Genomic DNA, 282,756 nt, shown 5'->3' on the forward strand with positions numbered 1-282,756 from the left:
AACACTTGGCAACCACTGATCTTTTTACTGCTTCCACAGTTTTGCCTTTTCCAGAATGTCATATAGTTGGAATCATACAGTATATAGACTTTCCAGTTGGCTTCTTTCACTTAGCAATATGCAGTTAAGCTCCTCGCATTTCTTTTTATGGCTTAATAGCCTTGCTTAATTTTTCTCCCGGCAGTTAGATTCGAACATGCTTCTATTTATCTTATTTACCATATTTATTGTTTGTCTTCTCAGTATGTTTCATAAGGCCAGCAATTCTTGTCTGCTTTGTTCACTGCTGTATCCTCAGTGTCTACATTATTTTACTCCTAGATGGTGCTCAGGTATTGGTTGAATTAAAATATTTCTGGGGCGCCTGGATAGCTCAGTTGGTTAGGTGCAACATCAGCTCAGGTCATGATCTCACGGTTCATGGGTTTGAGCCCCACATCCGGCTCTGTGCTGACAGCTTGGAGCCTGGAGCCTGTTTTGGATTTTGTGTCTCCTTCTCTCTCTCTCTCTCTCTGCCCCTCCCCAGCTGGGCACTCTCTCTCAAAAATAAACATTAATTTAAAAAAATAATAACAATAACATATTTTTTTATAAAAAATTTTTTTTTAATCTATTCATTTTTGAGAGACAGAGACAGAGAGCAAGCAGGGGTGGGGCAGAGAGAGAGGGAGACACAGAATCCGAACCAGGCTCTGGGCTCACAGGCTCTGAGCTGTCAGCACAGAGCCCAATGCGAAGGGCTCAAACCCACCCACCAGGAGATCATGACCTGAGCCAAAGTCTGACACTCAACTGACTGAGCCACCCAGGTGCCCCTGAATTAGAGTATTTCTTAATTGAGTGAATAGTGCATCTAATTGAAGAACAAACTTCTATTCACAGTCCTCCTGACAAAGGAATCTGTGAAAGTGTTCAGCTTTCCAGACCTTTAGGACTTTCAACTCCACTGCCTTTGACCTTGGTTAAGGTACCTAATCTAACCTGTCTGTGCCGCAATTTCTTCCCCTGTAAAATGGAGATAATAATAGTACTTCCCTCACGCTGTTGTGGCAAGGATTATATAAGTTAATACATATAAAGTGCTTATAATAGGTCCCACACATAGTACGTGTGCATCAGTGGTAATTATTATTCCATGCAGGAAGACGCAGGGAAGGAGGTGGGAATGGAATGCAGTCTGGCCACATCCAGGAAGCTACTCTAGCTAGTGGTTCAGACATGGAAGAACACTGTGAGCCGGGGTAACTAACTGCAGGCAAACCTCCACAAAGAAGGCGGCCGACTGGGGAGCACTGATTCCATTTGCCCATCACTTTACAAAGCACTTTTAGGTTCTGAACGGGTGTAATCCTCACAAAAACAATCATGTCGGTGGGTATTATAGTCCCTATTTTATCCATGAGAAAAATCGGTGCAGGGAGGTCGAGCGCCTTGCCCGATGGAACCATAGATTTCCATGGTGGTGGCCCGAAGATTTCCACTCAGAGACTCTGATTGACATCTCAATACAGTCGCTATTACCTGTGTAAAGTCTCGGGGCGCGTAGGAGAGTCCTAGGTCCAGAGGTCCAGTGACTCCTGTGCAGGATAACAGAACCGCTTTTAGTAATCGCATCCCGGTGCTGAGCTGCTGCGTACGCGACCGGCTGTGGAGGTTCGCGGACAGGCCAGCCCGCGAGCGAGGTGGCAGCCAGTGCCAGCATCTGTATTATGAATATCAAAGCAACTCATTTACGGAGGATCCCCACCCCTTCTCCCGCCTCCAGGGGGCGTGGCAACAAAGCGCGGGAAAACCGGCTTCGATTCCACCTCCACCCCGTGCTGGGGGCGGGGAAAAGGAGAGCCCTAAAATGGGAAATGGAAGCGAGGGTCGGTCCCATCCAGTCCCCGTGCTCAGGAAGCCTACCAGCATGCCGCTTTAAGATCCCTTTCGACATGGCTCAGGCCACGCCAGCACTCTAACGTCACCTCTCCTCCACTTCCGGTCTGCAAAGCCGTCCCGGGCTCCTGGTGCCGGTTCCTTCCACACTCATAACTAATCCCGCCCCCACTGCAAGCGCTCCTGCAGAGGGAGAAGGTAGGGGTAACGCCATTGCCCAGGAGCTGGCCCGCGCGAGAACCCCATCCGTGCAGGTTATATGACGATTTAGACAGTAGGAAGACTGCAAGGAACTGGTCAACCAGATGACGTAATGTTTTGGGTAACGTCCCATTTTGTGACTTCTGCACGGCCTGACTGACATTGGGGTTTAGCTTGAGAAGACAATGCAAGCGGATCTACGCATCCGGGCTTCGTTAGGAGTCAACGAGGCGCTCCTCAAAGTGCCCACCAAATAGAAGCTGAGAGTTCTTTTAATTTGCATAAGTGAACTGCAGGCTTCAAGGATTGTGGCCAATAGGGAGTGAGGGGGCGGAGACGCACCTGGGATAGTCACCGCCTCTAGAGGGAAAGCAGGGGATCAGATTGGCTTCTTTCTAAGCGACTGTAGCGGAAGCCAGTCATTTTTGAGATGCCCAGATGGGGCAGGTGGGCCCGGCGCAGCCAATGGGGAGAGGCATCTTCAGAAGGACTAGGTTCCTTGCCCAATGAGGCTGGGAGGACTGTGAGGGGCTAGTTCCGAGCGGCAGTACTTAAGGCCAACCCAGTGCGGGGCGGGGAGGGGCGCAGTGCTGAACGACGGGAGCGTGGGCCAATGGCGAGTGCGGAAGCGGGCAGCCCAGACCTGGAACGCGGAGGGAGCTGAAGGAGGGGGAGGCTGAACGGGAGAGAAGCAGGAAGTAGCGGCGGCCGCGGGGAGGGCGGCGGCGGTGGCGGTGGCGGTGGGAGCAGGCGAGAGACCGCCGGGTCTCGGCCCGCACTAGGAGCGGAACAAGTAAGCATACCTGGGGTAATACCCGCCCTTGGCCCCGCCCCCGGGGGGGCGGGTAAATACCCCCGCCCCTCCCCCACTTGGTCAACTACCCCCTTCTCCGCGCCGCCCCCCTGGGGCGGCTTCTAGGAAGGCCCCGCCGGCGCCTCCATCCCTTGAGGCGGATGGGCGAAACTCCCAGCCTGTTGAAAGCACAGCCCCCTGCCGGGTAAACGTGGAGGGAGGGTCAGGGTCCCCAAGTCTAGGCGCCCCGAGCCCAAGAGGAGTCCGAAGCGCGGCCCGGTGACTGGAGGCTGCGGGATGTCGCGACCTAAAATGGTGTCCGTGTCCGGGGGCGGGGGCGGGGGAGCTGGGCCTGGCCGGAGCGGAGCCTGCACCCCGACTGGGTGCGGGTCAGCGTCCGGGCCCGGGCGGGACTCAGGCTCGCGCCCCGGTCCGCTGCGCGCCTTCGGCTCACTCGCGTGTCGAGGGATCCTCGGGAGTCTGCGGGAGGAGGAGGCTGTGCTGCGCCGGGACGAGGGGAGGAGGTCGGAGTTGGGACGGACCCCGGTCGGAGAGCTGCGAGTCACGCAAAGACCGTCTCCTCCCCACTCCTCTCTTTCCACGCGCCTTCCCTACTCCTGTGAAGTCCTGGGCCGGGAGGTGCTGCGCGGCAGATCCCGTGGGGCCTGGCCTGGCCGGCGCCCGTCCTTCCCTCCGCACGCCGGTGTGAGCGAGAGAAGCGCGGTGCGCCTCAGTTTCCCCAGCGGCTTTTTCTCTGTACACCCCGCCCCCTCCTCGAAACCTCGGACATCTCCCCGCGCCGGCCCTCGGCAGATGGCAGGGACTTAATTCCACCCGCTGCCCAGCTTGGCGGCAGCCTAATCGCCCCCGGCCGCCGGCCCCTCGCCCTCCTCTGCGCTGCAGGCCCCGGGCCAGGGGAAAGGGCAGTGGAGCCCCCTCCCGACCCAGGCCAGTTCACCCTCCTTCCTGTTCAGCCCCTTCCTTTGGTGTTTGGGGAAGAACAGAAGGAAAGGGGTGGGGGGAGGGCCGGAGCCCAAGAGTTCGGGCACAACGGCCGCAGAAAAGGCCTCAGCCGTGGGGTGGGGGGGAGCCTCTTTGGCCTTGAGCTCCCGCTGCTTGCTGGACTGTCCGCTCCTGGCTATCGCATGACCTCTAAGTCACTTGGACGCCAAAGGGGGAGTTGCTTGGGGAGGGTGAGTGGGCATATGTTTCCTTGTAGTCCCCAGTGATCTGTGCTTCACCAACCCGCTTTTCTGGTGGCCAGGGTGGAAGGTAGCTCGGGTTTCTCCTGTTGGGGAGACAGCCAGGCAGAGGAGGGCCCTGGCTCTCCATCAGGGCAGAGGCAAGGGATGGAGGGCTGTGTTTAAACCCAGAAACTGCAGAATTAAGTAGGGGGTGATGAGGGGAAACTTCCCTTTCTTTCTCTAGTTGGTACCCTCTTCCTCTACCCTACCTTCCTCCCAGCATTGCCAGCTGCCACCTGCTGGGACTGTCTCCAGTTTCGGTCTAAAGGCTGGCAGGAGGTGAGAGAATTGGCCCTGGGAAGTGGCTTGCATCCTGGGCAGAGAATGTGTAAGGACAGAGACTTCTTCAGTTTCTTCCTCTTAGATATGGAAACTTTTGGGGAGAAACTGGTGAGGAACAGACCCGGGTTCTCCACAAGCCCTAGGCTATCCTTCTTGTTGGTTTAGTGCCACATGAGTCTTGTGGGATGTGTGTGTGTATGTGTGTGTGTGCGTGCGCGTGCGTGTGTGTGCACGCGTGCACGTGCGGGCGCGTACACTGGGCCAGGTTGGGGTTGGGCGAGACTTCCTGGACTGGTGTTGCCAAGGGAAAATGAAAAGGGGAGGAGTATGAGTTCGGAGCTCGGAGCAGAAGTGACAGGAGTGAGGGGGATTGGCTTTTCCCCTTTGTGGCAGCTGTGCTGGGTAAGTTACCCTGGAGTTTTGGCCCTGAGAGAGCAGGATCCAGGGAGAGTGGAAGGGAGGAGGGGCTGGCCCAGGGAGGGCCACGGGAGGGCAGAGGCACTCTGGGGAAGGTAGGTGAGCTAGCAGCAGGTGTTTGTGACAGGAGAGGCCTAGGCTGGGGCCCTTGTGACCAGGGTGCCGTCACGGTTTTCCCCTCTGTCTCTTTGTCTCTTTCTGTTCCTGTGTCTTATTCTTTCCATCTTGGTCTCTTGGGTGGTTTCCCTCAGTCCACTTCTCCTTGGTAACCAGGCTGGATCTCCAGGTGCCAGTGATGACCCCAAGTCCCCAGACTTAACCCCTGATTCTTCTTTCTGACCCCAGTCCTGGATTTTCAGTGCTTATTCCTTCCTATCTCCTCCTTGACCTGACTAGTCCTTGTTTGTCCCAGCTGTAATAACAAATCTTCTGGGTTCTGACTCTCAGGGTTACGATTCCTATCCTGCTCAGACTCACCCTGTAATGTATGGATTACTTGGCCCTCCTTTTCAAAAGTAAGGCAGTGGACAGCAGGCCATTGATAAAGCTGGAACTAGAATCATTTCTTACATCTTGGTCTAAGTCACTGTCTCTTTGTACACTGACCTTTCAGATCTCTGTGGACCCCCAGAAGATCCCTGAAGAAATTGTGAATGGGTCCCGTGCTGCCTTGAATGAGCCCTTAGCCCCAGAGCATTGTGTACATTTTGCTCCTTTATTGATTAATTGATTGGTTCTGTGCAGGGCCCAGGAGGGGCTGAGGCAGTTTTAACCAAGATGTTCACTGAACTCGTCTGTCTCTGTTGCCCTTGTCTCTCAGCTGTGTTTCTGAGAAGTGCCTTTTCCTCAGCTTTTTCTGGATCTTGGTGTCTTCCCTGGAATGTGCACACTACCTCTCTTTCAGTATTAGGGTTTGGCAGACCTCCACCAGCTCCCTAGGATTTGCGCAGCGGTAAAGGTGTGCCCAGGTCACATTGTGCGCAGGTCCTGACCAGGTGAAGCTGGAACTCTCCAGGGAGGAGGGCCGGGGTCCCTGCCTCCAGAGGGCTCAGTTTCTCCTTTCTTCTGTTTTCATCAGGTTGGGGACCCGCTGCCATGGGGGACATGAAGACCCCTGATTTCGACGACCTCCTTGCTGCCTTTGACATCCCTGACATTGATGCGAATGAAGCCATCCACTCTGGGCCGGAAGAAAATGAGGGGCCCGGAGACTCAGGGAAGCCAGAACCCAGCGTAGGGGGTGAATCTGGAGAGGCAACAGCAGCAGCTGCCCAGGATGGCCCCGAGATTCCAGCCCAGGCCTCTGATCATGGCCTGCCACCCCCAGACATCTCAGCAGTCAGTGTCATTGTCAAGAACACTGTGTGTCCCGAGCAGCCTGAGTCCCCGGCTGGAAGTTCAGGAGGGGACGGGACCCGGGCTGTGGGGGTGACTAAGGAAGGGCCTGTGGGACATCGTCTGATGCAGAATGGTTTTGGGGGCCCTGAGTCATCCCTTCCAGGTACACCCCACTCTCCAGCTCCTCCCAGTGGGGGTACCTGGAAAGAAAAAGCCATGGAAGGCAAAGCTCCTTTGGACCTTTTTGCTCATTTTGGGCCTGAGCCAGGGGAGCACCCTGATCCCCTCCCTCCCGCTGCACCCTCCCCGCCTCAGGAAGGGGCCATGACCCCACCTCCTTTCTCTTCTCCCTTTGAGCTGTCCCGGGAGAATGGCCCAGCCTTGCTGTCGTCTGGTTCTCCCCCACCGCTGGGGACCTTGAAGCAAGACAGCTGCAGCCCCATTCATCCTCCGGGCCTAGCCGGGCTAGGCTCTGGCTCTAGCCCTGAGGCCATGGACATTCCTGCCGGCGCCTCACCTCCCCAGGTTGCAGGGGTGCCCTTCTTCAAGCAGTCTCCAGGGCATCAGAGCCCTCCTGCCTCCCCCAGAGTGCCCCGCTGTCAGCCCCTGAAGGAAGAGGAGGAGGAGGGGCCGGTGGCCAAGTCTTCCCCCAGAAGTCCCCAGAGTCCCTCTAGTGGAGCCGAGGCCGCAGATGAGGACAGCAATGACTCCCCTGCCTCTTCCAGCTCCTCAAGGCCTCTCAAGGTGCGGATCAAGACCATTAAAACATCCTGCGGGAATATCACAAGGACGGTAACCCGGGTCCCATCAGATCCCGAACCCCCTGCCCCCTTGGCCGAAGGGACCCTCCTAGCTGAGGCTGGCCTCCTGAAGCTATCCCCCGCGCCCCCGACCCCTGAGGGTCCAAAGGTGGTGAGCGTCCAGCTGGGTGACGGTACACGGCTAAAAGGCACCGTGCTTCCTGTGGCCACCATCCAGAATGCAAGTACGGCCATGCTGATGGCGGCCAGCGTGGCCCGCAAGGCCGTGGTTCTGCCTGGAGGTGCTGCCACCAGCCCTAAGACAATGGCTAAGAATGTGCTAGGTCTGGTGCCCCAAACCTTGCCCAAGGCCGAGGGGCGGGTGGGGCTGGGGGCTGGGGGGCAGAAGGTGAACGGTGCCTCGGTGGTGATGGTGCAGCCCTCCAAGCCGGCCCCCGGGCCCGGGGTGGGCGGTGGCACGGTGATCTCGCGGACTCAGTCTAGCCTGGTGGAGGCCTTCAACAAGGTCCTCAATAGCAAGAACCTGCTGCCTGCCTACCGGCCCAACCTGAGTCCTCCGGCCGAGGCCGGGCTGGCCCTGCCTCCAACCGGCTACCGCTGCCTTGAGTGTGGGGATGCCTTCTCACTGGAGAAGAGCCTGGCGAGGCACTATGACCGCCGGAGCATGCGCATCGAGGTCACCTGCAACCACTGCGCCCGCCGCCTGGTCTTCTTCAACAAGTGCAGCCTGCTGCTGCATGCCCGAGAGCACAAGGACAAAGGACTCGTCATGCAGTGCTCACACCTGGTCATGAGGCCCGTTGCTCTGGACCAGATGGTGGGGCAGCCGGATATCACGCCCCTGCTGGCTGTCCCTCCTGCCCTCGGACCTCCAGCCTTGCCTGCCCTGGGCAAGGGGGACGGGGCCATCACCGCTGCCATTACCGCAGTTCCTGCTGAGGCCCCTGTGCTGCCGCTCTCCTCCGAGCCCCCTGCTGCCCCTGCCACCTCGGCTTACACGTGTTTTCGCTGCCTGGAGTGTAAGGAGCAGTGCCGGGACAAGGCGGGCATGGCTGCCCACTTCCAGCAGCTTGGGCCCCCCGCCCCTGGGGCCAACAGCACTGTGAGTTGCCTTTCACTGCCCTTCCCCGGGGTAGAGCCCGATGCCCGGGGAGTAGGACCTGGGAGGGGGTTGGGAGCTTAGGGGAGGTCACAGGGGACAGGCCACTGCTCACTGTCTTGTTTCCACCCCCTCGACAGGTGTGCCCCACCTGTCCCATGATGCTCCCCAATCGCTGCAGCTTCAGCGCCCACCAGCGTATGCATAAGAACCGGCCTCCCCACGTCTGCCCTGAGTGTGGGGGCAACTTCCTGCAAGCCAATTTCCAGACCCATCTCCGGGAGGCCTGTCTGCATTTGTCTCGCCGTGTGGGATACAGGTGCCTCCTGCCTTCCTGCCCCGTTGTCTTGAGACCATCTATCCCTGCCCTGCAAGCCCACCGTTGTGCAGCTCGGCACTTTGTGGCCCGGTACCAGCCTTTTAGCCGGTCTTTGAGGGAGCGCCCCATCTCCCCTGCTGAACCCCTCCTCCTGGGATCTGTCTGCCTTTGCCCTGCCCCCATGGAGAGCAGAGAAAGCCCCAGACCACTCTCCACACGCCTCCCTCAAGGAGCAGGGTCTATTCACCCCTCCGGTCCCCACCTTGCTCATGCTCCATCACTGATGAGCTTCTAAGTCCAGCGGCTCCGGGGATGAGAGGGCTGGGGGACAGGCTGGAGCTGCCCCACCTTACCTCCACGCTCCGTGCCCCCCAGGTGCCCTAGCTGCGCAGTGGTGTTTGGGGGTGTGAACTCCATCAAGTCCCACATCCAGACGTCGCACTGCGAGGTTTTCCACAAGTGCCCCATCTGCCCCATGGCCTTCAAGTCTGCACCCAGCGCCCACGCCCACCTGTACACCCAGCACCCCAGCTTCCATGCGCAGCAGGCCAAGTGAGACCTGGGAGGGGGTGGGGCGGGCCGGAGTGGGCTTGGGGCCCTGCTGGCCAGGGTGTCTGCACTGTCCTCTCCGCCCACACAGGATGATCTACAAGTGCGCCATGTGTGACACGGTCTTCACTCACAAACCCCTCCTCTCCTCACACTTCGACCAGCACCTGCTGCCCCAGCGTGTCAGCGTCTTCAAGTGCCCGTCTTGTCCTCTGCTTTTTGCCCAAAAAAGGACCATGCTGGATCATCTCAAGGTATAGAAGTTAAGGGACAGAGGCGGGGTTGGGGGTGGGGTGGTGTGCTCAGCTGTGGTGACCTGGGGCTGGGGTCACATGACCTTCAGGAAGTGGGGGTGTGGGAGTAAATGCCACTGGCTGAGCCAGGCCCTCCCCTGCAACGGCTGCACCCTTGTCTCCCTCTCTCAGAACACCCATCAGTCCGGGCGCCAGGGGGAGGACACTGCTGGGAAAGGGGCCGCGGGTGCCCTAACGACCCCCAAGGCTGAGCCCGAGGAGCTGGCTGTGTCTCGGGGAGGAACAACCGTCCCCACTGAGGAGTCGTCTTCATCCTCGGAAGAGGAAGAACTACCCAGCTCCCCCTCACCCCCTCGCCCAACCAAACGGCCCCGGCGGGAGCTAGGGAGCAAAGGCATCAAGGGTGGTGGGGGCGGGGGCCCTGGAGGCTGGACCTGTGGCCTTTGTCACTCCTGGTTCCCCGAGCGAGATGAGTATGTGGCTCACATGAAGAAGGAGCATGGCAAGGTGAGTGGGGCCCCACCTCGGGCATTGGTCTGTGTGGCCTTGGAGGGGCAGTGGCCTGGAGCCTGGCTCTGAGCTGCCCTGCCCTCTGCTCTCTCAGTCTGTGAAAAAGTTTCCCTGTCGCCTGTGTGAGCGCTCCTTCTGTTCCGCCCCCAGCCTGAGGCGTCACGTCAGGGTCAATCATGAGGGGATCAAGCGAGTTTACCCATGCAGGTAACCCTTGGCTGCTTGCCGCCTCGTCCCCCTCCTCGTTCTGCCCAGCAAGTGACCCGCCCACCCCATGCCCCCACCCCCACTAAGTACCTGCCAACCCGAGTCTTGTCTTGAGTGGACTGAAGGTTGAGGTATCCTCTCTGGGAGCCCCCCACCCCCCCGTCCTGTCCCGTCCCGCCCCACCCCGCCCAACCTTGAGTCCTAGGCCTTGGTTTCTGGGCTGTTCCCCTGGTGCCCACGTTCCGCACTCTCCCCCTCTAGGTATTGCACAGAGGGAAAACGCACCTTCAGCAGCCGCCTGATCCTGGAGAAACACGTCCAGGTTCGGCATGGCTTGCCACTCGGGTCCCAGTCCCCTGGCCGGGGGAGCACCCTGGCTCGGGGCCCCGGTGCCAGAGCCCAGGTAGGCAGAGGACCGGCCCACTGTGTCGGGGCCCTGGGGCTGGAACGCCGCAGGATTCTAGGCCTTGGCCTCGGGAAGCTAGGTGGGTGTGCCCGGGACCATGCGGGGTGATGGGGAGGCCTAGTTTCTGTACTCTCTCCTCCAGGGGCCAGGACGGAAACGCCGCCAGTCCTCTGACTCTTGTAGTGAGGAGCCTGACAGCACAACACCCCCGGCCAAGTCCCCCAGGGGTGGGCCCAGCTCAGGAGGCCACGGGCCCCTGCGTTACCGGAGTGGTGGCTCAGTGGAGCAGAGCCTTATGGTGGGGTTGAGGGTGGACGGCGGTGCCCAGCAGTGCCTCGACTGTGGCTTGTGCTTCGCCTCCCCGGGCTCGCTGAGCCGGCACCGTTTCATCAGCCACAAAAAGAAACGGGGTGTGGGTGGTGCCAGTGCCCTGGGCCTGGGTGATGGGGAAGAGGTCCCTCCTCCACTGAGGTCTGATCCAGAGGGTGGAGAGTCCCCCTTGCCTGCCTCTGGGGGCCCGCTGACCTGTAAGGTCTGTGGCAAGAGCTGCGACAGCCCCCTCAACCTCAAGACCCATTTTCGCACACACGGCATGGCGTTCATCAGGGCTCGGCAAGGGGGCAGTGGGGACAACTAGGCCTGGGCCTGAGTTGACCAGCCCTCTCCCCTCCCTTTTTGCCGGGAGCCTGGGTCACTGCTGCTGTGTGGTCCCTGGACTAGGGATTTCATCCTCATTCACATTTTGTTCAGCTCCTCACCCCCATCCCCCAAACACAACAGGCTTTTGAAGATTATAGTGGTTTGCAGTCCCCTTTGGGTTTGGCCCGTGGGTCCTAGTAGAATGGGCCCTCCATTCCTCCTTTCTGAGCCCAACACTAATTACTCTCCTGCTGCAGACCCCCGAGGTGGGTCTGGGGGTGGGAGGAGGGACTTTCCTAGGCCACTGGGGCCCTCAGGATGCTTCTCCACCCTCAAGGGCCTGGCCCTGCCCCTGTACCACCCCTCAGACTCCCTGGCACTTGAGCCCCCAACCCCTGCAGTGCCTTTCACTTTTTTTTTTTTTTTTTTAATCCAGAAATCCAGAGGGGGTTGGTGGGGACGAGTGTTGTCAAGGGAGGGCCCAAGGGAGAGGAGTGGACAGGCTCTCAGGAATCCTTTATTCTTGTAGTAATAATACTAACAGTGGGGAAATGGGAGGGAGAAAACCAGACCATTAAAACTGCTCATGGTTTAATCCCCATTCAGGCTCCTCTTTTTATGTGACCTAGACACTGGGGACTTGACAGGGAGCTGGTGAGAGTCAAAACCGGGGAGGCCCTTCCCAGGGACAAGGAGGCACTGATTGAGCCAAGGCAGGGAAGGAGCAGTCCTCTTCCACCTGGCTCTGTGTGGTGCCTTCTGCATCAGGGACACTGAGGCATCTGCTCAACACTTCCTCACCTATCCCCCTCCCCCCCAACCCCTGAAAAAAACACAACCCAGTAATGACACAGATGGCTAACTAAGGACTTTATTTCAAACAAAAATTAAAATAAAAAGTTGAGAGTTCTTTCCCCGGATGTGGGGGAGGGATCAGGCCAAGGAATCCCCTGTGGCTAGGCTGATCCCCTCATCCACAGGAGGGGTCCCAGTCCTTCCCGCCCTTGCCCCCGGGACTGGGAACCACCACGGGACTGGGAACCACCACGCGTGCAGGACCCTACATCAGAGCCAGCCGCTAGGAGGGGACAGAGGCAGGCAGCAGCACAGCCAAAGGGCAACCACAGGAGTCCTAAGTACCAAGAACCTACTGTCCCCACCCTCCCCCCTTCCTGGGGCCCAGAACACAGCAAGGATGGCCTAAGGGAAGAACCTTGTGGACCCTGGTGAGGAGCAGAAAGGCCCCAGTGTCCCTCCCATCTGTCGCCTCTCCTCCAGAGGGGGAGGGCATCGAGTCCTGCAGTTTCCTGCAGTTTGTCGGGTGGGGAGGTCCTGGCAGGTCTGGGCCCTGCCACTGCTGGCACTCCCACTCCCAGCAAGCTCTACAGTTACCACATGATCCTCTGTATTTCTTGCCTTCCATTTCCCATGGGTGGGCGGGGCTTCCTCCCGGGAGGGTCCCCCACCCCTGCTGGCCCGGTTCACATGATGCCATTGGTGAGGTACTGGAAGCCGTCGTAGAGCTTGGTGGTGATGGACCGCATGCTGCCGTCCACCATCTGCTCCACCAGCAGCTGAAGCTGCTCCTCGGTCATGCTCATGTGGAAGCGCTCTTTCAGGTTGCGGATGGTGCTGGAGCCGTGGAAGCAAGGCAGCTGAGAGCCTGGGGGAGTGGCGAGGGCGCGGGTCATGGGCTGTCTGCCGAGGCCCTCCCCTCCCACTTCAGCACCTTCCCTGGCTGCAGACACAGTTCTGCCTGGGAAGGGGAGTTCTGTCTTGAGCCCATCTGCACCCCACGCTCCTCAGGCCCTCCAGGTGCTGCATGAGGGCAGAAGGGGAGAGGACCAGCACCATCTCGCCAAGGGCGGGACCCAGAGGGAAGGCTGGGGAGAGGGTCTGGGGAACGGGCCCTGAGCTGGGCACTTATCTGGTCGCAGGCCAATGCCTATGCTACGTCTGACACTCACAGATGATCTGGGCCACCGTCATCACGGGGCCAGACGGGGACGCTCCTGAGCAACGGCGACAACCTGTGGGGTGGGGGCAGGGGCGGGGAGGAGGAGGACACTGGCAGCTTAGCCCAGTGTGCACTGCAGCCTTGAGAAGGGAGATGGGAGACAGGGCCCAGAAGAGCTGGGAGAGGAGGGATCTGGGACAGGAGGGCGAGGTGGCCAGGAGATGGCTCCGTGGGAGCGGATCAAGAGGAGAGCCGAGGGAATACTTCCAGCTCAGCAGGAGAGGGCAGTGTTGGGACAGGGAAGGGGCCTAGGGACAGGGCAGTGTGTGGTCAAGGGCCAGCAGGGGGGAAAGTGGTGACCAGAAACACATGGGGTGGCAAAGAGAAGAGCCAGAGACATGGAAGGAAACAAGCTAAGGCAGACAAGGGACAGGAGACAGGGAGGGACGCTGTTCTTTCCCTGAGTGTGCCTAGAGGGTGGTTTCTGTGGCCTGTGCACCACACCCCGCATACCCTCCCACCTCCCCTCCAGCTCTATCAGGAATCAGGAGGAATGTCCCAAAGGAAGAATGGCACTAGATCATGGGAGCTGGAAACCCTCTGGGAGGACCCCCCCCACCCCCGTCTTGAGGTGGAATCCACTTTTTGGAAGTTCCATGCTCCAGGGCCCCAATATGAGTGGGAACCCTGAGGCACTATGGGCACTGCCCTGTCCCCAAACATATGGCCTCTTCCCAGCCCACCTTGCTGCATGATCTCGACGATCTGTACCACTTTGTCCATGTGCTTTCGAGCAGCAATCAGCCCCTGCAGCATCAGCATCTTGTAGTAGTTGAACATGTCGCCATCCAGGCCCCCCATCACCTGTGAAGGGACACTTGTGTGTGCACAGGGCTCAGTGTCCTATAAGCCGGCCAGGACCCCCTCCATCGGGGCAGACACGCCAAACTCCATGACTTCCCCGCTCTCTTATCAGGCAGGAAGCCTCCCAGGACATCCAGCCTCACCCTGACTTGCTGCCATTTCTGTTGTTTGTCCCTAATTTGGGGGGAGCCCATAGCTCCCTCTCCCAAGACAGAGAAAGGACACAGTGAGGCACCTCTCCTTCCTGACTCACGTCCACAAACTCTGTGGTCAGCTTAAAGGCTGACGTCTCAAAGCCCAGGTTTCGGGGTGAGCTGGACAGGATGAAGCCAAAGTCGATGTGGATGATGTGGCCTTCTGCATCCAAAAGGATGTTTCCATTGTGTCTGAGGAGGGGGCAGAGGAGAGAAAGAGGCAGTAGTAAGTCTGACTGAGGTGGGAGCCTCAAGATGCAACACACTGGCCACGTGATACCAGGCAGGGTCACCTCCTGCCACGTTTGTTGCTGCTTAGAACTCTGGGCCCAACCTCCTAGGACCTAAAGCTAACAGCGGAAAGAAGGGAAATCAGAAAAGTAAACTGCTATCAAAGGCCGTGGAATCTGAAATTGTATTATGATTATTTTTGAAATTGCATTAACAACTGAAAACAGTTTAAGAATATCCCCATTTTCCAAAAATCATGCTTCTGGCACCCAAACTGATCCCAAATAGAGCACCTGGAGGCAAGGAAAGGTCTCTAGCTCCAGCCAGCTGTCTCAGAGGCCAAGGCCTCTGCTCAGTGGGAGGCCTCTAGTCAGAACATACTTTACCTGTATTTTCATGGTAATTCCTGTCAGCCCCTTGCAGAGCAGAGCCCCACTATAAGAGCACAGGCTGAGCGGAGTGTACGTGTAAAATAGTGTGGGGCTCTGAGCAGGAGATTCTAACTACATGGTAAGATCACTAACGTTAAAAGAAAAAAAATCTCTGGAGACAATTATTACAAGCTAACTGCAGGAAGAAGAGTTAGAGGGAGAGAAATCCCAGGTCTCCGTGATCCCCCCAAAATGGCCAGCAGAAGGAGGAACAGTTAGCATGCCAAGCATGTGAGCCCGGCCCATTCAGCCTAACTGACCCTCTCAGTGTCAACAGAGGCTTTGGCAGGCTAAGAGCTCCTAGTCTGGAGCCCCCTTCTCTAGGTCTGGTGTGACTGGCTAAAAAAGGGGAGAGAGGGGGAGCCAGTCCCACCTCAATCCTTCCCCCTTGGGGAAAGCATTACAAATTTAGCAATACAGGCAGTCTTGGGAGTGAGAAGGGTTTTAGATGTCCTAGTCCAACCTTTCATTGTACAGGTGAGGAAACAGAGGCTCCAAGAGAAGGGACTTTCATGCCCACGGCCCCATGGCTATGGAGGGGAGGCTTCTCTCAAATGCTGGAATCCACTCCGCTGCAAGGTGGTCCGGGGCTCTCCGCAGCAGTTGAGATCTTACATCTGATTCTACATGGTTCACTGTCACCACTTCTCTCCAGTGGCTGATCCATTCACAGATTGATGACATCTGCTCTTTATTTTACAAGGCTTATCAGCTGCCTGACCCCTCACCCTCTTTAAAGGATGATCTCTACTCTTCCAAACACACTAGTTTCCTACAGGAAAGCTCAAAGGCCTGACTAGCACCTGCGCGCCTGCCACCCCCACTTAATCCGGGGCTCAGCTCCAGGCTCTCTGGGCCTTGGGTTCAAAATCCTACTTCTTCAGGGATAGTCTAAAGCTTGCAACCAAAATCCTTACAAATAATCACATTTCCCGTTGGCCTGTGCATGCAGAGCCTCTGCTGGGTTCCTTTGTAGGGCTGGCTGGGTAGAATAGGCAGAGGTCCTGAAAGCTCCTGGACCCTCATTTCCCTTGGGGGAAGCGTCTGCCTCACAAGGTTTTCGTTGGCTTTTAATACGAGAATGCCAGGCCATGACAGGTACTTAACAGATGTGAGATTTCTGTTAAACATCCCGTTAGTCAGATCTTCACACACTGCCATGTTAACGGGAGCCCTAGGAGCTCAGGCCACTGCACACCTGTCTTTCCAGGAGGCTGCCGTCTATCTAGTGAGAGGTACAACTCACAGGAACATTCAGGGTGCTGACCTTGAGTCACTCACTGTCCGGAGACAGACTCTCTAAGACTTTCTCAGGGGTAACTATCTCTGTACAACACGTCGTTCACCTATACGTGAAGTCAGACCTCACAAAGTTCAATGTGATATTGAAAGAAATGACCACTCTGGGGAAACAACAGACACTTACAAGCTTTGGAAGTCATGTGTTGGAACAAGAAAGGGAGTATGGGGCTGGGAGGTAAAACTTTGTGTCCACCATGTCCCTCACATGCATCTTGCCTCCTGCTCTCGGTCACCGTCGCCACCACCCTCAGGCCGGGACTCAGTACCTCTTGCTTTGTTGCTGAAGACCCGGATGAGTCCAGCCTCACCCTCAGCGCCACAGGGGCGGTCACCAAACGGTAACTGAACACAGACTGGACCCTGTCACTCCTGTGCCTGCAGACTGAGGCTCCTGGGCCTCACAAGGGAGGCCCTCCGACCTGGCCTCGGCTTACCTGCGGTGCCTTCTGCTCCCTCTGCCAGGCAGCGTGGCCCCGGCTTTCAGCACACTGGGCTGGTCCCTCTCCTGGAGAGTCCCTGCCCCACAGTGCCCTCTAGCCTCGTCCTCCTCATCCTTCAAGACACTGCCTGCTCAATCCCTTGCTCCTCCCCTAGGTCCTTCAGGTCTCTGCCTCTGTATCCTAGTACTTGTCAGTCTGCCTCCCTGCTGAACCCGCCCGCAAACACGTCGCTGCTTCAACTGTGCTGTTCGTTCCACTTTGACATCTAGGCAACAGGAGGCGGGGAAGAGTGAGAACACGCATGAAGGCCTGAGGTTAGGATGAGGAGTTCACCCACCTGTCCTTCACTTGTAGCAGGTAGCAGACCAAGCAGTAGCCAGCACAACTTTGCACAAAATTGCGCTGGGCACTGAGGAATGCCTCAGTGGTATAACTGCCGTGCTCCTGCAGGAAGTAATCGAGCAAGGAGAGCTGTGACTGCTTCTTCACCTGGTGAATGGACACAGCGTTGACCACTGGTTCAATCATGCCGCTGTCGGCCGAAATCACAAGGATCTTGTATGGCTTGATCCACAGGGGCACTCGCTCCTGTTCCCAAATGGACTGTGAGGAGACACAGAGGCATGCGACTATCATCTTTCCAAACTGGGGGAGGAGGTTAAAATCCCCCTCTGACCTCAACCTTGGACAGTCCCCATGGTTTTGGATTCTGGATCATCAAGTGAGTAAAAAACCCACTGATCCCACTGAGGACCAGGGAGGTTTGAAAGAAGTCCAGGGCCTGACAATACACAGGGAGGTATGTGAGAAAAGCATCGGATAGATAGAAAGCCCCAAAAAGGCAAAGAAAGGATTTAGGTGCAGAAAAGCCCTCCCTAGAAAATGACAATATTTTCAGAAAGAACTGGATGAAATAGGCGAAGCTGCTTGCAGGCGACCAATTCAAAGGTTCAGGGGATCGACAGCACACTGCAAACCACCTGCCACAGGCCAGTTCGGAGACTAAAGGACAAACCCAGCCCCCAAAGTTCAGGGATCACAGCAGACACGGGCCACGAAAAGGCCACGAGGGGTCATTGTGGAGCTGTTCCCATGGTTGTACTTCCTGGGGAAGTGCACTGGGGAAGGAGCACCGGCTCAAGTTGTGTCTGCATCCAAGTTAGCCCCAGGCAGAAAGCTGGGCCCCAGCAAGCGCCCTGTGGGACAACCTGCACGCTCACCTCAGCTGGCTCTTCACCTTTGTCCCCCCTGCCCCTTCTTACCTGCAATTGCTTCAACACCTGGAAGGCCAGGAGCTCCTGCCGAAGATCATCCCCACACTTGACAATGACTGACAGGAGCCGCCAATTGGGGAGGTGGCCATAGGGGGAGCCTTCTCTGATCCGCCTGTGAAGAAAAAGGCAAAAGCAAAAGGTGATGCCAGGAGAGGACAGACATTGCTTCTGCCCGAAGTCCAGATCAAACTCCCCACAAGGCAAGGACTCAGAAGCCTGGGAGCCTGATGGTTTGGGAGAGGCTGATGGACAAGACAGGGGGTGTGGTGAGTCCCGGGTCGCCTGCAAGCTCTGGGAGGGCCTAGAGATCACTCCCACCTGACTCACCTTACTTTCTCCTGCCAGGGCTCTTTGAGAGCAACTGCAGAAGGGTCTTCTGGGTCTCGTCTGAAGGCTGTGGGGGTATGAGCCAGCTGCTCCGAGAGCCGCCGTCTAGCAGGAAGAAACTATATCATTTGCTTGGAGGAGACACCCCAGAGCCTCACGTCCCTGTCAATGCCGGAATTTCCTGTACTCTTTCCTTGACTCCGGACACACAGAGCTAGAAACCTGGGCTGAGAGTGTTGCTAACCTGGTGGTTTCTAATCATGTTGCAATGCAGGTTACCAGGCCCCATTCCTCCACCGAGACTCTGAGTCAGATCAGGTGTGGCTCTGGCATCTGTGTTTCCAGCAAGCTCTCCTCCCCTCTCCCTTGATTCTGACACGTGTAGTCCTCAGACTGGGTCCGAGAAACGCGGTTCTAATTCCTTCCTCTGGTGCTTTCACCCCTTTGGAGTCCTCTTAAAATGTAACGTCCTTCTGCGGTAGCCCAATAATTTCTCAACCTGCACCTTCACTGCCTCAAGTTTTGTGGTCTCAGAACAAGGATAGAGTAAGGAGAGATAAGAGGGAAAGACAGGCTGACACACAGGAAGGGGACAGAGACAGGCAGTGCCTGAGAGGGAGGAAGAACAAGGGGCAGGGTGGTGGCCTGGCCATACCGGATGTCCCCTGCTGCTATAAACACAGGCTCCTTGCTCTCCTGGCTGGTGATGCTGTCCACAGAGAACTGGGAGATGTTATCACAGCTGTTGGTGTGCACTTCAGGGAGCTGAGACAGGAGGGGACCACAAGTCAGAAGTGCCAAGCACAGGCCTCGCTTCTGTCATCTACTCCTCCAGCCACTCTGCCTGCTTGCTGCCTCTGTGTCACAATCACCCCACCACCTTATGGATGCTGTTCCAAAAAGACTGCCCTGGTTCCATGCCATCCTCGCCACCTGGACCCCAAATGCCTAGGCACTCACACAGGCCTTACAGCAGTGTTTCCCCAGGCGTGGACTCTACCTGCATCAGAATTGCCTGGAATGCTGCTAAAACACAGACTCCTATTTCCTGCCATCAGTCTGAAGTAGAATTACTGGGAATGGGATCTGGAAGTCTGAACTTTTAACAAGTTCTCAGAAGACCCCAAGTGTGCTCAAGTTTGCACAGCCCCGCCACAACGGCCACAGAAAGCTGGACTTCGGGCCTTCTACTAGGTGTTGTCCACAGCTTCGGCCTCATTCTCCCTTAGGAGAGAACAGAGCCTCTCCCGACTAGTCGCCTCTGACCATTTCTTCAGTCTCAGCCATTCAGTCTTATTTCCCCATCTCTCTCAAATACAAATTATTCTACCAGACCCCAGGGTCCACAGCAAGGTCTTTCCCTTCTCCTTCCTTCGCAGTGGATCCCTTCTCCTCAACTCCACTCGGCACTTACTGCACACTGCCCTGTTATATATCCTAAACAAAAATTTTCCCCTTAGATGTCTGTGTCCAGTCTCCCTAATTGGACTGTAAGCTCAAGGACAGAGAGTCTGTCTTCACAAAATGAAATGTGGTTGTGTCACAGTCCTCCATAAAATGTGGCTCTGGCTCCGCACGAGAGTCCAAGTTTCTTTCCATGGTTGATAGGATCCTTCCTACAACCGGGCCCATGCCAACCTCTCCAGCCTCCTTCTTCACCACTTCTCACCCACACCACACATCACAGTCACACACAATGTCCTTCAGTTCCTCAACCGGGCCGAGCTCTCTTGTCCTCCAGCCTTTGCACATTTGCTACTCCCTCTGCCAGGAGTGCTCCGTCCAGTAAATTCCTACCCATCTTCAGGCCCCCATTGACCTATTACTTCCTTAGGAAATCATCTGAGGTGTGCCCAGGCCCAAGTCTGTAGTAAGTCCTACCTCTACCCTCAGGTGCTCCCGTTAACGCCCTGCCCTCTGCAGCACAACTGGGGTCTCGCCGGACTACAGCTACCTGCTGACTGGTCTTGTCGTCTGTCTTTTCAGGTCATAACTCCTTGCAGGCAGGGGCCATTGTGCTCACTAGCACACAGTACTCAAGGTTGGCACAAAGAAGGCCCATAAATATTTCTTGAATGAATGAATGTATGACTTATCATTCTCTGCTTCCATAAGACAGCTTTATATAGCAAATATTCAATAAATACTCTTTTCCCTCACTCCCTTGGGCTTAGGAATTCATCCTTATATTTAACCTAAATTCCTTCAGCAGGAAAACGAGCTCCACCTGAATATTCCAGACTAGCTCTGTCCAGAGCCTTTCCCCTCATCCCCGTTACTACCTAGCTCATTCGTATGGGCACTTGCCTCAGCCTGCCTCTCAGGGTGTGTGGTCCTGTCTCAAATATAACGAAAGCTCCTGGAGAACGGGTGCTGGGCCCCAGTACCACCTCCTGGGAGCTCCCTCACCTCCACCTGCAGCTCGCCGATGTCATCCACCGACCAGGCCTCGTCATCGTTGTCATAGTTGGGCACGGTGCTGAAGCTGCCTGCCCGCTGCTCATGGGTGATACCGCATTCGGGCAGGTTCTCCACGGACCGTGTGCTCCGAATTCGGTTCTCAGGTATCCGGGCGGGGACGTTGGTGGTGTCAAAGTTTTCACATTCGAGGACTTCCACATAGATCAGGTAGGGTGCCTGGCAGGGTGGGGTGCAGTGGGTGTGAGACCAGTATTTGCCACTTAGTTCCACCATCATCTCCCAAATCTCCCCTCTGCTAACACTGTCCTTCTAGCTGCCCACTCCTAGCTCCAACCCTTGCCTGTCAGTCCCTTGACACTGTGAACACGACATTCAGGGCAGGAACTTGTCCTGCGAACACGCATTTCAAGAATTTGCGTGAGAGCATACACAGGTTTTGGTTTTTGTTTTTTTTTAATGTTTTAGCTGAGGGGCGCCTGCTGGCTCAGTTGGAAGAGCATGTGACTCTTGGATCTTAGGGTTGTGGGTTTGAGCTCCATGTTGGGTGTAGAGATTACTTCAAAATGAAATTTTTAAAAATAAATGAATGAATGAATGAATGAATGAATGAATGTTTCAGCTGAGCTCCCACATGTACAGATGATGCACTTAGGCAAAACTATTGATTATCACCATCAAAGAGGCCTGGAAGCCTCTGGGGGCTTGTCCTAAAGATAGACAAAGAGACTGGGGAAAAGCTGGGTGCTGTTCCAAGCAGGGTTCTAATCCTCAATACTTCTTCCGAAAAAGCCGAACCTTAGTACTCGTTCCAATCAGCACACAAGTTCAGCTAATTCTCTCCAACGTGTGTCTGGCATCCTTCTCTCTCCTCCCTGCCCACTCTGATGAGAGAAGGTCTTAGAAACAAGAGATTTCTCTACTCCCACTGTCACTGTGCCTGGAAAGCCTAAGAGTTAAAGATGGGCTGGAAGGAGGTTGGAGAGCAACTCTCTCCTGACCATGGGAAGAGGAGGACTAGAAAGATTAGGCCTCTCTGGGACCAGAAAAAAGGCCCAAGAAGGGGGACAAGATGGCCCCAGGATCACAACAGCACTGAGGTAAAGTCAAGATTGACAGGCGCACATGAACCGTGAAGGAGTCCAGGATGTTGGTGCAGCATATCTGGGCATATACACAAACCTGGACAACCATGGGAGAAGAGTCAAATGTAGGGATGGGTTTGGGCCAGAGTCCACCTACCTTGTCCTTGGAGTTGAGGACAACAGCCTGGGTGTGGGGCACTCGGACCACGTGGTGGTCAAAGCCAGCAGTGGGCAGCCAGACTCGAGCAGGGAGCTTATGGTTGAGCAGGGAGAGCTCTGAGATCAGCCGCTGTGTTTTCTGCTCTTTGGTGGGGAGTGTGGCCAGCCGCTTGCCAATTGCCATCAGGGACTTGATAAATTCTCGCTCAGGAGCCAGTCTGACGGGCTACAGGGGGTTAGGGTGAAGTAAAAGACAGTGAAGAGACCATAGAAAAAAGTGGGCCACCCACTCAGTCACTCCTGGCCGTGCAGGCCAGGGATCCCCATGTCTGAACCCTAGGGAAAGAGCTACCTTTCAGCACTGGTAGCAGATCCCACCACTCCACCCCAGACAACCTGAGCTGGGAGTACATAGAAAAGCCAGCCCACTCCTCCACAGGCTGATTCTTGGGTGGGAGGAGGGCATGAATGTGGGTCACTGGGAGGCACCCCTCTTCTCTTGGCCCTGAGTTCCTTAGGAACTGTCCCAAGGTTTCAAGATGGGTGGAGCGGACGGAGAGAAGAGCTGATTACACCTGACATGCTTCACCCGGCTCAAGGTTCTTGGGCTGAGTCTCTGCTGCAGGGCTCTGCCAGAGCCCACACGGCTGGGGAGGGGAGCTCTGAGTCACTATGTCCCCTTGCAAAGAAGGAGGACTTACACCATTCAAATGACTTCTGTTACCTTCCATGGCATCCCCCTGGTCCATCCCACGGTCTCTTACAAGGGGTCATTGCACATGCAGGGGATGAGGAGGAGATGGGAGTAGACTTTGCATTAATGAAGGAACAATCTATGGGGACAGAAAAAGGAGATGGAGGGAGGGAGGTGCGGGGAGGTGGGTGGAGAAAGCAATAGCTCCTTTCAGCCCTTGCCAAGGGCCCTGAAGGCCTGTCTCTTTCAGTGGTTCTTCCTTAGGTCCTCTTCCCCCTTCTCAGGGACTAGCGTCCCCTTATTAGCTCCCTGCTGTGGGCCTGGCTCCGCAGGCTGGGTACTTCGTCATTCTCAGAAAGGGCAAAGTCTGCCTGGGGAGGGAGGTGGGAGTAGGAGGAAAGATGGACACAAAGAAGGGCTCTTTTCCCAGTCCAAGTCCTTCTATCATAAGGGCACTTTATCAAGGTAGCCAACCAGCAGCCCCATCCCAGCTTCCCTCAGCTATGTAAGAACAGTATCTCCTCTTCTGGTAGAAACAGTATTTCACTCACCAGGCCTTTTTCTCCCTCTCTGTGGGTCCTGTTTAGTTTCCTGAGAATTGAGAATTTCTACCCTCACTCCCTTACACTGCAAAGAAGAGCTTCTTTTGAAAGCTGGGCAGTACCAGGCCCATCTCTGCATGTGCAAAGGGCCAGGGTTCAAAGGAACAGCTCATCTCTCAGCCTCTGCCCCACAGAGGGGCTGGCTCAGGGCTCCACACAATAATGAAACAGGGTATCAGAACCAATCAGGGTTGCTCTGGGAAACAGGGTTGAAAAGAGATAAAGACAGAAAGAGAGCAGAACTGGGCTTCTGTGGCCCCTGGAAATATCACAGGGGCCCATGGAGAAAGCAAAAGAAAGGATGAGGAAATTTGGAGACTCACTCCTTCATTCATCCTGATCCCCTAATCCATCCACTCAGGTGGCAAATGGTCACTGTTCCAAGGACTCTCCACCCCAACCAATTCAGAGTCATCTTAGATTAGAAAAGGCAGAATTCCTTCCCATCCTCCAATCAGCATTTGGGTCGGGAGCCCCTACATTCCTTGAGTATGTTGGAGATGTGACCCCAGGCCTCGAAAGAGGCTCTGCCACATGGGAGGAGATAGGAATCATGATTGAAAGGAAATCAGCACAGAACGGAGAAAATTGACTGGGTAGATAAATCAAAAAGAAAATGTAAAAAAATCATCCAAACTCCCAGAGGGTCCAGCATTTCCTCTCACGTCTCTGCCCAGCAACAAGGTCCAAGACCCTGTGGGATCAGAGGGTCACGGGGTTAGTCCAGAGGGAACAAGAAAGGAGAATGCAGATTAAGGAACCTCCTGGCAGTGAGCTGGGAAAGGGAAGAACTCAGTCCTGGAAGAAAGGTGGTTGAAGCTAAAAAAGAAAACCAGCTGTGGGGAGGTAAAACTTTCCTTCAGGCCAAATCCTGTTTGCTTTTGGAGTCTGCTCCCCCAGCACAGGGGCTAGCATTTATAGAAGGGCTGAATAAATATTTGATGGTCTGATGGCAGAAGCCATAGGGAAAGGGTTCTGGGTGGGGAAACAGGATCCTGGGGGTTTCTGCCAAACAGTTCTTGGCGTGAATCCAGGGGTAAATTCTACCTCTCTCCCAGCTGTTTTCTCTAGAGACCCAGGAACAGGGGCTGAGTCATGTTGCATCCCAGGTGCATCTGGGAGAAGGCCCCACCTGGACTCAGGGTGCTAGAGGCAAAGGACGGGGGATTCCTCCAGGCTGGGGAGGCCGGGTGGGAGGGGCGGTTCTCCCAGGAAAAAAAGGCACCTTTTAACTCCAGCCTTGGCCTGGGGACTCAGAAGACCTGGGGACGGAGAGGAAATGCGGCCACAGGGGGAGCCTGCCACCCAGTCCCAGCCTGGCCCCACTTACGGAACTGAATGAATTATCAATACTCTCGGTGCTGGAGGAGAGCTCCTGGGAAAGGGCCAGAGGGCAAAGGGAGGAGGAGGGGCAGGGAGGGAGGGGAGAGAGACAAAGGCAAAGAATTTAGCTCCAACCTGGATCATAACAGCTTCTCTTGTGATCTCTACCTTGCTGCTTTAACAGGAGAAAGTCAACCCAGAAACACCACTTGCCCCAATACTTGACACTTGTGGGAGACACTGGAAGGCTGCTAGCTCAGACCTTCGTAAAAGAAGGGTTGAAGAGACAGAGGGCCTGTGCTTTTCACTTTCTTCCCTTCTCTCCTTGCCTGAACCCAGCTCTCCCTCTAACATCTGGGTGCCTCAGGGCGGTAACTGCCCTGGCAAGCTGCCTGCTTTCTCCTTGTCCACTCAGTCCACTCATGCGCTCCCACCCAGAGTCTTCTCTGTGGAAACCACCACAAAGGTACTGAATGTAACAAGCTGTGTGGCCCCCATACTGGAAAGCCCGCATTCCTCCAGCTTCTTGGAAACAGCAAGGAGGAAGGAGAAAAGCTAAATTTTCAGTGTCAAGGGTGTCTCCTCTCCAATCAGCCTCATTATCACCCTGGGAAGACCAGTCCCAACACTGAAGCAGGTGACAAGGGACACTCCAGAGCCATGAGCATGACACCTCGGGGCTAGATGCTGCTGGGCATAAAGGAGGGGATGACTCTATCTACCAAACCTCTGCAGGCTTCCTATCAGGTTATTTCATGCCCCACTCAATAAATTACAATTCTTGGACCCAAGTTGGGGAGCTGGCCCTAGCTGCATCCACCTGAGAAAACTGAGCAGCTGGGTAGCAGCCATCCAGGTCCCAGGTGAGGGGATTTGTCTAAACCTCACCCTGTGTCTTACTGGTGTCTAGAGCAAATCAGGGGAAAGGGCTAGTGGTCAAACTCTCCTCCAGCGGCTCTGTTGCAGCTCACGCACAGACCCATCCTGAGTTCTGTCCGCCAAGGTCAGGGCAGGGAGAAAGGGGCAATACCTGTGCACCAACCTGCAGGAGGGCAGGGGCCTGGCCTTAGGAGACAAAGCCCTGGGAGGTCCCGGGGCAGGAGGGCAGTGGTCACTGAGCTTCTACTTTGCAATCAGGATGTCAAGCATCTACTTAATTCCACCATGGTTTACATTCTCTTCTAGCTGGAGGTCCTACAGGCAGATCATTCCTTGAAGGATCTGGGGAGAAGGGCACTTTGAGGGAGAAGGCAAGCCAAACACTCTCCCAAGGCAACAACTCCTCTGCTTTGGGTAGGTAGGCAGAGGTGGGAGGGAGAGCTGAGGCAGTGAGGAGGATGCCAGAGTCTGTTCTGACTTAGTGGCTCAATTTCTACCTATGAGCTGGCTGGGGAAGAAACAGCAGGCAGGATATTGGCTCCGTGAGCAACGCTCCAGCTGAGTCTTCCACAGACGGGCCCTGTCTGACTCATTAACAGCCCTGGGGGAAGGGAGGTATATCTGTCCTACTCTGTAGGCTTGAGTCACTCATACTGAGTCAGCTCCAGGACAAAAGCTGAGGCCAAGAAGCTGACATCACACCGCATCAGACTGAAAGGCCCACCGGGGTTTCCAGTGTGACACGCAGCAGATTTCTCTGTACAAAGGTTGCAGTCCTGAAAAGACAAAGCTCATCTACTAGGACTGTCATTGTGTGGGGACGGGGTGTGGAGTGGGGGTGGTACCTAAATCATCTCTGCTCCCTGGGCCCCTACTCTAGGTCAGAATGTCCAGCATTTTGGTTACAAACGGGAAGGAAATCCACCTGAGCAGGGTCCTCTGGTTAGGCTGACAAAAACTGCTTTGAAGCGGTGCGTCCTCAGGGCTGAAATGGTGAGGGGTAGGAGAAATCCACGCTAGAGCCCTTGGCTGCTGTGGCCCAGAGTGGAAAAGACCCATCATTAGAGGAAAACAGAACCCTGTGTGACATCTGGGGAGGGGAAGACTGCAGGGAGACTCCGGGCAGGGGGACAGCTAGACCAGCAGCCCCAGGGCCGCCTCTTGTGCGGCCTCACTTTACTCTCCAGAGCTTCTCTTTAGATAATTTCGTGCTTTGTTTAGTAAGCTGGTGACTTCCTCCTTATACGCAGGAGACAGCTTTTCAAGAGAGTCATGACCTCCACCAAAAAACTGTTAGAACTGATGAATTCAGTGAAGTTTCATGAAACAAAATCGGGAGTCCCACACTAAATGGTCTCTCGGATAATGGGGTCTCAACATTCCAAGTTCCTGGAGGGACAGGCCGTACTTTATCCTCCAGCCCCCACTGCCTCTGGCACTGGACACTCTGCACACTGTACAACCTCATTTGTTGAGTGAATGAATGTTGCATAACAGGGGAGGAGGAGGAGGAGGCAAACCCATTCCCTTGGTATTGGGCCTTGACAGATGTATCCTCAAATTGACAAAGGGGTTTGGAAAGACCTCTGTGCCAGACGCCAGTGCTTGGACCCGTAGAGATATTCATGTTTATTCTCTCACTCCTGCTCTCACGTTTCCTAAGAACGCACAATGGGTTCAGGTATCTCATTCTGCCAGCATCAGATAACCCAGGAATGCCTAGGGATGGGGTATCTCCTTCCTTTCCTGGATCCAGTGACCCACGATAAGGTGCCAGGTTGGAAAGAATGGCAGCCAGAGAAGCCATCCCAGAGGATTTAACAGAATACCTAGGTCTCAGAGTCATTCATGATTGCATCTTGGGAAGGAGTTAGAATCAAGGAAGAGAGATCAAGGACCAGCACAGAGTAGCCCTGAGGCCTCAGCTTTTCTGATCCTAAGATGAGGACCATCAAATGCACACAGAGAAAAGCCACGCCTGACAGGAGGCACCAAGGGGCTCACTTCCAGCTGCTCACACACACACTGCTGTGGGCCTGAGCCCAAGAGGAGGAGCTCCCAAACCCTTCATGACCATAGTCCCACCAGATCAAAATGATTCTTCTTGTTCTGTAACAACTTCCCTTCATGATTCTGAACTTCCCTGCCAAGCTCAACCAGAAAAGGAAATGGTCCATTTTGGTTCTGAGAACAGTTGAGCTCTTCTGCCTGTGCACGGAACTGTGGAAATCTAGATGGCTAAGGCCTAGGCCATTCTTCCCCAGGTGGACTCTGACAGCTGAGGGCCTAGGAAAACGGATGCTGAGAAGTAAGCAAGATGGCCTGGCTGAATGATGGAGGAGTACCAGCTGTGAACTGAGGCCTGGCTGAGCAGCCCTGGGCAAATCACCTCGCCTCTCTAAACCTGTCTCCCCAATGGTAAAATAATCCCCATCTCTTAGGACTTTGTGAGGATGAAACGTAAAGTACCTGGCATGATGCTTGGCACATAATAGATGCTCAATAAATGTTAGCTCTGTTGGCTTCACGATTATTAAACTATCATAACAAAATCCCAAAATTCCAGAAAGCAGGCTCTGTAGTCTCTGTCCCTCCTGCTTTCTCCCTTCCTTAGTCACTCTGATTCAAAGAAGCTGAAAGAAGTCTCATTGTATCAAAACCGTGGGTGGGTTATGTGCCCCACAGGGGCACATGCCAGCACCATGGCTATATGCATTTTCCAACAAGTGCAAATTCCTTGTTCTTTTCTCCCTTCTTTCGTAGGCTGGGCTGGCAGCCAGGATGAGAGCCGGGATGGTGGTGAGTCAGAAGGGGGTACTGGAGCACCATTGTCTGGCTGGGACACCAGGTCACTGACACTTGGTTGTCCCCTGGCAACTTCCCAAGCTATCTGTCCAGACATGGGATGGCAGTTGGGCATAACCTACTGATGTGCTTATCTCCTCCCTGCTCTGGGTCCTAAACTGGACACCCCCAGCTGTTCCTGCAGCCTTCTCCTCTTTCCAGCCTTCAAGTCTCTGACAAGCCTCTGGGCATGCCCAAGATTTACTCCACACCAAGACTACTTCCCTCTTCCCTTTGTGCTTCTCCCAAATGCAAAGTGAAAGATCCCAGCAAGACATCCCTTCTCTGGAGGAAAGGCAGGCACAAGGGCATTCTGCAGATGCCTCAGTAACAGGGAATAAACCTTACTCTTAAGTCGACAAAAAGCAGGATCACTGGGAGTGGGGCAGAGGGATTATGAGGAGGAGGGACCAGGAGAATGAAGCTAAGGCTGTATTTAACACGCCTTCCCTCCAGCACACACACCATCCCTTTTCCTCCCCTATGGCTGCTGCTCTGAGAGGTTCTGGTAGATACCCCAGGTATCTATCAAGTCAGGGTGGGAGGGGTCTCTGCCACAGTTCTCAGTAAACAGTTAATGGAAAGGCAGGGAAGTTGAGTAAAAACACCCGGGCAGAGTCAGGAGTGTCAGTCTTGTTATTAGCTATATGACCTGAGGGAGGTCACTTTATCTCTCTGGGTCTCTGAGTTCTTCCTTTGTAAAATGAGGCAGTTGGAATACATGAATCCTAAGGTCTTTTTCCACTCTGACATCCCATGCTTTTATCAGTGAAATGAAACAGAGGGAAGGAGAGAAAAGGACAGAGGAACTGTATGTCAGACATCCTGTCTCCATGCCACCTTGCCCCACTGCCCCTTCCAGGCATTTTACCTCATCCTCATTCTCCACTTTGGGGTTGCTGGCTGTTCGTTTCAGGTTGCTGCTGAGGCTTATGCTGGCGGTGGCATCAGACTTAGAGCGCTGGTGAGTCCTTTTAGAGGGAGATAGCCCCATGTCAGGTGCTGGGCTCAGAGAGGGCAGCTCCCTCTTCCGGTGAGCTGGCTTCAGCTCATCTGAGAGGATCAGCTTCCGGAGCTTGGTCCCACGGGAGTGTCGCTGAGTGGAAATGTGCATGTCTGAAGAGTAGGCCCCGAGCAGCAGGGCGCACTGGAGGGAAAAGTTAATGCTCTGGCGGCAACGGTGGACGATGTAGGGCTTGATGGCATCACCCACATCCTCATCCATGTGGATGTACATGTTAAGCAACTGAGGCAGATAGAAATCCACATCCTCATTGCGAAAGCAGAAGAGCCGGTTGCCAATGTAGGCTTGTACTCCAGGCTCCTTGGAGTTGTACAGGTAGGAAATGGCCATGGAGATGTCGAACAGTTTGGACTCAAACAGCCTCAGGAGCCAGGACTGTCTGGCTGAGTTGTTCTGCCGCCGCTTCCTTGCTCCCTTGGCTGTGCCTGAGGCCACAGTGGCCCCCATTTCATCTTCTTCCTCCCTTATCTGGGAAGGTGGATCATCCAGGCAACGGATCGCACTGTCCAAAATATCTCCATTGACCAGCTCCAGTGGGGTGCCTGTGCTAGAGACGGCCACGCCTCCACGCAAAAGCTTGACTTGCTCCAGCACCTCCTGGCAGGCCTTCTGAGCCACCTCGCGGTCAATCACCGATAGTTCCCCAACCCCCTCCGTGATGACGCCTAGCAAGGAGCCCCCGTTATTCCCTGGTGGGCCAGGAGTGGGCTCAGAAATTGGCTTCAGAGGGGCAGGTTCCACCACCATGTCTCCCATGGCCTCAGCCAGACTTCGAGCTTCCAAGCTGGAGGAGGAAGGAGAAAGGAACAGAAAGGGAGACACATACACACCAGTTAGTGGTGGCATCCTTGGGTCTTCCTTTGCCCACCATGAAACCTTCCCAGGCCCCTCCTTTTTTTGTCTTCCTGGACTTCTTCAAAATCAGACGACAAACCATCTCCCATGGAGCCTCCCCTTCCTACCTCTATGGCTGATCACATTACTCTTCCTTCCTTCTGCACTTAGCTACTCGGCTTAGCCTCTGTTCCTACCTTGTATTTGCAAAATGTTGCTTTACATGTTATGTTTGTATAGGTGTATACATTCTGCAGATAGACTGGGAAACAATTCTCGTCTTACTCCCTTGTCTCTAACTCTTCAAATGTTTTTCTATCTTTGTGCTCTTTCTGGGTCTTCCCTGACATGCCTGCCCATAACCTTTTTCTTTTCTTCTTTAATCTGTTATTTCCTTACTCATATAACACTCCATACACAGGTCCTAAGCATCTCACCTTTATTTAGTATCAAAGTCTTCATATATTTTTCTAATCACAGATACTTTACCTTCTCTTTAGACTCAAAGTTCCAAGGAATAGGGCCAGCAAATAATATCCAGGCTTCACTTAGAAGAAAACAGCTCTAAAACAACCATCATCAACTCTGCAGAAGTGTGTCATTTCTCTGCTTGTCCGACTTGATGACACCTTCTCTCTTTCTCTAGTGCTGTGGTAGCTGAAGTAAAGTGGAAAGACTCCTGAACTTGGAGTCAAATAGGCTGGGATGGGATTCAAGATCCTGGCTCTGCCATTATGAAATGTGTAATCTTATGCAAACCATCTATTTTCTGAGTTTCAGTTTCCTCAACTGGAAAATGGGAAAAACATCTATTTCTCATTGTTACTGTGTGGAATAACTTCATGTGTGTAGAAGAATCTAGCACAGTTCCTGGCACACATTAGCAGTCAATAAATATTAGGTGACTCCCAATCACCTAACAGGCTAGTAAACAGTGTACATGCATGCAAGTGTGTGTGCGCGCACGCATATACTGTTTGTAAGGAAAGTGAACTTGAGTTACACTCGTTGTCTGAGAATCCTCCAAAACATTTATGACAGCTCTCTTTTACCCCGACACTACTTTCCCCATTATCACACACACACTTCAAGAATTGGAAGGGCTGAGAGAAAAAAAAGAACTCGGGCCAGAGCTCATGGGTCTATAACATGCAAACTACAGGGAGGAACAGGAATCACATCACCAAGAAACCCTCTCTGGAGTGACAAAAGCCACTGCTCTCCTAGAACGGTTCTTCAGAGCCTCACCGAATCCACATCAGAAGAGTTAGTGCACAACTGAAGGAAATTTCAAAACGGGGACTGGGAGAGGCACATTGTTAATGTCAGCTCAACCCAGCTCCAGAGTCTGACTGTAGTAAGCAATGGGCTCAGAGGCCTCTTCATGAAAACACAGAGTGAATCTAAGATAAACTCAAGAGCATGAGCAAGAGGAAGGCAGAATCTACCGTAGAGCTGGAATGCAGGTAATTTCCAACTATTAGTGACATCACCTGGATGCTTGTGAATCTGGGGACATAGGACTTTGGGTAGGTGAAAAGAGGCTCAAGATACAAATTCTCTGATCACACTGAGAAGCCCCATTTTCCACTGCCACCCTCCCAGGGCCTCTTCTTGAACCTCTAAAACATTAAAAGTCAAAGCTATTCTGCTCTGCCAATACTATTATAGCCCAGCTCCCTGCCTCCCAGCAGTCCCCACTGAAGTCTTGCTGGAAGACAGATGAGGAACACTTCTGTTCTCAGAGATCACCAAAAAAGGCTTCTTCGGTTTATCTTTCTCCCAACTCTGTCAAACAAGAAGTTCCCATCCCTGAATTTAATTTCTCCGATGCAGCTTGAGCTCGGAATCAGTAAAAATTTGGCAACTTGTTCATTATCTCTCCTAAAATTGGGCAGCATCCTCTGAATAGCAGAACCAGCATGGCTGCCTAGGTGGATCTGTCCCTACTCACAGCTTTAGGTGACACAGAGTCATAAGGAAGTTTCATCTCCCCTTGCCACACCTTTGCAGGGTTCTCTGAGCAGAGGGTCATTCTAACTCAACTGAGACCACTACCTTTTAGGTCTGCTGAAAAAGTCACATGACAGCTTCAACTGTTTTATGCAACTAACTTTGTTTCCTCAATCTGTCTATGCGTGCCACATCTTTCCCCTTCCCTGTATTCCAGAGACTTCCAAGTCACCAAAAGCTCCTAAAATCCACTTTTCAAAACTTCTGAGAGATGTGAAGTTCAGACAATCTCCCACATTTAGCACCACAGACCTCACCAGGATCTGCAGCAGATGCCTGCCCACATTGATCACAATTGGGATTGTTACTGGCACCAGCAAGGGAGGTAAGCCTGCCATTATTATTTTTTTTTAATCCCAGGGCTCAGCCAGGAATCCCACATCACAGTACTCAGGGGACTCCTCACTGAACAGATCCCCCATCTAGCAGTCTTTATTCCCTAGGGAACCAGACAGTGTCATGAGGTGCAGGAAAACTGGATTCTTCTCCTATGTAGGAGGCTTTGCCACTAGAAACTACCAAACTGGAGGTGGACCTCCCTGGCCTCTTTGAGCCTCAGGGATTGCCTGCATCTGAAGCAAGTCATGGGGGGAAGGAGGTGTTGAGTTGCCAATTTAGACAATAAGAAACAGGAAAAGGATTTTCTAAAACCTAAATCTTGATATGGTCTTCAACATCAATTCATTCCTTTTCAAAAGCAAAGACAATATAGCTTTGGTAAGTAACCATTCTAAAGAAAGGGAAAGGACTAGAAAGCTAAAGAAGAAACGAAGAAACAGGTCCTGTATTCATCACCCTTCCCCTTGTAAAATAATTAGAAAAAAGAGGGGTGCCTGGGTGATTCAGTCTGCTGAGCATCTGACTTGATTTCAGCTCAGGTCACGATCCCAGGGTCATGGGATCGAGCGCTGAGTCAGACTCCATGCTGAGAATGGCCTCTTAAGGTTCTCTCTCCCTCTTCCCCTCTCACTTGCATGCTCTCTCTCTCTCAAAAGAGAGAGAGAGAGAGAGAGAATAAGCAAAAAGAGAAGAAAATCCAAATCTTTAGTATCAAATGGCCCCTATGCTCTCAAAGATGTTCAAACAACTGAGCCCCACATTTCACACTGGGAATCTAAACTGTCCTTCCAATTAGATAAAGGGAACTGAAAATGCCTCCCCTGCCGCAGTCTAGCAGCTGGCTTCTAGGCACTGCGATGGGAGTGGGGGGTGTTAAAAACTGACTGGGCTCCACAGCTTACTGTCTGGGCAATGTAGGGAATCCTCATCTGAGCGTCAGGCGGCCGTTCAGGGCAGAGCGCAGCAGGAGCAGACAGAAAAGCTATACATGCATGTGTTCTATGTGACCTAGGATTTAAGTAAATGTCTGCAAAACCTCTCGGGGGAGGGGATGTTTAACCTGGTTTCCCACTTCTCAAAAGATTCCAAGCAACAACCTTCCACCCCTGTACTGGTCTCCATTAAAGGCCTTCCTGGATTGGCCTCTGCTAGGATAGGAGCTAAAAAGCCCCAAATCAATCCTCTAACCCAGTTAACCACCATTCCCTTCTTGGGGGAATAGATAAATATGGATTGGTTCAAACCAAACCTCATGTTTTTACACGTTCCTGTATTTTCATAGAATAGTCTTAAGAGAACATCTGAATTTCCAAGCAGGTTGGCAAGCTCAATTTCCCTCCCTTTGAGATGGATCATGTGAGTTAGAAAAAAAGGTAGTGAAGCCACTATCTTAATCCTACAAGGTGAGTAGCTGAAAGGGACTGTTACAGGGGCGCCTGGGGGGGCTCAGTCGGTTAAGCGTCCAACTTCAGCTCAGGTCATGATCTCGCGGTTCGTGGGCTTGAACCCCATGTCGGGCTCTGTGCTAACAGCTCAGAGCCTGAAGCCTGCTTCGTATTGTGTCCCCCCCCACCTCTCTGTCCCTCCCCTGTCCATACTGTCTCTCTCTCAAAAATAAATAAAACATTAAAAAAGTAGAGACCCTTACAAGTTCATGGAAAAGAAAGGGAGGGTCACATATGTTATTTATAGTTACGCAGGCTTCTAATAAATAAAAGTGACAATTATATAAACGAGAAGTGCAAAGCCTCTAAAGTTCAATCGTCTTTTTTTTTTTTTTAATTTTTTTTTTTAACGTTTATTTATCTTTGAGACAGAGACAGAGCATGAACGGGGGAGGGGCAGAGAGAGAGGGAGACACAGAATCGGAAGCAGGCTCCGGGCTCTGAGCCATCAGCCCAGAACCCGACGCGGGGCTCGAACTCACGGACCATGAGACCGTGACCTGAGCCGAAGTCGGACGCTCAACCGACTGAGCCACCCAGGCGCCCCAGTTCAATCGTCTTTTGTTACAATTAATAAATCAAGAAATAGAGGCACAGGCATTTTATCCAATGCTACAGTGCTAACCTTCAGAAACAAATATTGTGATAATGAAGACATTAAAGGAATAGGAGTAGGGATGAATGGAAAGGAACTGTTGATCTCATCATAAAAGTGCCACCGGATTTGTTACCCAGTATATGTTTGCCTTTGATAATAATTTTTCAAACATTTATTTATTTACATATTTATTTAAATGTTTATTTAGAGAGGGAGCTCATGAGTGTGGGGGGAGGGGTAGAGAGAAAGAATCCCAAGCAGGCTCCACACTGTTAGTGCAGGGCTTGATCCCACAAACCATGAGATCATGAGCTGAACCAAAATTAAGAGTCAGATGCTTAATCAACTGAGCCACTCAGGCACCCCTAAGATTTTATATTTTTAAGTAATATCTATACCCAACGTGGGGCTTGAACTTACAAGCATGAGGTCAAGAGGTATATTCCACCAGCTGAGCCAGCCAGGCGCCCCACCTTTGATAGTAATTTTTAAAAAGAGGTTGCTCTTCCAAAGAGACTCCACATAACCCTAGGCTGCCTGTTGTGCTGTTGAGAAGTTTCTTCTTATATCTTAAAGTCTAACTCAAACCTTCCTTTAAGAAGGTCTCTGCTCATCTTTCCCCCTTGACCTCAATGGATAAGGTAGAGACTGAGTACTATTTTTCCCCTCTAGAAACTCCGGGCTGAACAGTCAAGCAGGCTCAGGCCCTAGCAGGAACCAGGTAAGTGCTTCCCCAAGGCCCCAGTGGGGAGTTGGTATCAGGGAAGAGGGCATTCTCAAGCTACCAGCAGGAGGGTAGGGAGGGCAGTGGTCGCAGGGTAGTTAAGTCAATACTGAATCAGGCTGAGAAGTCTCTGTGCAGGGCCATGGGAGCTGGTGTAGGCAGATTCCAGCCAGACAGTCCAAGCCAGCTCTGGGAGCCCCTGCTGAAAGAGACAGATGGCAAAGAAAGTAACCTGTGCACTCACCTCTCTCTGAACTGTTACTCCCTGTTGCAAGCCCCAAATGTGCTTGGACTAGGCCCTGTCTTGTCTCCTGCCAATTGCTGAAAGGTTCCACCCAAACTTCTTCCCCAAATCAAAGAATTTCAATCTGCTGCTTTGGATGGCGTTTGGCAAACATGTTCTCATGAGGCGTGGACGCAGCTCTGAGAATGAAGCAGGGAAGCTAGGGGAAACAGGATTTCTCTTTGGGGGTATTTGAAAAGAGTGAAAGTCCTCCTAAAAGGGGAGATGAGGAGGCTGTGCTCTGGCTCAGGAGCAAGGAGGGAGACCAGGAAGAAGGGGGAAGAGGAAGCATGATTACTTTCAGACAGCCTAGAGTCGGAAGATGAATGGAACTTCACCAGCCCTCTTCACTGTCATAGGCCGGGAGACATGGACACAGGGAGTACGTTTCCAAGTTCTTCTCCAGCCATCTCCCTCCAAGGGCTTTCCCACAAACATACTTCCCACCTATAAAATTTGGATTATGGACCAAGTCCATGAGGAACAGCAGAGGTGGTCAGTAATTTCATGCAGTGGGGCAAAAAAGCAAGGCAAACAGAGGAGTCAGGCCTGGGGCTTGTCTTTCAAACGGACTTATCACCACAGCTGGCAACTAGAAAGACCCAACAGAGAGACCACAATGAAGGAAAAGTCTCAGGTCAGCTAAGCCACTACTAATAAGTGCCTTTTGTCTGAGAAACCCAAAATGTTCTGTAAACAAATAAACCAAGTCTAATTTTCCCCTAACCCACATCCTACAAATAGCCTATTACACACCAATGCCCACAGAGTGGGCCATTCTCCCCAAAAGGTCACTCTAGAGGTCAAGTGAGGAAGTCATATGCTGAACCCAGGAATCCTGATTCTGAATGTACAACCTTTTTCTAATGTCTCATGTTCCTTTTCCCAGTTACCTCCCAACCCCACCCCAGGCCTAAGCTCTTATAGAATCAAACAAAACTATTCCAGTAAGCCACAGACAGTAAACTGATTCCTGGATCTGGACAGGGGTGGGAAGACACTCTACTCTGTGATGCCTTAAAGACAAGTCTAAAATTAAGTAATCCAGAACAAAATTTCTCACAACCTCATTCAGTCTCCATGCAGGCCTGTTCATCCCTCCTAGTGGCTGTTCCTGAGTAGTCAACAAAGTGTAATCTGATAGGGACTTCTTCAAAACTTGCCCCATCCTTCAGAAACACCCTTCTGTCCAGAAAAGCCTGAGTGAGACAGCTGAGGCTCCCCCTCCTCCCAACACATTTTATCTCAGTTCAAGGTTTAGCTGATCCTGAAATAAGTGGTATGTAAAGATGAAGAATGTGACAGAGAGCACATGAAGACCACATGGAAAACAAAATCAAGTGTCACAAGGATCAGAAAAATCCTTGAAATTCGAGGCAGAAGGCGTCAAAGTTGGAAATCCCGAATGGGAAGGGGCGCTGTCAGATCTTTTCTCTTCTATAGGAACAAACCTCCAGAGGTTGGGGGTTTGAGGAGGGATGAAAGGGAAGCTAAAGAAAGTTACAGGGCTCATAAAGCACTCTAGAGAAGAAGGGTACGAATTAAGGTCAAAGTACAATGCAAATGGTACTTTGGGAATGCGGCTGAGGGCCTGAGATTCCTTAAGGAGAGAGGAAGAGACAATTCTTGAAAGCCAGGAGCTGGGTGGGTGGCAGTGAGGTAATGGAATCAGAAACAGAGGAAGAGGGCCACGGGGAAGTGGAACCCAATGCTGGGGCTGCACGAACACATCGGAGAAAAGGGGCAAAATAGGAAAGGGGATGAAGGCGGAGGCTGTGGGAAAGGTTTGGGGCGGGAACACAGATGACGAGGAAGGGCAAACAAGGGTGGGCATTACAAGAGGTGTCCTGATGTGGAAAGGGTTCATGATTTAATAGAAAATAACTCGGGACAGAGGCAACAGGGACGGGGGGGGGGGGGGGGTCCCCGGGGCAGAGGGAGGAGCTAAACAGAAGAGGAAGCCAAAAAAGCATAAGAGGACCTTAGGCTTGAGGGAAAAGAGTGGAGAAGACACTCGGGGTGCAGCTGCCACCAGGACGTCAGTTTTGTAGTTGAACCCAGATGTGGGGGCGGGGAGAGGCTGTGCGGGACAGGGTGGGAGAGGGCCCCCCACCCCCACTCACAAGGGCCAGGGGGACTCACGGGGTAGGAGTCGCTTACCTCCGGGAGAACCCCGCAGAGGGGGTGCGGGCGGTCGGGGTCGGGCTGCCGACACCGCCGCCTCAGCAGCAGCGGCCGCTCCCGGGTTCCATTGGCCGCCTGCGCTTCCCTGACAGCGGCCGCGGCGGCTGAGCCAGGCCCCGGCTTCGGGGCTGCCCTCGGCGCCGCCTGAGGGGGCCTTCGCGCTGCCTCAAGTTCGACCGAGCCGCACAGCCTCCTCTTCCTCCCTCCACAAAAGCAAGACCAAAAATAAGAGACAGATAATAAATAAAATCCCAGCAGGGCTCGAGTCTTCTCGTGAGTCCCAGCAGCTCTTCGTGGGATGTGCCTTCCTGGTTCTTCGATGCTCAGGACCCTACCAATCCCATAGCAATCTAAGGAGTCGGCTGAGCTGCCTGCAACATGCCTGTTCAGAAATAGAAAAGGGGGCGGGGAAGAGGCCTTTGAAAGCAGGAGAGGGAGACGACGAAGGGAGGAGCCTACGGGGGGGAGGAGGGGTCAATCTTCCAAAGGCTAGGAGGTAGTGTGTGCCAGGCTGGGTAACCGAAAAGGTCGTAAAAATTACTGGATAAGGGACCGGGCTCCCGCCCTAGAGGAGAGAAGAGCAGGCAAGCAGGCGGGTGCGGATGACCTGTTAGAAAGGAAGTACAGACATATCGGGTATTTCCATAAGTATCTGAGCATGCAAATTATATGTAAATAAGTCCTTTTGCGTTAGCCACCGAGTTACCGTAATTGCTCTCAGTGGCTTTTCCCCCTCCCCTGTTCCACTTGACTCTCTTAGTAAATCAGACCGTGGGATACACGCAGGGACCCAGCCGGGAGAGGAGAAAGAGAAAGGGCGGGCGGGGAAGATAGTCACCCTCAACACCCTTTTCCAATTCATCTTTAAGGAAGCTTCCAAGATTACGCCCCTTGTCGCTTCGGAAATGGCGCGGTCCAACCGCGTCAATCTTATCGCCGTTACGGGCGCGACTCGAGGCCGCGATTCTGCCTCCGAGGTCACCACCTGCCTGGGTCCTTTGGCCTCCAGCCTCCGGACGTTGATCTCTCCAGGGAGGGGCTGGACGGGCCTAAATTGGGAGAGGTGAGTGATCATAACCCCTCTTTCCAAACTAAACCATATATGCAGCTAAACAAATAAAAACGCGCCCTGCAATGGACCTCTGGTGTTGGTTTTGTATATTGTCAATATTGATTGATTTGATTGGGAGCCCTTTCTCTCAGAACCTCAGTCCCAGTCTCGCTGGGACATTCGACGTTGAGGCTAGATTTCTGAAGCTAGCCCTGATCTTGGATGCCACCTTCCCTGCCACTTAAAGGGTGTTTGATTTGGGGGGACTGAAGTAACCGCTTTGAACCTCAGTTTCTAGGTCTGTAAAGTGGATACAGGAATTTTAACACTTCACAGGCTTTGTGAGGATTAAAAGGTATAGATTACTACCATGGTACTATATATTACTGTTATTTGGACAACTATATAGGATAATGAAAGAAAAGAGGGTCATTGCTTCTGTGTTTAATAGGGAAGCAGAATAAAGAGCAGTCACTTTAAAATACCTATGTAAAACATGCAATGCAGTATGTACAAAAGTAGAACAAATGGGCTATCCAATTGCTGAAGGAACATAGAGGAGTCTGATGAATTAATATGGAAGGCCTAGCCACTCAGTATTATGGTGAACAAATGAATGGAAGACTTCTCAAAAAATACTATAAGCCAGGTCTCAGAAGAGATATTGGACATGATCCAGCAGAACAAAAAAGGAGAGAGCATTCTGAAGACTAAAAAATTGTATGGTGAAGAATAGAGATGGGAATTTGCTTGAGGGCAAGCTGATAAACTTGGTTAAAGCAGGAGTACAGTTATGAAAGATGACCGGAGAAAGAGGACAAGAGTGCCATAGATAGTTTAAATTTGTCACCACTGGTCTGGAGGAGAGAATCACCAACCCACCTGTTAGGTCCTGCAACTCTTGGCCAGCTCCCAATCAGCTGTCAGGCAAGGGTCAAGAGGTGATGATCCTGCTTTAGCCTAGAGTTTAAAATGTCATACATCCCTCCCTTCCAGTGGATAGGATTCCAAAGGGCCTCAGACCAGCTTTTGAAACAGTGTGAAAAGGGATGTGAAAGCCCTACTTTTTATAGTAGGAAGTTTTTTATTTTCCAATAACAACAACAAAACAAGATTTCAGGAACATCTCTGTTCAAACTTTAAGTGGAACTTTTTATCGCCATAGGCAGTTATTAAGTCCTTTATTAACCAAGTGAGATCCCCACTTTTTTCCTCCCCTACAAACAATATTAAGCAGAACTATGTTGATTTTCTGTGTTTATGACTCTAAGGGCTCACGTGTGAACTTCTTTGCATCTCTGTATGACTTGGTCTTTCTTTCTCTGGAGTGGTTGTTGTTACTCTCCTGTTTCTGTGAGTCTCCAAACCCCTCTAGTCCGAACCCAAGGCAGGAAGGGATTCACCTTTGTATTCTAGCTGTATCTTTAGTTTCTACCACAGGGGCAGAAATTATATTTGTTGATATAGCAACAGATGGAATACAGAAGCAGATATAAGAATCTAGTTAGGCATTAAAGGGATTTCCAAAAATGTAAAACAATACCAACTGTCTTACCGATTTTTTTTCTTTTTGGTTTGGAAAAAGTTATTTTTCATAAATGAATAAATTAAAAATGTTAACAAGTAAATATTGACTAGTTTTCTTCTCTCATCCTATTTGCTTTCAGTTGTCAAATTATAAAGCTGAATGCTATTCTGTTTCCCATATTAAATTAAAAGCATAAAACTTAGGATATCTTCTAAAATTCCCCACATTGAACCTATTTTTGAAAATTTTCTTTTGCTAGAAAAAGTACCATTTGCCTCCTTCCTAGGTCCCAGGGAGCCACTGCAGGTGTAGATGGTTGCACATGGATGATGTGACCCTATGGGAAACTGTACTGTCCTATGTGTGTGGGACACCTCTTGTTTTGATGGAAAAGTATATGTGTGTGTGGCACCTTGGAGTATAGGGAGGGCAGGAAAGTACCAACAGGGTCAGGTAATGTCATTTATTTTATTTTGTTTTTTAGAGACAGAGTGTGAGCAGGCGAGAGGGGCAGAGGCAGAAAGAGAGAGAGAGAGAGAGAGAGAGAGAGAGAGAGAGAGAGAATCCCAAGCAGGCTCAGTACTGATTGCATGGAGCCCAATGTGGGGCTCGTGTGTGGCACCTTGGAGTATAGGGAGGGCAGGAAAGTACCAACAGGGTCAGGTAATGTCATTTATTTTATTTTGTTTTTTAGAGACAGAGTGTGAGCAGGCGAGAGGGGCAGAGGCAGAAAGAGAGAGAGAGAGAGAGAGAGAGAGAGAGAGAGAGAGAGAATCCCAAGCAGGCTCAGTACTGATTGCATGGAGCCCAATGTGGGGCTCGATCCCATCACCCTGAGATTGTGACCTGAGCTAAAATCAAGAGTTGGATGCTCAACTGACTGATCCACCCCATGTCGTTTATTTATTTAAGTTTAACCAAATCAGGTAAAGAAGTTGGCTTAGTCATCAAAAGTTGGTATAACTAGCGGACCCAGTTCATAATGTAACTCCTGTTATATTTTAAATACCCCTGTGGTTAAAGAAATTATAAAGAACAACTTTTCTCCCTGAGCCACAGAAATTAGGGTTTTTTTTTTTCCTCCAGAGAAAAGATAAAGAAGCCAGGAGTTGTTGCCCAAGCCCCTACTGTGTATGAATACAAATATTACCTTCTTTATTCCTCATTACAACCCTGTGAAAGAGATTTTATCCCATTTTATGGAAGCTAAGCTTCAGAACGGTTAAGTCACTTTTTCAAGGTTGTTTTACTTCAACCCACAATAAGAAGTACATTTTATATCATGATCAAGAATACACAGATGTACCTTCGCTGAAATAAAGGTTTCAGGAACTAATACTTACTCTTACTATATGCAAATAACTCTGATAATTTCTGTTTTACTTCACTTTTGAAAACACTGTTTTGCACCCTGCTAAATCAGTTTTACAACCCATGAATGGGCTAAGATATGACTGAATTCATGCTCTTTTCAGCAAACAAATACCTTCTCATGAACATCTCTTAATTAATGCATTACCTATATGTTGTGCTTAGTTTTATCTCATAGGACAGAGCTACCTGGACAATCCTAGGCAAAGAAGGGATAGACCTACTGAGGAACCATACCATAAGATGAAATACTCAGACAAACATGTGATGACATTAGTCCTTTCATTTAGTATGTGAGTAAATGTGGCATTTGCTTTGATTTCTAAAGAAAGTTAATTGTCCACAAAAATAATAAGTTCACTTATTTGGGGCCATCGACTAGACATGTAGAGTTTATCTTGGCTTCATAGTAAACAGTTATTTCAAATCTTAGTAATTATAAATTATCTTTAACTTAATTTATGATAGGGTTAAAATGAAAAAACATGACACTTGGGGGGTGAGGTCATGTGAGTACAGAGTAGGGTGTTGGGGAAAGAATAAAAATGGTAGAGGAAGCAGTAGGCAATCCCCAAAATCTTAGTTTAACCCTTCATCTAGTAAACTGAAGATTGCCTAAACTATAGAATAATTTGTTTCATGTTAGATTATTTTTAACTTTTTTAAAAGTTTATTTTTGAGAGAGAGAGAGAGAGAGAGAGAGAGAGAGAGAGAATGAGTGGGGGAGGGGCAGAGAGAGGGAGACACAGAATCCAAAGTAGGCTCCAGACTCTGAGCTGTCAGCACAGAGCCCGAAGCGGGGCTTGAACTCACGGACCACGATATCATGACCTGAGCTGAAGTCGGATGCTCAACCGACTGAGCCACCCAGGTGCCCCAGATTATTTTTATTTTTAAATGTTTATTTATTTTTGAAGGGGGCAGAAAGGGAGACAAAGAATCCCAAGCACCGACAGTGCAGAGCCCAACACAGGGCTCAAACCCACAAACTGTGAGATCATGACCTGAGCCAAAATCAAGACTTAGATGCTTAATCTACTGAGCCACCCAGGTACCCCATGTTAGATTACTATTTTTAATATTTATTTATTTGGGGGGGGGGGGGCAGAGGATCTGAAGCCAGCTCTGTGCTGACAGCAGAGAGCCTGATGTGAGGCTTGAACTCAACAAACTGAGATCATGACCTGAGCCAAAGTTGGACACTTAAACAACTGAGCCACCCAGGTCCCCACCCCCCCCGTTACATTTTTAAAAATGTTTTACTTATTTAAGTGATTTAAGTAATCTCTACACCCAACTTGGGCCTTGAACTCTAGACCCCAAGATCAAGAGTTGCACTCTTCAAACTGGGCCAGCCAGGCACCCCTTACGTTAAATTTTTTTAATAGGTAAGTTTTAAAAATAGGCTACTGGGGTGCCTGGGTGGCTCAGTTTGCTGAGCGTCTGACTCTTGATCTCAGCTCAGATCTTGGATCTCAGGGTCATTAGTTGAATGTAGAGCCTACTTAAAAAACAACAACAATCATAAAACATAAAATAAACAAATAAATAAAATAGGCTACTTAAAAATCCTATGGCAGGGATTAGGGGTTGGGGAGGGAGCGGCGCATGCCTGGCTAGCTTGGTTAGAAAAGCATGCAACTCTTGATCTTGGAGTTGTGAGTTTGAGCCCCACATTAGGTGTAAAGTTTGCTAATAAATAAACAAACAAACTTGGAAAAAAAAAAAACATAAATCTCAAAATCCTCAGGTGGGCTGGTCTCCCAGAGTGAATGGATACATCCCCAAAGCCAACCATGGTGAGGACAAGGTTTTCTTGGATGCTTTCATCTATTCTAACATGAGTGGTTTATTTTCCCATATGCCTGTCACTTTTTAAAAAAAATTTTTTTAATGTTTATTTATTTTTGAGAGAGACCGAGCACAAGAGTGGGAGGTTGCAGAGAGAGGGAGACACAGAATCCGAAGCAGGCTCCAGGCTCCAAGCTATCAGCACACAGCCTGACACGGGGCTCGAACTCACGAACTGTGAGATCATGACCTGAGCCGAAGTCTGATGCTCAACCAACTGAGCTACCCAGGTGCCCCTGCCTGTCACTTTTAATGTATCAGCAGCCCAGTCCAGTCCCTCTTCTCCTTCCACATGGAACCAGTTGCTTGGCTGTTTCCTTATGACTCCAGTTCCTCCATCCTTTAATGCAAACTTCATACCTTTATCCACTCATTCAGTCAACAGAGAACTATGATGGTTGCATGTCCTTCTAGTTGACTTCTCACTATTGTTTGTACACCCCCCTTCTACCTGACAGGTCTCTATCAGGGGATGGTTCTCCTAGGTCTTTAGTCACATCTCACATCCCCAAACCTCTGCTTTCCCTGGAATGTCCTCTCTTTTCCACCTATCTACGCTCTACTTACCCTATCTTTTCCATGAAGTCTTCCAAAATTATTCAGCCCAAGTGATCTCTCTAAATTTATAGCTCTTATGCAGAATGAGTACCATGATTTAGCTCTTTTTCTATAGGTCTTATGTTGTTCTGTCCTTGTTTTAGGAGTTAGACTTGTCCAGGTGACTCCTACTTACCTCAACTGGGAAGTCATCTGGATCCCTGTCTGATCTATATGCTATTCCTCTGGGCCCCCATAGCTCTATGCTTACTGCTAACATAACTGTTATGTTGCCACTATGCTATGATCATTATTGACTTGAAGACAGCTTAAGTCAGTTGGCTTCTAAAAAGTGCCTGGCACCTAAAAAACAAAAAGGAAATTGCCAAAACCACAGTAAGGCCAATTTCTGACAGCCTGGATAAAAGAAAGGGCTCTCCCATTAAAATACAAGTAGATCCTGGATACATTACAACAAACATAATGGTCAGCATATTGCTGGGCTCATTAGAAAGTAAGAGAAATCACTAAAGGAAGAAAAAAATAACATTAAGCTGAAACCTATATGAAGGAGTGAATAGTATTGTGAACAGAGGCTAAACCCCAGGCCTAGCCAAGGAAGGGGAGAAAACCTGGGACTCCTGAAAGAAACTGAGCCCCATGAAGGGGCTAACACAGTCCCAGGTCAGGAGCATCATTTGGCTCCTGGCAGAAGCAAATGCAAATCTTCTCTGCAGGAAAGTGCCCCCAATTTAGGCTCTCTGGATTCCCATAGATTAAGTTTAACAAAATTTGAGCTCAAAACCCCAAGATTGAAAATATACAAAGAAACAAGCTACCACAGGCAAGAGTGAGCAGAAAACAAAACAGATTTAGATATCCAGGAAAGTTACAGAAATACAAAATAACAAACCCAACAAGTTTCAAAAATTTAGCATCATAGGGTACCACATCTCTGAGTATAAATGATTAAAGTTGAAAGTGGGTATCATGGGGCGCCTGGGTGGCGCAGTCGGTTAAGCGTCCGACTTCAGCCAGGTCACGATCTCGCGGTCCGTGAGTTCGAGCCCCGCGTCGGGCTCTGGGCTGATGGCTCAGAGCCTGGAGCCTGTTTCCGATTCTGTGTCTCCTTCTCTCTCTGCCCCTCCCCCGTTCATGCTCTGTCTCTCTCTGTCCCAAAAATAAATAAATGTTGAAAAAAAAAATTAAAAAAAAAAAAAAAAAAAAAAAAAAAAGAAAGTGGGTATCAAAACGGTAAAACTTTAAATATTCAGATGTTTGGAAATTCAAAAAATTGTTCTAAATAATTCATAAATCACAAATCATAAAGGTAATTTAAATATCTTAGGACTAAGTTATAATTAAAGTAATTTACAACAGAAAAATTGGGGGGATGTAGGGAAACAGGTCCTTAAAAACTTACAGTAGAAAAAAATAACAGCTTGAAAATTAGGTTAGGTGTCAAAATTAAGATGTTATGGAAGAACATAAAATTAAATCTAAAGAAAGCAGAAAAAAGGAAATACTATAGATAATATCCATAATTAATGAAATGGAAAACAATACATAAGGGAGAGGATCAACAAAACCAAAAGTAGTAGAATAAGTAAAATAACAAATTTCTGGTGCAAAAGAAGGTAAAAGTAAATAGTAGAAATGAAAAACAAAGTACATGACTACCCAGAGAGCACAGGGGGGAAAAAAAGGAAAAATTTTAATTAAAAAAAAAAGACATGAAATTACAAAATCCTAAAAAAAACACTTAACCTAAATTGACTCAACAAAAAATAGAAAGTCCAATCAATGGTTAAAATTTTTCCCAAAAAGGAATGCCAGGCAAAAATGGTTCAACAGTTGAGTTTTACTGATCTGATGTCAACTCTTTCAGAGAATGAGAGGGAACAGTTCCCAACTCAGAGGATGCACAGATCAAATGAACCATCTTAGAAACCTTTTTTTCGAAATCTTACTTAAAAAAAAAAAAAAAGGCACTAACAGGTACAAGAATGTTCACAGCAACACTGTTTGTAATAGCAAAAAAATGGAAACAACCCAAATGTCCAGTAATAGGTGAAATGTGTAGAATACAGGTGAAAAATGAGCATTATAGCTACTTACAACATAGATGAATCTTAAAAATAGTGTTAGGTGAAAAACTGCAGGGGACTATTAGAGTACAAAATTTTTGTAAAGCTAAAAAAGCAAAACTGAATATTTTAAAAGAATATTATATGTATATGGTTAAATATAGAGACACACATATATTTGTGTGTGTGTGTGTGTGTGTGTGTGTGTGTGTGTGTGTGTGTATGTAGGTAACTAATAAACACAAAGTTAAGGACAGTGGTTATTGTCCGGGGAGAGGCAGCAGAATAGGCCAGCGTAGGAACACAAGAAACTCAACGGTATTTCTAATGTTTTAATGCATAATTTGAGTGATGGGTCAAAGGTATTCACTTAATTATGTTTCATAATTTATTCATGTTAAATATATTCTTTATATATATCAAATATTACATATTATAATTTTAAAAAATATGCTGTGGTGGAAATGAAGTCTCCCTGAAAGAAAATTTATTTCCTGGGCAGAACCAGATTCCCTGACAGAAGCTACCCTACGCAGAAGACAAAGTAGGTCCTCAGTAAATATTGGTTTACTGCTTTTCCAAAGGAGAACATAAGGTCTGGGTTCCCTTCCTATTGGTGCTGATCTGCAGAGCTACCTCCTTCCACACACCTAGCCTAAACCCCACAATCCTGGCTAAGTCCTGACACATGTATGACAAGAGACTGACACCTGGTGGATACAGAATGGATTTAATAAAATGGCTAAGAAGTTCATCTTTCACTCCACTTGGTGAAAGCTGGCAGTAGGGTCGGGAAAGCAGAATGAGTAGGGAAGCAGAATGAGGAAAAAACATTCAGAAACAGGAAAGGGAAGGATCTCCATCTCTGAAATGTAGGAAGTATCATCTAAATGAGACCAAAGAGAGTCCTTAAAGGAGAGGGACTTCCCTCTCATTCCTTCTGAGCCTACCAGAGGAAAGAGGCTATTATTATAGCTGCAGTAAGGAAAATGCAAGACAGGGAGGGGAAAAAGGAAACAGGTGTAGCCGATCCCAACCTAGCAAGCTAAAACCACATGTACTTTATAGTGTGGCCCGCGTCAGCTGCCTCCCCAGGAACTGCCCGTTTGGAGACCTTTGTGATTCTAAGGAGGCTGATCCCAGGCTTTCCCCGATGTAGAATGAACAAATTAGCATATACCATCCTTCTGGCCACAGTGATTGGTTAGGGGTGGGCATGTGACCCAGGATGGCTTAATCAGAGTCAATCTTGATGCTTCTGCTAAGATTCCTGGCACAAAGATGTTCCCTTTTCAGGTTGGATATAAATGAGAAAACGTGTAATCCCAGGAGTGCTGGCAGCCATGAAGTGGCCCAGGTTTAAAACGATCCTATAGAAGGCAGCAGCAGGGGGGGGAGATCAGGTATTTAGAAACGGGTTGAGCCACTGCATCAGCTCTCCCTGGAGCCAGTACTACCTCTGGACTTCACAGTTACGTGAGCCAGGAAGTCTTAATTTTTAAGCCAGTTTGTAAGGTTTTCTTTGATTTAAAACCGAAAGATTCCTAGCCGATACATTCATCATACTTACTCCATCCCTATCCTCCCACAGGATAGCAGAGATCCAGGTAAGACAGTCACTACATTTATCAAGGACTCTAAAGCCAAGGGTATTGAGCTGGAAACATCAGAGGCAGGAGCCAGACACTGTGTAAGACAAGGGGGCCTCAGCAGTCTCTACAGGAGAATGAACTGCCTTAGGAAAAGAAGAGCCAAATGAGAAGCAAGTGCAGAGAAGGGCCTCTACTAGGCAGGTAGAGTTAATGTGAATATAAACACTTTTCCCCACGTACCTATCAAGGGGGTGTTGCTTGGGGGTCTTTCCCTTCATGGGATAAGGAATTCTGAAGCACGTGCCCTTTTAAGTCTTTATTACCCTGTGCTGCGGTGTCTACCTCTCCCTTTGGAAGAGCCTCCTTTTGGCTTCTACTGCCCTTGATGACACTCACTTTTGAGGTGACCAGAGGAATTTTATCTTCTGCTTCTTTGGCATGCCGGGAACTGGGGCCCTTTCCTCCTCTGGAAACAACACCATCTTCCTGATCCCGGGCAAGCACCATCCCCTTCTCAGCCCCTCCCACTGGCCCTGGTCTCCCTGACCCTCTGGCAGAGTTGCTCTCCCCTGCAGAGGCCCATGTCTCCCGTGGTAACCGGCAGGGCTGGGCAGAGTCCACGGCAGCTGCTGACTTGTCAGGGGTAGAGTTCCTTTCCCTACTTCCACCTGATTTTTTTCGAGGGCGCCCCCGTTTTCTTTTGGCATCACTTCCTGTATCCTCTATATCCTGCTTTGCTGCTTTAGCTGGTGGATCCTGCCCAATGGCCTCACTCACAGGTACTTCTGCTGATCTCTTGACACCTTTGTCATGGGGTCCTGGGTCACCACCTATGCCTACCTCCCTGTTCTCTGTGCCTCGTGGCTGAGCGAGCACCCCAGGTAGGGCTTGCCCAGGCCCAGGCCCAGGCCCAGGCCCAGGCCCAGGCCCGGGTCCAGGCAAAGCAGGAACAGCTGGTAAGATCATGTTAATGATGGGCACAGCTGCCTGGGGTCCCCCAGCCCTACTGGGCAGAGCCACTTTCAGAGGACCTGAAGAAAGCTTGGGGGCCAGGATGGGGGGAGAGACTTGGAGTGGTGGAATAAGTGAGCGAGGGGCCCGGGGAAGGAGCAGAGGCAGCCGGGCCACCAGGGCATTAACCTGTGGGTTACTGGCTGCTGGGGCTGGGCTCTCCACTACACTCTTCTTCCGCTCTCCACGTGCAGGAGGGCCAGCCCCAGCCCGGGGTTCCGGCTCCTTAGGTGGCTAAAAGGTAAAGAGAGGACACAGTTAAGTGGGAAGACTGGACACTGGAGTCAACACAGGCATAGAAGGGTGAGAAAATATGGGGAAAGGGATACCAAAAGCCCCCAGCCCAGGGCAGCAAGGTCAGGGGCATCAACTTCCTTACCTGGGCTGGTCTCTCTGGTTTCTTGTGGGCTCCACCCTCTAGGCTCTCGACACCATTCTTGGATTTAGAGGACCGCTCCCGAGGGGCATGTTCATCGTCGTCTGTGGAGGTGCAGGAAAGGTAGTAAGGCGAGGGCGAGGAGGAAACAATGGACAAGTGAGGCAACTCTGACTGGTGGAGAAGGAGGAAGAAGGCGGTCTAAGGCATGACCTAATGTCCTATAAGGGCCACTAGAAATAGAAAGCAAATGCAAGGTGTCTCTACCCTAGCAGGTGGGAGGGCCTATGAAGTTGAAAGTGGCAGAGAGTTTCTCAGGACTTGAGAGATGATGGTCCACCCACCAGCGAGCCCCACTGCCTTGAGTACGTGGGCAGGGGCAGACCGGGCAGAGATGAGGTGCTGCTGCAGGAGGAAGCGGGCGACTTCAACGATGGAACTGAAGGATCGTTTCAGGATTCGTTCTGCCCAGTCACAGGTCAGAGCGCAGGCTGCCTCAACCAGTTCGTCCCGGGGTGCTGGGGTTACTTCTGGGCCCATTTCTGGCTGCAGTGGGGAAGGACATGCCCAATCACACCCCACCTTGGCCCCTCTCAGACACCAGTGTCAACCACAGCAAGACCAGACTGCAAATGGGAGTAACTCGCCACAGGAACCCACAAATTCTCTTCACCGTCTGCCTGAGCCATCGGGTAGGTAAAGGGAATATCCTATACACCCAGAAACTATATGCAGAATGACCTAGGCTGTGTCACCCTCCACTTCGGAGAGAAGAATGCAATCAGAGGGTTGTTTGTTACTTACACTCTCAGAGCCCTTCAGGTCAAGTCCAGGTAAGGGTGGCATAGACACCAAGGTCTTCCTTCGTATGCCACTGTAGCAATATCTGAGACAAGTTAAAGAGCAGCCAACAACGGGGATCTCCAAGCCCCGTGGGAAGGTTAGGCTGTTTCTACTCCTGGCCCTCCACACCCTAAGTTTTCCTCCCCAGGTCCATCCTCCAGCCCCAACCTCTCCACTCAAGGATACTTGGACTGGCCTCGGCCACCAAGCCTTCGGGCCTTGATGTCAGGGAAGATCTCTCTGATGATTTTGCCAAAGTTGGCGGTGCTGAGTGGGCGGCAACAGGCAAGACTCTCACAGTACTTCCTGAGTAAGTGGGGGGAGGGGGCAAAGAGGGAAGATACTTAGACACCAGTGAGTATCTGAATCATGGGTAGATTCGGAGGGTCCCTGGCATCAAGTATGAGAAACCCCTTAACAAGTCAGTGGGGCTCTATCAAGGCAGGGAGCTCTCCAGGAGGGAGGGAGTAGTCCTAGCCCACCAACCCACACCCCAGCCCCCCATTCACCCACCGATAGGCATCATAAACACTTTGCTTTGGCAAACAGGTGTCAGTATGCTCTTCTAGATGGTTGCGGATCCATCGATAGGCATACATGTACTCCTCATTGCTAAGTGTACTTGGCTCTGAGCTGCAAGAGAAGTAAAAGGGACACACCTTACTAAGATCCTAATAGTTGCTGTGGTTCTCAACAGACTACCACTTCAGCAGTGATGGACCAAATCACTCGGCCCGGAATCCACCTTTTCCAGGTAAACCAGGACAGCACATTTCCTTCTTTATCAAGCGGTTATGAGTATTCCTAGTCACCCAGCCCCATCTCAGTGAGCCTTCCTTTAAGAACCAGAACCTCTGACGCCTTCAATTGTAGCACCAAACTTACCTTTTGTCTCCAGTACTGGGTCCTGAGGGGAGCTGAAGGTAGAGATACAGCTTGTCGTTGTCTGAGAATTTCTGTACATCTTGCTGAGGTTGGGAGGAACAGAGGCAAGGGAAAAAAAATAAGGCCAAGAAGGACCCAAGGTAGGATCTTCTGATCCTTCCCCCAAAATTGGGCTGCCTTAGAGACTGTCAGAGTGAAAAAGGACCTTAGAAATGATCTGGCGCTGGGTTCTCACTCTATCTGAGAGGCACCTAGGTGAGCTACCATGGTGAGAGGGGAGTGGAGGGGATCGGCTTTGATTTTATTCCTACTGAGTGTCTATACCACAGGTCACAGAGAGATGAACTAAGATGCTCAAGGTCAAACTGGCAGCAAGTTGCAAAGCCAATTATCTTCTGACGGGGAAGACAACACTGCTTGTCCCACAGAAACCTTTCACTTAGGCATACCCTCTTCCTCCTCCTCCCTGCTGCACCAACTCCATCTCTCTACTGCCCTCTTCCCGAAAACACTCACCAGGATCCCCTCGACTTTGTTCTGCACGGCCTTGCTGTGGAGGAGAGGAGAAAGCTGGAGGTCACACACAAGATTTTCCCTGGTGTCTTACTGTTAGGGAGAGGAAGAGGGCTGAGAGGCCTGGCAGGTGCTCAGCAACGGCTACCATGATGGAGAATCCCCCAGTGCTCACAGGCACTTGCTCAGGGAGAGGCAGTTCATCTACAGAGGAAGTGAAGTGCTACGGTTCTGGAGCAAGACTTGGAGGTGGTGAGGAGTACTTACGAAATGGTACCTCGGAGCCTCTGAAGAAGGGTGGTGGGTTCTCCCGCCTCAGCACTACCTGAGGGGGGCCGTCCCCCAGTCTTGGGGCTCTTAGCGTCGGGTTCATCTTCTGCCATCCCGGCATGAGGGCTAGAGTTGAGAGGAGACACGACAGGAAGATTCAACCTCCCTTCCCCTGGAGCCACCCCGCCGCTCCCCAGGCGCTCCTTGTCTCCCTACCCAGAAACACAGAGAAACAGAAAGCCTCTGAATGTCCTCAGTGGTCTTTTTTTCTCACCACTTGCCTTCTCCCCAAATTAGAAATGATCCCATTACTTCTCCAGGCCCATATATACCCAAAGAGATCTCTGCCACCTCCATTCTATCTCCCCCCGCCCCCCCCCCCCCCCCCCCCCCCCCCCCCCCCCCCCCCCCCCCCCCCCCCCCCCCCCCCCCCCGCTTCCTGCAGTCTCCTGAGTGTGGAAAACTGTACAGGAAGAGATAGGCGGGTTGGGAATCCACGTTAGAAATGTCCATTTCTGCCTCTGGCCCCGTCCCGCCCTCACCCCCTTAAAAAACCAAAAACAAGAACCACCACAAAACAAAGTTCTCCGATTCTCCTCACGCCTGAATTTTCCTGGGAGGTCAGAAAGGATACGAACATACTCTGCCCTTGCAGGCTTGGAAAAAACTGGGCCCAAGTTCTCATTACTTAATCTCGCCACGGCTTCCCCCGCGGCTCCCCCTCCCCACGTCGCCGGTCCCTACGTCATCTCCCTCAACCTCCCATCCTGAGGCGCACCCCCACCTCCCTCCCTTCCCCCTGCATTCAATCCCGCGTTGCTGCAAGGTGGGAGGCTTCAGGGGGGCGAACTCCTGGGCTGGGCGTAGGAAACCCGGTTGGGGGAACGGGGTCCCGGATTCGGGGCACGTGCACATGGGCGAAGGAGCTGTTGAAAATACGGCCACAATCTTTTTCTGCTCTCCTCCCAACTCATACTGCCCCCTCCCTACCTTTGAACAGTCGCCTTCCAACACAAGCAACAATAAAGGTAAGGGAGAAAGAGAAACTACCTCGTAGCCACCTTCACTCCAGCCCAGCCCCACGGTCCTGGCCCAGCGGGCTCGTGCGTTGCTTTATTTTCTTTTTTCTGAGTGGCTGGAGCAGTCCCGATCTGCCTAGAGACTCGCGCGGCCTGTTCTCTCATTGGTCGTTGCGGCCACCCGGAGACAGAAGGCGCCGGGCTCGCACGGGCGGCAGCTAAAGTCTGCCTGGTAACAGATTCTGATTGGTCAATAGGGGAGGGAAAATCCAAAGTTGGTCTTATTTGAGTGAAGAGGGGGAAGTCCGGGTTAGGTTTCGGTTAAAACTGGGGTCGGTTGGGACTGCTGGTCCCGAGAGGTTCTTCTCTTAAAGGGACCGCAGGACGAAAGGCCGGGCGCTGGGCTCCCTTTGGAGCTTTCTTTTCCTTTGCCCTCGTCTGCAGGGTTTCAGTTTTGCCTTCGGTTGTCAGAGCAACTGGAAGAAAAGAATCAGTGGCTGATAAAATAACTGGAAAATTATGGGTAGTAGTGATGGAGGTTCGCTGAAAGTTCACACCACCTCCTTTTGATGAAAAATAAGTTGAACACCCCACCCTCCGACCCCCGCCCTCAACACAGCCTACAGGCATTCACAGCAAATCTGCAAACACGGGCTCACGTTGCTCTCTGATGGAGGCCTCAAAATCTCAGCAGCTGTACCACATTAAGTTAAAATGCCAAGCGTTTCTTGGTTTCCCGTGGGTATTTTATTTCCTTCCGAAGAGTTGCTAATGTATTTGCATACCTGTAGTTCTGCACTCGGTGAACACTGGAATTTTGGCTGACACCCCCAGGGGGTGCTGGATGCCCACATGAACTCTTGAAGAGAACATTGTGCTGAATAGGCCATGGGTTGTTAACCTTTCGGTTACGGCTTTGTTTAGATCGCGAGTCAAATGAAAGCAGTGGACCCTCTGCTATGAAAAATGCACGTGAGGACTAAGTTTTGCATCTAGTTTCAAAGGTAAGGGACTGCAGGTTAACGATTTTTTGAATGGATGTATTTTGTTTGGCACAACAGATACGTTACACCTAAAACTGTATTTGGAGTCCTGACTTCTAATACATTCTCTAGTCTCATCATCAGTGTACTTTTGTAAGGAGGACAGCAATGATGCCTGATCTTGTCACCTTTGCCCTTTTTAGCCTCCATTTATCTACTACTAGCTTCTGTGGGTACTGGGAGAACCCAGGGAATTGCAGTTTGGGGGAATAAGGATATAGTGGCAAGACGGTTTTCTAATAACAGCAAAAATGTGTCTGATGTTTACTGTGTGCTAGACACCATACCAAATGCTAAACACCTCATTTAATGCTCCTGGCAGCTCTTTGAGGAAGGTACTTACCGCCTCCGTTTTCCAGGCAAAGAAACTGGGATTTGGAGAAGTGAAGGGACTTGTCCACAGTTACATATGTAGTTAAGTGCTGGAATCAGAATCCAAAGGCAAGCAGTCTGCCTTCAGAGCCCATTCTCTTGAACACTGTCCTAGGCCGTGTAGATACATATTCGTAGATATTCATGTACAAATATGGATATAGACTGATGGAAAGGTACCCCCAAACACCACAGTTTGGTATGAAGGGAAATATAGAGCACTTGATTGGAAAAAGAGTTTGGGATAAATTATGCCAGCTTAGGAATTCGCAGGTGGTGGGGAATAAATGGAAATTTCAGGAAAGAGAGAAAAAGTATCATAGCTCTGTAAAGGAGATTATTTTGACAGCACTGTAGAAGGTGAGGTTGTGTAGGGGGAGAGACTTGAGATGGGGGAAAAAGGCAGGTATTCATTTATGCCAGGCATTGCGCTAAGGGCTAGGGATATAAAGCTGAATGAGGTATGATGTACCTTGCCCTGAGAAGTAACAATAAAAATTATCTGGTAAGCATCACCACAGTAATAGCAAGAACTTATATAGAGTTTAATATGTGCCGAGGATTCCTCTAAGGGCCTCCCAGATGTTGCCACTTTATCTCATAGCAACTCTAGCCGATAGGTACTGTGAAAGCAAACCATAAAAGAAAAGATGGATAAATTTAGATACATTAATATTAAAAACTTAAATTTATTTTTAAAACCACTATGAAAAGTATATAAAATCAAGCCACACGTTGGGAGAAGATACTTTCAAGACATATAACTGACAAAGGATTATTATCTGGAATTTATAAAGGCCTTTTACAAATAAAAAGATAAATAGCCAAATCAAAAAATGGGCAGAGAAGATCAACAGGAATTTCAAGAAAGAAGCAGAAATGGTTCATAGACATATGAAAAGTTGTTCACTCTCTATAGTAATCAAGAAATTCCAAATTAAAACCACGATAAGATGCCATTTCATACCCACTAAACTGGCAACAATTCCAAAGTCTGCCAATGCTGAGAGCTGACACGGCTGTGGGCCCAGAGGAGCCCTCACCCACTGCTGGTGGGGACGTGGTTTGCTGTAATCATTTTGAAAGAGTTTGATAATGTCGAATATGGAAATATTTTATAATTCAACAATCCTACTCCTACAAACATGCCTTGAAGACAGAGGCAGTAGGATTTATAGTTTCACTGTTTGCATTAGCAAAACCTGGGAACCCCAATGTCCATCAATAGTAGAGTGAAAAGTTGTGGTATATTCATACGATGGAATGTCATAGGGTAGTGGGAATGAATGAGCCACAGCCACATGCATCTACAAGGACGAATCTTTAGAAACCGTGAAAGAACTATAACACGGAAGAGAACATACAGTACGATGCAATTTGCAAAATTTGATGGCAGGCAAAACTGCATAATATATTGTTTATGGATAAATACATATGTGGTAAAGAGTAAGAGTAATAGAATTATTACCATAAAAGTAAAGATATAACTTACCTTCAGTGAGCAAGGGAAAAGAGTTTTGGGAATGTTTCTTCAAGAGCCAATCGACAATGTCTTCCATAGGATCTAATTTAATTTGTTTGTTTTCCAAATAGACAGACAGTCTTTTCAAAATATTTATCATTTCCTTCTTCTTCTTCTTTTTTTTAAAGACTTAATTTTTTTCAGCAATCTCTATACCCAATGTGGGACTAGGGCTCACAACCCAGAGATCAAGAGTTGCGTGCTCCACCAACTGACCCAGCCAGGCGCCCCTCATTTCCTTCTTGTTATAGCTTTCCTTTCATACTCTTATCAGGTGCTAAGTTCCCTTTTTTTATGTTTATTTTTATTTTATTTATTTATTTTTATCTTAGAAAGAGAGAGAGAGAGAGAGCGCGCATGAGCAGGGAAGAGGGGCAGAGGAAGAGAGAGAGAATTTCAAGCAGGCTCCACTGGGATCATGACCTGAGCTAAAATCAAGAGTCGGACACTCAACAAGTTGGGCCACCAGGTGCCTGCTAAGTTCCCTTTTTTAGTTGGGTCTGTTTCTGGACCTTCTTCTTTTCTATTGACTCTATTTGTCTATTCCTCCACCCGTAACACACTGGTTTTTTTGTTTGTTTGTTTTTAAGTAGGCTTCACACCCAGCGTGAAGCCCAATGCAGGGCTTGAGCTCACAACCCTGAGATTAAGACCTGAGCTGAGATCAAGAGTCAGACACTCAACCGACTGAGCCCCCAGGTGCCCCAAATAATACACTGTTTTAATGTAATTATGTAGTATGTTTTGCTATCCAATGCTGAACATTTTCCACCCTAAGTTTCATTAATTAAAATAGTTGTGTCTACATATGGAAGATTGTATTTTCCAAATGCAGCCACAACAGTATTGCTGGTTTCACAGACTATTCCAGGACCTTGCCACTTCCCCATCGAGAGATGGAATCTATTTCCTGTCTCCCTGAATCTGGGAAGGCCTTTGTGACTATCTCAGTGAATGGAATGCAGTGAAAGTGATGCTGTGTGACCTCCAAGTCTAGGTTAGAATAGCTGGTACAGTTTCCTCTTTGCTGTCTCTTGGGACACTCACCCTTGGGACCCAGCCACCATGTTGTGAGGAAGCCAAGCAGCCGCATGGAAAGGCCATGTGTAGCTCATAACCCCAGCCAATGTCCTGGGTGACAGCCAGCATCAATCATTGGACATGGAGTGAGTGAGCCACTGGATGATTCTAGCCTCTAGTCTTTAAACTGCTCCAGCTGACACTGAATGGAGTCCCCATAGAGACCTGTCCAAATTACAAATTTGTGAGAAAAAGTAGTGTTGCCATTGGTTTAAGTCATTATGTGTTGGGGTGGTTGGTTACCCAGCGATAGATGACTGGAGCACTATGCCTTTATATTTCCTGCTTAGTTCTAGAAACAGCTTAGAAATTTCATACATAACCCTCATCCCTCTAGGACAACACATTCTGGTAAGTATGCTCCATACCCATTTCATGTTCTTACAAACCCAGGTCCACCCAATCCAAGGTTTTTGTTCAATTTTTTCCTAAAAATGGGGAATATAGGGACGCCTGGGTGGCTCAGTCGGTTAAGCATCCAGCTTCAGCTCAGGTCGTGATCTCACAGTTCATGAGTTTGAGCCCCACGTCGGACTCTGTGCTGACAGCATGGAGCCTGGAGCCCACTTTGAGTTCTTTGTCTCCCTCTCTCTCTGCCCCTGCCCTGCCCCTGCTCACCCTCTCTCTCTCTCTCTCAAAAATAAATAAACATTAAAAAAATTTTTAATGGGGTTATACTATTCTCTTATATATATAACTCTGCGACTTAATTTGTTTACTTAACATAATGTTGTACATATTCCTCTAAGTCAGGTAGTGTTTAGAGCAGAGAGTTTGCTAGGCCTCAAAAATCAGTAAGTCAGGAAAGAGACTCCCAGTAGGGTGCCAGAGAATGGCCAGGAACAGATATTTAGAACATGCAGCCAGGCAATCAACTTTGGAAGATGCAAGAAGGAGGGTGATCCTCACTAAGATAAATTCAATTACCTGAGGTTGTCCTGAAAGACTTACCCAAATTACAATGGGTAGGAGGTCTAATCCGTCTAAAGGGACCAATGATGAGTGGACACCTTCCAGAACTCTGTCATACTCTTTGACATGGTGGCCTGGGACTACAGCTTTTCTGGGCATATCCTTGAGCTCAGCAAACTCTCTAGAACTTTCCAGATGGTGTCATAAACCAACTTGTGGAGCTGACCATGGTGCTAGCAGGAGCCCCTAGATGATACATTGGACTCAAGACATGCTAAGCTCAGTTTTGGTATTCTTGCTCCCTTAGTCTGGTGTAGGGGCATGGGGTGGTATCTTTGTGAGTACAACAGACAAAGGTCCTGTCAGGGTGGGTACAGCAGGGATTAGGGAAGATTTGGGTCACATACTGCTGGTGACTAGGTCATCTGTGACAGGAAGTACTATCTTCTTTTTGGAGTTTCTGTTTTAGTGATATAGGATCAGAAGTACAGATCTAGGATACAGGTGAATTTTTAAAAAGTTTTTATTATGAAAAATTTTCAAACATACAAAAGAAGAAGGAAGTATATAATCTCCTGCATACCTATACCTATCACCCTACTTTAAGAATTTTAACAAGAGGGGCGCTTGGGTGGCTCAGTTGGTTAAGCGTTCAACTTTGGCTCAGGTCATGATCTCATGGTTTGTGAGCTTGAGCCCTGTGTGAGCCTGGAGTCTGCTTTGGATTCCGTGTCTCCCTCTCTCTCTGCCTCTCTTCCACTTGTGCTCTCTCTCAAAAATAAATAAATGTTAGAAAAAAATTAAAAAAAAGAATTATTAACAACATCTGGTCAATCTTGTTTTATCTGTACCTCCTTCACTCTCCAACTTACCTGCTCCCCGTCATTTTAATAGAGGTGCTCATTATATCAGTACATCTGTAAGTAACTTAGTATTCATGTAAATACTTCAATATAACTTAAAAAAAGGGACTTTTTTTAAACATAGTCCCAATGCCATTATCATGCCTAAAAAACTTAAACATAAGTTATTATCATTGAACAGTGTCCAAATTTCTCTAATTTTCTCAAAAATGTATTTCCTGTTATGTTCAAATCAGTATCAACAAGATCCAAACGTTGCATTTAGTTTTGGTTGATGTGTTTCTTAAATCTTTCTAAACTATACCCTCCCTCTTTCAACTTATTCATTGAGGAAACAAGTCATTTGCTTTGTAGAATTTCCCGCATTCTTCATTTTTACAATTGCATCTTTGTAATGTTTTTAAGCTTTTGAAACTTGTTCTTCTGTCTCCTATATTTCCTGTAAACCGACTGTGAGATCTAGAGACTTGTTCAGATTCATTTTGATGTTTTGGCAAGAATACTTCATAGGTAGCACATAATGCCTGGTCATTACTCTTTTTGTGATGCAGATTGATTAGTGAGTTCTGGTTTTGCTGGTCAGCTCTATCCATTATAACATTTCATTTTGGTGTTTCATTTAATGGTTTTAGCAGCTACTGGTGACCACTGGTTAGGCTCATTTGTCACTAGAAGTTACAAATTGGTGTTATCCAAATTCTATCATTCCTTCTTAATGTACTAGCTGAAATTCCTTAAAGATCTTTTCCTCATCAACTATTTGGTTGTCCTAAGGTGGATTCCTGAGGAAAAGCAAGATAAATACTTGATTCTTTCTCTCTGTTCTCCAGTTTTCAGAATAACAAGATGGTTTTCTAGTATCTTTCAAACATGACCAATTAGAGTTTTCCTATGTGTGTTTTTATGAACTTCTGGATTTTAACATAGTGTATTTCAATCTATTTCAATTATTGTTCTCTTTGAAACTCTAATTGTCCCATCTTTGGCCAGTGGAAGCTCCTTCATGTTGACTTCTGTGTTATTTTTTCTTTTGAGATAATTGTAGATTCACATATAATTGCAAGAAATAATACAGATAGAGAGAGAGAGATCTCATGTACCCTTCCTTCACCCAGTTGCCTTGATGATGCACTTTGCATAACCATAGTGCCATATCATAACCAGGAAACTGACTGACATTGATACAACTCACCAAATTTCCTCAGGTTTCACCAGTTTTACATACACTCACTTATATGTACGTATATGCATATTTAGGTCTCTGCGATTTTATCACATTGTAGATTTGTGTAACCATCACAACAGTCAAGATACACAACAGTTCCATCACTAAAAGAATCCTACTCTTTGATAGCCATCCCCCCCCAACACACACCCAGTCCCATCCCTGACCCCTGGAAACCACTAATCTTTTCTCCAGTTCTATACTTTTTTTTTTTTTAATTCTTTTTTTTTTTTCAACGTTTATTTATTTTTGGGACAGAGAGAGACAGAGCATGAACGGGCGAGGGGCAGAGAGAGAGGGAGACACAGAATCGGAAACAGGCTCCAGGCTCTGAGCCATCAGCCCAGAGCCCGACGTGGGGCTCGAACTCACAGACCGTGAGATCGTGACCTGGCTGAAGTCGGACGCTCAACCGACTGCGCCACCCAGGCGCCCCTATACTTTTGTTATTTCATGAATGTTATATAAATTGAATCATAATATCTATAACCTTTTGAGATTGTTTGTTTTTTTTTTTTTACTTAGTATAATTCTCTTGAGATCCATCCAGACCGTTGCGTGTACTAATAGTTCATTCCTTTTTTATTGCTGAGTATTATAGTCCATGGCATGGATATAGCAGTTTAACCATTAATCCACTGAAAGACATTTGGATGGTTTCCAGTTTTTGGCTGTCACGAGTAAAGCTGCTATGAACAACTGTGTGCAGATTTTTGTGTGAACATACATTTTCAGTTTTCTGGGATATATGCCCAAAAGTTCAATTTTGTTGTTGTTGTTGTTGTTGTTTTGCTTCAGACTGAGAATTATTTTGTCTTTTACGGTGACTTTGCTTCCTTCTTCCTCAACGTGGCCTTTTCTCTCCCTCTAGTTGTACAGTTTGTTCTCTCAGTCCTCAGGTCGATTTCTTGGGTATTCAGAATGATTTGATAGTTACGTAGCCGTGTTCAAAGAATGAAGCAAGCCTAGGGTCTTCCTACTATACCTCCATCTTAGCTCCCCCCACTCATGTTTGGTCTTTTTTTTTTTTTTTAAGTTTATTGATTTATTTATTTTTAATTTTTTTTAAAATGTTTATTTATTTTTGACAGAGAGAGAGAGACAGAGCATGAGTGGGGGAGGGGCAGAGAGAGAGGGAGACACAGGATCCAAAGCAGGCTCCAGGCTCTGAGCTGTAAGCACAGAGACCGACACAGGGCTTGAACTCACAGACCGGGAGATCATGACCTGAGCCAAAGTCGGCTGCTCAACCGACTGAACCACCCAGGCGCCCCTTTTTAAGTTTATTTATTTGTTTTTTGAGACAGAAAAAGAGAGACAGTGCCAGCTGGGGAGGGTCAGAGAGAGAGGGAAAGAGAATCCCAAGCAGGTTCCGTGCCACTCAGGTGCCCCATGTTTGATCTTTATAAGGAATTGACAAAGTATTTTCCAGAGTAGCTGTACAGTTTTACACTTCCACCAGCAATGTCTGAATGATTCAGTTTTTCCCCATCCTGGCCAACATTTTTGTATTATCACTATTTTCTATTTTAGCCATCATGATAGGTGTGTAGTGATATCACATGGCTTTAATTTGTATTTCCCTGATGTCTGGTAATGTTGATTATCTTTTCATGTGCTTTCTTGCCATCTTTATATCCTCTTTGGTGAAATGTCTGTTCACGTCTTTTGTCCATTTTCAAACTGGAATTTGGGTTTTTTTTTAACTGTTGAATTTTGAGAGCTTTGTATTCTAGATACAAGTGTTTGGTCAGATGTGTCCCATGTCCTTTAGATATAACCCCTGTAGTCTTCATAGATTCTGGCATGGTAAGTGTTTGAGGCTCATTTTGTTGAATGGAATTTTAAGCCTTTAAAAGTATTAGAAATTTTCTTAATGTTTATTTATTTATTTTGAGAGAGAGAGCAGGGGAGGAGCAGAGAGAGAGAGAGGGAGAGAGAAAATCCCAAGCAGGCTCCGCAGTCAGCACACAGCCCGACGTGGGCCTCAAACTCACAAACTATGAGATCATGACCTGAGCTGAACTCAAGAGTCAGACGCTTAACTGACTGAGTCACCCCGGTGCCCCAGACTTTTAGAAATATTTAAATACGATGTAGAACGATATGATCCTTTTTCTTTCTGAAGCAGTTTGGTCATTGAAAAGGACAGGGGAGAAACTTAGGAGAGAAACGTCTAGTAAGACACACTAGATCCCAAGGCCCCCATAAGTCACGCGTCACACATGCCTCCTTACTTTCATTTGTTCAGTAAAGCATTCTTTGTGCTAAGGCACAAGCCAGGTGCTGGGAATAAGCAGGTAGTCTCAATGTAATGTGACATATGTTCATGCTGAGGTTAAGTGCAGGAGGCCCCATCCTGGAGAGGGGGCCTAAAAGCCTCCAGGCTGTGGAGGATGGATTGAAAAAAATAGTGAAGTTTAGGAACACCAGTAGACACTCTGTCCCCTCAGGTCTCCTTGTGACAAGCACCTCCAAAGTCTTCACATTCTGTCTGGCCATAGAAGTGAGATTTGGTGACCTTCAGTATCATGTTGTAATCCCTGGTGTGAACTAGTCAGTCCCCCGGAGTCCTCGTCAGGACTTTCCCATACAAGATACAAAGGATCGGCAGAAGCGGGGTCACAGACTGTGCCCCCAAAGACAAGGTGATCTAAGAAATAGGTTCCATAGTTTATTTCTTGGTAAAGCAATTTCCAAGAGTTTGTGTAAAAACAGCCAGTGAGCAACATGCAACAGGTAGTCAGTAAATGAAGACACCACTCAATACGTCCCAATAGCCTCTGTTTGGCTTTGGTGGGACTATCTGCCAAGGCGTGGGGGCCAAGAGGGAGCAGCATGAAGCCAGGTGTCTGAGGAAGTGAGGGCTCAGATGTGGGATGGGGCTACCCGGGGTGGACTTCAGACCCAAATGTCAGAGCTGCAGTCACCCCCGGGGTAGCGGAGCTCATGGGCCAGGGCTGGACCTAGGGGCTCCTTCCCAAAGTCCACCAGGAAGTTGGGGTTCAACTTCAGGCCTCCCTTTACTGTGTCTACATCGATCTGCAGCATCACAGAGCCTTCCCTGGCAGAAAGAGGGAGGGAGTAAGAAAGAGGCCAGGGGTGGCCATCCCTTTCCCCCAAGAGTTTGTGATGCAGGGGTGGGTCCTAAGAAAGGAGCAGGGCCCGTATGGTGGAGGTGGGTGGGGTGCCCAAGGAGTCTTCAGGAAACCAGACTCTTCTGGGAAAGGAGGACTTGGGAAGGGGAGCCCAGGCTGTCTGCTTCTCACCTGATGAGATCAGGGTAAAACTGCTTGTCCCAGGCACTGTACAGAGATGTGGTGACGTAGAGACGTTTCCCGTCTAGGCTCAGCTGGATCATCTGAGGGCCTCCGGGTACCCGTTTCCCCTTGGGAAAATCAGGGGTCAGGGCCCGTGATAACACGCGGGTCCTGGGAGAGGGATCATGGAGCATGCCCCCACCCCATACTTCTCCAGCATGGATATGAGGGTACCCATGAGCTAGAGTGGAGGGTGGGGGTGTGCGGGTGAGGGGTGGACGTTGGGGGTAGATCCTCACCTTGACCACCAGGGGCTCTGGCTGGGATTTTAGCTCCTGGTCCTCCAGCACTTGCACGGGCCCTCCCTTAACAATGCTGCCCCCAAGGAAGAGCTGGGTGGGGGGATATGGAGCAGAAAGGAGGAAGGTGGTGGGAGGTGAGGACATCGCAGGAAGAGCAGGGTGCCTCAGTCAGCGTGCCCACACTCCCTCACTTGTGGCCATGGCTGCCCACAGTCCTGGCCTGTGCCACCCCTCAGTCTGCATTTTTGCTATTCCTGAACCTCCTTGATCATCCCCCAGCCACTTCCTACCGTCCACCTCATCCCCAGCCTTCTTTTTCCTCCCCCTTCTCTCTCCCCCATCGTGTTAGCACCCCACCTGTCCCGTGAGGCGGGGCCTCTGAGGGTCAGAGATGTCATACTGCCGCAGGTCCCCGTGCAGCCAGTTGCTGAAGTAGAGGAAGCGGTCATCCAGAGATAGCAGGATGTCGGTGATCAGACCTGGGGCAGGGGTGCCATTCAGAGGCTGTAAGGACTTTTGTTCCCCGGGGCCAGGAATCAGCCTTCTGACTCCCAACGTCCCCTGGACACTCACCGGGCATTTCGGGCAGCATCCAGCCCTTCACTTTCTTGGGGGGCACCTGGATGACCTTCTCCACTGACCAAGTACCTCCCTGCATCGGGAGGTGGATGGTGGGGTTAGGCAGAGAGGTGAGCCTGTTAGATTGGGGACTTGGGGTTGCATCTGGGTCTCCCCAGGGCCTGCTGTCTGCAGTGAGACAGCAGATGGAGGGCCCTCTTGCCACTTGGATCTAACTCCTGTGCAAGACCCTTAAGGTAGGGATGATGTCTCCTTCACCACTACATTCCTAGCACTTAGCACAGTGCCTAACATAGAAGCCCACAGACGTTTTTTGAATGAATGAGTAGGAATTTAGGATTCAGGGGAGAAGAGAGATGGGACAAGCGGCCTTGGTTTTTGTTCCTGGAGAAATAGGGCTAGCGGAGCCAGGCAGAGGGGCTTGGGTCAGCCCTAGAGAGAGGGGTGCCTCATGGCTATGGATGGCTGGGAGGAGAGGGCCAGAGGACACAAGGAACCTGATTCTTGTAGAAGCGCTGGATGGTGGAGCTGAGGGCACATCCCACGAAGCCCTGGGCCGCGTCTGGGTTGTGCAGGAAGCGGACCTCCAGGGGGATGAGCCCGTCCTGCAGGGGCAGGGTCTGTACGATCTCATGGCGCTGCCAGTCCCACACGTGTAAATGGCTTCCATACAGCCCTGGGGAAGGGGTGGGGCCAGAGGATGGGCTCAGGATCAGGGCAGGGCAGCATGAGTGAAGGCTGGGGCACAACCCAGGGCATAAGGTTGAAAAACCGGTTGGAGGGATAAGAAGGATGCTTGAGCAAGCCGGAGTACTCAGCGAGTCCTATACCATCAATCACCCCAAGAGTCGGGTTCACAGGAGAGAAGTAGGAGACCTGAAGAGGGGTTTCAAGCAGAAAGTAGGGATGTGTGTGCCCAGGCTCCTACTGGCCTATGGGGGACAAGTCTCACCTGCCTCTACATCAGCGGGGTTGAAGCCATCTCGAAAGACATTGGGAGCCGCCCATTCACTGCTGATCATGACATTGTGTCGAGGCTGGTACCAGAAGTCATAGCCCATGGGTGCAGCGCCCCCAGGCCGTTCCCATGTTCCCTTCACCTCGAATGTCTCTCCATCCAGCAGCACGAAACCCCCTGAACAGTGAAGGAAGTAAAGTGGCAGGTAGCGACAGTGGAGATGCCAGCCTTATCCAACCCTTGCCCCCAGGCACGTCCAAGGGGCTGCAAGTCCATTTCATGGTGCCCCTTCCTCCCCCTGGATTTGCTAGCTCCTTCAATTCAGGTGCCCAAATGGTTCCATCCAGGGGACCAGGTGGGAGGTGGGGACTCATTCTGGTGCCCCTACCTCCCGTCAACTTCATCCCGGTCCTAGACCACAGGGGACATTTCTGTCCCCTTGAGCCAAGAGTCTGGGACTCAGAAGGCTGTGGCTCTCTTGCCCAGCCTCTCTCTCAGTGTGGACTCCCTTCCAGAGGCTAGGCTCCATTCTGCTCACTAAGTTGTATTTTTTGTAGAGCAGACAAATTGCATATACTCGTTATTCACTGTGAATGCCTAACATGTCCTCCCTTGCTTAGTGTGTTATGACGCCTTGATAGTCCTTTGCAAATACAACTAGATGTCAACTCCTCAGTGGTATTAAACCTAGGAGGGTCACATTCCTCCTACCTCTGAGAAGGAACTGGTGTCCCACTCCAAGCCCTCAGATGGAATAGGTAAGGTTCAGAGAGAAACAGCTCAGTGTGGTGATTAGGTCATAGATTCTGGAACCACACTGCTGGGTTTGAGTTCTGCCTCTACAGCTTATTAGCTGTATGACTTTGGCTAAGTTATTTACCCAGCCTGTGCCCCGGCTTTCTCATCTGGAAAACAGAGATGCTAGGCACACCTATCTCATAGGTTGTACCTGGCTCACGGGAGACATTGTATAAGTATTAGCTAAGACAGCACCATAAATGAGAGTGCCGATGTGAAGGTTAAGGACCCCACGGACTGTGAGACTTGCCCATGAATTCGTAAAGGCTGATATTAAATGTCTGTGTTTTCCGGGGTCATGTCATAGTCCCCCAGAACATAGTGCACTGTTCTGACTGTAATTTCTAAGTGAATTTGTCATTCAAGTTTCATCTTTATAGAAATCATTGAAACGACTGAAGTTCCTTGACTATAGTTTAAATTTTGGATAAGACCCAGCCCTCTGGTTCTCCCTGGAAGGTCATTCTATCCCTCTGTCTCAGCTTGGGAGCTGTTCTCCCCACAGATGTGCCTACAGTGCCAACAGGTACCTTTGCCATTGCCCTTGGGGTCTCCCAGGGAGCTGACCATCACCTCCCCGCTAGCCAGGCAGTGGCTGGTATGGACGTAGCCCAGGTCACACTTGGCATGGATGTCTTCAGCCTCAATGACCTGGATATGGGTAAGGAATGGCATCGGAATGTTATAGGGCTGGGGGGACCCACCTGTGACTCCCCCATCCCCCCACTCCTATCTGCTGACACCATCATATTTTTTCCTTTAAGACATGAACACAATTTTCCCAGGGGGAATATGGCAGAGATTCAGTCTGGTAGCTTCTGCAGAGCAGCGAGGGAGAGTCTGAGAGACTAACTCCGCAGGCAGAAAGCACTGACTTCTCTCCCATTGTCTGTCTTGAAGGCACCCGTGAGTCCGTGAGACCAGAAGCTCCTCCCCTGCTGGGCCATCGCCAGCATCAAGACACAAAGATGGCACTCAACCACGTGTTGGGAGGGGTGGTTAGAGGCTCCTGCCTGAGGGAAGTCCTCGGCTCATAATTGGCTGGGGGAAAAAAGGGCTCCTTCACTCTCTGAGTCAAAACAAAAAGCTCCTCCCAACCCCTCTGGTGCCCACCCCCATGATTCTATATGGTGACCACCCGCAGGCCTTGGTAACCCTCTTCTGAAGTCCCGCCCCCTCCCCCTGCTGCTGAGCCCTGACACTGTGCAAGAGCTGAAGGCAGCTGGCTGGGGGGTGGCCTGTGGCCTGGAGGGTGCCCAGAGTGGCGTGTCCATTAGATCCTTGAGCAACAAAGGCAGGCAACATGCCTTGTGTAGCTTTGGGGCACGGGGCTCGGAGCCCACATCCACCACATAGATGCGGGAGGACATGAGACAGGGCAGCATCAGCTTGGTGCGGGACTTGGTGCTGTCCCCGAAGCAGCTGCTGCAGGTGTTCCATCCTGAGTGATGCAGTTCGTCCTTCAGGTTGGGCATGGGCAGCCGGTGGATGACCTAGGATGGGAGAGGGGGCAGGAGGTGGTGCTCACCCAGACCATGCCACTGGGATCCCTGGACCCACTTGGGCTGGGCAGCACAGTACAGGCTGGTGTTCATCGTTGTCCTGTACCTTGGGGGTGCCCTTGTGCAGGGAACAGATTGTACAACCGTACCCAAGGAGGGTGAAGAAGGATGCGGCTGGGGAAGGGCATTGCCGGGGCCAGGGCTAGAGAGGGGACTCAGGGTACTCCAGTGCCCAAGCTGCACCTCACCTGGCAATAGTGGGGAGACTTGGGGTCAACGTCCACGGTGGCCAAATAATCCGGGGCCTCAATGCCTGTGTTTCGGTAAATACAGGGCAGGTAGATAATCTCTTCCCTGGGTCCTAAAGGGTAGAAAGCAGTTAGTGGGGATGGCAGGGTGGAGGGGAATGACGGGCACGGAGCTGGGCATGCCCGAGGCTGAGGCCTTAGGTCTCCTGCCCTCACCGGCAGTGGGATCAGTAGAGGGTGATGGCTTTGCACAATTCCCTTCTGGGGGCACAGGCTGGCAGATGCTGCACACTTACCTTTCATGGCCTCCAGAGGGGTAGGGTAGCCCGGTCCACACTTCTCACACTTTGTAGCTGTGAAAACAATGAGGCAGGTTGGCTCTGTCACTCGCTGCAGGGTCAAGGCTCCTTCCCTACCTGTGGCAACACATATCTCACCACGTGCTGGCCCAGGTCCTGTCCTGACTCTGGCCCTGTCACCGCCACCATCCTCCCTGGCCCTCAGAACCCTGATGCATGTGTGCATGTGGCAGGAAGAGCCTTCACAGGTATGACCTGAAGGTGGACAGACACTCAAGCAGGACCCAGGAGAGGGGCAGGAGAGGCTGTGCGGTACAATGGCTATGACATTGACTTGCGTCCCAGTCCTGGCTGCTCACTGGGACTTGCTCCAAGCCATGGGAGCTTTGGGGCAAGTTACTTAACCTCCCCAGCCTCAACATCCACACCATCTGTAAAAAGAAAGTAATAAGAATACCACGACTGGCTTTTATTAGAAGGAAACAAGAAGGTGCAATGAGTGAAGTATGCAGCTTGTGCTTGCCTGACAGGAGCCCATCAAAGCCTGGCTGTTCCTCAGCGAGTGAGGGTGGTGCCTGTTCACCTCCCTTCCCAGAAAGCTGTCTCTGCCAGGGTCTGGGACACTTCCTGCCTTTCTCCCCTCTGGGTCCTGACCCCAGGCTGCTGTCCAAAGCCTGGGTTACTTCTCCGAAGTTCTGGTAAGGATCTGAGGCTGAAGTTTGGGGCCACAGAGCTGTTACCACCTGGATGTGCAGAGACCAGTTTCTACCCCCGGGTGTCACCCACTTCCTGCATCTGTAACGTTAGGTGTTTGGTCCTGCTCTGGAGGGCTCAGAGGCCCACCTACCAGAGCTATAGGGTGTGGCCCTCCTTGTCCCTGAAGTCTGGCAAGAGAAGCCACATGGATCTACCGGACCAACATCAGTCTCTGAGAAGGAGGGCTGCCAGGACCAGGTGTCAGGCATCAGGGTTTGGAGCCTGACCAGGAGGGAGAGGAAGGACTAGCACAAAGGGAGCTGTAGGAGGAAAGAAATCCCGGAGTGGAGATCACAGGATGGGGCATTGCCTCCTTGCTGCAGCCCATGGCCGGTCTGGCCACTGCCCTGACAGCTGGGGGGCCACAAGTAGGGAGGCAGGAGTAGCCAGAGTTGAGCCTCCATGGTACCTGGAGGCCCTCAGCCGGGCCTCAGCCGGGAAGCCAGGTCCCCTACTCATGGCAGCCAAGTGACTTAGGAGGCCCAGGTGGCAGCAACAGCATTGTTGAATGCGGAAACCTGGTTTCAAGCTCCAGGTCTGATGTCTGTTCTCTCATGTTCTCTCCCCTGCTTTGGCTAAAAGCGGGTAATAATATCTTACCTTCTTTTCTAGGTGCCCATGAAGGTCAAATAAGCCAATGTATTCAGAAGTACTTTAAAGGAGAAGTGTTGTATAAATATGGGAAGGACTGTGCCAGAAGCTGGGGACAGAAATCCCAGGCAGTGGTTGGTGCTCATAGAGAGGGCTGGGTGGGTGTGGCAGGGTGAGAGGTCCAGTCCAAAGGAATTAAGGGGACTTGTGCCAGGGCTTGGCACAGGAGGGGAGGGAGAGGGGAGGGAGGTTGCCCAACACAGAACAGAAGGAGATTCAAAACTCCCAAGACCTCAAGACAGAGACACAAAACCCGCAAAGCTGAACGGAGAGAGAAATAAAGGTGTGAGGGAGGTGTTGCTGGCTGTGCTGTCTTCCTGTCCCTGTCCCCACCCCCTCCCAGCAGTTCTTAGAATCAGTCAGGCCCATGCACCCACCAGGCCCCCAGGAGCATCAGTGTTCTTTCTGGGAAACAATGCCCTGTCTTAAGCATCTTAAGCAAGATCTCTGAACATCTGTGGGTTTAGGATGAACACAGGGTAGCTCACTGGAGCTTCTAGGAGTCTGAGAGTGAGGAACAGGAGGGCTTGGGGACTGGGGGGTGGGTTGAGGGATGGGAGGCACTGGAATAGGCGCCCAGCGGCCGAGTGTGGGCTCCACTTTCCGTCCCAGAGTGATCAGGTTCCGGGTGGCTGGAGAGCCATCTGTCCCCAAAGGCCTGGGCTCCCTACTTCCTGGAGTAAGAAGCTGGCCCAGGGCTGAAATCAGGACTGTCATTCACCTATGGTGATAGGCCGGGGACAAAAGGTTCTCCCACTGTATTCCCGCCCCACCAGATATTCCCAGCTGCAGAAAGGCGCCTGGGCTGCAGCTGAGAAGCCAGGTGGGGGTCCAGGGCCACCCATCTCCGCAGCCCCTCCACCCTCCTCTTCTGGCACCCTCTAGAAACTTTGGCTGAGCTGGGAGATGCAGGGGTGGGGGTGGGGTGGCACCAGTGGAGCAGAGTCCAGCGCCTGCCCCCCCACCCAGCTCTCCCGACCTAGCTTTTCTGCCACTTCCTGTGGCAGGGTGGGCGGCACTTGGTTGTCAGAAAGCCCCCTCCTTACCCATGCTGCTTGCTGGTATGCTTTGATCCTGACTGGCCTGTCAGGAGGGAGCAGAAACAGAGGCCGGGCTGGTGTCCGAGGCACGCTGTGCCGCTGTGCCTGGGAAGGAGCAAAGGGAAAGAATTTATACAACCAATTGGGGGGCGGGGCGGGGCAGGGGGAGGGCCCCGGCTGCAGCCCAGGGTGAACCACCAAGGGCAGCTGGCCAGGACGTTCTCAAATGGCCTGGGAGGCTGCTGTTTGAGTTGCAGGGTGTGTGTGTATCTGTGTGTGCGCGTGCGTGTGTGCTAGGAGCCTGTGCATTTGCAGATATGCACTGTACCTGTGTATCTCTTGTGGGTGCCTGGGAATACTTTGTGGCTCTGTGTATGTGCACAGTCCTGTATGCCTGTGTGTATGTGTGTGTGTGTGTTTTTTTGTGTGTGCATACGTGCTCGTGTGAGTGTTCCTGTGTGTCTGGACTTGTGCATGTCTGTGTGTACTTAAGTGAGTTTGTGCCTGCCGGAGTGTTGCTTGTGTGGGCCTATGCATATGTGCCTGTGTGCGTGAGTGTGTGTGTTTGCGCGAGCGTATGAGCGCACATGTTCCTGTGTCAGTGCTCATCTCTGTACTTGGGTCTGTTTCCACGCAGGGCCGTGGGCCCATCTGCTCCTATTCACAGTCAGGGTCAGCTCTCTCCTAAGATTGCCCTCTGATTCCAGACGTCCAGACTCCAAAAGGCACAGTCCTACCCACCCCCAAACTGCCCACCCTGTCCTCCTGCCATGGCCGCCCTGACAGGAACCATGGTTAACTAGGACCCATGTCCAGGTTTCACTTTCTCCTGACTTGTGTATTCCTGTTGAGCTTTGAAGTGGAAGGAAAATTGGCAGCACTCATTATCACGCTCATTACTCTCATAAATCCCGGCAGGTGGAAGTGTAGTGCCCTCCCCCATCTCTGGGCTGGGTACCTCATACAGCTCCCTAGGTGGGTAGCAGGGCCCCAGAGCAGTCCAGCATGATGTCACTGTCCCTAACTGGCCTGTGACAAGTCAGAAGACTCTCAGGGTTCCATTCATCCAGGAAGGAAGGAGTCCTCCAGCTGGAGGATTCAATGCTACCAGGGCTGCCTAGCCTGCTAGTACAGGGTCCCAGGGACGTGCCACACAGCCGTCAAGCAAATGACAGGTGCTTGCTGAAGAACCAAGGCAAGGTTGAGGCCTGATCTGTTAACTCTCTCTGGGGCTGCCCCAATCCAGAGAGGCCCGGGTTCGAAGGGCTGGGCAAGGGAACCCACCCCACTTGTTTTTCATCGTGAAGTCAAGGGGCCCTCTTTCCTGAAACCTGGCTGCCTGACAGGGGTAACATTTGCTTCTTCTAGGAACCTGCTGACTCGGCGTCTACAGAAGCCACTTTCATCTTGGATGAAAGCTATGGGGTGAAGTTTTTATTGGATAGTGAAAGGGACGAAGTTTGGTCTCGAGACTGCCGGCGGAAAGATCCATGGTGTTTCCAAACCGGAGTGAAAGGAAGAACAAAGCTGGGCTGCAGTATGACAGATGATGGGCATCTGTCCTCCTGGTTCCCATGGGTAAGGGAGCACCCAGAGGGAGATGCTCTGTGGCTGCCCTTACCCCCTTCTCCTCAATATCACTCAACTCCCCTGACTCTTTCCTACATCTGGGTCCTCACCATCATGCCATCAGCCAGGCATGTGCCGCAGTCAGCCCTGTGGGTGCAGCTGTCCCCCAGGGGGTGGCCCAGGGGGCTGCTTCTTCACCTGGGCTGGCCTCCCCATCTGCTGGCTGTCTCTCCTCACCCTGCCTCCAGCCTGCGCCTCTGGCCTCCTCCTCCTCCTTGGACCCCATCTCATACCTCCTCTACTTTCCTGCTTTGGGGCTTGAAATAGCCTTACAACCAAGATCTGAAAGAGAAAGAAAGCCCATCCTCACCCCCTTGTCAAAAGTTCTGGGGCACCTGGGGGGCTCAGTCAGTTAACTGTCTGACTTTGGCTCAGGTCACGATCTTGCGGTTCGTGGGATCGAGCCCCGCATCGGGCCCTCTGCTCTCAGTGCTGAGCCCACCTCAGATCCTCTGTCTCCCTCTCTCTCTCTGCCCCTCCCCCTTTTGCGTATGTGCTCTTAAAGTAAATAAATAAACATTTAAAAAAAAAAAGGTTCTTGAGTCATCACTCCCAAAGAAACTGTGATTTTGCTTATTCTAGACAAGAACCGCAAAGCACCATTCTGTCACAGACTGTAGGTTCTTCCATGCTCTGAACCCTGACCTGATGTTCTCTGTGGCTCCTGAATGGCACCCCTAGCCCCTACCTACTGCTTCCTCCACAGCCTGCAAGGTGGTTGGGAAAATTCATTCAAATCAGGGCTACAGGTGGAAGCAGCCCAGGGAGAGGGCTCAAGCTGGTTGTAGAAGGGTCCACGGCCCATGGCGTCTTTGCTTCCATGATGGGCCACCCCAGTCAGCCTCATTGTGGCTCAGGCATCCCTAATGTTGCTTCTCAGGAACTTATGCATTCTCTCCTCTCTCTGATCTGCCCTTCCCTAGCCAACCAGAGTCCAACTGGAGCTGGCTGACTCCCAGATTGATATGAAGGCATATGAGGAGGGCCACAAGCTTCCTGCCCTGGGCAGTCCCAGGGAGGGTGAGACCCCAGCCCAGGTCTGCTAATCCCAGGAGGCCATATGCCTGACACTGGGCACCCCCACCCCAAAGGAGGGTGGGTGCGGCCCATGTTCCTTCCTGCTGGTTCAAGCTCCAAAAAAGCACAGTAAATATTAGAGGAGGTAGGTTATCAGGCCAGCAGCTGAACAGCCAGGCGGTTATGTAACCGCTGCCCGAACTTTGGCTTTGCTCCATCATCTACAGACAGAAAGCAGATTCTTGTGGCGTAGGGGGTATGGAGCCCCTCTGCTGGTTCCCCCCTTTCCTTCCAGTCTCTGCCAGACTTCTTTGGGCCTCTTTAAACAGACCACTGTTTGGCAAGATGGCGAAGTGAGGAAAGAAAGATTAAACCCAGAGAAGGGAAAGGAGAGGAGATGACGTCAGAGTCTCCAAGAATAATTTAACATTTAAAAAAGAAAAGAGACAAAAAGAGGGGCGGCTGGGGGGCTCAGTCTGTTAGGAGTCCGACTTCAGCTCAGGTCATGATCTCTCAGTTCATGGATTTGAGCTTCGACAGCTGTGCTGACAGCTTGGAGCCTGGAGCCTGATTTGGATTCTGTGTCTCCCTCTCTGCCCCTCCCCCACTCATGCTCTGTCTCTCTCAAAATGTAAATAAACATTTGAAAAAATTAAAAAAAAAAGAGAGAGACAGGAAAAAAAGTGTTGTTCTTCATCTCTCGCAAAACAAAAGCAATGGGGAAGCAATCCCAGTCCGGCCGGTGGGGGGGTGGGGTGGAGGGGAGGATATCAGGGATCAAGCAGAACTAAACTGAATGAACCACCTGGTCACACTCGCCCTTGCCCACAGCACCCCTACTTAACCCTTGCCACACCCCATACTTGTAGGTAAATCATCCTCCTTTGACTTAGGAAGAAGCTGAGGCTCAGAGGGGCCAAGGCCAAGGTAGGTGCTGAGCAGGAACCCCTCTCAGGTTCCTGGGTTCTGGAGCTCACAGTTTTTCTAATCACTCCAGGCCACTTGGTGTTTTGTTTGGCTCTGTTTGGCTTGGGAGGGGTGTGGGTGGTGGGGAGGAAGAAGCTCCAGAAGGAATGTGGAAAGCTGTGCTGTTTTGTTTCTGGGGACTCTCAGGGACACTTTCTTGGGAATGGGGAGAGAAGAAGCAGGTGTCTCCTGAACTGAACAGTGGGGTCTTCCTGGTGCGGAGGGAGTGGGGGATGCCCCCTGCTACAGGAAAGGTACTACGGCCATGTGTAACCATGGTTACCTTTGGAGAGAGGCAACGGAAGGAAGGGGATAATTTTTTTACTTTTGTTTCAGACACTTGTATATATTTTTTAATGCTTATTTTTTTATTTTTGAGAGAGAGAGAGAGAGAGAGACAAGAGTAGGCGGAGGAGGGGCAGAGAGAGAGGGAGACACAGAATCCAGAGCAGGTTCCAGGCTCTGAGCTGTCAACCCAGAGCCCGACGTGGGGCTTGAACTCATGAACCGTGAGATCATGACCTGAGCCGAAGTCAGATGCTTAACTGACTGAGCCACCCAGGCACCCCCAGACACTTGTACATTTAAAAAAAAATTTTTTTTTAATGTTTATTTTTGAGAGAGAGAGCATGAACAGGGGAGGAGCAGAGAGACAGGGAGACACAGAATCAGAAGCAGGCTCCAGGCTCCAAGCACAGAGCCTGACGCGGGGCTCGAACTCACAAACCACAAGATCATGACCTGGGCCAAAGTCAGACTCTCAACCGACTGAGCCACCCAGGCGCCCCGACACTTGTACATTTTAAAAAATAATAAGCGTGTATTACTTTTGTAATCAAAACCCCAAATAAAGGTACTAATTTATTTTATTTATTTTTTTTGCCTGCCTGCCCTCTCCTTTGGGAGAGACACGCGTGCGTGGTCATTCATTCATTCCGTCTTGGCCTCCACTAGGTTTGGTAGGCAGAGTGGGAAACAAGGCAGTTTCTGCTGTCATAGAGATGATTTGCGGAGGGAGATGGCCACTAATCAAGGCAATAGCATCATTACCAATAAAGTGCAATGAAGGACATGGGGTAATGTGGGTGGCCGAGAGTAAACGGGGATTGGACAGGGTGGTCTGGTCTATACACGTGCAGGTTTGTGTGCAAACGAGCAGCGCGAACAGAACGAACACACCCAACACACAACCCAAGGTGCCTGTGGCACCCAAGGCAGCAGCCTGCAAAGGCCTCATGTGGGACTGGCTGGACAGGTGGAGGTTTTTCGCAGCTAAGCAGTTCCTGAGCCACGTCCTGCTCCTTTCTCCTGGTTTTAACAGACCAACGACACGCCCTGTGCAGGAGGGAGTAGCATTTACTGAGGACCTGTTAGCAGGTGTGGCTGGTGCCAGGCCGGGCCCTGCACACTAGCAGTTAGCTCAGGGACTGCCCACAGCAAACTGGACAGGTAAACAGCTTTTTCTTCATATTACATCAGAGGAAACAGAGTTTTACAAATTCAACCAGCTGCTCACGCTAATTTCACAGCACCTCCCTATCTCTGAACAATGCTGAGTTCAAAGCCTGCCACTCAGAATAACAACAGAGCTCAGAGAGAGGAAAAAAGCCCTCTGCCAGGGCTGGGGGTGATCTGAGAGGCACTTGGAGGGCTTCCGGCCCACCCTCGGTGCACTCAGAAATAGCCGCCTTCTGGCCTGTCACGGATGCTGGAAAGATCACCACTAACAGTTTATTTCTGTGGAATGGGATGTCCTCTTCTCATCTTCCAGCCTCAGAGGTTACCCTTGAGGTGCTAAGCATGGCTTGGTTTTATCAGAGGCATGCCTCTGATAATAAGAGCAAGGAAGACTTGGAGCGCCTGGGTGTCTCAGTCGGTTGAGCTGAGACTTCGGCTCAGGTCATGATCTTGCGGTTTGTGAGTTCGAGCCCACGTCTGGCTCTGTGCTAACAGCTCGGAGCCTACTTCAGATTCTGTGTCTACTCTTCTCTCTGCCCCGCCTCTGCTCGGGCTCTGTCTCTCTGTTTCTCAATAACAAATAAATGTTAAAAAAAAAAATTTAAGAGCAAGGGAGATGCGAAGGAGAGGGAAGTGTTTAAAAAGCCGTCTCTTGGGACAGAAGAAAAGAAAGGCAATTGAGAGAGGGAGATCTCTTTCTCTCTCTAGGTCTCTCTCTCAGCAAAAAATGTCAATTTTTACAAAAATAAAAGAGTATGATGAACCTGCAGTTACACCACCATCTTCCCTAAAACTCTGCTCACAACCCTACCTGCTTCAACTCTTCTTCCTAGCCCTCCTCTACCTCAGATTTTCTTGAAGCCAACACGAGACACTCTATTATTCCTTGCATTAATATTTCTATAAGCATCCTTTCAAGATTAGAATTCTTTTTTTTAATTTTATTTTTTATTTAAAAAAATTTTTTTAATGTTTATTTATTTTTATAAATTTTTTTTTTTCAATGTTTATTTATTTTTGGGACAGAGAGAGACAGAGCATGAACAGGGGAGGGGCAGAGAGAGAGGGAGACACAGAATCGGAAACAGGCTCCAGGCTCTGAGTCATCAGCCCAGAGCCCGACGCGGGGCTCGAACTCACGGACCGCGAGATCGTGACCTGGCTGAAGTCGGACGCCTAACCGACTGCGCCACCCAGGCGCCCCCGATGTTTATTTATTTTTGAGACAGAGAGAGACAGAGCATGAACAGGGGAGGGTCAGAGAGAAAGGGAGACACAGAATCCGAAGCAGGCTCCAGGCTCTGAGCTGTCAGGCACAGAGCCCGACGCGGGGCTTGAACTCACAGACCGTGAGATCATGACCTGAGCCAAAGTCAGTCGCTTAACCGACTGAGCCACCCAGGTGCCCCTAATTTTATTTTTTAAAAATTTACATCATAGTTAGCATATAGTGCAACAATGATTTCAAGAGTAGATTCCTTAATGCCCCTTACCCATTTAGCCCATCCCCCCTCCCATAACCCCTCCAGGAACCCTCAGTTTGTTCTCCATATTTATGAGTTTCTTATGTTTGTCCCCCTCTCTGTTTTTATATTATTTTTGTTTCCCTTCCCTTATGTTCATCTCTTTTGTCTCTTAAAGTCCTCATGTGAGTGAAGTCATAAAATATTTGTCTTTCTCTGACTAATTTCACTTAGCATAATACCTCCAGTTCCATCCACGTAGTTGCAAATGGCAAGATTTCATTCTTTTTGATTGCCGAGTAATACTCCATTCTTTATCCATTCATCCATCGATGGAAATTTGGGCTTTTTCCATACTTTGGCTATTGTTAATAGTGCTGCTGTGAATATTGGGGTGCATGTGTCCCTTCGAAACAGCACACCTGTATCCCTTGGTTATATAGCCAGTAGTGCAGTTGCTGGGTCTTAGGGTAGTTCTATTTTTAGTTTTTTGAGGAACCTTCATACTGTGTTCCAGAGCGGCTGCACCAGCTTGCATTCCCATCTTTTTTTTTTTTTAAACCACTGTCTCATAATCGCACCTATGCAAATTAGTAAGTCTTCACTATTATCAGATATTCAAATTTCCCCTTTTGTCTTACACGTTTTTGTTTTACAGGTTATTTGAATCAAGATCTGAAGAGGGTCCATACCTTTCTATTGTTCTTTTTCTTATGCATTTTTTATAAAAATTTTTTTTTTCAACGTTTATTTATTTTTTTGGGACAGAGAGAGACAGAGCATGAACGGGGGAGGGGCAGAGAGAGAGGGAGACACAGAATCGGAAACAGGCTCCAGGCTCTGAGCCATCAGCCCAGAGCCTGACGCGGGGCTCGAACTCACGGACTGCGAGATCGTGACCTGGCTGAAGTCGGACGGTTAACCGACTGCGCCACCCAGGCGCCCCTCTTATGCATTTTTTAAAGTTTATTTATTTAGTTTTGAGAGAGAGACAGAGAGAGTGAGGGGGGAGGGGCCAAGAGAGAGGGAGAGAGAGAATCTCAAGCAGGCTCCGCACTGTCAGCACAAGCCCCATGTGAGGCTCCAACTCACGAACCGTGTGATGATGACCCGAGCCAAAACTGAGTTGGACGCTTAACCGAGCCTCCCAGGCGCCCCTCTATTGTTCTTAAATCTGTTTAATCTGTAGGAAAGCAAGGGTATCTATCTACCTTGAAGATAGATTCAAGTTTAAGTGAAGGAGGATCTCACTACCACAGAAATTATGTATCTTGTCACATATCTAACCTACAAAAAGAAAAAGTGAGGTGGGTGTGAACCCAGTGTTGTAGTCTAGAGGAGGTAACAGCGACATCAGTCCCAGGGACACAGGGAAGTTTGCTGTGACTTCCTCCCCGGCCCCTCCTGTGCCAGCCTTCCTCCTGTGCCAAGCCTGGCTCCAGAAGAGCTGAGACGAGAACCATAAAAAGGCTTTTATGCAATCGTCTCCACCTTTACAGAGGCTCACTTGGCTTGCACCTTCTCAGTTACGAGCCCTGGGAAGAAAGAATTACATCAGTTTTGGTTAATGGCCCAAATTAAGCCATCAAAACCTCTAATCAAGCTTCCATTTTGGACATGTTATAATACTGTAAATAAAAAAAAATCCAAAGGAAAATGAAAGCCCTTCTATTTGAGGTTGGAAGGACCTTTGGCCCCTGGAGTCGTATCTCTGAGTCACAGTTTCTCTACTAAGCTCAGGACAGGCAGCAACAAATTGCCCTCCTTCTCAGGGCCTACATTTTGTCACCTCACCACCAAGATGCTGCCTGGGAAAAGGGCAGACAACTTGCATACTCCCTCCAGTGTCCCAAAGAGACAGGAATCCTGAGGCTTTGGGACACCTGTCTTCATTCTACATGGAATCAGAGGAAGGTCTGGGAAAGGGCCTCACTGCATGTCCTGGACTCTCTGTCTTCCATATACCATATCTAACCTGCTGTTCCACTGCAATTTCCCCAGGGTCACAAGTGTAGAAAGATGGAGAGTGCTGTTTGGAAAGGGGATATTTTGGGATTTCCTGTCTCACCTTATCAAAAGGCTGCTCAGAAACCAGAGTTTAAAAAGGCTCAAACTGAAAAATGATGATCTCTCTTAATATAGAAAGATCTCCAGGGCACCTGGGTGGCTCATTCGGTTAAGTCTCTGACTCTTAATGTCGGCTTAGGTCGTGATCTCACGGTTTGTGGGTTCAAGCCCCGTATTGGGCTCTGTGCTGACAGTGTGGAGCCTGCTTGGGACTCTCTCTCTCCCTCTCTCTCTGCCCCTCCCCCACTCACACTGTCTCTCTCAACAATAAATAAACTTAGAAAACAAAATAAAAAAAGTATACAAAGATCTCCAACAAATCAATCAGAAAAAGACAATCGGTACAATAGAAAAATATTCCAAGGATACGAAAATGAAGGTTAAATGGGTAATAAACATAAATAAAGATACCCAACCTCATTAGCAACTAAAGAAATGCTTGTTAAAACAACAACATGACAGGATTTTCAAAAATAAGAAGATTGTTAACATTTAGTGTTGGAAGAGGTGTGGGGACAAGGACACTCTTGTATTTTTTGGCAAGAGTATAAAATGGTGGAACATTTTCAGAAGGCAGTTTAGCAGCACCTGGCAGCATTTTCAGTGGGAATCCACCTTGGATGATCCACTCTGTGGAAATGGACACGTATTCAAATCTATTAATAAGATGTCCACTGCAACCTTGTTCATAATAGTGACAGGTTGGAAACAACCAGTAGGGGAATAGTTCAATATATTATGGAACATCCATAACATGAACACCAAGAAACCATAATGTATAATTTTATACACATGGACATGGAAGGATATCCAAGAAATATGGACGAGGGGGAAAGAGGCAGAAAATAGTATGAACCCATTCAATTTAAACTATATATATAATTAATTAATTAAACCATATAGTTTTATTTAGTTTGACTACTTTACATACTAAACTAATTAATTTAAATTATAATTTATAATTGCATAGAATATAATTACATAACTTCTAATTTAATATGTACTATAAATGTATACTATAAACAAACAAACAAACAAACAAATAAGGTTACATGTTTGTAGAAAAGCATTTGAAGAGACAAAACTTCTTGCAGTTCTTGTAAGTTCATACCAAACTTACCAAATGTAACCAACACTGGTTACCTCTGAGGACTTGGATTATAGGGAACAATATTTCTTTTTCACATTATGTACCAATTATGTATTTTTTACATTTTTTTAAGTAAGCTTGAAATACACACATAATTTAAAAATTGAAATAGTGAAAGAATACGATAACACTCTTGTGTCTTGAGCCAAAATTTAAAAGGTTAAAATCCAGTCATGGTGAGAACATGAAGAAAAGGTCATCACTGGAGACGGGTGACAGTGCCAACTGGTGCCTTATTAACAAATGTGATTCGTCAATACCTATCAAAAGTCAAATTGTGCACAGCGTTTTTACCTGGGAGTTCCAGTTCTAGGATACAGTCCATAGAAGCACCTGGACAAGTAGGCAATAAATAGGTCATAATGACAACAACAACAAAAACAGACATCACTTATTAAATGTTTAACATACCCTTGGTATCGTTCTAAGCACTTTAAAGACAAAAAATAAATGAACCCCAATCCACATAAAAGCTTACTATGTGCCAGATACTTCCGTAAGCTCTTTACATGCTCTACCTTGTTTATTTATTTATTTATTGTTTTTTTTTAAATTTTTTTAACGTTTATTTATTTTTGAGACAGAGAGAGAGAGCATGAACAGGGAAGGGTCAGAGAAAGAGGGAGACACAGAATCTGAAACAGGCTCCGAAACAGGCTCCAGGCTCTGAGCGGTCAGCACAGAGCCCGTCATGGGGCTCGAACTCACAGACCAGGAGATCATGACCTGAGCCGAGGTTGGATGCTTAACCGACTGAGCCACCCAGGTGCCCCTCTACCTTGTTTAATTAATCCTTACAACAAACCTATGAAGTGGAGACTCTTACTGCGCCCATTTTACAGATAAGGAAGTGACAGCATACAAAAGGGAAGTAACTTGCTCCAACTCACACAGCTAGTGGGTAGCAGAGTCTAGGATTTGAATCTAGGCAGTCGGCTTCAGACTCTGTGCCTATAACGGCTACACTCTCCTGTAGTGAATCATAGAACTTTCACAAGAGCTCCTTGAGATGGGTTGTTTTGTGTTTCATTGTTTGGGGCTGGCCAGCACGTATGGCTCTTTTTATGTCTGTTGGCAGATGGAACCCACCACCAACCACTCTAGGAACCAAAAAGGCCCCACGCTCACTGTCCCAGATCCCTTTGCAGCTAGGATCAAGCACATGACAGTCCTGGACATGTAGGTGTGCCCAGGAGGGCTCAGACACAAAGAGGTAGGACAGTGGTGAGTGGGCTTTGGTGGATGTGGACACAGGCAAGTGTGCGGGTGACCAGCCATGCTGCAGGGTCCAGGGCTGCACTTGGAGCATGATGGATGGAGGCAGTGACCCCCCCACCCCTGCAGTGACTGCGGGGTCTCCTACCAAGAAGGGCTCTCTGGCCACGCCTGGCTGTATTCAACACATCTGCCAATGGGGCCGTATGACTCAAAGGATCCAACAGTGCTTGACAAATTGGGGTGACCCACGAGGCTGTGGCAAGCAAGACCCAGAAGGAGAGTCCCCACAGAGGCCAAAAGAGGTGTTGAGGCTTAGCCCCCTTCAGCAGGCTCCTCTTTTGATAAATATACTCTTGTGGGCTTCTGGGTCCCAAGAGAAACAAAATGTGGGACCATGGGACACCGGGTGACTTTGTGGCCCAAGCCCCTTCATAAACTAAGGATTATCTGATTCGCCTAGTTGGCCCAGGATTTCAGTAGCTCCATGCTTTTTACCTCCAAGTATAGCTGGGTGGAGCCTGAGAACATCCTGAAGGCAGAAAGAAACCACAAAATGCCCCACTGTGCCCTCTCATTTGCCCTGTCTTGCCAAAACTCATCTTTCTCAGTATGCTCTACTGGCTTCAAAAGCCTGCTCATCAGGAAAGCTGCTGGCATCAGGAAACATACTGAGAATAAAAAACATTCTAGCTTGGGTTACAGGTGGCTGGCTGTCCACAACAGACCATTGCCAGGCAGGAGTGGCCCATCAGGAGATTAACAGCAAAAATTCTAGAACCAGATTTCCTGTGTTTGAATTCTGGTTCTATAAGTTCCTAGCTGAATGAATTTGGGCAAGTTATTTAACCTCTGTGTACCTCAGTTTCCTCATCTCTAAAAGAGAGATAATAAAAATACCTACTCTCATAGGCTGCACTGAAAATTAAATGACTTAATAAATGTAAAGTTCTTCTAGTAGCAGTGAGCATGCACTGGAGTGCTAATGTTATGATCACAGTAATAAGGCCCGTCTGAAGTTCTAGAGATCTGTTGCACAAACCCAAAACCAAACTGTACATTTAAAAATGGTTAAGGGGTGACTGGGTGGCTCAGTCGGTTAAGGGCCAGACTTCGGCTCAGGCCATGATCTCATTGTTCGTGGGTTCCAGCCCCGCATCAGGCTCTGTGCTGGCAGCTCAGAGCCTGCTTTGGTTTCTGTGTCTCCCTCTCTCTCTGCCCCTGCCCTGCTTGCCCTCTGTCCCTCTGTCTCTCTCTCTCTCAAAAGTAAATAAACATTAAAAAAAGTTTTTTTGAAATGGTTAAGATGGGGGCACCTGAGTGGCTTAGTCGGTTAAGCGACTTGATTTCGACTCAGGTCATGATTCCAAGGTCATGGGATCGAGCCCCACATTAGGTTCTATGCTGAGTGTGGAGCCTACTTAAGATTCTCTCTCCCTCTCCCCTGTCACTCTCTCCCACTCATGTGCTCTCTCTTTCTTTCTAGAATAAAAAAAAAAATGGGGGCACCTGGATGGCTTAATCAGTTAAGCGCCCAACTCTTGATTTCAGCTCAGGTCATGATCTCCCAGTTTGTGGGATCAAGTCCCACATTGGGCTCTGTGCTGACAGTGTGGAGCCTGCTTGGGATCTTCTCTTTCCCTCTCTCTCTGCCCTTCCCCTGCTCGTGCTCTCTTTCAAAATAAATAAATAAACTTATTTAAAAAAAAAATAAAATAGGGGCGCCTGGGTGGCTCCATTGATTTGGCATCTGACTTCTGCTCAGGTCATGATCTCGCGGTTTGTGGGTTCGAGCCCCGCGTCGGGCTCTGTGCTGATGGCTCAGAGCCTGGAGCCTGCTTCCGATTCTGTGCCTCCCTCTCTCTCTGTGCCCCTCCCCCACTCGCGCTCTGTCTCCCTCTCAAAAATAAATAAATATTTAAAAAAAAGATAATAAAATAAATGGTTAAGATGGTAAATTTAATGTTATAGATTCTTCAGCACAATAAAAAATGTTATAAAACTTGTGAAATTGAAGTTTTTTTATAACCAAGATACTCACTTTCAAAGCTAGAGAATTAGTGATTCTTTTCTTAACTTGCAGATAATTAATAAATGCCTCTTTATTTAAAAAGATAATAATGCTTTCTGAGAGATAGTCCTAGAAGTTAGTGGAGAAGGAGAATCCTCCAGTGGGTAAAATTTCAAATAGAATTTGTTACTGGCTATGTTGGTGGAAGACACAGTCTGAGGATCTTTACTGATCCACGTGCAAGGCCAGTGCTTTGGCTGGGTGGACAGATTCAAACAGAATGAGAACAGAGGATCGGGGACAGCGGGTTCAGGAAGAAGGCTTGTGCATAGACCACACAGGAGGGTCCCAGAATGTGAAGAATATTTGTGTCAGTGGTCCCTCACCATCAGAAATTAGGGTTGCTTCTGGTGGCCAAGTGGGTCAAGGGAACCTACTTAGTGGATGTCATTCTGTTTCCTCCCCAGACATTCCATGAAAGAAGTGGCTGTGGTGGCAAGAACACAGGCTGCATGTGGCCTTCCCAGGATGTACTACCCCCTTACCATGGCTGACCTACCAGGGCTATTGGCCTACAAAAGCTACCAAACCAGCCCACCACCTGGTGAAGGATGCTTATGTTAGGTCTCTTCAACAAAGAGGAGGCAGAAATGTGTTCTCTCTATAAGTCAATTTCATATTTTGACTTATTTTCCCTGCTCCCATATGTTCGCTGCCACCACCACCACCACCTGTGGGCATCCTGGATGCTTTGTAGGCTCCCTTGGTGGCCCACATAACATGGCTTCTGACCAAAGCTCTCAATGTACAGTGACGGAGTGCTAGCAATGTCCAGCAGACATTAACTCATCTAATCTTCACAGCAATCATATTGAGCAAAATACTATTATTATTAGCTCCATTTTACAGATAAGGAAACTGAGTCACAGGGAAGTTTCTTAAATTGCTCAAAGTCAGAAGTAGGTGAGTGGTGAGGCCTGTATTTGAATCCAGACAATTTGGTCTAGAGTCCATGCTTTAACCACCACACGAAGATTCATGGGAGTCATGGATCTTATCATGTACCCCATCCCTCAGAAGCAGCTGACCTCCCAGAAGACTCGTTTATGGTAAAACCTTTTAAGATTGGAGTGCTGACCACAGAGTGCAATTTATGTTCTGAACCAGCAACCATTCTATGGCACCATTTCTCTTCCAGCCAGAATACACGATGAGTCCAGAAACAGAGAGAAGGGTGGGAGTTATAACCCATTCACAACATTTTTTGCATGCAGATCCATGGCTATCAGCTTTGCCCGTTTAGGGGTTTGGTATCCCAAGGAGATTTGCTTCTGCAAAGAGGAGACACCAGTAGTTCCGTTGAACTGGACCTTGAGACAGTAACCTGAGTATTTTAGTTTTTTATGCCATCGAGTGAAAGGCAGAAAAGGGGGCAAGATGTTAGCTGGGACGATTGATCCTGATGATTGAGAGAAAATAAGGTTGCTGTTACACACAGGGTCAGGGAGAAAGATGTGTGCAACCCACGGGTACCCCCAGGGTACCTCATACCACCAGGTGCAATGGTTAATGTTAACAGAAGACTAAGCAGCAGAAGAGAACTGAGAGTTCAGGTCCTCCAGGAGTGAAGGCCGAGGTCACTCCACAAGGAAAGAACCTCAGTTGTCTTAAGTCCTGGCTGAGCTCTAGAACCAGTCTACATGGATTCAGATCTATGCACTAACACAAGCTGGCTGCATGTCTATCTCTGCTTTAGTTTCTGTAGCAGGATTCTCGCACAGAGTTGTGACACCCAGGCTTTTTTTTTCAGGCAGCAACTTTATTTGTTCCAGCACCGCTCAGTTGGGTTCGTGCCCAAAGAATGGAGCCCCGAATGCCATGTGGCATAGTTTTTTATATATTTTTTACTTCTTCGTCTCCCATATATGGTAACACACACACACGTAGTCTGATTAAATGGTCTCATGTTACAACGTTGGGAAGGATGTTGTCAAGGTTGCCTTGAGGGTTTTTTTTTTTTCTTTCCTTAGGGAGGGGACCCTACCACAGTTTCCACACCTATAAACTAGGGATAATAATAGTTCATACCTCAAGTGGTTATTTTGAGAATTGAGTAATACTTCTAAAGCACTTAGGACAGGGTCTGGCATGCAGTAAACACCCTATAAATGTTAGCCATTATTAAGGCAAAGGAATGAGAAGTAACAGAGGGAAGTCATATATACCAGCAACAGCTTCAGGACCAGCTGGGAAAATGAGAACAGTACACACAAAAACTTGTACAGGCATGCTTATGTTAGTTTTATTATTATTAGCCAAAAATAAAAACAGTCCAGATGTCTTTCAATGTGGGTATGATTAAACGAAGGTATATCCACACCACAGTAAGTTTCCCTGGCAACAAAAAGAAATGAACCATTGCAAAGGAAGAAAAACATCAACACAATGACAAGGCAACCTACAGAATAAGAGAAAATACTTGCAAATCCTCTATGCAATGAGGAGTGGATATCTAAAATATACAAAGACACACACAACTCAACAGAAAAAAAGTCCAAACAATCCATTTAAAAAATGGGCAGAAGGGGCACCTGGGTGGCTCAGTCGGTTGGGCGTCCGACTTCGGCTCAGGTCATGATCTCGCGGTCCGTGAGTTCGAGCCCCGTGTCGGGCTCTGTGCTGACAGCTCAGAGCCTGGAGCCTGTTTCAGATTCTGTGTCTCCCTCTCTCTCTGACCTTCCCCCATTCATGCTCTATCTCTCTCTGTCTCAAAAATGAATAAACATTAAAAAAAGATTTTTTTAAATGGGCAGAGGACGTAAGTAGACATTTTTCCAAAGAAGACACACAGAAGGCCAAAAGGCACATGAAAAGGTGCTCAACATCACTCATCACCAAGAAAATGTGAATCAAAACCACAATAAGATATCACCCCATGCCTGTCACAATGGCTATTATTAAAAAGACATGAAATAGTTAAGTGATGGCAAGGATGTGGAGAAAAGGGAACCCTTGTACTCTGTTGGTGGGGATGTAAATTGGTGCAGCCACTGTGGAAAACAGTATGGAGTTTTGTAAAAAAATTAAAACTAGAACCACCCTATGATCCGCGATTCCACTTCTGTGTATATATCCGAAGAAGATGAAAATGCTAACCTGAAGTGATATACACACCCCTATGTTTATTGCAGTATTATTTACAATACACACATACACACACACAGGAACATTATTCACCCATAAAAATAAGATCTTACCATTTGCAACAGCACGGATGGACCTTGAGGGCGTTACGTTAAATAAGTTAGAGAAAGACAAATCTCACATATATGCAGAATTAAACAACAACAACAACAACAACAACAACACGTAGATATGGAAAACAGATTGATAGTTGCCAGAGAAGAGGGGTGTGGGGTGTGGGGAAAATCAGTGAAGGGGGTCAAAAGATATAAACTTCCAGTTATAAAATAAATCATAGGGATGTAATATACAGCTTGGTGATCATAGAATAATATTATGTTGCAAATGTAAAAGTTGCTAAGAGTGTAGATCTTAGAAGTTCTCATCACAATAAAGAAAAATTTGGTGGGGTGCCTGGGTAGCTCAGTTAAGCATCTGACTTCAGCTCAGGTCATGATCTCACAGTCTGTGAGTTTGAGCCCCGCATCGGGCTCTGTGCTGACAGCTCAGAGCCTGGAGCCTGCTTCAGATTCTGTGTCTCCCTCTCTCTCTAGCCCCTCCCCTGCTCATGCGCACTCTCTCTCTCTCTCTCTTTCTCTCTCTGTCTCAAAAATAAACATTAAAAAAAATTGGTAACTATGGTGATGATGTCAACTAGACTTATTGTGGTGATCATTTACAATATATACAAATATCAAATCATTATGTTGTATACCTGAAGCTAATATAATGTCATATGTCAATTATATCTCAATTAAAAAAAACACGAACTATTGTTTACACACAGTAACCTCGATGAATCTCCAGAGAATCATGTGGAGTGAAAAAAGCCAATCACAAAGGGTTACATACTGTATGATTCAATCTACATTAACATTCTTGAAATTATAAAATTACAGAAATTGAGAACAGATTAATGTTTACCAGGAGTTAAGGTGTGAAGAAAGTGGGTGTGGCCATAAAAGGGCAACATGAGGGAAATTTGTAGTAATATAAATGCTCTGTACCTTGACTGTATCAATGATTTCCAGGTTGCGAAACTGCACTATAATTTGCAAGAAGTTACCATCCAGAGAAACTGGGAAGAGTATGTAGAATCTTCCTGTATTTTTTCTTAGGACTGCATGGGAATCTATAATTACCTCCAAAGAAGAAGTTTAATTAAAAATAAGAACCTGAGGGGCACCTGGGTGGCTCAGTCGGTTGAGCGTCCGACTCTTGATTTTGGCTCAGGTCGTGATCCCAGAGTTGAGGGACAGAGCCCCAAGTCGGGCTTTGTGCTGGGTGTGGAGCCTGCCTAAGACTCTCTCTCTCTCTCTCTCTCTCTCTCTCTCTCTCTCTCCCCCTCTGCCCCTCCCCCTGCTCATTCTCTCTCTCTCTCTCTCTCTAAATAAAATGAAAAGACAAAAAACAAAACAAAAACATGAGAACAAGAGAACAGTAAAAAAAACAAAAAAGACGAGAACTGTAGTCTCTAGTCATATTCCCTTCCTTACTTTGTGTATATATGTGTGTGTATGCTTTTAATTTGTAATCTTTGCCAATTTTGTGGTGTAAATATGACTGATTTCCAGCTGCCAATGAGTCATCATTAAACACAGAATTGGGAAGAGATGGGGCACAAGTCCGTTTCACAAGCTAGTGCAGGCCAGCAAAACTGTTTTGCCCTATTAGTTTGGCAAAAGTTAGAAAGGCTGATAATATCCTATAATGGAGAGGTGTGAGAGAATGACACTCATCGTTAATGAAATGCCTTAAAAAATCGAATTAAACTATTTTTATTTGAGTATAGTATAACAATGTTACATTAGTTTTAAGTGTACAACATTGTGATTTGATAATCCTATACATTATGCTGTGCTCAAAATGATGTTTTGGGGAGGGCAACACTGTTAATATCTTTCAAAATGTTAGATGTCAAGTTTTTGACCCCAATACAATTTTATGGAAATACTTTAACAAGTGCATAAGTATACAAAAATAGCTGTCCGGTACAGCATTATTTGTAATAGTGACAACAGTAGACATTTCATGAAGAGAATGATTACATAATTTGGGTTATATCTGTGCTGTAGAACACAAGGAAAGCAGACCATACATACTGGCACAGAAGGATAGTCAAGATATTTGAGCAAAAAGCAGGGTGCCAACTGCCGAACTGTATGTATAACATGTTCTCTTTAAGCAAACAAACAAACAAACAAAAAACCAGGTGCGCCTGGGTGGTTCAACTGGTTGAGCGTCTGACTTTGGCTGAGGTCATGATCTTGCGGTTCATGAGTTCGAGCCTTGCATCGGGCTCTGTGCTGACAGCTCAGAGCCTGGAGCCCACGTCTGATTCTGTCTCTCTCTCTCTCTCTCTCTCTCAAAATAAATAGGGGCGCCTGGGTGGCTCAGTCGGTTAAGCGGCCGACTTCGGCTCAGGTCACGATCTCACACTTCGTGAGTTCGAGCCCCGCGTCAGGCTCTGTGCTGACCGCTCAGAGCCTGGAGCCTGTTTCAGATTCTGTGTCTCCCTCTCTCTCTGCCCCTCCCCCGTTCATGCTCTGTCTCTCTCTGTCTCAAAAATAAATAAACATTAAAAAATTTTTTTTTAAATAATTAAATATAAAAAAGAAAAGAAAAGACAAATATGTAGAAACACATTCTCTGATGTAGGATTTTCGAAGGGCTTGTTCCAAACATGAAGAGAGGAGGGCTGACATCCTCTTCTTTGCCCTCCAATATCTTTGCTTCTTTTCAGATCACTTTTTTAAAAGCTTTATTGGGCTATAATTCACATACCAAAAAACTCACCCATATAAAAGGTGTAGTTCAGTGATTTTTAGTATATTCACAGGTATGCAACCATCAACACAATCTCATTTTAGAATATCTCCATGAGGTCAGAAAAAAACCCAAAACCACCTAGGATTCATTAGTGGCCACTTTCCATTCCCCACCCCAGCCCTAGGCAACCACTAATCTATGGATTTGCCTTTTCTGGACATTTCATTTAAATGGAGTCATATAATATGTGGCTTTTTGTGCCTGGCTTACTTCACTTAGCATGATAGGTTCAAAGTCTACCCATGTTGTAGCACATATCAATTCTTCATTTCCATTTCGTGGCCAAATAACATTCAATCGTATGGATATACCACATTTTGTGTGCTCATTCATCAGTTAATTGACATATGGGCTGTTTCCATTTTTGGAGTACTATGAATATGTGTGTATCAGGTTTCCTGTGATATATGTTCTCATCTCTCATGGGTGTATACTCAGGAGTGGCGAGAGAACTTCTATTTGCAGAAGAGGGTTTCTGTCTCCTTTATGTTGAAGGCTTTCCTCAAATATCTAGTGATCCCTGGTGATCCTGTTTCCATCAAAGTCTGAATTTTCAGCACCCCCACCTCAGCCCAGCTTTTCAAGGTACCCAATGCCTCCAAATCCTAAGATTTTTCAAGATGCCAGGGTGTGCAGACACCTTTACTTTACCATCCTAAAACCAAAAGTCTCATAAATACCTTAAAAATCAACTATGTAAGCAATTATATCCATTCTTAAAAAAAAAATTATAGTAAAGCTAAAATCCCATTATAACTTCTCCCAACTCCATTTCCCTCTCCAGGGGCCAAGTTATTCCCCTCATCCCAGCAAAGCATACTTCCTGTTTTAATTCCACTTCATTTGGCAGATTTTCTTGATTTTTTATTGTTAGGAAAATTTTCAGAGGTTCTTTGAAATTTCCCTAAGTAAAATTATATAAAAGTCACTTTCAACCACCGTCATGAGCCCATTAGCCTTATGTTTGTGTATTATTTTGTGCGTTAAAAAAATTTTTTTTTACATTTATTTATTTTTGAGAGACAGAGACAGAGCACAAGTGGGGGAGGGGCAGAGAGAGAAGGAGACACAGAATCTGAAGCAGGCTCCAAGCTCCGAGGTGACAGCACAGAGCCCCACACGGGGCTCGAACTCACAAACCGTGAGATCATGACCTGAGCTGAAGCTGGACACTCAACCCACTGAGCCACCCAAGCATCCCCTATTTTGTGTGTTTAAATTATCACAAATGGTATCATATCATTTGTATCATATATTATATATGCAAAATGTAATTTCAATTAGAATCCCAATACAATTGGGTTGATTTTTTAAATCGATAAATGATCCTAAAGGAAGATAAATACCCAGGAAGACAGACAACAGATTAATATCCACATTACATGAAAAGGTCTTCTAAATTGTTAAGGAAAAGACATGCAATCTAACAGAAAAGTGGACAGACAATATGAAGAGACAATGCAGAGAGGAGAAAATTCTCTACAAAGAAATATGAAAAGATGCTTAAAGTCACAGACAGTCCAAGAAATGCAACTTAAGGATCAGAAGCCATGCTCTACCTTGTCAGGCATAATATGGGAAAGAGCTATTAACAGCTGTTGCTGGCAGGGATATGCGGAAAGAATACTTTCACCTTTAACTTTTGAGAAAAGGTAATGAACTGGGGGCCCCTGGGTGGCTCAGTTGATTGAGCATCTGACGCTTAATTTTAACTCAGATCATGATCTCATGGTTCATGGGTTCTGTATCAGGCTTTCTTGGGATTCGTTCTCTCTCTCCTCCTCTCTCTGCCCCTTCCCTGCTCTCTCTCTCTCTCAAAATAAATAAACATTTTTTTTTTAAAGGTAATGAACTGGGGTGCCTGAGTGGCTCAGTCAGTTAAGCATCCAACTTCTGCTCAGGTCATGATCTCACAGCTTGTGAATTTGAGCCCCACGTCCAGCTCTGTGCTAACAGATCAGATCCTGGAGCTGCTTCGGATTATGTGTCTCCCTCTCTCTCTGCCCCTCCCCTACTCATGTTCGATTTCTCTCTCTCTCTAAGAATAAACATTAAAAAAATAAAAATAAAAGAAGGTAATTAACTGACTTATATACTGAAAAAAAACTTTTGTCTCTAAATATTTTACACCTCTCATTACACTATTTCGTCTAGATTTATGGTTTATGTTACTTTTAATCCGGACTCAATGCATGAATGCACATAATAATTCTATTCCTCATTATTTCTATGTGCATCTGAACAGCATTCTATATTTCAATTACATTTGAATTCCATGTTTATTTAATCTCTTGGATTTTCTATATGGGCAATCATATTGATTGCCTAGCCACAATTTTTCCATTCTCTTTCTCAACACCTGTATCTCAATTTTTCCTTTCTTCCTCCCTTCCTTCCTTCCATCTATGTTATTTATGAGGTGAGGATTGCCAGCCTATCAGATGCAGGGATAATGGTCTTCTTTATCTTGTTCTTTACTTTAATGAGATTATGGGACTACATCTAAAGTTTTACCACTAACTAATGTCTATTGTAGGATTTTTGGTGGATATCCTTAATCAGGTTAAAGAAACTCCCCTCTCTGCTTTCTTCATTAAAAGCTGTTTATATTCTTTTCATGGATGGCTGTTAAATATTATCAAATTCTCTTTCTGCTTCCATTGAAATAATTGTATAGTGTCTCTTCTTTAATCTGGTGAGTTACATTGATAAATTTCCTAATGGTGAATTAACCTTTAATCTGAGATAAACCCTGCTTAGTCATGCTGTATTATTTAATATGCTATTAGATTTAATCTGCTAATATTTTATCGGTTTTGCAATTATGTTTAAAAAGCCTAAACTTTCCTTATAATCTCCATGCCTCAAGCCTCAGTGACCTTTGCCTAGAGATAAAATTTGACTCTAATCTGCTCTATTCACATTGACAATGGCTCTCAAGTATAATTTTGGCAGGAAGTATGTTAGAATTACCCTTCTCATCTCCAATCTGTTTTTGTTTGATTTAGGAGGGATTGGGAAAAGTCTGAATACCCATACCCAGAAAGGGTTCATCTGTTTGAAAGGGGTGTGGGGGTTGAGCATGAGATTTCCTCTACCCTTTCTAGAACTTGGAAGTATGCAGTTCAGCAAATGCTTCAAGGTTAGACATAAGTGTAATGAGGAAACCCATTTTCAGTTGCTGCCTTGGCGTTTCACAGTGTAACAACCCTGCTCACACCCAGAGTCTGGATACTTAGATAAGGACCTGAGTTTAGGATTCCACCCCAGTTCCCACTGTGCTTTTCCCGGGGCACCTTTTAAAATAACCAATTAGCGCTGAACCCCCGAAAAGTGAGTGGTCTCCGTCCCAACCACCTTGTAAGTAACAGGTGCCTCTTATCCTGCTTTTCTGTCTCCTGCTCACTGATGACCTGGGACAGAGGACTGCTCTTCCCCTCGCTTACAATAATTCTTGTGACTTTACTTACTTTGTGTGCTTATACTGAGACTGCGGCTTCAATCAAAATGACATGGAGTTTTCACTTCCCCAAAGAGGGGGTGTTGAGGGAACATGAGGCAGGCTGAGGAGCAAAGCACAAGCTAGCACACACCCTCCCCTCCCCCGGCGGAATATGTGTGATACTCCTCGGACCCTGATTCCTGCTACCCAAGAACAAAGGAAGGGGGTTTAAGTGCTTGCCATGGTCATGGGGGAAACTCAGGCAAATGAAAAATTAAATTCCCTTACTGCCTATAGTGCATTGACAAGTCCTTGAAACTGGCAGAGTGACCTCCCTCTAGGAGCTCAGCTGCCTGGATGCTGGCACTTTGTGGGGGGCAAAAGAGAACTTTAGCTTAACATTATCCCAACATCAAGGACCCTGTAAGTCAACTTCGTTTATCTCAACTGCTCCAGGATATATGCTGGCCATCGTACTCCAAGTTTATGGCCCTCTGATATACATCTAAAGGGTCTCATGACTGAACTTATATTAAATGGTAATAAATGGTGTTTCCCTAGCAACAGCTAGTCCCTCAAGGTCCTGGAAACCTTGCTTCCAAAATTCCTTAGAGACTTACTCTATCCCTGACCCCCTGCCAACCTGAGGGTATAGAATGATGAGTTACCCGACAAGACCCCAGTGCAGCTCTTCCTGCCCATGGGTCCTGTCCCTGTGCCTTAATAAAAATTACCTTTTTGCACCAAGGACATCTTCAAGAATTCTTTCCTGGCTGTCGGCTCTGAACCACCCCACCATCACCTCAAAACCTCATCAGGGGCTTGGATGTTGAGGAAGTTGCCTTCCCACCCCATGTGGGTGGCTTGGGCCCTCTCATTCAGCAAGTCATAATCTGCATATTCTATATCTTAAAAAAATTTTAATGTTTATTCATGTTTTTGAGGGAGAGGGAGGGAGAAGGAGGGAGAGTGAGCCTGTGTGAGTGGGGGAGGGGCAGAGAGAGAGAGGGAGACAAAATCTGAGTCAGGCTCCAGACTTTGAGCTGTTAGCTAGAACTCATGAACCGCAAGATCATGACCTGAGCCAAAGTGAGACACTTAACCCACTGAGCCACCCAGATGCCCCATAATCTGTGTATTCTTAATTTAATACACCAGCTACAGCCCCTCAACACAGATAAACAGAGGGAAGGGAACTAGATGTGTAAATCGTTGATTTTTTTCTTCTGCACTCCTGGCTGGGCTTTCAGCAGGAGAGATACTCAGAATAGGATGGTCAGGCCAAGCGGTTCAGGGGAGAGCATGTGCTGTGGATCCCACGTACTCTTTGAAACTTAAGAACTCTAAAATACAGTGAATATGTGAGTGTGAATAAAAACACTACAATAGGGGCACCTGGGTGGCTCAGTCAGTCAAGCGACCGACTCCTGATTCCGACTCAGGTCATGAATTCATGATTTGTCAGATTGAACCCTGTGCTGGGCTCTGCTCTCTCTCTTAAAATAAGTAAATAAACTTAAAAAAGAAAAGAAAAGAGAAAAGAAAAAATAAAAGAGAAGAGAAGAAAAGAGAAAAGAAAAAAGAAGAAAAGAAAAGAAAAGAAAAGAAAAGAAAAGAAAAGAAAAGAAAAAGAAAAACAGGGACGTCTGGGTGGCTCAGTCAGTTGTGCATCTGACTTCAGCTCAGGTCATGATTTCACTGCTCATGTGTTCAAGCCCCACGTCGGGCTCTATGCTGACAGCTCAGAACCTGGAGCCTGCTTCCAATTCTGTGTTTCCCTGTCTCTCTGCCCCTCTGCCACTCACACTTTCTTTCTCTCAAAAAAAAAAAAAAGTTAAAAAAAATTTTTAAAAGCAAATATATATATATATAGATAGATAGATAGATTTTTAATTTTTATTTTTTACTTAGGGGAGCCTGGGTGGCTCAGTCAGTTAAGTGTCTGACTTCCACTCAGGTCATGCTCTCATGGTTTGTAGGTTCAAGCCCTGTATCAGGCTCTGTGCTGACAGCTCAGAGCCGGGAACCCTGCTTCCCATTCTGTGTCTCCCTCTCTCTCTGCCCCTCCACCACTTGCTCTCTGTATCTCTTTCAAAAAAATAAATAAACATAAAAATTTTTTTAAATTTATTTATTTAGAGAGAAAGAGTACATGCACATGAATAGGGGAGAGGCAGAAAGAGAGGGAGAGAGAGAATCCCAAGCAGGCTCTAAGATGTCAGCATGGAGCCCCATGAGGGGCTCAATCCTATGAACTGTGAGATCATGACCTGAGCAGAGATCAAGAGTTGGACGCTCAACTGAATGTACCACCCAGGCACCCCAAGAAAAGGATGCTTAGTTATACATCATGTTGGAACAACTGTGTATTTTTAAAAAATGTTTTATTTATTTTTGAGAGAGTATGAGAGTGGGAAGGGCTGAGGTAGGGGGACAGAAGATCTGAGGCAGGCTATTTGCTGACAGCAGCAAACCCAATATGGGGCTTGAACTCATGAACCATGAGATCATGACCTAAGCCAAAGTCAGACACTTGACCAACTGAGCTACCCAGGCTCCCTGGAACAACTGGGTATTGATCTGGAAGAAAATAAAGTTAGATACATTATCTCCTATCATATACAAAACAAAAATCCAGAGAATAAAGATCCAAATGTTAGAAAGTGAAACAAATAAGCAAAATAAAGTATAAAGACTATGTGGAAGTAATTCATAGAAGAAGAGAATTGAGTATAACACTCCTCATCAGCATAATGGAAATTATTTTTCACTATCAGATGGGCAAAAATTTAAAGACTGATACTATCTAATGGTTTTGAGAGTGTGGGGAAATCTGGCACATTCTAATTACATAGTCATACACTACTAATGAGAGTAAAAGTTTGATATGATCTGTATTAGTTGGTTTGGGCTGCCATAACAAAATACAGGTATCACAGCCTGGGTAGCTTAAACAATAGAAATTAATTTTCTCACAGTTCTGCAGGCTGGAAGATTAAGGTCAAGGTGCCACCAACAAGGTTGGTTTCTGGCAACACTTCTATTCCTGGCTTAGAGATGACTGTCTTCTTGCTATGTTCTTGGATGGCCTTTCTTCCGTGCCTATGGAGACAGAGAGTGCACAGAGATTTTTTTTTTTTTAATTAGAGAGAGAGAGCAAGCATGTGCTGGGGAGAAGGGAAGATGGAGAGAGAGAGAGAGAGAGAGAGAGAGAGAGAGAGAGAGAGAGAAAGAGAGAGAATCCCAAGCAGGCTCCGTGCTCAGTGCAGAGCCTGATGCAGGGGTCTATCCCATGACCCTGGGATTAGGACCTGAGCTGAAATCAAGAGTCAGACATTCAACTGACAGAGCCATCCAGGTGCCCCTCTTCCTCTTCTGATAAAAAGAAACACCAGTCCTATAGGATTAGGGCCCCGCTCATACCACCACATTTAAACTTAATTACTTCCTTAAAGGCCCTATCTCTAAGTACTGTCACATTGGGGATTAGAGCTTTAACATGTGAATTTTGGTAGAGGGGTAATCACAGTTCAGTCCCAAACACAATCTTTCTGAAAATAAGCTGCTAGCATCTATTAAAACAACAAAAAAAATGTGCTTATTCACAATAGGCAACAGGTGGAAACAACCCAGATACCAATGAATAGATGAATGAGTAAACAAAATGTGGTATATACATACCATGGACTATTATTCAGCTTTAAAAAATAATGAATTTTTGGGGCGCCTGGGTGGCGCAGTTGGTTAAGCGTCTGACTTCAGCCAGGTCACGATCTCGCGGTCCGTGAGTTCGAGCCCCGCGTCAGGCTCTGGGCTGATGGCTCGGAGCCTGGAGCCTGTTTCTGATTCTGTGTCTCCCTCTCTCTCTGCCCCTCCCCCGTTCATGCTCTGTCTCTCTCTGTCCCAAAAATAAATAAATGTTGAAAAAAAAAATTTTTTTTAAATGAATTTTTTACATATGCTACAACATGGATGAACCTTGAAAACATTATGCTAAGTAAAATAAGCCAGACACAAAAAGACAAATATTATATGATGCCACTCACTATGATGTATACAGAACAGGTAAATTCATAAAGACAGAAAGTAGTATAGAGGTTACTAGGGCCTGTGGGGAAGGGTGGTTATTTGTTGATGGATACAAGGTTTCTATTTGGGGTGATGAAAAGGTTCTGGAAATGGATAATGGTGATGGTTGCACAGCATTGTGAATACACTTAATGTCACTGAATTGTACACTTAAAATGGTTAATATGGTAAATTATGTTATGTATATTTTACTACAATAAAAGATACAAAAAATTTAAATATGCACTCCAATTTATACAATGAATACCACACAGAAAAAAAAAAAACACCCTACTCTTACACACAGTAACATAGATGAATCTCAAATACATATGGTTGAGCAAAAGCCAAGCACAAAAGAGTACCACGTCATTTGTTTATTTGAAGTTCAAGAACAGACAGACAAATCTAAATTAACGGATATCAGGAGGGTGGTTTCCTCTCGGGGGAGGATTATTGACTTGAAAGGGTATAAGGAAGGTTTCTGCAGAAAGATTTATACCTTGATCTAAATAGTGGTTACATGGACATATACATATATAAATTTTAATTGAGGACTGCCTGGGTAGCTCAGTCGGTTAATTTCGGCTCTGGTCATGATCTCAAAGTTTGTGAGTTCAAGACCCGAGTCGGGCTCTGCAGCACTGGCAGCTAGAGACCTGTTTGGGATTCTGTGTCTCCTTCTCTCTGCCCCTCCCCCTCTCTTTTGTGCTCTCTCTCAAAATAAATAAACATAAAACAATTTTTAATGGAATTATGCATCGGATTTGTGTACTATATGTATGCTCCATCCATAGAGAGTAAAGGTATGTATCTTTTGACGCAGTCTACAGAAACAAAAGCATCACTAGGTAATAATAAAAGTTTAAGAATTAAAAAAAAATTTTTAATGTTTACTTATTTCAGAGAGAGAGAGAAAGAGAGACAGGGGGAGGGGTAGAGAGAGAGGGAGACACAGAGTCTAAAGCAGACTTCAGGATCTGAGCTGTCAGCACAGAGACTTATGTGGGGCTTGAACCCACAAATCATGAGATCATGACTTGAGCCAAAGTCAGACACTTAATCACCAAGACACCCAGGCGCCCGGGAGATTACCAACTTTTGAAAGATATATTTGTATTGTTTGACTTGTATTTTGTCTTTGAAGTAAAAATGCTTCTCTAAAATAAATAAACAGTATTAGTAAGGAAAAAAATACATGATCATTATTGATATCTTGGAAGGAACTATGTCAAAATGTTAAGAATGATTATCTCTAGATGGTAAGAGTAAAGATTAACTTCTGTTTTAAATATTTAAAATCAACTTTGTCAAGGCATAATTTATGTACAGGAAAACTCACTATTGAGTGTTTTCTACTGTAAACTTTTCTGTATTTGTACACTGTAAAAATGAATGACAGCATTCTCAGACAATGGTAGTGGCATGATTTTTTAATCTCACCAAATGCTCTCTTAAGAAAACGAGGGTTGTCTGGGTGGCTCAGTCAGTTAAGTGTCCGGCTCTTGATTTCAGCTCAGAGCATGATCTCGAGGTTTGTGAGTTCAAGCCCCACGTCAGGCTCCATGCTGACAGCACAGAGCTTGCTTGGGATTTTCTCTCTCTCTCTCTCTCTCCCCCTCCCTCCCTCTCTCTCTCTCTCTCTCTCTCTCAAAATAAATAAATAAACTGTAAAAAAAAAAAAAAAGGGAGAGAACTAGACAGCAAACCAAAATCCTATCAACTTTGTTTCCAATGATTACAAAATTAGGTGACAAGCTGTCTCCGAGACACCCAAACATTAGTGGGTAAGGACGAACTGATGCAGGAGGGCCGGGTTTAAGTGATGAGGGAGTCTCAGGCAGGCTGAGGGCAAAATACACGCTAGCACACCCCTCCCGCAGGTGGGATGTGTGTGACATTCCTCAGGCACTCCTGGCTACTCAAGGACAAAAAAAAGGAAAGAAAACAAATGGCCAAGTGATAGAGATCACAGTCATACAGGACTTTGGGTCTCCATGGAGACTTAGGTCTCCATCTAGTAAATTACAAGAAAAAGGCAATCTTATCAATAGCCTAAGCTCTAGAATCCTAGAGAGTCAGTTTCCTGGAGCCCCAACATCACCTCTCCACAGTGATACGGGGAACAAAGGCAGAAGGAAACGACAGGTAAAATTAAGTCTCCTTATAACCTGCAGCCCATTGACTAATACCTGAGGCTGGCAGAGTAAAACGTTTTCCCAGGAATTCCCTACTGTCTTAACGCTAATGCTTTGCTAGAGGGAAAAACCACCTTAGCTGGACACTAGCAAGGCCTCAGGTATCTCCGGAGTCCTCTTTAGCACATCAAAGTCCTTCTGGAGGCCTCCCTTTTGTCTATACCTCCCCAACTCCATAGTATGTAACCAGCCATTCTTCACAACCCTTTCTGCCCACGGGTCCTGTCCCTATGCTTTAATAAAATCACCTTTTTGCACCAAAGACATCTTCAAGAATTCTTTCTTGGGCGTGGGCTCTGGACCACCCCACCATCACCCCAAAACCTCATCACAAGGACCCAGAGCAGATCCCAACCACCCACCATCACCCCAAAACTTCATCATGAGGACCCAGAGCAGGTCCCACAGGACCAGCCCAGAGGGTCTTGGCTTCGTACAGGATGGAAATCAAATGCAAGACCAGAGAAAGGAAGAGCAGCATTCACTGAGAGGTTTTTTTTTTTTTTTCACGAGGTCCCTTCAGTTTCACTGTCTCAAAGGGACCCCATGAAAAAAGCCATTTTTTCCCTTTGCTCCTTGCCCAGCTTCAATTCTTGCTCAGACCTGCACCCCTCCCCCCCACTCCACACCTGTCTTGTAATGCAGATAAAATATGTCCTCCTTGTAAGGGACAAAGAGCTAATGTTATCTTTGGAGTCTTCCAAAGATAACATCTATGGAGTTTACCAGGAGGAGCGTACATCCTCCAAGACCCCTGGCTTCAGGAAATGAGTGACTTATGATGGACACCTGGACCCCATCCTTGTTCTGACCAGCTCCCAGATGCCTAAGAGGACATGTGAATAAGCCCACAATCACCAATAAAAACCCCAGGCCCCAAGCAAAGATGATATTTCATGCTCTTTTCCTTTCCGAGTCTCCTGGATGCTCTGTTTGTATCTCTCTCTCTCTATTTTTTTTCAGTCAACTCTGCCTTCACTTCCTGCTGGCTCACGGTTGACTTCCATCCTGTGTGAAGCCAAGGGTCCTCCTGGGGTTCCCCTTCTTTGGGTCCTCGGACCGGCCTGTCTGCATCACCTTCAGTTTCCCTGTCTCAAAATCGCTACTACCTAAAAGACCTGTGAGTTGTTGGAATTTGTGTGGGAGAAGAAACACCTGAAAACAGGAGATCCCAAAACAGCTAAGAGGCATTCATTGGAAAACAAAGCAGGCTAATTCGAAACAGCAGTTGAAACAGAAAAGGGCTATGCCCAATCCAATGGCTGAGAAGGCAAGGGGATCCAGGTCTGAAGTGGCTGGAGTAGTCTGGGTCCCAGGAACTTCCAAACTGACCAGCAAGGCTCCCTTCTAGGATAGTGCTACACACTGAGAAGAAACTGCTGGAAGTAGAGAAAAAAATTAATCAGAACAGGGATAACAGAGCCAAAGGAAGAGAAGGTGTAGATAAAGGGGAGGAGGGAGGGTGCACCTGGGTGGCCAGTCAGTTGAACATCTGACTCTGGATTTGGGCTCAGGTCATGGTCCCAGGGTTGTGAGTTTGAGCCTCGCCCTGGGCTCCGCACTGAGCGTGGAGCCTGCTTAAGATTCTCTTTCCCTCTGCCTCTCTCCCCACAAAAGGGGAGAAGGAGAACCAAGCTAGGAAACCGTACAGAGCACGCTAGGTTTTTTGAAGCATTACACAAAACACGACAGCAGAGGGGGCTCTGTGAAGTTAGAAAAGCTATCCTGAACCACGACTCCTACAAGTTCAGGAAAACAATTGTTTCCAAAAATATGAGAGAAAAGACTCATGGGCAAATCCCACACAAAGTTATTCTAACAAGAATGAGAATAGGGAGAATAACATCCCTACAGGCAATGGAAGCATGCCAGACAGATGTTCCCACAAGCAGAATAATGTAATTCACTATTTCCAAACGAGCTGAAAGATTTCCTCAGTAGGGAATGATACAAGAAATAAAAGAACAACGTAAGTCAGAATTTGAAAAAAATGCAAGTGCGAGTGACTCACCTCAGGAAATCATTGGAAATAAAAGAAAAAGTATTTTCAGAAATGAAGACTATAAACTAAAAGGAATATAAGACTGAATAAATACAACAGATAAAGCCCCAAGAGAAGCAGAATGTAAAAAAAAATAGGTTGAAAATAAATGAAAAGATATTAAGGATTCAAGAGCCAGTGACAAATACTAAAGACAGGTAAAGATCAGGAGCAAATCATAGTAGACCTAAAGAAGAAAATCAAAGCAGGGGAAGAAGATAAATACAAAAATATCAGGGCCCCTGGGTGGCTTGGTTAAGTGTCCGACTTCAGCTCAGGTCACCATCTCGTGGTTCATGAGTTTGAGCCCTGTGTTGGGCTCTGTGCTGACAGCTCAGAGCCTGGAGCCTACTTCACATTCTGTGTCTCCCTCTCTCTCTGCCCTTTCGCCCACTCACTCTTGCTCGCTCTCTCTTGTGCTCAAAAATAAACATTAAAAAAAAAAAAGCTGTAAATCAAGGGAAGAAATATTTTAAAGAACAAATACAAAAAAATGTTTTAACTTTTTAGAAATAATGTTGTAGAAACGATATTAATATATTGGTGGTACTATTAGTACTGTTATCCTGAGACTGTTGTAAACTGTGGGATAAAATAAATGAGTAATCCTGGGATATGTTAATTCTATAACCCCCTATGTCCTCGAGAAAACAGAGTCTCTTCTCATTGCGGAAGAAAAGAAATACAGATGTAATACAGACTAGGTTAAGTAAAAGGCTTGTGGTTATTTTATTTGAAGTGGAAGTATCAGTGTAAAATCTTGAGACACTTTGTTATATATATATATATATATATATATATATATATATACACACACATATATATATATTTCCCCCCTTCCTCTTCCCCTACCCCTTCCTTTTGTAAACAATTCTGGCCCAAAAGCCATGAGGTGGGCCCAAGCAAGACAGGCCTCTTTTGTGAGGCAGAGATGGATGCACTGTGGCCCAGCAGGAGATGTGAAGGAGACATCTAGGCAGGGAGGTAGCAGTGACAGTGACCTGAGATGGACCGCTGGAGCCACAGGAGGCTAAAGGGAACATCTTCGTGAAGGGTGGGCCAGGTAGGCTGCTGGCATCAGAGCAGGCTGAGGAGCTCACTGGCACAGGGCTGGGATAGCAAAGCAAGAGCACAGCAAGGAGAACTGAAGTCTGGGCGCCAGGAGGAGGATGTTCGTGCAGGGATAGAGATGGTGGCAGTGACACGAGATGGGTCACACATAAGAGAGCTGATTAAAAAAATCATATAGTGGGGCGCCTGGGTGGCTCAGTCGGTTGAGTGTCCGAATTCAGCTCAGGTCATGATCTCATGGTTCGTGGGTTCAAGCCCTGCGTTGGGCTGTGTGCTGACAGCTCAGAGCCTGCAGCCTGCTCCAGATTGTGTCTCCAGTTCTCTCTGCTCCTCCCCCACTTGTGCTCTCTCTGTCTCTAAAATAAATAAACATTAAAAAAAAAATCATATGGTGCGCCTGGGTGGCTCAGTCTGTTGAGCGTCCCGACTTCGGCTCAGGTCACGATCTCGCGGTCCGTGAGTTCGAGCCCCGCGTCGGGCTCTGTGCTGACGGCTCGGAGCCTGGAGCCTGTTTCTGATTCTGTGTCTCCCTCCCTCTCTGCCCCTCCCCCATTAACGCTCTGTCTCTCTCTGTCTCAAAAATAAATAAAACGTTAAAAAAAATTAAAAAAAAAATCATATAGTGAGGGGCTCCAGGGTGGCTCAGTTGGTTGAGCATCTCTTGATTTCGGCTCAGGTCATGACCCCAGGGTCAGGGGGTTGAGCCCTACATTGGGCTACCATTCTCTCTCTGTGTCTCTCTGGGTTTCTCCTCCACTTTTGCTCTCGTTCTTTCTCCCTAAAATTAAAAAAAAAAAATCATACAGTGAAGCTAATGGCAGCCATGTTTCTCACTTTCAGAAAAAGGGAATTATAGAAATGAAAAGAGAGAAAATTAGAATATTCCCAGTGGTGTTGGATTGGAATTGGAGATATTGGTGTAAACTTAATAGTTTTTAATACCTATAGATAAGTATAGAAATAAATATTGATGTAAACGTACATGTGTAGCTCACTCCACTGAGAAGTCTTGTGAACATCAACATCTCCATAGTAAAAAGCTCACCTAAGGACCCAATCTTGGTTCCTAAATACTAGTCTCCACTAAAAGAAATCAAGGCTCCTCGGAAAAATGGCTGACTCCAGGGCTTGTGCGGAGAGAAATTATGAGATGAGCCTAGAATATCCTGTTGTGCCAGAAAGGATGGGCTCAAAAATGATGGGGAAATGTTAAAAGGCTTGAAAACACTCTTACTGGCCAAATCTGGAATAATTTGAGCACTAAAATGAATAATGTTTAAATCCATGAGTTTCTAAAAATACAAAAAATGTCGGGGCACCTGGGTGGCTCAGTTGGTTGAGTGTCCGGCTCTTGATTTTGGCTCAGGTCATGATCTCACAGTTTGTGGGTTTGAGCCCTGTTTGAGCCCCACTTTGGGCTCAGTGCTGACAGCACAGAGCCTGCTTGGGATTCTTTCTCTCTCTCAAAAATAAATAAACTTAAAACAATACAAAAATTGTCGCATTTAAATAATGATGGGGCAAAATCATATTAAAAAGTCATTAAAGAGAAAGAATCAAGTTATCTTGCTTTTCTTTTTTTTCAACTTTTTTTTTTTAAGGTAGGCTCCACAGCCAATGTGGGGCTTGAACTCACCACCCTGAGATTGAGAGTCACATGTTCTACCAAATGAGCCAGGTGCCTCTTATCCCGCCTTCCTTATATGTGTTTAGCGCTGAGTAACCAAAAAGTAGATGAGGGTAAGTGTCTCTCTACGGAAATAGTCAAGCTAAGGAACGAAAATGAAATAGCAGATTCAAAATATCATTATTTTGCAACACCAGTGAATTTACTGAACAGAAGCAATTGTTAACATCACAAAAAAGAGAGACGATCAGACACAATGGGCCTCCAATGAAAGTATACACCACCACCTACAGTCTCGCCAAAGGCATCCAACCTGGGTCTGATCAGACCTCTGGGTTGAGCTGCCCACATACAGAAAAGCAGAGGAGAGAGGAACACAGTGAGTTGCACTATTGGTATACAATCAGCAAAACCCAGGCTGTAGGCAGAAGGAAGGGTACTCGGGTCAGACATCTGGAGTCTTCAATGGATAAACGGTTAGGAAAAGAAAGGGATGGAAGAGGAAATCTGTACATTCAGTAATCTTCAAAATAGAAGATTGTTTCATGACCTCCACAAGAGGTGGAATGAAAGCAGTTCCAAAGAGCTCAAGGTGAGATAGATTAAGGGAAAGGTTAGACTGCAATTTTTTTTTATGACATGACATGACCTGACTTTTATTTTTATTTTTATTTCTTTTTAAAGTAAGCTCTACACCGAACATGGGGCTTGAACTCCTGACACCAGGATCAAGGGTTGCATGCTTCACTGAGCCAGCCAGGCATCCTAAAGGACAATCTGAGATGAGATGGGAGGGGCAGGTTGTTGGGAGGGCCAGGAGGCCTGAGGTGCGCCCTCAGGGAAAATCAGCCACCTGTAATTAACAACACTTTCCGCAACCTAATTCTAATCAGCAACCTAATTCTAATCATCGTGTGAAGTGTGAACAGTTCCTCTAACAACCAAAGTTTTCTGCTTGAAGAGCTTTATTTTCTATTCTCAGTGTAAGGAATTATCTTTAAGCCATTTTAATTGTTTGGAATTCCATAGCTTTTAAGTTTGACATTTACCAACTTCTCATTCTAAATTCATTTTTTCATTTGAAAAGATGACAATTTAAAACTTAAAAAAATTTTTTTAATGTCTACTTATTTTTGAGAGAAAGAGACAGAGTGAAAAAATTATGACATAATTTAAAACTTAAAAAATTTTTTTAACGTTTATTTTTGAGAGAAAGAGAGCAGAAGTAGGAGTGCGGCAGAGAGAGGGAGACACAGAGTCGGAAGCAGGCTCCAGGTTCTGAGCTGTCAGCACAGGGCCTGATACGGAGCTCGAACCCACGAGCCATGAGATCATGACCTGAGCCAAAGTCGGACACTCAACCCACTGAGCAACCCAGGTGCCCCAACATATTTAAATTTTTAAGTAGTTATAACTGGAGCACTTTTAGCATATCTTCACTATTTTACCCAACTGGACACATTCCAACCAAGAATCAAAGGGTAATAAAAAAATAATAATTCTACAGATTTTAGAATGGAAATAATAAAAATAAGTAGTTTTTCTTAGTCCTAACTATCCCTAAAAGGCAAGAGGAAATGAAAAGACTCTATATTGATTTGTATATAATGATACTGAGAAGAATAACATGTCATTAAAAAGGGCTAAAGATTGGAAAACAAAACAAAAAAAAACTTAGAATACATGCCAAATCAAAGAAGTGGGAAAGACTGGAGGATAGTATCCAGGGAAGCATGCCTCCTTGATAAAACTATAAAGAAATACAAGGGAGGGTGCACTGATTTCCTGTCAGGTTATGATCTCATGAGTCTGAGCCCCAGGTCAGCATAGAGTCTACTTGGGATTCTCTCTCTCTCCTTCTCTCTCTTCCCCTCCCCTGCACTCTCTCTCTCTTTCACAAAATAAACTTAGAAAAAAAAACTTATTACAAAAAAGAAATACAAGGGAGTGATGATTACAAAAGTCAGGAATAGTGGCTACTTTTTAGGGGCAAAGTGAGAATTGTGATTAGGACTGGGTGGGATAGTTGGAGTGGTTCCATTTCTTGATCTAGATGGTAGTTTCAAGGGTAGTTGCCTTACAATAATTCATCAAGTCATATATTTGCTTTGCGTGATCTTCTGTATTTTATTTTTCAACTATAAAGGTAAAAAAACAGATGCATTTCTATACCAGATGCAGTTGGTTGATAATGCCTCCTCCTTCCCCTTCTCCTCCTCCTCATTTATTTATTTACTTATTTATTTATGGGGGAAAAAAAAGATAGATCTACTTCCCTAACCCTGCAACCTATAAATGTTACCTTATTTAGGGGTGCCTGGGTGGCGCAGTCGGTTAACCGTCCGACTTCAGCCAGGTCACGATCTCGCGGTCCGTGAGTTCGAGCCCCACGTCGGGCTCTGGGCTGATGGCTCGGAGCCTGGAGCCTGTTTCCGATTCTGTGTCTCCCTCTCTCTCTGCCCCTCCCCCGTTCATGCTCTGTCTTTCTCTGTCCCAAAAATTAAAAAAAAAAAAAAAAAGTTGAAAAAAAAAATGTTACCTTACTTAGAAAAAGGGTGTTTGCAGTTGTCATTTAAGGAAGGATCTTTACTTTCTTTTTTCTTTTCTTTATAATTTTTTTAAGTAGGCTCCATGCCCAGTGTGGGGCTTGAACTCATGACCCAGAGATCACGAGTTGGATGCTCTACCAGTTGAGCCACCCAGGTGTCCCTAAAGGAAGGATCTTTAATTTTTTTTTAATGTTTATTTATTTTTTTGAGAGAGAGACAGAGTGTGAGCAGGGGAGGGGCAGAGAGAGAGGGAGACACAGAATCCGAAGCAGGCTCTAGGCTCTGAGCTGTCAGCACAGAGCCTGACATAGGGCTGGAACTCACAAGCCATGAGATCCTAACCTGAGCCAAAGTTGGATAGTTTACCAACCAAGCCACCCAGGGGCCCCAGGAAGGGTCCTTAAATGAAGAGAATATAATGAATTATCTGGGCAGGCCCTAAATGTAATCATAAGTGTCCTTAAAAGAGAAAGGCAGAGGGGGATTTGACCCAGAGGAGAAGGTGACATGAGGACAAAGAGTGATGTACCCACAGGCCAAAGAACCCTCCAGAGAGGGTGTGGCCCTGCTGACGCCTTGACTTCAGACTTCTGTCTTCTAGAACTGTGTGAGGATACATTTCTGTTGTTTTAAACCACTGTGGTTTGTTATTTGTTACAGCAAATGAATGCACCAGGTAAGTCATGGCAGGTCAGTCATCCTACTGCAGCAAGAATCTAGATAGATTACAAAAAATACATTATTTATTTGTTTGTTTGTTTATTCATTTATTTATTAAAGTTTTTGTTTCTTTGAGAGAGAGAGAGAGAGCACGTGCACACGAACAGGGGAGGGACAGAGAAAGAGGGAGAGAGAGAATCCCAAGCAGGCTCTGTGCTGTCACCACAGAGCCTGGCATGGGGCTTGATCTCACAAATCATGAGATCATGACCTGAGCCAAAACCAAGAGTTGGACACTTAGCCAACTGAGCCAGCCAGGCGCCCCCCACAAGTATATTTTTTAAAAAAGCACCAAAAGGCTGTGGAAGGAATGAGGACTAGGTGACATAAAATCCAGAGATGGAAAAACCTTTCTGAGTTAAGTTGAGCACAGGCTGAGGTTAAAGCATAATCTAGGCAGAATGCCTCTATTTGGGAAAGAGAAATCACACTTTTGGTGGTCATTCAAAACTGGAAAATTGGAGTGACAAGTTGAAAACTGAGGGGGCCTCTAACGGTGGCTAGTTTATCCATGGAACATTTGCTGAACTCTTGGAATGTGCAGGAGGCTGGAGAGGCTGACTAGAAGCTTCTAAAAGGCAGACTAAATCTCCCAGTCTGGAATTATTGGTTAGGAAATAAAGACCTGTTGAGTCAGAGGAAGAACCTCAACTTTCAACTGGTCTCCTCTTCAAGATATCTGCCCGATTCGGGGCACCTGGGTGGCTCACTGCGTTGAGTGTTCAACTTCGGCTCAGGTCATGATCTTACGGTTTATGAGTTCAAGCCTTGTGTTGAGCTCTGTGCTGACAGCTCAGAGCCTAGAGCTTGCTTCAGATTCTGTGTCTCCCTCTCTCTCTGCCCCTCCCCTGCTTGTGCTCTCTCTCTCTCTCTCAAATAAAGATATTAAAAAAAAAAAAAAGACATCTGCCAGATTATGAGCTGCATGGAGCAGGAACCTGGAGAGTCAGCTCAATCTTCTTTAGTATTTTGGGGCTAAGGAGATGAAGACCTGCCCAGTTTTCAATCAAAAGGTTGTGAGGAACATGTGAGGAACATGTCTGAAGAATATGAGCAAATCAGACTGAAACAGCAACCTGACCCTGACACCGCTTAATTCCTGACTAGATTGAGTTGATCAGCCCCTCACCCTATCTGCCTGAAAGAAAAAAGGGAGAATGTTCTCTGTTGGAAAAGAACATGATATAGAGCCTCTAGAATTATTAATCATTTCTGGAAAAAAAGAAAAAAATATTCTATTTGCATAGAGTAAAAGAAACATGACCAAAATGAAAAGAAAAAAAGAAGAAAATGCACAGATGATCCAGATACTAGAGTCAGCATACAAGAATGTAAAAATAACCTAGATTAACATGTTAGTGAAGAGTGAAAACAATGAACATAATAGATGAAAATATGGAAAATTTAAATAGAATTGGAATCCATAAAAAAGTCAAATGGACATTTTAGAACTGAAAAAAAAAATCTGAAGAATTCAATGTAAGAATTTAACAGCAGATTGGACAAAGTAGAACATAGGATTAGTGAATTGGAAGACAGGTCAATAGAAAATACTCAAGTTGGAGGCACCTGGGTGGGTCAGTGGGTTAAGAGTCTGACTCTTGATTTCAGCTCAGGTCACAATCCCAGAATTGTGGGACTGAGCCCCACATTGAGCTCTGTGCTGACAGTGCAGAGGCTGCTTGGGATTTTCTCTCTCTCTCTCTCTCTCTCTCTCTCTCTCTCTCTCTCTCTCTCTCTCTCTTTCTCGATGCCTCTCTCCCACTCATACTCTATCTCTCTCAAAATACATAAACATTAAAAAAATGTTTAAAAATATATTTAAAGACAATACTCAATTTGAAACATAGATATCAAAAAAACTGGAAAACAAGAAAGTATGAAGTAGGGTGCCTGAGTGGCTTAGTCAATTGAGCATCTGACTTCAGCTCATGTCATGATCTCACGGTTTATGAGTTGGAGCCCCACATTGGGCTCGCTGCTGTCAGCGCAGAGCCAGCTTCAGATATTCTGTCCCCATCTCTCTCTGCCCCTCCCTGGCTTTCTCTCTCTCAAAAATAAACATAAAAAAAAGAAAAAGAAAGAACGTATGAAGCACAGGGACATGCTCAAATAGATAGCATATTTGCAGTCTAAGGAGAGAAAGGAGAATTCTGGGCAAAAGCAATATCTGAAGAGATAATGGCTGAGAATTTTCAAAAACCAGTGAAAGATACCAACTCAAGAAGCTCAGCACACCCAAGGAGGATAGATACAAATAAAACAATGCCTAGATACATCCTCCTAACACTGCTGTACATCAAAGACACTGTTGAACATCTCAAAAAAAGTCAGAAGAAAGAAAACCACATTATCTTCAAAGAAACAACAGTATGACACTCAGGTGACTTCCTAACACAAACAGTGGAAGTCAGAAGATAATGAAATAACATCTTTAAAGTTTCAAAAGAAAGTAACCATCAACCCAGATTTCCATAGGAGAGGAAAAAAATGCCACCACAAAAAAAGTTTCAAAAAGACACTTTTACCAAAACATGTAAAAAAAGAATAAAGTTGGGGATCTTACACTTCCTGATTTCAAATCTTGCTACAAATCTACAGAAAGCAAAACAGTGTGGTACTGTCATAAAAACAGACACACAGACTAATGGGATACAACACAGAACCCAGTAATAAATCCTCACACATACAATCAATGAATTCCATGAGGTACAAATGCCATCCATTGAGGAAAAGACAGTCTGTCCAATAAATGATGTTGGAGAAACTGGATTTCCACGCGCAAAGAATTAAGCTGGATCCTTACTTTATACCATATATAAAATTTAACTAAAAATGGATAAGAGATGCATGGAGTGCCAGGCTGGCTGTCAGTGGAACATGTGACTCTTTTTTTTTTTTTTTTCTTTTTTAACGTTTTATTTATTTTTGAGACAGGGAGAGACAGAGCATGAACAGGGGAGGGTCAGAGAGAGGGAGACACAGAATCTGAAACAGGCTCCAGGCTCTGAGCTGTCAGTACAGAGCCCGACGCAGGGCTCGAACTCACGGACCGCAAGATCATGGCCTGAACCGAAGTCGGACGCTTAACCGACTGAGCCCCCCGGGTGCCCTGGAGCATGTGACTCTTGATCTTGGGGTTGACTTCAAGCCCCACATTGGGTATAGAGATTACTTAAAAATAAAATCTTTTCTAAAAAGTGGATTAGACATCTAAATACAAGAGTTAAAACTATAAAACTCTTAGAAGGAAACCAGAGGAGAGCTTCATTGACATTGAAGCATTAATAATTTCCTGTATATGAAGTCAAAAGTATGGGCAACAAAGGAGTAAATTGATAAATAGGGATACGTCAAAACTGAAAACTTCTGTGCATCAAAGGACACTGTTGAAAGGCAATTTCAGTTCCTGCCTTTGTGGGGACTTTTAGTTTGGCAGAGGAGACAGTATTACGGCAAGTGTGATGCATGCTGTGAGAGAGATACTGTAGAACTGAATTATAGAGGATGTAAAATTGCAAAAATCCTCAGGGAAGACCCATAGAGTAGTGCAGCTATGGCAAAGCTGGATAGGTTTTCTTTCTCATCTGTTATATGCCGCCCCCCCACCCCCACCCCAGCAGGTCAGGAAATGATCCTTAACTCTTTTGGAGTTGAAGGTTCAAATTCCATTTCTCCTAAAAAGTAGAGTAGTGAAAATGTTTGTGAGGTGGTGGGGATGGTGGTTGCTATATTCCAATTTAGTCTAGTTTTATTTCTGTTCTGAGAATTTAAGGACATCCCCTATATTCAAGCATATCCTGACAGGTTTCAGGTTTCAAATCCAGTCCAGGGATTGCTGATTTAAGAGCTTAAACTTTGGTGGGAGCTAAGTGTTAATTACACTCAAAGTTAACAGCCAACCATAGAAAATTAGGCACACTTAAAAAAGATTTTCCAGATAATATCAGACCTGCTTTAGAAAAGTGGGGCACCTGGTTGGCTTCAGTAGGTTACACGTGGGACTCTTGATTTCAGCTCAGGTCATGATCTTGTGGCTTGTGGGTTGGAGCCCCGTGTTGGGCTCTGTGCTGACATCTCAGAGCCTACTTGGAATTCTCTCTCTCTTTCTCTCTCTGCCCCTCCCCTGCTCATGCTCTCTCTCTCTGTCTCAAAATTAATAAATACACATTAAAAAAAAATAAAAAGAGAAGAAAGAAACTTCCAAATTCCCCTTGTTTGTTTAATTTATGTCTTGTTTTTACCTCATAACAAAAGACAGGCTGGGAGCACCTGGGTGGTTCAGTCGGTTGGGCGTCCAGCTTCGGCTCAGGTCATGATCTCACGTTCATGAGTTCCAGCCCCGTGTCAGTCTCTGTGCTGACAGCTCAGAGCCTGAAGCCTGCTTCGGATTCTGTGTTTCCCTCTCTCTCTGTCCCTCTCCCCATCACAGTCTGTCTCTCTCAAAAATAAATAAACATTAAACAAAAAATTAAAAAAAAAAAAGACAGGGTGGTCACCTTCTTTTGAGTATTGCATCATCAAATGTTGGCGGTTTGAGAGCCATTCTACTCTCAGGCTGGATGATTCTAGATCCTTTCACTTTTCTTCATTTAGGCCTGATGGAATTTTGACTACTTGTCTGATCTCTGGAACTGGTACTGGCCCCACAAGAACCTTAATCTGAGGACCTAAGAAGGAGTGAGACCAAAACCAGCAAGCCATGAGACCACTTCTAAACAAGGACATAGCCAGTTAATTGCTGATTGATTGACTGATTGATTGATTTAAAGTTCATATAATGAGGGCTCTGGCAGCTACAAATAACAAAGTATTCGCGTAGTTTTCGAGGAATCCCAGTAAGCCATCATCCCACTGAGCACCTGCTATTTGTTCAAGTAAAACTGAGTGACCCAAGAGTCACTTGGAATATAGGGTTTGAGGAAGTGGCTATTAATTAGAAAAATAAGTATATTTTTCAAGACCAAAGGTGATACAATGAGTGTCAGTTGGGTGCCTCTAACACAAGATCTTGAACCTTCCCTTTCCAGGGTTTCATGACCCAATAAAATTTTTTGTTACTTAATTAGGTTAAGATTTCCTGCATTGCTTTGGTTCAAATTAACTCATAGAATTTTTTTTTTTAACGTTTATTTATTTTTGAGACAGAGAGAGACAGAGCATGAACAGGGGAGGGGCAGAGAGAGAGAGGGAGACACAGAATCTGAAACAGGCTCCAGGCTCTGAGCTGTCAGCACAGAGCCCGACGCGGGGCTCGAACTCACGGACCGTGAGATCATGACCTGAGCCGAAGTCCGACGCTTAACCGACCTAGCCACCCAGGCGCCCCATTAACTCATGGAATTTTTAAAACGAAATTGATTTGGTTTCCCACTAAGTAAAAAAATTTTAATTCAAGTTGTGTGGGGAGGAGTGACAAAGTAGTGATTTTAGGTTCACCAGTTTGATTTTAATTTTTAAAAAATGTTTATTTATTTTGAGAGAGAGCCTGCGCACCAGCAGGGGAGGGGCCCAGAGAGAGAGAATCCCAAGCAGCCTCCCTGCTGCCAGTGCAGAGCCCAGCTCCCCTCCACCCAGATCTCATGAACCTTGAGATAATGACCTTAGCCAAAATCGAGAATCCTGGGCTTAACCCCTTTCGCCACCCAGGCGCCCCGCCCAGTTTCATTTTATATACTGTTCCAGTCCCTGCTACATAACCACATTGAAAAGGAAACTTCTGGAATTTGGTTTCATGCCCACAGTCAATGGAATTTTTCTGCTGCATACGAGGTGGGCAAGAGCATCTGACAATAAGAAAACTTTCAGATATCTGTCCAAGTTCCCACAGAGTGAGTGACTCACCTGAAATACCATACACCACAGGATTTGCACATCTGTATGATTCTTTTTTAAATCTGGGCTTGAAGACAGATTTACCTTCACTCTCTGTGTGGCCACGTAAAATCACTACACCACAAGACATATTTATAAAACGGGTGGAGTAATGCCTGCTATACAAGGCTGCTTTGAGAAATACACATGTTAAGAGATCCCGCGTTCACTGTTAGTTTCATATGGGCTTTTTGATAAAGATACAGAAAAAGGACAAGAGAATTTCTGCCTCCTCGCTCAGGATCAGTGTCTTGAAGTGGTTCCCCTACCTCCCAACCAACCTCCCCGACCTTGAATTTGTGCGTCAGAAACTGATCTAGTCCAGACTCTACTGCGCGGCGGCGCCGCGCTGCGACGTCACGCGATCCCACAACTCTGGGTCCCAGCCATCAACCACAACGAAGGTAGAAGGGCCTTGACCTCATCAACATGGCTACTGGAGGTGGCCGGCAGGAAGAAGGTATGCCCACAGAGGGATCACTTCCGCTTCCGTTGGCGCAAGCGCTGTCATTTCTTCTGCCACCGTGACTAAGATGGAAGCGTTCTTGGAGTCGCGGTCCAGTCTTTGGGCCGGGGTTCCGGCCCCGGGGCAGTTTTACCGCATCCCGTCCACTCCTGGTGCCTCGGTGGATCCGGCATCCGCTCCCTACGGGGGTCCAATGACACGCACGCAGTAAGCTCTTGGCGTCCGAGCCTGCGCCGGGGGCGGGCCGGTGGGACCTGGTGCGGCGGGCCGGTGCTTAGGGAGCCGGGAAGGCGAGGGGAGGGCCGCAGGGCAAGCGAACAGCGAGGAGCGCGGGGCGGAGAGTCCCGGAGAAGCAAAGGAGGCCTGGAAAATCAGAAGCGGAACCCACTGCGCAGGAGATGGCTCCGGCTCTTCCAACGTTCCTCCCCTCGCCAGACCTCCCTCTCTCTCTGTGCAGGAACCCCATGGTGACCGGGACCTCGGTCCTCGGCGTTAAGTTTGAGGGCGGAGTGGTGATCGCAGCAGACATGCTGGGCTCCTATGGCTCCTTGGCTCGTTTCCGCAACATCTCTCGCATTATGAGAGTCAACGACAGCACCATGCTGGGTGCTTCCGGAGACTATGCTGATTTCCAATATTTGAAGCAAGTTCTCGGCCAGATGGTGTAAGTCATCTGGGGAAGAGGGAGTAGATCCCAGGTGGGGAGAGGAACTTGCTGTTTTGTTTTTAGAAATCCCCATAGAAGTCCTAGAGTGGAGGAGTCTGAGGCTGCAGCAGAGAGCCGGAAAGTTGCTGGGGTTCCGTGGAAGATGAGAGTGTTTACAATACATAGTTTTTGGCGTTAGGGGGGTGTAGAATGAAGAAGATTGTAACTTTTGTGGGGTGGATGGAATTGCCGATTTCCATTCTCCCCCTTTCCTCACAACCAATTCCTTTGAAGGATTGATGAGGAGCTGTTGGGAGATGGACACAGCTATAGTCCCAGAGCTATTCATTCCTGGCTGACCAGAGCCATGTACAGCCGCCGCTCCAAGATGAACCCCCTGTGGAACACCATGGTCATCGGAGGCTATGCTGATGGAGAGAGGTTGATTTGAATACAAATAACTTATTTCCCCACCCACCCAACTACTAATGTCTATGTAGCGTCTTCTCTCTCCCCCCTGAGGGAATGCCACTTCTCAGACCCTGTTGTCCCATCCTTCAGCTAAAGTACCTAAGAAAGCCTAAAATGAAATGAGTTCTTTGACCTGTTGTGTCCTGTCAGCTTCCTCGGTTATGTGGACATGCTTGGTGTAGCGTATGAAGCCCCTTCACTGGCCACTGGTTATGGTGCATACTTGGCTCAGGTATGTAGGGGAGAGGGGTTGGAAGACAAAAGGCGATGGGGGCTTGTGGTTGTCTGCTTGTTCTTCCTGTGAAATTCCAACGTGGACTAGGCTAGGATCCCTACTGCTGGACATGTGGTTTCTTTGTAGTCTGGAGGCTGTATGTCGTACTTACGTTCCAATGACAGAGTGGTGGCTCAGAGATTGAGTAGACATGTGCAAAGAGGGAAATGCCCTAGAACTTGCCCTTCAAGTAGGTCTTAGCACAAGTAAGCAGAATTCATTCTGGGGAGGCAGGAGGTGGAATGTCACCTTTTTAACCCATTTATGCTGCTTTTCACACCGTGGAATTGAGACAGACTGGTATTCAGCCTCTGGTATCTCCCATGTTTTCCCCATTTCCCTAGCCTCTGCTGCGAGAAGTTCTGGAGAAGCAGCCAGTGCTGAGCCAGACCGAGGCCCGAGAGCTGGTGGAACGCTGCATGCGTGTGCTGTACTATCGAGATGCCCGTTCCTATAACCGGGTAAGGAGGGATGTGAATAATAAAGATGACAGGACTCTAACTGGCATGTTCTCAATAGTTGGGATACCTGGGTCTTTGCTTTTGAAGAATGGATTGCCGAATTTCCTATTTTCAGATTAGGGGAAGACTCTCTACTTGACCTTTGAGCAGGTCCCAGGAACTTCAGGTGGGGGTGGGCATTTTTATTGAGAGCTCTGCTTTCTTTCAGTTTCAAATTGCCACCGTCACTGAAAAAGGTGTTGAAATAGAGGGGCCACTGTCTGCAGAGACCAACTGGGAGATTGCTCACATGATCAGGTGATTGACATTAAAATTACAGAAGAAAACATAAGTGGTAGAACAGATGGGAGTCTCCTTGGCTTGCACTAAGCTGGGTTTTTCTGGAGGTCTCCTCCAAAAAACCTCTTTGGCGGGGAGAGGGGTTTGGGTTGGAGGACAGAGTTGCTTTTAGGAATTAATTCCTCCCCCTGTGGCTTCACAATTTTATTATGTTCTCTTCCTTTTTAGTGGCTTTGAATGACATACAGATGCATTATCCAGAACTGAAAGTTGTGCCCTTCTTCTCACTTTGAACTTGGCTGGTTCAAAGGTATACTTTTCTATTGTAAAATAAATAAATCCTTTGAAATGCTGGCTGAGTGGTTTTATTGTCTGACCAGGTCACAGTAAGAGTGAAGCTGCTAATTACTGCCACATGCCATCTGCATTCCTGGTCAGAGAACCCTTTGGCTCTTGGTTCTCATAGCAGATACAGGATTCTCTTCAGGACAGCACAGGAAATCTGCCACCGTCTTCATTTGGGCCTATGCTGAAAACAGCTGTGTAGAAGCCAGGCTTAATTTTTGTGGGATAACAAAGGGCTTAACATTTTTCTTCAACATTTATACCCACCCATGTGCTAGATTCTTAAAGAATTTCTGGTTTAATGTTGGTTGCAAATGTGATTTTAGTTAAAACACTGTTTCAAAGATAGAAATAGTGTCTGGTAAAGCTGCCCCCAGCAGGACCTGACAGCTCAATCCCTCACCTAGGGCCACCTCCTCACCCTTAGTAGAGGAAATACTGAGTAAATTCAGCATTTAACCTAAATGTTTATTGTCCAGATCTACGATCAGAAAACCTCTTAAAGGTCTTATGTGTTCAGGGGCACCTGGGTGGCTTAGTCGTTTAAGCATCCCACTTCAGCTCAGGTCATGATCTTAGGGTTTAAGCTCCCCCTCAGGTGAGCACTGCTTCTCTCTTTCCCTCTCTCTCTCTGCCCCTTGCCCCCTTGTGCCCTCTCAAAAATAAAGTATTAGGTGATGATTTAAAAGTTTAGGGGCACCTGGGTGGCTCAGTCAGTTGAGCATCTGACTCTTGATTTCAGTTCAGATTGTGGTCTCAGGGTTCATGAGTTCAAGCCCCAAGTCAGGCTCTGCCCTGACTGTGGAGCCTGCTTGGGATTCTCCCCTCTTTGCTCCTCTCCCGCTTGTTCACTCACTCTCAAACCAAGTAAACTTTAAAAAAAAAGTCCTCTAAGTTTAGCTGTGACTCAAATCATTTGGGGCATTAAGCCAAATTCGACTCCCAAAATGGTGTTAAACCAGAATTTTAACGTTTATTTTTTGAGCAAGAGACTGACAAGCATGAATGGGGGAGGGGCAGAGAGAGAGGGAGTAAGATTCTGAAACAGGCTCTAGGCTCTGAGCAGTCAGCATAGAGCCCGATGTGGGACTTGAACCCACGAACCTACGACCTGAGTGAAAGTTGGACGCTTAACTGACTGACCAACCCAAGCGCCCCTAAACCTGAATTTTAAAAATGAACACCCTAGGTGATTCTGATGCACATCCTCTCTAAACTGCTTTGAGAACTAGTATAGGCAGCAAGCTCAAAGTATTTTTTTTTTTTTAAACTCCAACTATTCCAGAACTTCAGTAAGGTAAGAGTAGAGGGAGAAATCAAAGTATCTCCATTTTATCCATGTCGCAACAAACTAGTAAATGAAAGTAAAAGGAAATCATGAGTTTTCTGTCTTCCACATATTCAGTCTCAACACAGAAAGTAGTCAATAAATACTTGTTTATTGATTAAACTGAATTATAAAAAAAACAAAAAAACAAAAAAAAAAAAAACTTCCTTCTACTACTAAGCCATGCGGGCGGAATCCACAAAGATAACTTCCTGGCCAAAACCCAGCTGATCCACTGTTGGTCTTATGGTCTTAAAAAAATTACCCATCAGGAAAGTCAAATAATGCAGAGGCCAGGGACCCAGCTCTGCTGAGGCTGGGGCTGCTGCGGAGACTACCAAAGAGGATTCGGTCACTGTAGATAGAGTTGACCATAGTTCTTGAACTTTCTCAAAGGCAAAAGGATGACTTCAAGGTCCGTGTTCTGTCAAAATGGCATCAGGCAGAAAGCTGGGGAAGAGCAGGCCAAGAGCAGACGGATCTTCAGTTCACTTTCCAGATGCCATGGGTTCATGAAGCTGGCCAAGCTGTTCATGGGTGGGATCACTCCAGTTCACTATATTATAGTGTGCTGGGGTTAAAAAGCCAAAAAATAGAGGTGAGGAGAAAGAGGTGGTAACAAATGTCACACCTGTACCACCAGGCCCATCACATCTTGAGCATGTCCCAGTCTGTGAAAGCCTACTACAATAGGGTTACCTAGGAAAAAAAAACAAACCACATTGTTTATAAATCCATTTCCCCTCATTTTATTAAATGTTCCACTTATGTACACTTTAAAGATGAACCACTGACAAGCCCGTGCAGGCTGTCTCCTTGGCTCCCAGGAGGGACATGTTGCTGAAAGACTTGGGATGGATAGAAGGTGTAGCTGTGGGAGAGCTGGGCTTGGGTTTTTGTTCCTTTTCTCTGTATGTTACACAGTACGTTTCAGTTTATAACCATGAGTACATACAATTAAAAAAAATCCCTCATGCAAACTGTAGAAAAATTTTCTTTCCTTGAAGCTGGCAGTGAAAAATAAAGATTCATGTCTTTTTCTTTGTGCACACCCCTGTGTTTCCTCTTCAGGTCCCCTTCTTCTCTAAGCATTAAGAGAAATGAGGAAAGCCACAGGGTTAAAACAGGATTTCAACAAGTGGTTTGTCTTGTTTTATGAAGTTCAACATGTAACTTCTTGTACAGTTAGCTCCTGGCTTTAGGACATGTGATCTCTTGAACAGGCATGCTGTCCACTTAACATGTTGAAGACCCATACACTGGGAATGGCCTCCACCCTAACACTGTGTGATCACCTCGGTACCTCTTGCTTGCTAATGACACGTGTATGATCCTTTGTCCGGAGTGATGGGGTGAGCATGGGAAGAGGGGCCAAGGATCCCAATGCAAAGAATATTGATTCTGTCATGTTTTTGTTGGAGGGAAGGTGGTGAGGAAAAACAAATCTAATTCATCATTCTGGATGAGAGGTGGTTTCATGCATTTTTAAAGCCACAAGTTTATATCTCAGAGTTGCTGTAGAAACCAACATCTCTGGAGAGGGAAGGAAAGAAAGGAGAAGGAAGAGAGAGTTCAGTGGGATTTTTTTTCCATTTTCATTTTTATATAAAAGTGTTAAGACCACAATGAAAAAAGTTTTTTTTATCCATATATATAATAAACCAGTTTGTGAGCTACATATTTTTGTCTTTCCCATCTTCAGAAATGTTCTCACACTGACAATGGTTGGAAAGCATCATGCCCAAAGACATTGCCACACAGTAAAACAAACAAAAAAACCCAGATGTACTATGATACAATTGAGGTAAAAGGGGAACAAAAATTTAACATTCGCCCACAAAGAATATTTTTTTCTTTTTCTTGATTTTGTCAGAAAAATACCAAACACAGTGATTTAAGTTTTAAAAAAAAAAGTCACGAAAACCGGTTTTTAGCAGAAGTGAATGACCAATGGGCCAGCTCCTTGGCTCAGATGGGATCACCACTGGTATTCCTAATAATCCACAAATCCACAGGGAAGCAGAAGTCAACATTGCGGGGGGAGTGGGGGCATAAAATTAAAAAATATAAACCAAATACCCCACCTGGCATATCCCCTTTTCCCTAAATCCCTCTACCCACCCCCTCACGGTTCCCTCCCTCCCCCCCCACCCCCACTCCACACCCGCTCCTGACCCCAGCACTCAAATCTCCATCAGATCTAGGTCAGCTTCTTCAAATCCATAAAAGGACTCGGTCTCGCTTTCACCCTCAAAGAGCTGGTGAAGGCTCTCAGGCTCAACTGTCTCTTCAGGAGATGATCTGGGTCGGGGAGTGGAAGCTGAGGGCTCCTCAGACTGTTCCCCACTCAGCTTCAGCTGCTCCTCTAGGGAGGCGATGAGCTCCTCCTGCATGTCAGCGTTTCTAGTGGGTGAGTTAATGTTGCCATCAGGGCCAGGTAGGACACTGGCCACGAGGAAGGACCGCTGCACCAGCTCTGGACAGTTCCCAATGACGCCCAACACCTCAGCCAGCCAGACCAGCACCAGTTGAAGCAGGACGTCAGAATCACATGCAGTATCTGCCATTTCCCGAGCCTGCTCCTTCCACTTTTTGTGCAGAAAGTTCTTGATGGTTCGTTTGATGCACACATCTAACGGCTGGATTTTGGAGCTACAGCCCGCCGGGACCACTGCAGGCAAGGTGCTAGAGGCACTTAGCATAGCCAGCACCTCTTCCGACAAGTGAGTGCGATGACAGTCCATCACAAGCATGCCTTTGCTGCGCTGGCACGCTGTGTGCTTCTGCCACACTCGGGCTGACCACAGCTCCATGATCTCGTCATCACTGTAGCCACTCTCCTTCACCTCCAGCAGTATCGAGTCCGGCACGTTAGCAGGCTGATCCATTTGTCCTCGGTAGAAAACCAGGGTGGGGAGGACAGTGCCATCGGCCAGAATGGCCAGCACCATGTCACACCAAGGTTCCCCCGTGCCCACTGTCTGCAGGGCATTCTCCTTTCGGTCATCACTGCTTAGCACCTCTGTATCTAGGAACAAGGAGATCTCATCAATAGCCACAATCATGGACAAGGGTAAGTCCTGGTTGTGAATCTGTCGTTGCACGAATTCAATGAAGAGTCCTGCATTCTCTGCCACATCCTTAGGTAGAGTGTGGGCCACAGCTCGCCGGGCATGGGGGGTCAGGTGGTGCCGGAGCATGAAGCGCACAGCCCACTCATAAGAGATCTTAAACCCTCCCTCCAAAGAACGTCCTATTTTGGTAGCTTTCTGGAACAAGGTCTCCTCATTCACAGGTAGCTGCTGCTCTCGCTGGGTTAGCACCCACTCAGCCAGCTTCTCTTCTGCTTCTAAGCTCAGATATTTGCCCTCCAGATTCTCCCCCTGGGAGGCCTGGAAGCGCCGAAGCCAACGTCGGATCCGTCGCTGTGGATTTCGGAAGTGTTCAGCAGCCTGTTCTGTATTGCAGCACAGGGCAAACAGGACCACTCGAAGCTTCTTCACAGACAGCTGCTCCTTCTTGCCAACTCCACTGCCACTACCACCCCCGGTGGCCTGCTCAGGCTCCTGGATGACCGGGCTACCTTCATCCTGGTCATCCACATTCAGACATTCGGCCCCCTCTGTGGCCAAGGGTGGGAGGGCTAAAAGCTGGGGTTGAGTTGGGGTTGGCGGTGGGGTTGCGGTTGAGGCTGGGGACGGGAGTGCTTGGGCCAAAGGAGGTGGCAGCTCTTCAGGCTCAGCTGGGGTGGCCCCCACAGATTTCACAGTGGCAGTTTTATTAGAGGGGAAGGCAGGAGGAGGATATATATTCTTCAAGCTCCGGTCATGTACTCGGTCACGAGTGTGGCCATGTCTAAAGGGTTAGCAAAGAGAGGAAAAGAAAGCTCAGGTCAACCAGGAAAATGAAATACTACTGGCAGTGATAATAAAAAAAAGATGAATCACACTGGAAAGCAGAAACTAAACCATGAAGGGAGTTTCTGTTACCTTGAGTGAGATATCCAAGTGAGTCCTATGGGAAACGGGGCAATAAAAAAAAAAGTTAAACTCAACAAAGAAACAAACCCTCCAGTCTTATATAAACTTCAGGTTGGAATGCTTCCAATTTGGTGATGTCTATCTAAATAGTGGATGAGTCAGGCCAGGTAGAGATGCTCCTGACTCACACAGCAGGACCCGTACCCTTAGCTTTTTTTTCTTGTCCCACTCAGCCCCACCTCTACTACTTACCCCGTGGCAGGACGCTGCTGGATCTGTGAGAGGGGTTGAATACCAAATGCTTGGCCATGGCATCTCCCACAGAGGTAACAAAGGTACATGAAGTGCAAGCCAGCTTGATTCCACTAAGGAAGAGAATCAAGAGCATACAAAACAAATATAATAGTGACACTGGGAGTAAGTTCTGAGGCTTAATAAAGCGAGTGTCCTTTCTCTTCTCTCTCAAATTAATTCACATGCCCAAGCCCCCACGATAAATGGATTAATGTAAGAACTTGAAAAATTAAGAGTCCATCAGTAAGTTTTCCCTTACCTCACAGAATTTTTAAACAAAGCCAAATACTTGGGGCTCTTGCGTGGAACATGATTGCTGAGAAAGACAAAGAAAAAGTGGCATGAGTTAGGGGCTCTGCTCGCCAGAGGTCAGCAGTCTCTGACAATGCCCCCCAACAAAAGAGATGCCCCTTCAGTCCGTCCTCACTTCAAACTAAGCCAGTTTCCCTGTCATACTAATATTCCCTATTAGTGTGCATAAAAATCACCAGGAAAGCTATTAAAACACACACTCTGATTAAGTGGCCTGGGGGTAAGGGACAGAGGCTGAATTTCTAACAAGTTCCCATCTATTGCTGCTGGTCCCTGGGCACACTCAGTAGCAACGTCCTACAAAATTAGAGCACTATCAAAGCCATATGAACATGGGTGTGACCCGGGGCACCAGGGCGGCTCAGTGGGTTGAGCATCCGACTTCAGCCCAGGTCATGATCCTGTGGTTTGTGAATTCGAGCCCTGCTTCTGGCTTTGTGCTGACAGCTCAGAGCCTGGAGCCCGCTTCAGATTCTCTCTCTCTTTGCCCCTCCCCAGCTTGTGCTCTTTCTCTCTCAGAAATAAACATTAAAAAAAAAATTAAAAAACAACAACAACAACAAAAAAACCCCATGGGTTTGACTCTTACTCTGCTAGGAGAGATAGACAAACAGCTCTAAGAGTTGGAAGGAGGGAGTGAAAGGAGTTCTGGAGAATCTGAACTCCCACATAGGATCACTAGTTTAACCGTGACTTACTTGATCATGTGGTTGGCATAGGCTCGAGAGCAGCAGGTGCTATAGCGACACAGAGAGCAGTGAACATAAGTGGGGAAATGATTAGGGAAATCTGGGATCTCAAAGCTGCACTCTAGACATGTCTGTCGGCCCATGACACTCCTGTCAAGAAACAAGGAAAATTCTTGTTATTGCCCCAGGAGTCTTCAGATTGTGGGGGCTGCAGACAACAGATGCTGCTAAGACACTACCAGATTACACTGGCTATAGGAATAGTCGTGCCCACCCGGCCCCCAGCCTCCAGAAGAAGGCACTGACATTTTCCTAACAGCTCTCTTCTGGATGTTGCGCCGGACAGGGGGATAAAGGAAGACAGGCAGAGGATCTGTTGAGGAGGCCAGTGGTGCTGCCTCCTGCAAGGTGCTGGGAGGTGCATCATTGGAGGAAACAGGAACAGTTCGTGGCTGTCCTCGGGAAGCCCGGATTGTCACCTGTGAGCCAAGGGAAGGAACAATTAGACGCCACCCATGCCGAATCTCAGGATAGTGACAATCTCTATTCCTCCCCTCCTGGATCTATAAAAGAAACACTGACAAGCTCTTTACCTTGGTGCCTGGTTTCAAACCTTCTAGCTGCTTGGGCTTACGGAAGGTTTTATGGTGCTGAAGCTTGTGTTCAATTTTGTCCTTTGCAAAGAGAAACTGCAGCCGGCATTTGTTGCAGTGATAAACATTCCTCTTCTGAAGGGAGAAAAAGAAAGAGCATCCCTTAAAGGTTCCCCCAAAACTTTCTTCCCTGATAAGAAGGTAGATCAATGCTAACAATCATTCTTTCCCCCGCTTTCTGTGATTAACTAAAAGAGGAAAAAAGAAATACACAACACGACACCAAAACCTACCACTGAGAATCATCACCTCCCAGGGTCCCAAACAAAGGCAGACTCAGGCAGGATGTCTAGATGCTTGAACCATCCCTTCCTGACCTGGTTTAATAATGTGGATTAGTGACTAAAGCTTTCCTTGCCCCTGCTTTGTCTTTACAATGTGGACAGTGCTACCTACCTCCAGATATTCTTCTTTTTTTTAAACAGCAATATATGATTAAAAAAAAAAAATCATACTTTTTATTCTGTACTGCTTCGTGTTTTAAGTTTGCCTTCCGTCCCTTTGCACAGAAACCATGTGTTACCAGTTTCCTGGGTATTCTTTCATGGACAGTCTATGCACATAACCACGTAACACACACATACATCTGTAATCACCACCTCCCTGTTTGCCCTTTCGTTTTCTTAACACAAACGATAGTATTTTTTCCATACCCTGCTGTCTTTCCTTGCACACATCACTGTATACAGATATGCCTCCCTGTGAGACAAGTTTGAGGATCCAGACTGCCTACTCTTAGGTCCTTCAGCAACAGGACCCAGCCCTATAGGGTAGCAAGACTCCATTTCCTGAGTACAAGGGACAATATCCATGCTGCTCTTTGGAAACACCTGCGTGGGGGATTACCAGCAGTCACCCCTGTGCAAACGAGTGTGTGAGCCCAGGGGGGAGCTCACATGTGACAGTGGGAGCACATGTGTGCACACCCAGGCAGGTGCACCCCTCTGGTTCTCCATTTTGTGTCTTCTCTATGCACTTTCACTCTCCTCCTCTAGTGGTTCCTTTCTGGCAACAGTTTAAAATTCCAGCTTAAAAACAAAACACAACAAAAGCAACAACAAATTCTTCCTTGCTAACCTATCTCTTCCCCTGGTTCTGCCACCCTCAGTCCTGAAACTTTTAAAAATAAGTTGTCTCCATTTCCTGACCTCTCCTTCATTTGTCCTGCCCAAGTCTAAATTCCACTTTGCTAACTGACCACACAGCTCCTGACTATGTTGCAAAATTAAAGGTTGGCCTCTTAAGTTTCTATGCTGACATCTTCCTGCAACATTTTGATCACATCCTTTTCTTCAAAACACTTTCCTCCCCTCAGCTTCCTCAACATCAGTCTCTTCTGGTTTTCCTTCTAGGACTATGGTCTTGGCTTTGTAGACAGAGTCTTCGGGGGTTCTAAGCATTCATCTTATTCTCAATTGGAGGTGAGGGAGCACGGCAACTTCTACATGTAAAATTACTTGATTTATAGGGTGCTTGGGTGTCTCAGTCGGTTAAGCATCCGACTTTTGATTTTGGCTTGGGTCATGATCTCATAGCTCATGAGACTGAGCCCCAAGTTGGGCTGTGCACTGAGCCTGCATAAGATTCTCTCTCTCTTTCTCTCTGCCCTTCCCCCACTTGTGCACACATATGCACTTGCTCTGTCTCAAAAAAAAAAAAAAAAAAGAAAAGAAAAGAAAAGAAAATCACTTGATTTATATAATAATGATTCCTAAGTAGTTTTTCCACGGCCTAGGCTTTTCTCCCAGGCTTCAGACCTGTATATCCAACTCCCTGTTTAACAGACAACTCCAGCTGCTGTCCACAGATACGGCTAACTCAGAATATCCAAACATGTTATCCCCCTCCCACTGCCAACCTTACTTTCTGCAGTGTTTCGATCTCAATAGTCTCACCGTTCGTCCATTTTCCCCAACACAGAATTTTAGGCACTATTCCTAACTTGTTCCTCACTACCTTCACTTCATCCATATCTACACTGTAAGTATCACTTACCTTCTCAGTATCTCTCCACTCTATCCTCTTCTTCCCCTCAAAGCCAGTAGCCACTACCACACTCACCTAAAATGAAAGAGCCTTTGGCCTGTCCCCCTAACTCTGGTTTCAGTCTCCTCCAACAATTCATTCTCCTAATGCAGCCGGTATAATCAGGACTAAAAGTAAATTTGAATATATCACTCAAGGACTTAGAAAAAATCCTTTTAATGCCTCCGCAATGACTTATAAAGTTTAAACACCTTGGGTGCCTGGGTGGCTCAGTCAGTGAAGCATCTGACTTCAGCTCAGGTTATGATCTCACAGTTCGTGAGTTTAAGACCCACATCAGGCTCTGTGCTGACAGCTCAGAGCCTGGAGCCTGCTTTGGATTCTGTATCTCCCTCTCTCTCTGTTCCTCCCCCGTTCATGCTCTCAAAAATAAATAAAAATGAAAAAAAAAAAAAAGTTGAAACTGCTTTTCATGCTTACAGGATTCTCTACCACCTGTGTCCTAGCTTCTGACCCCCCCCTTATACCCTACACTTCAACCACATTGAACTTCCTTTAATTCTTTGAACCTTCGTCCTCTCACTCTGTGCTTGGAGGACATTGTTCATCCCACTTCATGTGGCTCACCTTCATCATCCTACAGGTCTCAAATACTCTTCTTCCAGGAAGCCTCAGCAGGCTTGCAGAATAGGTATATGCTGTTCTATAGCCTATACTTCCCCTAACACAACACTCTCCATGCTCTATTGTACTGTTTAACTGTCTTGTTAGCACAAAATTTCTGGCACCTAGCCCAGTGCATGGCATATAATCGAAATCTGATACGAAGTTTTACAAACACATGTGTAGTACCTTCTCTACCAAGATTATCTGTCTAGCTCAGCCCTGGCCTCAGCATCCATAAAATTAAAAAAATGAGAATATGGGAATCGCTTGGTGCCTGGTACCTGGTGCCTCATGTAATGCTGTTGGAATGCATTGCCATTTTTGAAGACCTTCAGGCAATAAGGGCAGAGCAGATGCCGAGTATCCTCATGGATCATCCGAAAATGGACATCTACCTCAGAGTAGAGTGAGGAGCGATATTGACACACCTATGTCACATAAGAGGGAAAATAAGCTAAGAGCGAAGTGAACAACTGAGGCCTTAAAAAAGAAGTAGCAACGAAAATGTCAAAATAAGAGAAAAACTAAGTTCTCCTAAATGTATAGAAATCAAATTATTATTCTTAGTCTGCAATGCAGGGCTGTTTGTGATAAATTCAGCTGTGAATGACGATAAAAACGGAGAAGGACAAGAAAGTCTGAGAACAAGTCATATTGTGACTACAAGGAGTAAAGTTTTCCTGGTCCATCTCCAGAGGGCAGCTCAGGAGACACACTTCCACAGCATGTGTGTATGTTCTCTGATGGGTTCCCTGGCTGGGTGCCTGCACATGTTCCTTTGATGTTTTTCTCTGGCACAGAAAATCCTGAAACAGGACCTATGTTTATTTTATTTCTTCTGGATCTCCCCAGTGTCCCTAAAACTGAGTGTGTACAGGAGGTACTCAGCAATGTTCATTAGTGAATTCTCTGTATTTAGCCTGAGAGCAAGGTGGCTAAGGCTCCCTAGAGAAAGAGGCAATACCTGGCAGACATAAGGCATCTCTCCAGGCTTATGAGTATCCTTCATATGCTGGAGAAATAGTGGCTCACTCTCAAACGCCCACTCACAGATCTTGCACTTGGCTGTAAGAAGAAAAATAATCAATAAATCCACCTGAAAATAAGACCAAAGTCCCGCTGACTCATAATCTTTATTTTCTCTGACTTCTCTATCTTCATTTTCAATAATCAGTAAAATCACTGAATTTCTTTCTTTAAAATGGTTGTCTTAATGTCTGTGTTGCTGATGACAAAATTTTATGTCTCTAGTTCACACTTTTTACCAAAGTCCTGTTTGAACTATCTACAAAACATTTTTAATTGGCTATTCTGCCACCAATTCTAACTTAATTCAGCCTCCTCTTCCTGATTTGTTTCCCTTCTCACTTCCCTACCTCCTCCTGCACTTAGGCACTGTCTCTGAGTCTAAACACCTGTGTTCTGCCACCATTATTTCACAATGCATCAAGGAATGGTCATTTTGCTATTCTCACAGACAAAAACTTGGTAGAAACCCACAGGATTTTCTACTACTAATCAGCTGGCTTCCGAATATCTCGTATCTCTCTCCAATAAACAGTGTCTATGCTTTACATACCATTGCCAAGTGAATTCTCCTAGAATACTACACTACTTCATTTCTCTGCTCAAGAATAGACACTGACTATCTCCACAAACATTCACCAGACATATACTGAATGAGTATAAGAATTGATCCTTAAAAGACCGACAATCATGAACAGAAGTTCTTGCCTTGTTACGAGTTGTTGAGATCATTAAACTTTGAAATTAGTCATTCTGTCAAGCTTATAACGCTGCAATTGTGAATTTTTATCAAAAATATCAAAAAAATTCAGAATTGCTATGTATTTTGAATTAAACAGACAAAATTATTTGTTTTTCTTACTGTCACTGGAATTATTTTCAAGTTTTTGCAAATATGGAAATAGTAAATTTGAAGCTTTAATCATTTACTGGACAATGTCCAGCACCTGCTTGCCCCAAATAGTGAAACTGAAATAATTCTTCAAAGTAAACTAACAAGGGGGCAGCTGGGCGGTTGAGCATCCAACTCTTGATTCTGGTTCAGGTCATGAACCCAGGGTTGTGGGATGGAGCCCCACATCGGGCTCTGTGCTGAATGTGCAACCTGCTTAAGATTCTCTCCCTCCCTCTCTCTCTCTCCCCTCCCCCCCCAACCCCCACTCTTCTCCCTAGCTTGCACACTCTCTCTCTCAAATGAATAAAAATTAAAACAAAACAAAACAAAACCAGGTGTTATTAATCTGGGGTCCATGGAGGAGGCCTCAGGGAACTTCAGTATCCCCTGAAATTTTTCCAAGAGTACAATGTTTATTTTTCTGAAAAAGCATTCACAAGTTTGTGTTTATCTCAAAGGGGTATGAGAACCCATTTAGAAGTACTGCCTAAAGACTCGTTAGGTGCTACAAGGACAAAATAAGTAAAAAATTCTGTCTAAAAGGATGGAGAGAAGCTGTGAGCTACATAAGCTGAATGCTATAAGAACTGCCAGCAGAGGGTCCAAGAGTAGAATGGAAAACAGCACACAGGTATGGAAGGTACGTGACAGGTTTGTGGAACAGTAACTAGTGGCACGACAATGTTTTCTCCTGTGTTTTTGTCCTTCACCTCTTAATTCAAATCGCTTGTCCATGACTTACTTTTTTTTCTAGAACACCTTAAACTACTGGTGCTTTCCAACCTTCTGTCCTAGGCTTTCTTATTCTGTGTTTTCCCTAGGCAATCTCATTCAACCTTGAAGGCTCTTCCCACAACCTATACATCAGCTCTCTTGGTATAGCTGTCACACATCATCAATAATAACATTTATTAAGCAGTTTCTAACACATAAACACCATGCTTAGATTTAATCTCATACCAAGAATACCAGTGAGATAAAAACCTATACCATCAGTGAATTTAAGAGGTCTCTATTAACCATCCACATCTGTTCTAGTTCTACATTGGAGGTCGTATAGAAAAAAATCTGAGAGAGAATTAACTGATTTTGCAAAGCAGCCATCCTAACACGGTCCCTTCCAGTACCATTACACTCATGTCTTTAATACCCAACACAGTCTCTTACTTTGAGAAGATAGGAGTGAGCTACTATAGCTTCTGCTTTCTGTTCTCCAAATTTTGAAATAAAGGATAGAGACCTTGTACCTTTCTAAGGCTCAGCCAACCTCACCATTCCATATATTCTAAGACCTTATCAAGCAATCAGTTCCCTCTTTGTAGTGTCTTTTTCCACACAGGATCCTCCCCTGACATCTGACCATGGTTAAGTTGCCTGAAGCATCCTTCCCTCAACTTGACCTCTTCCTCAGTCTACTGCCCTTAAACAAGTGTTTAAACAAAATATAATGCTATTAAGATTATACTGTTACTGTAAGTAAGTGTAATGATTCATTGATGTTTTGGGGGACAATTCAGGAAATTTGAAAATGGACTAGGTATTAGATGATATTAAGGATATATGGTGCGCCTGGGTGGCACCAGTCGGTGCCAGTCGGTTGAGCATCCAACTTCGGCTCAGGTCATGATCTTCAAGTTTGTGAGTTCGAGCCCCACATGGGGCTTTGTGCTGATAGTGCAGAGCCTACTTGGGATCCTCTGTCTCTCTCTCTCTCTCTCTCTCTCTCTCTGCCTTTCCCCCACATATACTCTCTCTCAAAGGCACTATAGCTGTATATTGAAATAGGTATTTTTTAGAGATACATACTAAAGCTTTTGAGAGTGAAATGTCATTATGTCTATAATTTAAAAATACTTCAGAAAGGGTGCCTGGGTGGCACACAGTCAGTTAAGCGTTCAACTCTTGGTTTTGGGTCGGTCATGATCTCAGTTTGTGAGTTCAAGCCCCACATCAGGCTCTGCTGACAGTGAGGAGCCTACTTGGGATTTTCTCTCTCTTTCCCTCTCTTTGCTCCTCCCACTCTCTAATTAAATAAACAAACCTTTAAAAAAATAAAAACACTTCAGAAAACACCTTCAGAAAACAAAAGGAAACATTTTTTCAAAATTAAAAAGAAAGCAATGGGTCCCAAAATATGAACGTTAAAAAATAAGCTACTTTTGGGGTGCCTGGGTGTCTCAGTCAGTCGGTTAAGTGTCCAACTTCGGCTCAGGTCATGATCTCACTTGTTCTTGAGTTTGAGCCCCGCATCGGGCACTGTGCTGACAACTTAGAGCCTGGAGTCTGTTTTGGATTCTCCTCCCCTATTCACACTCTGTCTTTCTCTCTCTCAAAAATAAACAAACATTAGAAAAATAATAATAAGCTTTTATGCAGGATCTGCCACTGGTGCAGAACAGAGGAGTTAAAAAAGAATCCAAGAATAAAATGGATACATACTAAAATATAGAGAAAATATTTACCTCTTTGGGTCAATGATTTCTCAGGTTTTGATCAGTATAAATTTTAAGTCATAAATTACTCAAAAATTAAAAGTCAGACATAACAAGAGTGGTTAGGTAGACAAAGACTGATGAGGTTCTGATGGTCTGGGGTTTCCCCCACAAGGAAAAACTTATCTTCCTATGTACAGTCATACTTCCATGGAATTAACAAAAACCCACCAGCAGATTCTGTATAAAAATGAGGTGTATGCAGTGGTTGTTGCAGATGAGTTATTCAGACTTTCCAAGACTCTGGGGTCCTAATCTAGACCAAGTTGACTAATTTGCCACTAACTGCATAGTAGTTGATTCCAATATCCATTCTGTTCCCAAATTATTAGTCTGAAGTTCCATCTCATTAATTTTTAAATCTTGATTGCAGGCTGAAATGATTATATTTTGAGTATACTGAGTTAAAATTTCAGCGGTGCCTGGTTGGCTCAGTAGGTAAAGCATGAGACTCTTGATCGCAGGTGAGTTCAAGCCCCACGTTGTAGATAGAGCTTACTTAAAAACAAAACAAAACAGGGGTGCCTGGGTAGCTCAGTCAGTTAAGTGTCCAGCTCTTGATTTCGGCTCAGGTCATGATCTCACCGTTCGTGAGATGGAGCCCAGTGCTGGGGTCTGCATTGACAGTGCACAGTCTGCTTGGGGTTCTCACACTCCCTCTCTTTCTCCCCCTCCCCCAATCATGCTGTCTCAAAATAAATAAAAATATTAAAAATAAAAAAAAAAAACCCTGTAAAAGAAAACCAAACCAAACCCAACAATAAACAGTTAAAAGGAAAAAAAGAAAACATTCTTAAATGTTTTATTTTTGAGAGAGAGTACGAGCGGGAAGAGGCAGAGAAAGGGGGACAGAGAATCCAAAGCAGGTTCTGTGCTGACAGCAGAGAGTCCAATGTGGGACCTGAACTCATGAACCATGAGATCAGGACCTGAAGTTAGACACTCAACCAACTGAGCCACCCAGATGCCCCCAAAAAGAAAAGAGGTTTTTTAAAAAATTAAAAATAATTTCACTTAAAAAAATTTTTTTAGGGGCGCCTGGGTGGCGCAGTTGGTTAAGCGTCCAACTTCAGCCAGGTCACGATCTCGCGGTCCGTGAGTTCGAGCCCCGCGTCAGGCTCTGGGCTGATGGCTCAGAGCCTGGAGGCTGTTTCCGATTCTGTGTCTCCCTCTCTCTCTGCCCCTCCCGCGTTCATGCTCTGTCTCTCTCTGTCCCAAAAATAAATAAATGTTGAAAAAAAAAAATTAAAAAAAAAAAAAAATTTTTTTTTAATATTTACTTTTTAAGAGACAGAGAGACAGAGTATGAGTGGGGAAGGGGCAGAGAGAGAGAGAGGGAGACACAGAATCTGAAGCAGGCTCCAGGCTCTGAGCTGTCAGCACAGAGTCTTATGCGGGGCTCGAACCCACCAGTTGTGAGATCATGACCTGAGCTGAAGTTGGACGCTTAACTGACTGAGCCACCCAAGGAGCCCCTCACTTTTTACTTTTTAAAAATGGCTACTAAAAAAATGAAAATTGCATATGTGGCACGTTATGTTTCAACTGACCAGCATTAGCCTAAGCCACAAATGGCAATCCCTTTACCCTTGCCAGTATGACCAAGGCCGAGGAGATGTAATGAGAAAACAATTCTGCTTAGTAAGAAACAGATTCAGGAAAGACACAGGAAGATCAGGTCTTTCTTCGTCTGTGCTATTTTGTGCCTGAAGATAAGGCCCAAGATGAACATAGCCACTCTACTACAAAAGTCACAAGAAATTGCTGAGAAGTAGAACACTCAAGTTCTGGCCTTGCAGCTTATTCTACCTCAAGTCCTCTCAATTAAATGATATAATGGGGGGTGCCTGGGTGGCTCAGTCGGTTAAGCGGCCGACTTCGGCTCAGGTCATGATCTCGCGGTCCGTGAGTTCGAGCCCCGTATCAGGCTCTGTGCTGACAGCTCAGAGCCTGGAGCCTGTTTCAGATTCTGTGTCTCCCTCTCTCTGACCCTCCCCTGTCCATGCTCTGTCTCTCTCTGTCTCAAAAATAAATAAACGTTAAAAAAAAAATTAAAAATAGATAAATAAATGATATAATGGATATCCTTAACATTTAATCCATTTTTAAGTCAAAGAATTTTAATCTGTAGCAAAAGCATCCAGATAACATGGCATATTTCTGTTTATGCATTTGCTCACAGTTTCCCATCACTCTTCTTACTACTTTTCATTCCTCTAAATCTTTCTTGTAATTAAAGACCCTGAAAGTCTTTTGTTTTTTAAGACCCTAAAAGCTTAATAAGCATGACTTTCTGGGAAATCTAGCCTCAAAGATCTTTTTTCTTCTCTCAACTATCTCACCCATCACTGGTATCATACAATGCACGTGTTTATAATAAATATACGGTCTTGTTCTCATTTTCCTATATTTTCGTAATTTTTGTCTCTGCAACACAACCAGAAATCCCCTGAAGGACATAGGAGATATTCTAGGAGTCTGGACTCAACTCCTCACAATGGCACCTTACTAGAGATGTATGCTCTGAAGTAAATGGCTTAATTTTTGTAAGCCTGTGTTCAGCCTGTATTTCCTCATCTGCAAGATGTCAAGTGGAGGTAACACTCCACATCTTATCTCACATTTCATTGAAAGTACTATCTTAATGGTAAAGCACTTTATAATGTTACCTTTTGTCCTATGTAAAAGCTATCAGGGCACTAACTAAAGTCGAGGTCCAAATATAGATGACTGCTCCTCCTATAAAAAAGATCTTGGGGCGCCTGGGTGACTCAGTTGGTTGGGCATCCGGCTTCGGCTTGGGTCATGATCTCACTGTCCATGTTCAAGCCCCGCTTTGGGCTCTCTGCTGACAGCTCAGAGCCTGGAGTCTGCTTTGGATTCTATGTCTCCCTCTCTCTCTGCCCCTCCCCCACTCACACTCTGTGTCTCTCAAAATAAAAACATTAAAAAAAAAAAAATCTAGGTAAGGGATCCATCATGTTATATTATATACATTACAACACATTACAGTGGTCCTGAACCAAAGCCCCTAATACTTCAGGATCTAGCACTGAACTCAATTCAGGCTTGAAGGGAAGTCTAAGTTGTAAGAATAGATGATGAGTGAAATAAGGAATTGACTTGAAATGTGCCAAGAGCTTCCTCTGTACTGATACTCATATATAAATAATGGGGTCCCCCCAGTGCCATTCAATGAATGAAGAGCAAAGTCTACCCCTAGAGTTTAAGAGTTTCCAAACTTACTAGTTGATTCATAAGGACTATGAACATTTTCCAAGTGGCACTGGAGCTGGAAGGGCGTGGAAAACTGGCGATAACAGTGTTGGCAGATGGTATGACCATCTACCTCACCATTCTGCTGATCAAGTTCTACGTGGTGTTTCATATGGTTCATGAATCTGTAGCACAGCACACGGGGAAAGTACAGAAAACAAAAAAATGAGCCTTGGAATCCCAGAACACACATTACATGTGTCCCCTCCCGTCCCCATACATACAACTTCCCCAGTTTGGGACAGTCCTTTTCTGAGCCCAGAAAAGGGTTCCTAAAAGTAAGAGTTCTGTGGAAGGATGTATTGGTTTCCTTCACTCCACCCAAAGTTATCTATTATTACCACAATAACTCCTCCTTCTAAAGTACCATTTATTGACTTAATGATAATCCTTATCCAGAATGGATAATAGGACTGTTGCCCAAAGAGAAAAACTTAAACATCTAAGAAAATTTCAGTCTTCTTTTGTCCAGGGTAACCTCTGAAGCTACACTTACCGAATGTTGTTTTTTAGCCTTTTGGTACAGTGTGGACATCGGAAAGACGTGGCGACCTTAGGGAAGTTTGTGAGTTGGGCCACTTTGCCACCATCCCGTCCATAGTAGAAGTCATCTACTAGCATGATGAGTTTGGTCTGGACAGCATCACCCACATTCTCATTTGGCTCTGGTACTTTGGTAGGTGGGGACAGAGCAGGAATAGGTGTGGAAGAGGGTGTGGAAGCAACAGGAGCAGTTTTCTCAGGGGACGGGGGCTTTGCTGCTGATGGGACACTGGGTTCTGAATCCAGAGACTTTCCTTTCTTCTGGTATTCCACCATTTCTGGGCAACAGTACTATAAAGGAAGATCATTGTAGTTATCCTGGGGCCTGGGATGTGTTAACTCCCCAACCTCATGAACATCTCCTGGGAATGGTGTGATTCTAGGTATTCTCATCCAGGTTTCACCCTTCGGTGTTCTACAGTGTTTCCAGGACTCCCACTTTTTCTAGTGGATATATATTTACAGCCATATGCCACTCCAAACCCCGTACCTTATACTTCTCCCTCCTGCTTTAGATCCTTTAACCACCCACTAGCATAACCTGCCTCTAAACTCCCTGCTAGGAAATTTCAACCTTTGTGTCTGGACTAATACCAAAAAATGAAAAGGCTAGAAATGGGAACTGGTTAATGACTGACTCCTGATTCAGCCAATGACACAATAAATAGAAGATAAACCAAGGCCAACTTGGCTTGAGTCCTGATTATCTAACAAACCTGTCCACCTGTGCAATTTCAAAATCAATCATGACTAAGGAATTAAGGTCACATATTAAGGTTCTAATCTACTAGAGGTTCTTTAAATGTATCCTTCCACATTCCAAAGTATAAAACTCTTCCAAAATAGGCCAAAGGAGAGCATAAAGCTTCCTAGTCATTTCAGAGCCCCCGTTTCACAAGTTCCCAACCCTATAGGAAGTATACAGTGGTAGCCATTGAAGCTGGATCCCCATCACAGGTGGTAGGTATCACTTACACACATGTGACCTCTCAAAGCTTCGGTAACACGGAATTGAGCATTACATCGTGGACATATTTTCCGTCCACCATCCTGGAGGTCGAACACTGGGATGGAAGAGGTCACTGGAAGAAGTGAAAAGCATTGATAAGCTTAGTATGATGATATTTGAAAAAGATTATTGGCCCTTTGAAGAAAGGTTAAACACTTCCTGAAGAGCACATTAATGTTTATCAGCAAGCACGAGAGATCACTATGAGGAACATTCTTTTCATCATTCTTCTACCTCATGGCCAGCAAATGACAGCTCACAGATAAAATCCAGTCAGATGCGAACTTCTGTTTGGTTCATGAGCTAAGAATGGCTTTTACTTTTTTAATTTTTTTGTTATACAAATTTTTCTTTAATTGTCGTAAAACATACATAAAATTTACTTCTTAACCACTCTCCAGTGAACAGTTAAGTACGCTCGCATTGCTGTACAAGCAATCTCCACCAGGACTCTTTTCCTCTTGTAAAACTGAAAGTCTATACCCATTAACTAAGTCCCCATTCCTCTCTCCTCTTAGTCCCTGGCAACCACCATTATACTTCCTGTCTCTGTGAATTTGACTCCTCTGGGTACCTCATTTAAGTGGAACCATACAGTATTTTTCCTCTTGTTACCAGCTTAGTTTAATACTTAGCAGAATGTCTTCAAAGTTCATGAATGTTGTAGCATGTGTCAGAATTTCCTTCCTTGAACAATACACTACGGTATGCATATATCGTATTTTGTTTATTCATCAGCTGATGCTCACTTGGACTGCTTGGAAGTCCAATAGTCTTTTGGCTATTGTAGGTAATGCTGCTTTGAACAAGGGTTACAAATATGAGTCAGTTCTTTTGGGTCCTACCCCAGAAGTGGAATTGCTGGGTCAGATGGTAATTTTATGTTTCACTTTCTGAGAAACCATCACACCAATTTACATTTCCAACAGCAATGCACAAGGGTTCCAACTTCTATACATCCTCACCAACATTTGTTATTTTGTTTTTTGGGTAAGAGCCATCATGGTGGGTGTGAAGTGGGATCTCAACACAGTTTTGATTTGTATTTCTCTCATCATTAGTGATGGTGAGGATCTTTTTGTGTGCTTAGTGGCTATCTGTATATCTTGTTTGGAGAAATGTCTGTTTAACTCCTTTGCCCAGTTTTTCATTGAGTTGTTTGGTTTTTTTTTGTTGTTGTTGTTGAGTTGTGCTTTATAGATTCTGCACTTGATCTTAGCCAAAAGGCTGAGAAGCGATGTGCTTTATATATTCTGGATGTTAACCCTTTATCAGATATATGATTTTCTAATATTTTCTCTTATTCAGTAGGCTGCTTTTTCACTCTGTTCATAGTGTTCTTTGATGCCCTGTTAAAAGTTTAAAATTTGAGGTTGTTCCATTTATCTATTATTATTATTATATTCTTTTGTTACCCGTGCTTTTGGTGTCATGTGCAATAAATCATTGCTAAATCCAGTATTATGAATCTTTCCCCCTATGTTTTCTTCTTTTATAGTTTTAGCTCTTATGCTTAGGTCTTTGGTTCATTGAGTTAAACTTTTATATATGGTGTATGGGTCCAACTTCATTGGATATGAATGCCCAGTTTTTCCAATACCATTTGTTAAATGTTTTTTACATTTTTAAATGGCTAAAACGAAAGCGAAAGAAGATATTCTGACACGTGGAAATTACATAAAATTCAGAGTTCACAGTTTTAGTGGAGTTCGGTCATGCTTATATGCATATTGTCTGCGGGTGCTTTTGCACAACAATGTGTAGTTGTAGCAGAGACCCTATTTAGTGCATAAAACCTAAAATACTTATCTGGTTCTTTAGAGAAAAAGTCTGCTGACCCCTGCTCTAGACCACTGAAAACTCTCATGTTCATATCCTGTCTCCACCTGGAAACCTCCCTACCAATTCCTAACTTTTAAACCTTGTGCAGAAATCCACCTCCTCCATGAAGCTTTCCTTTGATTACACCACCCATCTCTGATCAACCAGTCCATTTCACTCGTCTCCACAGCACAAGAGACACAGAATGGTTTCCTTGTAGCTGATTTAGTTATACTTTTCACAGTGGCCATCCTCTTTCCTACACTACAGTTTCTTGTGAGAACAGACTGTGGCAATTATATTCTATTTTACATCTCTATTTCAAGGCATAGAGTTCTGATATATCAAATGCTTTATTAAAATGTTTCTGAATGACTGGTCAGGTTACTGTACCTTTCATTGAAGACTCAGGTCCGCTAGTTCTCTGGGAGCCATGGGCAGAGCTGTTGTTGGATACCACCACTGGCCCAGGACTCTGGCCCAGGGAAGGGATGGTGTTAAGGGTATTCACCAGTTTGGCTACTTCATTGCTATTTTCACCTGTAACCCCGGGTCGCTTCACAGTGACAAAGCTGGCAATGCTCACTGCAGGTGGAGAGGGGAAGGAGGGAGCTATGTTGGCCAAGTGATAATCATCTGTTCTCCACCCACAGCCCTGCCCAGTACGGCCATCTCCACTTCCCAAGGCTCACCTAGCTTGGGATTGGGTGTCTGGCTGGATTGGCCTGGAGGCTGAGAAGCCAGCTGCCCCAGTGAGGTTGGCTGTGTGGCGGTGGGAGTGGTGGAGGTGCTGGGTGTGGACTTGGTTTGCTGGGACTGCGACTGTGGGACGGTGCTTCGAATGGTCAGAGTGGCCGGGATGACGGTGGTGAAGGTGTTGGTGGTGGGCCGCACAGGCATCGTGGAGCCTGGCCTCACTGGGGTCATCTGAGAGAACACTTGTGGGACTCCAACTGTCGGCTTAACAAACTGGGTACCTGGAGCTTCAAAAGAGAAACAAAGTACCACATCTTGGTCAATGAGCTCACCTTTAATACGTTCTACCAGTGTTTACCGGAAATACTGAAATAGGAAAAAATAATTTCTCCAAACTATTTGGTGGCCATCAGAGGTTACCAAGAGTAGCATGTTAGACATTTTTAATGTCTAAGAAAATAGGTATGCAAGCAGATAAAAGAACTTAGCCTAAGTAACCAGCCCTATTAAACTGAAGAAGGAAGATTCCTATCAATTCCTCCCCAAACACCTTACCACACTGCCTTTTCCATCCCAAGAATACAATTAGGAGTAGCTTGACCTCAATACTGAAAGAACAAGGATGAGTACAGACTAGGAGGCAGTATGAGTATATATAGGCCAAAGGGCAAATGTGGTCCTGAAAAAAGCTATCTTTCTTTTTCAGGACACTAAAGGAGTCCTCCATTCTTTTCTATGCATTCAAAAAGACTGACTATGCCATTTTATTGGGATGTCCCAGAGGCGAATGTCCTGGCTCAGCTGCAGACAATTCCATGGACAGGTGTATAAGAAATATCAGAACTAGGTAAGATAAGGTCATGAGACTGAAGGCCAAAAACACTCTGTGGGCTCTGAGAACAACAATGACAACTTAGACCAGCTTATGGAGGTACCTTCACAACAACGAAATTACGATCTCTTTTGGTCTGAATTGTAGTAAACTTATAGACACTTAATAAAGAACTGTGGGGAAAATTACAAGATTTCAGAAAATTATTTTCAATTCAGTTTCTTAAAAAAAAAATACTAACTAGTCATTGGCAATATTTATCATCAAAGGTTGGGTCATTTGTTTTATACCCAAAATCTATGCTATAAAATTAAAGGGAAAGAAAGTTTATAATCCCACCATGTAAGTGAGTAAACTTACAAGAAATCGGAAATTTGAGAGTTTGCATTAATAATATTCCTTCAGGATAACAAACTTTACAGCTGACAAAAACACCAGAAGCAGAAAAATGACTATATAAACCCTTCTTTAAAGGGTGGTAAAAAGTTAAAAAGAAAAATAAAACCACCATCCTGGCCAAAGGTTAGATATCATTTTTAAAAATTGGGCTTAAATCAGTGTGATCTTATATTTTTAGATTTTCCTTAAGTATGCTTTTTAAATGACCAAGAATACTTTGAGACAGTAAAAACAAATCTTCTGGATGCCAGTTTATTTCAAATGGGTAGACATTTTTCCTTACCTGGGACTAGTGTTATTGGTCTAACCGTTTGGCCTTGCTGTACGTTCAGCACAATCCCAACCTGATTCATCGCATTTTGTACAGGCCGGACATTTCTTACAGGAAATCCCTGCATTAAAAAGCAAAATGATCTTTAACATGGAGATTAGCTAACACTAGCAGATACTACAGTAAGACTACATCCAAAAAATTCTCACTCTTACCCAGTGGTTCTTTTTCTAGAGGTAGAGCTTTTAAATGACCAAGATGGAGAAATTTAGGAATTCTGGCAAAAGTTTTGAGTGACAAAATATCAAAAATGAAGAATAAGCTTTAGTCCATATGAGCAAAAATGAAAATCTACTTCCTGTCTTAAAAAATCAGCTTAAAAAATACCTCATCCACAAACTGGCCCCTAAACAGATAAAGACATAGAAGGGGAAAAAAGTGACACTCTAAGAGTATTCACTGTAGTGATTCAACACAAACCAATTGTTAAGAAATTGTTTCCAAAGTCCACAAACCTCTGGCAAATCTGTAAGAGGAGAGTTTGTAACTCAGGAAGCCACAGGCCAAGAGCAGTACTTGCCTTTAGGTTCCACATCCAGCATCAGGCTTTCTTTTTTCTTTTTTTTTTAATTTATTTTTGGGACAGAGAGAAACAGAGCATGAACGGGGGAGGGGCAGAGAGAGAGGGGACACAGAATTGGAAACAGGCTCCAGGCTCTGAGCCATCAGCCCAGAGCCCGACGCGGGGCTCGAACTCACGGACCGCGAGATCATGACCTGGCTGAAGTCGGACGCTTAACCGACTGCGCCACCCAGGCGCCCCCAGCATCAGGCTTTCAACTTCAACTGACATTATGTATCAAATAATCTGCCTCCTTCTCTTCCAAAGTTCTCCCTGCACTTCACCAATTTCACACACAGATTTCCAAAAGTCAATTAACTCACCCATTATAAGAAAATCAACCCAAGCAAAGGGCAAGAAGCTTTGAGGGCCAAGTATTAATACTTCCTAATCTAAGCTTTCCAACTAATTTCTGCCCAGATCTCAAACAAACCACTTAACAGTCCTCTGAAGGATAGGAAGAAGATATTACCCAGCTGTATGTTATATTGGGCTTTCCATAAAAGTTAGTATCAAATTATAAAACAGCAAATGAGAAAGCCAGGACAAAAGACAGGACTTAAAACTCCAAAGGTTCACAGTCTTTCTCTCCTTCCCTATCCAGCCCCAAAATTCAGAGTCCTACTCACCTGTGTAGTGATGAATATTGGTTGTGAGGCCACAGGAGAACTAGTCACATGATTGGCATTCTGCATGACCTGGACAGGCCTCAATACTGGTTGAGTAACCATTGTGCCCAGACCTGGGGTTGGATTCTGGGTTAGGATGAGCGGCTGTCCACCTTGTTGGACCAAAGAATTGCCAGCTAAGGGTAAAAGAAAAAAAAAAAAATGTAAGAGAAAACAAAGCCACATTTTACAAGAAACATTGGGGTCTCAGATAAGAAATGCAGTCTCAGATATTAAAATATCCAAAACTGTCACGACTCACCTCAGGTTTAACATCACCAACCTCACCAAAAATTTAAGCTTCACCCAAATCTACATCTAACAGAAAAACAGGTAGATAGGGGAGGTTCACTAATATCTCCCCCGTATATCTTAACTAGGGATGTCTTAATTTAGTAAGACTTTTTCTACATGGCTATCATTTGGACTCTGATGATTTAATATACGATTTAACATAATCTCTCCATACCAAACTAGCAAAACAAAGTAACATTTTTTTACATATTTTAACTAAGTGAAACTTATTTTGTCAGAATGTAATTTGCTGTTAGTGAATCCACTTTAATATTTTTAAAAGAGAAGTATTCATCAACAAACATTAATTCAGCAAGTACACAACATCTAAAGAATGATGCCTCTTCCTAGTGATTTCAAATCTCAGAAATGCAACAGATTCTCTAAACAATCAGTGGCTTTTACAGATACGGGAACAGAGAGATTGACAGGCTACCCCTCTCTTTTTTGACATCAGAACTGATAAAGACTTGGCTAAAAACTAACCAACACCCAGTAAAAATGGTATGACTTCATGAAGCAGATGATTCATTCATAATAAATACTAATAAACTGGCTACTGAAACATTTTAGGTTGTTTTCATTTGTGAAAAAAGTAATTTTTTAAAGTTTTAAATGTTTTTAAATGTTTTAAAGTTTTTTTTTTTTTTTACTACATTGGGCTAAAAAAATCATTAATACTAAACTTTACTGATTTACAAAGAATACCCCAAAACCAGACAGAAAATTTCAGAGTTGATATACCTAACTCAAAGATTCAAATAAGATACTATGCCTCAACTTTTTGCCTCAAATAACCACAGTGGGATGGGTTCCTCTGAATTGTATGTCCTACTTGACAGATGGAGTCAGTGCAGTTAGCTACAAAGCTAGACCACTGGTACAGGTGGCTATTAATGGGCCAACAATGGCTTGTCCCACTTTTCTCCAGAAATTGAGTGCCCATCAGTGGACTAGACCTCATAGTTATGAGGCCAGCTGAATAGTGATTGAGAGGTTGACAAACAGAATTTCCAAGTTCTATCAATGCTAATTATATTGGCAATTTGCTATTTTAATTTAAATGTTTTATTATGGAGAAGTTCAAATACACAAAAACAGAATATCATAATGAATGTACCCCATGTACCCATCACTCAGCTTTAACAATTATTAACTAGTACCAATTTTGTTTTATCTGTACCTGCCATCCACTTTCTATAATCTAATAACTCTAATGAATTCTAATAAGATATTTTAAATGATTCTACATTCTTAAGTTTTTCTTTAAAGAAATTCTGCCAATTCATGGGTCTTACAAAGTTCTATTTCCAGAGGATAAAAGAAGCAGGCAATCAGAATCCTTAAAACTTGAAATGCCTATAAAAGTATCAACCAACCAGCACACTGCCTCACAGGGTGCTCTCAAACACCCAACCAGCACCCTGCCTCACAGGGTGCTCTCAAATAAACTTGGAACCATAGCCATAAACTGATTAAATATGGGTTAGTGATTCAGCAGCTTCTCTCACAATATGCTGTTTTTACAAATCTGAAGGTCTTCATGTTTCCTTTATTTTTTTGTTTACTTACATAGTCTTAAAACCCAGGGATGAGAGCTAAATTGAGTCAAAATGGTCTAAACAAGAGTTGAAAGCCATTATTAGTTATAGAATAAGAAATCTATTAACATTAAATTCACATCATTCACAGCTCAGAATTAAGCAGTGGTTTATTTCACTACATACTATGTCTTTCCAATGCAAACATATACGATCAGTCAGAACTACAGAAATCATTTCTAAACGCTGAGTGGTAGATTCTGAAGAACAAAAAGGATTGCAAAAATGTTCCAAAATTTTATTCCTGATACTTTCTTAAAAAAAAAAAAAAAAAAAAAAAGCTTTACTGAGATAACATAAACATACCATATGTATTACCCATGTAAAGTATACAATTCAGAGGTTTTTAGTATATTCGAATACAAGCTTTGTGCAACTATCACTTCTATTTAATTCCAGAACATGTTCATCATCCTAAGAAAAAAATCTTGTGCCCATTAGCAGTTTTTCCCTATCTCCCAACTCCTCTCCCCAGCCCTGGAAACCACAGATCCTATAAATGGAGTCATACAGTATGTTGTCTTTTGTGTCTGACTCCTTTCATTCAGCACGACATTTTCAAGGGTTATTCATGTTCTAGTATACATCAGTATTTCATTCCTTTTTATGGCCAAATAATATCCCACTGTACAGATATACCACCTTTTGTTTATCCATTCAACAGCTCACGCTGTTCCATTTGGGGGCTATATGAATAATACTATGAACATTTGTTCAGGACATTTGTGTGAACATGTTTCCATGTTTCGGGTATACAGCTAGGAGAATTGCTGAGTCATGTAAGTACACTTAACTTTTTGAGAAATTGACAAACTATTTCCCAAAGTGGCCATACCATTTTTACATTCTCATCAGCAATATAGGAGTCCCAATGTCTCCACATTCTCACCAACACTTGTTATTTGTCCACCTTTTTGATTATAGCCATCCTAGTGGGTGTAAAGTGGTAATCTCACTGTGGTTCTGATATGCATTTCCTCAGTGACTAATGATGTAGACCATTTTTCATGTGCTTACTGGCCATTTATATATTCTCTTTGGAGAAATGTCTATCTAGATCCTCTGCCCATTTAAGAAATTGGATTGTCTTTTTATTATTGAATTGTAGTAGTTCTTTATATATCCTAGTTATCATGTCCCTTATCATATATATTATTTGCACAATTTTTCTCCCATTCTATGGGTGTTTTCACTTCTTGATTATGCCCTTTGAAGCATAAAAGGTTTTAATTTTTATAAGGTCCAATCATTTTTTTCTATGGTTACATATGCTTTTGGATCCTAAGAATCCACTACCTAAATCAAGGTCATAAAGATTTAAACCTATGTTTGCTTCTAAAAGTTTTACAGTCTTAGCTCTTACACTGACCATTTAGTTAACGCTTATAAACAGTAAGGAGTGGAAGGGCCACTCCATCCACTTCCATGTGGGAAAAGTACCCAGTTGTCCTGGTATCGTCTGCTGAAAAACTATTCTATACTCATTAAATAGGAAAGTATTGATTACATTTTATTCTTAAGCAATTATCATTTTCCATGGAACAGGTATTTTGGAGTACAGAACAAAACTGTGTCCATATCCTTTCCACTATTCTTTCAAAATAATCTTTACCTTAATTATATTTTAACACTTGACTCATAAAATACTACACACATTTAAAAGGCTTTTTAAAAATTATTTTAACATTTATTCATTTTTGAGAGACAGAGCACAAGCAGGGGTGGGGCAGAGAGAGAGGAAGACACAGAATCTGAAGCAGGCTCCAGGCTCTGAACTGTCAGCACAGATCTGGATGTGGGGCTCAAACTCACAGATGTGAGGATCATGACCTGAGCCTAAGCAGGATGCTTAACCGACTGAGCCACCCAGACACCCCTAAAAGTTCTAAAGTACAATGATAAACACTCTTGAATCCATCACCCAGCAGAGGACTAGACCATTACAAAAACCATCAATGTACTCCTCCTCCGTCTCAACTCCTGGCCTCCCTCCCACATTAAAAAAAAAAAAAAAAGTTCTTCAAAATCAAGAGTCAAGAAAATGCTTTCTATATAGAGAGGGCAAAGAAAACAAGAGAAATAGATAAATTATAAAAGCTAAATCAGTGCCCCCAAAAGAATTTTTTTTATAATATAATTATTGGTGGAGGTGGCTATTGATAACCAGGAGCCCAACCAGTTTTAAATATGTTTGTTTATTTATTTATTTTTATTTTATTTATTTATTGTTTTGAGAGAGAGTGGGGGAAGGGCAGAGCGAAAGAATCCTAAGCAGGCTCTGTGCTGTCAGCTTGATCCCACGAACTCTAGATCACGATCTGAGATGAAATCAAGAGTCTGGTACTTTAACCCACTGAGCCACTTAGGTGCCCCAAATCCACTCTATTCTGAAGTCTCATCCTTAAACCTAGACTAGCATCTCAAGAATATCAGATAAGGGCGCCTGGGAGGCTCAGTCGGTTAAGCATCTGACTTCAGCTCAGGTCATGATCTCACAGTTCGTGAGCTCGAGCCTCACTTAGGGTGAGCCCCACTTCTCTCTCTCTTCTCCCTCTCTCTCTCCCTCTCGTGGGATTCTCTCTCTCTCTCTCTCTCTCTCTCTCTCTCTCCCTGTCTCTGCCTCTCTCTCACTTATGCCCCCTCTCAAAAAAGAAAAAAAAAGAATAGCAGATTTAAAAAGTTACAGAATTGCCTGTATTATGCAAAAAGGGGGGTGGCTAGGCAAATTGGATTTATTAATGTATGCTTATCTATGCATGAAAATGTTTTGGAAGAATACACACGACATATGTAACTGGTTACCAGTCTGTACCCAATTTTTTTCCCACTAACATGGGTTAATGTTTTATTTATTTATTTATTTTGAGAAAGAGAGAGAGAAAGAATGGGGTAGAGGGACAGAGGAGAGAAAATCCCCAGCAGGCTCTATGCTCAGTGCAGACCCTTGATTCCATGACCCTGGGATCATGAGCTGAGCTGAAATCAAGAGTTAGATGTTCAACTGACTGAGCTACCCAGACCCCCCATGGGTTAACATTTTAATTTAAATACTAGAAGTATCTGTATATAGATAGATTTTTTTTTTTTTAACTTTGTACACAGCCCTAGGTGGGCTCGGAAATCAAAAGTCCATTCAAGGAGTCAAGGAGACTAGGTCATGTCAGTGTGTCCTCATAAGCCTTGGAATATCGTACGATCAAAGAAAAATTTAGTTATGCTGGTTGCTAACAGCACTTTGACAGATTATTTTAAGAGAAATACAGGAAAGCAATATAACACAGAGGAAAGGACACAAACTGAAATCTAGACAATTCAAATCCAGTTTAGTCACTTACCAACTATTTGACTTTAAGCACATTGTTTAGACTCTCTAGGCCTTTGGTTTCCACATCTGTAAAATGACAGAATCCTCTGGATAGTGGTTCCTCATCTTTATATATATGTAAGGGCCCCTATCTATAAGTTCAAAAAAATTCTAAGGATGTTTCATATAATAAAAATAGTATTTTCAGTACCCAACAACTGAAAAAAATGCCTACAGAAATTAGATTTAAGTTCAATAGTACCTAAAGTTGGCAGCAATATGAGGAAAGAGCTATTGGTGGGCAATTATTCAGAGCAATCTATTAGGACAATTTGAGACCATCTATCAAGTTTTAAATGCCTGATCCAAACAATTTCACTTTCTACTGCAGATATGCTTACATAGTGCACACAGATACAATGCCTGAGAATGCTCACCAAGCACTGCTTGTAATCACAAAAAATAAGGACTGTAATAAATATCTAACAGTAGAGGAGTAAATGGTTATAGCCAAAAATAAAACCACCATATGTACTTCTAATGGAAATATAAACTGATACAACATTTCTAGATGGCCATTCCAGGAAAAATATCAAAAGCCTTAAAAACTATGCTGACTTTTGATCCAATAATTTGACATTTATAAATATGTTCTCAGAAGTAAGGAGGTGAGAAAAGACACAGAGACAGAGATGCTCACAATAGCTCTTTAAAGTACAAGTATAGCCCTTTACAACTATCGTTAATAATAAGTAACCAAACAACAGGAAATACAGTTGACTCTTGAACAACACAGGTTTGAATTGTGAAGGTCCACTTGTACATGGATTTTTTTTAAAGTTTATTTATTTTTATTTAAAAAAAATTTTTTTTAACATTTACTCATTTTTGAGAGACAGGGCATGAGCGGGGAAGGGACAGAGAGAGGGAGACACAGAATCTGAAACAGGCTCCAGGCTCTGAGCTCTCAGCACAGAGCCCTATGCAGGGCTCGAACTCACGGACTGTGAGATCATGACCTGAGCTGAAGCCGGATGCTTAACCGACTGAGCCACCCAGGTGTCCCTAAGTTTATTTATTTTTGAGAAAGTATGTGTGCATGGGGGAGGGGGGAAGAGGGCAGAGAAAGAGGGAGAGAGAATCCCAAGCAGGCTCCATGCTGTCAGCCAGAGCCCGACATGGGGTTTGATCCCATGGATCAAACCATGAGATTATGACCAGAGCAGAAATCAAGAGTTGGACACCCAACCAACTGACCCACCCAGGCACCCCTGGATTTTTTTTTAATAAATATAGTATAGTAGTATGTTATCTCTCTTTTTTATGATTTTCTGTATAACATTTTCTTTTCTCTAACTTACTTTATTGTAAGAATACAGTATAATACATATTACATACAAAATCTGTGATAATCAACTTATCAACAGAAGGCTATCAGTATTTAAATTTGGGGGGAATCAAAAGTTATATGTAAATTTTCAACTATGCAGACAGTTGGCGCCCCTACCCCCCATGTTGTTCAAGGGTTAACTGTACCTTTACTCATCAACAATGTTACAGACATACACTGATTAAAATGGGAAGATATTCATTACATATTAAGGGGAAAAAGGAGGCAAAGAGTAATGTAGAGGCTGTATGATCCGTTTTTATAAAAAGTAAATCACAACATATACCATATGGGAGTATATAAAAGTACATATATGTACAAAATAAGAATTACAAATAGTTATCTCCAGGTAGTGAGATCACAGTTAAAAAATTTTTTCCTTCCTTTTATTTTTTTCAGTTTACTTTTTCTACAATACACATATTATTCTTGTATTAATAAAGCTATTTTGTTTTTAAAGGAAATAAAACAATTAAAAATAAGCCCTCTGCAGCAACACAATGATTCTATAAAGGTGCTTATTCTAGTTTAGGAATCTTAAGATATAACTTGCCTTCAGAGTGTAAAAACAGTCATCAGAAATGAATAGAAACCAATACTACACAGCTCTAGTCAATAAATACACTAGAAGCACCACTCTTTCACCACTTCCTTCAAGTAGAAAACAACCCTATCCTATTTTCCATACCCAGGAACCAATGACCATATGAATCTGCCAAAGAAAATTCAGAACAAAGCTGCCCTGGGAGAATTCTTACCAAACTAGTGGGGCTTATTCTACTTAAAAAAATAACAAAAACAATCAAACAGCACCCCCCCCCGCCCAATCTTTTTAATAGTCAGGAATTTTGGGTTTACATTTTCTCTCCCACAAATTACCAGCAGCAAGATCAGCTGCCCTCAGACTTGAAAGACCAGCATCAATTCAGCACTAACTCAGAAGGAACAGCAACACTACTGAATCACTTCCATATCACAGAATCATTACTAAATTCACTCCAACTAGTAGAACCATCTCAGTACCTAAAACTAAACAGGTACATCTGTTCCTAAGACCTCTTTATTTCTCTCTCTCACCCCTCTGGCCCAGGAAGAATTTCCCAATAATCCCACTTACCATTGTTGTTGGCAATTAGTGTGACAAGAGTCTTCTTTGTACTGTCGCTGTTCTGTGCCCCGCTGCTACTAACGGTGGTGGATGTAGAGAGGTGCCCAGCAACAGAAGCATGGGCAGCGATGGGCACTGGAGCCGAGACTGGCTGCTGGCTCACAGAAACTGTGGGGAAGGGGAGGCATAGTCACTTGGAGACAGGGACAGATGACACTAAAGGATATTGTTCTAATCCCTTTCATCTTGTTGTGGGTCTCTACAGCCAAAAAGTTTCCTGCTTTCTTTGCAAATCCAACTGTTCATCTGATTTCTCCTCCTACTTGTCCCTCGCTCCACCAATTAGACACAATGCCTTCTTCATCTCATATTTCCTGGTTAATTTAGATCGCAAGCTCACTGAACCAGTATTTTAAGGTTTTGCTTATAAAGCACAAGCAAACCTCTAGGACTCAAAGGTTTATTATCACCACTATTGGTATTTATAACCATGCATACATAATAAGCCATACACAAGATCCTGAACTGTGTCCTGTTTCAGCCTAAACCAATGCCATCTTCAGGTCTCAAGGTAGGAAAGATAAAAATAAAGAGAGCAACAGATACAATTTAGCAGGGGGAAAGAACCATCACCCACTCTCTGAATTTAGGGCAATCTAGAATTTGACCCTGCAACATCACGTTTTTGAAAGAGCAGCTAACAAGCCTATGTTTGTAAACTGTTCATGAAGGCAGACACAAAGCAAACTCTGTTCAGCTCACAAAGGAAACCAAGGTCAAGTAAAACAAACAAAGAAGAGAAAAATGACTACGGGATCCTGTGTTTGACTGGGTACATAAATGAACACTGCCACACACACTACTTTGCGTTCTTGTTTGTACATTTGGTAGGAGGACTGCTAAATGATTGCTAAGCATTGGTTAACTCAACTCTCAATGTTTTAAATAAATTGAGCATAGTGTTTCTAGCTTCACATATGAAGAAACTGAGGTATTTTTACAGACTAAAGCATAGAAAAAAAAAAAGCACCAGCGCCACAACGAGGCATCCATCCTTGGGTTCTTAGACGAGGCATCCATCCTTGGGTTCTTAAAAGTCTCCACCTCACTCTTTCTTAATAAAAATGCCATCCAACTGAGTCAGTTTAAATAACAATCCAAGATCAAAAGAGTTTTTGTTACCTGTAGTAGTTTTATCCACTGAATTATAATCTTCAACGACAGAATCCTCAATGACATCGCTGATTTTCTGCCATGGCTCCAGCTCCTCCTCCTCACATTCCATAAAGAGGTCGGTGTCCGCCATGCTACAAGAAAAAAGGACCAAATAAGATACTGACCTCAATGAGGTGCCTGGGTGGCTCAGTCGGTTAAGCGTCTGACTTTGGCTTAAGTCAGGATCTCACGGTTTTTGAGTTTGAGCCCCATCAGGCTCTTGTGCTGAGAGCTGGGAGCCTACAGCCTGCTTCTGATTCTGTGTCTTCCTCTCTCTCTGCTCCTCCCCTGCTCACACTCTGTGTCTCTCTCTCTAAAATAAATAAACATTAAAAAAAAAAAAAAAGATATTGGACCTAAGAAGATATTGACCTCAAAATGAGAAGTGGTTTTATACAAAATATGGAATCAGATTCTTCAATCCACCCTTATGCTCCCTCTACCCTTTCTCCTAACCTCCCCCTACTGCCACATTTCGAAGGATCTAGAATTGTAACTTTTGCTCTCTTAAAAATATTTATTTTGAGAGAGAGAGAGAGCACACACAAGTGGGAGAGGGGCAGAGAGAGGGAGACAGAGAATCCCAACCAGGCTCTGAGCTGTCAGTGCAGAGCCTGACTGGGGATCAAATCTCATGACCTGAGCTGAAATTGAGAGTAGGACGCTTAACTGACTGAGCCTCTCAGGTGCCTCACTGTAAGTTTTATTCTTGAAAACAAATTATGAAAGAGCTCACAGCAATTATTCAATAAGAGGAGTATAAAAGTTTAATCTGTAATACCCAGGGCTATGATCAGGGTGAGGCAAATCATCCAAGTACAGGGTCTTCGATTAAAATGTATGTTTTGGGGGTGCCTGGCTGGCTTAGTCAGTGGAGCACATGACTTTTGATCTGAGTTGTGACTCGAGCCCCACTGTGGGTACAGATATTACTGAAGAAGAAAATCTTTAAAAACAATAATAATAGGGGCACCTGGGTGGCTCAGTCAGTTGAGTGTCTGACTCTTGATTTTGGCTCAGGTCATGATCCCAGGATTGTGGGATTGAGTCACATGTCAGGCTGCAGGCAGGGCGTGGAGCCTGCTTAAGAGGCGCTCTCTCTCCCTCTGCCCTTTTCCTCCCTGCTCATGTGCTCTCTCTCAAAAAAAAAAAAAAGTAAAAAAGGTATATTTTGCTCATTATGAACTTTTTCGTATTAATAGTACTCTTTTACTATGTTAAAATACTCTTTTATTCCTGAGCCTTTTTGCAGTCTCTTAAATTTTACACCCAGGATAAGAACCTCACTTGTCACACTACATTCCCAGTTTACAAACTTAGGCTGTTAGCTGCTCTTTCAAAAAGGTGATGCTGCAGGGTCAAATTCTAGACTGCCCAGAACTCAGAAAGTGGGTGGTAGTTCTTTTCCCCTCCAAATTGTATTCTTGTACTCCACCATGACTTGGGAGTGAGCCTTTAATTTGAAAACACCTAAGTTACATGCTTTTTCTTTTTCAAGTTTATTTATTTATTTTTAGAGAGCGGGAGAGGGGGAGAGAGAGGGAGAGATGGAGGGAGGGGGAGAGAGAGAGAGAGAGAGAGAGAGAGAGAGAGAGAGAGAGAGAGAATCCTAAGCAGGCTCTGCACTGTCAGCACGGAATTCAATGTGGGACCTGATCCCATGAACCACAAGATCATGACCTAAGCCAAAATCAAGAGCAGGATGGACACTCAACTGACTGAGCTACCCAGTCACCCCTACATGTTTCTTATAAACACAAAGCCTGCACCTCTGCAGTGCAAACAAAGAGCTATTGCTAGGCGCACCTGGATGCCTCAGTTAAGCATCCACTTTTTTTTTTTAAGTTTATTTATTTTGAGACAGAGTGCAAGAGGGGCAAAGAGAGAGGGAGAGAGAGAAAATCCCAAGCAGGCTCCATACTGTCAGCACAGAGCCAAATGTGGGGCTCAAACTCACAAATCACAAGATCACGACCTGAGCCGAAACCAAGAGTAGGATACTTAACTGACTGAGCCACCCAGGTGTCCCAGCATCCATCCGACTCTTGATTTCACCTGCGTAGGGCTCTGGGCTGTCAGCACGGAGCCTGCTTGAGATTGTCTCTCTCCCTCTCTCTCAGCCTCCTCCTCTCAAAAATAAGTAAAAATAAAAATAAAAAAGAGCTACTGCTATTCTGCCCCCCAACATCAGTAGCCTAAAGGTCAACTTCTTTGTCTTGGAATTATAATAGCGTTACTGCTCAATGCTCAAATAAATCTTTTAATGCAAAGGCTCTCACAGTGCCCTTAGTATTTCAGAAACTTTTTTTTTTTACCACATCTCTATGCCAAAAACCAACCTAAAACTAGTCTAAATAGTTGGGTCCATAGAACGTGACAGGATTCATTTTTAAGGTGCCCAACAGATGGCGTTGTTCCCTTGAAAATTTAAAATATCCAGGCAGCGTGATGGGTACTAAGGAGGGCACTTATGATGAGCACTGGGTGTTTTATGAAAGTGATGTATCACCGAATTCTACTCCTTAAACCAATATTGCATTGTATGTTAACTAAAATTAAAAAAAAAAAATCCAGCCAACGCCCCACTGAGTTGGCTACAACCAAGTGCCCACAGTTTCAATGGCTAAAGTGCCTAACTCGATTCTAACTGGTCTCTAACTTCTAATTATTTTTGTCTTCCCAGGCCAGGACCATAGTGGGGAGAAAATGTGAGCAAGGAAAGAAAAACATGTAAGGTATCAACTTAAATTTTCTTAGTTTCATATTTAACATAAATATACAAAAGACAATGCTAGCCAGAAACAGAATTAAAAAGAAGGGTGGGGTGCCTGGGTGGCTCAGTTGGTTAAGCTTCCAACCTCAACTTTGGCTAAGGTCATGATCTAACAGCTTGTGGGTTCAAGCCCCACATCAGGCTTTGTGCTGACAGCTCAGAGCCTGGAGCCTGCTTCAGATTCTTTGTCTCCCTCTCTCTCTGCCCTTCCCCTGCTGTGTTGTCTCTCTCAAAAATAAACTTAAAAAAAAGAGCCAAATCCATACCACAGGCAGTCCTTGAGCAAAGACTACAGAACACAAACTTCTGTAGTGTCCAGACTAGTTTTACTGAAAAAGATATCATTCTAAGCAACTTTTAAAACTATTTAATCTTACACCAGTTCTCTACTATGTAACTTTCTTAGAGCCCATAACCAACAATTAATTAATGCATGGATATCAAACATCTGGTAGAATGAATATAAACTGTGGATGATAAGTTCTGGGGATGGTTCTCAAGCACTTTCTTTCAACTCTGACCAGCTGCAAGCAAACTCCCCATACATATGCTGAGCATCAGAAGAAAACTTTCCTTCAGAGTAAATAGAGGTAGCTGAATGCAAATTGTGGTTTTCAGTGTCATGCCTATGGATATTTTAATAGCATATCCAAAAGGCTGGTCTTTACCTAAACTACTTCTAATATTTTAAGGGACTGAGTGCATGTTTCATTTTATGAAGCAATAAATTTTTAAAAAATATTTTTTAATGTTTACTTATTTTTGAGAGAGCGAGCGAGAGAGCGAGAGCCCGCGAGCACACAAGCAGGGAAGGGGCAGGGAGAGGGAGACCCAGAATCTGAAGCAGGCTCCAGGCTCTGAACTGTCAGTACAGAGCCCGATGCGGGGGGGCGGGGCTCGAAATCACAAACTGTGAGATCATGATCTGAGGCAAAGTCAGATGCTTACAACCACCTGAGCCACCCAGGCAATCCAGCAATGAACCTTAAGAATAATATTCAAAGTTTCTTCCGGGGAGCCAGGGTAGCTCAGTCAGTTGAGCATCTGACTCTTGATTTCAGGTCAGGTCATGCAAGGTCGTGGGATTGAGCCCCGTGTGGGACTCTGCGCTGAGCAGAGAGTCCACTTGAGATTCTCTCTCCCCGTCTCTGCCCCTCCTCCATGGGTGTGCCCTCTCTCTAAAATAAAAAAGAAAGTTTCTTCCATCTGATCAAAGTCAAACAATGCTAGTCCTCCCATGAAAAAGATACTCTAATAAACAGAAAGAGTGGGAAAGGTAGATTTGAAAAAAAAAAAAATGGCTAAGAAAGATGTTTGTGGCCTAACTACTTTTTATCAAGACAGAAGAACTCCCCATGTATATGTTCTGCCAAGACATCCAATGTAAATTAAGATTCAAAATGAGCAGAAAATTCAACTCAAAATATTGTTCAAGTTCTTTACAGCAAACAAGACAAATTAACCAATAAGGCTTGTCAACCCAGAAAAAAAAAAATAACCAATCCGCTGACTGAGCATATTTCACATCCATCCAAACATCTCTGAAAGACAGTGAAACCAAGTTTTTCAAACAGTCCTCAATTCTGACCTAGACTGTTGTCTCTAAGCGTGATCCTTCATTTTACCATCTATAGTTCAGGGTCAAAAAACTGTGGAAAAGACAGGCCCTACCACAATAGAGATATCAACCTAAATACTTCACAAACTTGAAACATGCAAATTTAGCACCCTTCTTGTAGTTTTCCAGTTATCAAAAAGAAATCTTCATTAATATGAAGAAATGCCATACTTAACATCTCTATCAAGATGATCATGAGAAAACACGGTAACTCTGTGGTGCTCAGTGACCCATGGCAGGTAGCACATAGTTACCTTTCAACTATTTTTGATTAAAGACAGGAATTACTAAATGCCCAGTACTGCAATGTATACATCTTCCCAAACTATCATTCTACTCACGTTAACCTCTTTCCACACCAAATCTTTTAACTTCTCATAAGGAAAACAAAAACAAAAACACCTGGATTTTTTTTTTTTTCTGTCTCTTCTCTATTACTTTGCTTTAAGTGTATTTCTGACTTGGATACTTCTCACATTAACAAACAAACATGTTGAGATTCAATCCTTACCCAATTTAGGGGCATTTTAATTTCTTCTGAAAAACTGCCAGGCAAAAATGTGAATTTCAGAAAAGGCCAGCACATAGGGAACACAGTGCCACATCAAGAGGAAAATGTGAGATGGACAGAAAATTTGAGAATCATACCAAAACCAAGTGAAGGAACAAACTTTCATCATATTATAACTGTGAGTCTCTGAATCAAGACTGTTGTGATTCTTTTCTTCTATTTTTTTAAATGTGATATAAATTCTAATTAAATACAAAAGTAGAGATGTATCTATCACCCACCTTCAAAAATTATCAACCCAAAATTGTTTTATCTATGCCTCCCTTCTTCATCTTATATTGAAGCTAATCTCTACATTATTCATAAATATTTTGGCATGGACCTCTAAAAGATAAGGACCTGAAAGATATAACAAAAGAAAAAAAATTGTACCATTGCATGCCTAAAAATTGGTAGTCCCTTAATATCATTTAGTCAACATTCAAATTTCAATTTCTCTCAAATACCATACTTTTTTTTTTTCAATATATGAAATTTATTGTCAAATTGGTTTCCATACAACACCCAGTGCTCATCCCAAAAGGTGCCCTCCTCAATACCCATCACCCACCCTCCCCTCCCTCCCACCCCCCATCAACCCTCAGTTTGTTCTCAGTTTTTAAGTCTCTTATGCTTTGGCTCTCTCCCACTCTAACCTTTTTTTTTTTTCCTTCCCCTCCCCCATGGGTTTCTGTTAAGTTTCTCAAGATCCACATAAGAGTGAAACCATATGGTATGTCTTTCTCTGTACCATACTTTTTTTTTTTTTAATTTTTTTTTCAACGTTTATTTATTTTTGGGACAGAGAGAGACAGAGCATGAACGGGGGAGGGGCAGAGAGAGAGGGAGACACAGAATCGGAAACAGGCTCCAGGCTCTGAGCCATCAGCCCAGAGCCTGACGCGGGGCTCGAACTCCCGGACTGCGAGATCGTGACCTGGCTGAAGTCGGACGCTTAACCGACTGCGCCACCCAGGCGCCCCTGTACCATACTTTTTTAAAGTTTGTCTGAATTAGGATCCAAATAAGGCCCATATATTATGATTATTTGCTAAGTTTAAGTCTTTTAATTTATAAATCATTTTTTTTCCCTCCCTTGCCATTTATTTGTTGAAGAACCAGTTCATCTCTTGTAGATTCTACAACCTGGATATTGTTGATCACATATCCATAGCGTTTACTATATGCCTCTGTCCCCCTGGATATCCTGAAATTGACAGTTGGATCTAGTGGCATGATTATATACAGGATGAACTCTCCCTCCCCCCCAAGACTACTCTTAAGGGTAGAGTTTTCTTCCATCTGGGGGCATGCTCGATGCTGGATCTAATCATTCTAAATCTGTCCTTCCTTCATTTATTAACTAGAACGCTTCTATTTAAAAAAAACAACAAGTAGGGGCACCTGGGTGGCTGAGTTGGTTGAGCATTCAACTCTTGATTTTAGCTCAGGTCATGATCTCAGGGTTTTGTGAGTTCCAGTTGACTGTGCAGAGCCCACTTTGGATCCTCTGCCCCCTCTCTCTCTGTCCCTCCCCAACTTGTGCTTGTGCTCTCAAAATAAACTTTAAAAAACTAAACAAAAAACCCAAAAAAACCCAAACATTTATATTATTTGGTTACCCATGGTGCAGTTCACATAGTAAAGTCTTGATTCCTTCTATCTTGCTTTTTTCCCCTTTATTTACCAGTTTTCAAAATAATGATGCAATAGTATTTCACCAAAGTGAATAAGCTTGCTCTTAAACTATCATTATGGTATCATATTTTAAACATAATTTACATGTTTTGGTCCACTGCAGTTATCTTTATTGATAGTCAAAAGTGTCCTATTTTGGCCAAACTTCAGCTGGCTTCCCAGTCCTTCTGACACCTTAGTAAAGTGTCTACTAAAATCCTGGTAATCTAATAGCTCCAGGATCAGTTCACATATTTCCTTCCCCAGACCTAGAATATGCCATTTCTTTAAGGAGCTCTGATTCCTATTGGTGGGAAATGATGTTCCAAGACCACAGTCTAGATGCTCGGGATCTTTCTGCTCATTTTTTTTTTTTAAAGATTTTTAGGGGCGCCTGGGTGGCGCAGTCGGTTAAGCGTCCGACTTCAGCCAGGTCACGATCTCGCATTCCGTGAGTTCGAGCCCCGCGTCGGGCTCTGGGCTGATGGCTCAGAGCCTGGAGCCTGTTTCCGATTCTGAGTCTCCCTCTCTCTCTGCCCCTCCCCCGTTCATGCTGTGTCTCTCTCTGTCCCAAAAATAAATAAAAAACGTTGAAAAAAAAAAAAAAGATTTTTAAAAGTTTATTTATTTATTTATTTATTTAGAGAGAGAGAGAGAGAGAGAGAGAGAGAACGAGTGGGGGAGTGGCAGAGAGAAGGGGGGCAGAGGATCCAAAGCAGGATCTGTGCTGACAGCAGATAGCCTGATGTGGGGCTCAAACTCACAACCCCAAGATCAAGATCTGCATGCTATTCCAACTGAGCCAGCGAGACGTCCCTCTGCTCACTTTTAATATAAAATTAGGGGCACCTGGGTGGTTTAGTCAATTAAGTGTGACTCCAGATTTTGGCTCAGGTCATGATATCACAGTTCATGAGTTCAATCCCCACATCTGGCTCTGCATGGACAGGTGGAGGCTGCTTGGGATCCCCCCCCCCCCCAGCTCTCTGCCCCTCTCCTGTTTGCTTGCTCTCTCCCCCTCAAAAAGAAACTACAAAAAAATTTTTTTTAATATAAAATTATCTCCAGGGGCATCTTGGTGCCTCAACTGGTTGAGCATTTGACTCTTAATTTTGGCTAAGGTCATGGTCTCACAGTTAGTGGGATCAAGCCCCAGGATCCGCAGTAAGTGTGGAGCCTGACTGGGATTCTCTCTCTCCCTCTCTCTATGCCCTCCCCTATGTGTACTCTCTCTCTCTCAGAATGAATAAACATTTTAAAAGATAAAATAAAATAATCTTCATATCAACCACTGATTATTAGTCAGCTATCTTCAATTTCACTCCCATGGCATTTGGCACAATGTTCCACATCCACAAAGAACATGTTTTAGAAACTAAAAAAATTCTATTTTCTCCTTAAATTCTTTGAGATTTCTCAGTCTTGTAACATATTTACTGAGCAAAAAATTCTCATTAATCTCATTACTTCCACTCTTCCCCTATCCCCAACCTCTTCCCTTCCCCTAACAAGAAGGCTGGGTCATTTTCCTGAAGGGCAGAATTTATATATACAGTTGACCCTTGAACAATATGGGTTTGAGCTGGGCAAGCCTACGTATAGATTTTTTTTTTCAATAAACGTACCGGAAAAGTTTGGAGATTTGTGACAATTTGAAAAACCTCACAGATGAACTGTGTAGCCTAGAAATGTCAAAAAACAAAATAAGAAAAAGGTAGCTATGTCTTGAATTCATAAAATACTTTTAGATACTCATTTATCATTTACTACCATAAAATATACACAAATTAAAAAAGTCAAAATTCATCAAAATTTACACACCTACAGACTGTACATGGTGGCATTTGCAATAGAGAAATGTAAACAAACATGCAGTATTAAATAACTGCATTAAATTAACTGTAGTATATATTGTACTACTGTAATAATTTTGTAGCCACCTCCTATTACTAACTGCAGTGAGCTCAAGCATTGTGGTATCCCAATGTCCCCTTAAAACATCACTTGAGCAGCTGATCTCTCCAGTAAATTGTGTTATCACAGTAAAAAATGATCTCTCACAGTTCTTGCTATTAGCAGTTAAGTTCTTGGGAAGTCAAAAGTTATACGTAGATTTTTGACTGGGGAGGTTATCGGGCTGTTAATATCCATAACCCCCACACCTTTCAAGGGTCAACTGTACTTAATTTTAAGGACAATCAAAAAGGATACATTTAGTTTAATCAAGTCCTTTTGCAAGCAACTATTTTTTGAAAGACAGTCTTTTTTTTAATGTTTATTTATTTTGAGAGACAGCAGGTATCCAAAGTGGGGAAGGGATAGAGAAAGAGACAGAGAATCCCAAGCAGGCTCTGTGCAGTCAGCACAGAGCCAGGCACGGGCTCAATCTCATGAACCCATGAGATTATGACCTGAGCCAAAAATCAAGAGTCAGACACTTAACTGACTGAGCCACCAAGGTGCCCCTAAAGACAGTCTTTTCTTGAATGCCAAAACAACGACAGATCACCTCAAAGATATCAAACAAATTTCTTAACTATTCCTAACAAAAACTTTATCCACAGCATATAAGCTCAAATAGCTAGTAAGGTTCCTTTCCAAGGTGGAAGGGGGTGGGAGGTTTAGATAAAGCAAAAGGCCTACAACTTGACTTATAAACAAAGACCTTATTTCTCCCTTCAATAAAATTCCCAAGAGAGATAAAAAATTTCATCATGTCCCACTGTTCCCCAGCATATACCAGGCACACAGTGGAGCCTACCTGAGGAAGAAACTTGGGTTTGACAGCTGTTAAAGGGAAACCAAATCATAAAGGGCATCATTAAGGAATCTTCTTCACACATGCCAGTGGATTTTATCCAACTCAATGATACTCAAAAATGGGGACTACTTGCCCTCCAGAAGACATTTGGCAATGTCTACAGAAATTTTTGGTAGACATAACTATAAGTAGGGCTGGGGAGGGCTGCTACTAGCATCCATCTAGTGGGCAGTGGCCAGGGATGCTACTAAACATCCTATAATACACAGGTCAGCTAGGGACTTACCTGCTCTAAAACATCAATAGTGCCAAGATTAAGAAACTCTGATCAAATGGAATCCATGCTCTGAAATGGACATTTTTTTTCAATGTTTAATTTTATTTTTGAAAGAGAGAGAGAGAGAGCACGCGCACGCACAAACAGGGGAGGGGCAGAAAGAACGAGAGACAGGATCTGAAGCTAGCTCTGTGCTGAGAGTGGAGAGCCCGATGTGGGGCTCAAACTCACAAACCACGAGATCATGATCTGAGCTGAAGTTGGACACTTAACCGACTGAGTCACCCAGGTGGCCCTGAAGGGGAAAATTTTTTTAAAGCTATCATCCCACATTCTATGCATAAAGAACTATCATTTCTTGGGTGCCTGAGTGACTCAGTCGGAGCATCTGACTCTTGATTTCGGCTCAGGTCATGATCTCAGGGTCACAGGATCAAACCTGCATCCAGCTCCACACTGAGCGTGGAACCTGCTTAAGATTCTCTATCTCTCCCTCTGCCCCCTCCCCAACCCGCACTCTTTCTCTCTCAAAATAAATAAATAAACATTAAAAAAAAAAAAGAAATGGAAATTAGGTTAAAGGACTTTGGGAAATTATATCCACAAAAATTATTTACTAGTCAATATTGACAATAACATACTGATAGTAACCAATAAAATTAATAGTAATCATAATTTTAGAGGACTGACTGTTTTGAGGAGAAATTAGGTACTTGGGCAAGAAAAGAACGGCAAAGAAGTTGTCAAATGAACATGAAGATAAAATCAAGTTTCACAGATAGATGATTATAACGTGAAACAAACCTTATAATCATCTCACGAACCATGACATCATGCCTTGAGCCGAAATCAAGAGTTGGATGCTTAACTGACTGAGCCACCCAGGTGCCCCTAATCTCCATTTCTAAATTTCTGGGTTTGACCCCTTTACAATTCCACTATGGTTTGCTTCTGCTAAATATATCTACCCTCCTTGCCTGTCCAACTTCCAACTCATTTTCTCAGAGGGCAGTGAACCAAAAGGACATGAAGCAAACTTACTTCTGCATTCTTTCTCAAAGTCTTGTTGTTATATTTGAACTGTAAGTTACACAGGTAGCTCTATTATCTCAAACACCAAAAGTTATGACAGTACTTAAGTTTAAACAGAAAAATGTTAGCAGATAATTCAGACTCTGCCTCTCATCAACTGGTGTAAACAACAAACAAGCCACTGACAATTATGGTTAACCTTAATCAAATCAAGGGGTGCTTGGGTGGCTCAGTTGGTTGAGCATCTGACTTCAGCTCAGGTCATGATCTCATGGTTGGTTTCTAGGTTCAAGCCCATATTGGGCTTTCTCCTGACAGCTCAGAGCCTGGAGCCTGCTTTGGATTCTGTGTCTCCCTTTCTCTCTCTGCCTCTCCCCTATTTGTGCTCACTCACTCGAAAATGAAAAATAAACATTAAAAAACCAAAAAAAAAACCCCAACAAATCAAGTATTTAAATTTAACTTGCAGTTTGTAGGAAACACAGCAATAGAGGAATAAGTTAGGCAGCCGCACAAGAAAATAATGAGGTAAATCCAGGTGGGACATTCTATAAAGAAATAATCAGACAAATGCAGAATAGAGAACATTCTATAAAAGTAGCAACATGTTCTCTTTAAAAATGTCACACACACACACACACACACACACACACACACACCCCAAACTAAATTAGAAGACACTAGGGGTTGGGGCACCTGGGTGGCTCAGTTGGTTGAGTGTCCAACTCTTGATTTTGGCTCAGGTCAGGATCCCAAAGTCGTGGGATCAGACTGGTGTCAAACTCCATGCTAAATGTGGAGCCTGCTTGAGATTCTCTCTCTCCCTCTTTCTCTCTGCTCCTCTCCCCACCCCCACCTGCACACACGCACACTCTCTCTCTAAAATAAAAAAAAATAAAAAAGAAAGAAACTAAAGAGCCATAAGAAAATGCAACACTTGAAACTTTATTGGATTTTGATTCATATAAAAGCTATAAATGACATTTTGGGAACAAATGAAACATTTGAATATATAGACTACATAATATTTGGTAATTACTTTTAGTTTTTAAAAATTTTAAAATTTCATTTCCAGTATAGTTAACATACAATGTTAGTTTCAGGTCTGCAACAAAGTGATTCAACAATCCTACACTTTACTCAGCACTCATCAAGAGAAATATACTCTTAACAAAAACGATAGGGGTGCCTGAGCGGCTCAGGCAGTTAAGCGTTGGACTCTTGATTTTGGTTCAGGTCATGATCTCAGGGTTGGTGAGTTTGAGCCCTGCATTAGGATCTGCGCTGACAGAACTGCAGAGCCTGCTTGGGATTCTGTCTCTTTCTCTCTCTGTCCCTCCGAGGTCCCTCCCAACTTGGGAATTTTTTTTTGAATTTTCTTTAAAAGAACAGTTATGTTAGAGTTATATAGGAGAATATTTATTCTTAGCAAGTGCCTGAAATATTTAGTGGAAATGTCATGATTTTCAAGTGGCTTAGCAAACATATGCATATTTTAGTGCTTTCTTATAGACGTTAGTATGTTAAAACACCATTGTGTCTAGGTAAGAGGTTCACTGTCATACACCTTGTACTCCCACTTTCACGTGCATGACGTTTTCTTTAAAAAAAAAATATTTACTTTTGAGAGACAGAGCGTGAGTAGGGAAGGGGCAGAGAGAGAGGGAGACACAGAATCTGAAGCAGGCTCCAGGCTCCGAGCTGTCAGCACAGAGCCCGACGCGGGGCTCAAACCCACGAACCATGAGATCATGACCTGGACCGAAGTCAGATGCCCAACCAACTGAGCCACCCAGGCGCCCCCGTGCATGAAATTTTCTTAATAAAAAAGTTGCGGGAAATCAGATGAATAAGGTCTGACAATCTAATGTAAAACATGACTATACTTGGTAACACTGTACCATATCACTGAAATTTGCTGAATAGAACTTAAATGTTCTCACATGCAGAAAAAATACATGTGAGGTGATGAATGTGTTCATTAACTAGATGGAGGGAATCCTTTTACAATGTACATGAAATCACCATATGTACACTTGAAATATCTTACATTTTGGCAATTATACTTCAATAAGGTTGAAATTAAAAAAAAAAAGTTGGGCGTAAAAACCACCTATTCATATTTTGGTTACGATATTTTTGCACTACCATATTCTGCCACTATCCTTTTGCCATTTACTAAATCAAACTGGTAGCCTTGTTGATTTTCTATTTAACTTGTTCTTATTTCTAGGAGCAATTTTCACATAGATTCGCATATACACATTTCTTAAAACATACATAATTAATGTTAGAAAAAATGTATTTAAGGTGGATTATGTTGGCTACCAAGGAGGTACTGTAAGAGGAGACAGACTCTGCCATCTTCCATTAAGCCAACCCATTATGTGACATCTTAGTAACCATTTGGTCTCTGTATTTTACAGCAGTAATTGTAGTGACAACCTAATTTTTGTATACTTAGACTTTACTCAATAATGTGGCTCACACAGGACTATTAGCAATTCCCACAGTCTTTTAAGTCTTTGTCATTCATCTTTCCACCCATAATATGGGTATACCAGACATACCTTTCTAGGGAGAAGTGAACTACACCTTAAGCACTGGCAAATATGGTAATCTATACTCAGATCCTAGCTAATCAGTAGAAGTCTACATAATTGAAAAGATACAAAGAGAATCTTTACAAACAACCTGTTATTTAAAAGCGACAAGGTGTGCCTGGGTGGCTCAAACGGTTAAGCATCCGACTCCCGATTTCCACTCAGGTCATGATCTCACAGTTCCTGGGGCTTGGTTTGTGGGATCAAGCCCCATGTTGGGCTCAAGCTGAGGCTGCTTGGGATCCTCTCTGCCCCTTCCCCCTTCCCATTCATTCTCTCTCTCACACACAAAATGAATAAACATTAAAAAAAAACCAAAACAACTGGCTGGCTCAGTTACTTGAGCGTCAGACTTCGGCTCAGGTCATTATCTCACAGTTCCTTCGTGATTTGAGCCAGCAGTTGGGCTCTGTGCTGACAGCTCAGAGCCTGGAGCCTGCCTCAGATTCTGTGTCTCCCTCTCTCTCTGCCCCCTCCTCTTCTTGTGTACACACACACACACACACACACACACACACTGCTCTCTCTCAAAAATAAACAAACATTACAAAAACAAAAATTTTAAGAACATACCCTCTTACTCTAGGGTAAGAAATAATAATCCTCAAAACAACTGGCATCTGTTTTCAAGTTATCTCAATTTTTGTCTGGATTAATTCTAGAAAACCTATAGAGCTGACTACTTAATATGGCTATAAAATTACCGTTAAACCTGTAAGAAGCTTTTATTGTCTTTTGCATGACTGATTTCATCCCTTACAGAATCTAACAGTTGTAGAACCTCACATATAATATTCACAATGTGTTCCTCAACAGTGTTAATAACCTAATGCTCCCAAACACAAAATACTTTCAATTTACCAGGCAGCAAATCTATCAAGAAGCACCCAGATAAGAGCTCTGTGCTCTTTACTAAAACAACTAAAGTAAGCAGTAAGTTCTCTATTTTTAAAGGGTTCAATATTCAGGGGTCCCTTTCCCAAGAAGCTTTTCTTCGCTGACAGTTGTGTGACCTATATTCCATTTCTACTCCCTTGATTTCATTTAACTCTTCTAAATACTAGTAATATGTTAGTCTATTTCCCTTTTCTCCTCCTGAGTTATACGTAAAAATGTTTTTTGTGGATATGGCTTTATTATCACAAACCCGAACGCCAAGAATCTATCAAAGTCTTATGACATTGATATGATAAGGGCACCAAACAGCTCTAGGGTTTGTAATTTAAATCAGAAATCACCACCCTCAGGGTGCCTGGGTGGTTCAGTCGGTTAAGTCCGACTCTTGATTTCGGCTATGGCCACAATCTCATGGTTTGTTGGTTCAGGATCCCAGGCCATCAGCCTGGAGCTTGCTTGGGGATTGATTCCCTGCCTCTCAAAATACATAAATAAACTTTTAAAAAAAGCGTTGGGGGTAGCTGGATGGCTCAGCTGGTTAAGCATCCAACTTCGGCTCAGGTCATAATTTCATAGGTTGTGAGTTCGAGCCCCACGTCAGGCTCTGTGCTGACAGCTCAGAGCCTGGAGCCTGCTTCAGATTCTGTGTCTCCCTCTCTCTCTCTCTGCCCCTCCCCTGCTGTGCTCTCCCTCCCCCTCTCAAAAATAAACAAACTTAAAAAATAATAATAAAATGAAAAAAAAGAAATCTCCACCCTCAACAGAAAGACATACAGTAAAACCTTGGCTTGCGAGCATAATTTGTTCTGGAAACATGCTTGTAATCCAAAGCACTCGTATATCAAAGCGAAATTTCCCCATAAGAAATAACAGAAACTCAGATGATCCATTCCACACCCAAAAATACTCGTGTAAAAATGATTACAATATTGCAATATAAAATAATAAAGAAAATACAAAATATAAAGAAAAATAAATAACCTGCACTTACCTTTGAAAACCTTCGTGGCTGGTGTGAGGGAGACAAGAGAGAGGAGGGTTATTGTGTAGGACGACTTTCACTATCACTAATGGAATCACTGCTATGTATTGGCTCAATGCAATCTTTCTCTTTTCGTGCAACTTTAACAAGGAACCTATCCAATGACACTTACTTTTGCCTCCTTTTGAGGATTTCGCGGAAATGTGACATTGCATTGTCGTTAAACAGATTCATCGCTTGCACTGCTACAGCCTTATTCAGGTGGTGTTTTTCTACAAAATTTTGCACTGTTTCCCACATTTTACACATCTCCCTAATCTCATCTGAAGTGAGGGATTCCTCTGCCTTTTTCTCCTCTGCAGACGAGATCTCCTCCATAACCTTTTGCTGTTGCTCGCGATGCAGATCCATCAGTTCATCGGTGGTCAGCTCCTGACCATGTTCCTCCACCAGCTCCTGGATGTCATCCTCGTTCACCTCTAGGCCCATGGTCTTCCCCAAGGACACAATTTCATCGACAACTGGCGCCTCCTGTTCATGAGCAAGCCCCTCTAGGTCATGTCCAAGAACACAATCAGGCCACAGTTTTCTCCAAGCAGAACAGAGGGTTCTCTTGGTGACCCCATCCCAGGCTTTATCAATGATCTTGAGGCAGTTCACGATGTGGAAATGATTTTTCCAAAACTCTCGTAGAGTAAGGTTTGTTCCTTCGGTCACCTCAAAGCATTGCTGAAACAGTGCTTTGATGTAAAGCTTTTTAAAGTTTGAAATGACCTGCTGATCCATGGGCTGGAGGATTGGAGTGGTGTTGGGAGGAAGGAACTTGCCCTTAATGAACTCGAATTCCTCCAGCAAGTCGTCCTCAAAGCCTGGAGGATGAGCAGGAGCATTATCCATGACCAGCAAGGCTTTGAGTGGCAGATTCTTTTCTAAAAGGTATTTCTTCACTGCAGGACCAAAGACCTCGTTGATCCACTCAATGAACAACATACGAGTGACCCAAGCCTTGCTGTTGGACCGCCACATAACGTTTAACTGGCTCTTCTGAACCTTGCATTTCTTGAAGGCGCGTGGATTCTCAGAATGATACACAAGCAGGGGCTTGACTTTAAAATCCCCGCTTGCGTTAGCACAAAACAAGAGGGTGAGATGGTCTTTCATGGGCTTGTGACCAGGCATTGCATTCTCTTCTTCTGTAATGTAGGTCCTCTTTGGCATCTTTTTCCAAAAAAGCCTCGTCTCATCGCAGTTAAAAACTTGTTCTGGCAGGTAACACTCAGAAACCATGAGCTTCTGGAACTCAGTAGCGAATGCCTCAGCTGCCTTAGCGTCCAAACTTGCAGCTTCTCCGTGCTTCGCAACACTACGGATGCCACTTCTCCTCTTAAAGTTATCAAACCATCCCCTGCTTGCCTTGAAGCCTTCTTCTTTTTCTGTTGACGTACCTGGCAGTTTACTTACAAGGTCAGTGTACAAGGCCTTTGCCTTCTCACAGATAAAATTCTCAGTCACAGTATCACCTGCTAGTTGCTTCTCGTTTATCCAAACCAGAAGCAACTTCTCTACATCTTCCAGAACACGTGGCCGTTGCTTTGATATTCTCGTGACTCCTTTTGCTGCATCTAGCCCCCTTATTTCTTCTTTCTTCTTTAATATTGTACAAATGGTCGATGTAGACTTCTTATAAAATCTTGCAATTTCAGCCACTCGCATACCTCGTTCATACTTCTTGATGATCTCCTTCTTAACTTCCACTGTAATCATCTCCTTCTTCTTACCACCTTTCTTTTCAACATTTTTCCGCCTGGGGGCCATTGTATACGCTTGCACGGATGTTGACTACAGTACAGTATTAATAAACTCTTGTTACCGTATTTAATGTAATTGGCAATAAGGCAGCAGAGGAAAGGGTCTATATCTGCAGGCAGCCTGACCTAGAATGAAGCAAAGCATTCCTAAGCTTACTCTTGTATGGAAAAGCAAAGGACTGTCCATAGGTGCTTTGAAGTGACAAAACATACACTAGTGCCAGCTGTGGGCACCTTCCAACGTTCTGAAAGATCACTGATTTCTGCCAGATGCTGCGGCCTGAGACCGAGCATCTGGGCATGGGAGACCATCACCCACAAGCCCGTAGAAAAAGAAGAACCACTGGCTCAGTTGTGATCATGTGACATTCAATGTCACATACTACTTGTATTGCAAGACATCGCTAGTTTATCAAGTTAAAATTTATTGGAAATGTTTGCTCGTCTTGCAGAACACTCGCAGAACAAGTTACTCGCAATCCAAGGTTTTACTTGTATGTAGAATAAAGACTGAAAAGTTACCTGGAATATACTTTACTACAATACCAGGCGTTATTTTGTAGTTTACACTCATCACCTCAATGAATTCTCACAATTATACGTCCTAAGTACTACATTTTACAAATGAGGTTAAAAAGGAGGTTTAGAGAGATTAAGTAACTTGCCCAAGGTTAAAGTTAGTAGATAACACACCAAGACTCGAATCAAAGTTTTTCTGTAAAATTCTCCCCCAAGCCACTGCCTCTTCCATTACTAACTCCAACACACACCTGTAAATTCTCCAGAAGTTCCTACATTGAGGCAGATTTGGATGATCTCAGAAGCAGAAGCATAGAACAACACCCAGTGATTCTCAAATGTTTTGGTTTCAGGACCGCTTTACATTCTTAAAATTATTGAGGATCTCAAAAAGTTTTTATTTATGTGGATTCTATCTTTTGATATTTACCATGTAAGGCCTTAAAACAAAAAAAGTTAAATACTTATCAACACAATTAACAATAACAAACCATCAAAGTTAATATAAAGAACACTTTCAATTAGAAGTTATCTTTTTCCCCCAAATAATTAGAAAAGTAATACTGTTTTACATTTTTGCCAATTGTTTAGGTATAGCTTAATAGAAGGCAGTTGGATTCTCATAGCTGCGTATGCATTCAGTCTGTTTGCTGTATGTTGTTTTCGTTAAGTATACGACTATCTAGCCTCACACAGCAGAAAAAAAGAAAAGTCTTCTGAAAACCTTTTCAGATAGCTGTGTATATTGACACGATACTAAAACTCAAAAAATGGTAGTTTCTTAAATAAGTTACATCTTGGAATCTGAATCCCTATCAACCCACTTTTTGTATTTTCTCACATTAAAATCCACTAATGTACCTTGCATTTTGAAAGGATCATTTACCCATGATATTTTGAAACATCACACATTGGTCACTTGGAAAATACAAATTTACTGAAATGTCCAGGTTCCAAATGTTGACACATTTCACTAGAATTATAAATACAATTTAAAAAATACTTAAAAATCACAGTCATTAACACTGATGCTACAAGAAAAGTCTTTAAAGTACTGGGAAGCTGTCAAACCTGAGAGGTCAACTTTTTTAAAAGTTTATTTTGAGACAGAGAAAGATAGGGTACACACGCGAGATGTCAACTTTGAACAAATTCTTATTTTCACGCTCGAATTTTTATCATTGGTAACAAATACTTAGTCAACGGTTTTCCTTGAAGTGACAAGCTCACTTCATTTTCAGAAAATATCTGCCAGGGGTGCCTGGGTGGCTCAGTTGGTCGGACTCTTGATTTCTGCTCAGGTCATAATCCCAGGGTCGTGGGATGGGGCCCCACATCAGGCTCTGTGCTGAGCATGGAACCTGCTTAAGATTCTTTCTCCCTCTGCCCCACTCATGCTCAGTCTCTTTAAAAAAAAAAAACAAAACTACCAAACATTAAAGTGTGAAAATAACTAGTCAGTCGTTCTTTCAAGTAAAAATGCAGCTCATAACTCAATCTCACAAGTGCTTTTTCTTATGCGAAGGATCATACCTCCTTAGGCCGCAAGTGTCTTTTCTTAAAAAACTAAAAAGACATCCACTCAAGGATTGAGATTTTTAAATTTATTTTAAAAGCACCTGCAGGACAGGGGCAAACAGAGAGGGCGGCATCCCTGCTGTCCAGGCAGAGTCCCATGCAGGGCTCCATCACAGGAAGGGTGGGATCATGGCCTGAGAAGAAATCAAGACCCCGACACTTAACGACTGAACCAACCAGGTGCCCCAATTAATAAATCACTTTTACTGCTTCATCAAGGACATTCTCACATGGAATGTCATGCAACCGCCTTGCTTTGTGCTAAGGCACTACCAGCAGTTTTACCAGCTTTGCTTTTGGATCATCAGTGCAAATGTCACTGAAAAGAAATGAGTAACATCTTAGTATCACCTATTTTGAAAATAGTTGTGACCTCTCAGCTCCCCTGAAAGGCTTTATGCTAAACCAAAATTCTCAATGTGGTAGTTGCCTTAATTAGCCTCAGCTAAAGGACTGTGGGTTAAAAATGTAGAGAAGATGGCACCCCCCCATCCTGCCCAAAGAGACTTAGGGATGAGCCCCCCCCCCCCAAAAACCCAGCACTTTCAGCAATCTCCAAGGTACTTTTTATGTATCCCTAACAAGTGTGCGAACCAGTTGGAATTCAGAGTCCAATTCCCAGGGCCAAGAGCAACCCACGAGTCTGGACATCGGTTTATCAACAAGCAGCCTCCCCTCCCCCCCCCCCCCCCCCCCGCTTCCTCTCTAGCTAGATGGGAATCCTTAGAAAGTAAAACTCCGTTTCTGTGGGGTTTTGAGCTGCGGTGGATAGTGTCCAAGAGTGTAGAAGGCTAGGCTACAATCTGCACCAAGAAGGCGGTTGTTCTGAGATAGTAAAACGGTCTCCCAATTTCCATCTCGAAAACGAGATTGGGCTAAATGACTTCCAAGACTCTTCTCAGCCCCACCTTTTTCTGAGCTGAGAATGTCCAAATAAGTGAGAAGAAATACGTCCAGTGTTATTAACAGTTTGGGGAAATCCCGCGTCTGACGGGAGGAAATCTGGGTAACTCGCAGAAAGAAGGGAAAGCAGGTGGATCAACGACATCACTCTTTCCAGTAGGTGATGAGAATCTAGAAAAAAATAGTCCCTGGGATAAACATGGCGCCCACCGCGGCAGGATATAAACACCAGAAATAAAGATATTCCGCCCCATCCCATTTTATAAATCACGGCGCCATCGCAAAAATATTTTAGGTCCGAGGGAGGAGACTTTGTAAACTAACTGCAGTGCACTAAAGCCTAGGATGTACTATTGGACCGAGCAGAGATTACATAACACAAGGGAACGGCACAGCGATCACTCATTTACTAGCTCGAGCTCAAAAAGAGCGCCCCACTCCTTCGCCGGCGGGGACGCGGCGGGAGAACCGAGCGCTACCCAACCCCCCGGGACGTCACCTCGGCGTCGCCTCGCCCCCTCGCCCGCCCCTCCCGCCGCGCCCCGGCGTCTCGCAGCCGCCCGCGCCCCCGCCCCCGCCCCCTTCCCCGCGGGCCACCGCCCGCGCCCGCGCCCGCCCACTCCTCCGAGACGCCTCGCGCCGGGCGTGCGTGTGGACGTCGGATGTGTGCGGGGCCGTGGGGCGCGAGTGCGCGCGCGCGCGCGCCGCGGCGGACGCCGGGGGGCGGGGGCGGCCGGCAAGCAGGCAGGGGCCGCCCGGCCCGGCCCGCCGCGCGATTCCCGCGGTTCCCGGAGCGCACGCACTCACTCTCGCGCTCGCGCGCCGCACCCCACGCCCGCCGCCGCCGCGGGCCGCGCCGCCACTCGCGGGGGGCGGGGGCGCGCGCCACCGGGCCCCCGCCCCCACTCCTCGCGCACCCGCCCCATCCCCCTCTCATTGTCTCGCCTCGGAGCGCCTCGCCGAGCGAAAAGATAACGGAACCCCCGGGAGAAGGGGGTGGGGAGAGAGAAGGCTCGCCCGCTCGCTCACTCACCTCCCGTGGTCGTCGCCGCCGGTAGTCTGACCCGAGGAAGGCGCCGTCGCCTTAAAGGGACCTTGCACCCGGCGCCGGGAGAAGGGGGTGGGAGCAGGGGAGGGGACGGGGGCTTGGGGGAGACGGCTGAGAGGGAACCGTGGAGAGCGCGTCTCCCCGAGGGTGAAAGGAAACCTCCCTCGGGTTCGAGTGATTTGGGGTGGATTTTTTTTCCCGAGGGGGGCGGGGGGGCCCCGAGGGAGGGGGGTGGGGGGGCCAAGGAATGCGGCTCCGTGTACGGGAGCTGGCGCGGGGGAGAGAGACGCCGACTCCCCCCACCGACCCTCTCGCCCCGCGGAGGGATACGTCTCGTCACTTCCGCCCTCCCCCTCTCGTGGCCTTTCAATTGGTTGGAGTGCCTGGAACGTCATGAGCTCATCCTAATCCTTGCCCGGGCTTCTTTCTAGTCAAGTTTGTCTGGGCCTGCAAATAAATAAATAAATAAGATCATTATTATTATTTTTTAATGAAATAAGGAATAATTAGCTTCAGAAGCAACATCTAAATTTTGGTGAGAAAAATGGGATTTCCAGAGAAAATATTCCCAATTCATTTGCCTGGACTTTCCAAGGAAATTTTGGGAATCTCCCCACTTTACACTCAAGACTTGTACCTAACCTAGAGGGGACCCTCATACCTCAGGCCAGATGGTGAGGCCCAGTGGCACCAACAACTGTCATTGGAACAAAGGCAGCAAAATGGCACACATGCTTCCTCAAGAGACATTCAGCCAAGGAGCCTTATGGCAGTAGCCTTAAGAACTTTTAAAAGCTAATTTTACCCTAACCCTTCTGGAGTCTGTAAAGAAATATCACATGATTGTCTATCCAAGTAATTCATGTATGGAAACTGCTTTGAAGTCATTGTGAAAAGACTCAGCAGAGATCCTCGATTCTTAAAAAATCCATAGATTCGATATCGGTGCTTTTTGCTCCAATCAAGGCTGAGATGGATTGGCCCAAAGAAATTGATTAGTCCATTCAAGACCATCCACCTGTAATTTTTCCCCAAACAAAAAGTAACTTCTTTTCCAGGTAGCTAAGAAATTTCGTCCTTTTTCACTTACTGAGATAATATTTTAATATTTTCTTTGGGTATGTGAGGATGTTGTTGCTCTCTAAGCAATGCACACATATTTGCTCCAGACGAAATGTAAGTCAAAGTACTATGTGAGAGACTGGGGAGATTCAAAATCATATTTATTCATTTTTTTAAATATATGTATACTCCATCAGACTGAAAATAGGCAATGGAAGTAGGCATTCCAAATTGCACACGTATGTGCATGCGATGCCACCCATTTTCATGCCACTTCATCCCATATCATACCAAGAACATGTGAATAATTTGAACTTGTCATTTTTAGCAAGAACTTTATTATTTGGATTAAAGAAATCAATAATCCTTCTGAAAGTACTTCTGAAGCCTTTCCAGACCTGATCTGGAAAACCCCATGATGGAATTATGGAATCAATCACCAGAGGACAAATTCTACACGAAGCTCAAATCCTATTTTATGCTTTCCTGCAATAATTGTAATTAATTACAATGTTATTTGCCTATGAAATATTCTTGTTGAAATGTATTCTGCCATGCTGCAGTGCTAGATGCTCTCTACCAAATAAGGTCTAGTCCAGCGGACTGTACCATGTACTGTTGACCAATAACCATTAGCATACCATACTGAAAATGCATCATGCATCCATTCGCTTATTCAACACATTTTTATTGAGTACTTTGCTATATTCAGGCACTGTTCTAGGTGCTGGGAGTACAGCAACAAAGAAAAAATCCCGGAACTCATGAAACTCGTACTCTAGTGAGAAGAGACCTACAAAATACACACAAACAAATTGTTCCAATATCTATTGTTGAATAACAAATGGCCCCCAAACTTAGTGGTTTAGAACAACAACAATTTTACTATTATCTCTCATGGTTCTGGGAGGTGATTAAGCTAAGTTAAGCAGTTCTCATTTGGAGTCTCACGCAGGGGCTGGGGCTGAAGTCATCTCAAAAGCTTCCTCAAACATCTAGAGGTTGGTGATGGCTGTTGGTCAGAACAGCTGGCTGTTTGGCCTCTCCATGTGGCCTAGGCTTCCTCATGTCACAGTGGCTGAGTTCCAAGATTGAGTGCCTTATAATAACCAGGCAGAGATTGTATGGCTTTTTGTGACCTAGCCTCAGGGGTCACACAGCATCACTTCTACCACAATTACAGGCTGCCCTCCATTTGAGGCCAGCCTCAAACATCTCTCAAAGGAAGTCATAGAAATATCACATTGTAAGAAGAGTATGTGGCATAGGAAATCTTGTTGTGACCATCTTGGAAAATATAACCTACCACACATTACATAAGTAAATATACGGTAGGTGATAATGTGATAGGTGCAATGGATGGGGAAAAAGGCAGGAGAAAGGGGGATTTGGGAGTGTGGTACAGAGGTGGGGGTGGGAATGTTGTTATTTTATGTGGGGTGGCTGGAAAAGTCTCCATTTTTTTTAATATACATATTTTATTTTATTTTATTATTTTTTAAAATTTACATCCATGGGGCGCCTGGGTGGCTCAGTCGGTTGAGCGTCCGACTTCAGCTCAGGTCATGATCTCGCAGTTTGTGGGTTCAAGCCCCACGTCAGGCTCTGTGCTGACACCTCAGAGCCTGGAGAGCCTGCTTTGGATTCTGTGTCTCCTTCTCTTTCTGCCCCATTCCCACTTGTGCTCTATCTCTCTCTGTCTCTCAAAAATAAATAAACGTAAAATAAGTAAAAAAAAATTTACATCCAAATTAGTTAGCATATAGTGCAACAATGATTTCAGGAGTAGATTCCTTAGTCCCCCTTACCCATTTAGCCCATCCCCCCTCCCACAACCCCTCCAGTAACCTTCAGTTTGTTCTTCATATTTATGAGTCTCTTCTGTTTTGTCCCCCTCCCTGTTTTTATATTATTTTTGTTTCCCTTCCCTTATGCTCATCTGTTTTGTCTCTTAAAGTCCTCATATGAGTGAAGTCATATGATATTTGTCTTTCTCTGACTAATTTCACTTAGCGTAATTCTCTCCAGTTCCATCCACGTAGTTGCAAATGGCAAGATTTTATTCTTTTTGATTGCCGAGTGATACTCCATTGTATGTGTGTGTGTGTGTGTATATATATATATATATATATATATATATACAAACTATGTGTATATATATATATATACACACTGTGTGTGTGTGTGTGTATATATATATATATATATATATATATATATATATATACACACACCACATACCACATCTTCTTTATCCATTCATCTATCGATGGACATTTGGGCTCTTTCCATACTTTGGCTATTTTTGACTATAAACTGCTGCTATAAACATGGGGGTGCATGTGTCCCTTCAAAACAGCACAACTGTATCCCTTGGACAAATGGAAAAGGCTCCATTATTAAGGTGACATTTGGGGGCAGACCTGAAGAAAGTGAAGCCAATTTCAAGTTTTACTCTTATTAAAAGTTAAATCATTGGAGGATTTTGAGCTGAGGAGTGACCTAACATTTTTAAAGGAACACTCTGGCTGCTGGTAGATGCAAGGAGTATGTGCAAGAAGATGACTTAGGAGACTAGTGCAATAATCCAGGTGAGAGATGATGCTGGCCTGGACCCAGGTGGGGACCGTGAGCTGCTACTTCCACTGAGTGAGTTCTGTGGTGTGTCATTTACTTCTCTGTGACCTATATTTCGGTAATTTCATTTGTGCCCTGGAAGACAGTTTTGACCCATAATGGCTAATAAAATGTGTGAATGATGGTGCTCTGCCTGCCACAAAGAAATAAAGGAAGAACTTCATGCTGATCATAAATGAGAGTTTTTTGGGTTTTGGAGGCACCTTTGAGGATCGAGTTCAGGAAGCAAAGGTAAGGACCAAAAGGCGCTCAGGGAATGGGGTAAGCTCTTTGACATTATAAGAGATGTCCTAACTGTGCCACAGCCTGGGAGGATTCATCAACTTTTGAATGATTAATTGCCAGAAGAAATCACTAATAGAGACATAACTTCAGGGGATGTAAAGAGGACTCTACCACCTTACAACACTGGAGGAACATCTCCAAGAGGACTCAATACTTAGTGCTCCCATTTCCAGAAATGTAATCCCTGTGCTAAAGAGAGAATGCCCATATTTATTTGGACAGTGTTGGAACATTTTGATGTCCTCAGCTGACACACAATTTTTAGAGTGAATAAGCCTGATAGCTGTGATTTCTTATATCTGACCCATCTGGGTAATGATGGGAAACCAAAGCAGTGAGCAAATAACCTGGATTAAATCCTTAGAATTCAATTCATATGTGCCTCGACAACGTGTTGGGGAAGGGCCTGAAAGCCATTCCAGTTTGGTGTATTGAAGAAATTGTACCCTAATACTGCTGCTAAAAGTCTACCCCAGTCTTCAGTAGCCAACTTAGAAAAATTGAATCCTCTCCATATGGATTTCTAAGAAAGAAGGTCAAAAGTTAATGGAAGTCCCAAGTTGGGCATTTCACAGTTAGGTAGCTGGAGAGTGTTTCTTTTCTACAGTTTATGGAAACATTTGCTTCCTTGGCTTATGGTTTCTGCCACAAGTTGAAAATTGGAACCACCTGTAGCTTAGAGAGTGTCAAGGTAGAGAGACAAATGATTTCAACATGTCTTCAAAAGCAGTGATTCATGGGTGCCCCTTTGCCATTGTTTTGCTAATATCCAAACCCAATCAATGACTGCTCAGGTTCAGTGTGAAGCTGACTGCTACTTGCCAGGGTGGGGGAGTAGAGAGGATGGTGAGGTCAGTCCAGGCAGAAAGCAGCTTTGTGGGGAACAATGTCAGGTTTCTTTTAAAACGACCATCTTACTCTCTGCAACATACATTCAGGTCAAAAACCAGAAACTCAAAGGAAGCTACTCATTTTGGAAGATATAAGAGCTAGAAAAAGAGTGGAGAAATTTTCATCATTTGAGAATCTCCCAGCCCCAAAGATGGACAGCTGATTTCACTTGAGCCTGCGAGTCAAGAAAAGTCAACACATATGGGCAGGAATAGATGCCTAACTTGATAGGGAAGTCATCATAACATAAAGGGCAAGTTTGACCAGCATCAAATAAAAAGTGGGAAACTCAGAGGCTGCTGCTAGGTTTTATTTAAAAGATTATTTGCTACTTCCTTAAGTTTAAAGGAGCTGAGGACTTTCCTAGGCATTCAGAAAATTCTCATGAGGTGAGGAATAAGTGGAGGAAGTTTTCAGATTGGGTTCCTAAAATTAGCGTTGCTCATTAACTTTCAGTAAAAAGGAATTGAAGGCTCTGTCTTCAAAATATATTTTGTGGGGTGCCACAAAATATATTTTGTGGGTCAGTCAGTTGAACATCTTGATTTCAGCTCAGGTCATGATCCCAGGGTCGTGGTATTGAGCCCTGCGTCAAGCCCCTCCCCCCCCCCCCATTGATCCCATGATGAGTGTGGAGTCTGCTTAAGATTCTTTCTCTCTCCCTGTGTCCTTCTCCTCTGCTAGCACTCTCTGTCTCTCTCTGTCTCTCTCTCAAAAAAAAAATCAACATATATTTTGCAAGAAATGTATTAGCAGCAATTTCATCAGTTATCAAGACTTCTCTGTGAGTTGCTGTATGATTTCATGGAAGGTAATAATTTCATTAAACTTTGAATTATATTAATATTATCTAAGAGATTCTCCTGGGGCACCTGGCTGGCTTAGTAGGTGGAGCGTAAGACCCTTGATCTCAGGATTGTGAGTTCCAGACCCATGTTGGTTGGGTATAGAGATTACTTAATTTTTTTTTTAATTAAAAGAAAAAGAGAGAGAGAGAGACACCCAGAAGCAAAGCTACATTTGTTTCATCTAGGTTGTTGCTATGGACTTGAGCAAGTATGGTTATCAAGTAATTAAACTGATTCCATAAAGCTTCATGGAAAAATTAATTGGATTATTTTAGAGACACATTTGTTATGTGGCTTGTTCATTATAATAGATTGAAAAGTGAAATTTAATTAAATTTTCCTTTTTTTCTCTAGTATACATTCTTTTCTAATTTAGCGGTGTTTGTGTTTTATTGTAGTCATGAATAATTTCCAGAACACAACTGTGGTCATTAAACAACTTGATTCATTCTTGTGAAGGACATAAGGATTAATATTGTTTAACAGATGAGGAGACTCAGCCTCCAGAATTTAGTTTCGAAGGTTTCTGGTATAGATAAATGATCACATCCCTTGGGGTCTTGTCTTGTTGTTGAGTATGTACAGTAGGAGTTAGAGGTAGCAAGGAGGCCATCTCCTAAGACAGACAAGGATACATTTTTTTAAAATGTTTATTTATTTTTGACATAGAGAGACAGAGCGTGAGCAGGGAAGGAGTAGAGAGAGAGAGACATTGAATCTGAAGCAGGCTCCGGGCTCTGAGCTGTCAGCACAGAGCCTGATACAGAGCTCCAACTCATGAACCGTGAGATCACAACCTGAGCCGAAGTCGAACACTTAACTGACTGAGCCAACCAGGAGCCCCGCCAAGGATACACTTTTAATGCCTTTTGTATTGCCTGAGAAGTAAAGGTAGTAAGACCTGAAGATGTGAAAGTACCAAGATCCACCAATTTAAAACAATTTTATAGAAGGAAAACGATTCAGCCAGGAAATAGTTCTCATTTCTATGTTTGTGTGTAAATGCATTGATGTGTAAGTCCTGTAAGTCAGGTGTGAATGCGAGTTTCTTCTTTCCTGTGCACCCTGATAGCTGCTTCTCCTATTCAGAGATCTCATTCCTAATCTAGAAAAGTGAACCTTAACCTTTTCTGCATGATGGATCCCTTGAAAACCTCTATGAAAGCTATGGATTAGCTCCCTCTGAAAAATGCACATTTGCACATAACATTTTGCAAATACTTTCAGACTTGAAGCTCATTCATGTGCTTCTGTATTAACCCCAGGGGAAGAACCTCAGGCCTTGAGCCCATTGGAAAAGATCCTTCACTCCCTCTTTTTTCCAGAGAAGTTATATATTTCTCAGTAATCATATGAACATGTGTGCCCCCAAACTGCGTGCTTATTCTCTTTCTTATTATTAGTTATCATTATTCAGCATTTATTATTATTATTGCCATTATTGTTTTTTCCTTTATCTTTGCCCAAGATATTCTTCAATATCTGAGAAAGTTCTGGAACCCTAAGACTCAAAAGATGACCAGATGGGCTAGCTACCTCAGCCAGTTGAATTACCATTGGAATTGAGGAGGTTATCTCCAGTTCACCATGTGAACAAATACACCGGCCCTTCTGGGATGCCTGGCTGACTTCACCTGATTCACTGGCTGTCACTCACTGAATAGTCATGAGTTCTCTACATTTCCCAGCTTCCCTTGCAGCTGTATTAGGTAGGGTCTCAAGATTGGGTCCTAGCAAATGGAGATAGGAGTTTAAGTGATGGGTTACTCTTGGTCCAGAGCAATTAAAGGTTGGTGTGGCTCCTTTCTTCCCATTTAGTGAGATGGTAGAACAAGATGGAAGCAGCCTAGATCCCTGAGTCACACCAGGAAGGAGAGCTGAACTCATGAGTTGCCCAAAATACCCTGGACTTTACCAGAACAACAACAGCAAACCTTTATTGTGCTAAGCCACTGAGATTCTAGGATAAACTTGTTAATTTAGCATAGCCTAATTATACTAATACATTGGTATAAGATTAGATAAAAAAAAAATAAATTTCCACAGAACACTTTTATGACTAAGAATGGAAGTCAATATGGCTAACTGGATAGAGTTTGTTATTACCTGCTTTGGAGGGTTATTGTATTAGAAGTATAATATATAAAATCTGAGGATGGTACTTGACTTATATTACTCCATAAATGGTGGGTTTTATTATTAGTTCTTAAGATATCCTATACCATAGGGGCACCTGAGTGGCTCAGTTGGTTAAGCATCCGACTCTTGGTTTTGGCTCAGGTCATGATCTCATGGTTTGTGGGATCAAGCCCCACGTTGGGCCCTACTCTGGCAGTGTGGAGCCTGCTTGGGATTCGCTTTCTCCCCTTCTCTCTGGCCCCGCCCCCGCTTGTGCTGTCTCTGTCTCTCTCAAAATAAACTTAAAAAAACTTAAATAAACTTAAAAAAAAGATATCCTATACCATAATGTAAGTGTTTTATGGGACATGATAAAATTTGACTACATTCTGATTCTTTCCCAGATTTCTCACCTTAAGGTATCTCTTCTAAATAGTTTGGGTCTTGGATAAAAGCAACTTTTATAAAACTGCTAGAAGTAATAATTTCCAAGAAATAAGTAGTTTATTATCTTTAACCAGCCAGATATTTAACAAAAGCCTATTATTTCTTCCATATTTTAATGAACAAAACAACATAACAGGTAACAATATTACCAAGTGCAAAGTTGTGTGGTCCAGACAATTACAGAATAGAACATACAAACAATGCCGACGGTGTGAGACACACAGCATCTTCTGGAAAGAGAAAGGAAAGCACAATTCAGGCTCAAGTCTTCAGAGAAAGCTTCTTGAAAGGAGTGGGGCTCAGATCTTGTCTTGAAGCATGGGTAGAATGTGAATAAATGAGGGAAAGGAAGGAGGGCATTCTAAGAGCGCAACAGAATGAGCAATGTACTGATCAAACCCATAAAGTTCAGATAAAATATCAGATTGAATCATATAAAATCGCTGGAGCGTTTTGTGTAGGGTAAAAAAAACAATCTAATATCAGTAACTTTCTGTTTTTGAACTAATAAAAGTGGCCTTTGCGGAGTGGTACACAGTGGAATTTTCAACTGTATTGGTAATGTTTTCTTTTTTACGCTGAGCGGTAGGTACATCAGTTCCTTGTATTACTTCTTTCTTGTGGTTCTTAAATATTTCACAATTATCTCATTAGAATAAATTAAAGAGGAGCAAAAAAGAAAGTTAAGTCTCATCAAATAATGGAAACAATCCTTGTAGGTAACACTCATTCTCTTTAGAAAAAGAACACTTGGTTTTCTCAGTATTCTCAGACCTTTGCTCTTCTCCCCAGTCTTTTTCCAAGTGGCTCAGGGAGCAAGCACAACTTAGGCCTTTGTATGCCAAAGGAGAGCATCCAAGAGACCCCTAAGGGCAGTCAGTGTTTTCTGACTCCTCTGGCCTTTGGAGCAGTTTCCCTTCCCCACCTGGCTGCTGCCAGCCCTGCTGGTGTTTGCAGCTGAAAGGTTCAGATCATGTGGATATAACTTGTGAGCTGGCTTCCCTTTAGTTGCTCAGGCTTGCGGCTCTCTCTCAGCCCCCCCTCAGCTCTCTGTCCTGACTACACTTTTACCTGATGTGCTATGCCAGAGAAAGATGTAGAGCATCCTGTGTTTCCTCACAGGGGCCCAAATGGGAGCAGGTCCCTGCTATTCCCTCCAGGTATGACTCACTACATCATCTCTAGATAGAAACCTGGAAAGGAGACATTGGGATGGACATTTCCCTTCCCCCCTTATTCTCTCTCCAGCTCGCTCTTTCCATTATCCCCTAGGTCCAACAAACACAGGCTTCCCTGCCTTCTCCCACTCCATGTCCTTTCACGGAGCAGCAGACATCATGGCCTGGGAGTCATACCCTTTGAGAGACCTTCCTGAGTTAAGTCCTCCAAGCTGGGATCTTCAGGGAGTTAGCAGACATTTTTTTTTTTAATCTTGAAAGGAATTTAGGAAATCTCCTGTCAAGCCACTAACCTGGCTTAGAAACTTCTTGTCTTGCTATAAAATTCTATGTTGAATATCAAAAGCTGAATATCTCAGGATTCCCCCCCCCATTCCTTCTTTATTTTTTCTTTAAAAATTTTTTTAAAAAATGTTTTTATTTATTTTTGAAGGAGAGAGAGAGAGACAGAGCATGAGCGGGGGAGGAGCAGAGAGAGAGGGAGACACAGAACTCAAAGCAGGTTCTAGGCTCTAAGCTGTCAGCATAGAGCCGGATGCAGGGCTCGAACTCACGAGCTGTGAGATCATGACCCCAGCCAAGCCAAAGTCATAAGCTCAACCAACTGAGCCACCCAGGTGCCTTGTCACCTCCCCATTCCTTCTGTAACAAGTCCTTATCTCCCCCAAGCAGATGGATGTCAAGGGTCAACAAGGGATAAAGTCATTTATTCATAAAGGAACAAGAAAAGCACACTATTATTCAAAATATTACTTTCTAATTGCACTAAAATTCTCCCCTCCCCTGTTCCTCTCCTTAATAGATCTCCAACAATCGCCCCATTACTCCCACAGGACAAATTCTGAGATTTATTGCTAGGGGTGATACTCAAGATGTTCACAACCAGCTGAATAGCATCCCTGACCCATGATGAACATGTAGAGGAAATAGAACCGGTTAAATAAGTTCCCAGTATTTGCTTTTCTCTCTTCCGAGGCACATCTGTGTACAGCTTCCAGAATGTTTTACCCAGGGGCTCTCCTTCCTTAGCCTGCGTTCGCAATGACCCCTCCTGCCTGGTAGACAAGCTTGGTGGAGTGTGCCTTGTGCACTTCAGAGGCAAGTTAACAAGGCATGACTTCAAGGAACATAAATTATCTCACTGATGTCACAACTGCCTTATAGGCAGGAGGTCTTTGGGGGAAAATGTTCAGGTCCAATATTCAGAGAGTCAGTGAAAAAAAGTGAAAGGAGAGCATGGCAGTGGTTGAAGAATCATGCCAAGCTCTAACTAGCACCTCGTTCAACTTTAAGCTTAGGGTCTTCAACTGTGAAACAAGGTTAGAATTTAAGCACATAAGATGCTTAGCACAGAAAAGTGTTGAGTCAATGTCAGCTATTAATGTAACTGTAATATTTATTATTATACTTTATTGTTGTTGTTACTGGGCCAGTGGCTTACTATTGACTATGAGGAGTATTTCCCTACCATCAGCACCCTTAGCCACACACACACACATACACACATACACACACACACACACACACACACACACACACACACACCTGTGGGACTTCTGATACAAATATTGAACTAATGAAAATGGCAGAAATGAATGAATGAATGAAGTGTGTGTAATGTGGGCAACAGAGTAGTAAAGATAGAAAATACAGTCACAGACCACAGCCTTGTTTAGCAAAAGAGTTTTCCCTATGCTGACAAGGGACAAAGTCAAATTCAAGCAGTATAGCCTTTCATATTATCTATACAGGATATACAACTTTAAACATAAGCAATAAGGGAAAAAAGAAAAATACATATTTTAAAATAAATATAAATTAAAAAAAATAGATATGGGGAGTATTTGATTACATAATATCCCAGCAACCCAGGCTTCTTGCGACTGCGCTGGAGACAGGGTCTTCAGACACATTTGGAATGTAGCCATAAGCCCAGGTCACAGAGTAGAAGAGGGGCCGTAGAGAAAGGGGCGCTTGACAGAACTGCTTTCATATTTTAAGTTATAGCTTTCTTTACTGAAATAATAGCTTTAAGAAGATAAATTATTCACAAATAATAGCAGATGCTGAGATGTGAAGATAAGCAAGAGAGATAATTAAAGGCTGCGTTCTTTAAAATGAGATAAGTATAGAGGCATAAATCAGACTGTCTAGTGCAGAGGTTTTCAAACATTTTTTGACACCAAGCCACTAAGAAATTATTCTACATTTCGGCTTGGTACATGCAAACACACACAGTATTCTCTTACAACACAGGTTTCATGAAAGAATATTGATCCTTACTATGTGATACTTTTCTATTCTTTTATTCTGGGTTCTTCTTTCCTTTCTTCCCTCCCTCCCCTACTTGTCTAGTCTCTCCTTTCCTAATATTCTCGTCGAACTGATTTTGCCACTCGCAGTTTGAAAAATACAGGTCTAGTGGATTTTCCTAATCACTAAATATTTCTATAGGTTGTTTACTCTCCAGAATGCAGTAGAATTCAGCAGACTGCCCCAAGGAACGGTCTCAAGGCTTGCCTTTTGTCTCTAGGATTTAAGAGGTCGTTCCCAGGGGGACCTTGCTTCCGTGTAAGACAGACATGAGAATCTATGCAAGGAACTGCAAGGTCTGAAGACAAGAACCATTTGTCTGGTGCAATCTATATTAATTGTTTTAAATCTCCATCTTAAATATGTAGCACCACCGCTCACCTTTTACACCTAACCCAACACACAACTCTGGTTTGGGAGCACAACTATTCCTTGCCAGGCACGAGGGACATCTCTCCCAAGGCCTTGCTCCCTCGGGGGCCCCCTGCCGCGCGGCCCTTCCTGGGCCTCGGGTTAACTTTTCCCTCCAGTTTGGTGGAAGGTTACAGTAGAAGAAAATAGTCCCCACCGTCCAGAAACTTTTCAGGGAGAAAGGGGTGCTGGGCGTGCGAGTGCGCGGGCTGCGTGGGCCGGTATGGCCGAGCAGCGACAGGCCTGCAAGACTGGGCGAGGCGGCGCGTGCCGAGGGGGCGCCGGCGGCGGGGGCGGCCGGGTGGAGAGCGGAGAGAAAGACCTGAAGTCCCGGGAAGGGCAGCGTCGGCCGGTGCGCCGCTGCTGTGCGCCCGCCTGCCGGGAGGGGGCGCTGGCGGCCGGAGAGCGAGGATGGGGCCGAGGTCCTCCCCACCGCCCCCCGGAGGCTTAGTCCCCGGTCGCCGAGAGCCGCCTTTTCTTATTGATAATTTCTTTTTGTCATCGTTGATCTCTTGGCCCCAGACTGTGTTCAGGGAGCCATATTGAGAGTGTAGAAAATGAGGTGACCTGGAGAAAAAATTAAAATGTGATTTAAAAAATAGAGTTCTTCCTACTTCCTTGTTGTCGCTCTCATTAATTTAGATGTAAGTTACATTTGGAAAGGCCTCAAGATCAGGTTTTCCAAGGCTTTGTCTTCTGCCCTCACCTGACACTTAGAATTAGATTTTGTTGTGATGGTAATTTTGGCAAATGGAGGTTAACTCCCCCAAACATCACCCTGGTAAGTAATGAATATTTCCATGGGTGAAGACTGAGTTTTTGTTTTACTTCATTTTAATACATGTCTCTTCTTTAAGTGGGTAAAACTACACCTAGGTCAGCCCAGGTTAATTCAGATTATTTTTTAAAAACCTCGATGGTAGGTACTTTACCTAGTTTCTTCTTATTCAGATTTAAGGAATTTTGTTTTATTGCTACATGCATTTTAAGTATCCTTTGTTCTTAGTGTAGACAGAAAACGGCCTGTCTCTCTCTCTCTTCTTGGTTGGCATGGTCAACAGACATTTGGGGAGTACTTAGTTTAGGATGCTGTTGGGCACTACAGATTAAACAATCTGACATACCTGTTAATTTCATTAGAAATAGCATTTTGGATTTCATATACATATAGTCTATACCATGCTATGTATCAGAAATCTTTGTGAAACGTAAACTGCTTAAATGTGAGAATCCTGTTTTATTCTTCAGTAAAATGGAGTTAATCTCCTTATAGTGTTGTGCATTTTAAGGGGTTTGAGATATAATAGGGACTCATTAAATGACAACTGTTAGTATTGTTTATCTCCATATTCTCCAAAGTGCTTTGCACATGGCAATCAATAAATATTGGTCAAATGAATGAACATGCCATGTCCCATACTATGCATGTAGTATAGTACATACCAGGATGGGAGCTCTCTAGCACAATGACTTCATTTCATCACTGAAGCTTGGGGTGGAGGTATCCGTCCTGCAGCCCTTTTACCAGATTTGGACTCTCTTGACCTTGGAATGTAGACCACTTCAAATTTTCAGGGGAAAAAAAGTTCATAGTTAACAAATAGGGCCTAACCTCTTGTCAGTATGGAACTTGAGAAGTTTGTTTAAATATGGAAACATTAAAGTCACTTGACACAGATCAGAGGGAAAAAGGTTTCTATGCATTATTCAAGTTATTCATGTCAAAAGCGATTAGTGGGCCCTGGCTTCCATTACATCATTCATTAGGAGAGTGACGGCTGGAAGCTCCGCAAGTCACATGATTCAATGAAGGCGCTGACTGAATTTTCTTTGTGTTTCTGCCCTTAGCTATACTGAGTTTTTAGTGTGTTTGGAAAAGGTGAAAAAACAGAACGTGGAGATGGGGTTACTTGAATGCTGTCAGACTGCGAAGCGGTGGAGACTTGAAGAGATTTACTGAGCTGTTTCCTTAAAGACTTTAGTGAATTAATTAAAAAGGTTCTGAGAGATAAAACATGCCAGACCCCTACTGGGTCATAAAATTATTCTTTCCTGTTGATGTGACGTGACAGCTGAGCACAGCGCGTGTAAAGCTTCAGGGGGAATAATACAAGGACAGTGCTGATGTGTTCAAAGACATGCAAGTGTTCAACTCTATCTGGCCCTGACCAATGAAGTCGGCTGGATCCCATGCTCGTTTTCTTTTGCTCAAGCACCTGAGCTCAATAGAAGCCTAGACTTTGGTGATGTGCTGAACTACTTGGTGAAAATGAAAGCACAACTTCAGAAGACCTTCACAGATTCTGATGAGTAGGTACTATGTTTCATGTTTTAGTCGTTGCTTTTGGAATGCATACCTGAAGATGGTCCTCAGTTATCAAGCCAGACCTGTGCCACTCAGTTTCCAGAGCTGAAAAGTGAACTGTAAAGAGACAAATATCCCTGGAATGTTCGAGACAAGTAGATGAGTTGCAGAAATAGTCTAAAAGTTTTGACCAAATTATGGGCAATGTTTGGGTCTAGCTGGTATAGAAATGGTATACATTCTTTTCCAGGCAACAGTGAAATCAACATTGTCAAAAATGGCAGCCAGCATTGAAGCTGCAAACCATCATTGTTAATATATAGCTATAGTCTGAAATTGAATATGCTGTGGCTGAATATAACACATTCATTCAACACATATTTATTAAGTGCTAGGCCTTGGAGATGCCTCAGTTCTTATAGTCTATAATAGTGCTGCTCAATAGGAATATAATTTGAGCCACTTGGGTATTTAAAAATTTTTAGTAGCCACATTAAGAAATTTAAAAGAAACCAGTAAAATTAATTTTAATACTATATTTTATTTCATCAAATATATCTAAAATATTATTATCTTGCTATGTGCCCGACATAGAAATTATTATTTTTTAAATATTTTATTATTGGGGCGCCTGGGTGGCTCAGTCAGTTAACCGTCCGACTTTGGCTCAGGTCATGATCTCATGGTTCGTGGGTTAGAGCCCCGCGTCGGGCTCTGGGCTGACAGCTTGGAGTCTGGAGCCTGTTTCAGATTCTGTGTCTCCCTCTCTCTCTGACCCTCCCCCAGTCATGATCTGTCTCTCTCTGTCTCAAAAATAAATAAACGTTAAAAAAATAGTTTATTATTATTTTTAGTAATCTTTACATTCAACATGAGGTTTGAGCTCCCCATCCCGAAATCAAGAGTCACATGCTCTTCTGACTGAGCCAGCCAGGTGCCCCGTGACCTATATATAAAATATTAATAAAATAGTTTATGTTCTTCAGAATCCGGTTTTCTAATTTGGTGTGTATTTTATACTTAGAACATTGCATTCGCCACGTTTTAGGTGCTCAAAAGCCACGTGGCCAGTGGTTACCATATGGTACAGTCAGGGTCTAGAGGGAAATACAGGTGAGTAAACAGGTGATTTCAACTAAATGTAAGAAAAGCTATGAAGAAACAAGTGTAAGGTATAAAGGCCCCCAAATCCTACAATTCTCTGCGCTTCTCTGCATCCTTCTCCCTGCCCCGTGGAATGTGTGGCTTGAACTCAGCACCCAGAGATCAAGAGTTTAATGCTCTACTGACGGAGCCAGCCAAGTGCCCCTCTTCTTCCTGCTTTAGTAGAATTTAAATGGGTTTAGATAAAATTTAAATGGGATTAAAATTTTGTGCTATAGTTATTTACTTCTGTGGTTCAAGTTCTCACTTAAAAATCAAAAGAGCTTGACCCTGTATAGGATTAAATTCAAGTGCTTTTTATTTCAGCATGGTCTTCAGTTAACTCTTCTTGTAGATTAGAGACTTCTAAAGAAAAATACGTATTACCTTCTCCTTCTGGGAGGAAAACAATCCCCTTTCACATTTTGTAAAGGAGAAAATGGTGCAGCTACTTACACAGGATCACCTACTGATTTAAAACAAGTCAGAAGAACCCCACTTGCCCACGATGGTACCTCTTTTAGGTAGACTGCCGTTGCCTCCTAGCAGTAAGGACAGTGAGGTAAATTAATTATTCAGTATCTTCGGAGGTCAAGAAATAAAGGAAACCCCTAATTAAATAAACCTTCAGGGTGCTGAGAGCTTATAGTTTCCTTAACTTTGCATACTTCCTTTGGAGGACCAGTTCTCTTGTTTGAAGGAACAGCCAACCCAGGCATATGGGCTGTTCCCTTTTACTTCTGGGAAAGTGGAATAATGTCTCCAATATAGACAAGTCTGCCAGGTGTCCACACTCTTCCTACCTCCGGTGAGAGAAGTGATAACTCAAGAAGTACTTCCAGCACAGAGCCACAGTAGACAGCAACACAAGACAAATGAGGGAGGGTCTCATCTTCGAAAACATGTTTCTATACAGAAAAGACCCCTTTCCAAAAAGGTTTGGTGTTCAGATTCAGAATCAGCAAACACTTGTTGAATAGATATTACATACAAGGCACATCTTTCTACTGTACCATTTTAATGGGGTGCCTGGGTGATTTGGTCAGAGGAGTGTGCCACCTTTTTTTTTAATGTTTATTTATTTTTGAGAGAGAGAGACAGAGCTCGAGCAAGGGAGGGGCAGAAAGAGAGGGAGACACAGAATCCGAAGCAGGCTCCAGGCTCTAAGCTGTCAGCATAGAGCCTGACACAGAGCTCGAATTCACTGACCACGAGATCATGACCTGAGCCAAAGTTGGACTCTGCCACCCAAGCACCCCAAGCGTGTGGCTCTTGATCATGGGGTTGTAAGTTTGAGCCCCATGATGGGTGTAAGGATTACTTAAATACGTAAAAAAAAATTTTTTTTAATTATACCATTTTAGGGGCATCTGGGTGGCTCAGTCGGTTGAGTGTCCAACTTTGGCTCAGGTCATGATCTAATGGCGGTTTGTGAGTTCGAGCCCCATGTTGGGCTTGCTGCTGTCAGTGCAGAGCCCACTTCGGATCCTCTGTCCCTCTCTCTCTCTGCTCCCCCTGGCTCCTGCTTGCACTCTCAAAAATAAATAACACATCTTAAAAAATTATGCCATTTTAATATTTGAATCTAAGAGAAGCTCTTCAACTTTTTCCAAAATGGGATTTGATGCAGAAATGAGATCCTGCAGAGTGAGGACTGACTATAGGAATACTTTACTACTCATCGTGTGTCAACTACACTCAATTTTGAAAAACTCCAAATCAAAAAACTTTAGTATTAAGGTACCTCTGCAAACGGAAACAAATTTCCTGACCTTTGACCATTGTTCTATGAACATACAAACTCTGTGTACCACATTCCATCCCAGCACGTTGTTCCTACCTTCTCGCTACAAAGGTGTACTGAGAATGTCTTTCTGAACAGAATCACTCTCATGAGGGAAAAAGTAGAAGCATGTATTAGTTAGGGTAACTGCTACAACAAATAGACCCAAGTAAGGAAAATGGCCCAAATATAATCGTTTCTTTCTTTATCCTTCTCCCCCACCTTTCTTTTTCTCTTTCTCTCTTTCTTTCTCAAGATTTTTATTTAAAAAGAAAGATTTTTATTTTTAAGTTATCTCTACACCCAACCTGGGCTTGAACCCACAACCCCGAGATCAAGAGTTGATACTTTACCAAGTGAGCCAGCCAGACGCCCCCAATTGTTCATTTCTTGTTCCTTGGATGTCAGAGCAGCCCTCCTCCATGCAGCCGTGTAGGAACACAAATTAATGAAGGCCTGCAAAAGGCTTGGAAGAACACACATGGGAAGTTTTGTGGGCCTAGAAGTATAGTACACCCCTCAAAATAGGCCTTTTGGACTGATACCAGTTTGGTGCAGTTACTGGGGTATGACAAGATAAGTACAGAAATGCAAAGTAAGCCTTTAGAAAGTTTTATAAGTGTTTTGATTGAATGATTTTATGTCTGCTGAATTGGGGCTCAATTTATGTCTTTTAAAAATGTCTTTGCTTTAAAATTTCATTTTTTCCAGTAACTGTTTGTAGTGTATTTTACAAAAGTTTTGGTCTACAATGAATTAGAAGGAAAAAAAACCAATATGGTCTGAGAAGCATGAGTACATAATACTTCCCTTCATACTCCTTCAGCTAGAACTTCATCTCATAGTCATGTCTAACCATAGTGAAGGTTAGAAATGTGGCCTAGCTATATGCAAAAAGACAAGGGGAGAACAGAGATGTTGGTGAGCATTAGAAGTCTCCGGCACTTCACACACCTGGAAACACAGCCTAAAGTGTGAAATGGAAGAGAGAGAACTAAGTCCTCCAGTGAGGCTGAGTAATGGGAGGTGTATTGTCTTAGTTTGTCCATTGCCAGCCATTGGAATTACTTACAATCCAGAAGGATGTGGCTGTGAAGGCCACAAGGGGAAGTGTTATCTTTATTTACTGTGCTCATTTCTCTCACACTCTTTTCTTTCCATTCTCCCAGCCATGCCTTAGTTCATCCTTTCTTAAACTATCAAAATAACCTCCTAACAGAAGTTCCTACTCCCAGCCGCACATCTTTCACCCCCATCTAATGTGAACCTTGTCATGATACTCTTCCATGATCCCCCATCACTTATGGGCTTGAGTTAGACTTCTCTCATAAAAATCCCACAAGGCCATTAATATTCCAGTCCCTTCCTACCTGTTAGGCCTCATCTCCTGGCCAGATGGACGAATGAAATCCTGCCTTTTGCTCTTTTGTGACTCCTTGTGACTCTTCGAGTCTTCCCAAAGGAACCAACATCCATCTTGCTCTCTTGTTGTCACAGGACTCTCTCTGAGCTTTGACAAGACTGGGGAGGAAGCCAGAGAGGAAGGCTCAGGTCAGCAGAGGGCTTGGCTTAGCCCATCTGTGGGAGAAAGATGGGGCATTCAAGAGGAAGAAAGGCAGTTAACAGGTTCAAGGGAACCTTACTTAGCTCAATTCCTAAGTCCCAAGTCCATCCCCAGAGCTAGGCGTGTCAGCCTACCATAAAAATGAGGCCCAGAAAACTCTAGGAGGTTGATAAGACTTTCTAAAGTATGATAATAGTCTCTCAAGAGAAGAAATGGAAGGTATAGCCCCCTCCCTCAAGGAATTCATCATATAATACATCCATTTGAACAATCAGCAGGCAGGATTGTATATGGTTAAGAGCATGACTCTAGAGTCAAGCTGTGTGGGTGTGAATGGTGGTTCTGTCACTTACTGTGTGACCTTGGGTAACTTATTTAACTTCTCGATGCTTCAGTTTCTATACTTAAAATAGGAGTGATAATGCTACCTACCTCATAGGATCATCATGAAGATTAAATGAGGTAATATTTCTAAGGTAACTATCAGGCTCATAATAAGTGATTCAGTGCTTTTAAAATAAATAAATAAATATCTATAATTAGAGATTTCTAGATAACATATAAGTGAAACACTCATTGTGTGGCTTACCTCTGTAAGAATTCAGAAATGGGAAAAATGATAAGAAAAAAGAAATTAAGAAGGGCTTCACTGAGGTAGTAAGACTATAAGGAGTGGGCAGGATTTGGGAAGACAGAGGTGTGGCCAGATCCAGGCGAAGGAGTGGAGGCAGAAACTGGCATGGTACAGGGGCAGGTGGTGGGGAATGAGAAGAGACAGCAGGGCAATAGAATTGGAATTGGGGGGCAGGAAGAGGTCAGGTCAACACCAGATTGTATAGGATTCTGAAAGACTTTAAGAGACAACAGATCATTGTCGACATTTTTTCAGAGGGAAATGACATGATGAAAGTGGTGTTTTGGCAAGATTCATCTGGCAGTGGTTTTCTGGAAAGACTGGAGAAGAGAGAAGATCAAGAGAAGAAAGGATAGTTAGGAGGTAGTTACAACAATTCTGGCTTGAGGTGGTGAAGACCTGATTTAATCTTGCACTGACATGAGGAGATGAGGGGAATTTGTGAAATATCTGGTTTTAAATTTCTTTTCAGAAAGTAAAAGAGTAAGATATGCTTAGAGTTTTAAAAAAATTGAATAGGACATTAAGGTATAAAATGAAAAGCAGAAGTCTCCCTTGTCTTTGCCATCCTTAGTCTGGCTTTACAAAGATAACCACACGTAAAGGTTTCTCGTGTACTTCAAATAAGTTTTAAGCATATACCTGCATAAGAACAGTGGGCTATTTTTCCTGGTGGTTATGTTCTGTAAAGTTGCCTCCAGCACTGAATTAGCAAATACCACACCGTCGCTCCTGGGGGAAACACAGGGTTGGGTTCTCGAGAGTTTCTGATCATAACATTTACAACTGATCAACACATTATTTTGTTATTTATGTGTTTCTGTTTAAAGACACCTTATTTAAAAAAAATAAAGACACCTTATTTAATATGTATTGTTGGTTCATTAATGTTGAACTCATGACCAACAGCACTATGACTCATGCCTGAAAGGAACTTATCTAATGCATATTTTCTCTGGAAAGCACATTGAAGCTTTCTTGTGCTTGGGAACACTAGACAGCCCTTCAGCACAACGGCTGGGGGAAGGGCATTTTAAGCAGTGAAATCACCAACAGAAAACACCAAAACCATGTGAAAAACATGATACTACAAAGACCATGAGTAGGACACTTGTTTGTTGGATCAGAACTAGAAGAAGGCAGAGCATTGCTTTTTTGGGGCTCAGCTGGGAATCAACCTGTCCTGTGATTCAGATTGTTTGCTGCTCTGCCCACATCTGTGGATGACCATGAAAGTGTTATCAGTATTGATTGGGGGCTACAAGTAACTTTCAGCGAGTAGGCAAGTTGACAAATACAGAACCCACAAATAATGAGGATGGACTGTGTTTGGAGAAAGGACAAGCTTCATGGCCATATGACCTGTACATTGGCACATAGCTGCATTCATTGTGCATATATATATACCTATGTACTATATATGAACACAAACACCATATCTTGAAATTACATTCAGACACTGTCTGTAGTAGCACTGCTCTAAGCCAAAGGATACACTGTATTTCAAATAATGATCTTTATTGCCTTCTTGGTCTCCAAAAAGTTTGTACTGATTTTCACTCCTAGCAAGACGATCTGGGCATGTGTCTTTTCTCACAGCTTGCCAACTCAGTAAATCTCCAAATTAAAAAAATTTGCCAGTCTGATTGTTGTAGTTGTTTTGATTTGCATTTATTTAATCATGTGTGAAGTTGAGCATATTTTCTATATGTTTATGTTTAATCATTTTTTAAAATTTAATGTTTTATTTATTTTTGAGACAGAGAGAGACAGAGCATGAGCAGGGGAGGTGCAGAAAGAGAGGAAGACACAGAATCCAAAGCAAGCTCCAGGCTGACAGCTCAGAGCCCAACAACGCAGGGCTCAAACTCATGAACTGTGAGATCATGACCTGAGCCGAAGTTGGACACTTAACCAACTGAGCCACCCAGGCACCCCAATGTATTAGTCATTTTTCTTTTTCTCTTTTTGTGAATTGCCTGTTGCTCTCTTTTGTTCATTTTCCTATTAAGTTGTTTGTCTTTAGTATTTCTTTATATAAATTAACTAGCTCTTTGCTTATGTATGAGTTATTATCTCTGACTTATGAGTCTTTTGATTCTATTTGAAGCATTTTTGGGGGGACTACTTCTTAATCCCCTTCCCCTATTTCTCCCATCTCCTCACTTTTCCCCACTGGCAACCACCAGTTTGTTCTCTGTATTTATGAAAGTGTTTCTGTTTTATTTTGTTTATTTGTTTTTTATTTTATTTTTTAAAGATTTCATTTTTTAAGTATAGCTCAAACTCACAACTCCAAGATCAAAAGTCCCACTCTCCACAGATTAAGCCAGCCAGATACCCCCATTTGTATTGTTTTATAGATTCTGCATATAAGTGAAATTATACGATATCTCTTTCTCTGACTTATTTCTTATTTAACTTCTTTGTAGAAATTTTTTAAAAAATATTTTATTTTTAAGTAATCTCTACAGCCAACGTGGGGCCCCAAATTACAACCAGGCCCCCTCTGTCTTTCTTATTTCACTCAGCATAATACCCTCTAGGTTCATTCATGTTGTCCCAAATGTCAAGATCTCATCCTTTTTATGGCTTCATAATATTCCACTTTATGTATATATCACATCTTCCTTATCCATTCACCTCTTGATGGACATATAGGTTGAGAACCTTGCAAATGAGAGATATTTTAAATTTCAATCAACAGCACTTGATGACAATTAAATTTTTGTTTAATGTTTATTTATTTTTGAGAGAGACAGAGACAGAGTACAAGTGGGTTAGGGGCAGAGAGAGGGAGACAAAATCTGAAGCAGGCTCCAGGCTCTAAGCTATCAGCACAGAACCTGATGTGGGCTCAAAATCACAAACCACGAGATCATGACCTGAGCCACAATTGGATGCCTAACTGACTGAGCCACCCAGATGCCCCGATGACAATTTTGATGTCGGGAGCCTGGGAGATGAAGATGGGTGTTTCCAGGTTTGGACACTAGTAACAATGTTCTTTCCAGGCTCTTCCAGTGGGGGTCCTGCAAGCAATAGGCCCTTCCCGAAAAGCTTAGGGAGCCAAAGTTTCAAAATCAAGAATTTATTAGAGTTTACTGCTTTTATTTTTATTTTATTTTATTTTATTTTATTTTATTTTATTTTATTTTATTTTAAGAGAGAGGGTGAGATCAGGAGACAGGCAGAGAAAAAAGGAAACAGAGAATCCCAAGCAGGCTGTGTGCTGTCTGTGGGGAGCCCGAGGCAGGGCTCAGTCCCACAAACCATGAGATCATGACCTGAGCTGAAATCAAGAGGCCAATGCTTAACCAACTGAGCCACGCAGGTACTCCCCCCACTTTTATTTTGAGAGAGAGGGAGAGAGCGAGAGCATGCTAGTGTATTTTTTTTTTATTATTTGTTTTTAAAAATAAACTCTACCCTCAACATGGGGCTTGAAATCACAACAGTGAGATCAAGAGTCACACTGCTTTACTGACAGAGGCTGCCAAGTGATGCTTTTTTTTTTTTTTAATAAACAATTTAAGAATTGTTTCAGATTTACAGAAACATTGCAAAAATAGTAAATACTATAAGAGTAAGTGTTCTTATATGCCCTACACCCAGTTTTCCCTATTATTAACATCTTTTTAAAAAGATTTTTCATTTTCTTTTTTAATGTTTATTTATTTTTGAGAGAGAGAGAGGGAGGAAGAGAGAGAGAGAGACAGAGAGAGAGAGAGGAGGGGCAGAGAGAGAGGGAGACAGAGGATCCAAAGTGGGCTCTGCGCTGACAGCCTGGGAGCCTGACACAGGGCTCGAACTCACAAACTGAGAGATCACGACCTGAGCTGAAACCAAGAGTCAGATGCTTAACAGACTGAGTTACTCAGGCACCCCCTATTATTAACATATTAGTGTGGTACATTTATCACAATTGATAAGCCAATAGTGCTGCGTCATTATTAACTAAAGTTCATGCTTTACTCAGATTTCCTTGGTGTTTGGTCTCATATTCTGTTTCGGTTTCAGGACCCCATCCAGGATAACATATCATATCTATTTGTAATGTCTACTTAGGCTCCTCTTGGCTGTGACAGTTGAGTTTCCTGCTTTTTATCACTGCCATCCCACAACAATTCACTGACTAATGTGAGCAAAACCCTCTTGGAGCCAGCTCTGCCCAGGACACAGAATCAGCAAACAGCTGACTGTAAACTGTCATCTCTTCTCTCCCTCATGCCTCGAACCCCTTTCCCCGAGGCTCTCAGGCATTCCTGTCTCCCCGTACATTCATTCCAGTGCCCTGTTCATTCCTCCTTTGCCCTCTGATGTCAAGGTATTGAAGGTAAGTCTTCCTTTGAAGTAAAAGGTTGCTTTCTAGAGAAAGCAGAGGTTCGGATCCTCACCCACCCCCACACACACATATTCCTCTAAAATTGGCTTATTTGTGTGTGTTTGTTTACACCCTTAATTAGTATTAATTAGTCTAGCTGGATGGTTTTTTTGGTAGCTAATCTCTGGTATGGTTCTAAGCAATACTGGAAGGAGACACTGAGGACTGTAATTAGTAAAGACAAGGAAGTTGAGGAGAGCTGGTGTGAACTGGGGAAGTTAAGGTGCCTCGTTTGCATGCGTCTGATATAAAGGTGAGATGCACAAGTGCAGAAGTCCTAGAGGAAGTTAGAAATACAGGTTTTGTACACCAACAAGAGGTCAGCATTTAAATACGATTCTTGTTTTTGTTTTAATGTTTATTTATTTTTGAGAGAGAGAGCACAAGAGCGGGGTAGGGGCAGAGAGAGAGGGAGACAGAGGATCCAAAGCAGACTCCACGCTGACAGCAGAGAGCCCAACACAGGGCTCAAACCCACAAACTGCAAGATCATGACCTAAGCAAAGTCCGACACTTAACTGACTGAGCCACCCAGGTGCCCCTTAAGTATTTTTTTAAATTAATTAATTTATTTTGAGAGAGAGAGAGAGAGAGAGAGAGAGAGAGAGAGAGAAAGTGTGCATCAGCGGGGGAGGGGCAGAGAGGGAAAGAGAGAATCTCAAGTAGGGTTCGAGCTGTCAGCGCAGAGTCTGACACAGGGCTTGATCTCACAAACCGTGAGATCATGAAGAAGTCAGGATTTCAAATAGAGATGTGAGTTATCTGCTTTTGCAGGTGTCAGTAGAAGGCATGGGAGTGAGGAGAAGAGTCACGGGCACAGGAGAGAGAGCCTCGCCTGTGGTTAGGGGACTGGGCAGGAGTACCCGTGATGGAGACAAGGGAGGCACTGGAGCAGTGGTGTGGAAACCCACGGGAGTGGGGGACAATTGTGGAAGAGTAGGAAGCAGAGGAACAAGACACATTCAGTAGAAGGGACACCAAGAAAAAGGTCATCAGTTTCTGAGTTCAACTGTAGAGGAGGAACAAAGGGACTTGGAACCATTGGGTTTAAACTGACACAGGCACTGATGTAGAGAAGGGAAAGAAATAGTGTGATAGATACAAGTTACAAAGAGAAGGGTCTATGGTTCTCCTATCCATTTTTCAGGGCAGAAGGAAAGAAACTCAGGGAGGGAATTATTGAAGATGATGGAGGGAAGGGGAAATTGGTGGAAGTTAGGTTCTTGTGGTTTCCCAGCTTCATTAGGATATAAGCTCCTGAAGGCAGCTTCTGAAAGCAGAAATCTGGTTTGATTTCTGCACTATTCCAGAAGCCTAGCACAGTGCCTGGCACCTGGTAGGTGTTCAATAGACATTGCTGAAGAGTTGAGAAGAAGAGGAATTGTCTAGACACTAGAGAGACTGGCTTTAGAATGAAGGATAAATGAATATATGTATGTCTCCCTGTTAGACCACAGGGAGGAGTGAGGAGCTGGAGGTAGATAAGGAACTTGTACCTGAAGCAAGCTCCTGGGCTGGGAGACTTGGTACCCAGTGAAGATGGACTGCAGGAGGGCAGGCTGGGCAGGGAACTGAGGGCAAAAGGATCCTGGTTCCTCCAGAGCAGCCACGAGCTGGCCTGGGACACCAGCTGGGCTCTTTTCCCAGCCCTTTGCATTCCAGCTGAGTCCTGTGCACAATGAAGAAAGGGAACTGACAGTGCAGTGACATGATTTAGGTTAATGAACCACTGGTCACCTGCCAAGAGGGTGGGAAGTTGTTTTTCTTTCTGCCCACTTTTGTAGAAAACAAGTTTTATGAATGATTCATCTCATCTCATTATTCAGAGCACAAATTCATGAGCTGATAACAAGAGATTAAAACCCAAGGAGAACATTTCCACCCCCACCCCACCCCCACCTACCACCAATTTCTGGTGGATGGATATATTCACTGTCTTGACTGCAGTAAGGATTTTATGGATATAGGTATCTCAAAACTGTCAAATTGTACATTTACATTTATGCAGTTTACTGTATGTCAATTATACTTCAATAAAGCTGTTTAGAAAAGGGAAAGAATCTCATAGAAAAATTTTTATAATTACAAAGTTTGTGTATTTTAATTTGTGCATGCTTGCTTGTATATATCAATTCATCTAATTTATCTTTGCAATCAAAGAGAAAGTCACTTTTTTAAATGTTTATTTTTGAGGGGGGGCACACAAGTGGGAGAGGGGCAGAGAGAGAGGGAGACACAGAATCCGAAGCAGGCTCCAGGCTCCGAACTGTCAGCACAGAGCCAGCCACGACACTTGAACTCACTGTGAGATCATGACCTGAGCCGAAGTCCGACCTCAACTGACAACAGACTGAGCTACCCAGGCGCCCCAAAGAGAAACTCATTTTGAAATAAAATAATTACTTTGGAAAAAACAAAAGACAACCAGGGAGACAAGATACAAAGAGTATGATTGTAGGATAAAGTAGCCACTTCCTAGTCGGGGCGGGGGGGGGGGGGGGGGGGGGGGGGGGGGGGGGGGGGGGGGGGGGGGGGGGGGGGGGGGGGGGGGGGGGGCGGGGGCGGTGCAGATGAGATAAGAGGCAGAGAACTGGGGAGAAAACTCTTCAGTTAGCTGCTGTGAGAATGTTGTGTTCTTTTTGTACTTTATTTAACTGGCTGACTCCCTCCTTAAGACCATGCTCTCCTTGTCCCCATCAATATACAGAAAACCTTCCCTTTTACAGCCTAGAAAGAAAGATGTTTTTCTCCTAGGGAATCAGTTGCTCTGCTAATCTGCTGGTCCCAAGGTCTCATTTCTTAGTTCTCCTGAGGCATTACAGAACTTGAGAGACACCAGTACAATTCACTGAATGGATGGACCCAGCACCTGGTGTCCCTGTCCCCAGGATTCAGTGAGGAATGAGACTCTTGCTGAGGCCCATCCACTTTAAACTTCTCTGAAAAGCTTTTGGAAATTCAAATTTAAGTGGCTAAGGATTTAAATTACTCCCAATTGGTCTCTGCCATCCAGTGTAGTCTTAGGGCTTTTATGCCAGACGATATGCGTGAAACAGTGCTAGATTCTTAATCCTAAAGAGGCAGAGTTGGTTCTTGATCTTGACTTCCAATTTAGAAAGGCTAGAAACTAAAATCCCCGGGGCAGAGATGACAAGTCAGTATTTACTTTGTGCATTGGAACTGGTCTCCTTAATAGAGTACATTCATAAGTAGCCAACTCATTTCCTAAACAGGTGCCAAATTTACCAAAAATCTCCGCAGGATTCCAGGGGGACCCTGGATGCAAGGGTGCCAGTAAGTGCCTTCTAATTCTTCAGGCTTTGGCTCAAAAGCTACCTCCTCAGAGAGACTTCTCTAACCATTCTCTATACCTAGTTACCATCATGACGCCCCTTTAAAATTTTCTTCATAGCATGTATCAGCATCTTACCAATTAGTTTCTGTCTCTCCTACACTAGAAGAGAATCTCCATGGGAACAGGGATGTCACCTCCTGTGTTCACCCCTGTATCACTGCAATAATGTGGAATAACGGCTTCCCAAAGGTGGTCACGTCTTCATCCTTGGAGCCCCTAAAATATGCTACCTTGCATGGCAAAAGGGACTTTGCAGATGCAATTAAGTTAGGGATGGGGACTCAAAGATGGGGAAGTACCTGGATTAGCCAGGTGGGCCCCCTGTAATCACAGGTGTCCTTCTGAGATGGAGGAAGGAGGATCAGGTCAGTGAAGGAGCTGTGACAACAGAAGAGGCAGCCAGGAAGTGGGAGAGAGGCTTGAAGATGCTGCGTTGCTGGCTTTGAAGATGGAGGAAGGTGCCATGAGCCAGAGTACAGACAGCTTCTAGAAGCTGGAAAAGACAAGGACACAGATTCTCCCAAGAGCCCCTAGAAGGAATGCAGCCCTGCTGACAATTTGATTTTAAGATTTCTGATCTCCAGCCTGTAAGACGGCAAATTTGTGGTAATTGGTTACAGCAGCCATAGAAATTCAGCAAACACACTGACTGACCAGGTTCTTTATATCAGGGACCCTGGCCTCTAATAAAAAGGTACCAGGGCGCCTGGCTGGCTCCGTTGGGGGAGCATGCAACTTCTTGACCTTGGGGTCATTGAGTTTGAGCCTCACATTAGTTTTAGAGATTACTTAAAAATAAATAAACTTAGAAAAAATACTTTGCAACTTTATAGTGTTGTACAGTAGCAAAATGTGTTTGTATTCTTAATCTCATTTTCACAATTCTTATCCTTATTTTATAGACAAGGAAACAAAAAAACTCAGTTACCCAAAGTCCCACAGCTTTTAAGAGACAGAAAGTAGGTACAGAACCAAAATCTTTATCTTCTCCTTATTTTGCGTAATGTGTAATTATCCTTATGTCAACAATGAAGGACAAATAAAAAAAAATCATTTACAATCCTTTCACTCTAATAGACCAACCAGCTTAATTTTTCTATGTCTCCTTCCAGGTCTCATCTACATAAATACACATTTTCAAAATTTTTGTGATTGGGGGTGTCGCTCAGTCAGTTAAGCATCCGACTTCAGCTCAGTTCATGATCTCACGGTTCATGAGTTCGAGCCCCACATCAGGCTCTCTGCTGTCAGAACAGAGCCCACTTTGGATCCTCTGTCTGCCTTGCTCTCTACCCCTCACCCCCTCAAAAATAAACATTAAAAAAAACTTTGTGATTGTAATGTGTGTGTGTGTACACACATATATATGTAGTTTTCATTTTTTGTTTAACATTATTTTATTGCCTGAGTGTGTCAGTTTGGGTCCGTTGGGAAAGATGCTGAGACAAAGTTAGGAATGTAAGGAGTTTATTAAGGGTAACACCTGTGAAAGAGGGAGGAAGCAGGACAGGGCAAGGGGACCTCCAGTCACCATGCAGATGTGACAGACTCTCGGCCCACCCAGCACAGAGATCGGCACAAAGACTGCCAGTTACAGGAGTGCCATGTTAAATGGAAATGGCTAGGTGCTAGGACCCAATCACACTCAGTCATTGGCTGGGGCTGCCAGGGAAGAGTGTGCTTGCAACTCGAAGGTAACAGTGCACCCTGAAGGTGCCGCAGCTGGAAGTGGGGGAGGCTGCACTTCTGGCAGCTGAACAGAAAGTACTCTCTTGGAGCGAATCCACATGGGCACCTCCCTGGCTGCTAGAGCCCACCCGTTGTGCCCTGTGGCTTCACTTCTCCCTGCACATTTGGTAAGTGTTCCAGGGGCCTCTCCTCCTGAGGAGGAGCTCAGAGGCTGATGGTATAAACTACGGTCCCCACCGCTGCTATTAGTCCCAGGGCTGCTGCTGGTACTCCTTGTTTCCTTCCTCCCCTCTCTAAATCTTCCTCGCCCTCAGCCATCACCTCTACTGGTCTCAGTGGTATAGCCACTTGGTGCCCAAACCCTGATTCCGGAGGGATCTGAGGGGTCTGAGGACCCTTTGTAGGCCGGGGTTGCTGTACTTTTCCATTCATGGTCATAACTAGGCAAGGGATGACCGAGAGTGCCCGGGTAGGGTACATCCCACTTTACTGGGATGCTGGTAAGTTACCAGGACCTCCATCCTGCCCCAGATTTGTTTGTTTAATTAAAAAAAAATTTTTTTTTAATATTTATTTTTGAGAGAGAGAGAGAGAAAGAATGAGTGTGACTGGGGGAGGGGCATAGACAGAGAGGGGGACAGGGGATCTGAAGCAGGCTCCGCGCTGACAGCAGCGAGCCTGACGCAGGGCTCGAACTCATGAACTGTGAGATCATGACCTGAGCTAAACAAAGTTGGACGCTCGACCTACTGAACCACCCAGGTGCCCCTGTCCTGTCCCAGCTTTGTAAGAGCAGTCCTATCTCTTCCCTGATTAGGGTCAATTACCCCTGATAACACAGTAGTTTCTTGCCCTACCCTATGCTCCCTGTACATATATAAGGAGTCCAGGGTGCCTAGGTGGCAGCCATGGTTTGTAATTTAATGGGATCCTTCTGGAAAGAGTATGCCCCTTTGTGAATTAGAAGTTCTAATCCTGCAGAGCTCAGTGCTGCAGGAACAGGAAACACAAAGTCCCCCCATAGGTCACTGAGAGTGATGGTAAGTGGGTCTATGGTCTGAATGTTTGCATCCCTCCAAAACTCATACGCTGAAATCTTACTACCCAACATAATGGTGTTAGAAGTGGGGCCTTTGGGAGGTAATTAGGTCATGAGGGCAGAGCCTTTGGGAATGGGATCAGTGTCCTTACAAGAAGAGGACCAAGTAAAGCCCACTCCTCCTTCTGCCATGGGAGAACACAGTGAAAAGACAGCCATCTATGTGCCAGGAAGCAGTTACCAAACCCCAAACTTACTGGCACCAAGATCTTAGACTTCCTAGTCTCTAGAACTGTGAGAAATAAATGTTTATTGTTTATAAGCCATCCAGATGGTGGTATTTTGTTTTCGCAGCATGAACTAAGACAGTGGGGCTACTCCTTTCCTGCCCCAGGCCCCACTCAGAACTGGCCATCTTGTGTGGCACCTGGTGTATGGGCCAGAGCAGTGTTTCTAGAATAGAATATGTTGCCTTCACAATATGAGGAGGCCTCTGAAGTGCTGTGATTCCTTCTTTGTTGTAAGAGATACAAGATGCAACAATTTGTCTTTTACTTTGGAGATGTGCTGGCACATCCCTTGAACACTGGACTCCTGAAAACTTCACTGTGGTTTTGACGTGGTAGGCCCCCGAATCTTTGTTGTGATTATCTTCCACACTCCTCTGGAGCAGATGGGTCTTCGGAGGCTTAGAGTATGCAAACTACTCCTCATCCCGACTGATCAGCATGACGACATCAACAGATGAAAGCGATGTTCTGCAGGACGTCCAAACAGTCCTGTTTCTGACTAGATGGGGGTGAATCCATTGTAAGCTGGATGTTAGTCAGGATTCTATTTATTACCTGGCCTTCATAAGCTCTACTCAACAGGGTGGGTGAGATGATGCTTTGGGTCTCCAGATATCAAGGTCAACTCAGGTTCTGTGACCAACAGCCCTCAAAATGCCTGGCTGTTCTCCTCTCCTGTGTTTACAGTCACTTGAGCAAAGAGTCATAGATCCCTTTTTGGAAGGGCTGGGGAATTATTGTAGCACATACTTACCACGGTATTGCCAGTCTTGGAGGCCTGGCCACCTCTTTAACCAATGAATTTTGGATCTGAAAACTGACTCAGGTTGGCAAGCTAGAAAAGGGATCATGAGTTTTTACTGGGACTTCCCTCCCCAGGTTCCTGCTTGTCTATTTCTTTCAATTACATATATTCAGTAATACCTGTGCTTTGATCTTGCCCCCAGGGATGCCGTGTTCTATTAACCATCTCCACAGCTCTGTGTTATGCTCCTGGGGCTGTCACTCTAACCTTGCCAGTCATTAGGATAATTGTAACCCCCCAGGCTTCTGGCAGTTAAGTGTTAAGTGCTGCCCCTTGGCCTCTATTGCTTTGGGACTCCTTTACTTCTGCTGCTATAGAAGATAGCTGTGACAGTATCTCCTCCTGTTAGCTCTGGTTTGCAGAAGAAAGCCACACAGAGCTTCACAGTGATGCTGGTAGTACCTTCTCCAGCATATTCCTGATGGCCTTGGTAAAGGAGTTCCTCCAGACCTTCTATGGAACATCGTGTGGTAGAGCTTCTGGCCTCTCATAACAACTGATTCTCGCATGTGCCCACTACACTGAGCTATGGCAGTCCAGGGAGATGCACTTCACTCACCAAGGCTCCTCCGTGTTTTTAGGAGCCACTGAGGCAGGTCTTTACCAGCAAGTTAAATTCTATCCCAAGAGTGGGCCCCAGTGAATAAACTGTCTGTATCTAGTCTTGTATTTCAGCCACTTGATTAAACGCCAACCCCATAGATGGGGCGCCTGGGTGGCTCAGTCGGTTAAGCGTCCGACTTTGGCTCAGGTCATGATCTCGCGATTTATGAGTTCGAGCCCCTCATGGGGCTCTGTGCTGACAGCTCAGAGCCTGGAGCCTGCTTCGGATTCTGTGTCTCCCCTTCTCTCTGCCCCTCCCATGCTCATGCTCTGCCTCTCTCTGTTTCTCAATAATAAATAAACGTTAAAAAATTTTTTTTAAACACCAACCCCACAGATACCCCCAAATCTTACCAGTATATGCTGGCTAGTTCTTATGAGTGCGTAAGTTCTTATACAGCACATGCAGTCCTGGGGGTATAGTTCCTTCCTTCCCTTGTTGGGACCAGCATGTTCCTGTTAGACTATGCTGTAACTTAACCCTAAGTAAGTTCTTGGCAGTCAGGAGAAGGGGTGGGGGCAGATTCTGGCAGGGGAGAGGCCACTGTAGTGTCTTTTCACAAGGAGGGAGTGCTGGATCTTAATAGGGAGGTTTGGGCTCCTTCTTAAGGCTCTGAGGGTTTAGAGGAGTGTGAGAGCCAAAATTTTGGGATGCACCACTTACACACCTCCAATTCCATGTTACAGAGTTCTGGGTTTTCCCAACCAAGGCTCTGATCTTGATTACAGATCTGCCTCCTGGAGCTCTATTAAATCCTGAGTTTGGTCTTCAGCTTTTTTTGCTCTCCCACTGCTATAGATAAGGGCCTCTTTGTAACCCATCAAAGAGGCTGTTTGGCCTTCACAGTTAATTTTCAATGTTTGGTTACTGCTCTCAGCTTTTATCTCTTGGCAGGGCTCAATGCAACTTAATAACAGCCAGCCAATTCCACTGTCCCTGTATTCACTACTACCCCTCCGCCTTCCCCACATGCCTGAATTGTTACACCACAGGAACATTTTCCCACTGTACCATCCGTGAAAGCAACTGGGTCGCCATCTTGTCTCAGACTATCTAGCCCACATACTATCTGGGAGGGGTTCTTACTGCCAGACAGGCAGTGAGTAGTGCAGTTCCCAAACCCCATCTGACTGCCTGCTTTTTCAGACCACTCTGGGAACCAACCTGAGTCAATTCAGGCGGTCTGGGAAACAGATGCTGAGGCAACATTAGGGGTGCAAGAGGTTCACTGGGTATTAATGTCTATGAATGAAAAAGGGGAAGCAAGCAGGAAAGGATACAGAAGGCTCTGATACCCCTGAAAGGAAAGGACGTAGGAAGCAAAATTGGGTAAGGAGAACCTCATGATGCAGATCCTTCCAAGCTCCAGTCAACCCAACAGAAAGCTTCAGAACAGAGTGTCTGGTAGAGAAGTCTCATAGTGAGCAGAAATGGCCAAGCCCTAACCCCCATACCAGGCCTGGGGACAGTGGGGCCTTACCTCTGACACTGTAATGGATCCCAAAGGTGATGTAACTGGAGGCTGACAGCTGCCTGCACACCAGTAGTTGAATGGCAGATTCTTTCGCCAAGGGAGATCTGAGCCACACGGTCCCCGTGGCTGTCACACCAGGTATTTTGTCTCGGAATTCAATGTTATGTCCATATATCCTCTTCCCTCTCTCTGTATTTGAGATGTACATTCAAAAAAAAGAAATTCACATAAAGAATCTAAGCAAATCCGGCAGTTGGTGGGACTGTGCTGAAACTCTCTGCCACAATGGACTGGGAGGGAACTTGGGGCTTGGGGAATGTGTATGGGTTTACGCTGCCAAGCTTCTGCCTCCTTCACTGATGAGGAAAGGGAAGTAAGATGAGAGGTGGAATCAGCTGTTGTTTGGGTGTGTGGAGGCAAGCTGGCTCTCTCATCAGAACGGCATCTTAACAACTCAGAAAAAAAATTATGCAGAAGGAATCTGTTCCTTTTAATTTCCCTTGGAATTGAAAATATCTAGTCTTCCTGCTCTTTTTTTTCTCCTTTGAAATGATACTCTTATTTTGAATGTATACTGGAGATCTGGACATACTGGAATTTGGTTGCTCAGAGAGTTAGAGGTGGGGCAGCAGGGAGGACAAATGGGTGAGCAAGTGTGGGATGACACAAAAAGCTTGGGGATGGGGTTTCCCTTGTTAGGGATCATCTCTGATTAGGCCTTAGGCTGAAAAGGTTGCTTGGAATTCTTTGTCCCAAACAGTTACCTTGTTATAATATACATCAGATATGGTTACACTTACTCATGTTCCCAGCCCTCTATAAGAGAGGAGTTGGAAGACAGAACATGACTTTTTTTTTTCCCTCCAAGAAGCTCAAAGAAACAATGTAATTATGAAATCTGGGATCATCTTAATATTTCAGAGCAAACGGTGTCCCAGAGATTTTAGGAGACATGGCTAATACTATAGATTTCCCAGAAGTAAAACGTGAATACAGGTCTCTGGCTCCTGACTCAGGGCTCTGCCTCAATGATGCCCACTCATAAAATCTCTGTGGAATGAATGGAACACATGGGTCAGAATGAAATATCTTTGGGGGACTTTTGGGAGATCCTGAACCCAAAGGTTGGAAGAGCATATCAAGTGAATATATAAAGTGAACCTTTCTTACTATCTTTCCTAATAACACTCATAACAGAAATTTTACTCAACCAGGAAAAGCCCCAAGCCTTAGTATAATTACATGTCATTATTGCTCTTGGAGAGCAAAATACTTGTAAACAAAGCTCCAGAAAGACATGATGAGTAGTGTGTGGAAGGACATCAGGGTGAGTGGTCCCTTTCTTTCTCTCCCTTTGCTACCACTGCAGAGCAGGGCTTACCTCAACCAAGTCTTGCCATTGCATTCTTCATATTGACCCTGACCTAGATTAACCTTTTTTTTTTTTTTTTTTGAGAGAGAGAGGGAGAGAGAGAGAGAGAGAGAGAATCCTAAACAAGTTCCAGGCTCAGTACAGAGTCCGACATGGGGCTTGATCCCATGACCTTGGAATTATGACCTCAGCCAAAATCAAGAGTCAGATGCTCCACTGACTGAACCACCCAGGCACCTCTAGATTAACCCTTTTAAGTACTGCTACCTTCTCACTCAAAAACCTTCAACAGTTCTCCATTACAAATAAAGCCCACATTCCTTACCATGATATTCAAGGCTTTATATAATCTATTCTATAATCTATCTTTCCAGTCTTATTTCCCACTATGTCCCTGTCTCTTTGATCAGGCTGCAGGGTCTCCTTCCAATTCCCAAAACAGACATTTATGCTTTCCTGCCCCAGGGCCTTTGCACAATACCTGGTCCTCATTCTTCCTCCCCTTCACATACTTGTTTACTCAACACTTAGATTAAATACTACCCTCTTCTAGTTGAAAGGGAGGCTTTGTGGTAGCACTTCATTTGAACCATTTATTTGGCACTTATTGTATTCTCCTGTAGAAGAGTTCTAAAACGGGTTTACAAAGTCTCCAGCTCTCAAAATCACCCTTTTCTCTGGCAGGTCAAACGACATGGTGAACTAAAGTGATCTTCAACTCCCCACTCCTTACCTGATCTTCCAATTTAAGTTCCACAGACTTTTCCTTTTCCTCTAGGTCCAGGCTTTGCTAACTCACACACACTCTCCCTTATTTCTTGAATCTTGCTAGCTCTTCTGGCTTATTCTCAAAATATAACCAAGTCTCTCCTTCCTAAAAACAAAATAAAACAAACGTAAAACTTCCCTTTTATTTTACCCTGTTTTTCTTTAAGTCAAGGTACCCTTTCCTTCTCTTGATATATAGTACTTCTGTCATTGCAGTCTGAGCTGAGGGTCTGCCCTCGACTGAAACTTACATCTGGGAAATCAACCATAAATTCAAAATGTCAAATTCCCATCTCTTCTCCTACTCCAACACCTCTCTTCCATGGACTTTTTCACCTACCTCTCTGAATCCTCCCTCAGTGATTTTTGTGTTTCTCCCATGTGTTCCCTATTTTTAAAGTTTCGTTCTTTGGTCCTCTTTGTAAACTCGCATATCTCTGAGGATGATTCTTGTATCTGTTTCTACTCCTAACTTCTCTTTTAAGCTTCATTTCCAGTTGTTTGCTAGACTTTTTTTTTTTTTTTTTGGTGGATGTCCACCTACTTTCCAACATGGCAAGTTCCAAAGTTAATTTATTATATTCTTCCTCTTCTGGGTCCTCCCCAGCTCCCTTTTGTCTCCTGTCCTTTCAATCTCAGCCAGTGGCAACACCTTTTTCCAGTTATTTATCTTTAGTTACTCTTCCTGTGCAGCCCTCCCTGCCACTCCTTAGGGATTGGCCACAGATTTAACAGGTGATTTTTTTTAATGTTTATTTTTGACAGAGAGAGAGAGACGGGGTGGGGGGGGGGAGAGCGAGTGCACGTGTGGAGGAGGGGCAGAGAGAGAGAGGGAGACACAGAATCCAAAGCAGGCTCCAAGCTCCAAGCTGTCAGCACAGAGCCCGACTCCGGGCTCAAAATCACAAAACGTGAGATCATGACCTGAGCTAAAGTCGGACACACCACTGACTGAACCACCCAGGTGCCCCAAATTGTAATGCTTCTTAAGGAGAGGGGACCACAAACTCAGGACAATGACCTTGGTGTCACCTTTACCGCCTGTGCCTGATGGCGTTGTCCCTCTGAGATTGAGTGCTTCCTTCAGGAACAGACACTGATGGTGACTCTGAGGCCTCCTGGTTTTTCCTTGCAATCTGTGGCCAGAGCGCTGGGGTGGGGTGTCTCTTTTTACCACCCTAACTTTGTGTTTACTAATTTACTACAAATACACTAAGTATCCTAATTATTAAGGGGTTACCCATGAGACTTTAGGCATTTCCACTTTTCCAGTGTCTGGATCAATTAACAATCTCCCATTGCAAATATATACATACATACATATACATATATATACATATATATGTATGTGTATATATATATGTATGTATATATATATATACACACACATATATATGTATATATATGTGTATATATATATATATATATTTGCAATGGGACATTGTTAATTGATATATACATATATCGTATACATATATATACATATATATGTGTGTGTATATATATATACATACACATTCTTTAAATCTTCCCACTGGTCTGGAGATAACACATCCTGGAGGGGTGTTTCCTCTTGGTTCCCCACCCCACACCTCTTTGCGGTACCCTCCCCTAGGCACTGGCAGGTTTGAGGACTCTAATCCCTGTAAAGGCTTCTCTAGGAATGCAGAGACTTTGCATCCTAGCCACGGAACTGGTAGGTGGACTTTATCCTCCAGGACCCACACCTAGCTACGCTGAGATGAGGGCGGTGGGGAAGGAAATGAGCGCCAGTGAATGCACCAGACTCTGTCAGCTGCATTTAAGATTCCTCTCCAGGGGCGCCTGGGTGGCTCAGTCGGTTGAGCGCCGACTTCGGCTCAGGTGATGATCTCACAGTCTTTGAGTTCGAGCCCCTTGCCGAGCCCCGCATCGGGTTCCGGGTTCGGTGCTGTCAGCTCAGAGCCTGGAGTCTGCTTCCGATTCTGTGTCTCCCTCTCTCTGCCCCTCCCCCGCTCATGCTGTGTTTCTTTCTCTCTCTCTCTGTCAAAAATAAATGAACATTAAAAAAAAAAATTCCTCTTCAACCCGAAATAGGTACAGAATAAATATTTGCTGAGTGAGAACAATATCCAGCGCCCAGCACCCCTAAGGTAATCTCCTTTTTACATATGTCTCCGGTTAAAATCTAGGCAGCTAGCTGTAAGGCTGTTGACCCACAGCTAGCCTATTAGCAGGGGGCCATAGTTTGCTGAGCCCCTGACCTGACTTTACTCTTCTGGGGTCGGCACCAGTCTCTCCATGTCTCGGAAATGGATTCACAACCTGGGGTTGAGTCCCCTTTTGTTTAGAGTGAGGGTCGTTCCTATTCATTGCAAGTTCACATCCCTCTTCAAAGTAAAGTTAGATTTATGTTTGCCCAGTTCCCATTCATTCTACAAATTAAGCGCCTACTGTGTGCCGGTCCCTGTTGTAGCATCCGGGGTTGCGGCGAACAAAACAAGAGATCCTTCCCCTAGTGGAGCTTAAGGCAGGACGAGAGGCACACGATGGATACGATTAAAAAACTAAATTATATAATTTGGAAGATAAATCCTAGGGAGAGAGAGGTTCCAGGCTGGACAATGATTTGTGGAGGCCAGGAGAGGGGGGCCGCGGCTCAGGCTGCGACACGAGTTGAGGTCGCGGGGTGCTGGCGGAGCGGGGAGACACCCTGTGCAAAGGGGCAGCGGCGCAATCCGGTCGGTGCGGACACAGGTGAGGGCACACTGCGGTGCAGACTGGGGCCCCGCGGAGCAGGGCGCGGGGGAAGGGCTGCCTCCCACCGAGGCCAGAAGATGCTCCGGCGCGCGGCTCCCTCCTGGGGCCCAGCCGCACCGACCGCGACGCCCCCAAAATGGCCTCCCGTGCACCGCCTCCCAACCCGCCCGCCGGCCCACGTGACCCGGCGCGCCCACCCCGGCCCGCGACCCCCGGTCCGGGTGCCTGGGGCGAACGGCCCCGCCCCCCGCGGGAAAAGGACCAACCAGAGGAAGGGAAAGGCGGGGCGGTGGTGACGGCCAATGGGGGTGGAGCTCCGGAGGGGAGTAACAGGTTGGTGGCGCCGGGTGTGTGGGGGGGGGAGGACGGAGGGAGCGCAGAGGGCCTGAGGGGGAGGGCTGGCGAGCCGCGCGTGCAGCTCTGCCGGAGCCCGGGAGCGCCGAGTCCGGCTGGGGTGAGTGGACGCCGAGGGGGCAAGCCCTGAGGGGCGGGGCGCGAGGCGACCTGGGGTCCCCTCTCACAGGATACAGGTGCTGAATGGAGAGAGGAGGAGGGGACGTGAAGCTGGGGTGGGAGTACCGATGACGAGCGGGCTGCTGCTCTCCGGTGCTAGGGCCAGGTGCCTGGGACTGTGCCAGGGGAGGGGCACCTGAGCAGGTGCCTGGGACTGTGCCAGCGGAGGGGCACCTGAGCAGGTGCCTGGGACTGTGCCAGCGGAGGGGCACCTGGGGCCAAGGCTGCCCCCAGGACGTGAGAGAGTAGCAGGGCCTGGTTCTCTCTGGAGGTCAGACGCTGTCCTGGCTGCAGAATTTCTCTCGGGAGTCCGCGGTGTTCGGGGGAAGGAGTTAGTCTCAGCTGGGGACGCCTGGGCTGCCGCCTGGGCTCAGAGACGTAAGGGGGAAGGCGCCCAGAGGTGCTCTTTCCCTGAGCTGCCCCCACCCCCCACTGCCTTTCTGAGCTGGCGCTGTCACTTCCCTCTGGCTTTGAGGTGTGCGGTCTCGCTCCAACCATTCACCTCTAGGTGAAGACGCTGATCAGTAGAACAAGACGGCACCCCCATCTCCTTGAGAGGTGTGAAGCCTTTCAGTTCCTATCCCCCTTTGCCTTCATGCCTGGGAGAATTTTGTCTTCCTCTTGAGAGAGTGCTCTCCAAGAGAGGGATATGAGGAAGCATAGGTCTTTAGGCCTACAAAATATGTAGAAAAACTTTCTTATGGGGCCCCTTCCTGGGGGCTAATGTCAAACACTCCCCCCAAGCACACATACTTTCATCTGTGGTTCTCAATGGCGCCACTGGGTGAGGTTTCCGCACCCAACCAATTTCCCTGCTGCCTCCCAGCAGAGCCCAGATTAACTCCTTGAAACCCTACTGTGCATCCCTGACTCCCGGACGTGAAGGCTGTCAGACTGGCAGTAGGCACCATTGGTGTGGGCCGTAGGTAGGACTCTGTGGGAAACCACAAGACTAAGGGAATAGCACCTCTAAGTCTCCAGGCTGCATGAGAGGTGCACATTGGGGCCCAGACGAGACTTCTGAGGCAGATTTCCTTGCCTTAGGCAGGTAAAGGAACCAGAGCCAATCTTAGGTTGGCCCCTTTGATGCCCTGCCGGAGGAAAGATGTAATTGGGAAATAATTGCAACTGCTGTGTTGTCCACAGGCTGCTGACACGTGCCTCTGCACCTCTTCTTTCATCCTTGATATTTGGGAGTGGGGGGCTGGTTCTAGGGGACTGATAATGCAGAGATTTCCCGGACTCTAAGAGGATTCTGGCTTCCTAGAACCCTTTCTTCTTTCCCCAGGCTGATCTGCCTGCTATCAGCCTGGTGGGAGGTGAGGAGAGGGTAAGGTAGCTGTTTTTCATGCTGGGGAGGGGAGAACTTAGGGCCAAGCAGTTGGCCAAGGCACATGTGGGATCAGGAATGCAACTTTGGGAACTTGAGAGGGAGGGGTAGGGGACGCCGAGTCTTCCTGTCACGCACTGGTCTGACACTCACCAGGTTCTTTGTGCCTCTGCTCCTTCCTGTTCCCTCTCTACCTTATGCCTCCTCCTTCAGAGCCTTGGCCTTGGCATCTAGGCTGGACAGTCCCTGCCCATGGTTTTGCCCCTTGTCCTCTGTGGTGTGGAGTTTCTCTGGTCTGCTTTATGAGCTGCCAGTGGAATCCTTCTGGCCCTCCCCTTTCCCTTGCCTCTCAAACCAGTCCAGCCAGTTTGCAGGGCCCAGTTTGTCATTGTGTTTTTTCCTCCACTGGCCAAGCTGCCCTAGCCTAGCTCTCAGGTTTCGGCTTTTTCAGTGGACCGAGCCAGGGGTCCACTTGAGGTGGTTCTTTTTGATCCACGGAGAACCTTATTGTCTTTGTAACTCTTTCTGAGAAAATAGCCATTGATCAAGGTCACTGAGCTGTCCTATCCTGTTTTGACCATTTGCTTCCCTCGTTACCTCTGAGGAGAGTCTAATCTCCGTACCTTTCATTCTTCCACTTTCTAAATCTGCCAGTTGGGTATGTCTAGCATGTTGCTTGGCTCTGTGTGTGTGCCAGTTCTTCCTCTGCACACCCCAAACCTCCCCACCCCCCACTTCTTGCCAGAAGCCGAGAGAATGTCACTCCTAGTTGGAAGCCAGATGCTTATGGCTGGGCCAGAGGTGACGGATTTGGGGCAGGGCAGGCTAATGAGTAACTCAGGGAGAAGTGCCTGTCTGGTACAGGTGCAGGGTATCCTCCCCACTCCTTCCGGGCAGGAATGGCAGAGGCAGACAGATGAAGCTGACTTAACTTGTGTCCTGGGCTCTTCCCAGAGTACATTTGGTGAGGAGTGTCCTGGGCACATGCCAGAGGAGGGAAAAACAGGGGCAGGCAATGAGAGGGAAGGCTCTGTACTCCATGTTGCTTGGCACTAGATGGCTGTTTACCTGCCTCTGGGGCTTACCTAAGACCTTGGAGCCAGCTGGCTCCCCTGGCCACGCCCCACTGCCCTCTGTAACTGAAGGCGGATAGGTTTCGGGTTTTCCGTGTTGAATCATTTAAAGCCCTGCTTTTTGACCCACCCCAAAGATCACTTCAGTCCCGCTGGCCCCTGACCCACCTGTCCTGGGTCTAACACTTGGTTGAGGTTAAGGAGTCACTGGGACCAGGGGCACGTTCAGCGCTGTCTCTGCACAACTTGGTGCTCTTGTGTGGGTGCGGGGCTGGGCGCTCTGTGGGCCTAGCCTGGGAGCTCCTTGACCCGGATCTGGAAGATCAGTAGATGTACTGACAGAGTCGAGCTGCATTATGAATAAATCATGTGACTTCTGAGAGCTGGCAGTCTAGGCACATCTGGTTCCAAAATTATGATCGAATGGGGCAGGGAGTCCAGGCCAGGAAGAGGTCCTGTCACCAGGGCAAATGAGAAATGGCTGTGAGGGACCCTTGGGCAAATCTCCCTACTGCTGTGAGAGTCTGCCTTGGTCCAGGATACGACCTTTAACAAATATTTATTGATGTGCACCATGTCACCAGGCCCTGGGGCCACCGGAGTCAGCTGAGAGCCATGATCTTTGCCCTCCAGGAGTTTATAATTCACTGGAGGAGACAGACAGGAAACAAATCATCACCCTAATAAATATAGAAAAATAAACTGAGGCAGGGGCACCTGGCTGGCTCAGTCAGTAGCGCATGCAACTCTTGTTCTTGGGTCATAAGTTCGAGCCTCACTTTGAGTGTAGAGATTCCTTACAAATAAAATATTTTTTGACATAATTAATTTAAAAATATTTTATTTTAGAGGGAGAGAGAAGGAAAGAGAATCACAATCATTTTTTTATGCTCAACTGACTGAGCCCCCCATGTGCCCCCAAAATAAAATCTTTAAAAACAAAAAACAACTGATGGGCACCTGGGTGTTAGTTAAGCATCTGACTCTTGATTTTGGCTCCGGTCATGGTCTCACAGTTCATGAGATCGAGATTGAGCTCCACATTGGGCTCTGCTCTGTAGGTGGAGCCTGCTTGGGATTCTCTTTCCCTCTCTCTCTGCCCCCCCCCCCCCATGCTCTCATTCTCTTTCTCTCTAAAAAAAAACAAAAAACAAAAAAAAACCTGAGGCAAATTCATTGAAGGATGACTATAGAGCATATAACATGGTTCTGACCTAGTTTGTGGGAGGGTCTAGATGGGAAAGGCTCTGAGGAAGTGACATTCTTCTGTGAAGCAGGTGAAGCCAGGAAGGTCTTGGTGGAAGGAACAGCATGTACACTGGGTAACATTTGTTGTCAGCTTTGTGACAGGCATACACTGCTAGGTATGTTTCATGTTTCATATCTTGTCATTTTCCCTCTTTTTATTAAAGTGGAATAAATAAATAGAGTAGAGTAAATAAAATGCAAAAATCTGAAGTGTAGAACTTGATAAAAATTTTTTTTTCCATTCATTTATTTTGAGAGAGAGGGAGGGAGGGAGGGAGAGAGAGAGAGAGCACGAGGAGGGACAGAGAGAGAGGGGGAGAGAGAGAATCCCAAGCAGCCTCCCACTGAGTGCAGAGCCTGACGTGGGACTTGAACCAATGAACTGAGAGATTGTGATGTGAGCCAAAATCAAGAGCTGGGCACTTAACTGACTGAACTACCCAGGTGCCCCAAACTTGATAAAATTTTTACACATGCAATTATTGTTTAATTCTCACAGATATTACCTTATGAGGTGTTATTATTATACCTGTTTTACAGATGAAGAAACTGAGGCTCAGAAAAATTATGGTTTGCTCATGGTTATATAATATCAAATGAAGAGTGGGACTGGGTTCCTTTTCTTTAAAAAAAATTTTTTTTGTAATGTTTACTTATTTTTGACAGAGAGAGAGAGAGAGAGAGAGAGAGAGAGAGAGAGAGACAGAGAGAGAGAGAGAGAGACAGAGCATGAGCAGGGGAGGGGCAGAGAGAGAGGGAGACACAGAATCTGAAGCAGGCTCCAGGCTCCGAGCTGTCAGCACAGAGCCCGATGCGGGGCTTGAACTCACAGACTGTGAGATCATGACCTGGGCTGAAGTCGGACATCCAACCGACTGAGCCACCTAGGCGCCCTAGTTCCTTTTCTATTAGATGAGTGGTTTGTAAAACTGACCCCTTGTAGCTTCTTTTCCGGTCCCATCTCTTACTTGAATTCTAACAAAGGACCCAGCCAACTAAATGTCCTTCTGTTTGGAGTATCTGAGGTAGGTTGAAGTCCTCCCAGATGCCTGAGTGGGCTCCTTTAGTTCAGGGTAGCTTTGAGGTGTTCGTGAAACTCTTGAGACTCTGTGGACTATTTCCTGGGGGTGGAGGGGCATTGCTTTCATTGTTCCCTCCAATGGGGTCTCAGAACCAAAACAGTGAAGAACTATTGCCTGTAAGGGCTCCTTCCCTCCCTGGAGGGGAAGGGCTGGGAATGCTAGGAATGTTCTTCCCACCAAGCCCTTTCTCACCTGGAGCTAGGCCACTCCCTTCCCCACTCACCCCCAGTTTTCTGGGCTTCCTAGCATATCTACAGTCCCTGAAGGGGGCCTTGCCAACTTTCCTTGGCCCAGGGCTCCACTGGGAGGTTGGGCTGGGTACATTTGTGTGTCTGTCTGGCACATTCGATGCCCCGCCTCCAGTGTGGTGCCAGTCTCCGGTAGAGATTAGTCGCAGGGCTGGGGAAGCTGGAGTTTTTATTTGCTTGGAGGAGAACCTGCCCTCCCCAGTTGCTGGAGCCAAAGCGTACCTAGAATACATTCCATTTTGCTGACTCTAATCTTAGGCTAATGTGGACCCGAGGAGTTGGCCCATGGGTGGTCTTCACTCTGGCCCTCTGGTGGGACAAGTCTGCCTAACCTAGGGCCCCTTGGACTGGAACTCTTAAATGTTACTTAAATCTTTTTTTGAATAAGCAATACATTTACATGGTTCCAGACTTAAAAGGGACAAACAGACACGCAGTAGAAACCTAGTTACTCTCCCATCTCTTTCCTCACTCAGCCCTCAGTTCCCCCAACCCAGAGGCATCTCTGCTATTCTCCCAGAAATGGGAGGGGATACCTTATGGGTCTTCCGTACTTTAAATGAGCTCTGGGAGTGGAAGGCCCCTTTTATCCATTAGGATAGAGGTATCTGTTAGGTAGGGTTTGGGGTTGGAGGAAACACATCATGGTATATGTGTATGTGTGAAGGTCAAGCAGTCATTAAACTCTTGACGAAGTCAAGCTCACTAGGACTGTATTAGAGGAAATGGATTCTTCCAAGTCAGTGGGTCGCAAAATCTGGAATCTGGACCAGAAGTATCAGTATCATCTGGGAGCTTGTTAGAAATGGCAAATCCAGACGTACTGAATCAGAAACTCTGGGGATAGGGTCCAATAGTCTGTGTTTTCATAGGCCCTTGAGGTACTTCTGCTGCTCAGATGAAATGTGAGAACCACTGTTGTATGTAGAAGAAATGACAAGGCAATGAGCCCCACAAAAGCTGGACAGGTGTTTCTACTTCCAGTCTCTCAGCCTAAACTCTTTTCTTGATTTTCTAGGACCCCTTTTTTCATGGAGCCGGCGTCCACCATGGCTGAGCCCCGGGGCCCTGTCGACCATGGAGTCCAGATTCGGTTCATCACAGAGCCAGCAGGGGATGCAGAGATGGGCACCCTACGTCGTGGTGGGCGACGTCCAGCTAAGGATGCGAGAGCCAGTACCTATGGGGTGGCTGTGCGTGTGCAGGGCATTGCTGGGCAGCCCTTTGTGGTGCTCAACAGTGGGGAGCAAGGCAGTGACTCCTTTGGAGTCCAGATCAAGGGGGCCAACAACAGAGGGGCTCTGGGAGCTCTGAGCTCCAACTCGGAACCCCCGGAGCACTCCTACTCTCATGCCAAGGAGTTTCCTGCACGCTCACAAGGCAGCGTGTCTGATGAGGAGTCTGGGGACCACTGGAACGGAAGGCTGCTCCGATCCCGCTCCCAGGCTTCACTGGCAGGCCCTGCCCCTGTGAGTCCGAGCACCCGGAGCACCAGCCTGCTGGAACTGGCCCCTCAAGGAGCTTCCGCAGGGACCATCGACACTGCTCCCCTGTCTTCAGTGGACTCTCTCATCAACAAGTTTGACAGCCACCATGGGGGGCAGACCCGGGGCCGGACTGGCCGGCGCATGCGGACACTGCCCCCCGAACAGCGCAAGCGGAGCCAAAGCCTGGACAACCGGCTCCCACGGGACACCCTTGAGGAACGGGAGCGTCGGTCCCCCAACCACTGGGCCCCTAGCACAAAGCATGACAGTCACATGGGCAGCTCCAAACAGTCGGTCCAGAGCCAGAGCCCTCTTGGTGGCTTTAGCTGTTCCCGTCAGACCCAGGACTGGGTTCTTCAGAGTTTTGAGGAGCCACAAGGGAGAGTCCATGACCCTGGCATACTACAGGTCAGACCCCAGTCCCCTGTGGCTTCTGCTTCCTGACCCACTAGCTGCAGGACCCCTTGCTGATTCAAATAGCTAAAGGCAGAAGGTTTCTACTTTTGTCCTCCACTATATCCTTCTACTAAACAGATGATATTCTCATGAAAATGGAACGAACTATGAAGTCAGCCTTCACAAGCATGAGAGTTACTTATTACTGCCTGGCAATTAACTGTGCTCGGCCACTAGCTTTTGTTAGGTCTGCAGAGTAAGTGAGGCGGGCCTGGTAATCGAAGCAGCTCCTAGTGCTCCTGTCACAACTCCCGGCTTTGTCTCCCACTCAGGAGTGCAAGTGAGTCGGGGAGCAACTTCGTGCAGACGCAGTTAAGCCTGTTTTAAAAGTAACTCATTTACAAATTCTAGTACCTGAACTATCATTGGTGACAGATAACTTGTGACACAGTTCACAGCTGGTTGAGGTCTGCTTGTCAAGGAAAATGTGGCCTGTGGCAGTAGTGAGAGGCATACTCCGCTCAGATGTCTCCTGGGCTTCCTGCTCAGGCCTCAGCAGTCTCCTCTTTTCCCCACTTCAGGCTTGTTCATCGTGGTGGAGGGCCCCATCTCCCACCTGCCGCTGCTGCGCCATCTGAACGCCACACACGCTCCTGGCTTAATCTTCCTATTTCTCTGGGTTTATGTTTTGCAGTTCAAGTCAACTCCAGACCTGCTCCGAGACCAGCAGGAGGCTGCCCCACCAGGCAGTGTGGACCACCTGAAGGCCACCATCTACAGCATCCTGAGGGAGGGGTGTGTGGGGGCCCTCCCAGGAGGGCAGTCACATACCTCCCTGCTCCTCCTTCTAGTTTCGTTCCCCATCTTCCTTGCCCTTAGCTCCGCTTTCCCTCATCTCTGCTGCCTCTTCCCTCCCTTAAGCTTTGCTTCTGTTCTTTCATCCTCCAGAAGCTCAGAAAGCGAAACGTCTGTGAAGAGGAAGGTCAGTTTGGTGCTGGAACAGATGCAGCCCCTGGTGGTGAGTGGCTGCTTCCTGGGCGGGGGGGGTGGGGGTGGGGGGGTGGGGGTGGACAGGGCTAGGGCCTTTGGGGCCTGGGGTCTGGATGTGGACTCATCCCTTCCCGCCATATCCCTGGCAGATGCCTTCTGGTTCCACTAAGGCCCTGGGCGGGCAGGGGGAACTCACCCGAAAAGTGGAGGAGCTACAGCAAAAGCTGGATGAAGAGGTGAAGGTGAGGGGAGATTGGAAGCGCAGGGGGAATGCCGGACACGGGAGAAACCGGGGCCTGGGCTGCTCTTCCAAGCAATGGAACAAGCAGTCGTGTGTTCTGTGACACCAGAGACAAGAGTGTGTGCTGGGCCCGCCAAGAACGTCTGGGGTTCTCTGGAGCTTAGGGATAGGGGTGCAGTCATCAGGGCTCTGACCACCTTCCACCTGTTTCCTTTGGAAGTTCCCGTCCCGGCTTTGCTGCACACTGGCTGTGTATGCCTTGAGCAGATTACTTACCTGAATCCTTTCCATTGACATTATAATGATGGCACTATGCAATAGCTGTCATTTATTGAGGATAACTTCTTGTAGTAGGTACTGTCCCAGGTAATGCGTCGTAATTATAGGGATCTCGTAAGGTAGGTATTGTGAACCCTTTTATGATGAGAAAACTGAAGATCAGAGAGGTTAAGTGTGTTGTTCAAGACAATAAGTTGCAGAGAAGAATTTGAAAATTCAGGTCAGTCTTATGCTAAAGGTTATGTATTAAAAAAATATAGACTGCTTCTACCTCTCAGGGTATTGCCCTGAATGTAGTTGGTGCTCAGTAAGTGTTGGATTTTAATACCCCTTGTTTCCTGGAAAGCAGTATAGTGTCCTGGTTAAGTGGTCAGCTGTGGAGTCAAACTGAGTTCAAATCCTGATACCTTAACTTGTTGGCTGTTACCCTGACCTTAGGCAGGTTCTTTAAATGTTCAAAGCCACTCTTTCCTTAACTGTAAAGTGGGGATAATAATTGTACTATATTACTTACCTATGGCTGTGTAACAAATTACCTCAAAACTTAACAGCTTGAAATAATCATCTTCTGGTGTCTGAGGGCCCAGAATCTGGAAGCAGCTGAGCTGGCTAGTTCTGCCTCAGGGTCTATTATGAATTTCCTGGCAAGGTATTGGCTGGGGCTAGTCATGAGAAGACAGTGGGTGTTGGTTGGAGGCCTCACCTCCTTGCCATGTGGACCTCTTCATGGGGCCACTTGAGCGTCCAATATGGCAGCTACCTTTCCTCAGAGTGAATGATTAAGAGAGAGGGTAAGGATTGGAGGCTGCAATGCCTTTTTAGGACCTGGTCTCAGAAGCTACACATCACGTCTTCCTTTTCTGTTTGTTAGAAGAGAGTCCTCAGAGTGCCTGGGTGGCTCGGTCGGTTGAGCGTCCAACTTCGTCTCAGGTCATGATCTCGCTGTCTGTGGGTTCGAGCCCCACACTGGGCTCTGTGCTGACAGCTCGGAGCCTGGAGCCTGCTTCGGATTCTATGTCTCCCTCTCTCTGCCCATTCCCTGTTCATGCTCTGTCTCTCTCTCTCTGTCAAAAATAAATAAACATTAAAAAAAAGAGAGAAGAGAGTCCTCAAGTCCAGCCCATACTCCAGGGAAGAGGCTTCACCTTTTAAAAAAAAAAAAAATTTTTTTTAACGTTTATTTATTTTTGAGACAGAGAGAGACAGAGCATGAATGGGGGAGGGTCAGAGAGAGGGAGACACAGAATCTGAAACAGGCTACAGGCTTTGAGCTGTCAGCACAGAGCCCGACGCGGAGCTCGAACTCACGGACCGCGAGATCATGACCTGAGCCAAAGTCGGACGCTCAACCGACTGAGCCACCCAGGCACCCTGAGGCTTCACCTTTTGAAAGGAATGTTGAGGAATTAGTGGATGTACTTTAAACCATCGCAAGTCCCAAGGCTCGTGAAAAGTATTAAATGCAGATAATAAGCACAGGGTCCCTAGTACAGAGCCTGTCATTTAGGGAGTGTCATTAAATATTCGACGTTCCCATTACTCCTGGTCCTTCTGAGAGGTTTTTCCTACTCTCCACCTGTTTTTCTCTCCTTGCCTTTTCCAGAAGCGACAGAAGCTAGAACCCTCCAGGGTTGGGCTGGAGCGGCAGCTGGAGGAAAAGGCAGAAGAGTGCAGCCAACTGCAGGAACTGCTGGAGAGGAGGAAGGGGGAGGCCCAGCAGAGCACCAGAGAGTGAGTGCCGCTGAGTGTGCACGTGGGGCTGCTTGGGGACCAAGGCCAGATGGAGGTTGCCCCTGGGTGAGAGAGACGGGGAAGTCTTTAGAAGCAGACAGAGACAGTTTAAGGATAGGACCTTTCTCTTTATGTTACCGGTCATGGTGGTGGTGCCTGAGTTGGGTTACCTGGATTTGCCTCTCTGCTTCAGGCTCTAAATCTGTAGAATGGGTTAATAATAGTACCTACCTCACAGGATTGTTCATTCAGCACATGTTTTGCCGTGAATACTGTGTGGCAGGCAGTGATCTAGATTCCTGGAGTACATCAGTGAACCGTTCAGATGAGGAGCACTGCTCTCCAGAAGCAGAGCTTCTAGTGGGGGACAGGGCAGACCATAAATAAAGAACATATTAGGTAAGTACATTTGCAGCATGGGAGAAGGTGATAAATAGAAAAGTTAAAGCAGATCGGTGGGCCGAATGGTGGAGGCACAGTGGAGGCCTCATTAAGATTTGAACAGAGACTTTAAGGAGATTTAAATGAAACGATACGCATAAAGTATTTAGAAAGCTGGCTGACACCTAGCACTTGATAATGTTATCTATTGTTATTAGGCTCCAGAACATGAAGCTCCTTGTGGACCAGGGTGAAAGGGTACGACACAGGCTGGAGACCCAAGTGATGGAACTGCAGGACAAGCTGAAGCAGGCCCAGGGGCCGGAGCCTGCTAAGGAGGCGCTAATGAAGGTGGGGCAGGATGGCTCCCCCTGCCTCTGCTTCCTGTCATCTGGAGCACCTTCAAATCTGCTCACTCACACTTTCCCCAACGCATGGGCAGTAGGTAGCTGATTACAGGTACCCCTTAGCGTGCTTTCAGACAGACTCAAAGGTGGGCTGGGGTTAGATCCCAGAATGGTGCGTTTCCTTTTTCCTAAATAGGCATCTCAGAGGCCCCTCGCACCTGGTACTGAGTCTAACATGTACAAGGTGCTCAGTCAGTGTATCTGATCGGCTGACTGAATGAATAGCAAGGCAGATCCTATTACAGTCACCCCTGTACTTCCACCCTCATTTCCCCAGGACCTGCTAGAGACCCGGGAGCTTCTGGAAGCGGTCTTGGAGGGCAAACAGCGGGTAGAGGAGCAGCTGAGGCTGCGGGAGCGGGAGCTGACAGCCCTGAAGGGGGCCCTGAAGGATGAGGTGGCTTCCCGTGACCAGGAGGTGGAACAGGTCCGGCAGCAGTACCAGCGAGACACGGAGCAGCTTCGCCGGAGTATGCAAGACGCAACCCAGGCATGTGGCCAGAGCAGGGGCCGCCAGAAGTGGGCACTCCCTGCCCCAAGAGGGGCTGCCGTGAGGCCTTGGTATTTTGAGACTTTTCTAGTTGTAACTGCAACTCCTTCTAAAAGATACATGTGAGGTGTAGTGAAAACCTTGGCCAGGAAACCTGCAAGGGCAGAGAGAAGGAGTGCAGGCCAGGAGTACCGTGAGGGTGTGTGACCCAAGTCCCATGGGGAAATAACTGGGGGGTAGGGGGGGCTTCATCTAAACAACAGCGGGGTGGACTGTGGCTTGGGAAGAGCTTTCTGCTAGCATCACATCAGGCACCGCTGGGGGACAAGGGTGTGCAGCTGATGTGGTGCCCTGTGGGCCCAAGCCTCCATTTCTACACACTTACACTTGATCTGAAGTGCATTTTTCCCTCTGAGCCTCCTGACCCCCAACTGTCCCCTTCTCTAGGATCATGCTGCATTAGAGGCTGAAAGGCAGAAGATGTCAACCCTCGTGCGGGAACTGCAGAGAGAGCTGGAGGAGACATCGGAGGAGACAGGGCATTGGCAGAGCATGTTCCAGAAGAACAAGGAGGAGCTTAGAGCCACCAAGCAGGAGTGAGGACTTTGCCTCTTTCCCGGGAATGCTTATCCATGATTCCTACATCCTGCTTCCTTTCTACCCCTGCTGTGCCCTTCACTCTGCTGACAGTGGGTGCCCAGGCTCCTGGCCCCTGGGGAGGTGGTTTGCATTATCCTGCTCACCTCTCCCTGGCAGGTGGTCTGAACTTGTTCCTTTTCCTTTTTCATTCACCTGACTGGGCTCAGACTCCTGCAGCTGCGGATGGAGAAGGAGGAAATGGAAGAGGAGCTTGGGGACAAGATGGAGGTCTTGCAAAGGGAATTAGGGCAGGCTCGGGCTGGTGCTGCAGACACTCACCAAATGGAGGAGCTCAGGAAGGTACTTGGAGGGGTGCCTGGGTGGCTTAGTTGGTGGAGTATGGGACTCTTGATCTCAGGATTGTGAGTTTGAGTCCCATATTGGGTTCAGAGATGAAAGAAAGAAAGAAAGAAAGAAAGAAAGAAAGAAAGAAAGAAAGAAAGAAAGAAAGAAAGAAAGAAAGAAAGGAAGAAGGAAGGAAGGAAGAAGGAAGGAAGGAAGAAGGAAGGAAGGAAGGAAGGAAGGAAGGAAGGAAGGAAGGAAGGAAAGCACGAACTTGGAATTGGAGTGTGGAAGGGCAGGCAGGTTGGGCTGGCAGACACTGACCGGGCCTCTACACTGTTGTGGCTGCCTCCGATGTGCTTGGTTTTCAGGACCTGTTTGGCCGTATCTCTGCCCCACACATTCTGATCCAGCCTGGTTGCTCTCATTGAATATACAGGTTTCTAATGTAAAGGACTTTTGGTGGCCAGATTGGTGGCTGCTGGCTACCTCCCAAGAGACCTCGTGGGGAGCAGCATTTAGATGGATTTGTGAAACTTCAGGGTCATTTTTGCAAGCTTGGAGTTTGGTCAGATAGCAAGAGTTGCTCTGTTTTGGAGCAGCGGGGGGGGGTGGGGTGGGGTGGGTGGGATTTGGACTCTTTACCTACATCTATGAAACAAACATTTACAGTTAGAATGCCAGCTTATTAACTCGTAATGTGAAATGTTGTCACACAGACTGGAATACTTGTATTGGCATGGCAGGCTGGCCTACTTGGGAAGCCAAGTTGTAATTTGAAGGCTGCTTAGAGAGTATAGCATCTAGACCAAGGGAATTAGATGTTTTATCATGCACGGATGTTTTATAAATGATAAAGTCACCAAATTGAAGTAAATATAAATAATCTCTTCATATTCTTTGTATTAGTTTATGAAGCACAAGAAAGCAAGTAATTATTTTGGATGATTTAGAAACTTAGAAAATATTTTTGCTAGTATAGAGAACTGGCATTTATGGCCTCCTGAAGATTCGTCTAGGTTTATAATCTTTGATTCACTATGCTTGATATGTAGTTGGTGCTTACTTAACAAGTATTAATTGATCAATGCTTGTGTATCATGCCTTTACCGTAAGACTGCCTAATTTTAACCAAAGTAACCGTATTTATTAGAGTAAAGAAGTATAGTTGTGATGCTTTTCCAGGTAAATAAAAGTCTGAGCTTACACACATATTTGGTGAGAAAAACATAATAAACCAAAACCAAATATACTTCGGTGGCTGTGGAATGAAAAGTGCTCTTAAATTTTTACTGTATTAATATGAAGTTAACAAAAATTAAGGATAGTCTGAAGTCTATTTGCTATATTAGTCTACATAATTCCTCTGGACAATCTCAGTTGATTGATTATGCTAGATAAAGCTAAAAAGCTAAAAAGTAATAACCAGAGCTTCATTTACTCATATGTGAAGTATGTTTTATCAGTACTTAATCAATAACAAAGTATATACATTAGGAAAACAGACTTTGTCCAATGTAGACCATACACTGTGCTGTTTTTCTTTTTTTTTTAATTTTTTAAAGTTTATTTATTTTGAGCGAGTGGGGGAAGGGCAGAGAGAGAGGGAGAGAGAGAGAATCCCAGGCAGGCTCTGTACTGTCAGTGAAGAGGCTGACGCAGGGCTCAAACCCACAGCCTGCAAGTTCATGACTTGAACTAAAACCAGGAGTCAATGCTGAACCGACTGAGCCACCCAGGCGCCCCTGTTTTTCTTTTCCTTTGTAGTTTTGTTAGTGTCTTACATTGAAAACTCACAATATATTATATATCCTTTCAGCCTAATTATGGTAATTTCTGAATTTCAGAAGTAGCTAACAGCTAAAGAACTAGAACCAGAGTTCATATTTTAATTTTTTTCTCCCACCCCTCCTAATTTTTTTAAAGATTTTTATTTTGAAATAATCTCTGTACCCACTGTGGGGCTCAAATTTACAACCCCCAAGATCAAGAGTCACATGCTCTGCTGACTGGGCCAGCCAGGTGCCCCAATATTTTAATTTTTTAAAAAAGAAGTAGGGGCGCCTGGGTAGCTCACTTGGTTAAGTGTCTGACTCTTGGTTTTGTCTTAGGTCATGATCTCACAGTTTGTGAAACTGAACCCCACACTGGGCTCTGTGCTGATAGCATGGAGCCTTCTTGGGATTTTCTCTCTCCCCTCCCCTCCCCCCCCCCCCCCGCCCCGCTTGTGCTCTCTCTCTCTCAAAATAAATAAACCTTAAATTTTTTTAAAAAATAAAAAATAAAAGCAGCCCCACTATTTATTGTGTTGCATTTTTTGGTTTTCAGTATATTTTCTTTTGTTTTTGAAACAGCCAATCCTGTTTTGTTCACACCCTCATCTATTCCATGTAATTTTTTTTATGGAGATTTATTTCACATACCATAGAATTCACCCCTTTAAAGTGTATAGCATAGTAGTTTTTAGTGTGTACACAAAGTTGTACAACCATATTGCTATCTAGTTACAGAACATTTTCATCACCTCAAAAACGAACCCCATATCCAGTCACTTGCCCCAGCCCTTGGCAGCCACTAATCCATTTTCTGCCTCTGTGAATTTGCCTCTTCTGGCAAATCATATACATATACATTGCATGTCTGGTTTCTTTCACCTAGCATAATGTCTTTTAAGGTTTACCCATGTTGTAGCAAATGTCAGTACTTCATTACTTTTTATGGCTGAATAATATTCTATGTGGATATACCACATTTTGTTTATCTGTTTGCCAATTGATGGACATTTGGGTCATTTCTATATTTTTAGCTCTCATGAAATAATGCTGCTATGAACATTCATATAACATGTTTTCCCAAAAAATGTTTTCAGTGCTCTTGGATATATACCTAAGAATGGAATTAATGGGTCAACTTTTTGAGAAATTGCCAAGCCACTCGGCCAAGCGGCCATACCGTCTTATGTTCCCCCAGCAATGTATGAGGGCCCTGGTTGCTACACAGTGTCCTATCCAAGGGTGGCTCTCTCTGCCCTGTTACCATTCCCCTTCCCTTCTAGGAGCTGCGCCGGACACAGCAGGAACTTAAGGAGCTGAGGGAAGAGCAGCAAAGCCAGGAGGTGGCTGGGCGTCACCGGGAGCGGGAGTTGGAGAAACAGCTGAGGGTTGAGGTTGATCGAGGCCGGGAACTGGAACAGCAGAACCTCCAGCTGCAAAAGACCCTCCAGCAGCTGAGACAGGACTGTGAAGAGGCTTCCAAGGCAAGGGGAGTGGGCACAGGGCTTAGGAGGTGGAGGCTGAGGGGTCTGGAGGGCTGAGGAGCCAGAGGGCGAGGAAATTACCTACCCTGGGTATGTACAGACCAGATCCTTGGTCATAAGTGTGCGGTGAAAAGCAGCCAGGGGTTGGCAGGGGGAGGCAGGGCTGCACCTGATGGCACACACCACGTCTCCGTAGGGGTGGGGTTCTCAGGGGGCACTACCACTGTTGAAATCTGGCTCTTGTGGGCTCTCTTTGGGGTGGCTTTCTTGGTGGTGGTCGGTGGCCTTGAGCCCTGGGGTCTGAGCTGCCACTCCCCCAACTGGCCGCAGGCTCAGAAGGCAGCAGAGGCAGAGGTGGAGGTGCTGGGGCAGCGGCGGGCAGCAGTGGAAACGACGCTTCGGGAGACCCAGGAGGAAAATGACGAATTCCGACGGCGCATCTTGGGTCTGGAGCAGCAGCTGAAGGAGGCCCGAGGCTTGGCGGAGGGTGGGGAAGTGGCGGAGGCGAGGCTTCGCGACAGGGTGCAGCGGCTAGAGGTCAGTGCTTCTGCCTACCTTGGCGGCTTCCTCCTGGCCCTCTCTCCCCTCACCCCTGGCTAAACACTCCCTAGCAAAATCCTCAGCTACCAGTTTTCTTTTGCCCCGAGTGTGCTGGTTTTTGCCTTCCCAACAACCCTCTGTTAAAGTTAGGTTTATTTTCTGGAGTGTGCTTTGTTATGAATGTCTTGGCCTTTGTACTGGTATTTTTGTCTATCTCTCACCCTGTGTTTGTCCTCTGTGTCTTAATTCCTTTGCTGGTTCCTCTGAGCCCGTTTGCATTGCCCACCTTTTTCATAAACCTCTTTTTCTTCCCTCCTATCTACTCTTCTCCAAATGGCTTTCCCTCTCCCAGGTAGAGAAAAAGCGGCTTGAGGAGGCCCTGAACACAGCTCAGGAGGAGGAGGGGAGCCTGGCAGCTGCCAAGCGGGCACTGGAGGCCCGGCTGGAGGAGGCCCAGCGGGGGCTGGCCCGCCTGGGGCAGGAGCAGCAGGCCCTGAAACGGGCCTTGGAGGAGGAGGGGAAGCAGCGGGAGGCGCTCCGGCGGGGCAAGGCTGAGCTGGAGGAACAGAAGCGCCTGCTGGATAAGACTGTGTGCCAGCTGAACAAGGAGGTGTGGCGCGGGGTGGCCCAGGCTCTTAGGAAGAGGCACAGCTCTTTCAGAAGCTTGCCTGAGCGGGGGAGGAGGTCAGAATGTGTGATTTTTGCTTTCCTCAAGTTCATTGCTGGGGAGGCCAAGGCCAAATCTTCAGAGAGGGTGTCCTTTCTACTCTTTCTCTGTGCCCTCGACCTCCCCTCTATGTCCCATTTCATTGTGGTCTTGATCCTTGGAGAATGTCTCCTGGGATTCTCCCTGAGACATCTTTAAGACCTGAACATAACAATCTTCATTAGTAGAATTTTCTATTTGGGGTAGGGAAAGGAAAGCTCTATAATCCCTCCCTAGATGTCTTTAAGACCTAAATACAGGAATTTTCGTGGGTGGGATTTTATATTCGGGGGAGGGCAAGGAAGAAGGAAAAAAAAGAAATAAATAACTTTTTCAGGTAAGGTTTTCTCCTAATATCTTTGTAAAGCTAGAGCAAACACCTAATATATTTCGTCAGCTCTAAAATGTACTCTGAAGTTGATTTGCGTTGTATAATTTTGATGGGATGTTACAGTTCAAGTGGCAGATTTTTCTTTCTTAGTCGTACATCTTGTAATCATTGGCCTCTTGGGTTTGTTGAAATATGGTCAATTAGGTTTACTCTGTGTCAGACACTGTTGTAAGTACTTTACATAATTAGCTATCATAATTCTCACAACTTTGTGATGTAGGTACTATTATTTTCCCATTTTACAGATGGGGAACTGAGACCCAGAGAAGACGAGCTGTGGTCACACAGCTAGCAAGTGGTAGAGCCAGGATTTGAAGCCAGGCAATCTGTATATTACTACTAGCCATACTAGGGACCTAGGGCCCAGGGGAGAGCAATGGAGGGCTGCTTCGGCAGGAAGGAGGGTCTGGGGTGTCTGGGCCCAGAGAAGGGACAGAGGTGCAGTGCTGAAAGGCTGTTTTCTTTGCATCTCAGCTGGAGCAGATTGGAAATGACTCTAAGCAGGCCCTGCAGCAGCTCCAGGCCCAGCTGGAGGATTACAAGGAGAAGGCCCGGCGGGAGGTGGCAGATGCCCAGCGCCAGGCCAAGGAGTGGGCCAGTGAGGCTGAGAAGAGCTCTGGGGGGCTGAGCCGGCTTCAGGATGAGGTAGGGGCAGAAATGGAAGGAGGGTGGGAACTCTCCTAATGTCCTTGGTTTGCAGGTCATTGCCTCTTAACTAAACCTGGGGCCAAGGGATCCTGGGACCCCGGTTTAGGTCTAACCACTTAGAGTGACATAGTGAGGTAGGGAGTTGTCCACTCTAGGTACCGATAATGATAGGAGGTGCCTTGTCTGTAGAGCAGTGACTTTTTTTTAACTTTAATTTTTTTTATTTTAGAGAGAAACAGGGTGAGAGAGAGTGTGAGTGGGGGATGGGGCAGGGAAGAGAGAGAGAATCTCAAGCAGGCTCCAGGCTCAGTGAGGAGTCCAACGTGGGGCTCCATCCTACAACCCTGGGATCATGACCTGAGCTGAGATCAAGAGTCGGCCTCTCTGACTGCTGAGCCCCCTGGGCGCCCCTGTAGAGCAATATTTAAACTGCTGCACATTAGAATCACCTGGGGAGATTAAAAAAAAAAGATCCCAGTACCAAAAAATTTCAACACTGCAATGTTAGTGGAAGTATGGTATCAATATAGAGGCATGTTTGATGTACAGTAGATGCTTTAAATATGATTGCTAGTTGTAGGGGTGCCTGGGTGGCTCAGTTGGTTGAGCGTCTGACTTCAGCTCAGGTCATGATCTCGCAGTTCGGGAGTTCAAGGCCTGCGTTGGGCTGTATGCTGACAGCTCAGAGCTTGCAGCCTACTTGGGATTCTGTGTCTCCCTCTCTCTCCACCCCTCCCCCACTTGTGCTCTCTTTCTCTCAAGAATAGATAAACCTTAAAAAAAAAAATGTAAATATGATTGCTAGTTTTAATGCTTCACAATCTTTTACAGTAACAATGTGTTATAAACTTGTGTTTTGTCATGACATTAAACCTTTTTTGTTAAAATACCTAAAATCCTAATACCCAAGCTGCAGCTTGTATCACTTAAATCATAACCCCTAGGGCCAGGACCCAGCATGAGTTTTCTAAAAACCACTTAGGTGATTCTAACTTCTGTAGGGCGTTAAAACAATAAAGAAAACGGACCAGGAGCTCCTTTCTGCTGGCTAGATAGGATGTTGCCCGGATCCCTGAATGGTTGAATAAAACCCACCAGATCTTCAAAGAAAAGAAAACAAACTAAAAGTCAGCCTGCTTTTGATTATCACCTGCTCTGGTGGTTCTAAAGAACATCAGTGATGAAACATTTCTCTCCGCAGGGGCAGACTGCTCCCACCCCCGAGTCCCCACCTTACTTCTCTGGGCTGTTCCATTTTTCCTTCTGTCCAGACCCAGAGGCTGCGGCAGGCCCTGCAGGCATCCCAGGCTGACCGCGACACGGCCCAGCTGGACAAGGAGCTGCTGGCCCAGAAACTGCAGGGGCTGGAGCAGGAGGCGGAGAACAAAAAGCGCTCCCAGGATGACAGGACCCGGCAACTCAAGGGTCTTGAGGTAATGACATGGGAGTGTGGGGGGGCGGGTAGGGGAGGGGTGTCCAGGTCCTGGCATAGCTGGGACTTCTGTGGGGAAAGGAGCCGGGACAAGTCAAGCCCCCTTTCTATGCTAGGGATCGAAAGCTGGTAGCCCACTGCTGATGGAGTTTGACCGTGGTGGTATTCATTTCCTTTCGTGTTTTCTTTTGTTGTTGTTGTTGTTGTTAAACATTTTTAAAGATAATTTTTTTTTAATATTTTTTTTTGTTTCTAGGGGGTCTCTACACCCAGTGTGGGGCTCCCAACTCCTGAGATCAAGAGTTGCATGCTCTCTGAGCGAGCCAGTCCGGTGCCCCTGACTGCAGTGTTTTAAATGGCTTTGAATTAATTGCCAGTGTTTAGAAATGTACACGTCACATAAAAGCTCTGGCTTCATTTATACGTTTGGAAAATTTTGTAGCAGCGAGCTTCTGATCCTGAGTTATCTGCATGGCAGCAGTTGGCTGGAGGATAGCAGTGGCTCCTCTTTAGAGGCAATAGTGCTCTTCAGGTTGCCATATTTGGCAATAATAATAATAACAAGACAATAACAGCAGCAAACACATATTATGCTATGTTCTGGGCACTTCAGACTTATTTAATCTTGAGGATAAATAACCCTGTGGGATAGGTGGTCTTGTTTTCTCCATTTTATTGTTGAGGGAAGCTGACACATAGAGAGGGTAAGCAACTTAGCCATGGCCCCTCTGCTAGGAATCTGATTTTCAGACCCAGGCAGTTTGGCTCCAGAGACCATACCTTTAGTATCTACATGGGACTGCCTGGCTTGAGCATGCTTCCTTAGTCTGTACCCTGGCACTTTGGTTTCTGACTCTCTCCATCCCAGCCTTGGCTCGGGCACTTTGCTTTCTGTCTGCTTTCCCATTAGGGAAACAGGGCTACCCCAGTGAGGAATAGATTCTGGGGTTTGTCATCTTGCCAGGGGACCAAGGCTAGAGCAGGTGCCCTCTCCCTCTTTCCCTTGATGCCATGCCTGGTCAGCAGAGGGTGCTAGCTCTATGGTGGCTCTGGGCAGGGGCAAGGACCAGCTGCTTATGGGGACATGAGACAGGTCTGTGGAGGCGGGGCCTTGAGAGGGTCCTGGTTGGGTTTGGTATTCTGGTGTCCAGCATGTGGGGCAGAAAGAATCTGTTGCTCCTCTGCCACAGGAAAAAGTCTCTCGGCTGGAAGCAGAGTTAGATGAGGAGAGGAGCACTGTGGAGCTGCTGACAGAACGCATGAATCGTGGCCGGGACCAGGTAAGCCCTTCCTTACCCATCCCCTGCATCCATCCCTGACTACAGAACCTCTCGGCCCTCTCAAAAACACCTCCACCCTCCCATGTGGGAGGAGAATTCTGGCTGCGGAATCTGTGCATGGCTGGTGCTACTTCAGGGTCTCCTCTGCTTCAGGACGGGTGGAAAGAATCCAGGGATTTGAGTGGAAGAAGGAATCCTGGTGGCCTGGGATTACTCTCTGCCCTGAATCCAGGCTACTTCCATTCAGAAGGAATGCTAATTCCTGGTGTGATGGAGGAGGCCCTGTTTAAATTCTGTGGCTCGTCCCATATGAAAAGGCTGATTTTTTTAGTCGCCTGAGAATTATGGGGATTCAGAGAGCATCCTGCAGTTTACTCTGCCTCATGTGGTTCAGCTGCCTAGTTCATTGTGAGCGCTCCCCAAATCTGGCTCCTCTCACCCCTCCCCACCAGGTGGACCAGCTGAGGACAGAGCTCATGCAGGAGAGGTCAGCTCGACAGGACCTGGAGTGTGACAAAATCTCCCTGGAGAGACAGGTGAGCTGGGAAGTAGGGAGTCTTGGGGACAGACCCCAGGAGGCAGGTGAAATGGCCATAGGAGGGGTTGGAAGTGGAATGTGACTGTGAAGATTTTCTGCCCTTTTTAGAACAAGGACTTGAAGAGCCGGTTGGCTAGCTCAGAAGGCTTCCAGAAGCCCAATGCCAGCCTCTCTCATCTTGAGTCCCAGAATCGGGAGTTGCAGGAGCGGCTACAAGCTGAAGAGAGGTGACGTGAGCCCTTCTTCTCTCCTTCTGGGCTTTTCTCCTCTGAGGTTCCCTCCATCTTGCACTTCAGACATGGCCAACTTGGCCTGATCTTTAGGGGGAACTTTTTTCCTTGGTAAAGAGCAAGAGAGTTGCAGGCCTTCTGAAATATGAATGACCTCTTCTCTCCTGGTTCTTTGGATCTGCCCTGGATCCTTTCCAGTGTGATGTGACTGAGAAGAGCTCACGGAGGCCAGAGGGGGCCAAGCAGGTGTTCCTTTAGAAATGGCGACAGCCATAGACACCCCCTTCCACACCCTCTTAGGGAGAAGACAGCTTTGCAGTCTACCAACCGAAAACTGGAGCGGAGGGTTAAAGAGCTGTCCATTCAAATTGATGACGAGCGTCAGCATGTCAATGACCAGAAGGACCAGGTAAGGATGGCAGCCAGGGCCAAGCAACTATATGGCAAGCATGTATGGAGCATTTGCTTGAAGGCCAGGGGAGGACCTATCTCAGAGGTCTTCCCAGCTTCGACTCTCCTTGTATAAGGGTGGAGATGAGACTGGAGGGATTGGATCAGAGCAGTCACAGTAGCACATGCATCGAGTGCCTGTGATGTGCTAGGTTCTCTTTCTAAGTGTTCTACATGTATGAACTCATTTAATCCCCCCAAACAAACCTGTAAAGTTAGGGAACTTGCCCATGGCCATAACATTAGGGCAATGATCCCTTGTCAAAATTGCTACAGGGGAGGGTCCCAGCCCACGGTAGCAGCAGATGCTTTTCTAATGTGGGGACTTGGTATCCTGTCCAGCTAAGCCTGAGGGTGAAGGCTTTGAAGCGGCAGGTGGATGAAGCAGAAGAGGAAATTGAGCGACTCGATGGCCTGAGGAAGAAGGCCCAGCGTGAGCTGGAGGAGCAGCATGAGGCCAACGAACAGCTCCAAGCCCGGATCAAAACCCTCGAGAAGGACTCCTGGTAATGGCTGCTTTTCTGACCCCCGCTCAATCGGGGTCGTGGTGCAGGAAGGGAATGGGGTCTCCTGGATAGGGAGGAGGATCCCTAAGGTGGTACTTGGCAGTCACTCCTTCCTGGCTGGAAGCCTGTATGATTATTCTTTACTATCCAAGCCCCTGGTCTATATCCCATCTCCCCAGATCTCAGATTGGTGGGCGATCTTGTGAGTACCTAGAGGCCTTAGAACAACTGGGAATTTCCTTAGCATGGTAAGTGTGGCTGTCTCAATCTTTGTCTCCCTCCCTTACAAGTATTCTTCTCTCTGACTCAGGCGCAAAGCCTCCCGGTCAGCTGCTGAGTCAACCCAGCATGAAGGGCTAAGTTCAGATGAGGAATTTGACAGTGTCTACGACCCATCCTCCATTGCATCACTGCTCACGGAGAGCAACCTGCAGACCAGTTCCTGTTAGCTTGGGTCCACAGGGGACCAGAAACCACACTTGAGGCCTGCCCTGCCATCCTGCTCTGCCCTGCTAAGCCTCGGATTCCTCATTCCTGTGGGGAGAGAGAGGGACACCCAATTATTCAGCCCTAAGACTGGGAGGGGTGTGAGTGATGCTGATAAAAAAGGCATTAGCACTAAGCTGGTGCATGGGCTTTTCCTCTCCTCTGGAGTAGTGGGTATTTTAGGCCAACTGAGCCCTTCCTTTAAGTGCCGACCCTCCCTCTTCTCCCTCATAGCAACAGGATGGTCAGCATATGGACTGAAGAGGATTGAGCAGGATAGGAAGGAATAGATGTTGCCATGTATATAAAGCTTTATTTCTTTAGCCCTTAACCTTCAGGCTCAGGGAAAAATACCTTTTGCAGTTCTGCTCCCTCGACCCCTGCAACATGTTTTCCTCCAACTCTGGAGCAGGGTGGAAGGAACATTATGGGTAATGTACATACTAGTGTGGCTCTACCCAGTTCTTGGATGCTTCTCTTTGCACAGTCGTGGGACCTATATGGTAGTCCCCACCTCTCTCCACTCTCATGTATTTTTTCTTTCCTAAGCCAGTGGATCCAAGGGATCTGTTCTCCCCTCCCATCTTCACCATTCCTACCTTCCTTCTTTCCTTTTGGTGCCTTAGCCAGGGTGAGGAGATAAGGATGTTCTTCTTGCCTTCTATACCCACACATTCATACCTCTCCAAGGGCCAACCTTTCCCCAAACAGGGCTCTCAGCCTTTCCTGCTGCCCCAGTGAATGGTCTAGAGAGCTGCCCTGAGGGAGGGACTTTGGTAGGGCCATGATAAGGTGGTGGGGCTTGGTTCTGCTCAGGGTTTCCATCTTTCCTCCTCTCCCTCTGTGACTATGCATGTGTTCATAAGGGGGTTGCATCTGGGAACCCTGATAACTGCCTACATGAGTCTGAAAAGCAAAGGTCTTCCTTGTGGTTTCTCTGACCCAGATGTGCCCAACCTTAGTAGGGAACCAAGGGACCCTCATTATCTCAGGAGCTTGAACCTGATACAGGGCTTCCTGCCTAGGGCTAAAGACTGACTCTTGGTAGAAATGAGAAGAGGCAATGGAGGATTTATTCCTCCCTTGGGTCCTGGGGAGAGCCCAGCCCTGGTGGGGAAGAGGTAAGGGAGATGATTCACCTCTCTTATTTCCTAAGCAGGCTCTGTAAGGAGCCTGGGGGAGGGAGAAGGCTGTTTTCACTAATGACTTATAATTTCACGATTAAAAAAAACCCCAAAACTTCTATTCTGCAAATTAGATATTTTCCCCCAAATGAATCCAGCCTTGATTTTATTTTAAATTAAATATTAAAATGATATATCTATACCAAAATCCTTGACTTCTCATTCTTTTTCCTGGCTTATTTGGAGGTCTGTTTTATGAAGAAACCATTTTAATTTTAGAATTTAGAGGCTGAAGCTGGGGTTTTCTTTACCTCACTTTTTAGAGGCCTTTACAACAGGTCAGATGGAACCCAGGGAACCTATGTTTCTAGCACCTCCATTCTCTCCTAAACAATCTTCTGGGAATAGAAGGCCAGTAAATGCCATCTCTGAAGGTTAAAAGAGACAGACTAGAATTGGGTTTTATTCCCTTGGGGCCCAGGGATATCCCCACCATTCACCTCCCAGGTACAAAGTCACTCATCCCTTCCCACCTGGTATGGGACTCAGTCCCTACCTGGGAGGTAGCAAAGTTTCTGTCATTCCTGCTTTTGTGTTGCCTTGAAGAGGGACCTAGCTGTTCATCAGAGCCTGTTGCCAAATTCAGGGGTATTGAGTGGGTCAGACCTCCCACGTGCTTTCCATGTGGACCACAGCCCAGGGGAGCTGCCAACCTGAAGAGAGAAGCTGGGCTGGAAGAGACCCCATCCTTGTCCATCCTCTCCTCTAGGTCCTTAAAATGCTAGTCTGGGCTTTGGGAGCAAATGCCACTGGAGAAGTTGAGGTTCATCGTTTCTCAAGAATACAAAATCCTTTTAAAGGCAACGTGTCCCGCCTTTGCAGACCATATAAGGGCAGCTTTAGTATAATAGCTTCTACAAAACAAGCCCCACCCAGAGCCAAGCTGGCTTTGACTTTGGCCTGGGCCTCCTGCCAGGGCAGGGCACCTGCCAGACTGGCTTAGGCCAGTCTGAGTGAGTTGGCCTTTGGTGCCTGCATTTCTACGGTGATGGAGGAAAGGTTTGCTCAGCTACACTAAGGTAGCCTTATATATGGGGAGAAGAGAGTGTAAGGGAAGTTTTTTCCCCAACTATCCTCTGAGGGACAGACAGGGTGATTCTCTTTTACCAACACTGACCTTGGAGTTGAAAGGAGAGAAGTGCAAGACTAATGCATGTTTGAGGTACAGCCACGCAACGCTGGACAAAATTTCAGTCAAGCAGCCTCAGGTAGCCTCCAAGCCCCACCTTTATGTAAATCTAAGCGAGGGCCGGTGGGCGTGTCCCGGTGCTTCTCGGTAACGCCCACCCTGCTCTTTAGCTCACTCTCATTGGCGAACGGCATCTTGGGGCGTAACCAACTAGCAGTCCCCGCCCCCGACGCGCCTATACAGGGGAACGGTTCCGCGCGCGCCTGCCTAGTAGGAGCCGGACCGCGGGGCGGGGGTGGGTGTCCGCGCTGCTACCGCCGCGGGAGTAAGATGAACGGGACGCGGAACTGGTGTACCCTGGTGGACGTGCACCCAGAGGGGCAGACCGCGGTAAGACGGAGCGGCCACGCCGCCTCCCCCGCCCGGTATCCTCGCTTCCCAGTCCCGCCCCTCCCGTGCCCCGCGCCGAGTTCGCTGACATCACCTGGGGCCGGCTGGGGGCCGTCGGCTCCTCGCCGCGCTCCTCCCTCTTTTTTTCTGCCGTCTGGTGGCGGGCAGCGGGGGTCCGCGAGGGCTCGCGGGAGGAAGGCTGTTCGGAGACTCGGGGCGTACCTGCCCTCTAGGAGGACACTGCGGCTCCTGCCGGCGACTCCGCGCGGCTTTCCAGGGCTCGCTACTCGGGCGTCCTGCGGGCGGTGGACTGGGTGGGAGGAGAAATGAGCTCCCGGGTCAGGATCCCTGCGCTCTTGGGACTCTGGGTCCCCGACGAGGGGCTCAGGCATTTCTGTGGGTCCTGGTTGGGTCTCCGACGAGGGGCTCAGGCTTTTCTGTGGGTCCTGGTTGGGTCCCCGACGAGGGGCTTAGGTTTTTCTGTGGGTCCTGGCTGGGTCCCCGACGTGGGCCTCAGGCTTTTCTGTGGGTCCTGATGGCCTCAGAAGCCCTTCACAGAATTTACTGGTGCTTTGGTGGTCGTAAGAAGACAGAGTGCAGCCCAGGGCTTGGACGGGGTGGGGTGGTAGGACGCCAGGCACGCCAGGCACGCCGAGATTGGCCCGGAACGCCACCTTTCGCTGGAGGGAATTAGGGCTCTCCGCTTGGGGGTCACCTCTCGGCTCGGATTTCTCCTTCCCCTAGCAGTTCTCCTGGCTTCCCTCCCCCATCGGCCGATCGGTGGCTTCCTGGGACTGTTTTATTCACGTTGTTTACGTGTCCAGCTTCCAGGCTCCGGAATGAGGGAGATGCTAGAACCTAGGCTGAGAAGGGAAGGGTCGTGACCCACGCGAGGGCTTCCGGAGAAGTGAGGGTGGGGGAGAGAGGGGCGTTCCCCAGGGCTAACACATCTGTCTTGCTGCCCTCACTCCCTTGGCTCCCGGTCCCTATTCTTCTCCTCACTCGGGTGACCATATGATTTTCCCTCTTCACTGACCGAGGAGGGTAACTTGTGTCTGAATGTTTCTAGGCTTTGCTAGGGAACTTGACCCAGAACGGGTGTGTACTGTTCCATCCATTTTTCAAGCTATTGTGGGTGAGAGTGAAATGGAGCCGAGGTGATGGGGAGTTTGTATCCCTCCATTCCTCCTCCCTCCACTCTGTATCTGTTTCCCTTGCTCCCTTCCACTCCCAGCATCCCCCTGGGGAGCTAAGGCCCCTGGATTATGGCTCTTCCTCACAGAACAAGTCCCTAGAGTAGTTTCTCATCTCAAGTACAGACCGTCAGTTGTGTTCCCAGTCCCTTCTCCGTTTCTGTCCAGTCCGTTAGTATTTCTGCCATATTTCAGGTCTGGCTACTGCCCAAGCCCAGTCCCTCATTTTCTGTAGTTTCTTACTCCCCCAGCTATGGAACTCAAGAGATAGGGAAGAAATCCATCTATTGTGTCAGCCCCAAGTCGTACTCCATTCTCTTGCTCACTGTTTTGGAATGGTTGAGGCAGGGAGAAAGAGTATGAGGAAAATAAAGGAAAGGAGTGTGCTGGGCTTCTTTTTGCTTGCTGTGAAAAAGAGATCCAGAAAGATTTTAAGACCAAGATGTTGGTACTGTTTAGAATGATTTTGACATATTCTTTTGTCCTTTGATATTTTCTTGCTTGCCTCAAGGGGTAGAAAGAGTCAGCAGGAAAATAGTGAGCAAGGAATTCAGTCAGTTTCCAGCCATGGATTAGTTTGAGGCTAATCAGAGACTTCTAGAACAAGGGGAGACAGAAATTCCCTTTATTCTTTTTTCCTAGGCTGGACTTGAGAGGTATTTTACTTCAAAGGTGTGAATGAAATGACCATTGCCTGTATCTGTTCTTGGAGACATTCCTGAGCTCTTACGGAGGGGGAGGCAGTAGTAAACAATCAGTCGGGGACAGGCTTTGTCTTGGGATTCCTCTCCTCTGAGCCAGCCTGAAGATAGAATTTACTGCTCTGGACAGTCACCAGAGGCTGTAGTGTATGTTCACACCATCGAGTGAGTGCTCAGTGCATGTGCAAAGTGAGTGGATAAGTATATAAATGAATGGATGTGTCTCCTTGTGTCAGCAGTGTAGACAACTTAACCAACTAGTGTGTCCTAGTGGGAGTCAGGACCCTGGGACTCTGTTGGTGTTTCCCGACCAGCCAGGCTGTGTGCCTCGGTGCATCACACTTGGACATGGAAGCATGGCTAATGCACTCTGGATTGTTGTTGTTGGAGGCAGACGGAGCAGGTGCAGTGAGCCAGTGGTTTTCAAACTGCAGATCGCCACTATGACCAGTAGGCCTGAAATCAACTTAGGGGGTTGGACCCGAGCATTAGCAAATAAGTAGATTCCAATTAGATGACATTCTGGAACAGGCAAAACTGTGGAGACAACAACAACAAAAAAATCAGTGGTTGCCAGGAGTTTTGAGCATAGAGGGGAGATGAATAGAGCACAGAGGATTTTTGGGGGGCAGTGAAAAAACTCTGTGATAGAAGTCTTTATCCTTTTGTCCTAACCCACAGAATGTACGGCATTCACTTTACTTGAGTGAGCCCTGAGGGGAATGGTGGACTTTTGGTGATTATGTTATGTCAGTGTAGGTTCATCCTTGGTTTAAAAAAAAAAAAAGTACCATTCCAGTGAATGATATAGATAATGGAGAAAGCTATGCATATGTTGGGGCAGGGGGTATATGAAAAATCTCTGTATGTTCTGGCTGATTTTGTTGTAAATCTAAAAATTCTCTAAACTAAATAAGGTCCTTTAAGAAAAAGAAATAGAATTAGTGCTATCACAGTGTTACAGTGGACATTTTTGGCAAAAGTTTAGTTTCAGTTATATGTATGTATACACATTATATATATGTATGTGTCTGCTTATTAGATCTTCAGGCAAAATTTGTTTTAGGTCAGAGAAGCTTGCAAGCCACTGTAGTGAGTTATGCTGGCAAGGAGAAGCACAAACAAACCTCAGACATTTTTATTAGACATTCTCATTAAGTTCCTTTGGTTGTAAGCAACAGAGACTATCCAGCTAACTTAAGCAGAAGAGGAATTTATTAGAAGGAAATGGGCAGCTCACAGAAATTAAGGGAAAGCTTAAAAAGTGTGAGCCAGGGGCACCTGGGTGGCTCAGTTGGTTAAGCGTCTGACTTTGGTTCAGGTCATGATCTCACAGTTGGCAAGTTCAAGCCCCATGCCAGTCCTGTGCGGACAGCTCAGAGCCTGGAGCCTGCTTCGGATTCCGTGTCTCCCTCTCTCTCTGCCCCTCCCCTGCTCTCTCTCTCAAAAATAAACATTAAAAAAATGTGAACCAAGGCTGTCCACATTGGCAGCACATGTACTAAAATTGGTACACTACAGAGAAGATGAGCATGGCCCCTGTGCGAGTGTGACACGCAAATTGGTGAAGTGTTCCCTGTGTGTGGTGGTGTTATAATAGCATTGTATGGTGACACATGGTAGCCACACTGTGGTGAGCACAACATATTATATGGAGTTGTCAAATCACTACGTTGTACACCTGAAACTAATAGAACATTGTGTGTCAACTGTACTTCAGTTAAAAAAAAAAAAGTGTGACTCCGGGTCTGTATAAGTGGAAGGAACTAATGGAGGGTTTCTACAGGTGGGTGAATTGGTTCCAGACCTTTTTGCAGTTCTACCCGAGATCCCAAGGAGAGGGCATCATTGGCCCCTCACTTGCCTTGGCCAGGGCATTGTGGAGGTCCTTGACGGACAGGTGCACCAGCTTACCCAGGAAAGGAGAGAGGTTCTCCAAAGCAAAGCCCAAGTGCTCTTATCAGTAGAGGAGGATGGAAACTGTGTGGCAAAAGCAGCAGATGTTCAGGGGCGCCTGGGTGGCTCAGTCAGTTAAGCATCTGACTTCGGCTCAGGTCATGATCTCACGGTTTGTGAGTCTGGGCCCCGCGTCGGGCTCTGTGCTGACCGCTCAGGGCCTGGAGCCTGCTTCTGATTCTGTGTCTCCCTCGCCTCAGCTCCTCCCCTGCTCACACTCCGTCTCTCTCTCTCTCAAAAAAAAAAAAAAAGATTAAAAAACAAAAAAAACAGCAGATGTTCACTACATTGGACTTCGGTTCGAATGATCTCGGTTTCTTTCTTTTTCTTCTTAAATCATTTTTCAATCAAAGGAATATATGTTCATGATTTCTAAAAGATCCAATAATATCAAAAGGCTTTTTATTTTTTTTTTAATTTTTTTTTCAACGTTTTTTATTTATTTTTGGGACAGAGAGAGACAGAGCATGAACGGGGGAGGGGCAGAGAGAGAGGGAGACACAGAATCGGAAACAGGCTCCAGGCTCCGAGCCATCAGCCCAGAGCCTGACGCGGGGCTCGAACTCACGGACCGCGAGATCATGACCTGGCTGAAGTCGGACGCTTAACCGACTGCGCCACCCAGGTGCCCCTCAAAAGGCTTTTTAAAAGAACATAGCAGGCAGGTTCCTACCCGAAGCCCTGCCCCATGGAAGTAGCCACTTTCAACTCTTACCTCTTTTGTTGGGGTTTACCCCCCTTGTTTCTAAATAATATGCTTATAGTGATACTTCTTGATTTGTCAGTTTTAGACGTCTGTTGACTTCCTGCTGTAGGAATTCTAGAAAAGTTTATGCTCCCACTCCTTACACGTTCCCTTTCCCTTCTCCCATCCTCCCAGTGTATTTACATAACAATTTTTGGCTAAACTATGATTTCTGTTAATAGCATTGTGGTTAAGAGCCTGGTCCTGGGAATCTGACCCTATAGTGGGCTGGAGTCAGGGCTTTGATGTTTGTTTTGCCCAAGATCACTTCGGTAAATTACTTAATCTCTTGCATCTTGGTTTCTTCATCTGTAAAGTGGGGATAATAATTTCACCCTCTTCATTAGGTTGTTATAAGGATTAAATAAGATAATGCATGTGAAACATTAAGCACAAGGCCTGGCACATGGTAAGTGCTCAGATGTTGGCTGTTATTTTCTGCTTGCTCTAGTTAATGGCTTAGAGGAGACTGTATTAGCCTCTCATGAGACCCCTGCCCAAGGGATGGAGGGAGTCTGAGAACTCTCTGGTCTGGTCAAGGTTTGCTCCTTCTCATTATGTTAATATTTATTCTTATCTGTTCCTTTCCCCTTTCTTGTACCAGTGGAGGGTCTTAAGGATGCGAAGGGGCCTGTAGTAGTGTAACTACTCTCTTACCCAGAGTAACCTTTGCTAGCACCAACTCAGCTAGGACAGGTTTTAGACGAGTGATGGTCAGCGTTTGTATCTTGGCATCCTGCTCTAGGTCCCTTTCCTCCTCCTTCTTTTTCTGACTCATGGCTCAGGCAGCTGGTGTCCTATGATGCTCTGGGCCCCTTGGTAAGAGGATTTTAAGTAATCTATCAGTGTTACCCTTCCTTAGAATATTCATATTATTTTCATCTTCTCTAATTTTTTTGTCTTGATCAATCTTGGCTAGAGAGTTTCTCTCAATGCCTGGGTAGATTTGGAATTTTTTCATCACCTACCGTCTGAACCTTTGTCTTTACCCTGGACTAGGTGTTATGCCTAATTTAGGATCTCAGAAGCTGAGTTAGTTTAATACCAAAGTCTTTCCTGAGCTCCATTCCTTTAAAAAAAAAAATTTTTTTTTTAAAACTAAAGTTGTGATTTATTGAAGGCTTACTATGGGCCTAATTTTTCTGTAACTACTTTAATTAGGTATAACTCATGGACTGCACAAATAACCTATTTAAAATGTACAATTCAGTGGCTTTTCATATATTTACTGAGTTATACAGTCATCAACACAATTTTAGAACATTCTCTTTACCTATAAAGAAATCCTGATCCATTAGCAGTCATTCTCCATTCTCTCCCAACCCCTTCAGCTCTAGTCTCCTTTCTTTGTCTGAGATTTCCTGTTGTAGGTATTTTATGTAAATGTAATCATATAATATGTGATCCTTTGTGACTAGCTTCTTTCAATTAGCATGATGTTTTTATGGTCGATCCATGTTGTAACATGAATCCGTACTTCATTCCTTTTTTTTTTTTAATAATTTTTTTTAGTGTTTATTTATTTTGGGGAGAGAGAGAGACAGAGTGGGGGAGGGGCATAGAGAGAGGGAGACACAGAATCCGAAGCGGGCTCCAGGCTCTAGGCTCTGAGCTGTCAGCACAGAGCCTGATGCGGGGCTCGAACCCACAAAGTACAGGATCATGACCTGGGCCAAAGTCAGACACTCAACCGACTGAGCTACCCAGGTGCCCCTCATTCCTTTTTTTAGCTGAATAATATTCCCTTGTATGGATATATTTTCAGATATGTTCTTCATGGATAAATGTTGGTAGACATTTGGGTAGTTTCTGCTTTTTGTCTATGATGACTAATGCTGTTGTGAACAATTTACTTACAAATTTTTGTAAGTAAATATATTTTAAATTCTCTTGGAGAGACATACCTAGGAGTGGAATTGCTGGGTCAGAATATTTGCATTTTGAAAGAGGATTCCACTGGAGTCATTGATGCTTACTCCAAAGGAATGAATAAAGTCTAAAATGGTGAAGACCCTGTCTCTCTGACACCAGGGTGGAGAAGAAGCTCCCGGGCAGAGGAACCTTTCAAGTTTGGTGGCTGCCTGTTGCTTCCACTCCTGACACCTGGCCCAATCTCAGCCTGTAAATTCCTCCTCACACCATTCCAACTCCCCATTCATTGCCAGATTCTTACTTTCCAGAGCACTATAGCTCACGTCTCCAAGCCTGCCAGGAATTTGGGGAATTCTGAGCTCTACCAGGGGATCTGGGATAGGAGGCTTACCCAATCACCTGGCATTTAGCGCCAGCGTTTGCCCATATTTTTCTGGGGTGGGAGGTGGGGTGTTCACCCAGATGGTTTCGGTTCCAGACACATGTGCTCAGAGAATGTGAGATGAGCTTCCCCGCCTGCTGGTAATTATGGTACATGCCTCTTTGGGTCACAATGCAGAGTTGTGAAATACCTTTGTTTCCTCGGGGTGGGGAGGTTTAGTTAGGGGAAGAGGTATGTGCCAAGGAGGCTGGTGGCCTAGATTTAAGCCTGGCCAGCAGAGGCAGGAAGAGGAGAAGAAATATAGGGTACGATGGGGATGGGTAGATGAAGGAAGAAAAAGGAAATGGCCTTCTAGGATCTGGGGGCACAAAAGCAAAAAAATGACAAAATGAAAAGTGAGGGGAGGGGGCGCTGAGGAACTGCCCCTTCATTCCAGGCTGGCTGAGCCCCTAGTGGGTTTCCTGAAAAGAGACTGGCTCAGCAAAAGGGTATCTCCTTCAGAGGTGGGCATTCAGGAGCCCACCTCCCTTCTTGTACACATTCACTGTTAGGCCTCTTAGGCCCCAGTGGTTCCCTGTGCCGGGTGTCCGGGTGATGAGAAGGGCTGCCCTGTTTAGGGTACCACCCTAAATCCTTTTTCTTGTTTCACCTCCCAATCACCCCATCAGCCCTCTGCATAGTGCTTGTCCAGCCCATGCCTCTGGGCAGGTAGCCAGACAAAAGGCAGACACCTGTTTTGTTGGCTAATCTGTGGGGAGGAGCGAGAATAATTCTTTGTGTCATACTCAACAGAAGGCCATTTCTGGGTTGAGAGCCCTGTAGAAGGCAGGACCAAGGCTGCCACATACCTCTTAGTGGAGGGGCTTGGGAGCCTCAGCCAAGAGAGGGGAGGCCCCAACCACCCCCATCTGGCCCTCTTTGACATTTCGGGTCTTTCCTTGTCCTGGCCTCTTGGGAACCCGTGTTTAAGTGGCTGGCTATTCCCATTTCTCAGAGGGGAACCCTGAGTTTCAAACCTGCAGTGGTTTGAGAGACCACATACATTTCAGGTGGGAGAGGGGACAGGAGTGAAGGACCAGGTGATGGGGGAGTGGTTTATAGAGTGCAGATGTATTGAGGATGCTGGTTTCCAGCTCAGGGATGATCTCCACTGTGCTTACTTCCTCCTGGAAAGACCCTGACCCTCACCTGCCACCCATCTCTCGTGGCCGCCAGAGCAGCCTGGGGAGTGGGAGCAGGGGAAGCTTATTTTCCCATACATCCACAGATCTTGGACAGATCTGCCCCTTTCCACAGGAGCCTGGAGTGTGAGAACCTCTGGGGCCTCCCTCTCTATCTCCCTATCATTTCTCCCCAGTGTCTTGATCTCTAACCCCTCAGCTATGTGTTTATCCCCTCCCCGCACTGAGGAGTGACTCACAGCTGGAGATTTGTTTGAACAGAGGTGAGAGGCTGCCTGTAATTTGGAGGTGGCTGGACTTCTCCCCAAGAATGTTTATGAGGTTAGAGGCTGCTTACCTTGTGATTAGCTGTTTCTTTTTCTCTAGAGAAGAAGGCTCTACTTCTGTCGTGACTTTCAGGGAGTCCCCAGTGGGACTACCCTGCTAGACATTTTGGGGCATTCCTCCAGCTCCCCGGAACTTGCTCACAGCCCTGAGATTACTCTGGCTCCAGAAGACAACCAAAGGCGCCAGAGAAGGGCCGGGTTTTCCTCCTGGCCTCTGGGCTGGGGCTGTGGGTTGAGGTTCGTGGCCTTGCAGACTGGATTCTCTGGTTCTGGGGGCTTGAGGTGCCAGAGAGAAATCTAGATTTGTTCACTGGCTTCATTTAGACAATCGGGCTCCCCCACCCTCCCCGGGGCTCCTCAGAAAAGTAATGCTGTCTCACTTTTGTGAAGTGATTTATGGTTTGAAAAGCACTTTCACGCTATCTTACATATCTTCCTACCCTGCCTTAAGCGTGGGCAGGGTAGGTTATTATCACTCCTATTTTGCAGATAGAAAACTGAGGCCCTGAGAGATAAAGTGATTTGCTCAAGGATTAATAGGTGTCAGTTGGACTCAGACCCCACCTCCAACTCCAAGTTTAGCACTTTTTCTTGCCTTCTCTTCATTTACATATGAGACTGGTGCTGCACAAATACGTTTTTGTTGCTAAAGTTTAAAACACTGTGCAAGTATGGACTGAAGGTCCCTTTACTCCCCTGTCTGTCTCTTGTTTAATGTGTATAAGTGCAGTGCTTTTCCCATGTACTTGTATTCTGGAAATGCTCTGTGGCATGGTGGTTGGGAGCAAGGACTCTAGAGCCACAGGGCCTGGGTTTGGATCCTGGCTCTGTCCCTTATGAGGTATATGGCCTTAGGCAAGATACTTAATGTCTGTGCTTCAGTTTTCTCATCCATAAAAGGAGAATGTTGATACTAATATTTACCATCTAGTTTTATAGTGAGGATTACTTGAGTTAGTATATATAAAGCCCTTAGAACAGAGCCCAGTAGGGCTCAGTACATAGTAATTGTTATATATAGGAATTGGCAATTACTGTGAATGTACATATTATGTAGTTAAATAAATAAGTCATTTTTTTTAATGAATTGGCGACTTGCTTTTTTTCTGTGCTATCTTGAAGATCATTTTCTGTCACTTCATAGAAGTTTATTTGTCAGCAGTGTAGTATTCCGGAGTATGGATGATACTTTATCCATACTTTTCTACTAGAGGGTACTTATGCAGTTTCCAGTTTGTAACTATTTGTAAACAGTATCATAGTCAACAGTTTTACACATATATCTTGGGACAAATGTGTGTGGATTTTCATAGAACATATTCCTTTTTTAAAAATGTTTGCTTATTGGTTGGGGGGGGAGAAGGAGGGGGGGGAGAGAGAGGGAGAGGGAGAGGGAGAGGGAGAGAGAGAGAGAGAGAGAGAGAGAGAGAGAGAGAGAGAGAGAGAGAGAGAGAGAGAGAAGGGCAGAGAACGAAGAGAGAGAATTGCAAGCAGGCTCTGGGATGTCAGTGCGGGAGCCTGACTTGGGACTTGATCTCATGAACTGTAAAATCATGACCTAAGCCAAAATCAAGAGTCGGACACTTAACCAAGTGAGCCACCCAGGTGTCCCTCATAGAGCATATTCCTAAAAGTGGCATTACTGGGTCAAAGGGTTTACAAAATATACAAACACTTTTCATTAATATTGCCAAATTAACTCCCAAAAATACTTGTATAAACTTACACTCTAACAATATATGAGATTACTCTTTTTCTCTGCACCCTCACCAATCCTGGATATTATCAGGATCTTTACTATTTGCCAATCTGTTGGTCTAAATATGATATTTCTGCAGGATTTACATGAAGACAAGTACATTGCTTTATGAAAAGCAAGAAAGAAGGCTTGTATGTATGGGAAGTTTTAAAGCATAAGCAATAAAATGGACAGCTGCGCACTGAACTCTCAGTTTAAGAAATAGACCATTGGGGCGCCTGGGTGGCGCAGTCAGTTAAGCGTCCGACTTCAGCCAGGTCACGATCTCACGGTCCGTGAGTTCGAGCCCCGCGTTGGGCTCTGGGCTGATGGCTCAGAGCCTGGAGCCTGTTTCCAATTCTGTGTCTCCCTCTCTCTCTGCCCCTCCCCCGTTCATGCTCTGTCTCTCTCTGTCCCAAAAATAAATAAACGTTGAAAAAAAAAAAGAAATAGAACATTACCGATCTTTCTGAAGCCTCTGGGATCCCTCCTAGTTCATAACCCTCTGCTTCCTTCACAGAAGTGATCACTGTCTTGAATTTTGTGTTTATTTCCTTGCTTTTTGTTATTCTTTTCCCACATGCACAAGTGATGTAGTGCTTGGCTTGGCATGTTCTGAACTTTACATTCATGGTATTGTCTGTGTTCTATAGTTTTTTTTTTTTAAGTTTATTTTTTAATTAATTAATTGTGAGAGAGAGAGACAGAGAGAAAGCGAGAGCAGGGGAGGGACAGAGAGAGAGGGAGACAGAATCCCAAGCAGCCTCCATGCTGTCAGCTCCGAGCCCGTCACAGGGCTCAATCTCATTAACCGTGAAATCACGACCTGAGCCGAAATCAAGAATCGGTTGCTTAACCAACTGAGCCACCCAGGCATCCCTTAAGTTTGTTTGTTTGTTTGTTTGTTTGTTTATTTAAGTATCTACACCCAGTGTGGGGCTTGAACTCACGACTCTAACATCAAGACTCCTGTGCTCCTCCGACTGAGCCAGTCAGGTGCTCCTTCTGTAGCTTAATTTTAAACTTACATTAATTTGGAGATTCATGCATCATTCATTCATGTCGATGCATGAAGCTGTAGTTCAGTTATTTTCACAACTGAATACTAGTTCATTGCTCTAATACGCCAGAGTTTATTCATCCATGTTCTTATCAGTGGACCATCTGGGCTGTTGTCAGTGGTTAGCCATTACAAACAATGCTGGCATGAACAATACCTCTGCATGCTTCCTTTCACCCTTCTTAAATATGTGAGTCTAATGAAATTCTCTCCAAAGATAACTCATTGTTTTGTTTGTTTAAAAAAATTTTTTTTTAATGTTTATTTCTGAGAGAGAGAGAGAGACAGAGAGAAACAGAGGGCAAGCAGGGGAGGGGCAGAGAGAGGAGGAGACATAGAATCAGAAGCAGGCTCCAGGTTCTGAGCTGTCAGCACAGAGCCCGACTGGGGGCTCCACCTCACAAACCGAGAGATCATGACCTGAGCTGAAGTCAGTCCTTAATCAACTAAGCTGACTAGGTGTCCCGATAACTCATTGTTTTAACTTACATTTCCCTGATTACTGGTGAGGTTGAGCATCTTTCCTGTATTTTTAAATTTTACATTAAAAATTTTTTCGAATAATAGATTTCGTCTAGCCCAGTATAGGCAAAGGCTATCCTTCCAACAAGTGATCAGCATAAAAAGAAATTATTTGATCTTTTTGTACTGTGTCTTTGTACAGAACATCTCTATTTGGACTGGCCACATTGAATCTCAAGCAGGCTCTGTGCTATCAGCACAGGGCCCGATGGACTCAAACTCATAAACTGTGAGATCATGACCTGAGCTAAACTCAAGAGTCGATGCTTAACCGACTGAGCCACCCAGGCACTCCTCAGTGTGTATTTTTTGAGAACCTACTCTAAGCCAGGCACTGTGCTAAATAAGCTAGCCATGTCTTCAAGGAGCTTATGATTTTACTGGGGAAGTTGTATAAATAAGTAGTTATAAAGAAATGAGGTCAGTGTTATAGTGTAGTATAGGGTGTAATGGGTGCAGGGAGAGGCTCTGACTGAGGAGTGCTGGGGTAAAACCCTTAGAGAAAGGATGCCCGGGCTGGGAATTCTCCAAAGAGGAGAGGGAGGGGAAGGGACCTGGAAAGAGAAAACAACATGTGCATTTATGGGGTGGTGAAACATGTATTACATTGGAAGACTCGTCAACAAAAGAGATGTAGATTTGGGTACAACTGGATCAGGAAAGTTTGGGAGTGTAGGGTACAGGTAGGATAGTGGGCGATGTCCACATGTTATGTGGTATAGATAATGATAGGCCTAATCCTGAGGGGATTTAATACCATGAGGAGTTTTAATTCCTTTTAAAGATTTTATTTAATGATGACATATATATAGAAAAGTACATAGATCATAAATGTACAGTCAAGTAATTTCACAAACTGGACACATTCCTCTATCCCGCATTCAGATCAAGAAACAAATCATTACCAGCACCACAGAAGCTCCTGCTTCTAGTCATTTCCCCCTTCTAGTTGTTACCTACCCCCATCCTTTGGGGGTAACCACTACTGTGACTTCTAAATCATATATTAGGTTTGCTTGTTTTGATACTTTTTATATAAGTGGAATCATTTATAAGTGGAACACATTTTGTGTTGGAATTCTTTTGCTTAACATTTCTGAGACATTTATCCATGTTGCATGTACAGTAGTTCATTCTTTTTCATGGCTATATACTGTTCCATTGCATGACACAATTAATTTGTCCATTCTACTTTTTTTTAAAAAAATGTGGTTTTAAGGGTGCCTGGCTGGCTTCATCAGAAAAGCATGTGACTCTTGATCTCGGGGTTGTGAGTTCTGGCCCCACTTTGGGTGTAAAGATTACTTTAAAATCTTTAGGGGCGCCTGGGTGGCTCAGTCAATTAAGCATCCAACTCTTGATTTTTTGCTCAGGTCATGATTCCAGGGTCGTGGGATCAAGCTTCACCTCAGGCTCTGTGCTGAGCATGGAGCCTGCTTGAGGTTCTCTCTCCCTTTCTCTCTGCCTGCCCCCCCCCTCAAAAAAATAAAAATAAATAAAATCTTAAAAATAAAATGTGGTTTTATATATGTATGTTTATAATCTCTATACCTTCATGGGGCCCAAACTCACGACCCTGAGATTAACAGTTGCATGCCCTGGGGTGCCTGAGTGGTTTACTCTTGATTTCAGCTCAGGTCATGATCTTTCAGTCATGAGATCGAGTCCCCACCCCCTACCCCCCACCGTGAAGCCCTATGTGTATCAGGCTCTGTGCTGAGCTTGGACCCTGCTTAAGATTCTCTCTCTCCCTCTGCCCCTCCCCTGCTCCCTTGCTTTCACATCCTGTCTCACTCTCTCTCTCTCAAAAGAAAAAAAAAAGTTGCATGCCCTACAACTGAGCTAGGTGCCCCTATCCATTGTATTCTTGAACATTTGGATAATTTCTAATTTGGGGCTACTATGAAAAATGCTACTGTGAACATTCTAGCATCATTTTTTTATGAGAATTTTTTTGGGTGGGTGGTGGGGGGAACATAGGTATGCATTTCTGTTGGGTAGATAACTAGGAATTATAGGGTTTGCAAATGTTCATCTTTGGTAGATATTTCCAAAGAGATTATGGTAATGAGCAATCCTGCCATCAGTGTATAAGAGTTCTGTTTCATAGCCCCCAACGTTTATTTTTTATTTTCATTTGTAGTCATTCTGATGGGTATTTTGTAGTATTATTGCCTTGTGATTTTAATTTCTAATTCTTCATTGATGATGACTGATGAGACAGAACCCTTTTCATATGTTTATTGACCATTTGGATATCCTCTTATTCTGTGTCTCTCTCACTCTCAAAAAGAAATAAACATTGAAATTAAAAAGGTTTGCCTTTGCAAAATTTTAGTTTTGCTCTTTACATTTAAATCTGCAATCCACTTGAAACTGATACTTGTATACAGCGCAAGGTAGAAGTTGTACTTTAACTTATAAGCCTATGCTTATGGAAAATATTTTGAAGAGGAGCATTATGTCAAATTTTGAGGAACTGACACTTTTGTTTATCTACATGTTTTAGTCACTGTGTTTTCACTTAAGCATCATACTGTCCATCTTACCAATGAATACACTAAGGCTAAGGGAGAATAAATCAATACACACAACAAATAAAAGCCAGAGTCAGTGTTTGAGCCCAGGTCTAACTGTTCCAAATACGATTCTTTTTCTGCAAAGAAGAGAGAAAGTCAGTTGGGCTTGAGGGGTCATGGACCAGGCAGTAAATTTGGGGGTGATCTAGGCACTGTTGTATATCATCTCATTCTGTCAAAATAAATATATTTTCTAAAATACAAAAATAAATATATAAGAAATAAAAAGAGAATTTGACAGTAATCTACAAAAGGGAGGGCAGGGAAAGGGGCTTAGGTTGAATACCTAAGTTTAATTAGTTTAATCTATTCAATGGAGTACTGGTGGCCATTAAAAGCCAATTTTGAAGACTGTTTAGTGTGATGGAAATTAAAGATGAAATATTAAAGGGAAAAAGAATCTGCCCCTTGCCCACTCACACTGTTTCTCTCTCTTTCTCTCTCTCTCTCTCTCTCTCTCTCTCAAAAGTAAATAAACATTAAAAAAAGAAAAGAAAATAGAATCTTTTATGTTCATGAGAGATATTAGTCTGTAGTGTTTTCTTTTCTGTCTTTAAAAAAAAAATTTTGTTGGGCCACGTGGGTGACTCAGTCAGTTGAGTGTCCGACTCGATTTTGGCTCAGGTCATGATCCCAGGGTCGTGGGATCTAGCCCTGTGTCACTCCGTGTGGAACCTGCTTGAGATTCTCTCTCTCTCTCTCTCTCTCTCTCTCTCTCTCTCTCTCTCTCTCTCCCCCTCCCTCCCTCCCTCCCCCTCTCTCTCCCCTTCCCTCCCCTCTCCCTCTCTCTCCCTCTTCCTCTATCCCCCCTGCCATCCTTTTCCCCTGCTCACATGCTCATTCTCTGTCTCTCTCAAACTAAATAAAACAAAGAAACAAACACATAATAATAAAATGGTCTTTGTCTGGTTTTGGTACCAGAGTAAGACCAGCTTCATGAACTGAATTGAAAAGGGTTTTCTCCTCTTCTGTTTTCTGGTTGAGATTATGGGCGCCTGTGTGGCTCAGTCTGTTGAGCATCCAACTCTTGATTTTGGCTCAGGTCATGATCTCACGGTTCAGGGGATTGAGCCTCATATCAGGCTGTGCACTGGTGGTGTGGACCCTGCTGGGGATATTCTCTCTCTCTCTCTCTCTCTCTGTCTCTGTCTCTGTCTCTGTCTCTGCCCCTCTCATTCTCACACACACTTGCACACTCTCTCTCTCTGAATAAATACATTTTTAATAAAGTCTTTTTTAATCTGAAAAGAGATTATGTAGAATTAGTGCTAATTTTTTACATATTTGGTAGAATTCTCTAGTGGAAGCACCTGGGTCTGGGTATTTCTTTTTTTAAAAAAATTAAAAAAAGGGGCACCTGGGTGGCTCAGTCGGTTAACCGTCCAACTTCAGCTCAGGTCATGATCTCACGGCTTGTGAGTTTGAGCCCTGCATTGGGCTCTGTGCTGACAGCTCAGAGCCTGGGGCCTACTTTGGATTCTGTGTCTCCCTCTCTCTCAGCCCCTCCCCTGCTCATGCTCTGTCTCTCAATAATAAATAAACGTTAAAAAAATTCTCTAAAAATTTTAAAATGATGAATTTAATTTCTTTAAAGTTACAAGGCTATTCATATTACCTATTTTATATTAGGTAATTTGTGGTAGTTTGTGTTTTTTGAGGAATTGGGCCATTTTGTCTAAATTGTCAAATTTATGTTCATAGTTGTTTTAGTGTTCATTGTGTTGTTTGCAGTCTTGTTCATAGAGTTGTGCATAGTGTTCGTAGAGTTGTTCATAGCGTTCATGGTGTTGTTCATAGAGTTATTCATAATGTTGTTCATAGAGTTGTTCATAGTGTTCATAGAGTTGTTTATGGTGTTGTTTGTAGAGTTGTTCGTAGTGTTGTTCATAGTATTACCTCATGCTTTTGATATCATGCTAGAGGTTTATCAATTTCAATGATCTTTTCAAAGAACCAGCTCTTCATGTTGTTTAGCTTCTTAGTGTTTAGAAATTTTCCTTTTATCTTTCTGTTATTTCTCTCTTTTTAAAAATGTTTTATTTAGTTTTGACAGAGAGAGCGCACATGCGTGCAAGTGGGGGACGGGCAGGGAGGGGGGGAACAGACGATCTGAAGTGGGCTCTGTGCTGACAGCAGTGAGCTGAGTCGGGGCTTCAAGCTCATGAACTGTCAGATCATGACCTGAGCTGAAGTCAGATACTCAACCAACTGAGCCCCCCAAGCACCCCTCTTTCTATTATTTCTCATTTGATTTCATTGTGGTCAGATAACATGCTCTAAATGATTTCAGTTCTTTCAAGTTTGTTGGTTTGTTTTATGGCCCAAATTATTGTCTATCTTTATGTTCTATAGGTACATGCAAAGAATGTATACTCTGCTATTGAGGGGAATGTTCCATAACTGTTGATTAGATCCTGTTAGATTTTTGTCTAGTTTTATTAATTTCTCAGAGATAGGTGTTGAAGAAGTCTCCAAGTATAATTGTGGGTTTGTTAAAAAAAAAAAAAAAAAAAAAGAAGGGGGAATGCCTGGGTGGTGGCTCAGTCGGTTGAGTGTTCGACTCTTGATTTCTGCTCAAGTCATGATCCCAGGGTTGTGGGATCAAGCCCCATGGTGGGCTCTGAGCTGAGCATGGAGCCTGCTTGGGATTCTCTCTCCCTCTCTGCCCCTCTCCTCTGCTTATGCATGCTCACTCTCACTCTCTTTCTCTCTCTCTCTCAAATGAAAAAAAATAATAAAAATTTAAAAATATATTTAGTTGTGTATTTGTGTATTTCTCCTTTCAGTTCTTTGGGGTTTTTTTTGTTTTTTTTTTTTAATTTTTTTTTCTGGGTTTTTTTTTTTTTAATAAGATTTTATTTTTAAGTAATCTCTACACCTAATGTGGGGCTCAAACTCACAACCCCGAGATCAAGAGTTGCACATTATTCTGACTGAGCCAGCCAGGCACCCTCAGCTCTTTAGTTTTTGCTTCACATATTTTGCAGCTTTGTTGTTTGGTGTATATCCATTTGGGGTTGCTATGTCTTCTTTGTGGATTGACACTTTTACATGATATAATATCTCTCTCTGGTAATATAATATCTATCTGGTAATATATCTGGTAATATATCTCTGGTAATTCTCTTTGCTCTGAAGTTTACTTTATCTGATATTAATATAGCCACTTTTGCTTTCCTTTAATTGATGTTTGTATAATATACCTTTTCCCATCCTTTTACTTTTAACTTACCTATATGGTTATGTTTAAATATGTTTCTTGTAGACAGCATGTATTGATTCATGGATTTTTTTTTTCACCTTTTTTTTTTTTTTTTTTTTTGAGAGAGAACACATGAGTAAGGTACAGGGGCAGAGGGAGTGAGAGAGAGAATGTTAAGCAGGCTCCATGGCCCACCCAGAGCCTGACGTGGGGCTTGATACCATGACCTGAACCAAAATCAAGAGTCAGACGCTCAACTGACTGAGCCACTCAGGCACCCCTGATTCATGTTCTTTAATCAACTCTGCCAATCTCTGTTTTTTAATTGGTATATTTAGACCACTTACATTTAATGCAATTATTGGTAAGTCTGCCATTTTATTTTTAGTTTTTGTTCTCTATTTTTCATTAATCTGTTTTATTTTTCTCTCCCTTCCTGTGGGTTACTTGAAAGCCTTTTAGGATTCCATTTTGATTCATTTGGTTTTTTGAATGTCATCCCTTTGTATAGATTTTTAGTGATTGCTCCAGGTATTACATTTGTATAAATATAACTTATCATGGTCTACTGGTGTTGTCATTTTACCAGTTTGAATGAAGTATAGACACCTTACCTTCCTTTACATCCCTTTATCCTCTCCCATTCATAATATAATTAAGTATTTCCGGGGCACCTGGTGGCTCAGTTGGTTAAGTGTCTGACTCCGGCCCAAGTCATGAGCTCATAGTTAGTGAGTTTGAGCCCCACGTTGGACTCTGCTCTAACAGCTCAGAGCCTGGAGCCTGCTTCAGATTCTGTGTCTCCCTCTTACTTTGCCCCTACCCCACTTGTGCACGTGGTGTCTCTGTCTCTGTCTTTCTCTCTCTCTCTCAAAAATAAATAAATACATACATACATACATACATACATACATACATACATACTTTCCTCTGTGTATACTTAGAACCAAATCAGGCAGTGTTCTAATTTTAGCTTCAACCACAAACATACTTTAGATTACCCAAGAGTAAAGAGAAAGCCTAATGTATTTATCAATATTTTTGTTTTCCATGTTGTTTCTTTTTTTAAAAAGTTTATTTATTTAGAGAGAGAGAGCATGTGCACACACGAGCAAGGGAGAGGGAGAGAGAGAATCCCAAACAGGCTCCATGCTTCAGTGTGGAGGTCACAAACCATTAGATCATGATCTGAGCCAAGATCATGATCTCAGCTAAGATCAAGAGTCAGAAGCTTAACTGAGTGAGCCACCCAGGTATCTCTATCCATGTTGTTTCTATCTTTCTAATGTTCTAAGGTTCCTTTCATATTGTTTCCTTTCTGTTTAAAGATCTTTTACAGCCTTTTTAATGTAGCTGTATTGGTAAGAAATTCTTAGTTTTTCTTTACATGAGGACATCTTAATTTACCCCCTTATTCCTGAAGGAGAATGTTTTTTGGTCATAGGATTATTGATTAAGAGGTTTTTTTCAGCACTTGAAAATAATGTGCCATTTCCTCCTGGCCTTCCTAGCTTCTGATGAAAAATCTGCTGTTTAATGAAAGTGCTTCCCCCATATAGGTAACTTGTCATTTTTCTCTGATGTGAAAAGATGTTTTTCTTTGTTTTTAGTTATCAGACATTTAATTATGTGTTTTGGCATGATTTGGGGGTTTATCCTATTTGGGATTTTCTCCTTGAATCTCTGGGTTTATGTCTTTTGTAAAATTTGGAAAGTTTTCAGACATTATTTTTTTTAGTACTTTTGCAAATTTCCCACTTTTTCCTGTCCATCAGGGATTCTGATGACATGTATGGATGAGATGATCCCTCATTGCCCCGATCTAGCCTGGTTGTCCATGCTCTTCCAATTAGAATGCCTGGGTCCATATAATAAACTAGACTTGATGACCTTCATTGGCTGATAACTCCTTTATTTTGGCTGAGGAATGCCCCAGCTTTCCCCAACTGCCTCCAGTTATGGAAGGATGTTGTTTTAACCAAAGTGCACGTCTGTGTCCTGGGGAGAAGAGTTGGCAGCCGCTCTGGCTATTTTGAAATCCTTTCCTCTTCCTTCTGGTGTAATGTTCTCTTGAACTAGATATCATGGAGCACTCGTATTTGTTCAGAAAATACTTAACCCGGGTAGAGGGCTGTGGCACACAGCAGCCCATGTGAGTTAACAGAAAGGGCAATTCCTCATGGAACATAAGTAGCTGAGAGGCAGGTGCCATAGGAGGCCCTGTGATGCCAAGGGAGCTCAAGGAGGTGAGGGTATGTTTCCCACAGGATGTAGGGACGTGTCACAAATATGGCATTTGAATGTGAACTTTTGAGGGCCTTAAAGATGCCCAATGGGAAGAAAGGACATTTAAGGCATTTAAGGACATTTAAGGACATTAAGGACATGTAAGGCAAAGGTGGGAAAGCCTGGGAGGTATTGGACAGGGAGCAATGAGAGGCAGTAACAGAAGTGAGTTGACCCAGACTCTGGAGGGCCTGAACGTCCCCCCCCCCCCTCCCCCACTGAGGATCTCTCTTGTATTTGGTAGGAATTGAGTGTTTTGTAAAACCAGCTACATTGCCAGAGTTAGGGAGGGTGAAGGGCCATGTGGGAGTGTCTTCCACCTGTCCCAAATTTGGGTTCATTCCAAGAAGTGGGAGGAGGCTAATATCTGAGTACCTCTCTTTTATGTGGCAGAGACCTCCAGACACTTTCCATTGATCTTCAACAAAAAGCCCCCATGTCGGATGGTAATGTTGCCATTTTACAGTGCGGTCTTTGAGAGTTAAGTATCTGACCACAGAGACTGATTTCTTTTCCACCAAGTTCTTTTCCTTATTTAGGAAGGACTGTTCCCTTCCCAGAGAACCTTCTCACAACTCCCTGGGTGGGACACATTCTTTTCTTCCTGCTCCTTCCAACAGCCATTTGGAATATTAGGAGGGTTCCTTAAAACCTGTTAAGGGTAAGATGACATTTATACTCCTGTACCTCAAGGTCACTTTTGTCCTTGGGTAGTTCAGCATCCATCTTCCCTTCATTGCCTGGGAGAAGCACATATTCCCTTTTTATGCTCTCATAGTGTTAAAGCTGGAAGGAGCCTTAGAGATACTTAGTACAACCCATTATTTTTCTGGTGCAAGCCAGAGGCCCAGTGTACCTAAACCTCTTGTCCAACTCTACACATAACACAGGTTATTGGCAGGGTTTGGTCCTCTCTGCCCTGCTTAACTTCCCTCAATGTTGTTATCTCTCCAAATCTCCAGCCCCACTTTTTCCTTTTACCATATGATTTCCCCCTCAATGTGTTCTATTTTCTCCGCTGTGTGTGTGTGTGTGTGTGTGTCACAGTGTATTTTTTTTTTTAATTAAAAAAATTTTTTTTATGTTTATTTTTGAGAGCGAGAGAGAGCACAAGTGGGAGAGGGACAGAGCACGAGTGGGAGAGGAGCAGAGAGAGGTGGAGACACAGAATCCAAAGTAGGCTCCAGACTCTGAGCTGTCAGCACAGAGCCCGATGCGGGGCTCAAACCCATGAACTGTGAGATCATGACCAGAGCCGAAGTCGGACGCTCAACTGACTGAGCCACCCAGGTGCCCCTCACTGTGTGTTTTTTAAACCTTCTTTGAGTTAGGAAAGAAAATGTGCTTCTTCCTTTGAAATTAGGCTCATCTATAGATAAGTACCTATTGTCTTGCCTTCTTTCATTTGGATATTTTCTGTATGCCTTAGAGAACTAGGGGTTTGGATTCAAGTACTGTCCTATAGTTTGGTTCAGGAAGGATATCCCAGTCTTGTGAAGTGCATCAGTAACTCCTGGTTGCCTGTCAGGTGCAGGAACCCTACAATGGGGATGAGGGCATCCCCCTCTTCAAGGCTGGGGAGAGGGGAATCCACGTAGTGTGCTTCCTGTAATGTAAGGACCAAGGTGGCTAGCCCCTCTGGAGCTACACAGAGCAATAGTCTCTGGTGTAGTGTAAAGAGCACTGTCAGAGGATCCCGAGACCTCCTGCCACCCAGGAATGACTGATATTGGGCAAGCTAATGTCACCTTTTCAGACGTCAGCTTTTCTTATCTGTTAAATGATGATAATAAGGACCACCCCACAGGACTGGCAAAAGTGCACTGGTACCGGTAGTGGACTGTAAAGGTAAGGGGTGATTGTTGCTGTCATTGTCATTATTAGGGGAGCGTGGACATTCTAAGGCTGACTCTACAGAGTGAACTGACAGGAGATGAACTTGAACACATAGCCGAGAAGGTATCGAGGTTTCTGGTGGGGTGAGGCCTCTTCCCCTCAGCCAGTTCTCCCTCCTTGCTGCTGACTCCTTACAGTGCTGTCTGGAGCCATCCCTGCTGCTGCTCAGGGTCACTTCCTATCAGACACACCCCCTGACCTCAGCCTTGTGCACTGCTTTGGGGGTGGGGAGGTCCCACTAAAAGTAAAACTAACCTGCAATTTCTGCTAATTTTCCCTGTCCGGTGTTGCTGCTGTGTGGCTTCTGGTAGAGGTTGAAATGAGTTTTTGCAGGGAAAATCAGACTAACCCTTTAAATCTTTCGAGGAGCAGGTGTTCTGCATTGGTCAAGGGACAGAAGAAGTTCTGGGCTTGTCATGATTTCAGAGCCATTTCTCTCTCTCTTTCTCTTTGACAGGCGGGTAGGAGGACTTTTGCCATGGTGTCTGGCCACTCAACCAGCCGTTCGTTGGCCTCAGAACTGGTGAAGTCCAATGATGGACACGAGGAGATCATTAAGGTAAACTTTGCTCACCTCCACTCTTCCTCCCTCCCCTCTTTCTCCTTACAGGCATGTGACAGGCGGCAGCTGACTTTGCCACAGGGACATTGTGGTTTGACTTGGAAGAACCAGACCTGTAATGCGAGTTCCTGGTCATTTCCTGGAAAGATCTTAATTAACACCAGGAGACCACAGTCAGTCTGTAGTGACTTTGGTGCAGTCCAGACCCGGGCATGAAAATGGATGTGGTGATCTTCCTAGGTGCCTATCCCACTGGCCATATTTAGCTGCTGGAAGTTGTGGAGTCAGGTGGGAGGTGTGTTTATGGAGCTTTTTTTAAATAAAAGAATGTTCATTATTTCTTTTTTTTTAACATTTATTTATTTTTGATACAGAGAGAGAGAGCATGAACAGGGGAGGGTCAGAGAAAGAGGGAGACACAGAATCTGAAACAGGCTCCAGGCTCTGAGCTGTCAGCACAGAGCCCGACGCAGAGCTTGAACCCACAGACCGCGAGATCATGACCTGAGCCAAAGTCGGACGCTTAACCGACTGAGCCACCCAGGCGCCCGTCATTATTTCTTTTTTAAAGCTCTTTGAGGGGTGCCTGGGTGGGTCAGTCTGTTAAGCATCCAACTCCTGATTTCACCTTAGGTAATGATCTCATGGTTTGTGAGATTGAGCCTCGCATCAGGCTCAATTCAATTGTGTTTTGAGAGTTTACATGTAGGTATAACGGATGAATGTCACCACACTTTCTCCACGGTGTTATTTTTGTTGTATTTAAAATTTAAAAAAAAATAAATAAATAATGTTTATTTATTTAAGTTTTTTTTTTTTTTTTTTTACATTTATTTATTTTTGAGAGACAGAGCACAAGTGGGAGGGGCAGAGAGAGAAGGAGACAGAATCTAAAGCAGGCTCCAGGCTCTGAGCTGTCAGCACAGAGCCCGACCCGACGCAGGGCTCGAACTCACAAACTGTGAGATCATGACCTGAGCCGAAGTTGGATGCTCAACCAGCTGAGCCACCCAGGCGCCCCAATGTTTATTTATTTTTGAGACAGAGTGCAAGCAGGGGAGGGGTAGAGTGAGAGGGTTCTGCGCCGACAATAGCTAGCCCCCTGTGGGGCTCAAACTCATGAACCATGAGATCATGACCTGAGCTGAAGTCGGATGCTCAACTCACTGAGCCACCCAGGTGCCCCTATATTTTAATTTTAAAATAGCAGTAAATAGTCTAAAAGAATTACTCTTCTTTAAAAAAAATTTTTTTAATGTTTATTTTTTTTTTTGAGAGGGGTGGGGAGAGGCAGAGAAAGAGGGAGACACAGAATCCCAAACAGCCTCCAGGCTCTGAGCTGTCAGCACAGAGCCTGATGTGGGGCTTGAACCCATGAACAGAGAGATTATGACCTCAGCCAAAGTCAGGTGCTTAACTGACTGAGCCACCCAGGCACCCCAAAAGAATTACTCTTGATGATTAATTAAATTTACCAAAAAGATGATTTTAATTTTTGAGATATAAGGGTTCCTTATAGGTTCTGGATAGTAATTAGACCCATATTAGATATATGATTTGGAAATATTTTACAAAATTTTGTCCTTTCTGTATTTTGTTTTTTACTTTCTAAATGGTGTCCTTTGAAACAAAAGTTCTTAATTTGATGAAATCCAATTTATATATATTTTTCTTTTGTTGTCCTTCTAGTGTCTTATCTAAGAAGGTTTTGCCTAGCCCAAGGTCACAAAGATGTATTTCTATATTTTCTTCAAAGAGTTATAGTTTTAGCTCTTACAGATAGGTCTATGATCCATTTTGGGCTAATTTTTGTGTATGGTATAAGGAAGGCATCCAGTTTCATTCTTTTACATGTGGATATCCATTTATAGCAACATCATTTGTTGAAAAGACTGTTTTTTCCCCCCATTGAATTGTCTTGGCACCCTGTCAAAAATGAGTTTAGTGTATTTTTATTGTATTATTGTTTCTGGACTCTCATTTGTATTCCATTGAATTATGTGTCTCTCCTTATGCCAGTTCCACACTGTCTTGATTACTGGCTGTAGCTTTGTTATTTTTGTTAACATTTTGTTACTATATTGTTGAGATTTATATTTCAAGATTGTTTTAGGGACTCAGGGTCCTTTGTATTTCCATATGAATTTTAAGATCAGTTTGTCAGTTTCTGCAAAGAAGCTAGCATGGATTTGATAGGAATTGTGTTGAATCTGTAGATTGATTTGGGGAGTATTGCTGTCTTAACAATATTAAGTCTTCCAATCCATGAAAATGGGATGTTTGTTCATTTTTTTAACAATGTTCTGTAATTTTCAGAATTCAAGTCTTGAACTTTGTTAATTTCTAAGTGTTTTTCCTTTTTGTTGCTCTTGTAAATAGAATTTTTTTTATATTTCATTTTGGATTGTTCATTGCTAATGTATAGAAATACAACTATTTTTTGTATATTGATCTTATATCCTACAACCTTGCTATAATCTCTGATAATTTTTTAGTGGACTCCTTAGGGTATTTTTATATACATGATCACTTCTGAAAATGGTGATTTTTCGTCTTTCTTTTCAATCCAGATGCCTTTAATTTCTGTTTCTTATTCAAAGTCATTTCATGGCCCTTAAAGAAAGCAAAACTACCCTATAATTCTGTCAATGTAATCATTGTTTTTAATACTTTATCGTGTATCTTCTCATTTTCCTACACATATGTATTTTTTCAAAAGTTAAATCATATTATATACCCTCTATTCTACAATTTGCTTGTCCCCCTACACTTTAATGTTGGTTTATAAATCTTCTGTGTCCATAAATGTAAGTGTCTGGTATTCTCATGACTGCACAGTGTTCTGTTATAGACATACCATAATTTATGTAAGTAATCCCTCATTGTTGGACATTATGCCTATTTCATTTTTACAGTTATAAAGAATATTTTGCTGAACATCTGTTACTAAATTGTGTATGTGTTTTATAATACAGGTAATAAATATTTTTAAACTTTTTTTTAAAGTTTAGTTTGAGAGAGAGAGAGAGCAAGTTTACATGTGTGAACACACGTGCATGTGTGAGCAGAGGGAGGGGCAGAGAGAGGGAGAGAGAGAATTCCAAGCAGGTTCCATGCTGTCAGCAAGAAGCCGATTTGGGGCTTGATCCCACAACCATGATATCATGAACTGAGCCTAAATCAAGAGTCAGACGCTTCAGCTTAACCAACTGAGCCACCCAGGTGTCCCAATAAATATTTTCTTGACTGTAAAAGATTCAAGCATGTATAGAGAAAAATGTGTAAATCCCTTGTTACAACCCCCTTTGCATGAATTTACATGTACGTGTGAGTGCTTATATCAGTTTGGCTAAATTTATTTCATTAGGATAAAGTTCCAGGAGTAGATTTGATAGGTCAAAGAGCAAGCCTAGCTAGTTCTAAGCCTTCTGATCTGAATCCTCCAAGTGCCACCCAGAAGGCAGTAGTGTTTTACCTTTACCAGTGGATGAGCCTGCCTAGGTGGAATTAACTTATAAGGAGCTTTCTTAATCAGTAGTGTTGTTCTCCTTGTTGAAGGTGTACCTGAAGGGGAGGGCTGGAGATAAGATGATCCACGAGAAAAACATCAACCAGCTGAAGAGTGAGGTGCAGTATATCCAGGAGGTGGGCACCTCTCCCTTGGTGGGAAGCTCACATTTTTTTGGCTCCCTCCTTTTGTGGGGTCTGGTCTTCTCCCATCTGCCACTGTCCCCCATTGAGTCAGGTATCATTTCTGACCCTCCTGTTACTCAACCAATCCATGAATCAGCAAGTATTTATTAACTCCCACGTGTCCTCTATACCCATTGTACCCCAGCCTCCTCTCTAAAGCTGACAGTCTCTTTTCCCTAACTTTTCTTGACCCTCTCCCTGGCCTCAGCTGCTCCTTGGCACTTGTCACCATGTAACATATTACATGTTCCACTTGTTTGCCCTTTGTGTCGTGTGTCTCTGCAGCAAGAGTGTTAGCTCCAGCGGGACAGGGTTTTGTTTCCTGCTCGTGTAGGAGGGACTGTGCTGCAGCCCCACTTGCCTGGGATCCCTCCTTCCCCCAGCCAGAGCTTGGCTCACAGGAGTACGGGTCAGGGATGGGCACAAAGCTGGGTGAGTCGGGCCACTCTCTTTCCTTGTCCCAGAGCTAAGGGTTCTTGCCATCCCTTCCCAGGCCCGGAACTGCCTACAGAAGCTGCGGGAGGACATAAGTAGCAAGCTTGACAGAGATCCAGGAGACTCTCTCCAAGGACAGGAGATACAGGTAATAGGAAATGGTCAGTGGTTGGGTCCTCACTGAGGAGGTTGTGCCGGGCAGTCCCCTTTGCCGGTCACGCTGTGGGTGCCGAATCTCCCACCGCTGCCAGAAAAGGAGGGCGTACAGGCAGTGCTGGCTTCTTGGAGCACTCCCAGCCTTACTGGGGCTCTCCAGCAGACAGGCACTGGCATTGACATGGGTCAGCCTAGGTATAAGGTACACTTGTTTCCACACACTGCATAAAAGTGGAATTCATGTGAACAAAATGACCGTTATTGGCAAAACCTCTTCTCTGTAAGGATTCTGGGATCAGTATTTTTGGAGGACAGTCTTATAAAGCAGACAGTACCTGTAAATCCAAACTTCTCATAGTTGGTCTTGCGTAATTGGGGTAACACCCGGGCTGTGAATTGGAAATCTCGGTCCTGGTCCATTATTTGTGTCAGTAGCTGTCTTTGCCCCGGCATCAGAAGCTCCTTGAGGTTAGGGTTCACCCCCACCCCTGTATCTGGGATGCAGAAGGTCACCAGCAAATGTCATAGCGAACCTACTGAAGAGTACTTCTTGGGACGGACGGATAAGCCTGGGATCCTGCTTTTCAGCTTTCCTAAAATTGGAGGCTGGAAGGGTCCTCAGGGGAGAACAGTCTCTTCCATTTCACCTTTGTCCTCCTTTAGATTCAGAGTTATATCTCCTTCACTTGCACTTGGCTGGAGTCGGGGAGGTGGGGGGTGGGGGGAGTTGTCTTTCTCTAGTAGCCCCTGCCCTCGTTCCCCTGAGGGAAACAGGGATTCAGCAGCTAGTGGCAGCAAGGTTCCTCTTTGGCGTGAGCCCTTACTAGGCTTGTGTGGCGATTCCCCCTAATTCACTTTGCTGTGGCTGAAGGTAGGACTTTCCCCGCCTGAGCTCCCATCTGGCTGCTGGGAGGTGCTTTGCCAGGTGGCTGAGGAATCTGATCTGCTCAGAGACCGGCCCCAAAGTCCAGGGCCCTTGTTTGCACAGACCAGCGGTCGTATGATGAATAATCAGGCTTTGGGTTGGAAAGAATTGCAACAAAAGCCGCTTCACCTTTTGCTTTATGCTTTGTCAAACCTTGTCAGGATCCCCAAGGGGCAAGGCAGACTCTTTGTTGGTGGCAGGCAGCTGCTTGTATCCCCTGGGCTTCTGGGAGTCAGCCTGCATGTTTTCCATTGGGCCGAAAGCTTTTAGCCTGGGCCTCCCTTCAGCACTGCGCCCCCCCCCCCCCCACGGCCATACACATTCTCCACGCCTTACCTCTCCTCTCCATTTCCCACCCAGCACTTGAAGTCTTTTTTTTTCCCTTGCTGCCTTCTGTTTCTCTTTCTTTCCTTTTCTTCTTCCTCTTTCTCCATCACCTCTTCCTCCTCTTCTTCCTTCTTTTTCTGTCTTTTCCCACCTCTTTCTTTTTTTCCTAAGAATGAGATCTTAGGAAATTAATGTTTCGAAGTTCGTTATTTGGGCTGTGTTAACTACCGATTTTATTTTTCTTTGAACAGGTGGTACTGGAAAAGCCAAACGGATTAAATCCAAGCCCCACAACACTGTATAGCAGCCCACCTGAGGTAAGTAAGGTAGGTAACGGGGAAAGCAGTGGTAACTATGTCTTTGCCAGGAGGCAGGGTATCGTCCTCCCTGATCTCTTTATTATCTTTATTATTGTTCTTTCTGTCTTACTAAATAGAAGAGTATCATTTGCTGTAAAAATTCAAACAATGGAGAAACATACAAACCCAAATCCTCCTTCTCCAATCTTTTTCCTTCAAAGGATCCACTGTGAATGGATTGAAGTAGGTGGATCCCTTTAGAGCAGTGCCCTTAGCCTTCACTACCGATTGAAATAGGCTTGGAAGCTTTTTAAAAATTTTTAAATTAAGTTTATTTATTTAATTTGAGAGAGAGAGAGAATGAATGAGTGGAGGAGGGGCTGGGAGGTCGGGGACAGAGGATCCAGAGCTGGCCCCACGCTGACAGCAGAGAGCCCGATATAGGGCTCACTCCAACTCACAAACTGCAAGATCATGACTTCAGCCAAAGTTGGACCCTTAACCGACTGAGCCACCCACGTGCCCCAACCTTGGGAGTTTTAAAGGAGACAAGCCTGGTGCCAGACCTAGAGACTGTAATTTAATTGATCTGAGATGTGGGCTGGTTGGCAGGACTTTAAAAATCTCTTCAGGGGGTGCCTGTCTGGTTCAGTGGGTAGGGGCGTGTAACTTTTGATCTCAGAGTTGTGAGTTTGAGCCCCACATTGAGTATGGAGAGTACTTAAAAATTAAAGAAAAAAAAAAACCCTTCAAGTGATTCTAATATTTAGCCAAACCTGAGTACCAATGTTCCAGTGTATTTTTCTTTGTTGCTTTTTTAAAGATTTTATATTTTTAAAGTAATCTCTTAAAATCCAGGGTACATTATCATCTCTGATCTAGTAAAGACCTCTCGCTGGATTTACTGTTTGTTTTGGTTTTGCCTCTCCCCTCCCCAACTCTAATATATTCAATGTATGATTTCAGTATGCCTATAAGTGTGTTTTCAATTTTCATAATGAATTTGTGCTATATTTTATCTTTTCCCTTTTTAGCCAACACCATGTTCCTGGGGTCTATCCACATTGCTATGCTTAAATCTAGTGTGTTTCTAACTTCTACAAGTTCTAATAACTACCTTTTTTCTGTTCATACCACACTGAACATTTTCCATGTCATTAAATATTCTTCTAAGAACGCCATCTGAAATAAACACATAGTAGTTATGCTTCCAGGAGCCTTTGAAATCGTTCTCACCTGCCCAGCAGCTTAGGTACAGATAGAGGGGAGGTGGCTGGGTAACTTCACGGCTAGGTTTTGGCATGTTGTGATGATCCTAACTACTTACTTTAGATGTGCAGTTTGGATTTTTTTCCCTTCTCCTGAATTACCATATTTGGCAAATGTGCTTCTGGCACCACGTTACAATAACACCTGGTACTGTTTGTTCAACTCTGTCTTCTCACAAGCTCTAAGCCCAGCGGATATTATCCTAGTTTTGAGGCAGCCTGTAAGGCGGGGCATGGTCTGGACTCAGTGATAGCGCAGCTACTGGGACCCTGGCACCATCCTCCCAGCTGCAAGCTCTGTGCTCTGGTTTAAAGGTGTTGCTGCTTCCCACTATGTGAGGCAGGGAGAGATTTTTCTGTCAGACTTGCTGGGAGCTGGTAACTGAAGTGTCTGGTGCCTGTGCGGCAGAGGTGGGGGCAAGACCCCACATGCCAGCTCAGCGCTAACCACCAACCCACAACTGGGTGTGTCTGGGGAGAGACTCACAGTAACCTCAATGAAGACACCTTTTTCCACATTGAATGAGATTCCTGGACTCGTTGGGTGCTTTTGCTCATTCATCAGTAACCCTATAGCCAGATAACCCTGAGCCAGATGCAAAGACAAAGATGTGCCTTTGGGAAGTGCCCCTCGTGATGGGTGTGGCACTGTCCCTGCCTTGGGATGCTGTAGTCTAAAGGGGAACATGGTCCCTGCTCTCAGAGAGCTCTGGTCTCATGGAAACAGGGCACACATGTGAGGATACCCATTAATGAATTGATACATGCATAAAAATTATTGAGTGTGTCCTAAAATCCTCAGATGACTTGAGGCTAGTTGAGTTCCTTGGAATATGAAGAGAGAGCATTTTTGTGTGATTAACTCGTCGCTCCTGGGTGCCTAAGACTAGCTGTCCCCTTGAGTGATATGAGAGGGTGGTCTGAACAAGAGGGCCCAAGTATGTGTTGTGGGGGACCTTCTCCTACACAAACACAGTGGCTTCACCTTCTCTTCCCTGTTCTGACTGTAGGCAGACACCTATATAAATGAAGATGTCGAGAGCCTGAGGAAGACTGTGCGGGACCTGCTTGTCAAGCTGCAGGAGGCCGAGCGGCAGCACCAGTCAGACCGTGTGGCTTTTGAGGTGAGATTTGGGATTGGGGGAGAAAGTGCCCCAAGGGCTGGGCTGCCAGATACAGATGCCAGTGACTTAGCACGGACTTCATGTCTTCTTGGCCAGGTGCCATCAATTGGAAAGGCTGGGCTTTGAGGCCTGGGCACTTTCCTGTCTGCTTTTCCCATTCCTGGACACTTAGAGTTTTTGCTGTTCAAGGCTAGGCCATAGTTTGAAGATCAGCACTGGTTCTCTGGTGAAGTTGGGTGGTGGTGCTGGTTCGGGATATTAGGAAGCTCAGTCATTTCTCTGAATACCACAACAAGAATTACTGGGCTCTGGGCACCATGCAGGCAAGGACTTTGCTGTCAAGGTTACCCTGCATCCCCATGTCTGGCATAATGCCTGGCATAAGGTGGTAGGCACTTCTTAAGTGTGGACTGGGTGAATGGATGGAGCAGTGTGGTTGTAGAAAGATCTGTGCCCATGGAGTCAGAGGACTTGAAGTCAAGTCTTGACTTTACTTTGAAGAACTTTGCGATCTTGAATGAGTATCTTAGTTATTATTACAAAAGTAATACTGAATTATTATGATGGAAGATTTAAAAAGTACCAAGGTCTGTAGAGAGTGAAAGTCCTCCACTACAGAAAGCATGAGAAGGGGCACCTGGGTGGCTCAACCAATTAAGCATCCAACTCTTGATTTTGGCTCAGGTCACAGTCTTACAGTGGTGAGATCGAGCCCCGCATCGGGCTCTGTGCTGAGCATGGAGCCTGTGTAAGATTCTCTCTCCCTCTCTCTCTTCCCCTCTCCTGCGTGCACTCTCTCTCTCTCTCTCTCTCTCTCTCTCTCTCTCTAGCTTTCTCTCTCTCCCCCTCTCTCCTCCTCTCCCCATCTCCCCCTCTCCCCCTCTCCTGTGTGTTCTCTCTCTCTCTCTCTCTCCCTCTCTCTTTGCCCCTCTCCTGCGTGCGCTCTCTCTCTCTCTCCCTCTCTCTTTGCCCCTCTCCTGCATGCGCTCTCTCTCTTTGCCCCTCTCCTATGTGTGCTCGCTCTCTCTCTCTCCCTCTCTCTTTGCCCCTCTCCTGCATGTGCTGTCTCTCAAAAACAAATAATAATAATAAATAAAAAATAAATAAAAGTGTGTGAGGTCTTCCATACTTTACAGAAAATTCTTTGAATATAAAATGAGGTACACTGGGCAAACACTAGGCTTCTATGTAAGATTAACCATCTGTTAATTATCTGCTATTGTTCATCCACATGTAAAGTATTTCTGTATCATAAATATGTAATGATAGGATTATGCCCTGCCCAGGTATGCCAGGAGCTGGTGGTATGAGGAAGCCCAGCCTGAATGCTTCTCTTTCATGGGACTAAGAGAATTTTTGAGAGAGATATTGAGGGGGAGGAAGAAAGCACAGGGAATGATCACTCGCCTTTAGAGATGATCAATTATTTGAGCCATTAATTTGACCTCTCTAAGTATTGGTTCCAACTTTTGTAAAAAGGGTCATGGAATATACTTCACAAGTGTGGTGTGTGGATTGAGTGAGGTAAGATATGTAAGTCTATTTACTGTTTTGAAGGTTTTTAGAAATATAAGATAACCTATATTTTTCTTAGTGATCCATTTAGTGAGTTTTCCTATCCTAAATAGTTGGGACTTAGTGTAATACTGAGATTAGTTTGGTCTCAGAATACAGTGGCTGTGCAGTAAAGGAGTTTGCTGCATCGATTTCAGATTCCACAATTTGGGTAATTTGGCTGATGATGTATCAGTTTGGTGACCAGCTATTCACTATAGGAGGAAGGGGATGTTGAGGCTGTAACACTGAACCAGACTGTGGATTTTGGAAAGAAATTTCTACATTGAGAGGCCTTGTGAAGTACTTGTTGGTCTTGGCCATACATGGAAGGGTCTGTTAGCTCTGGGTTTCAAAGCTTGAATGAAGAAGTGTCTTGAGTAAAAGCCTGAGGCTAGAAGGTCCTGACAGCTGTAGCCCCCTGCCCACAGTTTCTTAGAAAGGGCTGCCCTTCGCCTGGGTGGTGCAGTCGGTTAGGCGTCCGACTTCAGCCAGGTCACGATCTCGCGGTCCGTGAGTTCGAGCCCCGCGTCAGGCTCTGGGCTGATGGCTCAGAGCCTGGAGCCTATTTCCGATTCTGTGTCTCCCTCTCTCTCTGCCCCTCCCCCGTTCATGCTCTGTCTCTCTCTGTCCCAAAAATAAATAAACGTTGAAAAAAAAAATTAAAAAAAAAAAAAAAAAGAAAGGGCTGCCCTTGGTCCATAGCACCTGCCTGGGTTGTTCCCACCACCGGGGTAGGTTGGCACCCCATCTTACGACTAAGAGGGTCCTTCAGGGAAGTGCTGACTGGAGCAACAGGGACAGATGTGGCAGAGGAGAGTGTGATCCTACAGCAGAGTGTGAGGGTCAGGGCCTGGCCCTCTATGCCCTACTCTGAGTGCTCATCAGCTTGGGTGCAGTGTTGTGTACAGATAGGAGAGGTTTTGTTTCCATGTTCTTGCCTGTGGGGCTGGCCTGTTCCAGGCTAATATGGGACATCTGGAGGATTTTCTCATCTTTGCTGGTAAACTCGACTCTCCAATCTACTTTTCTGAACCAGGGATCAGCAAGGGGCAAGATTGCCACTTACTGTGAATACAACGTGCCCATAAGCATGGGTTTTCTGCTCTACTAGCAGCTTGCTGTCAGGGTTTGCAGTGGGTTTGCTCTGGACAGGGCTGGTGTGCGGCTTGGATGCGTCCACCACATGTCTCTTCCCCGATTCTGACTTTGGGAGGAGTCGGACAAACTGCCTACTTTAAGTGTTCTGTTTCCCCAGGGCTGCCTCTTTGAGAGGTTATGGGGATTCTTTTTCACTAAGTGACTAGGGAGTCAGTGTGGGGTAGCTGGGAGGAATTGAAATGGATGATGAGGTCACTGTTCTAGCACTGGTTCCATCATTCCCTAGCTGTGTACCCCAGGGAGATCGGTTGGCTTTCAGTTGCAACAGGAGAGGGTTGGACAGATGGATATCAGTTCCACTCACGATGTCATTGAGCAGTGACTGTGTGCCAGGTGCTGTGCTGAGCTCTGGAAGTGGAATGGTGCTCCAGTTCCCTGCTAGTAGCCCACTGGGGGGTGCACACGAGTGACTGGGCCAAATCCACTCGGTGCTACAAGAAAGAAAGGCACACAGGGGAAGGACCCCTTGCCTGGGTGTGAAGGCTTCTGGAAGAAAGGGCGTCTAAGCTAAGACCTGTAGTTGGCATGTGGAGGATGGGAGGCAAGTTCTTCCTTTACTTTCCTTCTCAAATTCTGCCTCTGTCCCTCCCAAACTGGCTTATCATCTGTGCTAAAGAGCAGTTCTCTCTGGTGCTTACTAGTTGCCCTTCCAGGTGCCACATTGTCCTTTATATGCAGGCTGCAGGATTGCTTGATGGGAGGAAGAGTGGGGACACCGAAGGAAGGATGTGCAAGGTGTGCGCCCCCAGATTCTTTGCGTTTGCATTTGTAGGAAAGCCGTGGCACGGGGTTAAGCTTGGGTGGCACTGGAGGACTGGTGGGGGTGTCAAAGAAGTCCTCCATCCAGAAAGTGCTTTTGGGTTCCAGGTGTGACTCTAAAGTAGTGCCCAATCAGTCCTGTGCCAGTGAGCCCTGGAAACGGAGATACCCTGCTAGTTTCCCAAGTCATCCTAGAATCTCGAATGGGAAAGAGAAAGTTGCCTCCCTTCTCCTCTCACTGTGCGCAGGGTCCCGGAGTCTCCCCTGAGGTGTTTTACCCGTGTTTGCTTGTTGTCCTCTGCCCCCTTCACCCATCCCTGTCCTGTCTTAGGTCACACTCAGCCAGTGCCAGAGAGAAGCAGAACAGAGTCGAGTGGCCCTTCAGAGAGCAGAGGACAGAGTGCAGCAGAAGGAGGCAGAGGTTGGAGAGCTCCAGAAGTGCTTGCTGGGCGTGCAGGAGGTGACTGTGGGAGTCTCACCTTCAGGGCCTGACTCCCGCGCTGGGGAGTGGAGGCCCCGGGACTCACTGAGATGGCTGCAGTCTCCTTTTCTGACCAGCTCCAGAAAAGCACACTTCACAGTTTCCTCAGCAAATACCTTCGAGAACATTTGTGCCTTTAAGGAACAAGAGGTCTTCCTCTCAGCTCAGCTCAGCCCTCCCTAACAAGAGCTGAACCCGTTTCCATTTCAGTCGGGTTGTTGTACAGCTGCCCTTTATGGGCTTTTGAAGACTGTTGTGAAGGAACTGCTGGGCCTGGTTTCCCAGGGACCAGTAGCCAGAGCCAGCAGGTGGGCCTGATAACGCAAGGCTGGGCTCTCCGTCCGGGTAGCTGGGTGAGGCTGGGAAGTTTCTGTGTGCTGAGGGTGGGAAGGGTTATCCCTGACAGGGGAGGGCACCCCATCAAACCAGCTTGGCCTGCTGCTCTTTGGCAGCTGTCCAGGCCCAGCAGGGACTGAGCTCAAGCCCTCGGGCCCCTCTCACCCCAAACACAGAAACCGCTTTCGTGTCCTCATCCTAGATTTTCTTCCCTTTGGCCCATCCAGGAGCATCAGGCCTTACTGGTGAAGGTTAGGGAGGGGGAGACGGCCTTGGAGGAACTGCAGATCAAGAACACTGACTGCCAAACAGAACGAGAAAAGTAAGGGCCCTTGTTCACTGTGAAGCTGGGGTGCAGAGAGAGGAGGGCAGGCCATGCTGCCTGCAGCTCCCATGGTGGCCAGACCTGGGAGGAAGCTAGTGCTGATGTCAGATCTTCCAGCCGTGACTCACCATGTGGCTGCTCGGGATGGGGCCCCACCCAGGGAGATACTGTTTGGGAGGCTGCCATCTCTGGGGAGTTCATTTTCTGTGGAGTAGGAACTAAAGAAAATGCTTTCATGGTGTCAGAGCCAAGGTCAAGTAAGCTGGTAAAACACCTGCTGTTCGCTGTGGCACGCTATTCCACCACTTTTCACACGGGGTATAGATGTGGTATTATGGCGCCACAGTTCCCTCCCCCCAGAACAGAGAACAATGGTAAATTATTTGAGGGTAAAATCAAGTAACTTCCTCACTCGTCATTTCATTGAGAGATACAATGAGCAGCCTCGTGAAGAGATGCTGAACGTCCTGTCACTTGAAGCTCAAACTGAGACCCACCTGTCAGCAGCGGCATGTAGGGGATCTCTGGGATCCTTTCCACTCCCAGTTAGAGGGTTTTACAAATTCCCTCTGATCACAGGGGATCAGAGGCCCCAGACTATTGAAACCTACAGGGCAAAGTTTGGGTCATTCTGGACATTTAAGAATTTGGAAACTCTTTATGCTGCTGGCAATTAATAAATAAGATCTCAAATGATAAATCAAAGTTAACACCAGCATATGGGGTCTATTCTCCATGGTATAAGTTAGATCTTTTTAAGTTCAACAGCCATCACCTGGAAGGCCTTCTAAGGAGTTCCATGTCTGTTAAGACATGATCCTTGCCTTCTTGGGCCCCTCAGTCAGCTGGGGACATCGTCTTTTCTAACCTGGAGGAATAACCTCTAGGTTTACTAGTCTGGGCATGGAAAATTGCAGATGTTTTATTGTAGCCTCCTTTGGGCTCGATTTCATAGAATTGTTTTAAATTACTCAGCACTCCGTCTTTCTCAGTGGTGCTCGCGGGCAGTCAATTGAGAGGAAGCAGCAGGAAAAACAAAAAAGACCCAGATAATCCAAAACAGAGGCTTGGGAATGGCAACGATAGCTATGCATCATAAAGGCTGATTTTCTCAATAAAAAGAGCCTGAGAAATAGGGCACTGGAGAGCTGAGGGTGGCTCAGATTGTTTGAGGCAAAGGGAGGATGTGAGGGGGCTCGGATTGTATGGTACCCCACCCCCACCCTCAGAGGCCTGAACTAGACACCCTGCCCGGTCACCTGACCTCTGGGGATCTTGGGCCAGTTTAGAAGAGGCAGAGGAAACAGCAATGTCTGGGAATCAGGAGATTTAGGAACATACAGCTCCCACCTGAATCTTTCCAGGAATGAGGAGCTCCTCACACCTGAGGCAGTCCACTTTCTGGCCGCTTTCATGCTGAGCAAGTCCATCCTGTGTTGTCATAAGGACTGCTTCCCTGGACATCTACCTGTCGGTTCTAGTTGTGCCGTCTGGAGCTTTCCTGTGTAACCTCCCCTTGCTGAGCTTCCTAGCTGATCTGTAGTGGCACCTCTGCTGTGCCCTTCCAAGGTGTCCCTGCACCTTGTCCTCATGGCAGAGCACCAGGGAGTTGGGCAGAGGGAACCCAGTTCATGGAATCCCCTAAGCCTGAGGTTGTCCCTGTGCCTGGGTAGAGAGAAAGCATCTTTTCCCTCTGCCTCAGCTTCCTGGTCTTGATCCCCAGGGCGGCTAACCTGGAAAAGGAAGTGGCCGGCTTGCGGGAGAAGATCCACCACTTAGATGATATGCTCAAGAGCCAGCAGCGGAAAGTCCGGCAGATGATAGAGCAGGTAAGCAGGGTCTGGTCTTCTGCGGCTTCAGCTGCCCCCTTGGGAGGTCACCACATGGAACCCAATCCCAGTTTCCTGTCACATCCACACTTTTGCTGTTCATTCTCCTGGGGAGCTTGGTTTATATTCCTACATGTCCCATAAAACATTTACAGCTACCAATTACAAGGTTTGAATGATTGGGATTCGCTTTTCTCCCATCTTTCCCCTTTGGTTTTGGTCATTTGCCTTCTGCTTTCCAATGGGGAAAAAAGGAAGAGGCTTGTCACTTGTACACTTTGAAGAGTGCTGGTAAATGAATAATTAAGTCGCAATATACTCACTTATCTATGTGTGGATTATCAACCTTTGTACCTCATGGCAGATTTTCTGCCTTCCCCTACCTGAGCTTTAGGGTAGCACAGTCAGGATGTGCCATTTTGCGGGGCGCCTGGGTGGCTCAGTCTGTTGAGCGTCCGACTTCGGCTCATGTCATGATCTCACAGCTCGTGCACTCGAGCTCCACGTCAGGCTCTGTGCTGACAGCTTGCAGCCTGCTTCAGATTCTGTGCCTCCCTCTCTCTGCTCCAACCTACTCGCATTCTGTCTCTGTCACTCTCAAAAATAAATAAACATTTAAAAAAAATTATAATTAAAAAAAAAAAAAAAGGATGTGCCGTTTTGTGGAATTGTTTTGAGAACTTAAAACCCCCTAACTGGGAGGATGAATTTGCTGCATGTCTGCTCCATTAGGGCCAGGATTTTTCTGGTTAGTTCATTACTCCTTCCCAGTGTCTAGGACAGAGCCTGTCACACAGTAAGGCCTCGACAATTGTTTTTTTTTTTTAAGTAGGCTTCATGCCCAGCACAGAGCCCAACACAGGGCTTGAACTCACAGCCCTGAGATCAAGACCTGAGCTAAAATCCAGAGTTAGAGGCTCAACCGACTGAGTCACCCAGGCGCCCCCAAATATTTCTTGAATGAATAAGTAATTTGTATTTCCCAACATCAAATGGAATGGGTTTTGAGCCATTTATGATTTGGGATCATCAGAGTGGTGTTCTCCTCACCACCACCACCCCCCCCACACACACACCTGGGATAATCAAGAGCTCAATATTGACTGAAATGAGGCTTTTATAGAAAAGCAAGTGGCGCCTAGGTGGCTCAGTTGGTTAAGTGTCCGACTTCAGCTCGGGTCATGGTCTTGCAGTTCACAAGTTCGAGCCCCACATTGGCTGTCTGCTGTCAGTGCCAAGCCTGCTTCAGATTCTCTGTTCCCCTCTCCCTCTGCCCCTCCCCAGCTTGTGCTCTCTCTCTCAAAAATAAACTAAACATTAAGAAAGAAAAAAAGAAAGAGAGAGAGATAGGAAGGAAGGAAGGAAGGAAGAAAGAAAGCAAGCAAGCAAGCAAGCAAGCTAAGCAAGTCATGGGAGAGGTGCAAAAGACTGCCTTATGTCTCTGCTGGCTCCCCAGTAGCAGGGAGAAGTTTGATGAGTGTGTACTGAGTCATTTCAAAAAAAATTTTTTTTTTAACGTTTATTTATTTTTGAGACAGAGACAGAGCATGAATGGGGGAGGGTCAGAGAGAGGGAGACACAGAATCCGAAACAGGCTCCAGGCTCTGAGCTGTCAGCACAGAGCCTGACGCGGGACTCGAACTCATGGACCGCGAGATCATGACCTGAGCCGAAGTCGGCCGCTTAACCGACTGAGCCACCCAGGCACCCCTGTACTGAGTCATTTCAAAATGAGCCCCATGGTCCCCCACATCTTTGCAGCTCCAGAATTCAAAAGCTGTGGTCCAGTCAAAGGACAGCACCATCCAGGAGCTCAAGGAGAAAATCGCCTACCTGGAAGCAGAGGTGTGTGCCCTGAGCAGCCCTGGGAAGGGAGCAGGCTCTTGAAGACAGGACTGTACCTAGGGAGGGAGAGATTCTGGAGGGGTCTTCATCCTGTCTGGCTGCCTGCTCGGAAGTGAGTATCTGGGATGGCCGTTGATGTTCAGTTCAGCCAAGTCAAGTGTTTTCTGAGAACCTTCAGGGAGTCGCACCGGTAAGACCTGTCCCTACTCCAGAGGGGTGCGTCATCACGGTGTGAGCCCCGCGCCATGAGCTGAGCAAAGGAGCTGACAGAGCTGGGCTGTGAAGCAGGGGGCTTTCCGTAGGAGGGGTCTTCTCCATGCCTAAGGTGATGGTCTTGATCCGCTCATAAGTTCTTAGTCTAATTTCCGCCTTTCCTCAGAACCCTTCCTGCCTGCAGACTACCTGAAGATTGCTTTTCAGGCACTGTGTGAAGGTCCTTTGCAGTGGAGATATAAAAAAAACTGGGAGCCTGGGTTGTTTATCTCCAGAATTCGCACTCTAAATTTAGAGATAAAATATGTTTAAAAAAAAAAAAAAAAGACCTTATAGTATAAGGAGTATAGTCAGTGTTACTGTAATAACATTGTATGATGAGTATAATGTAGCGGGTAGAGTTGTGGAGTCACTGTGTTTTACACCTAAAACTAAGGTAGCCTTGTGTGTCAACTATACTTCAATAGTGAAAAAACAAAGACCCAAGAATATCTTATATAAATGCATGTCAACAAAAGGCAAGTAAATATCTCAAGTAGCTACAAGAAATGATATACAGGAAATGTATAGGAAGGACAGCAGGGGACGATCAGTGTTGCACACAGTTCTTGAAGGAGGGAGGTAGGATCAAGAACAGCAGGATGAGGGTGATCCGGAGTGGTGAAAATGGGGGGTAAGGGGGGAGAGGGCACGCCGGTGGTGGCACGCAGGGTCAGGGTGGCTGTGACAGTAGCACAAACAGGTGGGGAGAGCATAATGATCTAGTTAAATGTCACACGTGACAAGCCAGAAAATGGCCAACGCTGACTGCACAACTCGTATTACAGAATTTAGAGATGCATGACCGGATGGAACACCTGATAGAAAAACAGGTCAGTCATGGCAACTTCAGCACCCAGACCTGGGCCAAGACGGAGAGCCTGGGCAGGTGAGTGGGCATGCACGTAGTGGGGCCCAGGGAGGAAGTGAGGCAAGTGAGGACAGTGCTGAGGCCAGGGAGAGGCTTTTGTGAATCCATCTTAGGCTCTTGGTCTCTAATTTCACCTGTTCTCCACCAGAGCCATTCTCCACCCAGATCAGCGGAGAGCCTGATAGCACAACCCCAAGGAGGCCCATGAACAGCCTCTAGATGTGAATGGACCCCCTGAAATTGTTTGTAAAAGTCATGAGTGTATAATGAGTACATTACTTCTAGGGAGAGGGACTTCTGTTTCCAAGAGATTCACAAAAAGATCACACACTTTGAAAAAAACCAGAACCACAGCTGTCCCCACCTCTCAGCTGTGTAACTGCTCCTTGTTTTCTTATCGCCCCGCCCCCAAGCAGTACTTCAGCTCTCCTCATCTTTTCTTAGACGGTGCTGACGGTCAGTGGTTCAAGGCATTAGAACCAAGAGATCAGCCAACACTGGAGTGTGGAACCCTAGAGGCGAATGTGGGGGGTGGCTGTGTGCAGGGCAGGCAACATGAAGCACTCAGCATTTCCCACTTTCTTTCAGCATGAGGATATCCAAGCCCCCCAGCCCTAATAAGCCCATGCCTCTTATCCGAGTGGTGGAAACATGAGTGGAAGGAGCCAGATGCCGCTGTTGCTGCTGCCTCTTGCCTGAGGAGAAGCCCACCACCCCTGTAGGCCGTTAGCCCCAACTTTGACTTCCTGACTGATCCCTGGCTGCACTCGAGGCTTGGGGTTCATGTGTCCCACTGTTTCTAAACTCCTGACCCCTGGATGCTGGGTGGACAGAGGACGAGCACCTCCTGGGGACACTGCAGCCCTTTGGAGGATGCTCTCCTGCCGGCAAGGGCCAGGGCAGTATCCTTATCCCTGTAGTATTATTTCTCTGTAGCAGAACCTCCCTTCTCTTGTAGACTGGAGTTCAGCTGCCCCAGAGTCAGGGGAGGTGACAAGATTTGCCTCAGCCCTACAAGCTGGAGGCACAGATGTCCACAGCGATTGGAGGGTGTCCTGGGGGAATGAAGTTCCCTCTGCAAACACAGATCCATTCTTAGCAACACATTGTTTGTTTTTCTACTTGTTCCACTGCTGACCCGGGCCTCCTACAGATAGACACAGGTGACCTGTCAAGGCCTGGGCAGAGTCAGTGAGCCTCAGCTTTGGCCAGCCTTGTCTTCCTGGGAGAAGGAAATGTACATTCCGGGAGTAACTTTTAGTGTAAAGATTCTGTAGGGCCACAGATAGTTGCAAGTGACTTCTGTCTGCTGGGAAGGTTCCCAGCATGTCTTAGGGTTTTCCCCTAAGACGCAGTGCCAGGTAGACCTCGGTCTTCTTGACTCAGGAGCCTAAAAACTGTTTTCACTGAGTTACATCAATCTCAGCGAAACTCTTGTTGTATTTATTTTGCTAAGTTATTGGTGTTTTTCCTTTACATCTCACAATTGATTTAATACCAGAGTTTTACAGCCTTCTCTTGCGGTGTTTGGATTTGTTCCACGCTGGGGAAAAAATGTGTTCCCGCTGGACTTGTTAATTTCAGAATTAAATCTTTTCCTCTTTTTCTTCTACCTGCTTCTTTCCCTTCTTCCTGGAAACATGATTTGAACCTCAGAAAGGCAAGCAAATTTGCCCTGAGGCGTTGGAGTCTTAGTGTATGCCGTTTGGGAGAAAGGGTGATCCGAACTCTTTGGGGAAGGGATTAAATTCTTCCCCTAAACCCTCTGCACCCTCTGCTCCACAATTGGTCGGTTTTCCTGGCTCTGAATGACCCTGACCCTCACCAAATTTTAAGGCTCTTCCTGCAGCCTCAAGAAGGAGATAAGTATCAGGATGTGGTACTATAGGGCACAGAAACATTAAAGATAAACATGGATCAAGTCTTGGGGTTCTAGCTGGCTCAAAGCCAGAAGGCTGAACTTGTGTGTGTTTCTGTGTATCAGGACTGGGCTGGTGTACCAGCGCTGTCCAGGTGTTATGCGTTCACTTTCCTCATTTGTAAAACCAGGGGGGCTCAGATCAGATGGACTCCAAGGGCCCTTCCAGTTCTGATGTTTTTTTTCCTGTGGCATATTCTTTGTATGGCGAATTGAATAAAATATGTTAATGTGTCTCTTTGAGCTGCTGATCTGTTCCCCGCCCCCCCCCCTCAACACTTTTCTGGGAGGAAGAAAGAGGATGGCTTTAGTGTCTGTGAAAGATGGGCACCCCGCTGTCACATCTGGAAGGCGTGGTGCAGACAATCCAAACACTGAAGGACTTTATGGCATTCAGAGGAGTTAGAATGTCCCCCTTAAGCAGCTCCGTTTCATGGTCTGGGTCTTCATTATTGGAGGTGGCCCCTAACTTTGACCCTGTCTGGGGTGGTGGCCTGGTGGGACCCCCTAAGCTTGGCCAGTGTGTTTCCTCCTTGACTGGAGAAGAAGTGGTTACGGCAGAGGCCCTGTCATTACTTAGAGATTCACCAACCAGCACTGGAGGAAATGGGAGCAACTCTAGGTCCTTTGCAGAAATAGCAGGCACTCTGGAAATGCTGACTGCAGCTGTTCAAGGGTCTCGTTTCTGGCTTGCTCTGGGCTCTCTCTCATTCAATTAGTGCGGTGATCTTTTTTTTTTTTTCCTTATGCTAAGAATGCCGTTGAATGTACAACCCCCACCCCCACCCCCACCCCCGCCCCCACCCCCGCCCCGGGGCATAGCTAAATTTACATGAATCTTTTCTAGACTAAAAAAACTGGAAATACAGCCCCCTTTATCCTTGGCCACTTCCTTCTAGCTTTCCTTTCTCCTTTAATGGAAAGAATGGAAATTTTTTTTCTTCGGACTGTCCTTCCCCTTTCTGCTCGTCAGCTAATTCACACTCCAGGTTTCAGAATGCGTTGGAAGCCTTCCATTGCAGACCTGGGTTTGTCTTCTGGCAGCCCAGGGCTCTCGTCTATCTTTGGCAGCCTTGCTTGGCATGGGTATAGCTAGACTGTGCTTGTTCACAGAATATGAAGAGGGTAGAAGCAGGGTGGGGCTGCTTATGGCGCCAAGACTTGCAAGGCTGGAAGGCAGGAGTGAGTGTACTGCCATACAGGAAAGGGAGGCTCTCAACCCAGGCCTCGAAGGCTTGGTGGGATGAGCGGAGACTTGGGTTGGAGATAATGAAGTGGTCTGGAGACTAGAACCAGGGCAGAAACGTGCCCCTGCTGTGTATTTGCCACGGTCTAGTGGTATCATCTCTGAAAGGAGCAGGGGCTTGTTCCAAAGACTAAGGAGGGTCTATGGGAAGAGGAAGTAGTGGAGGGAAATGTCATTTCTATCTTGGCGACCTTTTCAGTGGAGAGCAGGGACTGGAGCCTGAAGAAGGGCGTGGTGAACAAGCTGCTCCTGATTTCTGCCTGTTATGTCACTTGTAAGGCAGCTCTGTGCTGCTTGAATGTTTTGTGGAGGGAAGATGGAGTCTGCCTGCCCGGGACCTTTGCCACAAAGGCCTGTTTCTTTGAGCTGGGTGCTAAGAGCCGCCTGGACACGCAGCCAGTGGCAGCCAGCTCCCTGCAGACCTGCAGCGTCGGCCCCAACGTGGGAAAGGAAGGTCGTAGAAGCACTCCTTGCCTCCCGAAAAGGGCCACTGTTCCTGCGTCTCTTCACGTGTCCCCTAATGCAAACAGAAAAGTCTGAGAGGGACATGGTATTTCAACCACGAGGTGCATGGCAACTCTTTAAATATTTAGTTAGTTATAATTTTATTGAAATTCCAGTTAACATACAATATAATAATAGTTTCAGTGTACAATACAGTGATTCAACACTTCCATACATCACCCGGTACTCATCAGAACAAGTGCCCTCCTTAATCCCCATCACGTATTTCCCCCATCCCCCTGCCCACGGCAACTTTAATAACTGAATTTCTTTTTTTTTTTCATGAAGTTTATTTTTTAAGTTTACTTGGAGAAGGAGGGAGACAGAATCCTGAGCAGGCTCCATGATGTCAGAGCAGAGCCCAATGGGGAGCTCAAACTCACGAACCTTGAGATCACTGACCTGAGCCGAAATCAAGAGTTGGACACTTAACTGATGAGCAACCCACACACCCCTAAAACTAAATTTCTAAAGCGCAAAGTTGATTGGCACATTTTCATCTCTATTTAATCTTTTAAATCTTTTGGGGTGCCTGGGTGGCTCAGTCGGTTGAGTGTCCGACTTCAGCTCAGGTCATGATCTCGTAGTTCTTGAGTTCGAGCCATGTGTCGGGCTCTGTGCTGACAGCTCAGAGCCTGGAGCCTGCTTCGAATTCTGTGTCTCCCTCTCTCTCTCCCCCTCCCCTGCTTGCACTCCATCTCTCATTCTCTCTCTCAAGAATAAATAATAAACATTTTTTTAAAAATTGAATCTTTCACTATGAAATGTTCTAAGATTTACCCTGGAAAGATGCTCTGCTATGATATGGCTTAAAGCAACTTAATTTGACTGAGGAGGGCAATGTCCCTTGGGGTTCCAAAACAGCTTTTCCTCTTCAGTGAACTCTTCAGTATGTATTGCTGTTTTGTGTGGGGCCTCTACTAGTCCCCTGGGCTCCCTCATCCCTCAGAGCCACACGTGCCGGGGCTTGGGTCTGAGCTTGGTCAGGCTCTGACCCAACAGCAGATGTTAGCCCAGAGCCCTTGGCCTCTTTTCCATGCTTCAATTTAGCACTCTGGCTTTATAAGGAGAAAATTGTGTCCTCGCTTCCCTGCCCCAGTTCTAAGCACCATGGCCTTGAAACTCAAAGTTGGAGACCTAAATATTCTCTAGACCCTCTTCCTCCAGGCTAAGGACAAAGGAGATGTTTTTTTACAGGTGAGTCATTTCTAGCTCCACGCGCTCTGCAGGTTGGCGGTGAGACTTTTTTGAACTCTAAAATGTATGTGGCCTTTCTACTGGAATTTGTCTTCCCCTGGAGCCTTCTGGGACATGGGACTGAGGCTAGATGGTGACAGGATAATTAATTTCCTGACAAGGGGTTGGTTGCCAAATCATAGACCACAGGATCTCAGCCAGCAGAGGGGTGAAAAACCAATGCTCACCACTTATCTACCCGTTCAGTGCTGCTTACATGCCTAGGCCTTGCCTTCCTGTCGTTGGTATTCTGGGCACTGTGTCTCTCTCTGTTTGTGTGAGTTGGCCTACGTAAAACATACTGTTGTGGGGGGACAAATTTGAAAAACACTGCTGTTTAGAAACAACTCAGTTTTCCATCTGTCTTTCCACTCTACTGCTCAAACAGGACACCTCACTTCTGATGCTACTGGTCACCAAAAGTGTGAGATTTTCCCCACACCAAGCCACTGAGGACACCAGCTGGGTGTCCTGCAATTTAACTCCCTTCTGACACCACCTACCTGGAGATAGCGTCAGATACCTCAGGGTAAAAGCTCCGTCCACAAGCCTGCCCCCAGCTTCAGATGCCAATCACAAGTAGCAGGCCCCCAGGCTCCCACGACTTCTGTCTGACTTGGATACAAATTGGAGGTTCCCACAACCCTTTCCTTGGCTTTGATTAATTTGCTAGAGTGGATCACAGAACTCAGGGAAACATTTAAGTTTACCAGTTGATTACAGGACATGATAAAGGATGCAGATGATGAAGAGATACCTAGGGTGAGGTCTGGGAAGGTCCTGACTGCAGAAGCATCTGTCCCCATGGAGCTGGGGTGCATCACCCTCCGGGTGTGCATGCGTTTGCCAGCCTGGGAGCTCGTGGAACCCCATGCTGGTGAGATTTCATGGAGGTTTTCCCACATAGGCACGGTCAATTCTTTACTCCATTTCCAGGCTCTCGCCTCATCCAGGGGCCTGCCCAGAGTTGCCTCACTAGGACCAAAGATGTTCTTGATGCTCTCATCACTTAGGAATTCACAAAGGTTTCAGGAGCTCTGCATTAGGAACCAGGGCCCAAGACAAATTTTAGAACAAGAAATGTTCCGATGCTCTTATCACTTAGGACACTATAAGCGTTTTAGGAGCTCTGTGCCAGGAACTGTGAGTATGTGTGTGTGTGTATGTATATATGTATGTGTGTGTATATATACATATATATACACACACACCTCACAACTGGTATATAGGACAGACCTCTTTCCTTGGATATATTGTAATCTCAGGGTCAGGAGGACAGAAATAGACTCCCTTCCAAAATCTCTCCCCTATTCACTTTCTCTTTGTAAAGAGAGTCCCTCTCTTCAGTGATTCAGGCTAGAGACTTTAAAGCCATCTTGACCCTTCTTTCCATTTGTCTCTTGTGTCCAGTGGCCAACATGTCCTGATGTTTCCTCATGTGAAAAATCCCTCAGACTTTCCCCTTCTATGTCCACAACCTTGTCTCAGCCAGTCTCGAAGTCTGGATTGCTGCAGAAGCCAGTGCCTGCTGCTCCCCTACCTTATAGTCTAATCTACCCCAAGCCCATCCTCCTTACTACCATCACTGGAATCTTTCCCCAATACTAGTTTCATCCTACCAGCTGGGGTTATTCAGCAGGACCAAAAAAAACCCAAAACAAAACAAAACAAAAACAAAAACAAACAAACAAAAAAACAACAACAAAAAAAAACGGCTGATGGGAAACAGGACAGTCTCCAGAGATGAACATGTGTTCCATGGGAGGAGGGGCAGTTCTCCATCTGGCCCCAAAGGGCAGAGCTCAAATCTGTGGGTGGCTTTGGGGGGAGACAGCCAAGGAACAGAAAGAATGCATTGACAAGGAGAGAGTCGACTGGATTGTTAGGTCCAGTCGGCAAGTTTCCCCGCAGACACCGGTAATAGCCTGTTTGGAAAACACCCTGAAATATAATATACCTAGGAATCACCTTATTTGGAAATGTCAATGATCGACGTGAGGACAATGACCAAATTTTGTGGAGAAATACAGGAAAAGTCAATGAAGAAAAACCTCCCCAGATGGCAAAAGTAAAACTGTAAAGATGTCAATTCTTTCTTAATTTAATTTTGGGCTTTGTGTAATTACAGTGAAAATCCCAATAGAGTCCTTTTAGAATTGGATATAATTATTTTAAAATTTATCTGGAAGAGTAAACAGGGGAGATAGTAAAGAAAACATTGAAGACAGTGGTTGATTGGGAGGAGGATTAGCCTTGGCAGATAGTAAATCATGATACAGCTTGTACATCAATTTAGCAGACTGGCTAGGTGAAAACAGACCCAATCTTATTTAGCATTTAAAAAGGACAATGTGGGGGCGGGGAGCACCTGGGTGGCTCAGTCGGTTGAGCATCCTTGGCTCAGGTCATGATCTCACAGCTTGTGGGTTCAGGCCCCGCATCGGGCTCTGTGCTGACATCTCAGAGCCTGGAGCCTGCTTTGGATCCTGTGTCTCCCTCTCCCTCTGCCCCTAACCCACTCACATTCATCTCTGTCTCTCTCAAAAATAAATAAAGATTAAAAAATTTTTTTTAAAAAAAAGGACAATGGGGAGGGATGCCTGGGTGGCTCAGTCGATTGAGCCTCCCCACTCTTGATTTCGGCTCAGGTCATAATCCCAGGGTCATGGGATTGAGCCCCGTGTTGGGCTCCATGCTGAGTGTGGAGCTTAAGATTCTCTCTCTCACTCTCGGGGCACCTGGGTGGCTTAGTCAGTTGAGCATCTGGCTTCGGCTCAGGTCATGATATCATGGTTCGTGAGTTCGAGCCCCGGGTTGGGCTCTGTGCTGACAGCTCAGAGCCTGGAGCCTGCTTCAGATTCTGTGTCTCCCTCTCTCTCTGCCCCTCCCATGCTCACACTCTGTCTTTATCTCTCAAAGACAAATAAACATCTTTTAAAAAATTTAAGATTCTCTCTCTCTCTTTCTCTCCCTCTGCCACTCTCCCCTCACCCCCCACCCGCCCAAAAAAAGGACTATGGGGAGAAAGGCATTTGAATGGCTGGTTAAAATTTGGGGTGGAAGGATTCTATCCTTAAACAGTACACCTAAATTAAATTCCAAGTGAATTAAAAATCATAAGTTGACTTCAGAAAAACTAGAACCATTTGCAACTACATGGATAGAACTGAAGGGTATTATGCTAAGCGAAATTAGAGAAAGACAAATATCATATGACTTCACTCATATGAAGACTTGAAAAGATGAAACAGATGAACATAAGGGAAGGGAAACAAAAAGTATATAAAAACAGGGAGGGGGACAAAACATAAGAGACTCATAAATATGGAGAACAAACAGAGGGTCACTGGAAGGGGTGTGGGGGGGGATGGGCTAAATGGGTAAGGGGCACTAAGGAATCTACTCCTGAAATCATTGTTGCAGTATATGCTAATTTGGATGTAAATTAAAAAAAAAACAAAAGTAGAAAAAAAATAATTTAATATCAACTCTGAGAGATCAATTTAGAATTTTAGTACTATAGGTCATGAAGGAATATGTCAGTTGTACCTCAAAAAATTTAATTCACAGAAATGTAAAACCTAAAATGTTATTTATTTGTTGATGTTTATTTATTTTTGAGAGAGAGAGAGGCAGATTGCAAGCAGAGGGAGGGGCAGAGAGAAAAGAAGACACAGAATCTGAAGCAGGCTCCAGGCTCTGAGCTGTCAGCACAGAGCCCGAGGCAGAGCCCGAACCCACAAACCATGAGACCATGACCTGAGCCAAAGTTGGTCACTCAACCACCCAGGCTGAGCCACCCAGGCACCCCCCAAAATTTTTTATTTTTGAGAAAGAGAGAGAACGTGGGCAGGGAAGGGGAGGAGAGGGAGGGAGACAGAGTATCTGAAGCAGGCTCTGTACTGACAGCAAAGAGCCCGATGCAGGGCTTGAACTCACGAACCATGAGATGGTGACCTGAACTGAAGTTGGTTGCTTAACCGACTGAGCCACCCAGGCGCCCCTGTATGTTTGTATTTTTAAATGCTTATTTATTTATTTTGAGAGAGAGAGCAGGGGAGGGGCAGAGTGAGAGGGAGAAAGAGAATCCCAAGCAGGCTCTGCGCTGTCAGGCCTAGGACTTGAATTCACAATGACCTGAACTGAAATCAAGAGTCGGTTGTTTGAACCACCCAGATGCCCCCATATGTGTATTTATTAAGCTCCTACTGTGTGTAAGGCACGGAGCCTTGGACCGGGGATTCGGGTTGGTGACAGCAGTGAGCT

General features: G+C 45.7%; 8 protein-coding genes, 4 long non-coding RNA genes and 1 other non-coding gene across 44 annotated transcripts; 7 read left to right on the forward strand and 6 right to left on the reverse strand.

Annotated features, from left to right (window-relative positions):
- The first annotated feature begins 1,971 nt into the window (after positions 1 to 1,971).
- On the forward strand, positions 1,972 to 11,498 carry ZNF687 (zinc finger protein 687). 6 transcript variants are annotated; one of them, XM_043576289.1, is made up of 9 exons: positions 1,972 to 2,076; positions 5,894 to 8,016; positions 8,154 to 8,332; positions 8,708 to 8,884; positions 8,973 to 9,135; positions 9,307 to 9,642; positions 9,740 to 9,852; positions 10,114 to 10,255; positions 10,401 to 11,498. In XM_043576289.1, the coding sequence occupies exons 2-9, from the start codon at positions 5,911 to 5,913 to the stop codon at positions 10,893 to 10,895; spliced, it is 3,711 nt and encodes a 1,236-aa protein (XP_043432224.1). In that variant the 5' UTR covers positions 1,972 to 2,076; positions 5,894 to 5,910; the 3' UTR covers positions 10,896 to 11,498. The 6 variants fall into 6 exon arrangements, with proteins under 6 accessions (XP_043432224.1, XP_043432222.1, XP_043432220.1 ...); XM_043576287.1 differs by having other exon boundaries at positions 2,051 to 2,200; XM_043576285.1 differs by lacking the exon at positions 1,972 to 2,076 and adding an exon at positions 2,253 to 2,872.
- A 254-nt stretch (positions 11,499 to 11,752) lies between these two features.
- On the reverse strand, positions 11,753 to 38,343 carry PI4KB (phosphatidylinositol 4-kinase beta). Of its 4 annotated transcripts, XM_043576291.1 has the most exons (13): positions 37,342 to 38,343; positions 28,793 to 29,729; positions 24,206 to 24,250; positions 21,578 to 21,805; positions 20,327 to 20,554; positions 18,573 to 18,682; positions 17,918 to 18,022; positions 17,579 to 17,702; positions 16,654 to 16,919; positions 13,972 to 14,104; positions 13,598 to 13,718; positions 12,865 to 12,927; positions 11,753 to 12,560 (listed from the first exon to the last, which is right to left on the reverse strand). In XM_043576291.1, exons 2-13 carry the CDS (start codon positions 29,699 to 29,701, stop codon positions 12,379 to 12,381), a joined length of 2,514 nt encoding a protein of 837 aa, XP_043432226.1. In that variant the 5' UTR covers positions 29,702 to 29,729; positions 37,342 to 38,343; the 3' UTR covers positions 11,753 to 12,378. The 4 variants fall into 4 exon arrangements, with proteins under 4 accessions (XP_043432226.1, XP_043432228.1, XP_043432227.1 ...); XM_043576293.1 differs by lacking the exon at positions 12,865 to 12,927 and having other exon boundaries at positions 37,342 to 38,340; XM_043576292.1 differs by lacking the exon at positions 24,206 to 24,250 and having other exon boundaries at positions 37,342 to 38,338.
- An 8,161-nt stretch (positions 38,344 to 46,504) lies between these two features.
- Positions 46,505 to 52,479, reverse strand: RFX5 (regulatory factor X5). The gene is made up of 10 exons (XM_043576295.1): positions 52,331 to 52,479; positions 51,278 to 51,406; positions 51,014 to 51,047; positions 50,498 to 50,580; positions 50,126 to 50,245; positions 49,799 to 49,918; positions 49,574 to 49,655; positions 49,114 to 49,315; positions 48,773 to 48,873; positions 46,505 to 48,627 (listed from the first exon to the last, which is right to left on the reverse strand). The coding sequence occupies exons 1-10, from the start codon at positions 52,462 to 52,464 to the stop codon at positions 47,626 to 47,628; spliced, it is 2,007 nt and encodes a 668-aa protein (XP_043432230.1). The 5' UTR covers positions 52,465 to 52,479; the 3' UTR covers positions 46,505 to 47,625.
- LOC122481166 lies at positions 49,137 to 51,522 on the forward strand. Its single transcript, XR_006296776.1, has 4 exons — positions 49,137 to 49,247; positions 49,367 to 49,461; positions 49,761 to 50,366; positions 50,827 to 51,522. It is a non-coding gene; the product is annotated as an uncharacterized LOC122481166 (long non-coding RNA).
- LOC122481165 lies at positions 52,196 to 73,019 on the forward strand. The gene is made up of 3 exons (XR_006296775.1): positions 52,196 to 52,308; positions 53,224 to 53,303; positions 71,078 to 73,019. It is a non-coding gene; the product is annotated as an uncharacterized LOC122481165 (long non-coding RNA).
- Positions 61,978 to 81,397, reverse strand: SELENBP1 (selenium binding protein 1). 3 transcript variants are annotated; one of them, XM_043576296.1, is made up of 13 exons: positions 81,173 to 81,397; positions 79,754 to 79,792; positions 67,260 to 67,316; positions 66,964 to 67,076; positions 66,521 to 66,706; positions 65,744 to 65,864; positions 64,410 to 64,592; positions 63,955 to 64,133; positions 63,452 to 63,530; positions 63,236 to 63,357; positions 62,876 to 62,968; positions 62,586 to 62,704; positions 61,978 to 62,380 (listed from the first exon to the last, which is right to left on the reverse strand). In XM_043576296.1, exons 2-13 carry the CDS (start codon positions 79,782 to 79,784, stop codon positions 62,218 to 62,220), a joined length of 1,446 nt encoding a protein of 481 aa, XP_043432231.1. In that variant the 5' UTR covers positions 79,785 to 79,792; positions 81,173 to 81,397; the 3' UTR covers positions 61,978 to 62,217. The 3 variants fall into 3 exon arrangements, with proteins under 3 accessions (XP_043432231.1, XP_043432232.1, XP_043432234.1); XM_043576297.1 differs by lacking the exons at positions 79,754 to 79,792; positions 81,173 to 81,397 and adding an exon at positions 69,716 to 69,841; XM_043576299.1 differs by lacking the exons at positions 79,754 to 79,792; positions 81,173 to 81,397 and adding an exon at positions 67,401 to 67,701.
- A 13,617-nt stretch (positions 81,398 to 95,014) lies between these two features.
- Positions 95,015 to 112,759, reverse strand: LOC122481169. Its single transcript, XR_006296777.1, has 2 exons — positions 112,557 to 112,759; positions 95,015 to 95,241 (listed from the first exon to the last, which is right to left on the reverse strand). It is a non-coding gene; the product is annotated as an uncharacterized LOC122481169 (long non-coding RNA).
- Positions 112,760 to 112,786: 27 nt separating this feature from the next.
- On the forward strand, positions 112,787 to 115,238 carry PSMB4 (proteasome 20S subunit beta 4). The gene is made up of 7 exons (XM_043576300.1): positions 112,787 to 112,960; positions 113,211 to 113,417; positions 113,694 to 113,840; positions 114,021 to 114,102; positions 114,489 to 114,605; positions 114,814 to 114,902; positions 115,113 to 115,238. The coding sequence occupies exons 1-7, from the start codon at positions 112,821 to 112,823 to the stop codon at positions 115,123 to 115,125; spliced, it is 795 nt and encodes a 264-aa protein (XP_043432235.1). The 5' UTR covers positions 112,787 to 112,820; the 3' UTR covers positions 115,126 to 115,238.
- Positions 115,239 to 116,649: 1,411 nt separating this feature from the next.
- Positions 116,650 to 169,952, reverse strand: POGZ (pogo transposable element derived with ZNF domain). Of its 5 annotated transcripts, none has more exons than XM_043576301.1 (20): positions 169,610 to 169,952; positions 148,566 to 148,690; positions 147,393 to 147,551; positions 139,648 to 139,823; positions 138,409 to 138,517; positions 136,891 to 137,181; positions 136,592 to 136,810; positions 134,344 to 134,450; positions 133,322 to 133,659; positions 132,796 to 132,950; positions 126,101 to 126,201; positions 125,418 to 125,564; positions 122,425 to 122,559; positions 122,138 to 122,310; positions 121,841 to 121,981; positions 121,090 to 121,146; positions 120,789 to 120,901; positions 120,546 to 120,570; positions 118,732 to 120,411; positions 116,650 to 117,255 (listed from the first exon to the last, which is right to left on the reverse strand). In XM_043576301.1, the coding sequence occupies exons 2-19, from the start codon at positions 148,687 to 148,689 to the stop codon at positions 118,740 to 118,742; spliced, it is 4,242 nt and encodes a 1,413-aa protein (XP_043432236.1). In that variant the 5' UTR covers position 148,690; positions 169,610 to 169,952; the 3' UTR covers positions 116,650 to 117,255; positions 118,732 to 118,739. The 5 variants fall into 5 exon arrangements, with proteins under 5 accessions (XP_043432236.1, XP_043432237.1, XP_043432238.1 ...); XM_043576302.1 differs by having other exon boundaries at positions 136,592 to 136,783; positions 169,610 to 169,929; XM_043576303.1 differs by lacking the exon at positions 125,418 to 125,564 and having other exon boundaries at positions 169,610 to 169,929.
- Positions 169,953 to 202,702: 32,750 nt separating this feature from the next.
- LOC122479645 lies at positions 202,703 to 207,881 on the reverse strand. The gene is made up of 3 exons (XR_006296391.1): positions 207,457 to 207,881; positions 204,989 to 205,129; positions 202,703 to 203,072 (listed from the first exon to the last, which is right to left on the reverse strand). It is a non-coding gene; the product is annotated as an uncharacterized LOC122479645 (long non-coding RNA).
- A 246-nt stretch (positions 207,882 to 208,127) lies between these two features.
- On the forward strand, positions 208,128 to 232,360 carry CGN (cingulin). 2 transcript variants are annotated; one of them, XM_043576307.1, is made up of 21 exons: positions 208,128 to 208,216; positions 214,275 to 215,151; positions 215,834 to 215,934; positions 216,088 to 216,157; positions 216,279 to 216,371; positions 218,253 to 218,380; positions 218,980 to 219,112; positions 219,446 to 219,658; positions 220,106 to 220,254; positions 220,465 to 220,597; positions 223,635 to 223,835; positions 224,166 to 224,372; positions 224,728 to 224,985; positions 225,947 to 226,117; positions 227,392 to 227,553; positions 228,743 to 228,832; positions 229,285 to 229,368; positions 229,479 to 229,597; positions 229,901 to 230,009; positions 230,393 to 230,556; positions 230,867 to 232,360. In XM_043576307.1, exons 2-21 carry the CDS (start codon positions 214,288 to 214,290, stop codon positions 231,003 to 231,005), a joined length of 3,588 nt encoding a protein of 1,195 aa, XP_043432242.1. In that variant the 5' UTR covers positions 208,128 to 208,216; positions 214,275 to 214,287; the 3' UTR covers positions 231,006 to 232,360. The 2 variants fall into 2 exon arrangements, with proteins under 2 accessions (XP_043432242.1, XP_043432243.1); XM_043576308.1 differs by lacking the exon at positions 216,279 to 216,371.
- Positions 232,361 to 233,583: 1,223 nt separating this feature from the next.
- Positions 233,584 to 275,745, forward strand: TUFT1 (tuftelin 1). 17 transcript variants are annotated; one of them, XM_043576313.1, is made up of 13 exons: positions 233,584 to 233,745; positions 255,373 to 255,447; positions 255,842 to 255,943; positions 259,505 to 259,591; positions 260,133 to 260,222; positions 261,734 to 261,799; positions 264,060 to 264,173; positions 267,979 to 268,107; positions 268,692 to 268,786; positions 270,513 to 270,618; positions 272,380 to 272,463; positions 273,504 to 273,604; positions 274,175 to 275,745. In XM_043576313.1, the coding sequence occupies exons 1-13, from the start codon at positions 233,686 to 233,688 to the stop codon at positions 274,239 to 274,241; spliced, it is 1,176 nt and encodes a 391-aa protein (XP_043432248.1). In that variant the 5' UTR covers positions 233,584 to 233,685; the 3' UTR covers positions 274,242 to 275,745. The 17 variants fall into 17 exon arrangements, with proteins under 17 accessions (XP_043432248.1, XP_043432245.1, XP_043432247.1 ...); XM_043576310.1 differs by having other exon boundaries at positions 233,597 to 233,745; positions 270,492 to 270,618; XM_043576312.1 differs by having other exon boundaries at positions 233,598 to 233,745; positions 261,734 to 261,808.
- LOC122482268 lies at positions 237,119 to 237,223 on the forward strand. The gene has a single exon (XR_006297070.1). It is a non-coding gene; the product is annotated as a U6 spliceosomal RNA (small nuclear RNA).
- Positions 275,746 to 282,756: the final 7,011 nt, after the last annotated feature.

The sequence above is a fragment of the Prionailurus bengalensis genome, chromosome C1, assembly GCF_016509475.1.
Source record: "Prionailurus bengalensis isolate Pbe53 chromosome C1, Fcat_Pben_1.1_paternal_pri, whole genome shotgun sequence".
Lineage (NCBI taxonomy): Eukaryota > Metazoa > Chordata > Mammalia > Carnivora > Felidae > Prionailurus > Prionailurus bengalensis.

Excerpts from the sequence above, each read along its gene's own strand:
- PI4KB (XM_043576291.1), bottom strand. The coding sequence starts at position 29,701 with ATGGGAGACATGGTGGTGGAACCTGCCCCTCTGAAGCCAATTTCTGAG. Across the intron at positions 18,683-20,326 it reads TCGGCGAGCTGCAGGTGGAG|CTCCCTGAAGTGCACACCAA; the intron begins GTGAGGGAGCTC and ends CTCCTGTCTCAG. Across the intron at positions 17,703-17,917 it reads CCCTGGCAGGAGAAAGTAAG|GCGGATCAGAGAAGGCTCCC; the intron begins GTGAGTCAGGTG and ends TTTTCTTCACAG.
- PSMB4 (XM_043576300.1), top strand. The coding sequence starts at position 112,821 with ATGGAAGCGTTCTTGGAGTCGCGGTCCAGTCTTTGGGCCGGGGTTCCG. Across the intron at positions 113,418-113,693 it reads CAAGTTCTCGGCCAGATGGT|GATTGATGAGGAGCTGTTGG; the intron begins GTAAGTCATCTG and ends ATTCCTTTGAAG. Across the intron at positions 114,103-114,488 it reads ATGGTGCATACTTGGCTCAG|CCTCTGCTGCGAGAAGTTCT; the intron begins GTATGTAGGGGA and ends CCATTTCCCTAG.
- POGZ (XM_043576301.1), bottom strand. The coding sequence starts at position 148,689 with ATGGCGGACACCGACCTCTTTATGGAATGTGAGGAGGAGGAGCTGGAG. Across the intron at positions 125,565-126,100 it reads AGATGCCTTATGTCTGCCAG|GTGTGTCAATATCGCTCCTC; the intron begins GTATTGCCTCTT and ends TATGTGACATAG. Across the intron at positions 120,412-120,545 it reads ACTTGGATATCTCACTCAAG|ACATGGCCACACTCGTGACC; the intron begins GTAACAGAAACT and ends CTAACCCTTTAG.
- CGN (XM_043576307.1), top strand. The coding sequence starts at position 214,288 with ATGGAGCCGGCGTCCACCATGGCTGAGCCCCGGGGCCCTGTCGACCAT. Across the intron at positions 215,152-215,833 it reads ATGACCCTGGCATACTACAG|TTCAAGTCAACTCCAGACCT; the intron begins GTCAGACCCCAG and ends TATGTTTTGCAG. Across the intron at positions 229,369-229,478 it reads AAATCTCCCTGGAGAGACAG|AACAAGGACTTGAAGAGCCG; the intron begins GTGAGCTGGGAA and ends TGCCCTTTTTAG.
- TUFT1 (XM_043576309.1), top strand. The coding sequence starts at position 233,686 with ATGAACGGGACGCGGAACTGGTGTACCCTGGTGGACGTGCACCCAGAG. Across the intron at positions 272,464-273,503 it reads TCGCCTACCTGGAAGCAGAG|AATTTAGAGATGCATGACCG; the intron begins GTGTGTGCCCTG and ends CTCGTATTACAG. Across the intron at positions 273,605-274,174 it reads AAGACGGAGAGCCTGGGCAG|CATGAGGATATCCAAGCCCC; the intron begins GTGAGTGGGCAT and ends ACTTTCTTTCAG.
- RFX5 (XM_043576295.1), bottom strand. The coding sequence starts at position 52,464 with ATGAGAGAACAGGCCGCGCGAGTCTCTAGGCAGATCGGGACTGCTCCA. Across the intron at positions 49,656-49,798 it reads GGTGGCCGAGGCCAGTCCAA|ATATTGCTACAGTGGCATAC; the intron begins GTATCCTTGAGT and ends AACTTGTCTCAG. Across the intron at positions 49,316-49,573 it reads ACCTGAAGGGCTCTGAGAGT|CCAGAAATGGGCCCAGAAGT; the intron begins GTAAGTAACAAA and ends TCCCCACTGCAG.
- ZNF687 (XM_043576289.1), top strand. The coding sequence starts at position 5,911 with ATGGGGGACATGAAGACCCCTGATTTCGACGACCTCCTTGCTGCCTTT. Across the intron at positions 9,643-9,739 it reads TGAAGAAGGAGCATGGCAAG|TCTGTGAAAAAGTTTCCCTG; the intron begins GTGAGTGGGGCC and ends CTGCTCTCTCAG. Across the intron at positions 10,256-10,400 it reads GCCCCGGTGCCAGAGCCCAG|GGGCCAGGACGGAAACGCCG; the intron begins GTAGGCAGAGGA and ends TCTCTCCTCCAG.
- SELENBP1 (XM_043576299.1), bottom strand. The coding sequence starts at position 67,488 with ATGCACACATGCATCAGGGTTCTGAGGGCCAGGGAGGATGGTGGCGGT. Across the intron at positions 65,865-66,520 it reads GTGCCCCAAAGCTACACAAG|GTCATTGAGGCTGAAGACAT; the intron begins GCATGTTGCCTG and ends ACCCATATCCAG. Across the intron at positions 64,593-65,743 it reads CCCCAAGGGCAATGGCAAAG|GGGGTTTCGTGCTGCTGGAT; the intron begins GTACCTGTTGGC and ends TTCACTGTTCAG.